Source organism: Loxodonta africana, chromosome 12 (genome assembly GCF_030014295.1).
Source record: "Loxodonta africana isolate mLoxAfr1 chromosome 12, mLoxAfr1.hap2, whole genome shotgun sequence".
Taxonomy (NCBI): domain Eukaryota; kingdom Metazoa; phylum Chordata; class Mammalia; order Proboscidea; family Elephantidae; genus Loxodonta; species Loxodonta africana.
In genome coordinates, this window is record NC_087353.1 from 48,988,971 (window position 1) to 49,229,504 (window position 240,534).

The 240,534-nt window shown below is 40.8% G+C and overlaps 3 protein-coding genes across 11 annotated transcripts; 2 read left to right on the forward strand and 1 right to left on the reverse strand.

The window, feature by feature from the left end:
* Positions 1–32,825: 32,825 nt before the first annotated feature.
* Positions 32,826–88,145, forward strand: SCG3 (secretogranin III). The gene is made up of 12 exons (XM_003420524.4): positions 32,826–33,093; positions 33,766–33,818; positions 34,317–34,356; positions 34,465–34,680; positions 48,001–48,143; positions 48,939–49,088; positions 51,539–51,716; positions 68,690–68,806; positions 69,502–69,585; positions 71,177–71,314; positions 81,437–81,517; positions 87,637–88,145. The coding sequence occupies exons 1-12, from the start codon at positions 33,003–33,005 to the stop codon at positions 87,753–87,755; spliced, it is 1,410 nt and encodes a 469-aa protein (XP_003420572.1). The 5' UTR covers positions 32,826–33,002; the 3' UTR covers positions 87,756–88,145.
* Positions 88,146–90,784: 2,639 nt separating this feature from the next.
* On the reverse strand, positions 90,785–130,146 carry LYSMD2 (LysM domain containing 2). Of its 4 annotated transcripts, none has more exons than XM_010600072.3 (4): positions 129,835–130,004; positions 109,470–109,518; positions 92,560–92,891; positions 90,785–91,329 (listed from the first exon to the last, which is right to left on the reverse strand). In XM_010600072.3, exons 1-4 carry the CDS (start codon positions 129,897–129,899, stop codon positions 91,287–91,289), a joined length of 489 nt encoding a protein of 162 aa, XP_010598374.1. In that variant the 5' UTR covers positions 129,900–130,004; the 3' UTR covers positions 90,785–91,286. The 4 variants fall into 4 exon arrangements, with proteins under 4 accessions (XP_010598374.1, XP_023395260.1, XP_003420583.1 ...); XM_023539492.2 differs by lacking the exon at positions 129,835–130,004 and adding an exon at positions 129,615–129,752; XM_003420535.4 differs by lacking the exon at positions 109,470–109,518 and having other exon boundaries at positions 129,835–130,146.
* A 23,090-nt stretch (positions 130,147–153,236) lies between these two features.
* TMOD2 (tropomodulin 2) lies at positions 153,237–238,227 on the forward strand. 6 transcript variants are annotated; one of them, XM_010600074.3, is made up of 11 exons: positions 153,242–153,345; positions 153,975–154,145; positions 187,803–188,000; positions 189,872–190,028; positions 208,261–208,383; positions 212,030–212,116; positions 214,329–214,459; positions 218,301–218,408; positions 229,087–229,230; positions 235,019–235,163; positions 237,331–238,227. In XM_010600074.3, the coding sequence occupies exons 3-11, from the start codon at positions 187,875–187,877 to the stop codon at positions 237,363–237,365; spliced, it is 1,056 nt and encodes a 351-aa protein (XP_010598376.2). In that variant the 5' UTR covers positions 153,242–153,345; positions 153,975–154,145; positions 187,803–187,874; the 3' UTR covers positions 237,366–238,227. The 6 variants fall into 6 exon arrangements, with proteins under 6 accessions (XP_010598375.2, XP_010598379.2, XP_003420573.2 ...); XM_064295223.1 differs by lacking the exon at positions 153,242–153,345 and adding an exon at positions 153,711–153,887; XM_010600073.3 differs by lacking the exon at positions 153,975–154,145 and having other exon boundaries at positions 153,237–153,345.
* The last annotated feature ends 2,307 nt before the right edge of the window (positions 238,228–240,534 follow it).

Below are 240,534 nucleotides of genomic sequence, written 5' to 3' on the forward strand. Positions count from 1 at the left end.
TGATCCTGCACCATTCTCACAATCATTGTTATGTTTGAGCCCATTGTTGCAGCCACTGTGTCAGTCCATCTCATTGAGGGTCTTCTTCTTTTTTATTGACCCTCTACTTTACCCTTTACTTTCTCCAGGGACTGGCCCTTCCTGATAACATGTCCAAAATACATGAGAAGAACTCTCGCCGTCCTTGCTTCTAAGGAGCATTCTGGCTGTACTTCTTCCAAGACAGATTTGTTCTTTCTTGTAGCAGTCCATTCAGTATTCTTCACCAACACTATAACTTAAATGCATCAGTTCTTCTTCGGTCTTCCTTATTCATAGTCCAGCTTTCACACATATATGAAGCAATTAAAAATATCATGGCTTAGGTCAGGCACACCTTGGCCCTTGAAGTGACATCTTTGCTTTTTAATATTTTGAAGAGGCCATTTGCAGTCGATTTGCCCAATGCAATGCATTGTTTGATTTCTTGACTGCTGTTTCCATGGACATTGATTGTGGATCCAAGCAAAATGAAATCCTTAACAACTTCAATATTTTCTCCATTTATCATGATGTTGCTTATTGCTACAGTTGTGAGGATTTTGTTTTCTTTATGTTGAAGTGTACTTCAGACTGAAGGCTGTAGTCTTCGATCTTCATCAGTAAGTGCTTCAAGTTCTCTTCACTTTGGGCAAGCAAGGTTGTGTCATCTGCGTATTGCAGGTTGTTAATGAGTCTTCTCCCAATGCTGATGCCGCTTTCTTCTTCATATAGTCCAGCTTCTCAGATTATTTGCTCAGCATACAGACTGAATAAGTACGGTGAAAGGATGCAACCATGACACACACCTTTCCTAACTTTAAACCACTCAGTTCTGTTTGTTCTGTTTGAATGACTGCTTCTTGGTCAATGTACAGGTCCTGCATGTAATCTGTTATTTGCCTAATAAACCCTATAATTGTGAGTATGGTCTGTGAGTTTTGTGTGGCCATTGCAGCGAATTATCAAACCCAACAGAATAGGGAGTACTGTAGGAGAGACAGTTGGTGTCAGGATTGGTAAGAAGTTCGGATAGTGGAGGTATATCTAACCTACTTCATGGAAATCAGCTTTGGGCTGATGCTGATCTTGATTCTCTCTCCTCCCCCTGAAGTCAGACACCATGCCATTTTTGTAATCAGGATGAGAAGGAACTAGCTATGTGAAGAAGCACTCCAGACAGAAGGAAGCACAATTGCAAAAGCCCTGAGTTGGGGGAAAGCTTGTCACGTTCCGGGAATTATACGAATGGCCTTGGGAGTAGAGCGGCATGAGAGAAAAGAAAGAGTGGATGTTTTCCATTTGTTCCCTCCCCCCAGGTCCCCACTCTACCCTGCCCTGTACCCTAGAGGGCAGATATCTAAGGACTGCATTAATGGCTCCCTCGCCCTCCGATTCCTGATTGAGTTCAGCTGACGGAGGGCCGTGGTAGGAGGTGAGAGGAAGGGAGGCCAGTGGAGTCAGGGGGTATCTCCCTGGCTCCCTTTCTGTTGGCTGTCTCCTGTTGGCTGCATCCTGTGCTGAAGGCCTCCACTCCTCTCAGCTGGCCCGCTTGTGTCTTCCTGCACAGATCTCACACCAGGCTTAGGTGTGGCTCTCAGCTGTGACTAGCCCCAGAGTACTGCATCTTGTTTTGTTGCTTTGCCTAAACTTCGTCCTTATCTTTGATGGGACTTACATTTTTAAAAGATCACTCTTGTTGCTTTAAAGTATAAACTGGAGGGATGGATGTATAGGGCAAGAAGAAGGGAAGCTGAGAGACATTGATGACAAGGTAGTTAAAATAAAGATGAACTTGGAAAACCTTGAATGTATGAATAATGTCTGAGAAGCACAGGACTCTAGCTTCATTCATTCATTCAGTTTTTTCAATATTTATTGATCATCTGCCATATGCCAGCACTATTATAGGCACTTGGGGTAGATAAATAAAGTAGGTAGTATGTTTGAAAGAGATAAGGGACATGGAATAATGAAAACATGGAGAAAGTTAATGGTGTTGGGAGTACAGGAATGAGAGAAATGGTGCAATTTTAAAGCAGCCATCACGGAGAAAGTGACATTTAAGTTAAGACTTGGAGGAGGTGAGGAAATGAGCCAGGTGGAAACTATTCCAGGTGGTCACTGTCAGTGCTCTCAAGGAGTGCATGACTGGCCTACTCAGCCTGTTAGACGAGCCACAGAGGCCTTGTGGCTGCAGCTCAGAGACTGTGTGTGTGTGTGTGTGTGTGCACATGTAGAAGGAAATGATGTCAGAGTGGCCACAGGAGCCACACAGCATGTGGTACCTTTCTTAGGGATTGGTGGGTGGGACACAGAAAAGAAAGCCTTGGGGAGAGGAAAGCACTCTCACACAGTCTCCTCCTATGTTTTGTTCCATGTCTGGTGAGAGGGGAAGACCAGGTAATTACTCTCATGTCTCCAAACAGGTTAGTCCTGACTAATAGATATCCCTACATCATGTCGGCAAGAAATGCTGGCCTAATTCTCCAATGTTTGAAAATGTTGGCAACCTAGGAGAAGAAAACTAGAATTGCACTACAAAGTCTGTAGGAGAGTTGGCAGGTAAGTCACTTTGGGTGTCTGTGGCAGAAGCATGCCCTTGGGATGGCTGGAAGATGGGCTTTGGATCACCACAGCAGAGCTATTGATTTCCTGTTCACTGAGGAAGATGTCTGATTGTATTTTCACCATACCTTTGGGAGAAAGAGGAGGAAAGAAAGTCTGTCTTGCTACTCTCTCCACCTGTGAGCAGTAAATTCAAAACTAACATTTTTTAAAAGGTTCTTTATTGTGAAAATTTTCAAACATATGCAAGATTAGAGAGCATAGTATCTTGAACCTATGTGTACTTTTCACCCAGATACAATAATTATCAACTAATGGCTAATCTTATTTTTTAGTTTTGTTTTTCTAGTTTTCTATCTAGTTAACTACATTTTTTTCTGGGTTATTTTAAAGCAAATTCCAACATGTTTATACTTGTTGAGCACTTACTTCATGTCAAACATTAGTCTAGATTCTGGAGTCCCTGGGTAACATAAAGAGCTAACGTACTCCCTGCTAACCAAAAGACTGGAGGTTCAAGTCTACTCAGGGACACCTCAGAAGAAAGGCTTGGTGACTTACTTCCAAAAAAAATCAGCCACTGAAAACCCCGTGGAGCACAGTTTCTACTCTGACACACATGGGGTCGCTAGGAGTTGGAATTGACTTGATGGCAACCAGTATGTAGTCTTTTAAATGCTGGGAACACAGCAGTGAAAAAAAGTATATAAACAAAAACCCTGTCCACATAAAGCCCACATTCTACCTGGGAGAGAGAGACAATAAGTTAAATAAATAAGCGAATTATGTAGTATGTTAGAAATATAGACATGTGAACAGATAGGGTTACAACTTTAAACAAGGGGGTCAGTGTACATGTGGAGGATGCACTGCTCAGATTCCCCTTCAGAACTAAAGGTCTTATTCCCCCAGCTGCTGGCAGTGCTGTGGGTTGACAGCCCTCAGCTGAGAAGAACCACCTCACCCAAGGTCATGACTTCTGAGGAAGGCCCCCATCCAATGATTGATCTGCACAAGAGTGTAAAAGCCTAGCCCTCTCTCCCCAACTCAGGACAGCTGTAAAGGGCCATCTCATGTTTAGAACTCCATAGGTTGGTTAAGGCTTCCACTGAAACTATTGCAATTCAACTTCTCCCCCTGCCAAATCCTGCTCCCTCACCATTCCTTCCTTCCATAGGTGTTGATTCAAGAGTACTCCCTAACCAATGGAACAGAATTGAGAACCCAGAGATAAATCCATCCACATAAAAAATGAGCAGCTAATATATGACAAAGGCCCAAAGTCAGTTAAATGGGGGAAAAGACAGTCTCTTTAACAAATGGTGCTGGCATAACTGGATATCCATCTTCAAAAAAATGAAACAAGACCCATACCTCACACCATGCACAAAAACTAACTCAAAATGGATCAAAGACCTAAATATAAAATCTAAAACAATAAAGATCGTGGAAGAAAAAATAGGGACAATGCTAGGAGCCCTAATATATGGCATAAACAGTATACAAAACATTATTAACAATGCACAAACACCAGAAGATAAACTGAATATTTGGCAGCTGCTAAAAATCAAACACCTATGTTCATCCAAAGACTTCACCAAAAGAGTAAAAAGATTACAGACTGGGAAGAAGTTTTTAGCTATGACATTTCTGATCAGCCTCTGATCTCTAAAATCTACATGATACTGCAAAAACTCAACAACAAAAAGACAAAAAACCCAGTTAAGAAATGGGTAAAGGAGCAAGTGATGACTGCCCTGACAGGAAACACAACAGAGAACCCCTGAGGGAGCAGAAGAGCAGTGGGATGCAGATCCCAAATTCTCCTAAAAAGATCAGACTTAATGGTCAGACTGGGACTAGAAGGACCTCAGAGGTCATGGTCCCCAGACCTTCTGTTGGCCCAAGACAAGAACCATTCCTGGGGCCAACTCTTCAGACAGGGACTGGACTGGAATATGGGATGGAAAGCGTTACTGGTGAACAACAGGCTGCTTGGGTCAAGTAGACACATGAGACTGTGTTGGTATCTCCTGTCTGGAGGGGCAATGACAGTGCAGAGGGAGCCAGAAGCTCCCCAAACGGACATGAAGAGAGAGAGTGGAGGGAGGGAGTATGATGTCTCATTAGGGGGATAGCAATTAGGAGTGTATAGCAAGGTGTGCATAAATTTTTGTATGGGAGACTGACTTGATTTATAAACTTTCACTTAAAGCACAATAAAAATTAATTTTAAAAAATGGGCAAAGGATATGAACAGGCACTTCACTAAAGAAGACATTCAGGTAACTAGCAGATATGTAAGGAAATGCTCACAATCGTTAGCAATTAGAGAAATGCAAATCAAAACTACAATGAGATTCCATCTCACTCCAACAAGGCTGGCATTAATCCAAAAAACACAAAATAGGGAGAGGTTGTATAGAGACTGGAACACTTATACACTGCTGGTTGGGGGGTAAAATGATACACACACACACAAAAAACCAAACCCGTTGCCATCGAGTCGATTCCAACTCATAGCGACTCTATAGGAGAGAGTAGAACTGCCCCACAGAGTTTCCAAGAAGCACCTGGCGGATTTCAACTGCCGACCCTTTGGTTAGCACTTAACCACTAGGCCACCAGGGTTTCCAAAATGGTACAACCACTTTGGAAATCAATTTGGTGCTTCCTTAAAAAGCTAGAACTCCCATACGATCCAGCAATTGCACTCCTTGGAATATATCCTAGAGAAATAAGAGCCTTTACACAGATACATGCACGTCCATGTTCATTGCAGCACTGTTTACAACAGCAAAAAGATGGAAGCAATCAAGGTGCCCATTAACAGATGAATGGATAAATTATGGTATATTCACACAATGGAATACTATGCATTGATAAAGAACAATGATGAATCTGTGAAACATTTTATAACTTGGAAGAATCTGGAAGGCATTATGCTAAGTGAAATTAGTCAGTTACAAAAGGACAAATATTGTATGAGACCACTATTATAAGAACTCAAGAAATAGTTCAAACAGAGAAGAAAATATTCTTTGACAGTTATGAGAGTGGGGAGGGAGGGAGGGAAGGAGGGATGTTCACTAATTAGGTAGCAGACAAGATTAATTTTAGGTGAAGGGAGAGACAGCACACAGTACAGGAGAGGTCATCATAACTGGACTAAACCAAAAGAAAAGAAGTTTCCTGAATAAACCGAATGCTTCAAAGGCCAGAGTAGCAGGGGCAGGGGTTTGCAACCATGGTTTCAGAGGACATCTAGGTCAATTGGCATAATAAAATCTATTAAGAAAACATCCTGTATCCCATTTTGCTGAGTGGTGTCTGGGATCTTAAATGCTAGCAAGCGGTCATCTAAGATGCATCAATTGGTCTCAACCCACCTGGAGCAAAGGACAATGAAGAACACCAAAGACATAAGGTAATTACGAGCCCAAGAGACAGAAAGGGCCACATAAATCAGAGACTACATCAGCCTGAGACCAGAAGAACTAGATGGTGCCTGACTACAACTGATGACTGCCCTGACAGGAAACACAACAGAGAATCCCTGATGGAGCAGGAGAGCAGTGGGATGTAGACCTCAAATTCTCATCAAAAGACCAGACTTAATGGTCTGACTGAGACTAGAAGGACTCCAGAGGTCATGGTACCCAGAACTTCTCTTAGCCCAAGACTGGAACCATTTCCAAAGCCAACTCTTCAGACAGGGATTAGACTGGACTATGGGATAGAAAATGATACTGGTGAGGAGTGAGCTTCTTGGCTCAAGTAGCCGCATGAGACTATGTGGGCAGCTCCTGTCTGGAGGGGAGATGAGAAGGCAGAGGAGGACAGAAGCTGGCTGAATGGACATGGGAATACAGGGTGGAGAGAAGGAGTGTGATGTCTCATTAGGGGGAGAGCAACTGGGAGTATATAGCAATGTATACACAAATTTTTGTCTGAGAGACTAACTTGATTTGCGAACTTTCACGTAAAACACAATAAAAATTAAAATAAATAAAATAAAAAGAGTACTCCCTAATAAATTACTTGCATGATAATCTCCATTTCAAAGTCTGCTTCCCAGGGACCCAACCCAAGACAATAGTTCTTCCTAAGAACATGACTTTTTGGCAAAGATATAACGTATGTAAGGATTGAGCTCTGGGGATATATGAAGCTCTTCTTCCTCCTTCTGGACCCCTTAACGTGTTGAGGTAGCAGATCTCTGCCTGGAAAGTGAGGAGATGGGCAGGGCCAAGGGGAAGGAATGGTATCTGGTACAGTTTGGCCACTTTAGGTGCATCTGTGGCTTGGAAAAATGTGCCAAGTCTCATATAAGACAACTGCTATAGGTACATTCATAAAATGATTAAATCCCATTAAACAAACACATATTGACCCCTTTACTATATGCTGGGCACCAATATAGAAAGATGAGCCCTGACCAGCCTTCCATCTCAAGCAGGTCACAATAAATAAGACACATTGGTATTGGCCTCAACCCACCTGGAGCAAAGGCAAAGGAAGAACACCAAGGTCACATGACTACTAAGAACCCAAGAGACAGAAAGGACCACATGAACCAGAGACCTACATTATCCTGAGACCAGAAGAACTAGTTGGTGCCCGGCCACAATCGATGTCTGCCCTGTCAGGGAGCACAACAGACAACTCCTGAGGGAGCAGGAGACCAATGGGATACAGAACCCAAATTCTCATAAAAAGACCATACTTAATGGGATGACTGCGACTAGAGGAATCCCGGAGGCAATGCTCCCCAGACCTTCTGATGGCACAGGACAGGAACCATCCCCGAAGACAACTCATCGGGAATGAAAAGGACTGGTCAGCGGGGGGGAGAGATGCTGATGAAGAGTGAGCCAATTAAATCAGGTGGACACTGGAGAGTGTGTTGGCAACTCTTGACTGGAGGGGGGATGGGAAGATAGAGAGAGAGGGAAGATGGCAAAATTGGCATGAAATGAGAGACTGAAAGGGCTGACTCAATGGGGGAGAGCAAGTGGGAGAAGGGAGTAAGATGTATGTAAACTTACATGTGACAGACTGATTGGAATGGTAAATGTTCACTTGAAGCTTAATAAAAATTAATAAAAAAAAAGACACATTGGAAGATAGTTTGGCTGTTTCTTACAAAGTTAAACAGAGACTTACCATATAATCCAGCAACCATGATCCAAATGAGTGGAAAACTTATGTCTACACAAAAAGCTGTATGTGAACGTTTGTAACAAGTTTATTCATAACTGCCAAAAGTTGGAAGTAACCAAAATGTCCTTCAGTAGGTGAGTGGATAAACAAGTTGTGATACACCCATACATTGGAATATTGTTGAGCAATAAAAAGATATGAGCTGGAAGGCGGGGCCAAGATGGCGGACTAGGCAGATGCTACCTCGGATCCCTCTTGCAACAAAGACATGGAAAAACAAGTGAATCGATCACATACATAACAATCTACAAACCCTGAACAACAAACACAGATTTAGAGATGGAGAACGAACTAATACGGGGAAGCAGCGATTGTTTTCAGAGCCTGGAGCCAGCCTACCAGTCAGGTACGGCACAAGCACAGAGAGCTGCTCCACTCCCCTGAACTAACACTGGGAGGGGGCCCAGTCGGTTCACGCAGGCAGCATGGCGATGCAGCCGGTGGGAGAAGTCCCCGGGGAGGCAGTGACTGGTCTTGGAGCGGGGAGAGCAGCATCCCAGCCGGGGAACCGTCCCACCGGGATTTGGACTGGACGCAGGTATGGCACAAACACAGAGAGCTGCTCCACCCCCCTGAACTAACCCCGGGAGGGGGCCCAGCCGGTTCCCTCGGGCGGCATGGGACGCAGCTGGTAGGAGAAGTCCCCGGGAGGCAGCGACTGGTATTGGAGTGGGAAGAGCAGCGTTCCAGCCGGGACACTTGGTCATAGCACAAGCACGGGGAGCTGCTCCACCCACCTGAACTAACCCCTGGAGGCCCAATCAGTTCGCGGGGGCGACACAGCGACGCGGCTGGCGGGACGAGAAGTCCCCGGGAGGCAGCAACTGATTTTGGACTCGAGAGTGCACCATCCCAGCAGGGGAGCCTTGACCCTGGGCGTGGGGCTGGAAGTGGAGGATCTGACCGTGACTCCAGCAGGCCAGACCCCCCGGGGGCAATCTCCACACAGCCAGCATACATAGGTGACGCGCCCCGTGGGAATCTCAGATATGATAGTCATTCCAAGCAAGACAAGCAACTCTGGCTATATTCTGAGGTGCTACTCTCCTATCTCTCTGTTCCCTCCCCCACCCTCCCCAGGCGGCTTCATTAACATCCGAATAGCCTAAGACAGAGGGAGAACTCTGATAGGGATCTGACTGCATTTTTTTTTAGTGGATTTTCTGGAAAAACTAGTTTCCCAGTGATGGCTCGGAGACAACAATCCATATCAAACCACCTAAAGAAGCAGACCATGACAGCTTCTCCAACCCCCCCCCCAAACAAAAGAATCAAAATCTTTCCCAAATGAAGATACAATCCTGGAATTATCAGATACAGAATATAAAAAACTAATTTACAGAATGCTTCAAGACATCACAAATGAAATAAGGCAAACTGCAGAAAAAGCCAAGGAACACACTGATAAAACTGTTGAAGAACTCAAAAAGATTATTCAAGAACATAGTGGAAAAATTAATAAGTTGCAAGAATCCATAGAGAGACAGCATGTAGAAATCCAAAAGATTAACAATAAAATTACAGAACTAGACAACGCAATACAAGGTCAGAGGAGCAGACTCGAGCAATTAGAATGCAGACTGGGACATCTGGAGGACCAGGGAATCAACACCAACATAGCTGAAAAAAAATCAGATAAAAGAATTTAAAAAAATGAAGAAACCCTAAGAATCATGTGGGACCCTATCAAGAAGGATAACCTGAGGGTGATTGGAGTCCCAGAACACGGAGGGGGGACAGAAAACAAAGACAAAATAGTTGAAGAACTCCTGACAGAAAACTTCCCTGACATCATGAAAGACGATAGGATATCTATCCAAGATGCTCATCAAACCCCATTTAAGATTGATACAAAAAGAAAAACACCAAGACATATTATCATCAAACTCACCAAAACCAAAGATAAACAGAAAATTTTAAAAGCAGCCAGGGAGAAAAGAAAGGTTTCCTTCAAGGGAGAATCAATAAGTTCAGACTACTCAGCAGAAACCATGTGGGCAAGAAGGGAATGGACGACATATACAGAACACTGAAGGAGAAAAACTGCCAGCCAAGGACCATATATCCAGCAAAACTCTCTCTGAAATATGAAGGTGAAATTAAGATATTTACAGATAAACACAAGTTTAGAAAATTTGCAAAAACGAAACCAAAGCTACAAGAAATACTAAAGGATATTGTTTGGTCAGAAAACCAATAATATCAGATATCAGCACAACACAAGGACACAAAACAGAACGTCCTGATATCAACTCAAATAGGGAAATCACAAAAACAAACAAATTAAGATTAATTAAAAAAAAAATACACATAACAGGGAATCATGGAAGTCAATAGGTAAAAGATCACAATAATCAAAAAGAGGGACTAAATACAGGAGGCATTGAACTGCCATATGGAGAGTGATACAAGGCGATATAGAACAATACAAGTTAGGTTTTTACTTAGAAAAATAGGGGTAAATAATAAGGTAACCACAAAAAGGTATAACAACTCTATAACTCGAGATAAAAGCCAAGAAAACCGTAACGACTCAACTAACATAAAGTCAAACACTATGAAAATGAGGATCTCACAATTTACTAAGAAAAAGTCTCAGCACAAAAAAGTATGTGGAAAAATGAAATTGTCAACAACACACATAAAAAGGCATCAAAATGACAGCACTAAAAACTTATTTATCTATAATTACGCTGAATGTAAACGGACTAAAAGCACCAATAAAGAGACAGAGAGTCACGGACTGGATAAAGAAACACGATCCATCTATATGCTGTCTACAAGAGACACACCTTAGACTTAGAGACACAAACAAACTAAAACTCAAAGGATGGAAAAAAATATATCAAGCAAACAATAAGCAAAAAAGAAGAGGAGTAGGAATATTAATTTCTGACAAAATAGACTTTAGACTTAAATCCACCACAAAGGATAAAGAAGGACACTATATAATGATAAAAGGGACAATTGATCAGGAAGACATAACCATATTAAATATTTATGCACCCAATGACAGGGCTGCAAGATACATAAATCAAATTTTAACAGAATTGAAAGTGAGATAGATACCTCCACAATTATAGTAGGAGACTTCAACACACCACTTTCGGAGAAGGACAGGACATCCAGTAAGAAGCTCAATACAGACACGGAAGATCTACTTACAACAATCAACCAACTTGACCTCATTGACTTATACAGAACTCTCCACCCAACTGCTACAAAGTATACTTTTTTTTCCAGCACACATGGAACATTCTCTAGAATAGACCACATGTTAGGTCATAAAACAAACCTTTGCAGAGTCCAAAACATTGAAATATTACAAAGCATCTTCTCAGACCACAAGGCAATAAAACTAGAGATCAATAACAGAAAAACTAGGGAAAAGAAATCAAATACTTGGAAAATGAACAATACCCTCCTGAAAAAAGACTGGGTTATAGAAGACATCAAGGAGGGAATAAGGAAATTCATAGAAAGCAACGAGAATGAAAATACTTCCTATCAAAACCTCTGGGACACAGCGAAAGCAGTGCTCAGAGGCCAATTTATATCAATAAATGCACACATACAAAAAGAAGAAAGAGCCAAAATCAGAGAACTGTCCCTACAACTTGAACAAATAGAAAGTGAGCAACAAAAGAATCCATCAGGCATCAGAGGAAAACAAATAATAAAAATTAGAGCTGAACTAAATGAATTAGAGAACAGAAAAACAATTGAAAAAATTAACAAAGCCAAAAGCTGGTTCTTTGAAAAAATTAACAAAATTGATAAACCATTGGCTAGACTGACTAAAGAAATACAGGAAAGGAAACAAATAACCCACATAAGAAATGAGATGGGCCACATCACAACAGAACCAAATGAAATTAAAAGAATCATTTCAGATTATTATGAAAAATTGTACTCTAACAAATTTGCAAACCTAGAAGAAATGGATGAATTCCTGGAAAAACACTACCTACCTAAACTAACACATTCAGAAGTAGAACAACTAAATAGACCCATAAAAAAAAAAGAGATTGAAACGGTAATCAAAAAACTCCTAACAAAAAAAAAGCCCTGGCCCGGACGGCTTCACTGCAGAGTTCTACCAAACTTTCAGAGAAGAGTTAACACCACTACTTGTGAAGGTATTCCAAAGCATAGAAAATGACGGAATACTACCCAACTCATTCTATGAAGCCACCATCTCCCTGATACCAAAACCAGGTAAAGACATTACAAAAAAAGAAAATTATAGACCTATATCCCTCATGAACATGCATGCAAAAATCCTCAACAAAAAATTCTAGCCGATAGAATCCAACAACATGTCAAAAAAATAATTCACCCTGATCAAGTGGGATTTATACCAGGTATGCAAGGCTGGTTTAATATCAGAAAAACCATTAATGTAATCCATCACATAAATAAAACAAAAGACAAAAACCACATGATCTTATCAATTGATGCAGAAAAGGCATTTGACAAAGTCCAACACCCATTTATGATAAAAACTCTTACCAAAATAGGAACTGAAGGAAAATTCCTCAACATAATAAAGGGCATCTATGCAAAAAAAAAAAAAAAAAAAAAAAAATTTTTTTTTTTTTTTTTTTTTTTTATGCAAAGCCAACAGCCAATATCACTCTAAATGGAGAGAACCTGAAAGCATTTCCCTTGAGAACGGGAACCAGACAAGGATGCCCTTTATCACCGCTCTTATTCAACATCGTGCTAGAGGTCCTAGCCAGGGCAATTAGGCTAGACAAAGAAATAAAAGGTATCCGGACTGGCAAGGAGGAAGTAAAGTTATCACTATTTGCAGATGACATGATTATATACACAGAAAACCCTAAGGAATCCTCCAGAAAACTACTGAAACTAATAGAAGAGTTTGGCAGAGTCTCAGATTATAAAATAAACATACAAAAATCACTTGGATTCCTCTACATCAACAAAAAGAACACCGAAGAGGAAATAACCAAATCAATACCATTCACAGTAGCCCCCAAGAAGATAAGATACTTAGGAATAAATCTTACCAAGGATGTAAGAGACCTATACAAAGAAAACTACAAAGCTCTACTACAAGAAATTCAAAAGGACATACTTAAGTGGAAAAACATACCTTGCTCATGGATAGGAAGACTTAACATAGTAAAAATGTCTATTCTACCAAAAGCCATCTATACATACAATGCACTTCCGATCCAAATTCCAATGTCATTTTTTAATGTGTTGGAGAAACAAATCACCAACTTCATATGGAAGGGAAAGAAGCCTCGGATAAGCAAAGCATTACTGAAAAAGAAGAAGAAAGTGGGAGGTCTCACTCTACCTGATTTCAGAAGCTATTATACAGCCACAGTAGTCAAAACAGCCTGCTACTGGTACAACAACAGACACATAGACCAATGGAACAGAATTGAGAACCCAGATATAGATCCATCCACGTATGAGCAGCTGATATTTGACAAAGGACCAGAGTCAGTTAATTGGGGAAAAGATAGTCTTTTTAACAAATGGTGCTGGCATAACTGGATATCCATTTGCAAAAAAATGAAACAGGGCCCATACCTTACACCATGCACAAAAACTAACTCCAAGTGAATCAAAGACCTAAACATAAAGACTAAAACGATGAAGATCATGGAAGAAAAAATAGGGACAACCCTAGGAACCCTAATACAAGGCATAAACAGAATACAAAACATTACCAAAAATGATGAAGAGAAACCCGATAACTGGGAGCTCCTAAAAATCAAACACCTATGCTCATCTAAAGACTTCCCCAAAAGAGTAAAAAGACCACCTACAGACTGGGAAAGAATTTTCAGCTATGACATCTCCGACCAGCACCTGATCTCTAAAATCTACATGATTCTGTCAAAACTCAACCACAAAAAGACAAACAACCCAATCAAGAAGTGGGCAAAGGATATGAACACACATTTCACTAAAGAAGATATTCAGGCAGCCAACAGATACATGAGAAAATGCTCTCGATCATTAGCCATTAGAGAAATGCAAATTAAAACTACCATGAGATTCCATCTCACTCCAAGAAGGCTGGCATTAATCTAAAAAACACAGAACAATAAATGTTGGAGAGGCTGTGGAGAGATTGGAACTCTTATACACTGCTGGTGGGAATGTAAAATGGTACAACCACTTTGGAAATCTATCTGGCATTGTCTTAAACAGTTAGAGATAGAACTACCATACAACCCAGAAATCCCACTCCTTGGAATATACCCTAGAGATACAAGAGCCTTCACACAAACAGATATATGCACACCCATGTTTATTGCAGCTCTGTTTACAATAGCAAAAAGTTGGAAGCAACCGAGGTGTCCATCAACGGATGAATGGGTGAATAAATTGTGGTATATTCACACAATGGAATACTACGCGTCGATAAAGAACAGTGACGAATCTGTGAAACATTTCATAACATGGAGGAACCTGGAAGGCATTATGCTGAGTGAAATTAGTCAGAGGCAAAAGAACAAATATTGTATAAGACCACTATTATAAGATCTTGAGAAATAGTTAACCTGAGAAGAACACATACTTTTGTGGTTACTAGGGGGGGAAGGGAGGGAGGGAGGGAGAGGGTTTTTTATTGAATAATCAGTAGATAAGAACTGCTTTAGGTGAAGGGAAAGACAACACTCAATACATGGAAGGTCAGCTCAATTGGACTGGACCAAAAGCAAAGAAGTTTCCGCGATAAAATGAATGCTGCAAAGGTCAGCGGAGCAGGGGCGGGGGTCTGGGCAACATGGTTTGCGGGGACTTCTAAGTCAATTGGCAAAATAATTCTATTATGAAATCATTCTGCATCCCACTTTGAAATGTGGCGTCTGGGGTCGTAAATGCTAACAAGCGGCCATCTAAGATGCAGCAATTGGTCTCAACCCACCTGGAGCAAAGGAAAATGAAGAACACCAAGGCTACACGACAACTAAGAGCCCAAGAGACAGAAAGGGCCGCATGAACCAGAGACCTTCATCACCCTGAGACCAGAAGAACTAGTTGGTGCCCGGCCACAATCGATGACTGCCCTGACAGGGAGCACAGCAGAGGACCCCTGAGGGAGCAGGAGATCAGTGGAATGCACACCCCAAATTCTCATAAAAAGACCAAACTTAATGGTCTGACTGAGACTAGAGGAATCCCGGCGGCCATGGTCCCCAGACCTTCAGTTGGCACAGGACAGGAACCATCCCCGAAGACAACTCATCAGACATGAAAGGGACTGGTCAGCGGGTGGGAGAGAGACGCTGATGAAGAGTGAGCTAATTATATCAGGTGGACACTTGAGCTTGTGTTGGCAACTCTTGTCTGGAGGGGGGATGGGAGGATAGAGAGAGAGAGAAGACGGCAAAATTCTCACGAAAGGAGAGACTGAAAGGGCTGACTCCAGAGGGGGAGAGCAAGTGGGAGTATGGAGTAAGATGTATGTAAACTTATATGTGACAGACTGATTGGATTTGTAAACGTTCACTTGAAGCTTAATAAAAGTAAAAAAAAAAAAGATATGAGCTACCAAGCTGCAAAAAGACATGGAGGAAGCGTAAATGCACATTGCTAAGTGAAAGAAACGAGTCTGAAAGGCTACATACTGTATGAGTCCAACTATATGATATTCTGGAAAAAGCAAAACTATAGAGAGAGCAGTATGAGGCATTGGTGGTTCAGTGGCAGAATTCTTGCTTTCCATGTGGGAGACTTGGGTTTGATTCTCAGCCAACGCATTTTGTGGGCACCCACCACTCAACTGAAAGGAAACACTTATGTGTTGCTATGATACCGAACCAGTTTCAACAGAGATTCCAAACTAAGACTTTAGTTCACCAATTGCAACAAATTTATCACAGTAATGCAAGTTAATAATAGGAAAAAGTATGTGGGGAGGATAAAGAGAGTATATAAGAACTCTCTGTACTCTGTGCAATTTTGGGGTAAACCTAAAAATGCTCTAAAATATAAAGTCTATTTTAAAAAATGGTATCTACATCATGATTTTTTTTATTTTCCAACTTTTTATTACAAACAGTTGTAAACATACAGAAGAATTGGAAGAATAATAGAGTTAATATCATTAACATTTTACCATATTTGTTTTATCTATTTTTTCTTTTTTTAATTTTTATTGTGCTTTAAGTGAAAATTTACAAATCAAGCCAGTCTCTCATACAAAAATTTATATACACCTTGCTGTATACTCCCCGTTGCTCTCCCCCTAATGAGACATCACACTCCTCCTCTCCACCCTGTATTCCCGTGTCCATTTAACCAGCTTCTGTCCTCCTCTGCCTTCTCATCTCCCCTCCAGACAGGAGCTGCCCACATAGTCTCATGTGGCTACTTGAATCAAGAGGCTCACTCCTCACCAGTATCATTTTCTATCCCATAGTCCAGTCTAATCCCTGTCTGAAGAGTTGGCTTTGGGAATGGTTCCTGTCTAGAGCTAACAGAAAGTCTGGGGACCATGACCACTGGGGCCCCTCTAGTCTCAGTCAGATCATTAAGTCCGGTCTTTTGACGAGAATTTGAGGTCTGTATCCTACTGCTCTCCTGCTCCACCAGGGGCTCTCTCTTGTGTTCCTTGTCACGGCAGTCATCAGTTGTAGTCAGGCACCATCTAGTTCTTCTGGTCTCAGGCTGACGTAGTCTGTGGTTTTACATCATGATGTTTTTAGGACAAATTCAAGACAGGAAAAAAGATATATAAGCAATAACAACAACTACAAAAACGAACACATTGCCATCGAGCCAATTCTGACTCATAGCAACCCCATAGGACAGAGTAGAACTGCCTCATAGGGTTTCCAACAAGCAGGTGGTGGATTCAAACTGCCAACCTGTTGGCCAGCAGCTATAGCTCTTAAGCACTATGCTACCAGGGCTCTAAGCAATGACAATACACTGTGAAAAAGTGCTTTAGCATGGCATTCAAGAATTGGCAGAGTCACAACATGGTGAATGTAATTAATGTCACTTAACTGTACACCAAAAAAAAGGTTAAAATAGCATATTTTTGTTACATATAATTTATAACAATAAAATTAAAAAGAAATAGCACAGTGTCAGAGAAAGACATCCCTTCCACTACATTTTAATTTTCCCTCCACTGACCTTATCACATTGTATTTTCACACTCTTATCTGAAGCATAATACAATATGAAACATTGAAGTACATAAAATCATTTATCTAAACTGTATTGCTTTAGTGATTTTTTATGATTATAAAACTAATAAATGCTTATGTTGAAAATTCAAGAAATTTAAAACTGCCTAATGAACAAAGAAAAAAATCTTAACGGGGAAACCACCATGAATGTTACAGGAAATAGACTTCCAGGTAACTCTCTATGCATGTACGTGCACATGCACACGCGTTTTATAACAGTAATCATCCTGCTGGCAGACAACTTAGTATTCTTCACCCAATAATGCCTAATCCATTTTAAATATTGTATCCCACAGTGTAGTGAACATCTGTTATTTTGGCTTGCTTGACACTCTCACCCTGATTCCTTCTGGGGAGCTACTCTACCTTTGTGGTTTTGAAGGGACCCTCAATCGTAGTATGCCACACTTTCCTCCCATGGACCCTGGGGTAGGCAAATGGCCCAATTTGGGTCACCCTGGTAAAGTAAGATAAGTGAACAACAAGAAAAGTTGGCTGTCCAGCTCCCTTCTCCTGCCACCACTCTCAGATTCAGTTCTGGCACTTTCTGCTCACTAGGTAGCCTATTACACCTTGTTGCTTTGGCCCTTTTTCTTTATTCATATGCCATTTTCTTCTCATTTTCAGGCCTCACTTTCTTTGATTTGGTCTTTTCATTTGTTCATTTCCATTGTTCTTGGTTATGGTGATTTTCCAAATTCCACATTTACTTATCCTTTGAGCTGTAGCTAGTGCTGGCATTCTCCGTCAGTCTCTTTTAAAGCAGCAGATCCATTCTTACAACTCTGTTGCTATGAGGGCCTTTTCCAGCTCTGGTTCTCTGTTTTTAGGCCTTTCATGAACATCTGTTCTGTAAGACTACTCTTTTGTAAATAAAATGCTGAGTGGAGAATGAGATTGACGGATGGATAACAGCTCTTTGAGGAACTGGCAGCTCCCGGCACTACGAGATGCTCATGATCCTCCGATGTGGCACAGCCATCATAGTCTTGACATTTGAAGACAAAAGGTAAACAGACAACCTTCCATCACTTAATTCATTTATTTAAGCAAATGTATTTCCAGATACTGTAAGACAGATTGGGAAATCAAAGATGAATAAGATCCTATCTAGTGGGGTCCAAAAAAAACCTAGTTGCCACAGAGTCGATTCCAACTCATAGAGACCCTATGCGTGTCAGAGTAGAACTGTGGTCTGTACAGCTTTCAACGCCTGACTTTTCAGAAGTAGATTGCTGGGCTTTTCTTCAGCGGTATCTCTCAGTAGACTGAACCACCAACCTTTTGGTTAGCAGCCAAGCTACTTAATCATTTGTACCACCTAGGAACTCCTCTAGTGGGGTAGACACCCAGATATATAAGCAGATAATTACTGTAGAGGTACCATTTTATAAATACACATATAAGATACTGTCTTAGAAAAAACATGTACCAAAAGGATATATGCCAAAAGTTAGCAGTGGTTATCACTATTAGATGATTTTTTTTCCTTTTTGCTTATTTGTATTTTAACAACTTTTCCTTCAGTGAATATTTTTTACACAAAGAGAAGAGAAGCATCTACAAGAATCAATTCAATGAGACACATACTGTATTGAAGGTGTGCACAGTATCCTGAGGAAGTAACTGGTTTACCCGGGGAAGTTAAAGAAAACCTTGCAACATCTGCCTTTCTAGTCTTACACTCACGCATGTCTCCCACATGCCAACAAAATGCCCAGCATGGGCTTTTTTGGATCCTGATTCAAGCAAATCAAAGTGTAAAAATATTTATAAGACAATTGGGGAAATCTGAACTCTGACTGAATATTGGATTATTATTAAGTATGATAAAGGTATTGCAGTTATGTTGGAAAAAAATAATCCTTATCTTTTAGATAAGCGTAGTGACATACCATGGATGAAACAATATTTTGTCTGAGATTGTTATGGGTAAATAACCTACTGGGGTGGAAAGTGGTTGGGAATACAAAATAAAAGGGTTGGTCATGAGCTAATGATGTTTGAAGTTGTGTGACAAGTTCATGGGAGTTCATCTCAATACTTTTCTCTACTTTTGTGTTCGACATTTTCTAAAATAAAATCTATGACATCATTCATATAATAAACTTTTTCTATAATAAATGAAAACACGTTTCACCTGTATCTATCTTCAAGCCTCAGATCAAAAGGCATCTCCCCCAACTGGGCATGAGCACACGACAATCAGTCCATTCATGTGTGTTGACACATACACAGGCAATATTGATCAACTCACTGTGCATTGCATGCTATTTCATGATCATCTGGTCTCTGTCAATGCCACTTGTCTTCTAATTTTAACATATTTTTTATATTATTCAATATTTATTGTGTGCTTAGACACGAAAATCAAATATTTTCATCATTTTATTATTTTTTTAAAGTCTCTTCTCCTTTTTGAAACCTTTCCTGACTGTCTTAGTTATCTAGTGCTGCTATAACAGAAATACCACAAGTGGATGATTTTAACAAACAGAAATTTATTCTCTCACAATTCAGCAGGCTAGAAGTCCAAATTCAGGGCACCAGCTCCAGGGGAAGGCTTTCTCTTTCTGTCGGCTTTGAGGGAAGGTCCTTGTCATCAATCTTCCCCTGGTTTTGGAGCTTTTCAGTGCAGGGACCCCAGGTCCAAAAGACACATTTTGCCCCTGGTTCTTCTTGCTTGGGGATAATAAGGTCTCTCTCCTCTCTGCTTGATTCTTTCTTTTGTATCTCAAAAGAGATTGACTCAATATACAACCTAACAGAATTAAAGCCATTCCCAAAGCCCAGTCTTCAGACAAAGATTAGGCAAGGTTATAAAACAAAACATAAGACACTTGAAGAGTGTGCTTCTTATTTCAATTAGATACATGAGACCAAGTGGGTGGCTCCTGCCTGAAGGCAGGATGAGAAGGCAGAAAGGGACAGGAAGTGGTTGAATGGACACAGGGAACCCAGGGTGGAAACAGGGAGTATGCTGTCACATTGTGGAGTTTGCAACTAATGACACAAAACAATGTGTGTATAAATTTTTGTACGAGAAATTAACTTGAGCTGTAAACTTTCACCTAAACCATAATAATAATAATAAAAAGATACTCCACTTCTCCCTCCCCATCTGGAGTAAGAGAGAATGAAGAAAACCAAAGACACAAGGAAAGAGTAGTCCAAAGAACTGGATCACAACTACCACAGCCTCCACCAGACTGAGTTCAGCACAACTAGAGGGTGCCCAGCTACCACCACTGACTGCTCTGACAGGGATCAAAATAGAGTGTCCTGGATGGAGCTGGAGAAAATGTACAACCAAATCCTAACTCATAAAAAAAGATCAGACTACTGGTCTGACAGAGATCAAAGAAACTCTGAGAGTATGGCTACTGGACACCCTTTAATTCAGTACTGAAGTCACTCCTGAGATTCACCCTTCAGCCAAAGATTAGACAGGCCTGTGAAACAAACAATAATACCTGTAGCTCAACCATGTATTCAAGACCAGCTCAGACCTCTCATAAGGAGGAGAAGGCAAGAGGGGACAGGAAAGCTGGATAAATAGAAATGGGGAACCCAAGGTTGAGAAGGGGAGAGTGTTGACACGTCGCGGGGTTGGCAACCAATGTCACAAAACAGTATGTGTATTATAATGAGAAACTAATTTGTTCTGTAAACCCTCATCTAATGCAGGATTAAAAAAAAAAAGATAACCTAATCCTATAGATTGTGTCTTGCCTCATTAACATAACTGCCTCTAATCCTGCCTCATTAACATCATAAAACCCATTGCCTTCAAGTTGATTCTGATTCATGGTGGCCCTATAGGACAGAGTAGAATTGCCCTATAGGGTTTCCAAGGAGCAACTGGTGGATTCAAACTGCTGACCTTTTGGTTAGCAGCCTAAGGAATGCTTAACCACTGTGCCAAAAGGGCTCGGCATTAACATCACAGAGGTTAGGATTTACAGCACACAGGATTTACATAGCACATATTATCACAAAATGGAGGACAGCCACATAGTACTGGGAATCATGGCCTAGCCAAGTTGATGTATATTTTTGGAGGGCACAATTCAATCCATAATACTGACCATTCATTCCATTGTTTGACCCCCCACTGAACTCTGCACATACAACAAGAGACACATCGAAACCTGTTAAACCCGTTGCTGTCAAGCTGATTCCGACTCATAGCGACCCTATAGGATAGAGTAGAACTGCCCCATCCTGTTTCCAAGTAGCACCTGGTGGATTTGAACTGCTGACCTTTTTGGTTAGCAGCTGTAGCTCTTAACCAGTATGCTACCAGGGTTTCCAAGAGACACATAGCACTTGCTTAGTCATTTACTTTTATTTAAATGAGTTTTTGAGCTAAAATACCTAGAACTATGTGTAGCATGTGAAACCTATTCACTAAATGGTTGTTGTTGTCACTATAGACACAGTCTTTTTTCTCGGTTAGGCTCTGAGACTAGTAGTGACCATGTCTTACTAGTCTTTGTATACCCAGCTATTATCCCAAGATCTGGCAAGTGCTCAAAAATATCTATTCAATGAATGAATGAATGAAATTTAAGGAGCAAGCCAGTTATAGACCTATATTAAATCCAGTGGAAAAATCCATAAAATTGAAGAATATAAGCTAATGTATACCTTACTCATTAGATCAGAAACATAACATGGGATTCATAGATTTACTAATAACATAGTCACTTTTAAATTCAATAGCAGAAAATGGCCAAAATTACTTTTTATTTTTGGCCAGCCATGCATGTACTCCATAGCTATCTCTTTCCTTTATTCCTTCTTGAGTCTCTCCCTAGTAAGAAATATTTACTGAGTGGAGGGGTGAGTCAGGAATGGGACAAAGGGTAAAGTGAGGCTGAGTGTTACGGATCGAATTGCGTTCCCCAAAAATATATGGCAACTTGGCTAGGCCATGATTCCCAGTATCGTGTGATTCTTCACCATTTTGACATCTGATATGATTTTCCTATGTATTGTAAATCATACCTCTATGATGTTAATGAGGTGGAATTAACGGCAGTTACGTCAATGAGGCAGGACTTAATCTATAAGATTAGGTTGTGTCTTAAATCAACCTCTTTTGAAATATAAAAGACAGGAGTGAGCAGAGAGACACTGGGACCTCATACCACCAAGAAAATAGCGCCAAGAACAGAGCTTGTCATTTTGGACCCGGGATCCCTGCACTGAGAAGATCCTCGACCAGGGGAAGACTGATGACAAGGACCTTCTCCCAGAGCCAACAGAGAAAGAAAGCTTGCCCCTGGAGCTGGCACCTGAATTTGGACTTTTAACCTCCTAGGCTGTGAGAGAATAAATTTCTCTTTGTTAAATTCATTCACTGGTGGTATTTCTGTTATAGGAGCACTAGATAACTAAGACACTGAGGGATTAGGAAAGTGACAAAGTGAATCTCTGGACCAGTGCATGGCTATTTCACACAATATTGGGTTATGTGTCCTAAAAGCTGAAAACATTTAATGACTTGTTTTTTAGGCTTTGTCAAAATATTAATGACATCAAAATGGCTTGATTAAAACACATACTCATTTAATCTCAACAATAACAGTGTCAAGTAAACAGAGCTTGTTATTTCTTTTTTAGGGTTGTATTCTTCCACCATACCTATTTAATCTGTATCTTTCACTTAGCTGGGATTTTTAAGTCTGAGTTAATTTTTTTTTAATTCAGTATACTGGGCTAATAATGCTATTTTATCACTGCTTAAAAAAAAAGTTTGTTTTTTTTTTTTTTTTTAAGAAACAGGAAGACAGCTTCCTAGCCAACTGACTGGAAGGGATCCATATTTATGCCTATTCCCAAGAAAGGTGATCCAACCAAATGTGGAAATTATAGAACAATATCATTAATATCACACGCAAGCAAAATTTTGCTGAAGATCATTCAAAAATGGCTGCAACAGTATATGGACAGGGAACTGCCAGAAATTCAAGCCGGTTTCAGAAGAGGATGTGGAACCAGGGATATTGCTGACATCAGATGGATCCTGGCTGAAAGCAGAGAATACCAGAAGGATGTGTTTTATTGACTATGCAAAGGCATTCAACTGTATGGATCATAACAAACTATGGATAACATTGTAAAGAATGGGAATTCCAGGACACTTCATTGTGTTCGTGAGGAACCTTTACACAGATCAAGAGGCAGTTGTTCAGACAGAAAAAGGGGATACCGATTGGTTTAAAGTCAGGAAAGGTGTGCATCAGGGTTGTATTCTTTCATCATACCTATTTAATCTGTATGCTGAACAAATAATCCGAAAAGCTGGACTATATGAAGAACAAGGCATCAGGATTGGAGGAAGACTCATTAACAACATGCATTATGCAGATGACACAACCTTGCTTGCTGAAAGTGAAGAGGACTTGAAGCACTTACTAATGAAGATCAAAGACCACAGCCTTCAGTATGGATTGTACCTCAACATAAAGAAAACAAAAATCCTCACAACTGGACCAATGAGCAACATCATGATAAATGGAGAAAAGATTGAAGTTGTCAAGGATTTCATTTTACTTGGATCCACAATCAACAGCTATGAAAGCAGCAGTCAAGAAATCAAAAGACGTGTTGCGCTGGGCAAAACTGCTGCAAAGGACCTCTTCAAACTGTTGAAGACCAAAGATGTCACCGTGAAGACTACGGTGCACCCGACCCAAGCCATGGTATTTTCAATTGCATCATATGCATGTGAAAGCTGGACAATGAATAAGGAAGCCCAAAGAAGAATTGATGCCTTTGAATTGTGGTGTTGGCAAAGAATATTGAGTATACCACGGACTGCCAAAAGAACAAACAAATCTGCCTTGAAAGAAGTGCAGCCAGAATGCTCCTTAGAGGCAAGGATGGCGAGGCTGCATCTTACATACTTTGGACATGTTGTCAGGAGGCATCAGTCCCCGGAGAAGGACATCAAGCTTGGCAGAGTACAGGGTCAGCAGAAAAGCGGAAGACCCTCAACCAGGTGGATTGGCACAGTGGCTGCAACAATGAGCTTAAGCATAACAACGATTGTAATGATGGCTCAGGACCGGGCAGTGTTTCGTTCTGTTGTGCATAGGGTCGCTATGAGTCGGAACTGACTGGACGGCACCTAACAACAACAAGAAACAGGTATTTGTTTTGAAGTTGCTGTTAGATTTAAAAGTACTCCTTAGGGGCAGAGCCAAGATTGCGGACTAGGCAGACGCTACCTCGGATCCCTCTTACAACAAAGACACGGAAAAACAAGTGAATCGATCACATACATAACAATCTACCAACCCTGAACAACAAACACAGATTTAGAGACGGAGAAAGAACTAATACGGGGAAGCAGCGATTGTTTCCAGAGCCTGGAGCCAGCGTACCAGTCAGGTACGGCACAAGCACAGAGAGCTGCTCCACCCCCCTGAACTAACCCTGGGAGGGGGACCAGCCGGTTCCACGGGCGGCGTGGGACGCAGCCGGTAGAAGTCCCGGGAGGCAGTGACTGGTCTTGGAGCAGAAAGAGCAGCGTCCGAGCTCGGGAACCGTCCCGCAGGGATTTGGACTGGACGGAGGTATGGCATAAACACGGGGAGTTGCTCCACCCCCCTGAACTAACCCCGGGAAGGGGACCAGCTGGGTCGCGTGGGCGGCGTGGGACGCAGCCGGTAGGAGAAGTCCCCAGGAGGCAGCGACTGGTATTGGAGCGGGGAGATCAGCGTCCCAGTCGGGACACTCGGTCACGGCACAAGCACAGGGAGCTGCTCCACCCATCTGAACTAACCCCGGGAGGAGGCCCAACTGGCTCTCGCGTGCGGCACGGCCACGCGGCTGGCGGGACGAGAAGTCCCCGGGAGGCAGCAACTGATTTCGGACTCGAGAGTGCACCGTCCCAGTAGGGGAGCCTTGACGCTCGGCGTGGGGCTGGAAGCGGAGGATCTGACCGTGACTCCAGCGGGCCAGACCCCCCGGGGGCAATCTCCACACAGCCAGCATACATAGGTGACGCGCCCGCGGGAATCTCAGATATAATAGTCATTCCAAGCAAGACAAGCAACTCTGGCTATATTCTGAGGTGCTACTCTCCTATCTCTCTGTTCCCTCCCCCACCCTCCCCAGGCGGCTTCATTAACATCTGAATAGCCTGAGCCAGAGGGAGAACTCTGATAGGGATCTGACTGCATTTTTTTTAGTGGATTTTCTGGAAAAACTAGTTTCCCAGTGATGGCGCGGAGACAACAATCCATATCAAACCACTTAAAGAAGCAGACCATGACAGCTTCTCCAACCCCCCAAACAAAAGAATCAAAATCTTTTCCAAATGAAGATACAATCTTGGAATTATCAGATACAGAATATAAAAAACTAATTTACAGAATGCTTAATGATATCACAAATGAAATTAGGATAACTGCAGAAAAAGCCAAGGAACACACTGATAAAACTGTTGAAGAACTCAAAAAGATTATTCAAGAACATAGTGGAAAAATTAATAAGTTGCAAGAATCCATAGAGAGACAACATGTAGAAATCCAAAAGATTAACAATAAAATAACAGAATTAGACAACGCACTAGGAAGTCAGAGGAGCAGACTCGAGCAATTAGAATGCAGACTGGGACATCTGGAGGACCAGGGAATCAACACCAACATAGCTGAAAAAAAATCAGATAAAAGAATTTAAAAAAATGAAGAAACCCTAAGAATTATGTGGGACTCTATCAAGAAGGATAACCTGCGGGTGATTGGAGTCCCAGAAAAGGGAGGGGGGACAGAAAACACAGAGAAAATAGTTGAAGAACTCCTGACGCAAAACTTCCCTGACATCATGAAAGACGAAAGGATATCTATCCAAGATGCTCATCGAACCCCATTTAAGATTGATACCAAAAGAAAAACACCAAGACATATTATCATCAAACTCACCAAAACCAAAGATAAACAGAAAAATTTAAAAGCAGCCAGGGAGAAAAGAAAGGTTTCCTTCAAGGGAGAATCAATAAGAATATGTTCTGACTACTCAGCAGAAACCATGCAGGCAAGAAGAGAATGGGACGACATATACAGAACACTGAAGGAGAAAAACTGCCAGCCAAGGATCATATATCCAGCAAAACTCTCTCTGAAATATGAAGGTGAAATTAAGATATTTACAGACAAACACAAGTTTAGAGAATTTGCAAAAACCAAACCAAAGCTACAAGAAATACTGAAGGATATTGTTTGGTCACAGAACCAATAATATCAGATATCAGCACAACACAAGGTCACAAAACAGAACGTCCTGATATCAACTCAAATAGGGAAATCACAAAAACAAACAAATTAAGATTAATTAAAAAAAAATACACATAACAGGGAATCATGGAAGTCAATAGGTAAAAGATCACAATAATCAAAAAGAGGGACTAAATACAAGAGGCATTGAACTGCCATACGGAGAGTGATACAAGGCGATATAGAACAATACAAGTTAGGTTTTTACTTAGAAAAATAGGGGTAAATAATAAGGTAACCACAAAAAGGTATAACAACTCTATAACTCAAGATAAAAACCAAGAAAAACGTAACGACTCAACTAACATAAAGTCAAGCACTATGAAAATGAGGATCTCACAATTTACTAAGAAAAACACCTCAGCACAAAAAAGTATGTGGAAAAATGAAATTGTCAACAACACACATAAAAAAGCATCAAAATGACAGCACTAAAAACTTATTTATCTATAATTACCCTGAACGTAAATGGACTAAATGCACCAATAAAGAGACAGAGAGTCACGGACTGGATAAAGAAACACGATCCATCTATATGCTGCCTACAAGAGACACACCTTAGACTTAGAGACACAAACAAACTAAAACTCAAAGGATGGAAAAAAGTATATCAAGCAAACAAAAAGCAAAAAAGAAGAGGAGTAGCAATATTAATTTCTGACAAAATAGACTTTAGACTTAAATCCACCACAAAGGATAAAGAAGGACACTACATAATGATAAAAGGGACAATTGATCAGGAAGACATAACCATATTAAATATTTATGCACCCAATGACAGGGCTGCAAGATACATAAATCAAATTTTAACAGAATTGAAAGTGAGATAGATACCTCCACAATTATAGTAGGAGACTTCAACACACCACTTTCGGAGAAGGACAGGACATCCAGTAAGAAGCTCAATACAGACACGGAAGATCTACTTACAACAATCAACCAACTTGACCTCATTGACTTATACAGAACTCTCCACCCAACTGCTGCAAAATATACTTTTTTTTCTAGCGCACATGGAACATTCTCTAGAATAGACCACATATTAGGTCATAAAACAAACCTTTGCAGAGTCCAAAACATCGAAATATTACAAAGCATCTTCTCAGACCACAAGGCAATAAAACTAGAGATCAATAACAGAAAAAGTAGGGAAAAGAAATCAAATACTTGGAAAACGAACAATACCCTCCTGAAAAAAGACTGGGTTATAGAAGACATCAAGGAGGGAATAAGGAAATTCATAGAAAGCAACGAGAATGAAAATACTTCCTATCAAAACCTCTGGGACACAGCGAAAGCAGTGCTCAGAGGCCAATTTATATCAATAAATGCACACATACAAAAAGAAGAAAGAGCCAAAATCAGAGAACTGTCCCTACAACTTGAACAAATAGAAAGTGAGCAACAAAAGAATCCATCAGGCACCAGAAGAAAACAAATAATAAAAATTAGAGCTGAACTAAATGAATTAGAGAACAGAAAAACAATTGAAAGAATTAACAAAGCCAAGAGCTGGTTCTTTGAAAAAATTAACAAAACTGATAAACCATTGGCTAGACTGACTAAAGAAATACAGGAGAGGAAACAAATAACCCGAATAAGAAATGAGAAGGACCACATCACAACAGAACCAAATGAAATTAAAAGAATCATTTCAGATTTTTATGAAAAATTGTACTCTAACAAATTTGAAAACCTAGAAGAAATGGATGAATTCCTGGAAAAAGACTACGTACCTAAACTAACACATTCAGAAGTAGAACAACTAAATAGACCCATAACAAAAAAAGAGATTGAAACGGTAATCAAAAAACTCCTAACAAAAAAAAGCCCTGGCCCGGACGGCTTCACTGCAGAGTTCTACCAAACTTTCAGAGAAGAGTTAACACCACTACTACTAAAGGTATTCCAAAGCATAGAAAATGACGGAATACTACCCAACTCATTCTATGAAGCCACCATCTCCCTGATACCAAAACCAGGTAAAGACATTACAAAAAAAGAAAATTATAGACCTATATCCCTCATGAACATTGATGCAAAAATCCTCAACAAAATTCTAGCCAATAGAATCCAACAACACATCAAAAAAATAATTCACCCTGATCAAGTGGGATTTATACCAGGTATGCAAGGCTGGTTTAATATCAGAAAAACCATTAATGTAATCCATCACATAAATAAAACAAAAGACAAAAACCACATGATCTTATCAATTGATGCAGAAAAGGCATTTGACAAAGTCCAACACCCATTTATGATAAAAACTCTTACCAAAATAGGAATTGAAGGAAAATTCCTCAACATAATAAAGGGCATCTATGCAAAGCCAACAGCCAATATCACTCTAAATGGAGAGAACCTGAAAGCATTTCCCTTGAGAACAGGAACCAGACAAGGATGCCCTTTATCACCGCTCTTATTCAACATTGTGTTGGAAGTCTTAGCCAGGGCAATTAGGCTAGACAAAGAAATAAAAGGTATCCGGATTGGAAAGGAAGAAGTAAAGTTATCACTATTTGCAGATGACATGATTATATACACAGAAAACCCTAAGGAATCCTCCAGAAAACTACTGAAACTAATAGAAGAGTTTGTCAGAGTCTCAGGTTATAAAATAAACATACAAAAATCACTTGGATTCCTCTACATCACCAAAAAGAACACCGAAGAGGAAATAACCAAATCAATACCATTCACAGTAGCCCCCAAGAAGATAAGATACTTAGGAATAAATCTTACCAAGGATGTAAGAGACCCATACAAAGAAAACTACAAAGCTCTACTACAAGAAATTCAAAAGGACATACTTAATTGGAAAACATACCTTGCTCATGGATAGGAAGACTTAACATAGTAAAAATGTCTATTCTACCAAAAGCCATCTATACATTCAACGCACTTCTGATCCAAATTCCAATGTCATATTTTAAGGGGATAGAGAAACAAATCACCGATTTCATATGGAAGGGAAAGAAGCCCCGGATAAGCAGAGCACTACTGAAAAAGAAGAAGAAAGTGGGAGGCCTCACCTTACCTGACTTCAGAACCTATTATACAGCCACAGTAGTCAAAACAGCCTGCTACTGGTACAACAACAGACACATAGACCAATGGAACAGAATTGAGAACCCAGATATAGATCCATCCACGTATGAGCAGCTGATATTTGACAAAGGACCAGAGTCAGTTAATTGGGGAAAAGATAGTCTTTTTAACAAATGGTGCTGGCATAACTGGATATCCATTTGCAAAAAAATCAAACAGGACCCATACCTCACACTATGCACAAAAACTAACTCCAAGTGGATCAAAGACCTAAACATAAAGACTAAAACGATGAAGATCGTGGAAGAAAAAATAGGGACAACCCTAGGAACCCTAATACAAGGCATAAACAGAATACAAAACATTACCAAAAATGATGAAGAGAAACCCGATAACTGGGAGCTCCTAAAAATCAAACACCTATGCTCATCTAAAGACTTCCCCAAAAGAGTAAAAAGACCACCTACAGACTGGGAAAGAATTTTCAGCTATGACATCTCCGACCAGCGCCTGATCTCTAAAATCTACATGATTCTGTCAAAACTCAACCACAAAAAGACAAACAACCCAATCAAGAAGTGGGCAAAGGATATGAACACACATTTCACTAAAGAAGATATTCAGGCAGCCAACAGATACATGAGAAAATGCTCTCGATCATTAGCCATTAGAGAAATGCAAATTAAAACTACGATGAGATTCCATCTCACACCAACAAGGCTGGCATTAATCCAAAAAACACAAAATAATAAATGTTGGAGAGGCTGCGGAGAGATTGGAACTCTCATACACTGCTGGTGGGAATGTAAAATGGTACAACCACTTTGGAAATCTATCTGGCGTTATCTTAAACAGTTAGAAATAGAACTACCATACAACCCAGAAATCCCACTCCTAGGAATATACCCTAGAGCTACAAGAGCCTTCATACAAACAGATATATGCACACCCATGTTTATTGCAGCTCTGTTTACAATAGCAAAAAGCTGGAAGCAACGAAGGTGTCCATCAACGGATGAATGGGTAAATAAATTGTGGTATATTCACACAATGGAATACTACGCATCGATAAAGAACAGTGACGAATCTGTGAAACATTTCATAACATGGAGGAACCTGGAAGACATTATGCTGAGCGAAATTAGTCAGAGGCAAAAGGACAAATATTGTATAAGACCACTATTATAAGATCTTGAGAAATAGTAAACCTGAGAAGAACACATACTTTTGTGGTTACGAGGGGGGGAAGGGAGGGAGGTGGGAGAGGGTTTTTCATTGATTAATCAGTAGATAAGAACTGCTTTAGGTGAAGGGAAAGACAACACTCAATACATAGAAGGTCAGCTCAATTGGACTGGACCAAAAGCAAAGAAGTTTCCGGGATAAAATGAATGCTTCAAAGGTCAGGGGAGGAAGTGCAGGGGTCTGGGGAACATGGTTTGCGGGGACTTCTAAGTCAATTGGCAAAATAATTCTATTATGAAATCATTCTGCATCCCACTTTGAAATGTGGCGTCTGGGGTCTTAAATGCTAACAAGCGGCCATCTAAGATGCAGCAATTGGTCTCAACCCACCTGGAGCAAAGGAAAATGAAGAACACCAAGGCCACACGACAACTAAGAGCCCAAGAGACAGAAAGGGCCACATGAACCAGAGACCTACATCATCCTGAGACCAGAAGAACTAGTTGGTGCCCGGCCACAATCGATGACTGCCCTGACGGGGAGCACAGCAGAGGACCCCTGAGGGAGCAGGAGATCAGTGGGATACAGACCCCAAATTCTCATAAAAAGACCAAACTTAATGGTCTGACTGAGACTGGAGGAATCCCGGCGGCCATGCTCCCCAGACCTTCAGTTGACACAGGACAGGAACCATCCCCGAAGACAACTCATCAGACATGAAAGGGACTGGTCAGCGGGTGGGAGAGAGACGCTGATGAAGAGTGAGCTAATTATATCAGGTGGACACTTGAGCTTGTGTTGGCAACTCTTGTCTGGAGGGGGGATGGGAGGATAGAGAGAGAGGGAAGCCGGCAAAATTGTCAAGAAAGGAGAGACTGAAAGGGCTGACTCCAGAGGGGGAGAGCAAGTGGGAGTAGGGAGTGAGTTGTATGTAATCTTATATGTGACAGACTGATTGGATTTGTAAACGTTCACTTGAAGCTTAATAAAAGTTATTAAAAAAAAAAAAAAAAGTACTCCTTAAATTCTGAAAGGCGCTATTGACTGACTTCCAAACTCAAAAACTCCAGAGCCAGGGAGGCGTGTTTGTTTGCTTATTGTTAAGTATTTGAATGACTAACTTGCTCCTTGAAAAGCAGAGGTGTGGAATCAAAGGCCCGATTGTGCTGACTCCTTCTCTTTGGTCATTATTCAGACTGGTTCCCAGCATGCCACAGTCCAAAGGAAAGGGTCCAAGCTTTGTTTAAAAATCAGGGATTAAAGAGTTTACTCAGCACACATTACAAGCTGACATTAGTGTTGTTTATACTCATGATTTAAAAATCTTTTGGCAGCGCCTTGTATAAAATAATCTTAGGCTTCCAGGAATATTCTCAGAATGTTCAAAGCACCTCCCTGACCTAGCTATAACAAAAATTCCTTTTCATTATTATCCCCTTTCTTGAAGGACCCTTGGAATAGGCAGGTCCTTAGGCATGACTGAATACTGGGTAAAAATTTTAAAGAAGTGCAGCCTTCCCTTTTTGGGGGGGAAGGGGTGAGAAAGAGGGGAAATTTTAGATTGAACCTGGCTCTTGTTGCTCACCTTCCCAGACAGATAATTACTCTTAGGGGAACACGCGATGATTTGTTGTCTGTTTCAGGGTCTGGAAGAATGAGAGTGTGTTGCAGCAATCTGATTATTTGAAAGAATGTTCCTTTAACTTCTGAATTAAAAAAAGACTCCATAGAGTGGAGATACAAATAAGAGAGCCAATGGACCCTTAGTATGTCAACCCAACTGACAAAAGACAGGATTTTTCTAAGGGTGTAAGAATTATATCTACCTTCTTTTTTTTTTTTTTTTTCTGGGTACAAGAGGTGGGATGGAAAGAAGGGATTCTGGAACAGACATCCCAGAAGAATGACCCTAAAACAAAACCCTTCGCACAAGGTCATCTAAGGATGTGCTCTTCCTGGCAGGTGCACGGCAGAAAAAGCATTCGGTCCTTCTCTGGTAAAGTAAGGTTTACTTGGAGGTTACGACAACGATGTCCTAGTTTACAGCAGTCCAGGTGACCCTGAGAGCAGGAACATCCCGAGGACTGCGACACAGCAAATTTCCCAGCCGGTCTCTCGCCCCGCCTCCTTTCCATTCCCGGGGGATTGGAGTAGCGTTGGAGTCGCTGACGCCATCCCTTCCTGCCCCTGACTTACAAGGAGCATGCGCTTCCTTCCTCGTAAGACTACGGCCCGGCGGACCAGCGATCGGCTTCGCGTCACTGGAACTTCAGCACCCAGAGGGCGGACAGCGCGCTCCTTCACCTCAAGACCCGGCTCCCCAGGGTCCCGTGCCTCTCTAATCCCATCTCTCCGCGACCGCGCGGAGCTCGGGGCCACTCTTCCAGCCCGCACCCGCCCACCTGGCTCTTCCGGTTTTCACTCCTCCTTTTCATTCATAATAAGAGCTACAGCTCGGGAACCCGACGCCAAGCGTAGAAGAATGGGGCTCCTTTGGACTGGCATCTGGATTGTGGGGTTGGTACTCTACAACAGTCCAGTTCAAGCTTTCCCCAAACCGGGAGGCAGCCAAGGTACGTGCGCAATTTTCTTCCCTCCTCATTTCTCCAAGAAAATGTAAGGTTTGACATAATTCGTGAGCTGTAAATCAACTTGTCTCATTTTCTGATGAAATCATATCCATGCTTATTGACAGAAATCTATTTGAATTTAGAGACCCAAGGTAGATTTTTTCCCCTCACTTTTTAAATGATACAGTAAAAACATGGGTTGCTTTGAAATATCTTATTTTGCAAAGGGGGGATGTGGCCTTTTCTGCCTAATGAAGCGGCATGCATTTTTCTTCTAGTTATTTTACAACCATTCTCAGATACTCTATTGATGTGCAGTGGATGTTTAAAGACCTGTTAATTTGCCAATGATACCAATTCAAATTATGTTCTGGCTACCTGAGAACGGCTAGTAAATCAAGTTTTAGAACTGTATGTTAGATTTTTGGTCAGAGCAAAAGTGTGATTCTATTAACTCAGGAAATACACTAGAATAATAGCAAAGCAACGTTGATAATCGCTGTTATTGTATAATCTTAATAATTTTTGTTAATTATTAAGATGACTAATTTTCATAGTCATTCAAAAATATTTCTCCTAATATTTTTTCTTTTTTTAAAAAAGGTTTTGTTAATTAAAGACATTGTGTCTTCCCAATGCACAATTAAATTTATATTTGTGTGTGTTTTACTCTAGACAAATCCATACATAATAGAGAATTAAGTGCAGAAAGACCTTTGAATGAACAGGTAGGTCAAAAGTGAAATTATATATCATTTTACTGTAGTTATTACTATTTGATGTAATTATGCTATGACATCTTAGTCATTTTAAAGCCACAAATATTTAGAGTTTAATAGTAAATTTACAAAAATTAGGATGATAGATATAATCTTGGTAATTTCTGTGCCCTGAGAGTTATATACATTGTTCTGTATAATACACAGAGCTGGCTCCACATTGACTATTAGCTCAACTTCACATCCACTCTATTGTAAGATGGTTTAATTTACCAGAGATTTAGCTTTTCCAATATTATAAGAAGAAGAGAATTAATATTTATAGAGCATCTGCTCTTTAATTTATCTCATTTACTCCTTACAACAATGCTTTGAGAAAGAAATTTCTATCTACATTTTATAAATGAGAAAACTAAGTCCCATGGAGATTAAATCATTTGACTGTGATGGCTGGTAAATGCTGGAGCAATGATTTAAAATCCAGTTTATTCCCTCTCTATTTCACAGATTGCTGAAGCAGAAAAGATTAAAAATGTATACCCTGCAGGTAAAAATTCTTTTAATTTAATTTTTATTTATATTTCTGTTAATTTAAATAACACAGACCTAGAGTATCAACTAAAATCACATGTTGGGTTTGGGGCTTTTTGTCCAGAAAACAACTCAGGCGAAAACAATTATTCTTTTGCTGATAATTTGAACCTGCTAAAAGCAATAACAGAAAAACACAAAATTGAGAAGGAAAAACAATCCATAAGAAGCTCCCCATATGATAATAAATTGAACGTGGAAGATGCTGATTCAACCAAGAATCAAAGACTAATTGATGATTATGATTCTACTAAAAGTGGACTGGATCATAAATTTCAAGGTAAATGAGGAAAAAAATAGCTTTCTGTTACCTATTTTCTCTAATTTGGGGTTGCCTGTTTTTGATTAAGAGAAAATCCTGTATTTTAAAAATACCTTTTCTATACTCATAATACTCATAATCCTGTATTAGTCAAGTACAAAATTGAGATAAAGCCCCAACTGACTGATACTGTACAAAGCAGAGCTTTGAACTAGCTCATTCTGGTTTGAACCCCTGCTGAGAATTTGCATTTCTACCCCGGAGATGCTGAATCTGAATCTACATTTTAACAAAATCCCCACGTGATTCTTATGTATAATAAATTTTAAAAAACACTGCTCTACATAGTGGTTCCCAGAATTGGTCCCTGTCTTAGTTATCTAGTGCTGCTATAACAGAAATACCACAAGTGGATGGCTTTAACAAACAAATTTATTCTCTCACAGTTTAAGAGGCTAGAAGTCCAAATTCAGAGTGCCAGCTCTAGGGAAATGCTTTCTCTTTCTGTCAATTCTGGGGAAAGGTCCTTGTAATCAATCTTTCCCTGATCTTGGAGCTTCTCAGAACAGGGATCCTGGGTCCAAAGGATGCTCTCTGCTCCCAGTGCTTCTTTCTTGGTGGCATGAGGTCCCTTGCCTCTCTGCTTGATTCTCTCTTTTATATCTCAAGAGAGATCGACTCAAGGTAAAACCTAATCCTATGGTTTATGCCCTGCCTCATTAGTATCATAGAGATTAAGATTAACAACACATAGGATAATCACATCAGATCACGAAATGGAGGACAACCAAACAATACTAGGGAATCATGCCCTATCCAAGTTGACACACATTTTTGGGGGACACAATTCAATCCATAACAGCCCCTAGCCAGCAGCATTACCATCACCTGGGAATTGTTAGAAATGCAAATTCTCAGCAGGGGTTCGAACCAGAAAAAACTGGTTTGAAGCCCCGGTACAAAGCCCCAGGTCCACAGAGGTCCAAATTTTATTTTTTTAACGATGCTTTGGAAACTGTAATAATCTACTCTCTATTTTTGTTACTGAATTTTTTTTAATAATTTTTATTGTGCTTTAAGTGGAAGTTTACAAATCAAGTCAGTCTCTCACACAAAAACCCGTATACAACTTGCTACATACTCCCAATTACTTCCCCCCGCCATGAGACAGCCCACTCCCTCCTTCCACTCTCTCTTTTCGTGACCATTTTGCCACCTTCTAAGCCCCTCTACCCTTGCATCTCCCTTCCAGGGAGGAGATGCCAACATTGTCTCAAGTGTCCACCCGAACCAAGTATCGCCTCACCATCATCCCCCTCCAACACATTGTCCAGTCCAATCCATGTCTGATGAGCTGGCTTTGGGGATGGTTCCTGCAGTGGGCCAACAGAAAGTCTGGGGGCCATGATCACCAGGGTCCTTTCAGTCTCAGTCAGACCATTAAGTCTGGTCTTTTTATGAGAATTTGGGGTCTACATCCCACTGTTCTCCTGCTCCCTCAGGGGTTTTCTGTTATATTCCCTGTCAGGGCAGTCCTCTGTTGTGGCCAGGCACCATCTAGTTCTTCTGGTCTCAGGATGATGTGGTCTCTGGTTCGTGTAGCCCTTTCTGTCTCTTGGGCTCGTTATTATCTTCTGTTCTTGTTGTTCTTTGATCCAGGTGGGTTGAGACTCATTGATGCATCTTAGATGGCTGCTTGTTAGCATTTAAGACCCCAGACGCCACTCCAAGGTGGGATGCAGAATGTTTTCTTAATAGATTTTATTATGCCAATTGACTTAGATGTCTCCTGAAACCATGGTCCCCAAACCCCTGCCCGTGCTTCCTTGACCTTTGAGGCATTCAGTTTATTCAGGAAACTGCTTTGGTTTAATCCAGTTGTGCTGACCTCCACTGTGTTGAGTGTTGTCCCTCCTTTCACCTAAAGTAGCTCTTGTCTACTATCTATTTAGTAAATACCCCTCTCCCACCCTCCCTACCTCCCCCCTCTCGTAACCACAAAAGAGTGTGTTCTCAGTTTAAACTATTTCTCAAGTTCTTAGAGTAGTGGTCTTATACAATATTTGTCCTTTTGCAACTGACTAATTTCACTCAGCATAATGCCTTCCAGGTTCCTCCATGTTATGAAATGTTTCACAGATTCATCACTATTCTTTATCCTTTGTGTGAATATACCATAATTTATTTATCCATTCATCCGTTGATGGGCACCTTGGTTGTTTCCATCTTTTTGCTAATGTAAACAGTGCTGCAATGAACATGGGTGTGCATATATCTGTTCTTGGAAAGGCTCTTATTTCTCTAGGATATATTCCAAGGAGCGGGATTGCTGGATCGTATGGTAGTTCTATTTCTAGCTTTTAAAGGAAGCACCAAATCGATTTCCAAAGTGGTTGTAACATTTTACATTCCCACCAGCAGTGTATAAGCGTTCCAATCTCTCCACAGCCTCTCCAACATTTATTATTTTGTGTTTTTTGGATTAGTGCCAGCCTTGTTGGAGTGAGATGGAATCTCATTGCAGTTTTGATTTGCATTTCTCTAATGGTTGATGATCGAGGGCATTTCCTCAAGTATCTGTTAGCCACCTGAATGTCTTCTTTAGTGAAGTGCCTGTTCATATCCTTTGCCCATTTTTTAATTGGGTTGTGTGTCTTTTCATGGTTGAGTTTTAGCAGAGTCATGTAGATTTTAGAGATCAGGCGCTGGTCGGAGATGTTGTAGCTGAACTTTTTTTTCCCTGTCTGTAGGTGGTCTTTTTACTCTTTTGGTGAAGTCTTTAGATGAGCATAGGTGTTTGATTTTTAGGCGCTCCCAGTTATCTGGTTTTTTAGAAATATTTTTTATTCTGTTTATGCCTTGTATTAGGGCTCCTAACATTGTCCCTATTTTTTCTTCCATTATCTTTATCGTTTTAGATTTTATGTTTAGGGTTGATCCATTTGGAGTTAGTTTTTGTGCATGGTGTGAGGTATGGGTCCTGTTTCATTTTTTGCGGGTGGATATCCAGTTATGCCAGCACTATTTGTTAAAAAGACTATCTTTTCCCCAATTAACTGACACTGGGCCTTTGTCAAATATCACCTGCTCATATGTGGATCAATTTATATCTGGATTCTCAATTCTGTTGCATTGGTCTATGTGTCTGCTGTTGTACCAGTACCACGCTGTTTTGACTACTGTGGCAGTATAATAGGTTCCAAAATCAGGTAGAGTGAGTCCTCCCACTTTGTTCTTCTTTTTTAGTAATGCTTTACTTATCTGGGGCTTCTTTCCCTTCCATATGAAGTCGGTGATTTGTTTCTCCATCTCATTAAAAAATGTCGTTTGAATTTGGATCAGAAGTGCATTGTATATATAGATGGCTTTTGGTCGAATAGACATTTTTACTATGTTAAGTCTTCCTATCCATGAGCAAGGTATGTTTTTCCACTTTTGTACGTCCCTTTTGGTTTCTTGCAGTAGTACCTTGTAGTTTTCTTTGTATAGGTCTTTTACATCTTTGGTAAGATTTATTCCTAAGTATTTTGTCTTCTTGGGGGCTATTGTGAATGGTATTGATTTGGTGATTTCCTCTTCGGTGTTCTTTTTGTTGATGTAGAGGAATCCAACTGATTTTTGTATGTTTATCTTGTAACCTGATACTCTGCTGAACTGTTCTATTAGTTTCAGTAGTTTTTTTGAGGATTCTTTAGGGTTTTCTGTGTATAAGATCGTGTTGTCTGCAAATAATTTTACTTCTTCCTTGCCAATCTGGATATGCTTTATTTCTTTGTCTAGCCTAATTGCTCTGGCTAGGACCTCCAGCACAATGTTGAATAAGAGCAGTGATAAATGGCATCCTTGTATGGTTCCTGTTCTCAAGGGAAATGATTTCAGGCTCTCTCCATTTAGGATGATGTTGGCTGTTGGCTGTTGGCTTTGTACAGGTGCCCTTTATTATGTTAAGGAATTTTCCTTCTATTCCTATTTTGCTGAGAGTTTTTATCATAAATGGGTGTTGGACTTTGTCAAATGCCTTTTCTGTGTCAATTGATAAAATCATGTGGTTCTTGTCTTTTGTTTTATTTATGTGGTGGATTACATTAGTTGTTTGTCTAATGTTGAACCATCCTTGCATAGCTGGTATAAATCCCACCTGGTCATGGTGGATTTTTTTTTTTTGATATGTTGTTGAATTCTATTGGCTAGAATTTTGTTGAGGATTTTTGCATCTATGTTCATGAGAGATATAGGTCTGTAATTTTCTTTTTTGGTGTTGTCTTTAGCTGGTTTTGGCATCCAGGTTATGCTGACTTCATAGAATGAGTTAGGTAGTATTCCGTGCTTTTCTGTGCTTTGAAATACCTTCAGTAGTAGTGGTGTTAACTCTTCTCTGAAAGTTTGGTAGAACTCTGCAGTGAAGCCGTCCAGGCCAGGGCTTTTTTTTTGTTGGGAGTTTTTTGATTACCTTTTCAATCTCTTCTTTTGTTATGGGTCTATTTAGTTGTTCTACTTCTGATTGTTAGTTTCGGTAGGTACTGTTTTTCTAGGAATTCATCCATTTTCTAGGTTTTCAAATTTGTTAGAGTACAATTTTTCATAGTGGTCCGATATGATTCTTTTAATTTCAGTTGAGACTGTTGTGATATGGCCCATCTCATTTCTTATTCAGGTTATTTGTTTCTTTTCCTGTATTTCTTTAGTTAATCTGACCAATGGTTTATCAATTTTGTTAATTTTTTCAAAGAACCAGCTTTTGGCCTTGTTAACTCTTTCAATTGTTTTTCTGTTCTCTAATTCATTTAATTCTGCTCTAATTCTTATTATTTGCTTTCTTCTGGTGCCTGACAGTTTCTTTTGCTGCTCTCTTTCTATTTGTTCAAGTTGTAGGGACAGTTCTTTGATTTTGGCTCTTTCTTCTTTATGTATGTGTGCATTTATTGATATAAATTGACCTCCGAGCACTGCTTTCACTGTGTCCCAAAGGTTTTGATAGGAAGTGTTTTCAGTCTTGCTGAATTCTATGAATTTCTTTATTCCCTCATTGATGTCTTCTATAACCCAGTCTTTTTTGAGCAGGGTATTTTTCAGTTTCTAAATATTTGTTTTTTTTCCCTGGTCTTTCTGTTGTCGATTTCTACTTTTATGGCCTTATAGTCTGAGAAGATGCTTTGTAATATTTCGATGTTTTGGATTCTGCAAAGGCTTGTTTTATGACATAATATGTGGTCTATTCTAGAGAATGTTCCATGTGCACTAGAAAAGAAAGTACATTTTGCAGCTGTTGGGTGGAGCGTTCTGTATAAGTCTATGAGGTCAAGTTGGTTGATTGTAGCGATTAGATCTTCCATGTTTCTATTGAGCTTCTTACTGCATGTCCTATCCTTCACCGAGAGAGGTGTGTTGAAATCTCCTACTGTAATTGTGGAGGTGTCTGTCTCACTTTTTGTTAAAGTTTGTTATATGAATCTTGCAGCCCTATCATTGGATGCATAAATATTTAATATGGTCATATCTTCCTGGTAAATTGTCCCTTTAATCATATGTAGTGCCCTTCTTTATCCTTTGTGGTGGATTTAACTTTAAAGTCTATTTTGTCAGAAATTAATATTGCCACCTCTGCTCTTTTTTGATTGTTTTTGCTTGATATATTTTTTCCATCCTTTGAGTTTTAGCTTATTTGTGTCTCGAAGTCTAAGATGTGTCTCTTGTAGGCAGCATAGAGACTGATCTTGTTTTTTTATCTAGTCTGCAACTGTCTGTCTCTTTATTGGTGCATTTAGTCCATTTACATTCAGTGTAATTTTAGATAAGTATTAGTTTCATGCTGTCATTTTGATGCCTTTTTTTGTTTGTTGTTGACAGTTTCATTTTTCCACTTTTTTGTGTTGAGAAGTTTTTCTTTGTAAATTGTGTGTTCCTCATTTTCATAGTAGTCTAATTTGTTTTTGCTGAGTCATTACGTTTATCTTGGTTTTTATTTTGAAGTATGGAATTGTTAGACCTTTTTGTGGTTACCTTAATATTTACCACTATTTGACTAAGTAAAAACCTAACTTGTATTGCCCTGTATCTCCTTGGTTTCCTCTCCATATGTAAGATCTATGCCTCTTTTATTTAGTCCCTCTTTTTTGACTATTGTAATCTTTTACATAATGACATCAATGATTCCTGTTTTCAGTAATTTTTTTTTTAATTAATCGTATTTTGTTTTTGTGATTTCCCTATCTGAGTTGATTTCAGGATGTTTTGTTCTGTGACCTTGTGTTGTGTTGGCATCTGATATTATTGATTTTCTGACCAAAGAATTTCCTTTAGTTATTCTTGCAGTTGTGGTTTGGTTTTTGCAAATTCTCTAAGCTTGTGTTTATCTGTAAATGTATTAATTTCACATTCGTATTTGAAAAAAAGAGTATATGATTCTCGGCTGACAGTTTTTCTCTTTCAGTGCTCTATATATGCTATCCTATTACCTTCTTGCCTGCATGGTTTCTGTCGAGTAGTCCGAACTTATTCTTATTGATTCTCCTTTGTAGGTGACTTTTCGTTTATCCTTGGCAGCTTTTAAAATTTTCTCTTTATCTTTGGTTTTGGCAAGTTTGATGATAATATGTCTTGGTGATTTTCTTTTGGGATCTATCTCGTATGGGCTTCAATGAGCATCTTGGATAGATATCTTTTCGTCTTTCACGATGTAAGGGAAGTTTTCTGCCAACAGATCTTCAACTATTCTCTCTGTATTTTCTGTTATCCCTCCCTGTTCTGGAACTCCAATCCCACGCAAGTTATTCTTCTTGATAGAGTCCCACATGATTCTTAGGGTTTCTTCATTGTTTTTAATTCTTTTATCTGATTTTTCTTCAACTATATTCGTGTCAATTGCCTTATCCTCCAGCTCCCCCACTCTGCATTCCAATTCCTCAATTCTGCTCCTCTGATTTCCTATTGAGTTGTCTAATTCCGTAATTTTATTGTTAATCTTTTGGATTTCTGAATGCTGTCTCTCTATGGATTCTTGCAGCTTATTAATTTTTTCACTATGTTCTTGAATAATCTTTTTGATTTCTTCCACTGCTTTATCAGTGTGTTCCTTGGCTTTTTCTGCAGATTGCCTTATTTCATTTCTGAGGTCATCCCTGATGTCTTGAAGCATTCTGTATATTAAGTTTATATTCTGCATCTGGCAATCCCAGGAATGTATCTACATCTGATTTTGGAATGATTTTGGTTCTTTGATTTGGGGGTTTGTAGAAGGAATCATGGCCTGCTTCTTTATGTGATTTGATATGGACTGCTGTCTCTGAGCCATCTGTAAGATATTATAATGTTTTCTTTTATATTTGCTCACTGAGTCTTGTCTTCTAGTTTTGTTTTGTTACAATGCACCCAGATGAGCTACTAGATTGTGCTGTCTTGATTGCTGTAGCTTTTGAATCACTTATGTGCTGTTACCAGCTGGTCTGAGCTGTTACCAAGTATACAAGCCTATGAGTCCATTCACTATTCTTGAATAGAATCAGCTTAGGTGTCCTAGTCCTCAGGGTCACCTAGTGTGTGGTATAGGCTCTCACCTATTAACTTAGAGAAGTAGTGGTGATGGTTGTATGCACCAGTTTCTAGTAGCAGCAGGGGTCACACTCCGAGGAGGGCAGGATGCTGACAGCCTTCCCCCAAGTGTCAGTGAGGTAGGAGCGGCTCTATTCTCTAGAGTGCTCTGCTGGGTGGACTCTGCAGCTGTACCTTAGGCACCCAATGCTTGTACCTCTGTAGTTCAGTAGGTGTCGCTATCCTCAGTCCCCTTTAGCAGGTGGCTAGGTGGTGTGGGTGGAGCCTTAGCCCTCAGTTTCCTGGAGTGGATCAGTGAGGGCTCTGTTTAATAGGTAGAGAGGTATCTGACCTCCAAAACTTGCCTTTCTGCTGCTTAGCTAAAACAATTACAGTCAGATCTCTATCAGAATTGCCTTTGCATTATAATAGCCACCTGGTTACCTGTAGGGATGAAAGCCAAACACTGTGGGCCTCTTATGCCAGGATGGAGCTGGTTCTGTATTATTATTCCAGTTTAGGGATGCCAGGGAAGGATTTTTCCTTTGATTGTTAAATGCTGCTTTTCTCAGGCCAGGAGAATGGGTTAGAAAAGAAAGAAGATAAAAACAAAAAAAAACAGCAGTGCACTTCACTCTCTGGCCCGGGGAATTCCAATGTTAATGAAGCCGGCTGGGGCAGGGAGGGGAGGGATCAGATAGTTAGTAGAGAGTAGCATGGCAAGATAGACAAAGTTACTTATCTTGTTTGGTAAGGACTGCTTTTTCTGAGATTCCAGAGGGGTGTGTAGCTTTTGTGCACTGGCTGGTCCCCCACTGAGACTGCCCCAGAGGTTTAGGGCTGCATCCTGTGCTCACACCATCTCAGGAAGCCGCAATCAGCTCTTCCATGCTTAGTCCAAAGCCCAGCGCTAAGGTTTCCTGTCTAGGACACTGTGCTCCAAGCTCCAAAACCAGTTGCTGCTTCCCTGTGGTTTTTCGTTTGCCTGTCAGCCGCATCAGTATGCAGCCTTCGTGTGTTGTCTGGGTCCCCTCTGAGGCTGGTCCCGAGGGCTAGGCCTGCATCCGTGCTTGCCCCGTCTTAGTAAGCCACAACCAGCCCCACCACTCTGGGACAGGGGACCACAAGAGCTCAAGGCTGTGGCATGGCTCACTGGTTCTGGAAGCGGTCGCTGCTTCAGCGTGTGGCTTTTCGCTCCCCTGTCACTCAGGCCAGCTTCTTAGTTCTGTATTTGATGGTCAAGGTTCATAGATGGTCCTGTATGTAATCGATTCACTTGTTTTTTCGAATCTTTGTTGCAAGAGGGATAAGCGGAAGCTTCTACCTAGTCAGTCATCTTGGTCTCGCCACCCTTTTGAATTCATTTTAAGATTTCAATTTATTTTAACCATAGGTGCAAACAAAATATAATTAGCAAATAACGAAATTAATAAAATGTCCCCCGAAGGTCAAAAATATCCATTATTTCCTTTTCCATGTTCTCCTATCTATATCCTTTCTCCCTTGTCCAAAACCTCAGTTACCATCCGATGTTCCATGTCATTAGCCCAGACTTCTCTGAGCTAAAGAACTCTATATCTGTCTACTTAATATTTTCCCTTGAATGTCTCAGAAGCACCTCAAATTTAACATATCCAAGATTAAACTCAGTATCTGTGTCCACCTCACAGCTAGTCCTCTTGCAGTGCTCTTTTCTGAGGAAGGGCACTACTCTCTATCCAGCCTTCAAGACAGATACCTAGAGTCAGACTAGCTCTTGTGTTCTCTTTCCCTCACCTATCAATCCAATCCACCAAATCTTATCCCTTTTAACTCTTCTATATCTCTCAAGTCTTCTCTCTATCCCAAATCACCACCATCCTAGTCCAAGTTACAATCCTGTCTCACTTGAACCACAGCAAAGTCTTCTAACAGACCTCCCGGCATCTACTCTGCCCCTCTCCAACTCATTCTTCATTTAGCAGCTGGATTGATCTTTTCCATACAAAAATATGAACTTGTCACTCTTGTGCGTAAAACCCTCGAGTATATTCATGTTTCTCTCAGGATGAACACCAAAATCCTTGACATGGCTTCCACCACTCTGCATGAATTGGCTCCTGTCTATATCTCTGGGTTTATCTGGCCCACATGATCTGATAGAAACCTTGTACCACTTTCTGGTGGTACTTATTGTGGTGTGCAATTTTACATTCTTGAGTGCATTTTTCTCCAAACTAAACTGAATGTCTTTCTCCAAAACTAAACTGAAAATTTTACAAGAACAGGGACATTGTAACCCCAGTATCTGGAAGCTCATGAATCCATCGAATGAATGAATGACAAATGAAAGAAAACATGAGGTAATAAATGAACTGCTGTAGCTAGGCATTGAAAAAGGGAGTATGTTTTCCATTTTGGGGACCAGTGCTTAGGTGTAACTCTGAGTTTTCTTATATGTCCTTATTTTGTTCCCGGGCCACAAGAGAATTATGCTGGTTATCTCTGCCAGAAAACAAGTGCTAATTAAATTAGACTTTCATAGGACGTCATAGCCTGAGGAAAGTTCAGAAGTGTGTTGTGCACGTATGAGATGAGGTGGGAGTAATGGCTTATGTTTTGACACATTTAATATTGTATGCTGCTCAGGGAAATTGTTTGTTTTTTTAATCTTGAATTCTATTTTTCAACCTAAATACTTGGACTAGAAATCAGAAGAGACTGGGCATATCTGCATACGAAAATAGATTCAACCACTTTGACTGAATTGAGCATTTGATTTAGTAAGAAAAAAAATTAGTCTAATGTTTGTTCGACTGAACTGATTGGTAAACTGGTTGTGTCCTCAGGCAGAAGCACAGATCTATTTGTGATTTGGCCACTAACTTAAGCGACTTATTTTTAATTTGTTCAACAAATTATCACCATCCCAAGTGGTTTCAGGACTATCAAGTAGTCCTGATAGATCTAGGTTTACTCTAGGAGGCATATAACTCTACCTGAGATCAGAGAAGCTGATCCAAGGTTCTTGGAGAAAGTGGTTTACGGGTGAGCTTCTGGTTTCCCCTCACATCTTAGAAGTCCTGGAATCAGAGAGATTGGAACTACCAAGGTGAATAGAATGCCAGAGGCACGTAGACTTGCATCCCAAAAGGGAGAGTGAGGGTGCTTTTCCAGACCTAATCACTCCTTTAGGAAAACTCCAATGGGCTTGGACTGTGGGACTCATGAAGTCTCCTTCCTTTTCAGCATTCACTATACCCAGTGCCGTCTGGTTTTTTCAGTATTCACTATAGTATGAGTGATTAAGGATTTTCCCAAGTTTCTTTTATGAAGTAGTGCTTTGGTGCTCCTGTGTGCATTTACCCAACAAATATTTATCGAGCAATTATTATGTACCAGACTATGAACTAAACAGTAAGCTCCATGAAGTCAGGGGCCATGCTGAACCTATTTGCCATTCTATTTCCAGTATCTGGTAAATATTAAGACTTCAATAAAATTTTATTGAACAAATCAGTGCCAAGTGCCATATTAGATGCTAGGGATTCAAAACATAACTGGGCAGATGATGATTTGAGACATGGCCCTTTGATATCCACTTAGAACATGGCGGGTACTCAGCAAAAGTTGCAGATGTTGAACCCTTGTTTGGCTACTCTCTGAGAAGGGTGAAATATTCCTTGACGAGTAGTAGGGAAGTCATTATGAGTAACTCTGTACCTTTTAGAAGAGTCAGGGGAAACCAGTGGAAGAAACACCCAGGTGCCCCACTATTAACCCATCTACCAAAGCTCTTTACCAAAGCTCGGCTTGGGGAGGTGCCTAAGATCCTGACATGAGAGAATACAGCAGTGAACAGAGGAAAGGCTATTTTTTGGTATGTTGCTAACATTCTCCCTGTTGTGAAGTAAATGAACTAAAAACGTCATTTCAGTTATTTTCAAGGTCCAGCAGGCAACCAATATTCTCCCTTTTTCAGATCCTGAGGGATTAGTGGGAAGGGAAATAAATTCTTCCACCTCTCATATACCCAGGCAGTTTCTGTTCCACATATTCCCGAGAGCCTGACTTCTAACCCACAAATGGAAAAATCATACCTAAATGATATTGGGAAACCCTGGTGGCGTAGTGGTTAAGTGCTATGGCTGTTAACCGAAAGGTTGGCAGTTCAAATCTGCCAGGCACTCCTTGGAAACTGTGCAGCAGTTCTACTCTGCCCTATAGAGTCGCTATGAGTCAGAAATCGACTTGACAGCAGAGGGGTTTTCTTTGTTTTTTTTTAAATGATATTGAGTCTGCTCCTGAAAAATAGGTGATGAACCCCATTCTCAGCCAGCCAGGAGGGGAACTGATGTTATGCTTTTTTCTTAGAGGCTTTTCTGTTCATTTGTCACTATGATACACAGGGCTCATAGGCTCACAGCTCATGGGTTGGCCGACAGCTTAGCCATTATAGAGAGTCTGAGAACTTCCAGTCCTCTGGGTATAATCACCGCTCTCATTTCTCCTAAGCTTCTTTCCAGAAAACCCAAGGATGATATTCTGCCTGAGGCTGCACACACCCCATCTTCACAGAGTCTGGAGATGCCAAGGGAGAACCTCTTTGTTCTGAATCCCCAAAAGCCACGAAGAACAGAATCTGAATAGGAATATCGGGGCAGGTTTTTTTTTTTTTTTTTTGAGTGAATGAGGATTAATTGGACAGAATCTGGCCAGGGATTCAATTTCCATTTTCTCTAGAAGATAATACATTAACATTTATATAGTGCTTTGCAATTTACAAGGTGCTTTTACATCTTATTTCATCTGATCTTCACAACAACCCCATGAAATAGATATTCTCATCATCCTCCTTACAGTGGGCCAAGGACATATAGGTAACAAGAGGCTTCCCTGAGGATAAAATTGATTTTTTCCCATCTGCCTAGAGGTGACAGAGAGTTAAGTGCCTTGTAAACTTGAGGTGCTCGATGTAGTATAGATTGGAAGAGACCAATTGATTCCTGGTAATTCTCCGTGGATATAGTGCAGTCCTTCATTGCCACTGACACTACTGTGTCTTCTTTCTGTCACAATCAGCCCTGGTTTTGGTCTGAATTAGTGCTGCCAAATGTATTCCCAAGGATACATATTTGCATGCTTCTCTGCAAAGATTTACATATTGCTTTGCACAAATCTGTTGCCTCATTTAAAAAGTCTGAATTCTAGGCATATAAAAAAAATAGTAAGTTCCCTATTCTCTGGAGAACAGGGCCTTGTCACATTAATCTGCCTTACATAAAGACACTCTGACACGTTTAATTAAAAGTAAATATTTATTCCAGGTAAGTCATGAAATCTTCAGTACATGCTCTCTAATTCTGGGTTTGAAGCACCTTCCCCTATTCCCAGCCTAGGAATTTACCTGCAAAGGGAGTACATGTAGGGAATATTACCAATCTACTCTCTGCACAGAAATGAAATATCAAATTATATAATGTATAGAAGGGTGCTTTGAACTGTATGGCATACTACATAAATACAGCGTACTATCAAAATAATATAAATAAATAATTTAAAAATTGTATTACTGATAATAAAAGGAGGGAGCTTTTGTGTTATTTTCAGCTCTTCCTCTTATTATTACATATTTTAAAATTTCCGTTATCATCCTAGTTTCTTAACGTGAAGTCTAATTTCATTTCAAAGCAAGAGTTTATGCAGACTAAAAACCACCATGCCTATAATCCAAAGATACGTACACAAATGAAGTATAAATTTTAAATAGAATATGATCCATGAAATAGGTCTATGATCACTATGAGGTGAAGTTGTGGTTGCTCTGTCTAGATGACCCAGATGGCCTTCATCAACTAGATGGAACTCCTCTAACTGCTGAAGACATTGTTCAGAAAATTGCTACCAGGATTTATGAGGAAAATGACAGAGGAGTGTTTGACAAGATTGTTTCTAAACTGCTGAATCTTGGCCTAGTAAGTCATAATATATGAGAGTAAATTAAATTCTTAGTACATTTTGGAGGATGCCAAGAAGCCAAGCCACTTGATTCAAATACCTAAATGTTTACAATGCATCTACTTTGTAGCAGGCTCAATAGGTTTCAAGGACAAGTAAAGTACTTTCCCTCTAGGAGTTTATAGTCTGTCAGAGGGACTAGACTAGCACACATACAACCACACACAAGAACTGTAGGAGGAGTTCGGCATGCAAAAGGTTAGGCTATATCCAGTTGGGCAGTAAAGAAATGCTTCAGAGGAGGAGGTACTTGAAATGTTAGGATTTTAACCAGTAGAAGTAAAAGACGTGTGTGTGGTGAGAAGGAAATAACATGAGCAAAGGCACGTAATGTGTGTTTGAGAAACTAAGCAATCCAATTTGATCCTGCGTTAGCTTGGCCCACCACCCTAACACAGCCCTGGCAGGCTTTAGGAGGCTGCTAACTGTGGGGTTTGAAAAGTTACCTATGACCTGCAGCTATGCAGGGAGCAACTCTTGAGCTCTTCCTCAAAGTAAATGTTCCAAGGGCTCCAATAGAAAGGACTGACCACCTGCATGGTGGGCCCAAAGACACTTCTGCCCAGGAGTGCTGAGTAGCCCCTGTAACAGCCAGCATGTTGTAGAAGCATAAATGAGAGCTGTTCAGAAAGAGGGTTCAGAAGATTCTCCCCTCTAAAAAGACGTGTTCAACTACAGAGTTCAGTCTAGATATTTTTCGAAACCACAAAAATGGGAATAGTAGTTATATATGTTTTGCCTCTTTATAACAGATCACAGAAAACCAGGCACACACACTGGAAGATGAAGTAGCAGAGGTTGTACAAAAATTAATCTCAAAGAAAGCCAACAATTATGAGGAGGAGCCCAGTAAACCCAAAAGCAGAACAGAGAGCAAGGCTGGGAAAATGTCAGAGAAAGCGGTATGTATATGTAAATGTATGTGTATGTGATGTATGTATGTTTATGTGTGCATGGGATGCTTGTGTCTATATATAATTAATACCTGGCTTAGTGCCAAAGAAGATCTGGGGTATGTGGCACTTTTACCCGACTTAAAATGTATATTCATGAAATGCCAATATGTTAATATATATATAAACCCTATCCCAAATACAGAAAGGAAAAAAAAAAAAAAGATTAATAGGTTTACGGTCCTGTTTTAGAGGAAGCGAGGAAAAAAGCAGAAATTGACTCTGAATTTTTTACTAGATGGCCTGAAAGCAGGGCTTTGAACTGGCTTGAACCCCTGCTGAGAATTTGTATTTCCGCCCTAGATATACTGGCTCAGAATCTACAGTTTAACAAGATCTGCAGGTGATTCTTATGTGTAATAAATTTTGAGAACCACTGCTCTACTAGTGGTTCTCAGAACTGGCCCCTAACCAGCAGCATGAGCATCACCTGGGAATTTGTTTGAAATGCAAATTCTCAGTAGAGTTTTGAATTGAAATGAACCTGTTCAAAGCCCTGCTTAAAACCTCTTCTTTGCTTACCCTACTTCCTATCTCCACTAGCTGCCACCTTTTAAACAGCTTTTGAAGATCTACCCACTTAAAGAAAGCTTTCTAGATTTATCAAAGAACTCATAACTTTCACTCAAGCTGAAACTGACATAGCTATTTTCATGATCCTTTGCTCCAACTGGAAACCTGGTGGTATAGTGGTTAAGTGCTACGGCTGATAACTAAAATGTCGGCAGTTCAAATCCACCAGGTGCTCCTTGGAAACTCTATGGGGCAGTTCTACTCTATCCTGTATAGGGTCACTATGAATCGAAATCAACTTGATGGCAACAGGTTTGGTTTTTAGGTTTTGCTCCTATTATGTCCTCCTTATTCACCCGTCTCTAAAATTGTGCGTATGCTCGACCTGTTCGCTCATGTTGCCTAAATCCATCAATTATCCTATTCATTCAACAAATATTTATTGAGTACTGTGTACCAAACTGATGTAAAAAAAAAAAAATTATGTTGAGTCGATTCCAACTCATAGCAACCATACAGGACACAGTAGAACTGCCCCATAGGATTTTCGAGGAGTAGCTGGTGAATTTAAACTGCCAACCTTTTGGTTAGCAGCCTTAGGTCTTAACCACTGCCTCACCAGGGCTCCCAAGCTGATGTAGTGCTCATTTAAAAAGACATAATCCCTGCTCTCATAAAGTTTACAGCCTAGTGGAAGAGGTAGATGGTCTTCAAATAGTCATATTATTTTAATTACAGCTGCATTAAGTTCTTTGAGGAAAGGAATGTGGTTCTACGAAGCCTCATAAAACAGCAACCTGTCCTTGACTTAGGCTTAGAGAGGTGACTTGAACTAAGAATTGAAGGCTGATCATGAATGAGAGGCAGCATGTAGAGAAGGATGTGTGGAGTACCCAAGCAACTGAAATAAGGACAGTGTGATGGCATGCAGAGAGTTATGAGAGATGAAGTGGGAAAGGTGGACCCAGGCCAGACCATGAGGGCCTTGTGAGACATTTATATGGGCTCTGACCTTTACTGGAAGTGATAGGAAAACACTGAAAGATTTTAAGCAAAGGATCTACATGATCATATTTTTAAAAGATAACTCTGACTACAGTGGGGAGAATGCAGTGTGGGGAACGGACTGAAGGTGGGTAGCATACCAGTTAGAAGGTGAGAGATGAAGGCAGCTTGGACTAGTGTGAAACAGAGGAGAAGGAGTGATGTGTACAAATTTGGAATGAATTTCGAAAGTATATGAACTGATCTACTCGTGGGTTGGATGGGGGAAGGAAGAAGAAGAGGCAAGAGAGGCTCTTAGATTTCTGTCTAGTTCATTGAGTTGAGAATGGGCCATTCGCTAAGACAGGGAGCATTAGACAAGGATCAAGTCTTGGAGAGTCTTGTACACCCATCCAGACAGACCTTAAAATGTCACCAAAAAATTCCCAAAGTATCATTGCTCTGCTAGTGTTAGACATTCTGGCAGGCTCTGCTGTACTGTGGCACTACCCCTTTTGGTAGAGTCTGTGAACTCAAAGCTCCCCTCCTTGGTGAAAGGCAATTTTATGAGGAGAGACTCATAAGAACTGAAGGAGGGTACTTGACTGGTACAGGAAACTAAAAATTCCCTATCTATTCTCACCCAAGAAGGAGCCAGGGTCTTTAGGGGGTTTTCCTGGAGGTAGACCCCTCTCCCTAGGTCCCTGTCTGCATACCTACCCATGTGGCTAGTTGCCCACACATCCAAATATAGAAAAGGGTTTGAACCTGCAGGAGCTTGCAAAGGAGGAGGCATTCTTGCACTTTACATTCAAGTGCACCACAGAAGAAAGAACTAAGCTGGAGTTTCATTAGTGCTAACAAAATCTTTATTTTTTATCAAAATTTTTCCCCCACTGGAGACTCCACTGGCAACAATGCAAGATGGTTTTACTAACGGAGAAAATGATGAAACAGTATCTAGCGCATTAACCTTGACGAATGTCTTGGAAAGGAGAACTAAAACCTACAGCGAAGATAACTTTGAGGAACTCCAATATTTCCCAAATTTCTATGCATTACTGAAAAGTATTGATTCAGGTAATCACTGTGTTTCTGACCATATGGAACATAAACAGCTATTCTGGGAAATGTGTGGGAGTGTGTGTGTTTTGTGTTTTCAGTTTCTAAATGCAGTCTTCAGTGACACACCACGGGCTCAGGAAAATAGTTCACATCAATTTTTTTTTTCTTTTTAAAGAAGTGTACTAGTCATGGAAATATTTAGGAAAGGTAATCAGGAAGGGTAGAGTTTCTGAATAATTTAATGCTTTTTTTAACAGAAGGTTCATTTATTTGTTCAACAAACAGTTATTGAACATGTGCTGTGGACAATGTACCAAAGTGAACCTTGTCCAGATATATGATTGACTCAGACAGTATCCTTCCCTTACCCAGTTCAACCCCAACTCTTATTGCAATTTTTGTGTTAAGAGTATTCATTCATTTTCCTCCCTTGGAGAATGATTATGTGGAACATAACATCCTTTTTTAGATGATTCAGTATGTTGCTTTGTAGACATTTTCAGCTTCAGCCTTCAAATGAGTTAAAGTGGAAGACATTGGTCTAAAGGAATTCAGGAGCCCAAAACATATTTGGGAAATTATTTGATTTTTTAAAATAAAATCTTTAATGTATCTTTCTCTTTTTTGTTATATGTGCACTAAGGATTTCACATCGTGTTTATTTTTGGCTAATCTGTGAGGAGGATCTTAATGGGCAGAGCTTCTGTTGTTGTTATTGACCTGACAGATCCCTTAATGGCTTTTCTTTTCCCTGTTCAAAGATTCAGCCACCAACTGAACATGTGCATGAGTGTTACTGTAATCATCAAGTATTTGTCCATAAAGTAACCTTAGTATGAGCTTTCATTTCTGGAGAGCACTCATTGTCCTTCAATTCCAGACATTAGCCAGATGGCACAAGCCCCTCTGCTGGTGTCTGCAGGGTTTGTACCTCTTAAGGCTTCATTCTAAGCTATCTTGCCCCATTGGTTGGCAGGTGCCCAGCTCAGAATCTCTGTCATCCTCGTGAGTTGCTTCTTGTCCATGAAGGGCATAAGCACAATATCAAGTACTGATATAGATGTGACCTTGGACAAATAATGTCATGGCTGAAGTTATCATTTGGTGCCCTTTTCCGACATCTGTTGTCCATCCTCTTCTCTTACCTTTCTTCCTTCCCAGCTGTGAGTTTTTTTTTTTTATTCTACTGTGCTTTATGTTATTTTATTTGTTTTTATCTTCTCATTACCTTCATGCCACTCCTTATTGCATTCATTTTTCTAGGATTTTAATTTAAATACTTATGCTGAGGTCTTTGATGATACTTATTCTTCTGAAAGATACTGAGCAAGATCTGAACCAACTGAGAAATAATAAACCAAGTAGAAACTCAAAATATCATCTCTATTATTGATAAAAGCTGTGTTGTAACTTAGTGTGAGAGCCAAAAATGTACTTGCTCGCTCCCTCCTCCTCAGTCCAGATGTTGCAACAGACAATCCCAGGGAAAGTTTGAGTCTGCAGATCCGGCACTTATCCCAGGTCCCTGCCTTCCACTGTTCCACGGGAGCAAAGAAACATTCCAAATCCTTTATCAGCTGAGAAATATAGACTAATGGCTATTGCCCACTAACCACATCTGTAGGGATGATGAAAAGTGGGGAGTATCCCTCTTCATGGGAACTATGCCAAATACGAAGGGTTTCCAAGAAACTGTTAATAGTGGTTACCTACAGGGAATAGAAAGGAACCCTGGTAGCACAGTGGTTAAGCGCTCAGCTGTTAACCAAAACCTTGACACTTCGAACTCATCAGCCACTCTGCAGGAGAAAGATGTGGCAGTCTGCTTCCGTAAAGATTTACAGCCTTAAGATGCATCAATTGGTCTCAACCCACCTGGAGCAAAGGAGAATGAAGAACATCAAAGACATAAGGTAATTATGGACCCAAGAGACAGAAAAAAAAGGGCCACATAAATCAGAGACTACATCAGCCTGAGACCAGAAGAACTAGATGGTACCTGGCTACAACCGATGACTGCCCTGAAAGGGAACACAACAGAGAATCCCTGATGGAGCAGGAGAGCAGTGGGATGCAGACCTCAAATTCTCGTCAAAAGACCAAACTTAATGGTCTGACTGAGACTAGAAGGACTCCGGAGGTCATGGTCCCAAGACCTTCTGTTAGCCCAAGATTGGAACCATTCCCAAAGCCATCTCTCCAGACAGTGATTGGACTGGACTATAAGAAAATGATACTGGTGAGGAGTGAGCATCTTGGCTCAAGTAGACACATGAGACTATGTGGGCAGCTCCCGTCTGTAGGGGAGATGAGAAGACAGAGGGGGACAAAAGCTGGCTGAATGGACACGGGGAATACAGGGTGGGGAGAAGGAGGGTGCTGTCTCATTAAGGGGAGAGGAACTAGGAGTACATAGCAAGGTGCATATAAAGTTTTGTATGAGAGACTGACTTGATTTGTAAACTTTTACTTAAAGCACAATAAAAATTAAAAAAAAAAAGAGAGATTTACAGCCTTGGAAACCCTATGGGGAAGTTCTACTCTGTCCTATAGGGTTGCTATGAGTCAGAATTTACTTGACAGCAGAGGGTTTTTGTTTGTTTGTTTTTTGTTTTATAGAGAGTAGGATTTAAAGGGAAGAGTAAGAAAGAGAATCTTACTTTTCACTTTTATTTACTTCTGCCCTGTAGGGTTGACTCAATGGCAGTGGGTTTGGTTGGTACTTTTAGAATATTTTTACTATATGCATATATTATTTTAAATAAAATAGAGCTTAAATAGCAATATATGCTACTGTTAAAAAACAACCTTCCATTTTAAAAATAAAAATACACATGTGTTCTTATTTTCAAATATTAAGCTTAGTTAATGAATACATCTCATGTAGCTGTTTACTTCTCTTACTCTACAGGTCTGTCCTGAACATATCATTGACTTCAAAACATACAATTGGACACTTTGTTCTTGCCCTCAAGGACTAAATGGCCCAAGAAGAGGAAAGTTGTTGGGCCACCAATCTTCTCTTTTGAGTTCATAGTCTGTTGAGTTGAAAAAGTGTCTCTGTATCACCTATTGATAAAATCTTTTAGATTAATTAAACCTCTGAAGAAGTTATAATTGTTCATTTCAGGGGAAAAGCTTAGTGTACCAAACACTGTTCTGCATTCTCCAATTAAGCCTAAGACTTTTTGTAAATTAAATATATAGGGTTTTAGCTATAAATGTAGTGAGAAATACTTCAATAAGATACTGTACTTCATAAGTTGACATTGAAAGATGAAGCTATATTCTGCTAGTTTTTTTTTTTTTTTTTTGTAACTTTTTATTGTGCTTTAACTGAAGGTTTACAAATCAAGTCAGGTTCTCATACAAAAATTTACATACACCTTGCTATATACTCCTAATTGCTCTCCCCCTAACAAGACAGCCCGCTCCTTCCTTCCGCTCTTTTTTATTGTGTCCATTCCGCCAGCTTCTAACCCCCTCTGTTCTCTCATCTCCCCTCCAGAGAGGAGATGCCAACATAGTCTCAAGTGTATACTTGATGCAAGAAGCTCATTCTTCACCAGCATCTTTTTCTATCCCATTGTCCAGTCCAATCCCTGTCTGAAGAGTTGGCTTTGGGAATGGTTCCTGTCTTGGGCTAACAGAAGGTATGGGGCCATGACTACTGGGTTCCTTCTAGTCTCAGTCAGACCATTAAATCTGGTCTTTTTACCAGAATTTGGAATCTACATTCCACTCTTCTCTTGATCCTCCAGGGGTTCTCTGTTCTGTTCCATGTCAGGATTGTCATCGGTTGTAGCTGGGCACCATCTAGTTCTTCTGGTCTCAGGCTGATGTAGTCTCCGGTTTATGTGACCCTTTTTGTCTCTTGGGTCCATAATTACCTTATGTCTTTGATGTTCTTCATTGTCCTTTGCTCCAGGTGGGTTGGGACCAATTGATGCATCTTAGATGGTCGCTTCCTAGCATTTAAGACCCCGGAAGATGCTCTCCAAATTGGGATGCAGAATGTTTTCTTAATAGGTTTTATTATGTCAATTGACTTAGATGTACCCTGAAACCATGGTCCACAAACCCCTGCCCCTGCTGCACTGGCCTTCGAAGCATTCAGTTTATTCAGGAAACTTCTTTGCTTTTGGTTTACTCCAGTCGTGCTAACCTTGCCTGTATTTCCCTTCACCTAAAGTAGTTCTTATCTACTATCTAATTAGTAACTACCCCTTTCCCTCCCTCCCTCCCCCCTCTCATAACCATCAAAGAATATTTTCTTCTCCGTTTAAACTATTTCTCAAGTTCTTATAATAGTGGTCTTATGCAATATCTGTCCTTTTGCAACTGACTGATTTCACTCAGCATAATGCCTTCTAGATTCATCCATGTTCTGAAACGTTTCACAGATTCATCACTGTTCTTTATCATTGCGTAGTATTCAGTTGTGTGAATATATCATAATTTATTTATCCATTCATCCATTTATGGGCACCTTGGTTGCTTCCGTCCTTTTGATATTGTAAACAGTGCTGCAATGAACATGGGTGTGCATATATCTATTCGTGTAAAGGCTCTTATTTCTCTAGGATATATTCCAAGGAGTGAGATTGCTGGATCGTATGGTAGTTCTATTTCTAGCTTTTTAAGGAAGTGCTAAATCGATTTCCAAAGTGGTTGTACCATTTTACATTCCCACCGGCAGTGTATAAGTGTTCCAATCTCTCCATGACCTCTCCAACATTTATTATTTTGTGTTTTTTGGATTAATGCCAACCTTGTTGGAGTGAGATGGGATCTCATTGTAGTTTTGATTTGCATTTCTCTAATGACTGGATGGCAGTGGCTTTTTTTTTTTTTCCTTAATGGCTAATGATCGTGAGCATTTCCTCATGTATCTGTTAGCTACCTGAATGTCTTCTTTAGTGAAGTGTCTGTTCATATCTTTTACTCATTTTTTAATTGGTTTGTGTTTTCGTAGTTGAGTTTTTGCAGTATCATGTAGATTTTAAGAGATCAGGTGCTGACTGGAAATGCTATAGCTAAAACCCTTTTCCCAGTCTGTAGGTAATCTTTTTACTCTTTTGGTGAAGTCTTCGGATGAGCATATGTGTTTCATTTTTAGGACCTCCCACTTATCTAGTTTTCCTTCTGCATTGTTAGTGATGTTTTGTATACTGTTTATGCTATGAATTACGGCTCCTAACGTTGTCCCTATTTTTTCTTCCGTGATCTTTATCATTTTAGATTTTATATTTAGGCCTTTGATCCATTTTTAGTTCGTTTTTGTGCATGGCGTGAGGTATGGGTCTTGTTTCATTTTTTTACAGATGGATATCCAGTTATGCCAGCACCATTTGTAAAAAGACTGTCTTCCCCATTTAACTGATTTGAGGCCTTTGTCAAATATCAACTGCTCATATGTGGATGGATTTATGTCTGGATTCTCAATTCTGTTCCAGTGGTCTATGTATCTGTTATTGTACCAGTACCAGGCTGTTTTGACTACTGTGGCAGTAAAATAGGTTCTAAAATCAGGTAGAGTGAGGCCTCCCACTTTGTTCTTCTTTTTCAGTAATACCTTACCTATCCAGGGCCTCTTTCCCTTCCATAGGAAGTTGATGAGTTGTGTCTCCATCTCATTAAAGGATGTCATTTGCATTTGGATCGGAATTGCATTAAATCTATAGATCTCTTTTGGTAGAACAAACATTTTTACAATACTAAGTCTTCCTATCCATGAGCAAGGTATGTTTTTCCACTTATATAGGTCTCTTTTGGTTTCTTGCAGAAGTGTACTGTAGTTTTCTTTGTACAAGTCTTTTACATCTCTGCTAAGATTTATTCCTAACTATTTTATCTTCTTGGGGGCTACTGTAAATGGTATTGATTTGGTGATTTCCTCTTCGATGTTCTTTTTATTGCTATAGAGGAATCCAACTGATTTTTGTATGTTTATCTTGTATCCCGATACTCTGCTGAACTCCTCTATTACTTTCAGTAGTTTTCTGGAGGATTCCTTAGGGTTTTCTGTGTATAAGATCATGTCATCTGCAAATAGAGATACTTTTACTTCTTCCTTGCCAATCTGGAGGCCCTTTATTTCCTTATCTAGCCTAATTGCTCTATCTAGTACCTCTAGCACAACGTTGAATAAGAGTGGTGACAAGGGGCGTCCTTGTCTGGTTCCTGATCTCAAGGGGAATGCATTCAGACTATCTCCATTTAGGATGATGTTGACTATTGGCTTTGTATAAATGCCCTTTATTATGCTGAGGAATTTTCCTTCTATTCCTATTTTACTGAGAGTTTTTATCAATTGGTAAAATTACATGATTCTTATCTTTTGTTTTATTTATATGATGGATTACATTAATTGTTTCTCTAATGTTGAACCATCCCTGCATACCTGGTGTGAATCCCACTTGGTCATGGTGAATTATTTTTTTGATACGTTGTTGAATTCTATTGGCTAGAATTTTGTTGAGGATTTCTGCATTTATGTTCATGAGGGATAAAGGACTGTAATTTTCTTTTTTTGTGGTGTCTTTACCTGGTTTTAGTGTCAGGGATATGCTGGCTTCATAGAATGAAGTTAGGAGTATTCCATCCTTTTCTATGCTCTGAAATACCTTTAGTAGTAATGGTGTTAACTCTTCTCTGAAAGTTTGGTAGAACTCTGCAGTGAAGCCATCCGGGCCACGGCTTTTTTTTTTTAGGAGTTTTTTGATTACCTTTTCAATCTCTTCTTTTGTTATGGGTCTGTTTAGTTGTTCTACCTCTGTTTGTGTTAGTTTAGGTAGGTAGTGTGTTTTAGGAATTCCTCCATTTCTTCTAGGGTTTCAAATTTCTTAGAGTACAGTTTTTCATAGTAATCTGATATGATTCCTTTAACTTCAGTTGTTGTTGTTGTTGCTAGGTGCTGTCGAGTCAGTTCCGACTCATAGTGACCCTATGCACTACAGATCGAAACACTGCCCGGTCCTGAGCCATCCTTAAAATCGTTGTTATGCTGGAGCTCATTGTTGCAGCCACTGTGTCAATCCACCTCGCTGAGGGTCTTCCTCTTTTCCGCTGACCCTGTACTTTGCCAAGCATGATGTCCTTCTCCAGGGACTGATCCCTCCTGACAACATCTCCAACGTATGTAAGATGCAGTCTCGCCATCCTTGCCTTAAGGAGCATTCTGGCTGCAGTTCTTCCAAAACAGATTTGTTTGTTCTTATGGCAGTATTCTTTGCCAACACCACAATTCAAAGTTGTCAGTTCTTCTTTTGTCTTCCTTATTCATTGTCCAGCTTTCACATGCATATGATGCAATTGAAAATACCATGGCCTGGGTCAGGCTCACCTTAGTCTTCAAGGTGACATCTTTGGTCTTCAACACTTTGAAGAGGTCCTTTGCAGCAGATTTACCCAATGCAATGCATCTTTTGATTTCTTGACTGCTCCTTCCATGGCTGTTGATTGTGGATTCAAGTAAAATGAAATCCTTGACAACTTCAGTCTTTTCTCCGTTTATCATGATGTTGCTCATTGGTCCAGTTGTGAGGATTTTTGGTTTCTTTATGTTGAGGTGCAATCCATACTGAAGGCTGTGGTGTTTGATCTTCATTAGTAAGTGCTTCAAGTCCTCTTCACTTTCAGCAAGCAAGGTTGCGTCATCTGCATAACACAGGTTGTTAATAAGTCTTCCTCCAATCCTGATGTCCCGTTCTTCTTCATATAGTCCAGCTTCTCGGATTATTTGTTCAGCATACAGATTAAATAATTATGGTGAAAGAATACAACCCTGATGCACACCTTTCCTGACTTTAAACCAATCGGTATCCCTTTGTTCTGCCCAAACAACTGCCTCTTGATCTGTGTAAAGGTTCCTCAAGAGCACAATGAAGTGTTCTGGAATTCCCATTCTTCGCAGTGTTATCCATAGTTTGTTATGATCCACACAGTCGAATGCCTTTGCATAATCAATAAAACACAGGTAAACATCCTTCTGGTATTCTCCTCTTTCAGCCAGAATCTATCTGACATCAGCAATGATATCCCTGGTTCCATGTTCTCTCCTGAAACCGGCCTGAATTTCTGGCAGTTCCCTTTCGATATACTGCTGCAGCCGTTTTTGAATGATCTTCAGCAAAATTTTCCTTGCGTGTGATATTAATGATATTGTTCTATAATTTCCACGTTCAGTTGGATCATCTTTCTTGGGAATAGGCATAAATATGGATCTCTTCCAGTCAGTTGGCCAGGAAGCTGTCTTCCATATTTCTTGGCATAGACGAGTGAGCACCTCCAGCGTTGCATCTGTTTGTTGAAACATCTCAATTGGTATTCCCTCAATTCCTGGAGCCTTGTTTTTCACCAATGCCTTCAGAGCAGCTTGGACTTCTTCCTTCAGTACCATCGGTTCCTGATCATATGCCACCTCTTGAAATGGTTGAATATCGACTAATGCTTTTTGGTGTAATGACTCTGTGTATTGCTTTCATCTTCTTTTGATGCTTCCTGCATTGTTTAATATTTTCCCCATAGAATCCTTCACTATTGCAACTCGAGGCTTGAATTTTTTCTTCAGTTCTTTCAGCTTGAGAAATGCTGAGCATGTTCTTCCCTTTTGATTTCCCATCTCCAGCTCTTTGCACATGTCATTATGATACTTTACTTTATCTTCTCAAGACTCCTTTTGAAACCTTCTGTTCAGTTCTTTTACTTCATCAATTCTTCCTTTTGCTTTAGCTGCCTGAAGCTCAAGAGCAAGTTTCAGAGGCTCCTCTGACATTCATCTTGGTCTTTTCTTTCTTTCCTGTCTTTTCAATGACCTCTTGCTTTCTTCGTGGTTGATGTCCTTGATGTGATTCCACAACTCGTCTGGTCTTCAGTCACTAGTGTTCAATGCATCAAATGTATTCTTCAGATGGTCTCTGAATTCAGATGGGATGTACTCAAGGTCATATTTTGGCTCTCGTGGACTCGCTCTGATTTTCTTCAGTTTCAGCTTGAATTTGCATATGAGCAGTTGATGGTCTGTTCCACAGTTGGACCCTGGCTTTGTTCTGACTGATGATATTGAGCTTTTCCATCATCTCTTTCCAAAGATGTAGTCAATCTGATTTCTGTGTTTTCTATCTGCCGAGGTCCATGTATATAGTTGCTGTTTATGTTGGTGAAAGAAGGTATTTGCAATGAAGAAGTCGTTGGTCTTGCAAAATTCTATCATTCGATCTCCGGCACTGTTTCTGTCACCAAGGCCATATTTTCCAACTACTGATCCTTCTTTGTTTCCAACTTTCCCATTACAATCGCCAGTAATTATCAATGCATCTTGGTTGCATGTTCGATCAATTTCAAACTGCAGCAGCTGATAAAAATAATCTATTTCTTCATCTTTGGCCCTAATGGTTGGTGTGTAAATTTGAATAATAGTCATATTAATGGTCTTCCTTGTAAGCATATGGATATTATCCCATCACTGACAGTGTTGTACTTCAGGATAGATCTTGAAACGTTCTTTTTGAAGATGAATGCAACACCATTCCTTTTGGAGTTGTCTTTCCCAGCATAGTAGACTACGTCAGTTTGTCGTACTGTGGGGGCTTGCGTGTTGCTGTGATGCTGGAAGCTATGCCACCAGTATTCAGATACCAGCAGGGTCACCCATGGAGGACAGGTTTCACCTGAGCTTCCAGACTAAGACAGACTAGGGAGAAGGACCCGGCAGTCTACTTCTGAAAAAGCATTAGCCAGTGAAAGCCTTATGAATAGCAGTGGAACATTGTCTGATATAGTACTGGAAGATGAGCACCCCAGGTTGGAAGGCACTCAAAAGATGACTGGGGAAGAGCTGCCTCCTCAAAGTAGAGTTGACCTTAATGACGTGGATGGAGTAAAGCTTTCGGTACCTTCATCTGCAGATATGGTACGACTCAAAATGAGGAGAAACAGCTGTAAACATCCATTAATAATCGGAACCTGGAATGTACGAAGTATGAATCTAGGAAAATGAGAAATCGTAAAAAATGAAATGGAATGCGTAAACATCGATATCCGAAGCATTAGTGAGCTGAAATGGACAATTTCAGTGGGTCTGTTGTAGTATCACCCATCTCATTTCTTATTTGGGTTATTTGCTTTCTCTCCTGTTTTTTTTTTTTGTCAGTTTGGCCAATGGTTTATCTATTTTGTTAACTGTTTCAAAGAACCAGCTTTTGGTCTTGTTAATTCTTTCAATTGTTTTTCTGTTTTCTATTTCATTGAGTTCAGCTCTAATTTTTATTATTTATTTTCTTCTGGTGCCTGAGGGTTTCTTTTGTTGCTCTCTTTCTATTTGTTCAAGTTGTAGGGATAATTCTTTGCTTTTGGTCCTTTCTTCTTTTTGGATGTGTGCATTTATTGATATAAATTGTCCTCTGAACACTGCTTTTGCTGTGTCCTAAAGGTTCTGATAGGAAGTGTTTTCATTCTCATTGGATTCTCTGAATTTCTTTTTTCCATCCCTTTTTTTTTATTTTTATAACCCAGTCTTTTTTGAGCAGGGTATTGGTCAGTTTCCAAGTGTTTGATTTCTTTTCCCTGCTTTTTCTGGTATTGATTTCCACTTTTATGGCCTTGTGGTCAGGAAAGATGCTTTGTAATATTTCAATGTTTTGGATTCTGCTAAGGCTTGCTTTATGACCTAATGTGTGGCCTATTCTAGAGAATATTCCATGTGCTCTAGAAAAGAAAGCATACTCGGCTGCTGTTGGATGGAGTGTTCTGTTTATGTCTATGAGGTCAAGTTGGTTGATTGTGGCATTTAGATTTTCTGTGTCTTTATTGAGCTTCTTTCTGGATGTCCTGTCTTTCACTGACAGTAATGTGTTAAAGTCTCCTATTCTTATTGTGGAGCTGTCTATCTCACTTTTCAATGCTGATAGAGTTTGTTTTATGAATCTTGCAGCCCTATCATTGGATGCATGAATATTTAATATGGTTATGTCCTCCTGATATACTGTCCCTTTAATCATTATATTGTGTCCTTCCTTATCCTTTAGGATGGATTTAACTTTAAAGTCTATTTTGTCAGAAATTAATATTGCTACTCCTGCTCTTTTTTGATTGTTGTTTGCTTGATGTATTTTTTTCCATCCTTTGAGTTTTACTTTGTTTGTGCCTCTAAGGTGTGTCTTTTGTAGGCAGTATATAGACGGATCATGTTTTTTAATCCATTCTGCCACTCTCTGTCTCTTTATTGGTACATTTAGTCCATTTACATGCATCTTAATTATGGATAGGTATGAATTTAGTGGTATCATTTTGCTGTCTTTTTCGTGTGTTGTTGACAGTTTCTTTTTCCTGCTTAATTTTTTGTGCTGAGTAGATTATCTATTGTCTTTACCTCATATTTGTTGTTGTTGATTTTGTTTTTGCTGAGTTTCTATTTTTTTCTCGTATTTTATTTTTATGTGTAGGATAGTTTGTCTCTTTGTGGTTACCATAATATTTACCCCTATTTTTCTAAATTTAAACCTAACTTTTATTTCTTTCTATTGCCTTGTCTTCCTCTCCTTATGAAAGATTTATGACTACATTTCTTAGTCCCTCTTTTTGTTTTAGTGTTGTCTTCTTTTACCTAATAACATCTCTGTTTCCCTGTTTTGTGCATTTTTTTTTATCCTGGTTTATTTTTGTGATTTCCCTGTCTGGGCTGACATCTGATCGCTCTGCCCAATGTTCTGATCTTGGGTTGGTACCTGATGTTATTGATTTTCTAACCAAAGAACTCCCTTTAGTATTTCTTGTAGTTTTGCTTTGGTTTTTATGAATTCCCTAAACTTCTGTTTATCTGGAAATGTCCTAATTTCAACTTCATATTTGAGAGACAGTTTTGCTGGATATATGATTCTTGGCTAGCAATTGTTTTTTTCTTCAATTTTTTATATAAGTCATCCCATTGCCTTCTTGCCTGCATGGTTTCTGCCGAGTAGTCGAAGCTTATTCTTTTTTGTTTTTTTAAATAATTTTTATTGTGCTTTAATTGAAAGTTTACAAGTCAAGTCACTCTGTCACATATAAGCTTATATACACCTTACTCCATACTCCCACTTACTCTCCCCGTAATGTGTCAGCCCGCTCCCTCCTTCCAGTCTCTCCTTTCGTGACGGTTTTGCCAGTTTCTAAGCCTCTCTACCCTCCCATCTTCCCTCCAGACAGGACACACCCACACAGTCTCAAGTGTCCGCCTGATACAAGTAGCTCACTCTTCTCAGCGTCTTTCTCCAACCCATTGTCCAGTCCCTTCCATGTCTGATGGGTTGTCTTTGGGAATGATTCCTGTACTGGACCAACAGAAGGTTTGGGGACCATGACCGCCGGGATTCTTCTAGTCTCAGTCAGACCATTAAGTATGGTCTTTTTGTGAGAATTTGGGGTCTGCATCCCACTGTTCTCCTGCTCCCTCAGGGGTTCTCTGTTGTGCTCCTTGTCAGGGCAGTCATCGGTTGTGGCCGGGCACCATCTAGTTCTTCTGGTCTCAGGATGATGTAAGTCTCTGGTTCATGTGGCCCTTTCTGTCTCTTGGGCTCATAGTTATTGTTTAACCTTGGTGTTCTTCATTCTCCTTTGATCCAGGTGGGTTGAGACCAATTGATGCATCTTAGATGGCCGCTTGTTAGCATTTACGACCCCAGACGCCACACTTCAAAGTGGGATGCAGAATGTTTTCCTAATAGAATTATTTTGCCAATTGACTTAGAAGTCCCGTTAAGCTATAGTCCCCAAACCCCCGCCCTTGCTCCGCTAACCTTCGAAGCATTCATTTTATCCCGGAAACTTCTTTGCTTTTGGTCCAGTCCAGTTGAGCTGACCTTCTGTGTATTGAGTATTGTCCTTCCCTTCACCTAAAGTAGTTCTTATCTACTAACTAATCAGTAAATAACCCTCTCCCACCCTCCCTCCATCCCCCCCTCATAACCACAAAAGTATGTGTTCTTCTCAGTTTATACTATTTCTCAAGATCTTATAATAGTGGTCTTATACAATATTTGTCCTTTTGCATCTGACTAATTTCACTCAGCATAATGCCTTCCAGGTTCCTCCATGTTATGAAATGTTTCACAGATTCGTCACTGTTCTTTATCGATGCATAGTATTCCATTGTGTGAATATACCATAATTTATTTAACCATTTATCTGTTGATGGACACCTTGGTTGCCTCCAGCTTTTTGCTATTGTAAACAGTGCTGCAATAAACATGGGTGTGTATATATCTGTTCGTGTAAAGGCTCTTATTTCTCTAGGGTATATTCAGGGGAGTGGGATTTCTGGGTTGTATGGTAGTTCTATTTCTAGCTTTCTAAGAAAACGCCAGATAGATTTCCAAAGTGGTTGTTCCATTTTACGTTCCCACCAGCAGTGTATAAGCGTTCCAATCTCTCCACAGCCTCTCCAACATTTATTGTTTTGTGTTATTTGGATTAATGCCATCCTTGTTGGATTGAGATGGAATCTCATCGTAGTTTTAATTTGCATTTCTCTAATGGCTAATGATCCAGAGCATTTTCTCATGTATCTGTTAGCTGCCTGAATATCTTCTCTAGTGAAGTGCGTGTTCATATCCTTTGCCCACTTTTTGATTGGGTTGTTTGTCTTTTTGTGCTTGAGTTTTAACAGAATCATATTGATTTTAGAAATCAGGGGCTGGTCGGAGATGTCATAGCTGAAAATTTTTTCCCAGTCTGTAGGTGGTCTTTTTACTCTTTTGGTGAAGTCTTTAGATGAGCATAGATTTTGATTTTTAGGAGTTCCCGGGTATCTGGTTTCTCTTTGTCACTTTTGGTAATGTTTTGTATTCTGTTTATGCCTTGTATTAGGGCTCCTAAAGTTGTCACTATTTTTTATTCACGATCTTTATCGTTTTAGTCTTTATGTTTAGGTCTTTGATCCACTTGGAGTAAGTTTTTGTGCATGGTGTGAGGTATGGGTCCTGTTTCATTTTTTTGCAAATGGTTATCCAGTTATGCCAGCACCATTTCTTAAAAAGACTATCTTTTCCCCAATTAACTGACACTGGGCCTTTGTCAAATATCAGCTGCTCATAGGTGGATGGATTTATATCTGGGTTCTCAATTCTGTTGCATTGGTCTATGTGCCTGTTGTACCAGTAGCAGGCTGTTTTGACTCCTGTGGCTGTATAATAGGTTCTGAAATCAGGTAGAGTGAGGCCTCCCACTTTCTTCTTCTTTTTCAGTAATGCTTTACTTATGCGAGGTTTCTTTCCCTTCCATATGAAGTTGGTGATTTGTTTCTCCAACACATTAAAAAATGACACTGGAATTTGGATCGGCAGTGCATTGTATGTATAGATGGCTTTTGGTAGAATAGACATTTTTACTATGTTAAGTCTTCCTATCCATGAGCAAGGTATGTTTTTCCACTCATGTAGGTCCTTTTTAGTTTCTTACACTAGTACTTTGTAGTTTTATTTGTATAGGTCTTTTACATCTTTGGTAAGATTTATTCCTAAGTATCTTATCTTCTTGGGGGCTACTGTGAATGGTATTGATTTGGTGATTTCCTCTTCGATGTTTTTTTTGTTGATGTAGAGGAATCCAAGTGATTTTTGTATGTTTATTTTATAACCTAAGACTCTGCCAAACTCTTCTATTAGTTTCAGTAGTTTTCTGGAGGATTCCTTAGGGTTTTCTGTGTATAAGATCATGTCATCTGCAAATAGAGATAATTTTACTTCTTCCTTGCCAATCCGGATGCCCTTTATTTCTTTGTCTAGCCTAATTGCTCTGGCTAGGACCTCTAGCACAATGTTGAATAAGAGCGGTAATAAAGGGCATCCTTGTCTGGTTCCCATTCTCAAGGGAAAGGCTTTCAGTCTCTCTCCATTTACAGTGATGTTGGCTGTTGGCCAAGCTTATTCTCATTGACTCTCATTTGTAGGTGACTTTTTGTTTATCCCTAGCTGCTCTTAAAATTCTCTCTTTGTGTTTGGTTTTGGCAAGTTTGATTATAATATGTCTTGGTGACTTTCTTTTAAAGTCTGCCTTATATGGAGTTCGATGAACATCTTCGATAGATATCTTCTCATCTTTCCTGATATCGGGGAAGTTTTCTGCCAACAAATCTTCAGCGATTCTCTCTGTATTTTCTGTTATCCCTCCCTTTTCTGGTACTCCAATCACTTGTAGGTTATTTTTCTGGATAGAGTCCCACATGATTCTTCAGTTTTCTTCATTTTTTAAAATTCTTTTATCTGATTTTTCTTGAAATATATTGGTGCCTTGTGCTTTATCTACATGTTCACAAACTACGCCTTCCACTTGCTCTATTCTGCTCCTCTGACTTTCTATTGAGTTTTCTAATTCTGTAATTTTATTGTTAATCTTCCCCATTTCTGATTGCTGTCTATGGATTTTTCCAGCTTATTAAATTTTTCATTATGTTTGTGAATAATCCTTGTAATTTCTTCAACTGCTTTATCTTTGTGTTCCTTGGCTTGTTCTGCGTATTGCCTAATTTCCTTCCTGGCATCTTCAAAAGTTCTGTATATTAATCTTTTGTATTCTGCCTCTGGTAATTCCAGGAAGGCACCTTCATCTAGGAGATCCGTGGATTCTTTGCTTTGAGAGCTTGTTGAGGTGATCATGGTCTGTTTCTTTATGTAACTTGATATTGACTGTTGTCTCTGAGCCATCTACAAGTTATTGTATTAGTTTATTTTATTTTTGCTCACTGTACCATGGCTTCTTGCTTTGTTTTGTTTTGATATGCCCAGATGGGTTGCTTGAGTGAGCTAGCTTGATTATTTTTGGCTTTGGAACTCTGATATCCTGTGCCCAGATGGCTAGAGCTGTTATCAGGCATATCAGTCTAGGAGTCCATTCACATTTCTTGTAGGAATTCAGCTCAGGAGTCCAGGTAGCTGATCATCAAGTGTGTGGTACAGGCTCTGTCCTACACTCAGAGTGGCAGGGGTGATTGCTATAGTTACCAGTATCTGGTTGCAATGGAGGCCACGCTCTGAACAAGGCAGGGGGCTAAGAATCATACCCCAAATGTCTCTGTGGAAAGCATGTCCCTGTTCCCTAGAGTGTTCAGGTGGGTGGATTCTGCAGGTGGACCATGGGCACCCAATGTTTTTGGTTGTAAGGGCTGGGAGTTAGTAGTTATCCTTGGACCCTCATTGTGGGTGGCTGGGTGACCTGAATGGAGCTACCAGTCCTTAGGCCCCTGATGTAGGTAGGTAAGGAACCTGTTTAATAGGCAAAGCGGTGTCAAACATCAAATACCCACCTCTGTACTGCACAGCTCAGACAGTTGTAGTGTGCCAACAAGGGCCTGTTCTCCTGAAATAGGCCTACACAGGTCCATGCAAAGGGGAGAGATACTCAAAGTCCACAGACTGATTATGCCTGGACAGGAACTGCTTCTGTCCTGAGCTCCCCCAGTTAGTGGAGCTGGCAAATTATCCTTTCCCCCATTTGCAAATTTATTCCTTCTCCAGGGCCTGGAGGATGGCTCTAGGTGCTCAACGGGGCCTATCCCAGGCCCTGGGAAATCAACAGCTGCTGAAGCCAGCTTGAGTGTGGAGGACGTGGTAAAACATATGGAAGTACTTAGCTTTTGCCGAAAGCGCAGTTCTTTTCTGGTTCTGGAGGTGTGAGTAGGCTGTGTGGCTGGCTGCTTCTCCCCGAGGAAACTGCGGCCGAACACTAGTACCAGCCCGCTGCAGCTGCTCCCAGGAATTGTGCCTGAGGGCTTCCAGCAATTCAGGTCCGGTAAATCCTCTTTCCTTCTGAACCATCTCTCCCTGCTCCTGCCCCTCAGCTCGTTTTCTAACTTTGCCTTTGATGTTCAGGACTCCTACCTTGTCATAAATATACTCATTTCACTTGTTTTTTTGGGCCTTTTTGTAAGAGGGATTGCCGGAAGTGTCTGTTCTGCTATCTTGGCCCCGCCTCTCCATTAGTTTTTATATAATTATTTTATCCTTTTTTTATAGAAAAAGAGGCAAAAGAGAAAGAAACACTGATTACTATTATGAAAACATTGATTGACTTTGTTAAGATGATGGTAAAATATGGCACAGTATCTCCAGAAGAAGGCGTTTCCTACCTTGGTGAGAGCTCTGTCTGTTTTGTTTTTACTGTAATTGTTTTCATTGTTCAAAGTGAATTAGAGATTTGGCAATAATTACCTATTTTGATAATTTATGCCAAAATAGCCTGAATTATGTGGGTAACCAGAATTGCCCACCTGGACAACCGCAATCCTACATCCTCAGAGCACAGCAGTCCCAGTGGAAAGAGAGCCTCTTTCTCCCAGTGGTCCTATCATTGAGTCTCATTGTCTGGCTTGAGTCATTTGCTTAGGCTTGAACAAATCACTATAGCCAGGGAGACAGAAGACCCTAGCTAGGCCCAGGTTATGTGGCCACCAATGAGGTCAAGTGTGTTGAGAGTTGGAGAGGGCTGGGTTATCCAAAGGAAAATCAAAGTGCAATTACCAACGGATGTTAAGTAAGTCAAAACTACAGGTGTGCACTACAGGTACCATCCCTGGGATTGTTCTAGCAGTGCCGAGGGACTTCCACAATGAACTGAAAGGAGGCTGAACTTGAGGATCTCAGACTATGTGACTTCCCAGAGTCAGCAATTCCTAAAAATAAGGTCAAGGTCCAGTCATCTGACTAGCATTGTAACTCTTATGGAATTGCTATTGTGGTATTTGTAGTGAGATTTACACGTTTTTAGTAAAAGTTTGATAATACCTTTCAAGAAAATAAAATTATACTTCTTTCCTTCCTCCCTCCAGAAAACGTGGATGAAATGATTGCTCTTCAGACCAGGAACAAGCTAGAAAAAAATGCTACTGACAATAAAAGCAAGCTTTTACCAGGTATGATTTATTTAACTTTTTCCCTAGCTTTCAGAACTCTTTTTGAGTGGTAAAAATGAACTTCAGTAAACACTGATGAAGAATTACAGATTTTAAAAAGTCTTAAAATCTGAAATCCAACCATAGGATTAAGCAGATGTAAATTAAATATACTTGGCTATTTTGTGGCCAGTCTGGGTACAGAAATCTGACCCCAAGAAGCATTGCAAAGTAATGTAGGGTTTTACTGAGGATTTCTTGAGGAGGCGGCTGGTGGGAATGGAAGGGACTACATCAGAAAACTGAGCAGTCCTTCCTAAAATTGTCATTTAGGTATCTCTCTCTCTTCTTGGATTACCACTTCTCCAAACTTCTTTCCCTGGTCATCTGTCTATCCTCACTCTCCCTTCCTGCTTTCCTACCCAAGGTCTTCTCTTCTCTCCTCTGGGGGGCGGGTTCTGTGCTCTTACGTAGTACAGGTTCTTCTGGTCTGCATCTCCATTCACCCCTCTGCTCAGCACAGCAAACACCACAGAGCTGAGCTGTGCAAAGGAGCTCTGTTTTAAAACGGGAGGGTGGAGCAAAAAAGAGGAAACATCGCAAATTCTAATACGTTAGTATTTTGCAGGGCTTCTGAACTGAATTTGTTCTGGTTCAAACCCCTGCTGAGAATTTGCATTTCTAACAAGTTCTGAAGAAGCTTTACATAAGAATCACCTGGGGATCTTGTTAAAATGTAGATTCTGATTCAGTACATCTGGGTGGAAATGCAAATTCTCAGCAGGGGTTTGAACCAGAATGAACAGGTTCAAAGGCCTGGTGATTTGTCCTTATCACAGAAATTATCTACATCCACTTGATAGCATAACCTGAAAAATGTTGATGTTAATGAACAAAAGTGAGAAACAAAATTGTACCACAGCTATAAAAATAAGTATACATGAAAAAAGGAAAAAAGAAATTTCATGCAGTACTAGTAGCGGATCTTTTGGCATAACGAGAAAATGACTGATTACTTTTTTTCTTCTTTACTGTATTTTCTATTTTTTATGTAGTAAAAACTCCTTTTACTGGGAAAGTTTATTGTTAGACTACTGGAGGTTCCTATTTCATTGACTGCAGGATGCATCACAATTGTCATCAACTGGTTACTTCCTTCAAGATTTATAATTTTTTAAATTCAGCATAGGATTTTCTAAAAGGAAATATAGTTATTTTCAAGTGAGAGGTGAGCAATATGGAATCAAGTACCTACAATTTACTTTAGGGCTTGGCATATCCAGCTTAATGGCCTAATTGATTAAAATAAGGAAAATAACCTAAGCTCTAAGACACAGTTGGCGAAATGGAAAGAACACTGAATCCAGAAAGCTGGCCATTTGTCTTGGCTCTTCTGCTAAGTGGGTGACCTTAAGCAAATCTTTTCCCCTCTCTGGGCCTCAATTTCCTCATCTGTGAAATGAGGGTGTTGGACTAGAGAATTGCTAAAATCCCTTTCAGCTCAGAAAATTACTGAACCTCAAACTGTGGCTTTTAAATAAAGCTTATTTCTACATTACGAATTAATTGATAAGAGATACACTTGTAACAGCAGTGCACAACCTGATTATAGCACCATCCGAGAAGAGTCATGAAGAGACAGACAGTACCAAGGAAGAAGCAGCTAAGATGAAAGAGGAATATGGAAACTTGAAGGATTCCACAAAGGATGATAACTCCAACCCAGGAGGAAAGATGAAAGAACCAAAAGGTATGAATTGCCAGCTTAAGTTTGGCAATGAAATTGAGGAAGCAAAAACTTTCACAATACCTGGAAGGGTAGTCAAAACGCCAGGCCCACCAAATCTGAGAAATTAGCATGATCTGTATGGAAAGATTCAGCATCTTTGCTGAATGGTACCTTTATTCGAAAAGCAATCTTTTTAAATGATCATGAGTCTCCAAGAATGGCAAATTGGTTTCATCTCCTGATGGTCTCTAGTGTCCAAGGGGCTTTTGCACTAAAGAGAGAATACTGACTGCTATTTGTGTATTGTTTAATGTCCAATTTATACTCTTATGACATTATTAAGCAATCATTTCTTTAAACTAATCAACAAGCTTCTAAATAGTCACATCCTGCTTATTCAACAGGGTCATCAAAATTTATAAATTTAACAAGACAGATTTTCTTAATCACTTAAGCACTGATCACACCACAACAAACACTTTTGAGAACTTGAATCAAAACCATAAATCCAATTATATCAAATTTTCTTAAATAATCCAAATGTCTTAAAAAGCAAAAACAAACAAATGAACACCTATTGCCATTGAGTCAATTCCAGTTAGCCCAATAATTATGAAACTGATTGGTACACTTTCATCAAAACCAGTCACAAAGATGTTGATACTATGGACTTTACTTTGTCACTTATTTTCTCCTTATTCCTATACCTTCTAGGGATCCAATTTTTGCTCTGCCAGAGTAAATCTATCAGAAACTAAGATTTTAGAAACTTTTGGAGACTTCCAAAGAGAAAGACCTGTGAGGTTGCAAGTTGTATGTTGGCAGCCTTTTGGTCTCAGGTCAGGACACGTGATTTAGTTGCAGAGTCTAATGGTTCAAGTCTCTTTTCTAACAAAGTGGTACATTGTGGAAAATTTACATCCCTATCTCTCAGGTAGATATTTTTCTCCTGAAACTTTTTTTTACCATAAGTTGTGAACAGATGGTTTGCATCTACCTTATTTTTTTTTTTGTCGTTATGATATATTGACCACTTTGGTATAATTGGAACCTTACTTGTGTCTTATCAATGTCTCAACATCAGTAGGATCACTCGAAGGTTTATTCTCTAGGAGCTAAGGAAGTGGGTCAGTGTATTTAGCTCTCTCTTTTGTAGGGAGAGCAGGAAGGAGTACGGGGAGGATTCAGCTAATTAGTCATCTGAAAACACACAGTTGGGCTCTCTTTTCGTTGGTTATTGTGCATAACCATCAGCAAGAGCGAACTGATGGACCTTGCTTTTTTTTGTTGTTTTGTTTCGCTGTGGTATTATATGAGACCACAAGGGCCAGTCAGGCCTTCCTGTCTCATGATATAGCTTTTAATTTTGTAGACACTATTTGGCCCACTGACAGGTTCCCCCACCCAATCTCTCTTGCTTTCACAGACAGGAAGTTCATACTTTATAATAGACCCATGCTTAACAATATTTGTGTATGAAGTAGAGAGGAAAAAAACTAGCTATGTATTTAATAACTCATAACTTATTAAAATTGATAAAAATTACAAACGATTTCCTTTTTATATTAATACTACCTTTTAAACGCTTCATATTAACTTTTCCATTGTGTAAGTTGTTCCAGTTGACTATTATTATTGTTGTTTTATGCTTAAATTGTCAACAGCTTGGGCAGTGGAAAAGTACTAAGCTCCCCTAAATTGCCCCTTTGTCCTTTTAGCACTTCACCTGATAGTTTTTTTTTTGTCTTTGGCAACAACACAATATTCTAGACCTACCCTGAATTTTCCTGTCCCAAGACTTGAAATTAATTCCCCTTCAAGGAGGTCTAATTCCTTGGAGTAAAGAAGAGCACTGGAGACCCGGGTTATGAGAGTGCGAATGAGTGGTGAAGTTGGAGTTGGACAAATATGCTGTTTCTATTTCAGCTATTGGGACTTTTATTTTCTTTTGAGACAGGCCTAAAAAGCATTTTTTTTTTTTTAAGATTAGAAGTTCATGTTGATTTTTTCCTATCTTGTAAAGTTTTATATTATTGTACCCTTCTTTTCTCTAACATAGATTTTATAGACCATCACAATTTTCTCTACATAAACATAGCTGACATACCAGCTAGGGTTGTTTGGTGGTGGCCTATTTTAAAAACGGTTATGAGGCTACACCTGGGCTGAGGAAGAAAAGAATGTTGGAGTGATTAATTAATGATGTTTGTCATGGTCAAGGGAAGGGGGACGTGGGGATACATGTGCCATGTTTGCTCACCCTGTAGGCAAGTCACACTGCCTTGATATTTCTGCTCAACCCTAGGTCCACTTTGGATGAGTGGTGAACTTCTGAAAGATAGCCAACTAGGGAAAGAGTGGTCCTGGGCCCTGAGACAGAGAGGCAGTGAGTGGCAGCACAGAGCACTGCAGGTCACCCTAACAAAAACCCAGCATGCCTAAATCACTCCCTCTGTGAGCAACCTGTGTGTCATCATTGTGGTTGCTTCAGATGCAATGCAACAGCAAGCCAGAGTCGAGGTCTTTTGATTTGCTGAGTCAGCACACTCAGCACTTAACACTTTATATCACCATGCAAATATCCCTAGGCATGGGTGCTAACAGGTCTCTTTGCTTTTTTAGGAAAACATTATATAAAAAAAAGAATATAACAGAGATGATTCGTGGTAATCCACTGTTACCTGTTTGGAATGTGAGAGTTTAGGGACTAATGATGTCGGATGGTAAATAGTTAAGGAGGACAGTGAAACTTCATTCATTTAGTGTTACTTTGTAAAGCCTTTTGTGAAACATTAGAAAGAGGGCAAGGACCTCTCCACTTTTTAGAGATTTAATTTATTCATACTATTCCTTACCCCTGTTACTCTGGGACAAGGGCAGTGGATTCTAATACAGTTCAGAAAGCAATCTGAATTCAAGTCAAGGAGCAACATTTCTTTAAGAAAAACGTAATTAATCTTCAAAGAGCATACTAAGACATATATGTGTGTTCACAGTTCCTTCATTTACACTCTTTTCAAAGGCCATTTTGCTTCCCTTTTACGAAGCCCAGTGATAAAACACCTATCATCTCCAGGCAGAAAAATGAAAGCACCTATATGGATGAAGGCAGGATTGACTGGGTTTCCTGAAACATTTATTCAGCAGTAAATAACCATTTATTCTGATAGCATGCCTGGCACTGTGCTCAGGAAGTAGAGATACAAAAGGAATATAAGAAGCAATACTTGCCTTGGAAGACTTAAACACACTTGAAATGACCTGAAAATAGTTCTTAACCCATAGGTAGACAAGTCCAGCCCAGGCCACATACATGTTTGCCAGCACAGCCTCCTTATTCATGAGCCAGGCTTGTGTAGAACAGGCTCCCTTTGGAAGAGAAGTTGGATGAGATTACAGAGTAGTCAGAGATGAGGTAATTGGTCAGCTAAAATCACCTAAGGAAATAATTATAAGCAGTATGCATCGGCAGGAATATCTGTAGGGAGTCTATTGTGGTCTTACAATGTGAGGGTGACGGCCCCATCCAACTACCAAAACCAAACCCAAACCCATTGCCGTCGAGTTGATTCCGACTCATAGCAACCCTATACTACTACAGCAAATATTTATTAACCATGCCAAGCACTATGCTGAGTCCTATAAATATGTAAAATATTTATTAAATGTAATAATATCCTCCATTTATATCACTCTTCAGTTTATTTACAAGGCAATTTTAAGTACATCTCATTTCAGGTTTAATGTAAAAAAAATCCAATTTAATTACCAATGATAAAAAAATGACATTTCAAATATAGTTTAGGTAACTAAATTCTTGCTTTCTGCAGGGACTCACATTAAGAATTATATCTTTAAATATTTATTTCTAAGTGGTACAGTTATTTAAATAATTCAATAATTATTTCTAAATTTAGGGCTGTGCCAATGAAATAGGAATTTCTACTTTCAACTATCTCTATAAAGTTGCTTAATTTTTCACGTTAATCACTCTCTGGAGACCAAAGAAGAATACTTTAAAATTATTCCATTATCTAAGTATGTCTCTTTTTGCCAGTTGGATGTTTACTCATTTATTTCTGACCTGTGAGTCACTGAAACTCTTTTTTAAAAATCATCCAAGGGATGATATAAGCATTATAACACCCATAAACTCGTTCCAGTGCAATCATTTTTCAAGATTATGACTAAGTAATGGAATCAATTTGAAAAATGTGATCTCTAAGATACTTTTCATCTAAATATCCTATAATCTCCATATCTTCTTTTTAGAAGCAGAAAGAAAAGTTAGCCAATTTAGTGAATAATTGTTAATAAATAGACTAACTCATTGTGGATGTTCTTATTTTGTAAATAACATGAATATAGAGGAGAAAATCCGTGCCTCCATTCAGATCCCAGGGTAGTTGACTAGAGATATCCTAAAACGTTGAGTCTAATCTCCTCCCCTGTGAGTCAATGAGTCGGTTAGGAGCTAAGCACGTCAGACAATGGAGACCTGCACACCAAGCCAGATTTTTTTCAAGGACAATGAGAGGTAATTCTTCCCACATGTAGAAACTATGAATCTCTTTCTTAGAAATCGACCCCTTAATTTACAAATGTAATTTACAAATTACAAGGTTCAGAAAATGCAGTGACTTGCCCAAGGTATCCTAGCCAAAGGGTGGCAGAACTGGACCTTGAACTTGTGTCCCCTGACTCCCAGTCCAGTGTTCTTCACAGTATTCAATACTGCATTTTACGAAGCATGTAAAATGTCGTCATTCCACAGAAATTCTCAATGAATTGAATGGCTCTGCAGCCCATGTAGGCACCCATGGTATCAATATCAGAACTATCATCATGTAATCTTTACATAATTTTAAGCACAATATCACACTTATTTTTTATAAAGACTTTTTAAGAGATCTAATATTTTTAGCATATCCAGTGTTCAGTAGGTTCACTCTCTTGATTTCTGCACTTTTTGGGGTCAGGACAGCATGCCAGAGTCAGGAAAAATTCATGTATAAAAGAGGCACTTCTTATGTAGTGCTGAAAACCAAAACAGCCAGTAAAGCAGGGCTGTGTCCTGACTCTGACCCTCTTCCCATCTGCTTCAGCAGATGTTTTAAGGCTTGTGCCATATTACCTCAGCCATGAGCTGCTTGTTTCCAAAGGAAGCTGAAACAGATTCGTGGAAAAAAAAAGTCCAGCTTTCCAAAGTGGACTCTCATGGGCTTTCAGTGCACACTGTGTAAATAAAAGCTGCTTTACAGCTCCTTCCCAGAAGAGAAAACGGAAACAGGAACCAGCTGCTTCTCTCAGAGAGCAGGGGAACGCCTGTTTTTATCCCTGATGTCACCAATGATTCAATAAACGTGTGGAGGCCCCAGTACTTGGGGCAGTGGTCCACAAGTTTTGCTGAACACTGGAGTCACCTCACGATTGTTAAAAATACTGATGGCATTCCTATCCACCAGATATTCTGATTTAACTGATATGGGGAGCAACCTGAACACTGGGATTTTTAAAAAGCTCGCCTAGGTGGTTTGAAAAGGCACCCTGGGTGATGAAAATGGTTAAGCACTGGACTACTAACCAAGAGGTTGGAAGTTCAAAGCCGCTCAGAGATGGCTCAGAAGAAAGCCCTTGTGATTTGCTTCCAACAGGTCACAGCCTTGAAAACCCTACCGAGCACAGTTCTACTTTGCAACACATGGAGTCACCATGAGTTGGAATCAGCTTGATGGCAGTTGGTTTAAGTGATTCTAATGTGCAGCAAAGTTTGAGAACCATGGTATTTTTGGCCAATTTGGCAATAAACAAAAGGCCCAAAGCGCCTTTACTCTAAAAGGTGAATTCACCCTGCTCCCCTCACTAGAGGTTTCAGACTCATTCTGGTTCAAGATCAGGCACTGACCCTTATCCACCCTTGAGGATGTCACTTAACCTTTCTGAGCCTTAGTTTCCTCATCAGTAAAATGGGAATAATAATACTTATTCATAGAGTTCTATAAAGATTAAATGACATATAGATATGGTATGCCTAGGATATTGATAGTTGTTTAAACTAGACTGTCATTAAAATTCAGAATCTATAAATTTCAAGTCTTCATTTATAATTTTTTAAATCACGTATCTTTGCCATTTACTCTTTGTTTTTAATTGTAGTTTTGATTCCGTGATCACCAAGCAATCTTCTGATTACTATCTGTCTTTGATATAGGAAGCCTTCATTCATTCACTCATTCAACAAATATTTATGTGCCTACTATGTGCCAGACCTTGTTCTAGGCACTGAGGTACATCAGCATACAAAAGACTTTTCTAAGGGAGAAAGACAAACAGTAGACTTAATAAATAAGCAAATTGTATGATATGGTAAACCCATTGCAGATACGGTAGAAGGGAATAAATGCTATGGATAAATATAATGCAGGAAAGGGGGGTAAGAGTGATGAGAGGGCATTCTATTTTAAAATCAAGGGAATGCCTTAATCATATATGTTAATATCCATAAGATAGTGGCTTCTTAATGGATTTCAGTCCATTTTTCTTTAAGCTATAGTAAACTCATTCTGTTTGTGGGTTGGTAATGTCAATATAGTGAATAAAATTACTGTTCATGTATTTCATACTTGATAAATTCAACACCATTTTTTATAGGTAATTGGTTCCTGAGCAAAAAGCAGCCTAACTAACTAGGTAATGCTGAGATTTCTACTTCAAATTGTCTTGGGTTGGGTTCCCCTGGAAGCAGACCCTGTGAAATGGATTTGAGGTCAATGAGTTTAATTTGGAGGTGATCCCAGGAAGCACGAGTGGGGGAACAGAGACATGAGATGGGGAAGAGAAAGAAACTGATGTTTCAGCTGCAGTCAACGGGGGCTCAATTCCACTGATAACCTCTCGGCTGTCACATCTGAGGAGCAAAGAAGCTGGAATGTTTATCTACCAGTTTCACCCATCAGTGATTGAGAGCTGCCCATTAGCATACCTAGGAAGGGGAGATGTGAGAGTGGAACATCAACAGTGTCTGCTACACTATGGTAAAAATGTCATAGTTTTGTTTTTTGTTTCTTTTAACTTGCCTAATTCAGAAAATTTGATACAATATTTGTCTCACTTATCTAGTGCTGCTACAACAGAAATACCACCAGTGGATGGCTTTAGCAAACACAAGTTTATCCTTTTACAGTTTAGGAAGCTACAAGTCTGAATTCAGGGCACCAGGTCCAGGGGAAGGCTTTCTCTCTCCAGTTGGCTCTGGGGAAGGTCCTTGTTATCAGTCTTCCACTGGTCTAGGAGCTTCTCTGTGCAGGGACCAAAGGATGCCCTTCCCTCCTGGTTCTTCATTCTTGGTGGCATGAGGTCCCTCTCCTCTCTGCTTGCTTCTTTCTTTTTTACCTCAAAAGAGATTGACTCAAAATACAGCCTAATCCTGTAGATTGTGTCCCGCCTCATTAACATAAGTGCCTCTAATCCTGCCTCATTAACATCATAGAGGTTAGCGTTTATAATACAGGATAATCACAGAGCCCTGGTGGTACACTGGGCTAAACAAAAGATCTGCAGTTCAAACCTACCAACTGCTCCTTGGAAACTCTATGGGGCATTTCTACTTTGTCCTCTAGGGTCACTGTAAATCAAAGTTGACTTGACAGCAATGGGTTTCTTAGGATAATCACATCAGATCAGAGAATGGTAGACAACCACACAATACTAGCAATTATAGCCTAGCCAAGTTAATATACATTTTTGGGGGACACAATTCAGTCCATACAGTATTTATTTTGGGATTAACTTGTGGTTCTCCTTTTCTCAAATACACTTTCTGTGTTGTGATGTACCATAGATAAGATTGTGGAAAGAATGCTTTAAATTATTTAGAAAATAAGACAATATTCAAACATTGTCAACAGTTTCAAAAACCCTAATTTCCTAATATGCAAACGATAAATCATTGTTACCTATTCATTATAGCAAGCCCCAGGAAGACCACTAATTTGATTTAATCTCTAAAAATCATGAAGTTGCATTCTTTAGAAATAGAAATATATTAAGATTTCTTTTCTTGTTCAAAATCCCTTTTCTAACTGTATTAGTTTGAAATACAGAACACTGTTTTTGTTACCAAATCCATTCGACCTTCTCAGCAATGAGCAACAATGAAAATCTCTGTATTGATTGCCTGTAATATCATAACATCAGCCAGAAGGACACTGGTCTCTCACATGCTCTGACATTCTTGCAAGCAAAGCACTGAAGTCAGGGCTGTTTTTACACAGACAATTGAAGTGAATTAAGGCTGAAAATTGTGGGTCTCTTCTCTTGTCTACTTATTCCTTTCTGCATGGGGCTTCTCTGTGCTTCTTTGGGGGCCAGATAATATAAAGCCCTGGTAGTGAGGTGGGAGTGGGTTTACAGGATCAGAAAGAAAGATGCTTAGGAAGTCGTTTAAGTAAAGACTGGCAGAAATTGGAACACTGGCAAATTTTAAGGTAGTAATATATTAAAAAAAAAAATTTTTTTTTTTTTTTTAATGTATTATACATGGACTGTAGTCTGATGTACCCAGGTTCAAGGCTGGCTCTACTACTTACTAGCCATGTAACCTTGGCCATATTACATTATTTCTCTGATACATTGTACATGGACTGTAGTCTGATGTACCCAGTTCAAGGCTGGCCATGTGACCTTAGCAATATTACTTTATTTCTCTATGCCTCAGTTTCTTCATCTGTAAAATAATAGGACTGCCTCCAAAGGAAGGAGCCCTGGTGGTGCAGTGGTTAAAGTGCTTAACTGCTGACTGAAAGGTCGATGGTTTGAACCCACCAGCCACTCTGTAGGAGTAAGATGTGACAGTCTGTTTCCATAAAGATTTATAGCTTTGGCAATCCTATGGGGAACTTCTACCGTGTCCTATCACTATGAGTCGGAATTGACTCAACGGCAGTGGGTTTTGGGTTTGGCCTTGAAAGGTTATTGTAAAGAGTAAATGAGATAATGCATTTTGGAGCACAAAGCATTGTGCCTGGCACATAATGAGCACACAGTATAGGTAGCTCAGTGAAGAGATCTACAGAGTAGACTAGAGGTAACAGGGCTTAAAGGGGGCTCAGAATGGGCTGGTCACCACAGTAAGCTTTGGAAGCTATAGCTTCTGCAGAGGTCCTGGACATCTAAGGCCTCTTGGGCCATACAGCACTCTCCAGGCCACCTGGTCTCTTGGTACAGACACTCTGAACATTACGGACTTTACCTGTCCCTGTCTTTGAGATAGAACAAGGCTACATCAGTGTTCATGTCTGAAGATGAGCTTATCTTTCAGGTAGTGCATGTAGCAGAAAATCGGCAGACCAGAGTTCAAATTCTAGCTCTGTTTATTTCCTGTGTCACCTTGGCCAAACCACTTACTCTCTCTGATCCTTAGTTTCCTCATATCTAAGTTGATGATGGTGCCCACCTAGCAGACAGCAATGCAGGTAAAGGGCATCACAGAGGAGAAGCTTCAGTGACACCTATTATTCTCTCACCACACTCGAGGCCCATCCAAGAATGTTTACATCCATGTTATTAGGACATGTTCTCAGGCTCACCACCCATCCCTTGAAATGAGCCCTGGTTGCCTCTCTTCATCTAAGTTTTTACACATCCACTCCCAGAACTAAGCAGGAGATTTGTGTGGTCACTTACACAGAGTCACAAATTTGGATTTTTAACTGGAGTGAGTCTTAAGTAGTATCTGCTGCTTTAATTCAGTCCTTGACCTGATAATGCTCCTCAGTTTGGAAGAACCATCCCTAACAAGAAATGGCTCGATCCAAGGGTTGTAGAGACCCACCTACCTACCCAGTAAACTAAATAAAACTCTTTGCCTAAACACTAAACTGTATTTATTTGTGTGGGGGAGATAACGGTTCCTTGACATTTACCTGCTTCGTTCTTTCTCCTGGAATCTCATTCCCACCTGATCTCCTTGACATCCACCACATGTGCATATAAAACATGCACGCTACCTGGCTTAGGGATCCCGCCTCTCAAGTGCTGGATAAGTTGTTTTTGTTTGTGGTTTTAAGTATAAGTGTACTCTTTAAAAGGAGATGCAGTGAGTATTTGATATAGGTTTGATGTGGGTTTTCTTGCCTTTTCCAGGGAAAACAGAAGCCTACTTGGAAGCCATCAGGAAAAATATTGAATGGTTGAAGAAACACGACAAAAAAGGAAGTGAAGAAGGTAGGGATTTAGTATGGTTGTACATTGCTAATGTCATCCATTTGTTAGGAGCTCTCGCAGTTAAATTGACTGGTCTAATGTCTCCCCTCAGGGTCCAGAATGACTGCAGTTGCCTCTCAGATGCAGAAGGGAACAGAACTTCAATCTCTCTTATTTTCAAAATCAATCTTTCAAGCAAAGGCATTTTCTTTTTTTTTTTTTTGTTTTTTTTACATTTTATTATGAAAAACGTAAAACAAAAGTAGAGAGAATACTATAATGAATTCCCGTGCATGCACCATCCATCTTCAATAATTACTAACGTTTTGCTACTTTCATTTGATATACCATGAGTCTACTTCAACTCATGGCAGCCCATGTGTATCAGAGTAGAACTGTGCTCAATAGGGTTCTCAATGGCTGCTTTTCAGAAGTAGACTGCCAGGCCTTTCTTCCAAAGTACCACTGGGTGGACTTGAACCTCCGACCTTTCAATTAGCAACCCAGCATGTTAACTATTTGCACCACCCAGGGACTCCTCGTTTTATCTACTGCCACCCTTATTTTTTCTTGGAGTATTTTTAAAAAAGGCATTTTCTGAATACTTTTTAGGTTTACCATACAGTCATGAAACCTGTCATTCATTTACTTAAAACACAGAACCAGACCCTGCCTTGAGTGCCAGAAATTCAAAGACTGGTAAAATACAGCCCCACTCTCCAAGAGCTCACAGTGTCAGTAACGTTACTTTTGAACCTGCTAAATGCTATTACCATGATCGGTGTGGTGGTGCAAAGGAGAAGAGAGCAAGGGTGCATTTTCTTACTAGGACAGAGACAGGTAGGAGAAAGGGCCTCAGGAAAGCCTTCGCTGGAACAGTGAATAGGAATTTCCTGAGTGAAGACAGATGGAGGAAGCAGAGGGAGCCCTGGGTGCCCAGACTTAAAAAGACAAAAGAAAGTAGTGCTTTCTGGGAACGGGAGCTGCTTCATTTCAGGGGAACACAGGGTGTCTGCAGGGAGGACTGACAGGCAGGACTGGAAATGTGGACAGTGCCCAGGCCAGGAAGAGGCTTGGGGAACCTGCAAAGGAGATTAGTTTTAGGTAGGAGATTCTAAATTAGGGCCTAATTAGGTTAAGAACTGAGAAATCCATCTGGCAGCAGTGTGATTCCAGATTGAAAAAAAGAGACCCTGGAAACTGAGGAAGAGATAAAGAGGCAAAGATTTGGAATGGAAATGATGGAGCCGAAACCAAGGCAGAGGCAGAGGAAATAAAGAATTGGTGGACACTCAAGACACATGGAGAGGGAGAATTGTAGTATGATTGCCAGGTGTCTGGCCAGAGCAGTGGCAAAATGATGCTTTAAAATGAGAGGAGCAGTGCTTCTCAAACTCCAAAGTGCAAAAGATCCCTGGGAACTTCTAAATATCCAGTGCCCAGGTGGCACCTCAGAACCACTAAATCAGAAACTACAGGGCAGGACCCAGGCATAAATATTTTAAAGCACCCCAGATGATCCCAATGTGCAGCCAAGCTTAAGAGCCACTGAGAGGGAGCACAGTGGCAGGAAGAGGTATCTTCAACACCCTTTTGGCCTGTGATCTTGTAAGTTGATGGAAACAATTTTTACGTCTTTACATACGTATTTGGTTCAAAATGATGTGAATTTTCAGGCTGTCAGTTACATTAAACGTCACATGACCTATATTTCATCAAATCTGTCATGAATTGAAAAATGCTTCATTGTTTTCAATGTATCACTAAGGAAGAAAAAATGTGGCAAATTAAATTGATATGTCATCAATGACTACAAAGACTTTGAAATTTTAAAAAAATGTGCAGCTTAGAATCAGGTAATATAGTATGTACCCAGATGTATCCCAAAACCAATGCAAATTGTATTGTCCACCGATCTGGATTATCATGTTATTGCTTTCATTGATTAACCTATGAATCTGATTCTTGGTTATAACCAGTGATGCCCCGGAATTTAATCTTCCGGTTTCAGAAACGATCAGCCTAGTGAAGCATGAGACCCCGATGCTCGCATGTTGAAAGATGTGTGAGCAAACTCCAGAATGACAGTGTTGGGTTCGATGCTCCCTTCTGCCTCCAGAAAGTGAGGGCAATATACAGGATACCCTCCTAAAGAAACAAGGATTTCTTTCTCCACTACCCTCGTCAGTGCTTTGGTTGACTTGAATCATCTCTCAAAGCCTGTGGGGATCTGGGTCTTAGGGCCACTCAGTGACTGCAGCCACATGGGCAGGAAGACTTCCTATTAGCTCTGGCTTTTCTTAACCTCTGCTGATGCCCTTTGGCAGAGGTCTAGGAGTCCTGAATCTCTTCCCCAAGCCCAGGCAAGTGAGGTCCATGTGATATAATATCAAGGGTGATAATAAAATCTTATGCATCCATAAACAAAAGTTTTTACTTTTTAAGAAGTGTATCACAGCCCTTATCTCTTTTGAGTCTCACAGCCTCAAAACCTTTTTGAAGTTAGGAAGGTAGTTAAGTGGCTTATGCAACTTCTAATACCCAGTTAGGGCAGGGCACGCGTTAGAATCCAAGTGCCTTTCCTCTGCACCTGGCTAATTTTCCCACTGAACACGGTAATAGCTTGGTCAGTTACATTGAACTGATGTAAGCTAGGATTTCCATTGCAAAAGAAAGCATAATGTTTTCCTGTTTGCCCATTCAGATCACCTGGACATCTCTACATCTGTCCTTGGGAGTCTGCTTTTTGTTCCATTAAAGGTGTTGACACTGTAACTGATTCTTAAGAGCTCATCCCCAGTGTCTCTCAGTGCCCTCTGAGTCAGTCAGGGATCACTTTGTGATGTGCGCTCAAAATGTACACTCACATAGATTCTCTATTTTGTGCCTGAGAGGAAGGGAATAGTCCAAAAGAAGCAAGCACTTGTTGAATGTTTGCTGTGTTAGATGATTTACACCCACTACTTCAAGGCAGTAGAGCGGTCAAAGAGACTACAGACAAACCTGGGTTCAAATCCCAACTCTACCACTTCCTGAGCGAGTTACTTATCCCCTTTGTTCCTGTTTCTTCATCTCTGAAATGGTGCTACTACATAGGGTTTGGGGAGGAGCAAATAAGATGATAGTTGCTAAGTGCGCAATGACTGGGGGCTATTCTGTCTTTTAATCTTCACGGCCATGCCCTGATGGGGAGCAGATGCCTTCTTTGATGAAGAGGAAACTAGCTCTCTGAGCCTCACCTCATCTTGGGATGATAAACAGTTAAGCAACTGTAGAGAGATCCTTCATGCTTAGTTTTCCCTTCAAGCAAGGGTTAAAAGAGGCCCAAGTGACCCACCCAAGTTCAGATTACATTCAAAGCAGCTAATTGTGGCCCTGGAGCACTTGACACTCCTGTGTCCCCAGTCTCTCCTTCCTCTCCCCTTTACAAACAGAAGGCAGGGCTTTGTCCCAGATGTCAAGGCTGCAAAGACAATGGCATTGTCCTCAAGGAACTCAGGTTCAGGCAATGCACAGTCTGGAGGGTCAATTCGCACCAAGTGCTTTACAGTGTGGAAGACTTGGATGTTCACCACAGGAGATTTGTATCATAAATTTTGATACCTCTATAGAATGTGTGGAAACCCTGGTGGCGTAGTGGTTAAGTGCTACAGCTGTTAACCAAAGGGTCGGCAGTTTGAATTCTCCAGGTGCTCTTTGGAAACTCTATGGGGCAGTTCTACTCTGTCCTATAGGGTCGCTATGAGTCGGAATGGACTCGACGCCACTGGGTTTGGTTTGGTTTATAGAATGTATATAGCCATTAAAAATGGTGTTTCTGAGGAATATTAATGCTCACTGTGTGAAGTTAAGCGAAAACAGCTACTACTAGGGTGTACGTACACTGTGATTTCAATTCTGGGTTGAGATAAATGTATTTAAAAAGCAGTAGAAGAAACATAACAAAATATCAACTGTAGTTATCTATGATTAATAGAATTCAGGTGATTTTTACTTTCATGTTTTTTATTTCCCGTTTTTTAAACAATAGGCACACAATAATTAAAGAATCAAGGGAAGATGTTTCTTTTTTAAGTCTTCAGAAAGATGCTGTAGGCAGCCTCCTTACTAGGATTTGTATGTAGCCATTAAAAATGGTGTTTCTGAGGAATACTAATGCTCACTGTGTGAAGTTAAGTGAAAACAGCTAGTACTAAGGGTGTAAGTACACTGTGATTTCAATTCTGGGTTGAGATAAATATATTTAAAAAGCAGTAGAAGAAACATAACAAAATATCAACTGTGGTTATCTATGATTAATAGAATTCAGGTGATTTTTACTTTCGTGTTTTTTATTTCCCAAAATAGGATCATTAAAGAATCAAGGGATGATGTTTCTTTTTTAAGTCTTCAGAAAGATACTGTAGGCAGCCTCCTTACCAGGATTTGTTTTTGGTGGGTGGTGTGATGGCTTTTGAATTAAAAAGTAGGTTATCACATCAACAGGGACTTGACAACTTGGTATAATGACAGGAAGTCAGACTACCTGGTTCTGACTGTAATGTTCACTGTGTGACCTTGGACAAGGCATTTTAACCTTTAGGATCTTGTTACCCCAAGTGTGGTTCCGGGACCAGGAGCAGCACCATCCTCTGAGAACTTATTAAAAATGCAGAATCTAGGCTCCACCCCAGGCCCAGTGAATATGCATCTGCAGCGTTCAAGAGCCCCAGCCTGTGAAGCCCTAATCTAGGCACTGCTTTCCTTCTTAGTCAAATGAGGACGTACTCCCACCTGAGTACTTCACAGGGTTCTGAGGAAGAGCACCTGAAATAACACAGTACACAGGGTAAACTGCAAAGCACTGCACCAATGCTGAGAATTCTAATGTCTCCTGTCTTAGTTATCTAGTGCTGCTATAACAGAAATACCACAAGTGGATGGCTTTAACAAAGAGAAATTTATTTTCTCACAGTCTAGTAGTTTACAAGTCCAGATTCAGGGCATCGGCTCCAGGGGAAGGCTTTCACTCTATGTTGGCTCTAGAGGAAAGTCCTTGTCCTCAATCTTCCCCTGGTCAAGGAGCTTCTCAGGGCAAGGACCCCATGTCTAAAGGGCACGCTCTATTTCTGGCACTGCTTTCTTGGTAGTATGAGGTCCCCCACTCCCTGCTTCCTTCCCTTTCATCTCTTGAGAGATAAAAGGTGGTGCAGGCCACACCCCAGGGAAACTCCCTTTACCTTGGATCATGGAGGTGACCTGAATAAGGGTGGTGTTATAATCCCACCCTAATCCTCTCAACATAAAATTACAATCACAAAATGAAGGACAACCACATAATACTAGAAACCATGGCCCAACCAAGTTGATTCACACATTTTTAGGGGGACATAATTTAATCCATGATATCTCCCAACATGCAAGACAGGGAAATAGTAATTGTGTTATGGTACAGAATGCTTCTCAGTTAATGGTGGTCACTCTAATGGGATTGGACTTGCCATGTTTGCTCATGATGCTTTTGCCAGAATTGAATAAGGTTCTTGCCTCTCACTGGTCAAGAATGAGCAGATAAGGCACAAACGAGCAAAGCTTTATTGAAGAGGCTTGCAAGCGGAGACAAGGAGGGCCTAAGCAATGCATACCCCACCCCCCCCAACAGAACAAAGGGCTTGCCTGAGTTTTTAAAAGTTCTTGGGTAGGAAAAGATTCATGTTTATTCATAGGCTTAGGCGGGAATGTGTTAACTACGGAGCATGCGCAGCAGCTTTCTAAGATGGCTCCTGTCCCAGAGGTCTCTGGGGATTCGTAGCAGGACTTATTATGGGGTGTCGCACCTGTGCAGTCTCTTGCTCCCCGAGTTCAATTCCCCAAGCTGCTGCTGCAGCCCCTCACTGCCCCTGGTGGAAGGTCACACAACAGTCACAGGTGGATGTTCTGCACATGTCCCTGGGGCTAGTTTTATTCAGCTGCTTCTGAAAGACAACTTCAAAGAAGTTTTCAGGCTATTTTCTGATACTCTGCCCCACTGTTCTGGGGAATGGCTTTGTTTCTGTGCCCTGGCCCATTTCCTGTTATTTGTTACTTTAATTTGTCTATGTGAATTGCAGATTTGGGGGCCCCTCTGTTCCCTATCTTAATGCTCCCATAATATTTTCCAGATTATGACCTTTCGAAGATGAGGGATTTCATCACCCAACAAACTGATGCTTATGTGGAGAAAGGCATCCTTGATAAAGAAGAAGCTGATGCCATCAAGCGCATTTACAGTAGCCTGTAAAAGTGGCAAAGGATCCAGGAGTCTTTTGACTGTTTCTGAAAACATAATATAGCTTTTAAAATACCTCTACTCTGTGATTAAAGTTATCTTAACCTAAGGATTATTGAAAAAAATCTTAACCTAAGGATTATTAGAAAGTGCTAAATTTATAATAACCTTTTAGAAGTGGTTGAAACCATAAACACTATCTGAAAAGTAAAGATGTATATAAGCTGAGATTTTGCATCTAGAATCATTTCCTCATAGACTTAAACTTTATAATCAGAGATGTGGCCTTTGGAAAAGCTTTTAATGATCTGAATGTAAAATGAAGCCCTCTGCCTTCTGTCTTACACATATAAGCACTCCCTGAAGAACTACGGGGGCTCTTGAGCAAGGAACCACAGCACCTCGAAGATTAGAGTGTGTTTGATACGAGATGTCTTTCCCACTCACAGTTCCGTTTTGGGAGTTGAAATGAATTCACATTTCCTCAAAGCCTCTATAGCTTGAAGGACGGTCATCTGCTTTTTCAGTTGCTCTTTTTAGCTGGCTCTTTATCAGGCCCAATGAAAAATAGACATAGGGTTCGCTGATGAATTAAGTTTCTCCCTACTCTTAACATTTCTTATTAGTGGGTTTTCAGATGTTTGAGTTTGCTCATAAAGAGGGATACTTATGTACTTTCCAAGAAGATAAATGAGGTCATAAATACTATATTAAACAAGGTAAAAATTTATGCCAAATCTACAGTTATTTAAACTGGATTTGATCCAAGACTAAAAAAATATTAACAGAGCAAGAGGGTCAGGCAGTCTGATAGAAATAGGATTAAAAATCACTCTGTTCCCTGTGAACCAAGGCTGGTAATGAGCTTTCCACTACCACAAACAGTCCTCTCCTGAAATATTCCCGGTCGGTGTTCCCAAACTAAAAAAATGCTTTGAAAATGTATTGTTCAATGTAAATTAACTACATAAATATTTTCCTATATCTTTCAGTTTAAATCATAAAAATAACAATGCTTTATTTATTAGCTGCCACTACCTCAAATGGCCTTCAAGTACCTACATTGCTGTCTTGAGTACTCCGATGCGGTATTTACCTTTTGGTGAGGACTGGGAACTCAGGTGAGCTGTGAGAGGCTGTTTCCAGGGGTCAGAGACCACCGCTGCTCTTCCCCATCTTCTCTTTAGAGTTGCAAAAACAAAAAACAAAACCTGACACACAAAAACTGAACTCTCTATGTTCTAGGGAACCAGTACCTATGGGTAAGTGATGAGAGGGCATTAAAAACACCTTTACCCAAACTACACTTGTCAAAGTACAGTAAGTACAAAGTACATAGACCATTTGGACGAGGTCTTCTTTGATAACATGACTATTTGCCCATGTCCTGTAGTCCCAACAGGCTGCTTCTGCATCAGAGAGAACTTGCTGTGACTGAACTGTTTTATCCGTTCACTTTCTATAATTTACCTAAATGTGTATGTAGCATTTAAAAAAATAAAATTATTTAGAAAGTTTATTGTCGTTTCCCAAGAACATTGACATTTATTTGCTCCTATCAATATCCGAGACAAAAGGAGATTATTAATCAAAAGGAGATTATTAAGTCCTGTTTTATAAGTGAGGAAACATTCACAAAAAGAACATCGAGCCCAGGATATGCTCAAAATCATGTGGCCATATATGATTTAGGCTGGGACTAGAAGCCAGGCTTCTTGTCAGTGTATTCCCCTACAGCAGGAACTAAAGTAGCCCTGTACTGTCTGACTGGGGTCACAAAGAATTCAGTTACTGATAATGTGGAGAGGAAAGAGGTTTTAAGTAGAAATTGCTAAGAGAGGCTGCCGTAGGCAAAAATAAAACAGGACTCAAAAATGTTTTTGAGATTATGGTCTTAATTTCAAAATTTGAGTTTATGTTACATCTTTTGAATAATGTCTTTGGATGAATGTCTTTTGGATTACTCTCAAATTTAAGATTATGTTAAACAGCATGATAATTCTGTATTTTAAAGTTCCTATGCCTCCACAAAGGCCTGGCCTTTTTTTTTTTTTTTACATAACTGTTTCCTTTCCTTTATTACTGCTTTTTTTAAGTGTTCTCTTCCAACTAATTCCCCACAGTTCAGATAGTAGTTAATGCAAGAAAACAGCAAAGCACAATCAAAGATGCCATGATAACATAAAAATTAAACAAAACACAAAGCATTGCCTATGTTATAAACAAACAAGAAATTTGGCAAGATAAACGCAGACAGTTAATGCTTCCCCTTAATGCACCGGTCAGCCTCAAGGGCTGAATATGGGTGAGTCTAGTCCTGCAAGCTTCACTGCATTAACACCTAAGGGCACTTGTTTCTGGCTTTAATTGAAGAACTGGAGGAGCAAGATGGGAGGAAGAAAATGACGAAAGAGAGAAAATAGGGACAGAAGAGAAAAAAGGGAGACTAAATGAGGGAAAAAGAAAGGTCCAAGCTAGTCCCCTTTATGCCTTGGAAAGCAAATTCCTTCTGCGATGATGGAGAATGGTAAATCCAGGGGAGTCTTTGTGGAAGTCTAAGAATTTATTGAATCTGGTAGTTGAACAGAAATTGAGGCCAAAAAATATTTAATTGTAAACGATATATTGCTTTGTTTACTGCAGTAACATATATATATATAATATAGATAAGAAAAAGGCAATAAAAATTTAATCCTCAATTCAAATAAGCACAGTAACTGCAAAACACTCTATAACGTGATCTGTCCATGAAATACAAACTTGAATTCACCAATGTACCAGATGATGGTATTGTTTATTTGTGCTTTTGACCGTATGCCATGTTCTCACTATATCTGAAACATATCAGGTCAAATATGAAGAGTCGAAAGTTACTAGTAACTGTAATAAATTTGCTTTTAAATTATTCAAACTTTTTTTCCCAAAATTGCATTTATAAGAATCATTAAAGTGCAGGAGAAGCTGTCACCACTGTAAAAATATAATTTAAAAATCAATTACATTTGTTTTAAAAACCTGAAGACCCAAATATGGAAACATGGTTTATTTTCTCATTCAGATTCTTGTAGTTTATTTTTACAAAATAACAAACAAAATTTGGTTCTATTACTACAGAAAATGTAATACATATTGAAATATATATATATAGCACTTAAGTTATAAACACAGCAAATTCAGCATCACATAAACAGCAACATATTTTTCACATAACTACAATTTCATGAGGAGATAAACTGTTTTCATCTTGAATATGTAAATAATCTTTGATGCTTTATGTCAAAAGCTTGTCTGAAAACTACCACCTCCTACAAAAGTGATAAGCTTTAGGATGCATCTTGCTCCCGTGCCATGATAAGACTTAAAATTACAGAAAGCTAGAGGGAACTGATCACTTCAGTGCAATTGCAGTAGGCAGAACTACTAAATTGTGATTTTAAGATGTATGCTTTGGAAATTTAAAAGACACGCTTTCGAATCTTCAGTTCTTGGTTTCCTTATGGTCCAACCATTTCTTACTCCAAGTTAGTTAGGCCGCCTAATCATCTAACTCTGATAGAGGGAGGTTGCATAGGGACTTTCTTCATCTCTGAAAAAAAGAAAGTGTATAAATGAATGTTTAAAAACTATATTCAGAAAACTAATATGTATACTTATACAACTTAATATCCAGTTGCTGGAGAAGGGCAGGAATATATCAACTTATAAATAGTGTGAATTCCTTGAAAGTTGTATGAAATGCAAATATTAAGGTAGACCTTATTATCTCCATTAGGTAGTACAGAATTTAGAAGAATTGGTGTGTCAGTTACTGGAATAAAAAATGATATTTCTATATTTAAATATGTTATATTAAATTATTTTGTTGCTGTTATTGTTAGTTGCCATTGAGTTGATCCCCACTCATGACAACCCCATGTGTGCTCCATAAGGTTTTTAACGCTGGGAGCTTTCCAAAGCAGATCACCAGGACTATCTTCCAAGGCAACTCTGGGTAGGTTCAAACTGCCACTCTTTTGTCTGGTAGTTGAGCACTTAACCATTTGTGCCACCCAGGGAGCCTACATTAAGTTACAAATTAATTATATTTATTTTTTTATATTCCACCTCTTTCCCAAAAGGATTTGAGGTGTCTACAATAAAGGCCATACATATAACAAAATGAATAAAATAGAAATTAAAAACTGGGACTAAAGAAAGGAAAAGGAAACAAATACATGAATCATAAGATATACTACAGTAGTTGATCCTGAGCATCAATTTTAGTTGCAAGCTTCTTGGTAGCCTGGGCAAAAACAAACACAGTAGGTTGTGCCATTCTTGAAATCATAAAGAAATAAGGAAACCGATACTGTAGAAGAAAGGCTTGTTTTAGTACCAAATTTTTTAAAAGACAAAAAAAAAAATAAGCTCACATGAGATCTTAGGTAGCAAACACCAGGTAACATAAATAATGGACAATAACTGACAAATTTTATAAGGATCTATATTTTACAAGCATTGTCTAGGGCACTGCTTCCCTTGAAGGTATCAACTACATGCCTCTACCTGGCTGCTACTCAGAAATGCTAGCTTGACAGTTATGCTATTAAAGCAAAGAAGCAAAGTTTTTATAATAAAGTGTTAAGACAGATAAAGTTTTATGCAGAATGCAGTACCTCTACCCAAAAACCACCTTTGTTTAGACTTAATATTAAAAATGCTTTCCTAGAATTAAAACACAATTTCTAAAGCAAAAAGAAGAAAGATTTGGCCAAGCAAGGGCATTTAAGAAAATAATTTATTCAGCCTCTGACATTTTTACCAGGGGCGTTTTTACCTGCTTTCTTCTTTTAGTTTCTTGGCTGCCTGTGTTGATAACTTAATCTGCAAGTCTAGTCTCTGCAGGAAATCTCTGGCTGACACTTCCTCCGACTGCACAGGCCGAATATCAGATTCATGAGGACTGGGAGGAGACAGGACTTCCCTAGCCACAAATGGCTCTTCTTCATGAGAAAGACTACTATCAAGAGTTTCATTTTCTGCAGAATCAATTGAGTTAATTCCATTAAACAACGAAGGCTTCTCTGATATAACTGGGATGTTCAAAGTTTTCTTCAGAAATATACAATCATTGGTAAACAGTTTATTTGCCCTTTTTATCTGCTCCATCTAAAATATAAAAAAAGGAAACATCAAGTTACAAAACTAAATTCAGGATTAGGGTTTGTTACACAACAAGAGCTAAAAATATTCATGAACAAAATGTGTTCAATGCCCTCTGTAAGATTCGAGATTCTTAATTCAGGTTTGGTCACCTCCCCAGGTGCCTCCAGTTATTTCAAAAAATGTTTGGAAATTCTGTTCCCAATTTAAAAAAAAGAAAATTAATTTTTTTCCCACTCTATTATTTTCCCTAAAAGGCAGCTTTTACCAATATGACCCACCACGACCATGGGCAGCCTTAAATCCCAAAAGTTAAAAAAATATAGGATTTTTAGCACTTATTTAACAAAATTCATTCTTTTTTTATTATTATTATTGTGTTTTTGGTTTTAGATGAAGGTTTACAGAGCAATTAGTTTCTCATTAAACAATACACACATTGTTTTGTGACACTGGTTGCCAACCCCACGACATGTCAACACTCTCCCCTTCTTGACCTTGGGTTCCCCTTACCAGCTTTCCTGTCCCCTCCTGCCTTCTCATTCTTGCCACTGGGATGGTGTGCCCAGTTAGTCTTGTTTTGTTTTATGGGCTTGTCTAAACTTTGGCTGAAGGATGAACCTCAGGAGTGACTTCAGTACTGAGTTAAAAGAGTGTCTTGGGGCCGTGCTCTCAGCGTTTCTCCAGTTTCTGTCAGACCAGTAAATATGGTCTTTTTTTGTACGTGTGAGTTAGAATTTTGTTCTTCATATTTCTCCAGCTCCATCTGGGACCCTCTATTGTGACCCCTGTCAGAGCTGTTGGTGGTGGTAGCTGGGCACCATCTAGTTATGCTGGACTCAGTCTGATGGAGGCTGTGGTACTTGTGGCCCATTAGTCCTTTGGACTAATCTTTTCCTTATGTCTTTAGTTTTCTTCATTCTCCCTTGCTCCAGACAGGGTAGGACCAGTGGAGTTTCTTAGGTGGCCACTCATAAGCTTTTAAGACCCCAGATGCTACTCACCAAAGTAGGATGTAGAACATTTTCTTTATAAACTACGCTATGCCAATTGAGCTAGATATTCCCTGAGTCCATGGTCCCCAGCCCTCAGTCCAGTAATTTGGTCCCTCAGAAAGTCTGGATGTGTCTTATGGAGCTTCCGTGACCTTGCCTTTGTCAAGTTGTGCTGACTTCCACCAAAAGTTACCACTTCACCAAAGTTACCAGTTTTCTATTGTCTAGTTAATGTTTTTCCCTCCCCATCCTTCCCTCCCTCAACCATCAAAGATTGTTCCTTTTTGTGTGTAAACCTTTTCATGAGTTTTTACAATAGCCGTCTCATAGAATATTTGTCCTTTTATGATTGACTTATTACACTCAGTATAATGCCCTCCAGATTCATCCACGTTGTGAGGTGTTTCACAGGTTCATCACTGTTCTTTATTGCTGTGTAGTATTCCATTATGTGCATGTACCATAGTTTGTTTATCCATTCATCTGTTGATGGGCACTTAGGTTGTTTCCATCTTTTTGCTATTGTGAATAATGCTGCAATGAATATGGGTGTGCATATGTCTATTCATGTAATGGCTCTTATTTCTCTAGGATATATTCCTAGGAGAGGGATTGCTGATCTGGATCATATGGTATTTCTATTTCTAGCTTTTTAGGGAAGTGCCATATTGTTTTCCAAAATGGTTGTACCATTTTGCATTACCACCAACAGTGCAGACTTTCCAACATTTGTTCTCTGTTTTTTTGATTAGTGCCAGTAATGTTGGGGTGAGATGGTATCTCATTGCAGTTTTTTTTTTTTTAATTGAGGATCCATTTATCTTTTGCACACATTACAGGCTATGAGTCATATTCCAGAGTCATCATGGGTCATTTTTACATTTGTACAGTTAGCCCACGTTTCACCAAGTTTTCCTCTCAGGGTCCTGGTGGTTTACTTATTTACAAAACACACCATCTTGTGCATTACACCCAGTGAGATCAGCCTCTTCAGAGAGTGTAATATCATTTATTTTGCTTTAATTGATTGCTGCTGTCTTCACTGTTTTGTTTGGGTTTTTTTGCTCTAAAAATTGAATTATTTAAAAATGTAGTTTCATATTTTTTATATAATTTTTATTGTGCTTTAAGTGAAAGTTTACAAATCAAGTCAGTCTCTCACACAAAAACCCATAGACACCTTGCTACACACTCCCAATTACTCTCCCCCTAAAGAGACCACCTGCTCTCTCCCTCTACACTCTCTTTTTGTGTCCATTTCACCAGCTTCTAACCCCCTCTGCCCTCTCATCTCCCCTCCAGGCAGGAGATGCCAACATAGTCTCAAGTGTCCACCAGATCCAAGAAGCTCACTCCTCACCAGCATCCCTCTCCAACCCATTATCCAGTCCAATCCATGTCTGAAGAGTTGGCTTTGGGAATGGTTTCTGTCCTGGGCCAACAGAAGGTCTGGGGGCCATGACCTCCAGGGTCCTTCCAGTCTCAGTCAGACCATTAAGTCTGGTCTTTTTATGAGAATTTGAAGTCTGCATCCCACTGTTCTCCTGCTCCCTCAGGGGTTCTCTGTTGTGTTCCCTGTCAGGGCAGTCATCGGGTGTAGCCGGGCACCATCTAGTTCTTCTGGTCTCAGGATGATGTAGTCTCCGGTTCATATGGCCCTTTCTGTCTCTTGGGCTCGTAATTACCTTGTGTCCTTGGTGTTCTTCAATCTCCTTTGATCCATGTGGGTTGCGACCAATTGATGCATCTTAGATGGCCACTTGCTAGCATTTAAGACCCCAGACGCCACTCTTCAAAGTGGGATGCAGAATGTTTTCTTAATAGTTTTTATTATGCCAATTGACTTAGATGTCCCCTGAAACCATGGTCCCCAGACCCCTGCCCCTGCTATGCTGGTCTTCGAAGCATTCAGTTTATTCAGGAAACTTCTTTGCTTTTGGTGTACTCCAGTTGTGCTGACCTCCCCTGTATTGTGTGTTGTCTTTCCCTTCACCTAAAGTAGTTCTCATCTACTATCTAATTAGTGAATACCCCTCTCCCACCCTCCCTCCCTCCCGCCTCTCATAACCACAAAAGAATGTTTTCTTCTCAGTTTAAACTATTTCTCAAGTTCTTAGAATAGTGGTCTTACACAATATTTGTCCTTTTGCAACTGACTAATTTCACTCAGCATAAAGCCTTCCAGGTTCCTCCATGTTATGAAATGTTTCACAGATTCCTCACTGTTCTTTATCGATGCGTAGTATTCCATTGTGTGAATATACCATACTTTACCCATTCATCCGTTGATGGGCACCTTGGTTACTTCAATCTTTTTGCTATTGTAAACAATGCTGCAATAAACATGGGTGTGCATATATCTGTTCGTGTAAAGGCTCTCATTTCTCTAGGATATATTCCAAGGAGTGGGATTCCTGGGTTGTATGGTAGTTATATTTCTAGCTTTTTAAACCCAAAAAACCCAGGGCCATTAAGGAAGTGCCAAATCGATTTCCAAAGTGGTTGTACCATTTGACATTCCCACCAGCAGTGTATAAGTGTTCCAGTCTCTCCACGGCCTCTCCAACATTTACTATTTTGTGTTTTGGGGATTAATGCCAACCTTGTTGGAGTGAGATGAAATCTCATTGCAGTTTTGATCTGCATTTCTCTAATGGCTAATGATCCTGAACATTTCCTCTGGTATCCCTTAGCTACCTGAATGTCTTCTTTAGTGAAGTGTCTATTCATATCTTTTGCCCATTTTTTAATTGGGTTATTTGTCTTTTTGTAGGTGAGTTTTTGCAGTATCATGTAGATTTTAGAGATCAGGCGCTGATCAGAAATCTCATAGCTAAAAACTTTTTCCCAGTGTGTAGGTAATCTTTTCACTCTTTTGGCGAAGTCTTTGGATGAGCATAGGTGTTTGATTTTTAGGAGCTCCCAGTTATCTAGTTTTTCTTCTGCATTCTTAATAATGTTTTGTATATTGTTTATGCCATATATTAGGGCTCCTAATGTTGTCCTTATTTCTTCTTCCATTATCTTTATCATTTTAGGTTTTATATTTAGGTCTTGGATCCATTTTGAGTTAGTTTCTCTGCATGGAGTGAGGTAGGGGTCTTGTTTCATTTTTTTGCAGGTGGATATCCAGTTATGCCAGCACCATTTGTTAAAAAGACTATCTTTTCCCCATTTAACTGTTTTGGGGCCTTTGTCAAATATCAGCTACTCATATGTGGATGGGTTTATGTCTGGATTCTCAATTCTGTTCCATTGGTCCAGGTATCTGTTGTTGTAACAGTACCAGGCTGTTTTGACTACTGTGGCGGTATAATAGGTTCTAAAGTCGGTTAAAGTAAAGCCTCCGACTTTGTTCTTCTTTTTCAGTAATGCCTTATTTATCCGGGGCCTCTTTCCCTTCCATATTAAGTTGGTGATTTGTTTCTCATTGCAGTTTTGATTTGCATTTCTCTAATGGCTAGTGATAGCAAGCATTTCCCCATGTGTCTGTTAGCCACCTGAATGTCTTTGGTGAAACATCTGTTCATGCCCTTTTCCCATTTTTAATTGGATTATTTGTCTTTTTGTTGTAGAAGTGTTGGATTTTCCTGTAGATTTTAGCGATTAAGACCTTTGTCGGATTTGTCATACCCCAAAATTTTTCCCCAGTCTGCAGGTTCTCTTTTAATTCTTTTGGTGAAGTCTTTCGATGAGCATGAATGTTTAATTTTTAGAAGATCCTGGTTATCTAGTTTATCTTTTGGTGTTTGTGTATTTTTAGTTATGATTTTTATCCTGTTTATATAGTGTATTAGGGCATCTAGTGTTGACTCTATTTTTTCTTCTACGATCTTCACAGTTTTTGGTTTAATATTTAGGTCTTTGATCCATTTTGAATTAGTTTTTGTGTATGGTGTAAGGTGTGAGTCCTGCTTCATTCTTTTTACAGATGGACATCGAGTTTTGCCAGCACCTTTGTTAAAAAGACTGTCTTTTCCCCGTTTGATGGACTTTGGGCCTTTGTCAAAGATCAGGTGACCGCATATGAATGGATTTACATCTGGGTTCCCAATTCTGTTCCATTGGTCAATGTTTCTATTGTTGTACCAGTCCCAGGCTGTTTTGACTATCGTAGCTGTATAGTAGGTTCTGAGGTCAGGTACTGCGTGTCCTCCTGCTGTATTCTTCTTCAATAGTGCTTTACTTATCCATGGCCTCTTCCCTTTCCATATAAAGTTAATAATTAGTTTTTCCATCTCTTTAATGAATGCTGTTGGTATTTGGATCAGGATTGTACTGTATTTGTAGGCTGCTTGGGTAGAACTTACATTTTCACAATGTTGAGTCCACCTATCAATGAGCATAGTATGTTTTTCCATTTATGTAGGTCTCATTTGATTTTTTGCAGTAGTGTTTTGTAGTTTTCTTTGTATAGGTCTCTTATGTCCCTGCTTAGATTTATTCTCAAGTATTTTACTTTTTTATGTGCTATTATAAATGATATTATTTTCCTGATTTCCTTTTTGCAGGTCTCTTTATTGGTGTATAGGAATCCAGCTGATTTTTGTATGTGTATCTTGTATCCTGCTAATCTATTGAATGTCTCCATTAGTTCCAGTAGTTTTCTCATGGAGTCTTTTGGGTTCTCTATATATAGTACCACATCATTTGTAAATAGGGGCAGTTTTACTTCTTCCTTACCAATTTGGATACCCTTTATTTCTTTTTCTTGCCTTATTGCTCTAGCTAGGACTTCCAGCACAATGTTAAATAGGAGTGCTGATAAAAGCCATCCTTGTCTTGTTCCTGTTCTCAAGGGGAATATTTTCAGTCTCTCTACAATGAGAATGATATGGCTGTTGGTTTTGTATGTTGTTGTTGTTGTTTTTAGGTGATGTCAAGTCAGTTCCGACTCATAGTGACCCTATGCACAGCAGAATGAAACACTGCCCGGTCTTGTGCCATCCTTACAATCGTTGTTATGCTTGAGCTCATTGTTGCAGCCACTGTGTCAATCCACCTCTTTGAGGGTCTTCCTCTTTTCCGCAGACCCTGTACTCTGCCAAGCGTGATGTCCTTCTCCAGGGACTGATCCCTCCTGACAACATGTCCAAAGTATGTAAGACGCAGTTTCGCCATCCTTGCCTCTAAGGAGCATTCTGGCTGCACTTCTTCCAAGACAGATTTGTTCGTTCTTTTGGCAGTCCACGGTATATTCAATATTTTTCGCCAACACCACAATTCAAAAGCATCAACTCTTCTTCAGTTTTCCTTATTCATTGTCCAGCTTTCACATGCATATGAGGTGATTGAAAATACCATGGCTTGGGTCAGTCGCACCTTAGTCTTCACGGTGACATCTTTGCTCTTCAATACTTTGAAGAGGTCCTTTGCAGCAGATTTGCCCAATGCAATGCATTTTTTGATTTCTTGACTGCCGCTTCCATGGCTGTTGATTGTGGATCCAAGTAAAATGAAATCCCTGACAACTTCAATCTTTTCTGGGTTTATCTTGATGTTGCTCATTGGTCCAGTTGTGAGGATTTTTGTTTTCTTTATGTATACCAAAAAACCAAACCCAGTGCCATTGAGTGGATTCCAACTCATAGCGACCCTATAGGACAGAGTAGAACTGCCCTGTAGAGTTTCCAAGGAGCACCTGGTGGATTCAAACTGCCGACCTTCTGGTTAGCAGCTGTAGCACTTAACCACTATGCCGCCAGGGTTTCCTTCTTTATGTATAGATGCCCTTTATTACGCTGAGGGATTTCCCTTCTATACATATTTTATTGAGAGTTTTTATCAGGAATGGGTGTTGGACTTTGTTGAATGCCTTTTCTGCATCGATTGAGATGATCATATGACTTTCTTTTATTTACATGGTGGATTACATTGATTGATTTTTAAATGTGAACCCTCCTTGCCTACTGGTACAAATTCCACCTGGTCGTGGTGTATTATTTTTTTAATATGATGCTGAATTCTATTGCCTTGAATTTTGTTGAAAAATTATTTTATCTAAATTCCTGAGAGATATTGATCTGTAATTTTCTTTTTTTTGTGGTGCCTTTGCCTGGTTTTGGTCTTAGGGTTATTATCCTGGCTTCGGAAGTTGAATTTGGCAGTATCCCTTCCTCTTCTATGTTCTGAAATAGTTTGAGTAGTACTGATGTGGACTCTTCTCTGAATGTTTGGTAGAATTTACCAGTGAAGTCATCTGGGCCAGGGCTTTTTGTTGTTGAGTTTTTTTTTTTCTATTACCTTTTCAGTCTCTTCTCTTGTTATGGGTCTGTTCAGATTTTCAACTTCAGTTTGTGTTAGTTTGGGTAGGTAGTGTGTTTCTAGAAATCTGATCATTTTCTCTAGGTTTTCTAATTTATTGGAGTATAGTTTTTCATAGCACTGTGTTAATGATCCTATTTATTTCAGTTGGGTCTGTTGTAATGCCCCCCGTTTTGTTTCTTATTAGAGTTATTTGTGTCCTCTTAACAAATTTCATGTTTATTTAAACATGTGTATTATCTGATTTTGAAAACTTACTCTTAAACTGCTGTTTCACTTGCAGAGTGCTTCCTATGTATCTAGAATTATGCTTGCTGAATATAATGGATATGGGAGGTAGCACAGAATTTGGAGAAATGGTGTGGGCTGGTGCTAAAGCCATTGAGAAAGGACTCAGAAAGAAGCGGGACTCTGATTTTGATTCTCTTGACTTCAGTTGGGCCTTGAAGAATGGGCAGGAGTGGGACAGTTAAGGAAAGCGGGTAAAGACAGGTCTTAGGCTGGGTTCTCTAGAGATGCATAACCAGAGAAGCATTGTAAGGTTGTGTGTCAACTTGGCTGGGCCATGATTCTCAGTGGTTTGGTGGTTATGACGTAGTTTAGCAGTCGTATAATGATGTGATCACCTCCACAATGAGATTTGACGTAATGTGATCACCTCCATGATGGGATCTGCTGTGAGTAGCCCATCAGTTGAAAGTGAGTTTCCTTGGGAATTCGGTCTGCATCTTGTATAGGTGGATTTTTTGGCAAGGCTTGAGAGCTTTTGCTCGTCCTGGATCCTGCAGCTGGCTCCTGTTCATCTGATCTCTGGTTCTTGAGACTTGAACTAGCAGCTTATGTGCCGTCTTGCCTGCCAGTCTTGGGATTTGTCGGTCTTTGCAGCCTGTGAGCAAGAGCCTTGCTGTCTGACCTGCCAATCTTGGGTTCACCAGCTCCTGTGGCTACACAAATCAGGAGAAGCCTCCAGCCTGACCCACGGTCATGGGATGTTCCAGTCTCTACAATTGTGTGAGCCATTTCGTTGATATAAATCTCTTTATATATATATGTCCACTCTACTGGTTTTGCTTCTGTAGAGAACCCACCCTAAGACATCTGGTGCCAGGAGTGGTTCTAGGGAAACAAAACAGTAAAGATGCGTTTTCTAAATCAATTTTCAAGTCTAGTTAGCCTTAAAGATGTTGATGACTCTGCTTCCAGTAGTAAAGAGGGCACTGTTAATCCATGGCATGAGGTGACAATAGAAATACATAAAATATCACCACCAATAGATCAGGTATTTGTGAAAGGCGAGGCTCTGGGTGACTGCATGTGTGCTACCTTTCTACAATTCTGTCATAATGAGAAGTATAAGGAAGCTGGTTGATTGGTCCAAGTTTCACTAGACAAAGTGGTGAAACAAATAGATGACCTCAGGGCTTTGGAGTCAAAACTCAAGTGCCACAAAAACGACCTCAAAATTTCCAGTTGTGCTCTGAAAGAAAGCTTTATTTCTTGTAGTAGCACAGCTGACATTGCTGAAAACTAAATCCAGTGTCTTATTGTAAGAGTGGCTGAATTACAACTCCAACTGAATTCCCAACCTTAAGTGGTGTCTGAAGTTAAAATGAGGGCACTGATTGGGAAGAAATGGGATTGACACTTGGGATGGGGACATATGGGCAGATAATCAGGAAGCTGGGGGCACTGAACCCCTGTATTCCATCAAATCACTCCTGCCAACAGAATCAGCCCTCTCTTCAGATTACTCCATCTTTGTTTGCTAAGCCATCCTCCCCAGCAAAACCATTAGCCCCTCCACCCCCATCTGATGAGATTAACACAGCTGTGTCTTAAGAGCCTTTGTCTGAGTCATTGCCTGGGGTATCACCTAAGGCAAACGCCTTACCAGACAATGCTGAATGTTCTCAAAACACATCCTCACCACCCATTTTGGCTTCTAGACCAATAACTAGATTTAAATGTCAATGAGCCCCAAAGGGTGAAGTACAAAGTGTGGCCCAGGAGGAGGTACACTACACTCCAAAAGAACTGCTTGAGTTTTCTAATATGTACAAACAGAAATGTGGGTAATATATGCGGGAATGGCTATTAAGGGTGTGGGATAATGGTGCAAAGGACAGAAAGTTGGATCAGTCTGAGTTTATTGATATGGCTCCACTAAGCACAGATCCCTCACTCAATGTTTTAGCTCAAGAGATTATGAAAGTATTAATAGTTTATTTGGTTGAGTTGCTGAAGCGTGGATTACTCAGTGGCCTACACTAAATCAAACTGAAATACCAGCCCTGCCTTTGTATACTGTAGAAGGTATCCAAAGGCTTAGAGAAATTGGCATGTTAGAGTGGGTTTATCAGGTTAGACCCACAGACCACACATGAAGTGCCCAGAGGACACATGTTTTACCACAATGATAAGGAACAAATTTGTGAAGGGACCCCCAGCATCCTTGAAGACTGCTGTGATTGCTATTTTATGTACATCAGACTTGACAGTGGGAACTGCCCTAACTTAATTAAGAAACCTAACTACAATGGGGTGATTGGACCCCATGGTGGAAGGGGCCAAGTGGTGGCACTTAATCAACAAAGACAAGGTGGGCAAGTCTGACTCGTACTGACTCATGGCGTTGGCTACTTAGTCATGGTGTCCCCAGGAATGAAACAGATAGGAAATCTACTAAATATTTACTTGATCCGTACAAGCAGAAGAATCCTAGGTCAAGTGAATGGCAGTCTAACTCAAATCTCCAGAATAGAGAGTCACAGCCCCTCAATCAATTCCTAGACTTAAGTGAGTTTAAAGACCCACAACCCCTTGAATGAAGGGGAGGCCAGGTCCCCTTGAGGAAGGACCTCACTACACATACCAAAAATTTATACTGTTTATCTTTCTCCCAGTGTTCCCCAAAGGGATATACGGCCTTTTACGAGAGTGACAGTTCACTGGGGAAAAGGAAATAATCAGAATTTTGGGGGATTACTGGACACTGGCTCTGAAGTAACACTAATTCCAGGAGGCCCAAAACATCACTGTGGCCCCCCAGAGTGGGGGCATATGGAGGTCAGGTAAATAGTGGAGTCTTAGCTCATGTCCATCTCACAGTAGGTCCAGTGCATCCCCAAACCCATCCTGTGGTGATTTTCCCAGTTCTAGAATACATAATTGGAATAGACATACTCAGCAACTGGTAGAACCCCCACAGTGGATCCCTGACAAATGGAGTAAGGACTATTACGGTAAGAAAAACCAAGGAGAAGCCATTAGAACTGCCCCTACCTAGGAAAATAGTAAACCAAAAGCAATACCGCATTCTTGGAGGGACTGCAGAGATTACTGCCACCATCAAGGACTTGAAGGATGCAGGAGTGGTGATTCCCACCACATTCCCCATTCAACTGACCTATCCTCCATCCTTCAGGGAGGTCCCAGAAAGGGACTGTTGTGCTGTTGCTGTCCACTTTTGAATGGTGCCTGCACAATGCACAAAACCATCTGTAAACTGACACAAGTTTTCTCTTCTTCAGTCAACTGATCATAAAGAACTCCTCATGAGGCCATGGGTGCAGACTGGGAGAGGGATGGTAATGCGACAGGAGTGGAGACCAGTGGCATCTGGGCCACTTCCTCATGCAACTTACTTCTGCCTTCGGGTCCTGCTCAAGCGTGATTTCTGTGTGCTTAGCTATTGCACCGAACCAAAATCAATGCCCATGGAAGTAGCAGTCAGGACATCAAACAACATATTGCATTGGGAAAATCTGCTACAAAAGACCTCTTTAAAGTGTTAAAAAGCAAAGATTTCACTTTGAGGACAATGGTGTATCTGACCCAAGCCATGGTATTTTCAATAGCCCCATATACATGAGAAAGCTGGACAAGAAATAAGGAAGACTGAAAAAGAACTGATGCATTTGAATTAGGGTGTTAGCAAAAAATATTGAATATACCAAGAACTGCCAGAAGAACGAACAGACAGAATGCTATTTAGAAGCAAGAACAGGGAGACTTTGTCTCATGTACTGTGGACATGTTATCAGGAGGGACCAGTCCCTGGAGAAGGACATCAAAAAAGAGGAAGATCTTCAACCAATGGATTGACACAGTGGCTACAACAATGGGCTCAAACATACCTACTATCGTGAGGATGGCACAGGACTGGGCAGTGTTTCATTCTGTTGTACATAGGGTCACTATGAGTCCAAGCTGACTCAATGGCACCTAACAACAACGTCCTAGTCACCTACCTCATACATACGTACATATGGTGTTTCATTCTTTCTACCTTGTGGAGTAAGTATGTGTACTTTCACTTTACAAATAAAAGAAACAAAGCTCATACATTATGTAACATGGAATCTTTATACAACTAGCAAATAAGGAAGCTAGGATTTAATACAGGTTTCTTTCCATAACCTCAAACTCTTCCATAGCCTGTGGATACTCACTGCAAATCACAGAAAACATGTGGAAAGTTAGGTGGGTTGAAAGCCAGAAAGGAATTTACATTATGTTATATCGTTTCAGTTTTATAAATGTTCTGCAATCTAAATATTATCAACTCCTTTTTAAAAGTGAGGAGACTTGAGAGTGAAGTGCATGGTGGTAAGCACAGCCAGGACTGCTGATTCTAAGCCTGTTGGAAAAATGTCTACTTCTGTGTTCATCACATTGTGTTCTAATATCTTCACCTACTAGCCTGGAACTTTTAAAAAATTATCACTGTATCACAGCCCTTAGAAAGATGTTAGGCAAATTAGCAATTGCTTCTAGAGTCAAACTCTATTGACATAAGTGGAAAAGACAAGGAGAGAAAAAGGAAAGAGACTAAGATATTATATACTAGTCACCAAGCTAGGCACTTGAGGTACAATAAATTACTTAATATAGCCCATCTAGCCATGGAAACTCTGGTGGTGTAGCAGTTAAGAGTTGGTCTAGCCATAGTCTTTGTGGCTCACACACAATGAGTGGGACTATGCAAATAAGGTGTATGGGTGTTGGCTTGGCTCGGTCATGATTCCTAGTATCGTGTGGCTGTCCTCCATTTTGAGATCTGATGTAATTAAACTAATTATCCTCCATTTTATGTGTTATAAATCCTGGCCTTTATGTGTTAATGAGGCAGGATTAATGTGGGGTATATCTTGGGTCACAGCCCAGCAGGAGGGCATGATTCAAGTTCCATCCTTACTCAAGTCACCCCCTTCCCTGATGTGTGGCCTGCATCCAATCTATATATGTGGGTGCTCTGGTGTGGCACTCTCTCTATATCTGCATCTGGATCCTGCATCCGGCTCGTCACTGTCTGACCTCCAGTTCTTGGGACTTGAGCCAGAGGCCTGCCGTCTGACCTGCCAATTTGGAATTTGCCAGTTTTTGTACCCCTGTGGGCCAGCAGCCTTGTGAGCCAGAAGCCTGTCATCTGGCCTGCTGATTTGGGACTTGCCAGCCTCCACAACCACATGAGCCATTTCCTTGATATGGTTCTTGAATTCTGTGAGACACTACAGTGAATTACTCAACCTAAACACAAGAGGGAGAGTGCTGAGGGGAGGAGGAGTAGTTGATGTTAGAGATGATGGAGTAGTAAAACAATTTGGAAAAGATGGACATTTGGGACATCTTTAACTTCCGCCTCATAGGAACCACCTTTCTACTGATTCTTATAAAAGAAATTATTCATTCAGCATTTTACATGCGCTGTAGCATCTAATATTCACAACCCTTTCTGCGGGAATGTAACCCAGATAGTTCGGTGCAAGAGCTAAGCACACAGGCCTGGTTCAAGTCCCAGCTCTACCAACACGAACTGTTTGAACTTGAGTATATTATTTAATCTCACTGAGCCTGTTTCTTCACAAGTAAAACACATTACTTACATTTCACAGGGTCATTGTAAGGATTAAATGAAAGTTTATACGCATTCTCACATAGAAGATGAATGTGTGCGTGTGTGCGTATGTGTGCATGTGTGTGTGTGAGTATGAAAGAAAGAGTGCTTCACAAAGTGCTTGGTAGTAGATGGTAGTTACTACTCTCCATTTTCCAATGAAAATATTAAGGGTTAATTAATTTGACCAAGATTATAAAGCTTCTTAAATGTTTAAATTGGGATTTCTGAGCTGATTTCTATCTGATTCTAAAGTCCATACAACATCGGGTTAAAGTGTGTGACTAGTGGGGCTGAATTATGGGGAGCCTTTAATGCCAAATTGATTGAGTAGAAAAATTAGATTTCTACTTCCAAGGGAACTCTTTCAGTTACAAGAGAAAGAAAACCCAATTCGAATTGGCCTAAGCACGAGTGTGTGCATGCACACCCACACCCACACACAAACGTGGATTTTATTGGCTCATGGAACTGAATGAACCAGGAGAATTCAAAGAGCCTGGAAAAACAACAGTCAATTAAATGGGTCCTGTTCCTCCTGCTTTCTTACTACAAGCTGAATCCATACAAATAGTATATTTAAAGCACTTTGTTTTTCCATTTTAAAAATACTACATTAAAGAAAAGAGATAGAAGGGGTGGTCTTTTGTGTTCTGGCTTCTATTAAAAGAGAGAAGAGAGAAAGAGAGGAAAAAAGAGAGAGAGAGAAACACAAACATGGGCCGGCAAATTTTAGAGAAAAAAATGAAACCTAAAAAGCCCAAGTACCTCTGGTACTAGTTTAGGCTTAGTTTTTTGAGAGTGAAATGACTTGAAGTAATCCATATTCTATTCTGCCTTTAGTACCCTTAGTTTTTGCTACCCACATCTGCTTCCTCACTCTCTCTCTGTGTGTGTATGAGCTTCCAGCAGCACTGAGTACCCCCTGGCTCCAGGGGTGAGTCTATGGCTCATTCCTGCCCTTTGGTGCACCACAGTGCCCTGGTTTTCTTGATAGATCATAGTACCATCTGTGAACCATTCGGAGATGCAAGGAGACCCTTGCTGGGTTTGTGAGAGGCATGGTCCTTTGGAAATGGGCCTGGAGTGCTGGCAGCCATCCTGCCACCTCAGGGAACCTGATAATGAAGCCACCTTGGAGGCAAGGATTTAGACATCTGGATCAAAGCCCGAAGCCCAATTCTCCCAGACTGTTCAGTTCCATAAGCCATGTGTGTTTGCTTGCTTAGGCCAATTTGAATTCAGTTTTCTTTCACTTGTAACTGAAAGAACCCTCCTTGATGAGGTGCCCTTTGAAATGCTTATTTTCATGGGCTTACACATGCTAATAGTCATTGTTCCCAGGGAATAATGAGGAGGTGATAGAGGATCTGAGTGGCTGAAGCGGGGCTGGGAGCAATAAGAGGAGTCTCTGAATTCCTTCAGGGTCCTCTCTGGGTCTACAAAGTTTTTATACATACTATGGTAAAACGGATCCTCTTATGTGGCCTTCTGCCTTGGTACTTTGGAAAAACACCTCGAGAGAGTTTCCCCCTAAGCCCTGAGGAGTTACCTTTGCCCTTGTTTTCTATCCCAGAGGGTTTGTTACTTTTGCCCAGGTTGACTGACACTTCCTAGGTAAGTTGTAAACAAGGATGGTTTGATATTTTCTGCCTGGCCCTGGGGTGCATCCTGCCCTGTGATTGGTATGCACCTTGCAGGAACTGGTCAATAGACTACACAAATGAGATGTGTTATAGCCTACTATGCAAATGAAGTATCTGTGGCCTACTGAGAGGGGATTGGTCAGTTCGTGGCCTTGGTAGGAGTGCCAAGCCTTGAAATTGACAAGGAGTTTGTGTATTTAAGAAGCCAGCCCACAGGGGTTTTTTCAGACAGAAAGAAGGAGGAAGAGAAGCAGAAGGAAGACAGAAGAAAAGCAGACAGAGAGAGAGGAGGCAAGGAACCTCCTGCAAGAATTAAAACTCGGTCAAGAGCTTTAACACTGAAGACAGTAAGAGGCCCAGAAGGGTCCCAGCTGCAGAGCCAGCAGAGATAGACAGCAGGGCCAGATTAATTACATGAATTCACGTAAAATGTTTAGAACAATGCTTGGCATACAGGAAGCACTCGAAAGCCTTAGCAAATATTAAATTTGGTTATAAGACAGAAAGCAATAGGTAAGGGCAGATTCTAACATGTATTCAATGAACAAAAAAGGAGGTAGAATCTTTTCTCCCGGTAAAAAACTTTCCTCCCACAAAGTAAAAATATATAAAGAAAATTTCAAATAAACAAGCCCAGGTGAATAACATATGCTGTCATTGTTCTAGGTGTGAGCTTAGGGTTCTTTCTGAAGATAATAAACATGGATGTAACTTGTTCTCCTTCACAAACAGTGGCCTGTACCGAATGCATAGGCTCCAAGTTCTGTTATCTGCAGTTAAGGAGGGAAACCAGTCACACGGAGAGCCAAAAAAAAGGATTCCAGCCAGAAATAGTGGCTGCAAATGCCCCAAAGCAGGAAAAAGCCATGTCACTGAAGTCTAAGGAGGGATGAACAAGCTCCAGACCAGGCAGGGCCTTGGATACCAAGGTAAGGTAAGGAATTTGGATTTTATTTTCAACATGATAAGAAACCACTGGAGGATTAAGGAAGGCAGTAACGCGATCTGGATACAGTTACAGATCCCTCTGGCAGCTGTGTGGAAAATGGACTGGCAGGAGAGAGGTGTTAGTAGAAATAGGAAGCCCAGTTATGGGGTAACTGCAGAGGCACAGGCCAGAGATGGTGGATAATCCAAAATGGTGAAATGATTTTTTATTTTGCTTCAGAAAGCTTTATTCTTCTATGTGAACATAAAACACTCTTATGTTCTAGGAATTTCACCTCACATAAAACTAAGAAAAGTCATGATCCAACCCAAGGAGGAACTGGGAAGCTCTATATCTTTCTTACCTGCTCTCTGTTTGATATTTCCTAATGCCTTTTTAATTAAGGCTAAGAATAGAAACTGTGGCCTTTTCAAAGTGACACAAAACTACCCTCTGTTTCTTGGTGTGGGTGGGTGAGGAAAGGTATAGCAAGCAAATGCTTTCATTTCAAGAGTCTCTCCTAATCAGGATTGAATAGTACGACTCTATGAAATATAAATTTATTGTCTGGTCACTAAGAAACAGATTACAGAATCAGTAAAGGAAAAGCTAAAAGGGTGGCTATAAGGTCCACCATTGTGAAATTAACTAGAACAAATACCATCCATAGCTTAAAAAGAACTTATGCTAAATGACCCCCCAAAAATAAGTTTTATCAGGGTAAATTCACTTCAGGGGGCATTCACAAAACTTTTTCTTTAATAAAAATTAAAAAAAGGAACCTCAACAGTAGCTACTTGGTATGACCAACCACTCTGTGAAAGACACTTGGGTCATCTTCATCAGTTTACCTACCTGACTGTAAATGTAAAATTCAAAACTTCTTTTCCTTCTTCTCCATTCCCTTAAAAAAAAAAAAAAAAACCACTGGGGGGTTGCACCAAGATGCACCATACCAACCCTCTAGACAGACGCACCATGCCAACCCTCTGCAACAAAGACCCAAAAGACCAAGATACAAACGTCAATCCTGTAACCCTAAGCATCAAATGAGGGGATAAAGAACTAGATCAAACTCCGAATGGAAGAAACTGATGTAAAACAGAGAAGGAGGAGAGATACGAAGTGGAGGTACCCTGCCAATTAACGTGGCACAGTGCCACCATCTTGGAACACAGTCAGCAAGGACCCTGGTATGGGAAGGCAAATTCATGGAGCTTGGAATAGAAGACAGAGCACCTGGTAAAAAACAGAAACACACTTTCCCACCCCTCACCCTTCTGTCCTGTACACCACCTCTACCCCTTTCCAATGGGCCATGCTGTGCTGCTCGGCTAACACCTCGGGTCCCCATGCCCCCACGAGCCAGCGCCCAAAGTGCCGTTTTTTTCCTCTTTTCTTCCATTTCCTTCTGCTCCCATCTAGCCCCATATACCACCTCTACCCCCCCTTCTTGACAGGCCATGCCGTGCTGCTGGGCTAGAACACCACTGCTCACCACCACCTTGGGTCTGCCCTGTCCCCACACACTGAATCCAACTGCACTGCCATTTTTTTCTTCTCGTTCTTTTCTTTCCCCTTCCAGTCTAGCCCAAAAAGCCACCTCCACTCCATTCCCACTAGTCCTCAGGTCCACCCACCCCTGCTCACCAACCCTCACTGTGCAGCCAGTTTTATTTATTTATTACTTTTATTTCACTGTTTTTTTCTCTCTCTCCCACCTAAACCTCTATGCCTCCTCTTGCCAGATACTACCACACTGCCACGGCTAGGCAGCCACTGGTGTACCAGCCTGCCACAGTATCAGTGCCACCAGGGTCCCAGGTCCACGTCAGTGGCCCCAACACACCATCAATTTTTTTTTTCTTTCTCCCTCCCAGTACATCACCTCCCTTCCCTTCCCGCCGCCCCCCCCCACCCCATCCATCCTACCCACAATGGCCAGATATTGCCATGCCATTTTTTCTTTCCAACATTTATTATTTTGTGTTTTTTGGATTAATGCCAGCCTTGTTGGAGTGAGATGGAATCTCATTGAAGTTTTTATTTGCATTTCTCTTTTTTTTTTTAACGGCTAATGATCTTAAACATTTCCTCATGTATCTGTTAGCTACCTGAATGTCCTCTTCAGTGAAGTGTCTCATATCTTTTTGCACATTTTTAATTGGGTTATTTGCCTTTTTGTAGTTGAATTTTTGCAGTATCATGCAGATTTTAGAGATCAGGTGCCGATCGGAAATCTCATAGCTAAAACCTTTTTCCTAGTCTGTAGGTAATCTTTTCACTCTTTCAGTAAAGTCTTTAGATGAGCATAGGTGTTTGATTTTCAGAAGCTCCCAGTTACCTAGTTTTTCTTCTGAATTGTTAGTAATGTTTTGTATACTATTTATGCCATGTACTAGGGCTCCTAATGTTGTCCCTACTTTTTCTTCCATGATCTTTATCATTTTAGATTTTCTATTTAGGTCTTTCATCCATTCTGAGTTTTTGTGCATGGTGTGAGGTATGGGTCTTGTTTCATTTTTTTCCAGATGGATATCCAGTTATGCCAGCACCATTTGTTAAAAAGACTGTCTTTTCCCCATTAAACTGATTTAGGGCCTCTATCGACGGCATTGGGTTTGGGTTTTATCAAATATCAACTGCTCATACACGGATGGATTTATATCTGGATTCAATTCTGTTCCCTTGGTCTATGTATCTGTTCTTGTACCAGAACCAGGCTGTTTTGATTACTGTGGCAGTATAATAGATTCTAAAATCAGGTAGAGTGAGGCCTCACACTCTGTACTTTTTCAGTAACGCTTTACTTACCCGGGTTCTCTACCCCTTCCATATGAAGTTGGTGATTTATTTCTCCATCTCATTAAAGAATGTCGTTGGAATTTGTACCGGAATTGCATTAAATCTATAGATCGCTTTTGGTAGAATAGATATTTTTACAATAATAAGTCTTCCTATCCATGGGCAAGGTATGTTTTCCACTTATGTAGCTGTCTTTTGGTTTCTTGCAGTAGTGTCTTGCAGTTTTCTTTGTATTAGGTCTTTTATGTCTCTGGTAAGACTTATTCCTAAGTATTTTATCTTCTTGGGGGCTACTGTAAGTGGTATTGATTTGGTGATTTCCTCTCTGATTTTCTTTTTCTTGGTGTAGAGGAATCCAACTAATTTTTGTATGTTTATCTTGTATCCCGATACTCTACTGAACTCTTCTATTACGTTCAGTAATTTTCTTGAGGGTTCCATAGGGTTTTCTGCAGAGAAGATCATTTCATCAGCAAATAGAGATACTTTTACTTCTTACTTGCCAATCTGGATGCCCTTTGTTTCCTTATCTAGCCTAATTGCTCTGTCTAGGACTTCCAGCACAATGTTGAATTAACAGTGGTGATAAAGGGCATCTTTGTCTGGTTCCTGATCTCAAGAGGAACGCTTTCAGGCTCTCTCCATTTAGGATGACCTTGGTATAAATGCCCTTTATTATGCTGAGAAATTTTCCTTCTATTCCTATGTTGCTGAGAGTTTTTATCATGAATGGGTGTTAAACTTTGTCAAATGCCTTTTCTGCATCAATTGATAAAATCATGTGATTCTTGTCTTTTGTTTTATTTATATGATGGGTTACATTAATTGTTTTTCTAATGTTGAACCATCCCTGCATACCTAGTATGAATCCCACTTGGTCATGGTGAATTATTTTTTTATATGTTGTTGAATTTTATTGGCCAGGATTTTGTTGAGGATTTCTGTACCTAAGTTCATGACAGATATAGGTTTGTAATTTTTTTGTGTGGGCTGTCTTCACCTGGTTTTGGTATCAGAGATATGCTGGCTTCAGACAATGAGTTTCGGAGTATTCCGTCCTTTTCTATGCTCTGAAATCCCTTTAGTTGTAGTGGTGTTAACTCTTCTCTGAAAGTTTGGTAGAACTCTGCAGTGAAGCCGTCCAGGCCAGGGCTTTTTTATGTTGGGAGTTTTTTGATTACCTTTTCAATCTCTTCTTTTGTTATGGGTCTATTTAGTAGTTCTACCTCTGCTTGTGTTTGTTTAGGTAGGTAGTGTGTATCTAGGAAATCATCCATTTCTTCTAGGTTCTCAAATTTGTTAGAGTACAATTTTTCACAGTAATCTGATAAGATTCTTTAAATTTCAGTTGGGTCTGTTGTAATATTGCCCATCTCATTTCTTCTTTGGGTTATTTGCTTCCTCTCGCATTTCTCTTTTGTCAGTTTGGCCAATGGTTTATCAATTTTGTTGATTTTTTTCAAAGAACCAGCTTTTGGTCTTGTTAATTCTTTCAATTGTTTTCTGTTTTGTATTTCATTTAGTTCTACTCTAATTTTTATTATTTGTTTTCTTCTGGTGCCTGTGGGTTTCTTTTGTTGCTCTCTTTCTATTTGTTCAAGTTGTAGGGATAATTCTTTGATTTGGGCCCTTTCTTCTTTTTGTATGTGTGCATTTATTCATACAAATTGACCTCTGAGCACTGCTTTTGATGTGTCCCAGAGGTTCTGATAGGAAATGTTTTCATTCTCATTGGATTCTATCAGTTTCTTTATTCCATCCTTAATGTCTTCTATAATGCAGTCATATTTAAGCAGGGTATTGTTCAGTTTCCAAGTGTTTGATTTCTTTTCCCTGCTGTTTGTTATTGATTTCTACTTTTATGGCCTTATGGTCAGGAAAGATGCTTTGTAATACTTCAATGTTTTGGATTCTGCTAAAGCTTGCTTTATGACCTAATACGTGCTCTATTCTACAGAATGTTCCACGTGCACTAGAAAAGAAAGTATACTTGGCTGCTGTTGGGTGCAGTGTTCTGTCTATGTGTATAAGGTCAAGTTGGTTGACTGTGGCATTTAGATCTTCCGTGTCTTTATTGAGCCTCCTTCTGGATGTCCTGTCCTTCACCGAAAGTGGTGTGTTGAAGTCTCCTACTGTTACTGTGGAGCTATCTATCTCACTTTTCAATGCTGATAGAGCTTGTTTAATGTATCTTGCAGCACTGTCATTGGGTGCACAAATATTTAATATGGTTATATCCCCCTGGTATATTATCCCTTTAATCATTATATAGTGTCCTTCCTTATCCTTTATGATGGCTTTAACTTTAAAGTCTATTTTGTCAGAAATTAATATTGCCCCTTCTGCTCTTTTTTGACTGTTGCTTGCTTCATATATATTTTTCCATCCTTTGAGTTTTAATTTGTTTGTGCCTCTAAGTCTAAGGTGTGTCTCTTGTAGGCAGCTTATTGACAGAACGTGTTTTTTAATCCATTCTGCCACTCTTTATTAGTGCATTTAGTCCATTTACATTCAGCTTAATTATGGATAGGTATGAATTTTTTTTTTTTATGAATTTAGTGGTATCATTTTGATTTCTTTTTGTGTGTGTTGTTGACAGTTTATTTTTCCCACTTAGTTTTTTGTGCTGAGTAGATTATCTTTACATATTGTCTTGTCCGCTTCTTCGCTGTTGTTATTTTGTTTCTGCTGAGTCTCTATTTTTTTCTCGTATTTTATTTTGATGTGTAGGATAGTTTGTCTCCTTTGTGGTTACCTTATTATTTACCCATATTTTTCTAAATTTAAACCTAACTTTTATTTCTTTGTATCGCCTTGTCTTCCTCTCCATATGAAAGGTCTATGGCTACATTTCTTAGTCACTCTTTTTGTTTTAATGTTGTGTTCTTTTACCTAACAACATCGCTGTTTCCCTGTTTTGACCATTTTTTTTTATCTTGATTTATTTCTGTGATTTCCCTGTCTGGGCTGACATCTGATTGCTCTGCCCAGTGTTCTAGTCTTGAGTTGATGCCTGATATTATTGATTTTCTAACCAAAGAACTCCCTTTAGTATTTCTTGTAGTTTTGGTTTGGTTTTTATGAATTCCCTAAACTTCTGTTTATCTGGAAATGTCCTAATTTCATCTTCATATTTAAGAGACAGTTTTGATGGATATATGATTCTTGGCAGGCAATTTTTTTCCTTCATTTTTTTAAATATGTCATCTCATTGCCTTCTTGCCTGCATGGTTTCTGTCGAGTAGTCCAAGCTCATTCTTATTCACTCTCCTTTGTAGGTGACTTTTCATTTATCCCTAGCTGCTCTTAAAATTCTCTCTTTGTCTTTGGTTTTGGCAAGTTTGATTATAATACATCTTTGTGACTTTCTTTTCAGATCTACCTTATGTGGAGTTCGATGGGCATTTTGGATAGATATCTTCTCATCTTTTACAAGATCAGGGAAGTTTTCTGCCAACAAATGTCCAACAATTCTCTCTGTATTTTCTGTTATCCCTCCCTGTTCTGGAACTCCAATCATGTGTAAGTTATTTCTCTTGATAGAGTCCCACATGATTCTTCAGGTTTCTTCTCTTTTTTTAGTTCTTTTATCTGATTTTTCTTCATATGTATTGGTGCCAAGTGCTTTATCTACAAGTTCACCAATTCTGCCTTCCACTTGCTCAATTCTGCTCCTCTGGCTTTCTATTGAGTTGTCTAATTCTGTAATTTTATTGTTAATCTTCCCCATTTCTGATTGCTGTCTGTCTATGGATTTTTCGAGCTTATACAACTTTTCATTATGTTCCTGAATAACCTTTTTTATTTCTTCAACTCCTTTATATGTGTGTTCCTTGGCTTGTTCTGCACATTGCCTGATTTTATTCCTGATGTCTTGAAGGGTTCCGTATATTGATCTTTTGTATTCTGCATCCATTAATTTCAGGAAGGCACTTTCATCTAGAAGATCCCTGGATTCTTTGTTTTGAGAGCTTGTTGAGGTGATCGTGGTCTGTTTCTTTGTGTGACTTGATATTGACTGTTGTCTCTGAGCCATGTATAAGTTATTGTATTAGTTTATTTTGTGTTTGCTTACTGTATCATAGCTTCTTGCTTTGTTTTGTTTTGATATGCCCAAATGGGTTGCTTGAGTGAGCTAGCTTGATTATTTTCACCTTTGGAGCTCTGATGTCCTCTCCCCAGATGGCTAGAGCTGTTATCAGGTATATCAGTCTGGGAGTCCATTCACTTTTCTTGTAGGAATTCAGCTCAGGTTTCCAGGTAGCTGATCATCAGGTGTGTGGTGCAGGCTCTGTCCTATACTCTTAGAGTGGCAGGGGTGATTGGTGTAGGTTCCAGTATCTGGTTGCAGCAGGGGGTCACACTCTGCACGAGGCAGGGGGCTGAGAATCATCCCCCAAGTGTCTCTGAGGAAAGCGTGTCCCTGTTCCCTACTGGTGGGTGGGTTCTGCAGACAGACCATGGGCACCCAATCTTTTTGGTTGTAAGGACTGGGAGGTACCAGTTATTCTTGGACCCGTGTTGCGGGTGGCTGGGTGACCTGAGTGGAGCCACCAGTCCTTAGTCCCCTTATGTGGGTAGGTGAGGACCCTGTTTAATAGGCAAAGCAGTGTCAAACTTCAAACACCCAGCTTTCCACTGCACAGCTGAAACAGCTGTAGTCTGCCAACAAGGGCCTATTCTCCTGAAACAGGGCCACACATATCCATGCAGTGGGGAAAGGTACTCAAAGTCCACAGACCGTTTATGCCTGGACAGGAGCTGCTTCTATCCTGAGCTCCCCAGGTTAGTGGAGCTGGCAAATTATCTTTTCCCCCAATTTCAAATTTATGCCTTCTTCAGGGCCTGGAGGATGGCTCTAAGCACTCAACAGGGCCTATCTCAGGCTCAGGGAAATCAACAGCCGCTGATGTCGGCTTGGGGGTGGGGGGTGCAGTAAAATATACGCAAGTACTTAGCTTTTGCCGAGAGCGCCATTCTTCTCTGGTTCCGGAGGCATGAGCAGGCTCTGTGGCTGGTTGCTTCTCCCCGAGGAAACTGCAGATGAACGCTAGTACCAGCCCACAGCAGCCACTCCCAGGAATGATACCTGAGGGCTTCCGCTGATTCAGGTCCAGTAACTCTTCTCCGCTTCTGAACCATGTCTTCCTCCCCCTGCCCCTAGTTCATCTTCTAACCTTCCCTTTGATGTTTAGGGCTCCTAGCTTGTCATAAATATACTCGTTTCACTGGTTTTATCGGGTCTTTGTTATAAGAGAGGTCGCTGGAATCGTTTGTCTATTCCGCCATCTTGGCCCCACCTCCAGAACAGATCTTGAAATGCTGTTTTTGATGATGAACGGAACACCACTCCTCTTCAAGTTGTCATTCCTGACATAGTAGACTATATGATTGTCTGATTCAAAATGGCCAGTACCAGTTCATTTCAGGTCACTAATGCCTAGGATACTGATGTTTATGTATTCAACTTCATTCTCGATGATTTCCAATTTTCCTAGATTCATAATTCGTACATTCCACATTCAAATATTAATGGATGTTTGCAGCTGTTTCTTTTCTTTTTGAATCAGGCCACATCAGTAAACGAAGGTTCCGAAAGCTTGACTTCATTCAAGTCATTAAAGTAGACTCTACTTGAGAAGGCAACTTTTTCCAGTCATCATTTGAGTGCCTTCCAACTTGAGGGGCTCAACTTCTAGCACTATATCAGTCAATGTTCCACTGTTCTTAAGGTTTTCACTGGCTAATTCTTTTCAGAAGTGGATCACCAAGTCCTTCTTCCTAGTCTTAGTATGGAAGCTCAGCTGAAACCCACCTGCCATGGGTGACCCTGCTTGTATTTGAATACCAGTGGCATAGCTTCCAGCATCACAGCAACATGCAAGCCCCCACAGTATGACAATCTGACTGTCACATTCCACATAAATAGAACAAAAGAAAAGAATCACATGATTATCTCAACATAGGCAACGCCTTTGATGAAGTCCAATGCCCATTCCTGGTAAAAACTCTCAATAAAACAGGAATAGAAGGGAAATTCCTCAGTATAATAAAGGGTATCTATATAAAACCAACAGCCAACATCATTCTCAATGGAGACTGAAAGCATTCCCCCTGAGAACAGGAACAAGACAAGGATGCCCTTTATCACCAGTCCTATTTAACACTGTACTGGAAATACTGGCTAGAGCAATAAGGAAGAAAAAGAAGTAAAGCACATCCAAATTAGAAAGGAAGAAGTAGAACTACCTCTGTTAACAGATGGTATGATCCTATACATTGAGAACCCTGAAGATTCCACAAGAAAACTACTGGAATTAATAGGAAGATTTTTGCAAACTAGCGGCATAAAAGGTCAACGTACAAAAATCAGTCCCCCACATGTCTGTCAGTTGGTTGTACTGTGGGGGCTTGCGTGTTGCTGTGATGCTGGAAGCCATACCACCGGTATTCAGATACCAGCAGGGTCACCCATGGAGGACAGGTTTCAGCTGAGCTTCCAGACTAAGAAAGACTAGGAAGAAGGACCCGGCAGTCTACTTCTGAAAAGCATTATCCAGTGAAAACCTTATGAATAGCAGCAGAATATTGTCTGATATAGTGCTGGAAGACGAGCCCCCCAGGTTGGAAGGCACTCAAAAGATGACTGGGGAAGGACTGCCTCCTCAAAGTGGAGTCGACTTTAATGAGGTGGGTGGAGTAAAGCTTTCAGGACCTTCATTTGTTGATGTGGCACGACTCAAAATGAGAAGAAACAGCTGCAAAAATCCATTAATAATCAAAAATGAAATGGAACACATAAACATCGATATCCTAGGCATTAGTGAGCTGAAATGGACTGGTATTGGCCATTTTGAATCGGACAATCATATAGCCTACTATGCTGGGAATGACAGCTCAAAGAGGAATGGCGTTGCATTCATCGTCAAAAAGAACGTTTCAAAATCTATCCTGAAGTACGACACTGTCGGTGATAGAATAATATCCACACGCCTACAAGGAAGACCAGTTAATACAACTATTATTCAAATTTATGCACCAACCACTAGGGCCAAAGATGAAGAAACAGAAGATTTTTATCAGCTACTGCAGCCTGAAATGGATTGAACATGCAATCAAGATGTATTGATAATTACTGGTGATTCAAATGCGAAAGTTGGAAACAAAGAAGAAGGATCAGTAGTTGGAAAACATGGTCTTGGTGATAGAAACAATGCCAGAGATCGAATGACAGAATTTTGCAAGACCAACAACTTCTTCATTGCAAATGCCTTCCTTCACCAACATAAATGGTGACTATACACATGGACCTCACCAGGTGGAACACATGGAAATCAAATTGACTATATCTGTGGAAGGAGATGATGGAAAAGCTCGATATCATCAGTCAGAACAAGGCCAGGGGCCTACTGTGGAACAGACCATCAACTGCTCATATGCAAGTTCAAGCTGAAACTGAAGAAAATCAGAGCAAGTCCGCGAGAGCCAAAATATGACCTTGAGTATATCACATCTGAATTTAGAGACCACCTCAAGAATAGATTTGATCCATTGAACACTAGTGACCAAAGACCAGACGAGTTGTGGAATGACATCAAGGACATCATCCATGAAGAAAGCAAGAGGTCACTAAAAAGACAGGAAAGAAAGAAGACCAAGATGGATGTCAGAGGAGACTCTGAAAATTGCTCTTGAGCATCAAGCAGTTAAAGCAAAAGGAAGAACTGATGAAGTAAAAGAACTGAACAGAAGATTTCAAAGGGCTTCTCGAGAAGACAGAGTATTTTAATGACATGTGCAAAGAGCTGGAGATGGAAAACCAGAAGGGAAGAACATGCTCGGCATTTCTCAAGCTGAAAGAACTGAAGAAAAAATTCAAGCCTCGAGTTGCAATACTGAAGGATTCTATGGGAAAAATATTAAATGATGCAGGAAGCATCAAAAGAAGATGGAAGGAATACACAGAGTCATTATACCAAAAAGAATTAGGCAATGTTCAACCATTTCAAGAGGTGGCATACGATCAGGAACCAATGGTACTGAAGGAAGAAGTCCAAGCTGCTCTGAAGGCACTGGCAAAAAACAAGCCTCCAGAAATTGATGGAATATCAATTGAGATGTTTCAACAAACAGATGCAGCGCTGGAGGTGCTCACTCGTCTATGCCAAGAAATATGGAAGACAGCTTCCTGGCCAACTGACTGGAAGAGATCCATATTTATGCCTGTTCCCAAGAAAGATGATCCAACTGAATGTGGAAATTATAGAACAATATCATTAATATCACATGCAAGCAAAATTTTGCTGAAGATCATTCAAAAACGGCTGCAGCAGTATATCGAAAGGGAACTGCCAGAAATTCAAGCCGGTTTCAGAAGAGGACATGGAACCAGGGATATCATTGCCGATGTCAGATAGATCCTGGCTGAAAGCAGAGAATACCAGAAGGATGTTTACCTGTGTTTTATTGATTATGCAAAGGCATTCGACTGTGTGGATCATAACAAACTATGGATAACACTGCAAAGAATGGGAATTCCAGAACACTTCATTGTGCTCTTGAGGAACCTTTACATAGATCAAGAGGCAGTTGTTCGGACAGAACAAGGGGATACCGACTGGTTTAAAGTCATGAAAGGTGTGCGTCAGGGTTGTATTCTTTCACCATAAGTATTTAATCTGTATGCTGAACAAATAACCTGAGAAGCTGGACTATATGAAGAAGAACAGGGCATCGGGATTGGAGGAAGACTCATTAACAAACTGCGTTATGCAGATGACACAACCTTGCTTGCTGAAAGTGAAGAGGACTTGAAGCACTTACTGATGAAGATCAAAGACCACAGCCTTCAGTATGGATTGCACCTCAACATAAAGAAAACAAAAATCGTCACAACTGGACCAATGAGCAACATCATGATAAATGGAAAAAAGATTGAAGTTGTCAAGGATTTCATTTTACTTGCATCCACAATCAACAGCCATGGAAGCAGCAGACAAGAAATCAAAAGATGCGTTGCATTGGGCAAATCTGCTGCAAAGGACCTATTCAAAGTGTTGAAGACCAAAGATGTCACCCTGAAGACTAAGGTGCGCCTGACCCAAGCCATGGTATTTTCAATCATATTACATGCATGTGAAAGCTGGACAATGAATAAAGAAGGCCAAAGAAGAGCTGATGCCTTTGAATTGTAGTGTTGGCGAAGAATATCGAATATACCATGGACTGCCAAAAGAATGAACAAATCTGTCTTGGAAGAAGTGTGGCCAGAATGCTCCTTAGAGGCAAGGATGGTGAGACTGTGTCTTACATACTTTTGACATGTTGTCAGGAGGGATCAGTCCCTGGAGAAGGACATCATGCTTGGCAGAGTACAGGGTCAGCGGAAAAGAGGAAGACCCTCAACAAGGTGGATTGACACAGTGGCTGCAACAATGAGCTCAAGCATAACAACGATTGTAAGGATAGCACAGGACCAGGCAGTGTTTCATTCTGTTGTGCATAGGGTCTCTATGAGTCAGAACCGACTCGACAGCACCTAACAACAACAACAAAAATCAGTTGGATTCCTATACACCAAGAAGAAAACTTCAAAAAGGAAATCAGGAAAACGATATCATTTTTAACAGCCCCTAAAAAGATAGAATACTTAGGAATAAATTTAACCAGGGACATGAAAGACCTATACAAAGAAAACTACAAAACACTATTGCAAGAAACCAATAGAGGCCTACGTAATGAAAAAACATACTATGCTCATGGACAGGAACAGTCAACATTGTGAAAATGTCAATTCTACCCAAAGCTATCTATACATATAATGCAATCCTAATCCAAATACCAACAGCATTCTTTAATGAGATGGAAGCACTAATCACCAACTTTATATGGAAAGGAAAGAGGCCCCAGATAAGCAAAACATCATTGAGGAAAAACAGCAAAGTAGGAGGCCTCTGATCTCAGAACCTACTATATGGCTATGGTAGTCAAAACAGCCAGACTAACCAATGGCATAGAATTGAGAACCCTGATGAAAATCCATCCACCTATGGTCAGCCGATCTTTGACAAAAGACCAAAGCCCAGTAAACGGGGAAAAGACGTTCTTTTTAACCAATCATGCTGGCAAAACTGGATGTCCATCTGTAGAACAATGGAACAGGACCCATACCTCACACCATACACAAAAACTAACTCAAAGTGGATCAAAGACCTAACTAAAAAACCTAAAATGACAAAGATCGTGGGAGAAAAAATAGAGACAACACTAGAAGCCCTAATACATGGCATAAATACAATACAAACCATAACTAACAATGCACAAATACCAGAAGATAAACTAGATAACTGGGATCTCCTAAAAATTAAACACTATATTCATCAAAAGACTTCACCAAAAGAGTACAAAGGGAACCCTACAGCTTGGGAAAAAAATGTTGGGTACGACATACCCAACAAAGGTCTAATTTCTAAAATCTATAGAATACTTCAACACCTCAATAACAAAAAGACAAATAATCCAATTTAAAAATGGGCAAAGGATATGAACAGACATTTCATCAAGGAAGACATTCATGCAGGTAACAGACACATGAGGAAATGCTCATGATCACTAGCCATTAGAGAAATGCAAATCAAAACTACAATGAAATACCATCTCACCCCAACATCACTGGCACGAATTAAAAAAAAAAAAAAACAGAAAATAACAAATGTTGGAGAGGTTGAGGGGAGGTTAGAACTCTTATGTACTGTTGGTGGGGATGTAAAATGGGACAACCACTATGGAAAATGATATGGAGCCTCCTTAAAAAGCTAGTATGGACCACAGACGCCCTTTTAACTCAGTACTAAAGTCACTCCTGAGGTTCACCCTTCATCCAAAGATTAGACAGGCCCATAAACCAAACAGTGATACATGTAGTTCAACCATGTATATGAGACTAAATGGACATGCCAGTCCAGGGGAATGGGTGAGAAGATAGGATGGGACAGGAAAGCTGGGCAAACGGAAATGGGGAGCCCAAAGTTGAGAAAGGGTGAGTGTTAAGACACCACAGGGTTGGCAACCAATGTCATGAAAACAGTATGCATATTAATTGTTTAATGAGAAACTAATTTGCTCCATAAACCTTCACCTAAAGCACAATAAAAAGTATATGTATACAACTAAAAAAAAAAAAAGAAAAGAAATACCATATGATCCAGCAATCCCACTCCTAGGAATAAATCCTAAAGAAATAACAGCTGTCACATGAATAAATATATGCACACCCATGTTCACTGCAGCACTGTTCACAATAGCAAAACGATGGAAACAACAAAAAAGACACCACCAGTTGCTCTCAAGTCAATTCTACCTCATGGTGATTTTCTGTGTGTCAAGTGAGAACTGAGATCTGCAGGGTTGTCAATGGCTTAATTTTTTTTTTTTTTGTACTTAAGATGAAGGTTTACAGAGCAAACTAGTTTCTCATCAAACAGTACACACATTGTTCTATGACACTGGTTAACAACCCCATGACAGGCCAACACTCTCCCTTCTCAACCCTGGGTTCCCTATTACCAGCTTTCCTATTCCCTCCTGCCTTCCAGCGCCAGCCCCAGGGCTGGTGCATGCCCCTTTATTCTTGTTTTGTTCCATGGGCCTGTTCAATCTTTGGCTGAAGGGTAAACCTCAGGAGTGATCTCATTACTGAGCTGAAAAGGTATCCAGGGGCCATACTCTCAGGGTTTCTCCAGTCTGTGTCAGGCCAGCAAGTCTGGTCTTTCTTTTTAGGGTAGACTTTTGTTCTACATTTTTCTCCAGCTCTGTCTGGGACCCTCTATTGTGATCCCTGTCAGAGCAGTCAGTGGTGGTAGCTGGGCACCATCTAGTTGTACTGGACTCAGTCTGGTGGAAGCCATGGTAGATGTGGCCCATTAGTCCATAATGGCTGATTTTTTTGGAAGTAGATCACTAGGCCTTTCTTCTGAGGCACCTCTGGGTAGATTTGAACCTTCAACATTTTGATTAGCAGGCAAGCAGATTAACTGTTTCCAACAGCCAGGGACACCCTGTTCCAAAAACAGCAGCAACCGGTGGTATAGTTCACAGAACGTTTTAATATACATATACAGTTATTGCCATTATTTTACAGAAAACAAAACTAAATATGAAGTGATTCTCTAAAAATTGTTTTCTGGTAAGTGCTGGATCAACCCACTGTTCTAGGTTTTGGTGGCAATCAAACCCTAATGTGCTAATAGGAAAAAGGATTTTTACCTTCTTTACACTTTGACTCAAAAGAATACATAAGATTCCATTAAAGCGAAATGCCCCAGAAAAGGCAAATCTATAGGTTAAAAAGTAGATTCGTGGTTGCCCAAGGCTGGAGAAGGAAGAAAGAAGTTAACTACAATTGGCATAAAGGGACTTTTTAGAGTGACGGAAATGTTCTAAAGTTAGATTCTGGTAATGTCTGCACAGCTCTGTAAATTTACCAAAGTCATTTACCAAAGGACTTGTTGTGGCATGTAAATTGTACCTCAATAAAACTGTTTTAAACAAAAGAATACTTGGAAATCTGTTAAAATTCCAAATTACTAAAGGTGACTTTAACTGCCCTCTCACAACAAGTGGCACTACTTAAGGTTCTCTTCCCTTTGACCAGCAAAGGTGAAAAATTTCCACCAGCAGCAGGAGATAAAGTTATAAACTTAACGATTTACATACACTTAGGTTTCTAACCCACAACTCTTGCTCCCTTAAATTACAATCATTTCTCCTTTTCTCGTAATGGTAACTCTTTTTTAGGGGAAATGTTATGAAAGGACTTGGCTTAGCAGCTAACTGGAGGAGGAAGAGAAGACCCTAGGAATAAAACCAGACAGGAACTCTGGACTAGGGAGAGGACAGGCAAGTTGCCAGGGGACAGCAAAGGGACTAAGAAAATTTTATGCAAATAAGAGGTCACCTTCACTATCTCTTTCCCACTTTGCTTCCATACTGTTCTCTGGACATTCTTCTAGGGTTTCCAAAATTCTCTCTCAGTGGCTGCCTGGAGCTGGTCAATTTCCTTCAGAGGCTTGAATCCAACTGGGAGGGGCCAGGATAAAAGCAAAAGCAATAGCTAAGTCTAGAATACAGGGTTAAGTAAAGAACCTTAAGGTCTCAGTGGAGATAAACTCAGCTGGGGAAATTCCAGCCCAGGCAAGTTTACATCTGAGATTTGAACTGTAGTTCAACTCAGCACAAATAGTTTCACTTTCCCAGACCCACTTCCTCAAGTCTTCTTACTCTGGTAGAGATGTCCAAACCTAAACGTAGATTTAATTCTACATAAAGACTCACTTTTGGTGGAAGGAGAGGAAACAAACATCATGCACCAAAAACAGCATCAGTCTTCCATAGGTTGAGAGCTTGCCTCAAACCAAATTTTTCAGTTCAACTCTTAAGCAGGATACGCTACTTCATTTAACTCCTATGTGTCCATATTTCAAGGCCTGCTGAAGTCCAGGGCCTAGTGATTTCAAACCAGCCAGGCTTTCCTGTGGATTAAGTCCACACATACGTGAAGACCCGTCATGGCTATGCACAGAAGATGCATAGATGAGATAGATAAGGTCCCTTGCTTCTCAAATAGCTTACAGTCTAGTGTAAATCAATAGCTGATGAACTCATCATGAATAAAACTACAACATGTATTATCTTGTAGCCCCAGCATCTACCACAGGCCCTTAAACAAACCACACTCAATATAAGTTTGCATAAATAAATAAATAAAATAATGAATGCCATTTATCAATGACTTAATATGTTATAACCAAAAAAAGGTGGTGGGAGGGGTCATAAAGATATTTTTTACTTCAGTGGAAGAACTTGGATTCGTTAGGAGTCAGAAATCTCCACGCTCCTCCTTCCTACAGAGGAGCCTCCTCGACCCCTGGGCCCATCCATCTCTAGGGCAGAAGTGCTCAAACTTAACACTGAATTATTACAGAAAATTTATAGAGTATCAGCAAATCATCCAGAATCTCACCTCTTCTCATTATCTTCTTCTCCACTGCTTTGGTCTAAGCTATAATCTTCTCTTACCCGCATTACTACAAAAGCTTCCGTCCTATCTGGTCTCCCTGCCTTGGCACTTGCCGCCCCCCCCCACCCCGCCGCCCCCCAACGATCTATTCTTAAAACAGGAACCAGAGTGATCCTTTTAATGTATAAGTCCGATCGTGTCATGCTTCTGTTCAAACCCCTCCAACACTTTCCAACTCACTCAGAAGAACCCAATGGCCTCACGGTGGCCTTTGAGGCCCTACATGATCAGACCAACTACATCCCTGCTCACTAAGCTCCAGCCATGCTGTTCCTGGAACATGTCACATGTGCTCCCACTTCAGGGCCTTTGCACCATCCACTGTTCCTTTTGCCTGGAATATTCTCCACCCAGATGTCTGCATGGCTCCCTCCTTCTCTTTCTCCTCAGTGAGGCTCTCTCTGGCCATACCATTTTAAATCACAGTGACCTCCACCAGCCCTAGCTCCTTTCCCTGCTTTATTTTCTTTATTTTGCTTATCAATATCTGAAATATAACATATTTTGTTTATTTACTTACTGTCTCCACTGACTAAAACATAAGCACCATGAGAGCAAGGATTTTTATTTACTCGCTAACTTATCACCAGAAAGGCAGGTGCTGGGAAAAAAAAAAAAAGAGGAAGAAGAAAATTGCATAAATTATAAATACTGTTAGGAAATAAGGCAGGGGAGGAGAGAGGTGTGCTGGGCTGGAGGAGGGTTGCAATTTCAAACAGAGTGGTCTGGAAACACCCCACGGAGGAGACATTTAAGCAAAGATGTAAATACAGTGAAAGAGCAGGTCTCACTACCGAGACCAGCTACATAATTTGAAGGGCCAAGTGAAAAATGAAAATGTGGGCCCTTGCTCACAAACTATTAAAAATTTGAAGATGGTGACAGCAGAGCATTAAATCAAGCATGGGGCCCTTCTGAGCACAGAGCTCAGTGCAGCTGTGGGGGTCACACACCTATGAAGCCAGCCCTGCATACAGCTATCAGGGAAAGTGTGTCCCAGACAGACAAAACAGCAAGGGCAAAGACCCAAAGGAGGGACAGTACTTTGGGAACAAACAAGGAGACCATGGCTTGTTAAAAATAGAGACTCCTGAGGTCCTTTCCTGGATATTCTGATCCAGTAGGTCCAAGGTCAGCCAGGATCCTTTAGTTTTAGTCTGCCCCAGGACATTCCTCTCCTGTCCAGACCAGTTTGAGGAACTCTGATCTATTCCAACATCCTGGGCTGCATCCTGCAGCCAGGCCTTGAGCACCACTCCGGATAACCAATTTCCAACTTGTACCCCTATAACCCAGGACTGACAACCAGGTCCCCATCCTCACCCCTGTCAAAGTCTCTATTCTGGAAACCTCCTTCTATCTAGAACACTACTTACTCACTTTTCCCAATCTCTGCCACAAAGGGGCTCAAGTCCTGCCTGGACTCCCAGCTGAGTGACTGGGGAGCTACCATCAGCAGACAGGCTTCCCTGAGAGTTCCTGCTCCTATAAGCAAAATTGCAGATCTGTACTCTATTCACGCAATAACTCATGGAATGTTAAAGTCAATTGTCCGCCTGGGCTGACTCTTAATTTCCAAGTGCACTGCCACAGGTCTCTAACCCGCAACATCTCACTACCTACTCCTTTAAACAAAACCTTAAATATGTTGTTGATAATTTTAGCAGTTCAGTATTAGAAACTCGACTCACCTAACTTCTTTGTGTTCATTCAGGGGGAAAAAAATTTTTTTCTGACTTTTTAGCTTCCAAGTAAAATCTCAATTTACAATAAATATACCCAATTAATATCTGCATATATTAAAGCAAGACTGTCTCTTCACTGCTATACAAAGAATTGCCGCTTTCACTGGTTCTATATAACCAGTAGAGGAGTCTCTAAAAATTTCATTAACTATAATTCAGGACCCAAAGTGCATGATATATATATATGTAATAAACCAGTTCTCAGCTGGGGATAATTTTGTCCTCTAGAGGACATTTGGCAATGTCTGGAAACATTCTGATTGTCACATCTTTAGGGTAGGGATGGGGGATGCTACTCGAATCTAGTGAGTAGAGACCAAAGATGATGCTAAACATCCTACAACGCACAGGATGGTCCCCACAACAAAGAATTATCAGATCCATGATGTCAATAGTGCTGAGGTTGAGAAACTGTAATTTACCGCTATAGATTATGGTTCTCAAAACATTATACCTGAGTTTAACATCTTAAAGTCAAAAGTCTTTATAAAAGTAATGAAAAAATCTAATTTACACCTCTACGGAAAAAAAAAAAAAGGCCATAAGAAACAGCATCTATAGTAAACAGGGATTAGAAAGCATTTGATCAAAGGTGGAAAACTTCAGTGAGCAGATATTTAAGAGCTACAGATAACTCTAGTGAGACCACAGAGGGCTGTAGGTGATGGAGAGATTGCTATGGGTGACAACCAAGGAAATAACCTTCCTCCAGATGTCATGGGTTGCTAGGTGTAGTCACTCTGACCTAGCAGGTAGGACTCATAGAAACCAGGTAGAAAAGGCCTTCCTTCTTCAGTAACCAGGATGCTGAGAGAGCTCTCGATAAGACTAGGATAAAAACAAGGGTGGAAATCAGAAGTAATATCTGAAGAAAAGCAAATGCTTTATCATTATGCTAATTCAAGCTAGTCCCAACGAATAATCGTGCTTGTAAAATATCCTTATCTCACATGCATCTTTTCACCTGTAAAAAGGAGATTAAGTACAAAAAAAAAATTTTTTTTTTTAATCTATTGGCTTATTGTGAAAATAAAATTAAATAAGATCAAAATAAACCCAAAAAACCAAACCCCTTGCCATGGAGTCGATTCCAACTCATAGCAACCCTATAGACAAGAATAGAACTGCCCCATAGGGTTTCCAAGGATCAGCTGGTAGATTCCAACTGAATTGCTGACCTTTTGGTTAGCAGTCAAACGCTTAACCACGGCACCACCAGGGCCCCCAAATCAAAATAGAACAGGACAAATGAAATGCCTGGCATGTGGCAGGCATTCAGCAGAAGGTGGCTACTGATGTTTCCCAGCTCTGCTTTCCTCTGGTTTGACCCAAACCAGGCCCCATTACTGCACATGGAGAATTGTGTGTCTATGTTCACATTTAGAAGTAGCCCTGGTGGTGCAGTGGTTAAGCACTCAGCTGCTAACCGAAAGGTCAGTGAAAGATGTGGTAGTCTGCTTCCATAAAGATTTATAGCCATGGAAGCCCTATGGGGCAGTTCTACTCTGTCCTGTAGGGTCACAATGAGTTGAAATTCACTCAACCACAATGGGTTTGGTTTGGTTTAGTTCACATGTAGAGAGCTGTGAGAGCGCTGCATGGGGCTACCCATAGCATGATAATGTCATTTTACGCCTGCACAAGATTCCTGCTCTCAAAAAGTTTAAATGATAGAAGAGCCTGATAGGTAAGCATATACCCACTCAAGTGGGAAAAACAGATTGCTCAGTCTCTGTCATTGGGTCTGAAGGGGTAGAAAGAGTTTCACTTTAAGAGAAAGATACAGATAAGATCACCTTTCTTCCCATTGCTATCCTTAAGATGCTTCAGGAAAGAACATTGAAAACTGATACAAAACTCAAATGTAAAAAGGCCATCACATAGCTGAGAGTATTATAAGTAATTTTAAGGATACAATTTGTTCCCTCAGGCTTCCATACCCTTCCCAGAGCTGTAATACAATATGCCGCAGACCCATAAGCTTATAAATTTATAATAAACACAGCCCCTCATCTCACCTAGACCATACTTGGCTGCAGCTTAGTCACAGGTGTCACATTCAGAGTCAGTGAGTCCAGGGGTATAATTTCACTTCTAAATAAAGAAGTGTAATCGCTAGAACCAGAATCATCCAGTAGGAACAAATGTACCATTCCTGACTCATTGCAGGACTTGTTCACACAGAGAACAAAATTCTCTGCCCAAGTCCACACCTCAGTTCAGCTTTGAGCAAATACACAGTAGTGTGATTGGACTGAAAATAAGGTAAATGTGGCTTCCGGGGATGCCAAAGCCCTGGTCCTCTTTGGCCTTCCTCATGTGACAGATCTGGCCTGAGTCTGGGCAGAACACTCAGGAACACGATTTACCTACCTGGGGAGGGAGCCTGGACCTTGGCGGCCCGCGCCTCTCTGGCTGCAGGACTTGCCCTAAAGACCATTGCTATTACCAGCAGCGAGCCGGGAGCAAGCGCCTGGGGCTGGCAGACCGATGGTGCCTCCGGGACCCCCCAGCACGCCTCCCGAGCTCACCCTCTGCTCCTCCAGAGCCGTCCCCGTCCCCGCCCCCGCCCCCGCGCGGCCGCCCTGCTTACAGTGACTCGGTACTTGAGCGCGATGCCCTGCAGCGTGTCGCCGGCGCAGACCCGGTGCTCCACATGGCGCTCTATGACGCTGGCGCCCAGCGGCGCCCGCACGCTGGCGGTGCTGCCATACGAGCGGGTCTTCGTACGGGCCAGGCTCAGCGACAGCTCGGCCTCCTCGGACTCGGAGCCGGAGAGTGAGGGCGGCGGCGGCGGCGACGACGACGGAGCCCGAGGTCGGGATGCGCGGGGGCCGACTTCCCGCAGGGATAGCGCGGGCGAGGAATCCGCCATGGGTCTTGCCGAGGCCGCCGGGTCGGGAAGCTAGCCAAGGAGGCGGCGCCTGCTCCGCCGCCTCCTCTTCCTCCTCACAGCGTCTGCGGACAGCGGCTCCGCAGGGGCGGCGGGCGGGAGACCGAGGCGGGAAACTGGTGCCCCGGCATGGCGGGAGTGTCCCGCCGCTGCACCGTACCTTCCCCGGGCGCCGGCAGCAGAAGCGCACTTGTACGGGAAAGAGCGAAAGGAGTTCCCGCAGCCTCCGGGCCGCTGCCGCCGCCACCAGGCCCTGCGGTGCGAAAAAGCGGGAGCTCTCTAAGGCCGGTGGCCGCTAAGAGTAACCCATCCTGGGGCCTCTTAGGCCCCCGACGGAACCCTGCGCCGTGCTGACCGGCGGGTTGGCCCACACAACCCCGGCCTGACCGCAGCTAAAAAAAACAGGGCTTTGCTCTGCCTCCTTTGTTGATTCCCCAGCAGGAGCCTAGTTGCTCAGACCTGCAGGCTCTCCCAATGCCAAGGGTACTTGCCTCCCCCAACCCATTTACTCTGATGACCTCAGAGTCCACGTCACAGAAACCATTATGATCATGAAACGCAAACAGCTTCTTCCAGCCCATCTCAACAGCCTGGGCCAAGTTCTTTCAGCATTACAGCAGGAACGATAGTGCTTCTAAGGCCTAATGGGTTTTTAACCTAACCATCCAGTTACTTTGGTTTTACTCTTCTTTAAGCACTAGTGCCAGTTTTAGTCCTGGGCTTCCTTGAAAGCCTATCAATCCACTCCCCCGGCTCACGACTTTCAATGTACTATCTGCACCCATCTTTTTTTTCTCATCAGTCTCGTCTTTGACAACCTGAAATAATAACTGTCCAAACTATTCCATTGAGTCTAACAATGGCATCTTATCTCTACTTTTCATTTGAGCACCCCTCCTCAGCACCCTGTCTTCCTGAGCGTCCTCTCCTCATCGATACCGTCTCCTCCATGACACCCTCTCCTCCATGACACCCACTCTTTCTGGACTCCCTCTCCTCCTGAACACCCTCTCCTCCTGGACACCCTCTCCTCCTGAGCTACCCTCCTCCTGGACACCCTCTCCTCCATGACACCCTCTCTCTCTGAACACCCTTTCCTCCTGGATGCCCACTCCTCCTAAACGCCCTCTACTCATGGACACCATCTTCTTCTGGATGCCCTCTCCTCCTGGACGCTATCTCCTCCTCAACACCATCTCCTCCATTACACCCTCTCCTCCTGGATGCTGTCTCTAACTCAACAACCTGTCCTGCATGACACCCTCTCCTCCTGGACACCTTGTCCTCCTGAACATCCTCTCCTCCTTGACACTCTCTCCTCCTCTGTACCCTCTCCTGCTGGACACCCTCTCCATGACACCTTCTCCTCCTGGATGCCCTCTCCTCCTGAAAGCTTTCTCCTCCTAGACGCCCTCTCCTCCTCGACACCCTCTCCTCTAGGTCATCCTCTCATCCTGGTTGCCCTCTAGCCCTAGTCGCTCTCTCCTCCTGGATGCCCTCTCCTCCATGACACACAGTCCTTCGTCACAACCTCTCTTCCTCGACATCCTCTCCTCCTTGACACCCTCTCCTCAAAACCCTGTGCTCCTCGACACCCTTGCCTACTCAATACCCTCTCTTCCTGGACTCTGTCTCCTCCATGACACCCTCTCCTCCTGAACACCCTCTGCAACTGAACACCTTCTCCTCCATGACACCCTCTTCTTCTGAACACCCACACCTCCTGGACATCCTCTCCTCCAGAACACCAACTCCTTCTTGACACCTTCTCCTCCTGGACACCCTCTCTTCCCAGAAATACTCTCCTCCAGGACACCCATCTTCCTGAACACCCTCTCCTCCTGCACAACCTCTTCTCCATGATACCCGCACCTCCTGGACACCCTCTCCTCCTGAACACCCTCTCTTCCTGGATACCCTCTCCTCCTGGACACCTTCTCCTGCTGGACACCCTCTCCTCCTGAATACTCTCTCCCCCTGGTCGACCTCTGTCCCTGGATGCCCTCTCCTCCTGGACTCCCACTCCTCCTGAAGCCCTCTCCTCCTGAAAGCCCTCTACTCCATGACACCCTTTCCTCCTGGACACCCTCTCCTCGTGGAGGCCCTCTCCTCCTGGATGCCCTCTCCTCCTGGACACTTTCTTCTCCTCGAAACCCTCTCCTTCTCGACATCCTCTCCTCCTGGGCGCCCTCTCCTCCTGAACACCCTCTCTTCCTGGATATCCTCTCCTCCTGGACACCATCTCCTCCTGGACGCCCTCTCCTCCTGGACATCCTCTCCTCCTGGACACTCTCTTCTCCTCGAAACCCTCTCCTCCTCGATATCCTCTCCTCCATGACACCCTCTCCTCCTGGGCACCCTCTCCTCCATGATACCCTCTAATCCTGGACAACACCTTCTCCTGGATACCGTCTCCTCCTGGACGCTCTTTCCTCCTAAACACCCCCTTCTCGTGAAAGCCCTATTCTACTGGACACTGTCTCACCCTTGACACCCTCTCCTCCATGACACCCTCTCCTCCTGGACTCCCTCTCCTCCTGGACAGCCTCTCCCTGAAACCCTCCTCCATGATATCCTCTCCTGCTGGATGCCCTCTCCTCCTGAACAAATTCTCCTGAAAACCCTGTCCTCCTGGACACCCTCTCCTCCTGGGCGTCCTTTCCTCTTTGACGCCCTCTCATCCATGGCACCCTCTCCTCCATGGCACCTTTTCTTCCTAGACATCCTCTCCTCCTGGATGCCCTCTCCTCTTGGACACAGTCTCCTCCTGGACACCCTCTCCCCTGAGCACCCTCTCGTCCTGGACAACCTCTCCTCCATGACACCCTCTCCTTCTCGACACCGTCTACTCCTTGACTCCCTCTCCTCCTCCACATCCTCTCCTCCTCGATACCCTCTCCTCCATGAAATCCTCTCCTCCTGGACACCCTCTCTTCCTGAACGCCCTCTCCTCCTGCACACCCTCTTCTCCATGACACCCACGCCTCCTGAATACCCTCTCATCCTGGACACCCTCTCCTCCTGAACACCCTCTCCTCCTCGACATACTCTCCTCCATGACACCCTCTCCTCCTGAACACCCACTACTCCTAGAGGCCCTCTCCTCCTGGACACACTCTTCTCCTTGAAACACTCTCTTCCATGACAACCTCTCCTCCTTGAAGCCCTATTCTCCATGACACCATCTCCTCCACGACACCCTCTCCTCCTCAGCATCCTGTCCTACTTGACACCCTCTAATCCTGGATAACTCCTCCTCCTGAACATCGTCTCCTCCGGGACTCTCTCTCCTCCTAAACACTGCCTCCTCGTGAAAGACCTATTCTACTGGACACCCTCTCCTCCTCGACACTGTCTCCTTTATGACATCCTTTTCTCCTGGATGCCCTCTCCTCTCTGACACCCTCTCCTCTCGGACACCCTCACCTCCTGAACACCTCTCTTCCTGGACACCCTGTCTTCCATGACACCATCTTTTCCTGAATATCCTCTCCTCCAGGACACCCTCTCCTCCTCGACACCGTCTCTTCCATGACACCCTTTCCCCCTGGACACTCTCTCCTCCTGAACACCCTGTCCTCCTGAACATCCTCTCCTCCTGGACACCCTCTCCTCCTGGACGCCCTCTCCTCCATGACACCCACACCTCCTGAATACCCTCTTCTCCATGAACCTTGTCCTCCTGAACAACATCTTCTCCATGATGGTCTCTCCTCGTGGCTGCCTCTCCTCCTCGACACGCTCTCCTCCTAGACACCCTCTCCTCCTCGATACCCTCTCCTGCTCAACACCTTCTCCTCCTGGACAACCACTCCTCCTGGATCCCCTCTCCTTAAGGATGCCCTCTCCTCCATGACACCCTCTCCTCCTCGACATCCAGTCCTCCTCGATACCCTCTCCTCCTGGATGTCCTCTCCTCCACGACATCCTCTCCTCCTGAACACCTTCTCCTCCTGAACTCCCTCTCCTCCGTGACACCCTCTAATCCTGGACACCCTCTCCTCCTGGACATGCCCTCCTCCAGAACACCCTCTCTTCCTGGACACCCTCTCCTTCTAGACGCCCTCTCCTACTGGACACCCTCTGCACTGGACTCCCTCTCCTCCTCAACACCCTCTCCTCCTCAATACCTTCTCCTTTTGGACACCCAGTCCTCCTGCAAGCCATCTTCTCCTGATCACCCTGTCCTCCTGGACACCCTCTCCTCCTGGATGCTCGCTCTTCCTCTACATCCTGTCCTCCGTGACACCTCTCCTCCTTGAAACCCTCTCCTCCATAACGCCGTCTCCTCCTGGACACCTTGTCCTCCTGGAAACCCTCTTCTCCTCAACACCATGTCCTCCTAAACACCTTCTCCTCCAGGACACCCTCTCCTCTTGAGCGCATTCTCTTCCTCCATTAACTCTCCTCCTTGACACTCTCTCCTCCTCAACATCCTCTCCTCTTCGACACCTTCTCCTCCTCCATGCCCTCTCCTCCTAGACACCCTCTCCTCCCAGTCTCCTTCTCCTCCTGGACGACCTCTCCTCCTGGAAGCCCTCTCCTCCTGAGGGCCCTCTCTACCTGGACCCCTTTCTTCTTGCACACCCTCTCCTCCTGGACGCCCCCTCTTCCATGACATCCTTTGCTCCATGACACCTTCTCCTGGTCCACACCCTCTCCTCCTCGACACCCTCTCCTCCTGGACGCCCTCTCCTCCTCAACACTCTCTCCTCCATGACACCCTCTCCTCCAGGACACACTCTCCTCTTGAGCGCCCTCTCTTTCTGCACTAACTCTCCTCCATTACACCCACTTCTCCTCAACACTCTTCCTCGACACCCTCTCCTCCTCAAAATCCTCTGTCTGTGACACCCTCTCCTCCTGAATACCCCGTGCTCCTGGACACCCTCTCCTTGACACCCTCTCCTCCTCTAAATACTCTCCTTCTCAATGCCCTCTCCTCCTGGACACCCTCTCCACCATGACACCCTCTCCTCCTGAACAACCTCTCCTCCTGGGCACCCTCTCCTCCTGGAAGCCCTCTCCTCCATGACACCCTCTGCTCCATGACACCCTCTCCTGCTCGACAACGTCTCCTCCTCAATACCCTCTCCTCCTCAACACTCTTTCCTGCTCAATACCCTCTCCTTCTAGATACCCTCTCTTTCTCGACACCATCTCCTCCTTGACGCCCTCTTCTCCTTGACACCGTGTCCTCCTGAACACCCTTCCCTTCTGGACACCCTCTCCTCCTGACGCCCTCTTCTCCTGAACATACTCTCCTCCTAAAGCCCTCTCTTCCTCGATGCCCTCTTCTCCTTGACATACTCTCCTTCTCGATACCCTCTCTTCCTGGATGCCCTATTCTCCATGCCACCTTCTCCTCCTGAACAACCTCTACTTCTGGACACCCTCTCCTCCTCCATGACACCCTCTTCTCCTGGATGCCCTCTTCTGCTGAATACCCTCTGCTCCATGACACCCTCTCCTCCTGAGCACCATCTCCTACCGAACCCCCTCTCCTCCTGAACATCCTCTCCTGCTGGACGCCCTCTCCTCATGGACGCCCTCTCCTCCTGAGCTCTTCTACTTCTGGATGCCTTCTTTCCTGGACACCCTCTCCTCCATGACGCCCTCTTCTCTATGACACCCTTTCTTTCTCAACATTCTCTCCTCCTCAACACACTCTCCTCCTCGCCTTCTCTCCTCCTCCAGTGCCTCTCTTCCTGGACTCCCTCTCCTCCGTGACACCCTCTCATCCACGACCCCATCCTCCTCGACATCCATCCTCCTCAACACTCTCTCCTCCTCAACACTCTCTCCTTCTCTTTACCTTCTCCTCCATGACACCATCTCCTACATGACCCTTTCTCTTCATGGACACACTCTTCTCCTGAACACTCCCTCCTCCTGGACACCCACTCCTCTTGGACACCTCTCCTCCTGTACGTCCTCTCCTCCTAGATGCCTACTCCTCCTGAACACCCTCTCCTCTTGAAAACCCACTCATTATGGAAGTCCTTTCCTCCTCAACTCCCTGTCCTCCATGACACCCTCTCCTTCTGGTTACCCTCCTTTCTTGGACACCCTCTAATCCTGGATACCCACTCCTCCTGAACACCCTCTCGTTCTGGACACCCTCTCTTCCTGGACACTGTCTCCTCCTGGACCCCTCTCTCCTCCTGGTCGCTCTCTCCTCCATGACACCCTCTCCTCCTTGATACCCTCTCCTGCTCAACATCCTCTCCTCCTGGAGGCCCACTCCTCCTGGACACCCTCTCCTCCAGGACAGCATCTCCTCCAGAACACCCCCTCCTCTGTACACCTTCTCCTCCTGGACAGCCTCTCTTCCTGGACCCCATCTCCTCCTGGACGCCCTCTCCAACTGGATGCCCTCTCCTCCTGGATGCCCTCTTCTACTCCACAACCTCTTCTTCTCGACACCCTCTCCTCCTGGAAGCCCTCTCTTCCATGACACCCTCTCCTCCTGAACACCCTCTCCTTCTGGACGCCCTGTCCAGCTGAACACCCTCTCCTCCTGGACACCTTCTCTTCCTGGACACCTTCTCCTCCTGTATACCCTTACCTCCTGAATGCCCTCTCCTGCTGGACATCCTCTCCTCCTGGACTTCCTCCCCTCCTGAGGTCCCTGTCCTCTTGGACGCCCTCTCCTCCATGACACCCTCACCTCCTGAATACCCTCTCCTCCTGAACACCCACTTCTCCTGAACACCCTCTCCTCCATGACGCCCTCTCCTCCTGGTCGCCCTCTCCTCCTCGATACCCTCTCCTCCATGACACACTCTCCTCCTGGACACCCTGTTCTCCTGAACACCCTCACCTCCTGGACACCCTTTCCTCCTGGACACCGTCTTCTCCTGTACACCATCTCCTCCTAGATGCCCTCTCCTCCCGGACGCCTTATCTTCCTCGATGCCCTCTACTCCTGGAAGCCCTCTCCTCCATAACACCCTCTCCTCCATGACACCCTCTCCTCCATGACACTCTTTCCTCCTCGACACACTCTCCTCCTCGACACCCTATCCTCTTCAAAACCCTCTGCTTCTTGATATCCTCTCCTCCTGGATATGCTCTCCTCCTGGACAACCTCTCCTCCTGGATGCCCTCTCCTCCTCGACACACTCTCCTCCATGACACCCTCTCCTTCTGGACACCCTTTCCTCCTGAACGCCCTCTCCTCCTGGACACCTTCTCCTCCCAGACACCCTCTCCTCCATGACACCCTCTTCTCCTGGACACCCTCTCCTCCTGAATGCCCTCTCCCCCTGGACACCCTCTCCTCCTGAGCGCTCTCTTCTCCTGGTCACCCTCTTCTCCATGACACCCTTCTCTTCTGAATAGCCTCTTAGCCTGGACACTCATTCCTCCATGACACCCTCTCCTACTTAACACCCTCTCTTCCTGGACATTCTCTCCTCCATGGCACCCTCTCCTCCTGGATGCCCTCTCCTCCTGGACGCCCTCTCTCCCACGACACTATCTCCTCCATGACACCTTCTCCTCCTGGACACCCTCTCTTCCTGAACACTCTGTCCTCCTGGATATCCTCTCTTCCTGAACACCCTCTCCTCCTGGAAGCCCTCTCCTCCTGGAAGCCCTCTCCTCCTGGAAGCCCTCTCCTCCTGGAAGCCCTCTCCTCCTGGACACCCTCTCCTGAATGACCCCCTCTCCCCCTGGACACCCTCAGTTCCTGAACACCGTCTCCTGCTGGACACCCTCTCGTCCTTAACACCCTCTTCTCCTGGACACCCTTCTCCTTCATGACTCCCACTCCCCCTGAACACCCTCTTCTCCTGGATGCCCACACCTCCTCAACGCCCTCTCCTCCTAGACACCCTGTCCTACATGACACTCTCTCTTCCTGGACACCCTTTTCCCCTCAACACCATCTCCTCCATGACACCCTCTCCTCCTGGACACCCTCTCCTCCTGGTCGCCCTCTTCTCCTGGACACCCTTTGCCCCCCAGGCGCCCTCTCCTCCTGGAAGCCCTCTCCTCCTCGATGCCCTCTCCTCCATGACACCCTCTCCCCCTGGATACCCTCTCCTCCTGGGCACCCTCTCCTCCTGAACACCCTCTTCTACTGGATACCCTCTCCTCCATGACTCCCTTTCCTTGTGGACTCAAGGTGACCCTATGTATGCAGAATAGAATTGCACTCCATAGAGTTTTTAAGACCGTCATCTTAGGCAAGCAGATTGGTAGACCTTTCTTGCAATGCACTTCTGGATGTGTTTAAACTTCCAACCTTTTGCTGGCTAGTAGTCAGTATTTAACTGATTGTGCCAGACAATAGGCAATACTAATGTGTTCGGTGGAATTGTAAACACTATTAAGAGTACATCAAAGTTAGTAGATACAAGATCAATATGCAAATATCAATTGCATCAATCAATCATAAAATACAATAGTTAAAAAAATGACATTCCAGGTACCAAGAAAAATACTGAGAAATGAATTTAATACAAGAGAAGCATTGTAAGAAAAATTATAAAACTTTACTGATGCACATAAAAGACTATATAAATAAAAGCAGAGATATACCACGTTTATGAGTGGGAAGATACAAAATTATGAAAATATCATTTCCTTCTCAAACTAATGTATAACTTCATTGAAATTCCAACCAAAAAGGGGTTCTTCAAAGTACATGACAGGCTTATCCTAAAATTCATATGGAACATAAAGGGCTAGCAAGGGGTAAGACAATCCAGAAGAAGGAGGAAAGGTTAATTTACCCTCGTAGCCATTAAGACTTACAACAAAGCTAGGAGAACTAAACCAGCGTGATACTGATGTGGGATAGACAAATACAACAAGAGAACAGCCATAAAATCTAGAAACAGATCCATACATATGGAAGAATTAATCTATGACAGAAGTAGAATTATGTATCCAATAGATGTTGCTGCCACATTTAGTTATCCATATGAAAAAAGATGACATTAGGTCCCTACTTTGTATCATACTCCAAAATCAATTACAGGTCCATTAAAGACAATTGTGAAACAGTAAACTTTATCACTTTTAGAACAATATCTTTATAACATTGGTATAGTAAAGGATTTCTTAAATAAGATGCCAAAAATATAAACCACAAAGGAAAAGAACTGATAAACAGATTAATGTCAACATTAAAAACTTCTGTACATCAAAAAACACCTTAAAACATTTCAATAGACAAGACATGAAAGGGGAGAAGGTATTTGCAATGCATATAACTGAAAAAATATTATTATTCACACCATATTAAAATGCCTACAAATTATTATGAGAGAAACAGCCACTAGAAAAATAGTCAAAAGATATGAACAGGAAATTTACAGAAGAGAAAATGCAAATGGTCAAAAAACCTAGGGAAAGATGCTCAGCTTTACAAGTAGCAAATAAATTCCATTTAAAACCACAATTTCACAGGCTTAAGATTAGCAAAAATTTCAGAATTGGACAATTCTAAGTAATGATGAGATCATCAAACAACAGGAACTGTCAAACACTGTTGGTGGTAGTGTAAACTGGTACAACCACTTTTGAAGCAGTATATGACAATATCCAGTAAAGTTGAAGAAGTACATATCCGGAGTTTTGATTTTTTTATTAGTCTAACTAACCAAAAAGTCCTCCTACTACAAATATCTACAATTTAAATAAATTTTGTTTTAAAAAATTAAATTAATAATTGAGTTGGAAATTTTAAAAAAGGACAGCCTATGCACCAAAAAAAAAGAAAGACTTGAGAGCTAAAGCCATGAGCAACTTGCCTAACATGAAGACATAGAAAGTTTGAATAGGTCTATAACCATTAAAGATATTGAATCAGTCCTAGGGTTAAGAATCTGGCTACCAAGAAAATATCAGGGCGAGAAAATTTTGTTGGAAGATTCTGTTGACCTTTTAAGGAACAGATCAATCCAATCTTACATAAACTGTTTCAGAGAAGAAGAGGGAACAATTTCCAACTCAGTCCATAGTATAACTATACACCAAACCCCATATATACTATGGTGTTATGGACTGAATTTTGTTCCCCAAACATATGTGTTGTAAATCCTAACCTCTATGCCTATAGCTATAATCCTATTTGAGAATGGGTTGTCTTTGTTATGTTAATGAGGCAGGGTGAGTGTACAGTGTATCTTGAGTCAATATCTCTTAAGATATAAAAGAGATTAAACAAGTAGGCAAAGGTAGAGATGGGATAAGAAAGATGTCAAGATACAAGAAGATTGCCCAGGAGCAGAGGCTTAAAAGAGTCTTCCTCCAGAGTCAACAGAGAGAGAAAGCCTTCCCCTAGAGCCAGCACTCTGAATTCAGACTTCCAGCCTTCTAAATTGTGAGAAAATAAATTTCTGTTCATTAAAGTCATCCACTTGTGGTATTATTTCTGTTTTAGCAACACCAGTTAACTAATGCAGAATTTGGTAGCAGGAGTGGCGTGCTGCTGTAATAGATACCTAAAATGTGGAAGCAGTTTTGGAATTGGATAATAGATAGAGGCTGGAAGAGTTTTAAGGTGCCTAATAGTAAAAGCCTAGATTGCCTTGAAGAGATTACTGGTAGGATGACGGAGGTTTAAGGTAATTCTGGTGAGGGCTCAGAAGGAAGTGAGGAGAGCTATAAAGGAAGTCTCTATTGTCTTAGAGAATAAATATGGCACCAGCAACAGAATGTTGCTAGAAATGTGGATCTTAAATGTGCTTCTGGTGAGGCTTTAAAACAAAATGATGAACATGTGATCAGACAGTGGAGGAAGAGTGATGCTTTTTACACAGCGACAAAGAACATGTCAGAATTATGTTCAAATGTTTGGTGGAAGGTAGAACTTACAAGTGATAAACTTGAATATCTGGCTGATGAGGTTTCTAAGAAAGATCTTAAAGGGACTATGTGATTTCTCCTTACTGCTTATAGTAAAATGTGAAAGGAAAGAAATGGACTTAAAAATGAACAGTGCAAAATAAAAACAGAACTTAACAATTTGGAAAACTCTGTTGTACAAACTAAAGACACATGTTCTAGAATGATCACCAAGAACCTGGCTATGCAATCTTTTGTTAAAGAGATTAAGCCTGTGACTGATGGATCTAAGCAACTACTGCAGCAGAAAACCCATCAGCTTAGACTGAAGGGGGCAGAGAAAGAATGAAAGAAAAGAACGCCGCCTGCTTCTTAGAATTCTACATGTAGGAAACAGGCCAATGGAGCTACATCTGTTGTCCTCCAAGAAAAGAAAAGGACAATCCCTGGAGCAGCTCAAAGATCAGCAGAATTGTTGGAGCGAGCATGGGAAGCAGGGCTTTCTGGGTGTCAGAATGTGGGGCAATGGACTCCTGAATTTCAAAGGTTGGGGCTACAGCCTCCTAGGTTTCAAAGTGTTGGATCTTCATCAACTCAGTTCCAGAGTGTAGGGCTGCCGTTAAGGTGTGCCAGGGGAATGGGGCCACTGCCCAAAGCTGTGGGGGTGGGGCTGCCATACTGAAGAGGTAGAAGAACCAGATGCTGCCAGGACCAAGGAAGTGGGGTCACCACTCAGATGAACTAGGAGAATGTGGCCACCCAAAGCTGAGGGAGCAGAGTTGCAGTCCCAGTAGGCCTAGAAGACAAAGCTAAAGCATGAGGCTGAGGGGCCTCCACCCAGAATCCAGAAGATGTGGCCAACATCCCGAGTCTGGAGGACAGGGCCATTGCCTAGGTGGTCTCAGAAAAGACAGGATTATTTTCAATCCTTGAGAGCTAATGTAATTTGTTCAGCTGGGTTTTAGACTTGCTTGGTGCCTGTTATCCCTTCTTTCCCTCCAATTTCTCCTGTTTGTAATGGAAATGCCTACCTTGTGTCTGTTCCACCATTGTACTTTCAAAACAGATAATTTGTAGTCTAAATTTCACAAGTTCACAGATGAAAAGGAATTTTGCCCCAGGATAGAATATGCCTAAAGTCTCACCCATATTTGATTTAGATGACTCAGAAGATGGGATTTTGCACTTGGAGTTGATTAAGACTTCTAGGGTGATTTTATGAGGTGAATGTGTTTTGCACGTATCAAGGACATGAATTTTGAGGGGCTAAAGGGTGCACTTTTTTTTTTTTTAAAGGGTGGAATGTCATGGACTGAATTATGTCCCCCCAAAACATCTGTAAATCCTAACCTCTATGCCTGTGGTTATAATCCCATTTGGGAATGGGTTGTCTTTGTTATGTTAATGGAGCAGGATTAGTACAGTGTTTATCTTGAGTCAGTCTCTCTTGAGATATAAAAGAGATTAAACACGCAAGCAGAAGCAGAGATTGGGAAAGACAGATGCCAATCCTCATGAAGATCACCCAGGAGCAGAAGCTCAAAAAAGACAAGGACATTTCTCCAGAGCTGACAGGGAGAAAGCCTTTCCCAGAACTGGCGCTATGAATTTGGACTTCTAGTCTCTTAAACTGTGAGAAAATAAATTTCTGTTTGTTAAAGCCATCCACTAGTGGTATTTTTGTTATAGCAGCACTAGATAACTAAGACACATGGTATAACCATGACACCAAAACCAGTTGAAGAAGGCACGAGAAAGGAAAATTATGGACTAACCTCACTCATAAACATAGATACAAGAATCTTAAAGTATTATTAACCCACATCCAGCAGTGCATACAAAAGATAATTCATCATGAGCAAGGTAGCTTTATCCCAGAAATTCAAGAGTGCTTTAATATTAGAACATTATAAATACTAGGAAAGTAGAAGACACTATGGAGGGGGGAAAGGTCAATTTGAAATAGAATCTAATAAGAAAAGCTGAGTTTGTTTTAACTAGAAGATTAGACACAGCTGAAAAAAAATAATGAATAAATTGGAATATAGATCTGGAAGAAATTGTCCCCAATATTGCAAAGAGAGATAACGAGAAGGAGCAGAGAGCATAGAATGCAAATGTTTGGACACACATCTAAAAGGAATTATAAAAGAAAACAGAGAACATGCAGATTCAAAGAGATAATGCCTAAGATTTTTCTAGTATTGATGAAAGACATGAATTCTCAGAATGAAGAAGCAAAATCAGTAAACTTAAATTGAAGAAATGAAACAAACATAACACCTGGATGAACTGTAGTAAAAGAAGGAACACCAAAAATAAGGAGAAAATCTCAAAAGCACCTAGAAAGAAATGATAGATTACCTGCAAAAGGACAATAATTACATTGACAGAAAACTTCCCAACAGCAAAATAAATAAGGTCAGAAGAGTGTACAATAATCTTTGAATTCCCAAAGGAAAATAACTGAAAATGCAGTATACGATAATAATTAAATTAATATCCAAGGGTGAGGGTAAAATACACATATTTTTAGATTAAAAGAGCATTTAGAACTAAAGAATCACTGAGAGAATTTACGAGAATACTTTAGGAAGAAGAATGCTGACCTCAGAATAATTGAGATGACATCAATCGTGAGCGAAGAAAATGGTAGATACATGAATAAACTTAAATAAGCATTGGCTGTTAACAACAACAACACAATAATCACTAATTGGAAAAAAGGTAGAAACAAGGTAAAACTATGCTACAAAAACAAGGAGGGTGGTGGGAAGAGTTATCAGCTTTAAAGTTCACCAAGTTTCTTGTACTGTTAGAGAGGAGAGTAGCTATATTAATTTTATTATTTAAGGTAAGTAAGCATGTAAGTATGTGAGCTTTATCAGGAAGAGAATAGAAAGAATATATATGACTTCCAAACAAGCAGAGAGAGAAGAGGGGAGTGTCAGGGGTAGATTAACCGTAAGCATGGTATGCATTAGTTTACAGTAAGCAGGGTACGCATAAGCTTAATTGTACTGCACGTAGGTTCACCAGGTGAAATTTTGCACTACAGCTTAGTAAGTGAACACAATTATGTCCGTGCGCACCTTGCTTATTGGATAATCCATCCCTAGCGGAGAATCTAAAGGAAACTCAGCCATTCCAACAAAAGGCAGAAAAAGAAAGAAAAAAAAAGACATGATGATTAGAAAGAAAAAATAAAATGGCACAGAGAAGTATAAATGAGTCAGTGATCATAATACATGCAAATGGAGTAAATTTGCAGATGAAAGACAGGTTCATATATGGGATTTAAAAAAAAAGTATTTTGTTTAAAAATTTTAAAGATATAAAAGTAGAGAAAATGAGGGATTGACTTCCAGAATGGCAGTGAGGACATTGGGGAACTCACGCTCTCTCTAAAACAATGAAATAAAGGAAAAATAAAACCAACCACTTCAGAACTCTGGTAATTAATCAAAGTCACAACATGAACTAAAATTACCTACCCAAGATAAAATCCTAAACCTTAGTAAGACACCAGGGTCTGTGAAGTTTTAACTTAGGGCTATTCCCATCCCCCCCTCCCTCACTAGCTCAGTAGTTTGGTAGCCTCAAAAGCCAGCAGTTCTGCAGTCAACAGAGAGAAGATTCTTCTAAAAAACATAATCATGATACCATCATATCCAAAAATAATTAAAAATAACACCTTAAAATAACCAAATATCCTCTGTTCAAATTTCTCCCGATTCACAACTTGAAGGAAGTAATCAATGTCACTGAGTCAATGTAATCAGTGTCACTGCAGAAATTGTTGTATTGGTCTATGTTCTGCTGTACATATTCTTAACAACAAAAAATAAAATAAATTACTTAAAAAATTCTCCCTTTGTCTCATAAATGTGATTCCTTTAATAGCTGCTTTTTCAAATCAAGAGCCACATATTGCATTTGGCTACTTGTCTCTTGTGTTTCTATTCAACTATAAGCGCCAGCTCCCTCTTTTATTTTTCTTACAATTTATTTATAGACAAAACTGGGTTGCTTGTCCTGTAGAACTTCCCACATTCTGGATTTTGCTGATTGTATCACTGCGGTGTCAGATAAGATGATCACTGTTATATTAGATGCTTGCTGCCAATTGCACTGTAAATATGAATTAGTCCATAGTTGATCAACACAGTTGCCACTCATTTAGTGCGTATTACCCACCATATCCTTTGTAGCATACTTGACACAAATTATCTCATTTAATCTGCACAACAGCCCCATGTGTAAATATTATTTTCCCCAGCCTAGAGACAAAGAAAATGAGGCTTAGAGAGGTTAAAGAAATTTGGCCACAGTCAATCAGCTAGTAAATATCCAAATTCAAACCCAGGTCTGTCTGATGTTAAAGCCCATGCTTTTATCCTTTGCATGAGAATATCCCCTCACATTTCCTTTGCCGGTGGTTTGTGGTGGTGATTTATTTTTTGTAAGTCCTAAAAAGTAGTCCTTCAGTCCATCGAAAAACCTTACTTTTACATTTCATGTGTAACACTTCGGATGCTTTCAGTTTCAAGTAACAGAAAACCCCATCTTAAGTAGACTTAGCAATAAGGATATTTATTATCTCACATAACAAGATCCAGGAGTAGGCAGCACCAGAGCTGACTGATTTCCTGACTCACCAACACCACCACATACCCAGCTTCATTCTCTCTCCTGGCTCGCCAACACCATCACAACCCAGCTTCATTCTCTCTCTTCACTCTGCTGTCAGTGTGTTGGCTTTGTCCTAAGGCTGGATCCCCTGGTGGTTTTAGGGGATGTTACTGAAACTGAAGATGGCTATTTCAGTTTCAGGTAATAAGACAGTTGCATCAACAACCACTGGGAGGCATGGGATGTCTCCCTGTGTGTCCTGTTTAAGGGTAAGAAAATCTTTCCCAAAAGCCTTCAGCAGATCTTGCCTCAGGCCTCACAGGCCAGAACTGGATCACATCCCCCTCCTAATCTATCACTGGCCAGCCAACAGAATCCTAGTCCCCTTGCTTTAGGAGTGGGCACCTGGGTGCTAATGGGACCACTTTCCCTGATGTGTGGACAGGCTCTACAAGAAGGAAGTGGTGGAATGGATGTTGCACAGGCAAATGCATTAGTGTCCTAGGGCTTCATAACAAAGTACCACAAACCAATGACTTAAAACAACAGAAATTCATTCTCTCACAGTTCTGGGGGCCAGAAGTCTGAAATTAAGGTGGTATCAGGCCTATACCCCCTTTAGCTCTAGGGAAGAATCTTTCCTCACCTCTTCCTAGCTTTCAGTGATTACCAGCAATCCTTGGCGTTCCTTGGCTTGTAGACATATCACTCCAATCTCTGCCTCCATATTCACATGCATTCAGCCTGTGTGTCTCTGTCTTCACATGGCCTTCTTATAAGGACACCAGTCACTGGATTTAGGGCTGCCATAATCCAATATGACTTCGTTATTAACTAATTATATCTGAAAAGACCCTATTTTCAAATCTAGGTCACATTCTGGGGTCCCAGGTAGACATGCATATTGGTAGGATACTATTCAACCTAGTACAGCAACCAGCAGTATCTACTACATGTTTCTAATGAAATATGATGCATATTTAAATGTAAGCAATTAAAATACTTCACTGTAAATGCCATGTAGAATTTTTTACTGCCAATTTATCAGTTTTCTCACTTGTATGAAGAAAAGCTACACAAAATGAACTATAATGTCCCTTCCAGCTCTAGAGGTTGTTTTAATTTTATATTTTCATTTTTCAAAAAGCAAGTTTAAAGTTTAAACCTATAAGGTATACTCCAAAAATGACAATGGGTTTCAACTGGCAAGATAAGTCATAGGCATGGCTCAAATCCTTCTCGCTCTTAAAAAAAAAAATTAAACATAGCTATTTAAAGAACTAAATAGACTAGAACTGATAATATCTTTGCATTACATTGTAACATTTAAGAAAAAAAAGGTTAAATGTTCTGCTTTTCTCATTCATCCATTGATACCTGCTATCTTCTAGCCCTCATGGTACAGACAGCTTGATTAGAAGTTGTTTTCCACACCTCACTGTCTGTAGTTTGGTGTCAACATCCACCTAGAGCTGATACACAGTATAGTTCTTGTATCTCTTCTTTGGCTCCTAACTATGACTTTAACTTAAGGAATCATCATTATGTCTGCTTCCTCTCACATCTTTCGAAGAAATTCATTCAGAATTCAGAATTCATTCCATTGCAGGTGTTCATCTTCCCTATGGGGAGCCGCAAGGAAGCCAAAGAGAAAGATAGTACACAATCAAGTATCTTTGCTGTATTGAACTTTTGCTACTCTTTCTTAAACCTGCATGAAATTGTTTTATTATTTTCATTTTATGCCTACCATCAGCTTTCTCTGGGAAAACTGCTGGCTTTATCTGTAAACGAACCCAAAACCAAACCAGTTGTCATCAAGTTAATTGCAACTCATGGTGACCCCAGGTGTCTCAAAGTAGACGTGCACTGCATAGTGTTTTTAATGGCTAATTTTTCAGACGTAGATCTCCAGGCCTTCTGTCACAGTCATCTAGTGCTGCTATAACAGTAATACCACAAGCGGATAGCTTCAACAAAGAGAAATTAATTTTCTCATAGTCTAGTAGGCTAGAAGTCCAAATCCAGGGCATCAGCTCCAGGGGAAGGCTTTCTCCGTCTGTCGGTATTCTCATTGATATTCCCTTGGACTAGGAGCTTCTCTGCACAGGGACCCCAGGTCCAAAGGACTCATTTTGCTGCAGGCACTGCTTTCTTGGTGGTATGAGGTCCCCCCTCTCTGCTTGATTCCCTTTCTGATTTATCTCTTGAGAAATAAAAGGTGATGCAGGCCACACCCCAGGGAAACTCCCTTTATTGGATCGGGGATGTGACCTTAGTTACGGTGTTACAATTCCACCCTAATCCTCTTTAACATAAAATACAAACACAAAATGGTGGACCACCACACAATACTGGGAATTATGGCCCAGCCAAATTGATACGCCCATTTTTGGGGGGTTTTAATTCAACTCATGACACTTTCCTTCTGAGACACCTCTGGGTGGAACAGCCAACCTTTCAGTTAGTAACCAAGTGCTTAACTGCTGGCACCATCCAGCAACTTCATCTGTAAACAGCCCATTCCTATTAAACAGAAGCCTATGACTTGTAACAAACATACAGTATAAATGAGTCAACCCCACGCACCTGTCAGTTTGTTGTACTGTGGTGGTTTGTGTGTTGCTGTGATGCTGGAAGCTATGCCACTGGTATTTCAAATAACAGCAAGGTCACTATGGTGGACAGGTTTCAGCTGAGCTTCCAGACTAAGACATACTAGGAAGAAGGACCTGGCTGCCTACATCTGAAAAAATTGGTCAGTGAAAACCTTACGAATAGCAGTGGAACATCGTTTTATATAGTTCCAGAAGATGAGCCCCCTCAGGTTGGAAGGCACTCAAAATACAAACTGGGAAATTGCTGCCTCCTCAAAGTAGAGTCAACCTTAATGACATGGATGGAGCAAAGCTTCATTTTCTGAGGGCATGACTCAAAATGAGAAGAAACACCTCTAAACACCAATTAATAATCAGAACAAGGAATGTATGAAGTATGAATCTAGGAAAGTTGGAAGTCATCAAAAATGAAATGGACTGCATAAAGATTTATATCCTAGGCATTAGTGAGCTGAAATGGACTGGTATTGGCCATTTTGAATTGGACAATCATACAGTAAAAAAAAAAAAAATTTTTTTTTTTTATAGTCTAGTATGCTAGGAATGACAAATTGAAGAGGAATAGTGTCACATTCATCATCAAGAACATTTCAAGATCTATCCTGAAGTACAATGCTGTCAATGATGGTATAACATCCATATGCCTACAAGGAAGACCAGTTAATATAACTATTATTCAAATTTACACACTAACCGCTAAGCCCAAAGATGAGGAAATTGAAGATTTTTACCAACTTCTGCTGCCTGAAATTGATCAAACATGCAGTTCAGATGCATTAATAATTATTGGTGACTGGAATGCAAAAGTAGGAAACATAGAAGGATCTGTAACTGGAAAATATGGCCTTGGTGATAGAAACTATGCCGGAGATCGCATGATAGAATTTTATAAGACCAACAACTTCTTCATTCCAAATACTTTTTTCAACAACATAAATGGCGACTATACACATGGACCTCACCAAATGGAATGCATAGGAATCAAATCAACTATGTCTGTGGAAAGAGATGATGGGGAAGTTCAATATCATCAGTCAGAACAAGGCCAGGGGCCAACTGCACAACAGATCATCAATTGCTCATATGCAAGTTCGAGTTGAAACTGAAGAAAATTAGAGCAAGTCCACAAGAGCCAAAATATGACCTTAATAGATTTGACACATTGAACACTAATGACCAAAGACCAGGTGAGCTATGGAATGACATTAAAGACAGCATACATGAAGAAAGCAAATGTTCTTTAAAAAGACAAGAAAGAAAGAAAAGACCAAAATGGATGTCAGAAGAGACTCTGAATCTTGTACTGAATGTACAGAGGCTAAAGCAAGTAGAAGAAATGATGAAGTAAAAGAGCTGAACAGAAGATTTCAAAGGGTAGCTCAGGAGACAAAGTGAAGTATTATAATGACATGTGCAAAAACCTCGAGTTACAAAACCAAAAAAGAAGAACATGCTTGGCACTTCTCAGGCTGAAAGAACTGAAGAAAAAATTCAAGCCTTGAATTGCAATACTGAAGGATTCTACGGGGAAAATACTGAACGAAACAGGAAGCATCAAAAGAAGATAGAGGGAATACTCAGAGTCACTGTATGAGAAAGAACTGGTCGAAGTTCAATCATTTCAGGAGGTAGCATATGATCAGGAACTGATGGTACTGAAGAAAGAGGTCCAAGCTGCATTAAAGGCACTGGAGAAAAACAAATCTCCAGGAATTGACAGAACACCAGTTAAGATGTTTCAGTGAACAGATGCGGCACTGGAAGTGCTCACTAATCTCTGTCAAGAATTTTGGAAGATAGCTTCCTGGTGAATCAACTAGAAGAGATTCATATTTGTGCCCATTCCAAAGAAAGCTGATCCAACAGAATGTAGAAATTATAGAACAATATCATTAATACCACACACAAGTAAAATTTTGCTGAAGATCATTTAAAAGCGGTTGTAGCAGTACATCCACAGGATTTCAAGCCATATTCAAAAGAGGGCGGGTGATGAGGGATATCATTGCTGATGTCCGATGGATCTTGGCTGAAAGCAGAGAATACCGGAAAGATGTTTACCTGTGTTTTATTGACTTCAAAAAGGCATTCGACTATGTGGATCATTAACAATTATGGATAACATTGCAAAAAATGGGAATTCCAGAACACCTAATTATGTTTATGCACAATCTGTACATAGACCAATAAGCAGTCGTTTGAACAGAACGAGGAGATACTGTGTGGTTTAAAGTTAGGAAAGGTGTTCATTAGGGTTGTATCGTTTCACCATATTTATTCAATCTGTATGCTGAACAAATAATCTGAGAAGCTGGAATATATGAAGAAGAATGTGGCATCAGGACTGGAGGAAGACTCATTAACAGCCTTCTATACGCAGATGACACAATCTTGCTCACTGAAAGTGGAAAGGACTTAAAGCACTTGTTGATGAAAATCAAAGACTATATAGCTTTCAATATGGATTGCACCTTAACACAAAGAAATCAGAAATCCTCACAACTGGACATCATGATAAACGGAGACAAGACTGAAGTTGTCAAGGATTTCATTTTACTTGAATCCACAATCAACACCCATGGAAGCAGCAGTCAAGAAATCAAATGACATATTGCATTGGGCAAATCTGCTGCAAAAGACCTCTTTAAAGTGTTGAAAAGCAAAGATGTTACTTTGAGGCCTGACCCAAGCCATGATGTTTTCAATCATCTCATATGCATGCAAAAGCCAGACAATGAATAGGGAAGGCCAAAGAAGAACTGGACACATTTGAATTATAGTGTTGGCAAAGAATATTAAATATACCATGACAGAATGATGAACAAACCCGCCTTGGAAGAAATACTGCCAGAATGCTCCTTAGAAGCAAGGATGGCTAAATTTCCTCTCACATACTTTGGACATGTTATCAGGAGGGACTAGTCCCTGGAGAAAGACATCATGCTTGATAAAATAGAAAGTCAGTGAAAAGGAAGAAGACTTCCGGTGAGATGGAATGACACAGTGGCTGCAACAATGGGCTCAAGCATAACAACAATTGTGAGGATAGCGCAGGACCGGCAGTGTTTCATTATGTTGTACATAGGGTTGCTGAGTCAGAACTGATGCCAAATAGCACCTACCAACAACAACAAATAAGCCAAAGAGATCCTGTCCGTTACATGGGACATTTGGAATAACAAATGTGCAGGAAATTTTTGGAACATGATTTAAAATGTTTTGGTCATACCTCTATTTCATTTAACTATTTTTAGCTCAGATTTGTCATATTGGTGAGAATTTCCATGGTACATTCCATTATCAGAGTTGGTAGTGGAAAGAACACTGGTCTGTCAATCCAGCAGCCACCATCTGCCATTGTTCATTATGCTAATTCCAAGAGCCTTAGAGGATTAACTTTATTTTCTGATTCAGCCCAATTGGTGGGGAAGGTACAGGCCTGTTTTTGAAACATACGAAGATAAGACAGAGCCAAATGTGCCTCTCTGGGGAAGGCTCCAGTGCCCAAAGTAAAAGGAGAGAAGATGAGCTTAATAACCGGCTGGGTGACCTTGAACAAGTCATATCACCTCTCTGTGCCTCCAGTAACTCTTATTGGGGACGGTCCCCTTCTGCCATCTCACAGAGTTGTTGCAAAAACCAAACGAGAAAATGAGTAGGAAAGTATTTTCACAAATGCAAACTGATGTTATTGTCTTCAAACAAGGAATTTTTTCTGCAGCACTTTTTTTTTTCTTTTTTGGGCACATGATTACTGCACATGCCATGCCAGATTACCATGCTGTTTCACCTTCATTCACCCTTATTTCAGACAGAGATGGCAACACTGCATCCATCCCTTCGGTTCATTTTCCTTCCACCGTATCTCTAAGATGCAAATCCCACCTGTATGTGAAATATGGCTAAGTAACAACTTACAAAACTCAACATATCTTAACCTGTCAAGACAAGGGCAATAAGCAAGGGTTACTCACAATATATGCCCAAGGGTTTAAAAAGGAGAGCACATCTAGTCAGAAAAGCATTCTGAAAGGTAACTCTATTTTGCCATGTATTTTAGTAATTTTGGTCTTTACCCTAAGCCATCCCACCCCACTTCCAAGCTTCAGAAGCAAAACAGTATTTCACTATCTTCGTAGCCCCAAGAACCCGGCAGAGAAGGCATCTCAGTACATATTCAGTGATGAAGTGAACCGGCTAAACGGCTGACTATAACACAGTGGATTTTAACATTTATTCACCCTAACCAGGCCCAGCTACCCTTAATTTAGCACTACAGAGCTTCTTAGGAGTGTGCCCATGAACTCCCTTGAAATTCCCAAAGAAGCAGCTAGCCTTGAATGAGTATCCACTAAGTGCCACAAAAACGGTGCCAGGTGCCTTCACATATGCCATGGGTCGTTTAATCCGCACAATATGTCTTCCAGCTTTAAGCCTATTTTACAGACGAGAAAGCTAAGGCTCGGAGAAGCTAAATTGTCCGATCTCACAGCTAGTGAAGCCTTCGCGTGTGCGTGGGTGCTCCAACCCCCTCACCCCCATCACTTTAGCTCTGTCTGGCTAAACCCAACCTGGCTTACCTGCTCCTCCTCCCGCCCCCAGGCATCTAACCAGGCACTCCTGTCCCACGCCCCAGCCCCAGGCCTACGTGAAGCCAGTAAAACTGCGGCAGGCCTGTCTGGACCTGAGCCTCGTCTTAACAAGGCTTCGATGTAAAGATGCTCATTCAACCAAAGGCTCCTCACAACCTTGACAAGCCTGTCCTATCCGCACCCTATCCGCAGCCCAGAGCTTCTCAGAAGAGCCTGCACAGCTTTTTCCAAAAGCTGAAGTTTTTCCTCCCCTGCAGAACGGTTATAGGGTCCCGACACTGATTCCACTAGAAAGCGCAGGGAAAGTGCGTGAGTGGGGAGCCGCAGCACAGCGCAGAGGGCAGACTCGGGTCCTGCCTCTGAGTTGCCGCTCCGCGCAGCCGGGAACTACGCTTCCCAGCCTGCTCCGCTGCGCCCGCGCGCGGGTACGCCGCGCTCTAGTCCCGAGCCGCCTGATGATCGCCGCGCTCACCCGGGCACGGCGACGCCCCTGCTTCTGCGGCCCCGCTACCTCGGGGCTGACGGACTGACGGCCCGCACCGCCGGCTCCGGGATGCGCGCACGGACGGGTGAGTGTGCCAGGGGTGGGTGGGGGGCTCCGCGAGCGAGGCGCTGTTTGCAGCCCACCGGCCCACAGTGCAGAGACTGCCGCGCCCTCCTGGCCATTGGAGGATGCTCGGCGGCGTCGGGCTCGGCCCGCGGGAGAGCGGAGCCCGGGCCGCCTCTTCGCCTCCCCAGCACGCGGGCTGCGAGGGACTGCTCAGCGCTGCGCCCCCGCGGCGGAGGGAAGAGTGCTGCCGGGTATGGGTCCCAAGCTGCGCACTGCGGCTCTGCAGCCTCTGCAGCCCGCCGGGCCGCTGCAGCGAGGGCGCGGTCTCCTGTCCTTCCCAAGCTTCGGGGCTGGGTTTTTCTACGCCAGGCTTTGTTCCCTACTTTCTCCTCTCCTGTGAACGTTTGTTAAGCTCCTGAGCCTTAACCATCTCACTGCCTCCGTAACGCAGACGGCGGGAAGAGTGGACTCCGGCCGGCGTCTTTTCCCAGGCTCCCTGGAGCTGTCACTCGCGGGCGTTGCAGCCTCTGAGAAGGCAGCGTTCAGATGGCAGCTGTGCAGGTCTTGAGACCCTTATTTTTTTCTGGTTAAAGGAATGGTAGTATGTGCTCCTTTGAGTCTTCCTAAAATTTCCCTCTTGCCTTACAGAAATGAAGATTGACTTTAAAAAATAATAACAATAAAAGACTCAGAGTGGGCATTTTTACTTAAACTTTTCAAAGGTAGGACGGTGATGTGATCAAAATGCAAATTAGCAGTGGAGAAGGCAGTGAGTGCCGTGGCTTCGTCTGTGCCCGTTTTTAACATCTGAATCACAAGGTACTTGGAAGGGGAAAGAAAAGAACATTGGAGGATGTTTTAAAACCTGGCTCCAGTCCTAGCTCTACGGTCAACGGTCAACGAGCCGAGGGACCCTGGGCAAGTCCCTTCATCTCTATGAGCCTCCTTCTCCGTATAAAATGGGGCTTTGTGCTAAATGATTTCTGAGCCTTTGTTCTTCCAGGATTCTCATACCAAGGAACTAACTAGACGAGGGTGCTTCTGTTTAATGACATGACAAAAAGCCTGATTGTGACAGGACAAGAGGCTTTGCCCTAGTGAAGAAGAAAGATTTTTCAGGGCTTAGGCAATCTGATATTTAAAAAAAAAAAAACAAAACTGATTTCCTCTGTTCCCTTCAGTCTGGTCCAATAAATATGCATTACAACTGCTTTAATTTTTGTAAATTACTCTGAATTGGTAGGCTACAGTAGGTTTTTCACTGCTGTTGTTTAATTTGCTGAGTGTGAAGTAATGGGGTCAGCAGGTAAAGGAAAGAGAAGGTGACTCCTTAGGGCTGGACCAGAGCAATCAGATGAAAGTCCACTAGAGGAGGGGAGGTAATGGGTTGGGAGCAGGAAGTAACCAGAAAGTGTATGGGAGGGGAAGAGAGAGAATGGGTACTGATGGGTCATTGCTGGAAAAATAAATACACAACATAAGGAATGAGAGAACCAGAAAATCAGTGCCATGCAAACTGTAACATAACAACCAATTCAGGCAAGGAGTCATGAGCTGATACAAAAATCTTTGATTGAAAATTTGTTGGGGAACAGTATTTTCACTGGAGAACAGCATCTCACTTCAGACTACTTTCTGAGATGTATCCTTATGGTGGAGATCAGGAGTCAGTGGAAAGTCTCCTGTTCTGATGCAGTTAGAAGGTCATAACTTCACTTACATACCATTACTGGGAAAAATGTTTAACCTGAATCTAATTAGGAAGAGACAACCTGACAAATTCAGAACGTGGGACATTCTGCAAGACAATTGGCCTGCACTCTTAAAAAATTTAATGTTATCAGAAAAAAAGAAAGATTTGTGCAAGTGGGAGATTATAGTAGATTAAAAAACTAAACTGATGTCACAACTAATTGGGACATGTGAAATTTGGATTCTAGATCAGGGAAAAAATAATTATAAAAGATAACTTGGAGACAATTGGGGACATTTGAATATGGACCGTATATTAGATGATATTATAGAATTGCTGTTAATTTCTTAGGTGTGATACTGTGATTATATAGGACACTGACTTTATTCTTTGGAGATGTGTGCCCAAGTATTAGCAGTAAAGTGTCCTGACATCTGCAACTTACTTTCAGCTGGTTCAGAAAAAACTGTATCCCAGGGAGGGGAGGGGGCTGTCAAGCTAAGAAATGTAACAAATGTAGCAAAATGGTGACAGTTGGTGAATCAAGGAGAATACTATGTTGTTGTTGTTGGGTGCCATCAAGTAGGCTTGTACTCTTAGCAACCTCATGTGGCAGAGTAGAACTGCACCCATAGGGTTTTCTAGGCTGTAATCTTTATGGGAGCAGATCTCCAGGTCTTCCTCCTGCAAAGCTGCCCAATATGTTCGAACTACCAACCTTCTGATTTGCAACTGAGTGCTTAACCATTGTGCCACCATGGCTCTTGGAGAGTAGTATGTAGGTGTTTTTTTGTACTATTCTTTTACCTTTTCTATAGACTTAAACTTTTTAAAATAGAAGGTTGGGGATTAAGTAAATAGAGTTTTGCAGGGGACTTTGTGGTTAGTGACAGCTGCAGCAAATCCATTGGAAACTTCTTGGATTCAAGTGCCCAAGGTTTAAGTCTTGTTTGAGTTATGAGTAGGGTTAGGGAAAGTTCCCTTTTTTGGTTTGCCCTAACTGCACTTCATGCTCAAGCTCCTACCTCAAAGGTTTAGTAATTCCCCAAACCTTGGAAACTCTAGCCCTACCCAAGAATCATACTAAAAGCACTGTCCCTTTTTCTCTGCATTCTGAGATCTGTGTAGGTGTGGAAGGAAATTTGGGAACTTAGGTGATAGTTTGGTTTATTTTGGCCTCGGGGAGGATGTTGGGGCGAGAACAGATCCTGTTTTGTGACAGAACAGAAGTGGTAGGTTTTTCTGTCATTCCCTTATGTGTAAATCACACACAATCAAATGTTTTCAGTATAGACTGTGACTGGTTCAAAGAGGTTCACAGAAGAAATATGCTGAAGGAACTTCCTATTATTAGTCCAAGAAGGTAGAACCAGCTCTTAAGAGACATTTAATCTCATATAAAGCATATTTTGTGGCAAGAATATTTTTGTTATTCTTGGATTTGATCTATATGTGTGTCTATTTATGTACATCCATGTGCTTACATGTATATCTAGGAAAATATTAATTTAAGGTGTATACAGTTGTCTGAACATCCAAAATACTATATGTGTAGATCTGTGAATCTCTCAAACAATATTCCCTAAAATATATATGATGTTAATTAGTGCTACAAGGAAAAAAAGTGTGTAGTCAAACAGATACGAGAATTACTAGATTAAACAAAGCTAAAAAGGTTTACTCAAGACTTTTCAGAGCCTTCCATGGGTTAGTGCTCATTGTGGTTGGGGGTGGAGATGGGGGTGTCTGTAAGATATGGTATGGAGTGTTTCCCAAACTTGTGTGTCCACAGGCTCTTCTGGACAAAGGATCTTGAAGGGCAAGTGTTAATGTGGAACCACCTTTGGGAAACACTGCCTTTAGGGCATTTGTGGGTGGAAGGTCAGGACATCTGAATAAATGTGTAGTTGGTAAGTATTTGTGTTTCCTACTACCTACAGATTAGATTCCAAGCTTTGGATTCTGGCTTTAATGGATCATAGCTGTTTCACCTCAATCTACTTTTCCAATTATCATTTCCTGGCAACCTGACATATTTCTTCCTATAAACTTTCCTGCTGAATATTTTGCTTATATATTTTGGAACAATTTTAAGTGTACCCAGAAGTCAATTATCCGTAAATTTTGAAGGCTTTGTTAGTTATGTAAACCAGTATACTACTGTTTTGCTATGGCTCTAATGGAGCTTGGGTAGCTGCTTTTCCTCCAAAAACCACTTTGAGTTCCTTGGTCCTGGACCTATATTTCAGAAACCCTGGTGGCATAGTGGTTAAGTGCTATGGTTGCTAACCAAAAGGTCAGCAGTTCAAATCCACCAGGTGCTCCTTGAAAACCTTGTGGGGAAGCTCTGCTCTGTCCTGTAGGGTTGCTGTGAGTCAGAATTGACTTGACAGCAATGGATGATGATGATGGACCTATATTTCACCTTGACTTTCCTCAAACGTGTGATTTATTTCTGGTTTTACGTTTTATGTTTTGATGGCTGCCCAATCAATTACCTCTTTCACATGTGTCACCAGTTTTTGTGGATTCCCCTAGTGACATCTGGGTGGGGTGGGAACAAGAAGGTTACTCTGGGGCTGTGGTGACACGAGCTCATGAATTTGCATGAGGCCATGGCAAGCCTGGACGTGAGGAGTAAGGAGCAAATCTAGAGGACTAGCCCCAAGAAAGAAGCAGGATACCCCTTATCAGAGTGATTGGAGGGATCTAGATTGGTGGTGCAGTGGTTAAATGCTCAGCTGCTAACTGAAAGTTTGGTGGTTCAAACCCACCAGCTGCTCTGCAGGAGAAAGATATGGCAGTCTGCTTCCATAAAGATTACAGCCTTGGAAACTCTGTGGGGCAGTCATATAGGGTTGTTGTGAGTTGGAATCAACTCAAGGGCAATGGGTTTTTAGTTTAGAGTCTAGTGAGCTGGGTTGCTCTTCAGCCAGTGTATGCAGGGATAGCATCCTCATCGTTTATAGCTGGTAGCTACCTTGGTTGGGCAGTGCTCATTCCATACCAGGTCCTAAATGTTTTGCATGTCATTCTGATAAGCAGCCATGAGTCAAGGTGTACAGAACACCCTTAAGTCATAGCAAAGCATAGATGAGAATCTAACTGGGGTACAGATGCCCAAGAAACAAGATAGGTGGGTCTAAGACCATACAAGCAGGCAGAAGCCAGGAGGGCACATGGATCAAAGGACAGAGAGCAGGGAACCCATGGTGTCAGTCAGAAAGTTAGAAAACCATAAGTACCTAAGGGCAGGATGAGGGGACTTGGCTAGAGCCAACAGGAATTAAAAACCAGGAAGACACAGACAGCTGAGTGTAAGGCAAGGAGGTAAACAGAGGCCAAGAAACAGGAACTCCTCAGAAAACATAGAGTCAGACAGAGGGGCAAGGGAGCATAGGGGGATAGAACCCACCAAGAGAGTTAGAAACCAGGTGGCAGTCTGGGAAGATAGTAAGTCTTCCATGCAAAAGAGCTTCTGCCTCAGTCAGGAAGCTTGTTTGCTACTTCTGCTGCGATGGTAACCCATCTCATAGCTTGGCTGGCCTATACCATGGAGACTTGCTGTGCATGGCAGACTCTGGCTCATGGCTCTTATAGTATGCTGCCTCTCTGTATTTGACAGATCCTTACAAGGAAATCAGAGGGAAAGAATACCCCGCAAAGAGATTATTCTTAGATGAAGAGAAAAAGAAAATATTTTTTATTGGGAGCTTACTATGGGCTAGACATTGTACCAAACCTAGTATGTACATTGTCTCACTGAGCATCACTTCAACCTTCGGAGACAAGTACTGTTCTTTGCCCATTTTACAGAACACGGGAATAAAGCTTGGAGAAATTGTCGCTCTCACACAGATCTGTCTACATCAGACCCAGGACTGGCCAACTCGAAGACTAACTCTTTTAGTCTTTTGTGCTCTTCTAAACCTGGGGGGAGGATCACCAATGGGCACACTGTTATAAAAGAGGAGGAGACTGTTTTTGAGCATGTTTTAAGCTTTGGCAACTCCTATAAGATTGGGAAATTAAGAACACATAGTCTTGGATACAAACTCTTTGTTCTGGTAAGATCTGTTCCTCATTTCCCTTTCAGCTTGCTCTTCCCATTGTCTTGCCGTATATTTTGCCTGAAATTCCTCCTTATTTGATAGCATTCTTAGTCCTTCATTTTCTGCAACTATTTTGCAGAATCTGGCATGATACATGTGGTTGCTTTAAAAAAAAAAAAAAAACAGATTTGATTGGACTGTCTTCAAAAGAGTAGGTTCCAAAAGACAGGCTATGTCTGTTACATATTTGTATTTTCCCTCCAGATAGAAAGAAATTAAATATAGGATCAATTCATGTTTTCTTGGAAGGTGTGCTGATATGCTGGTTTTGTTTTAATTTACTAATTTTAGAATATGTAGGTTTGGCTCTTGTGCAAATTGGTTCACTAATTGTCTAAAAACTTATGAAGTATTTAAGGTATATAAAAAGGAATAAAGAATAACAACCTTTCGTGTAGCCACCACCTCTCTGGGGAATAAATCGTCATCAGAATAGTTGAAGCCCAGTGTCCCCTCCTGATGTGGTATCCCCCCCACCAACAGCCCTTAGTGCCTTCCCTAGGTGTACACTCCTAGGGAATTAGAGTACAATTTTGCCCATTTTAAAACACTTTTCACTGTGTTTGTTCTTAAGAATTTTTTTCGATTTACTCTTTTATAAAAATCAATCTTTGATTTAGCTTGGGTTTAATGAATAGGGCTGCTGGCTTTGGTTTTGATTCTATCTTTGTGTGTAGGCAGGACCAAAGGCTAGGCACTTCACACTGTGTCTGATTTTTCTCTTTCCTATCACACTTATTCAAGTAAGGTGTGGAAAGAGGAGGAAAGAAAGCTACACTCCTTATTTTCCTTCCGCGGACTTGAGTCTTTGGGCGTTTGGAAGAGTTATTTGAGGGCCCACGTCACTGTTCCTTCCGCTCAAGGCCTCTCTCCCCTGGAGAGCATTTTCTTCACCTGCTGCATGTACCTGGGCTCCTGGAAGCCTCATTTGACACTTGCACCATTCCAGCATGTACGTTTGTAAGCTTGTTTTGTGCTGAGTGCTTGCCATGGGACAGATACTCTGCTAGAGGGTTTAACACTGCTTTGCAAATTTTCCGCTGCAGTATTGTTAACAGTTGTTCTTAGCTACCATTGAATCAGCCCCCAACTCATAGCAACCCCATGCACAACTGGATCAGACTGTTGTGACCCACAGAGTTTTCACTGGCTGATTTTTCACCAGTAGATCACCAGGCACTTCTTCCTAGTCTGTCTGAGTCTAGAAGCTCTGCTGAAACCTGTTCAGCATCACAGCAACACTGCAAGCCTCTACTGACAGGTAGTGGCCGCACTTGAGGTACATCGGCCAGAAGTCAAACCTGGGTCTCCCAGGTGGAAGATGGGAAATTCTACCACTGAACCACCACTCCCACTGCTAAAAGACGGGGAGAACAAATATGAACCCTTGTGAAGACCAGGTTGTGGCTAAAGCAGGGCAGGCATGAGCTGGAAAAATCTATGATTTTTAAAAAGCTATGAGAATTTAGCATTCTTCTCCACATTATATTTATATTTGTTTTTTAAAAATAATAACTAGGGGGCCAAGATGGTGGAGTAGTCAGACGCTTCCTGTGGTCCCTCTTACAGCAAAGACCCGAAAAAACAAGTGAATCAATTATATATGCCAATCTAGGAGCCCTGAACATCAAAGGCAAAATTGATGAATTGTACTGAGTAGCAGCGTGAGGGAGAGATTACTCAGAAGCAGTGAAGTGTTGCCAGACCTGACCTGGCAGGAACTGGCACCCTGCAGGCTGGATCAGCTGGCATTCGTAGTGAGGCAAACAATGGCACTTGGGATGTGTTTGCTACATCAGGAGAGACCAAGCCGTGGAGAGTTGGCTCAAACCTCCAGAACCAGTGAAAAATGGCACTCAATCAGTAAAAGATAAGTATATGCGTCTAACCTACCACACGGGTCAAAAAACACTCCCTTTGGAAAGAACCTCTCTCCGATTTACCTGTCTTATCCCCACTCTGCACCAGGTCTGGGCAGGCTTCAGCGATTGCCGCATCCCCTGGGCCAGAAGTAGGACCCATCGCATGCCATGGGCCATTCTCCTGGCTTTGGAAAGGTAACAAATTAACAAACAGAAAAAAATAATTTGCCAGCTCCCCTAAGCTGGGAACTCAGGGAAGGCACAGCACCTTTGCCTAGGCACAGGCATAAGGGGTCCATGGACTTTGAATGTAATTCAACCCTGCATAGACCTGTGTGGGCCTATTTCAACAGTATAGACCCTCATTAGCACAGTACAACAGGGTACATACCTGAAGCCTAATTTCAACTATATAAGCTATATGGTGGAATGGCATATTTGTGATGCTTGGTACTACTCCGCCCATTAAGCAGGGTCCTCACCTACCCACACCAGGGGCTTGAGAACTGGTGGCTCCACCCACGCCACCTAACCACCCATGACAGGGGCTCAAGAATAAGTGGTGCCTCCCAGTCCTTACAGTCAACAGCATTGGGTGCCCATAGTCCAGCTGCAAAACCCACCCATGTATGTGCTGTAGGAGACAGGGATATGCTTGCCTCTCAGATATTCAGGAGCAGCTGTCAGTCCCCAGACTTCCTCAGCACATGACCCCACACTGCAGCCAGATACCTGTGCCTACTCCAATCACCCTGCCCATCTAGGACTGTACATGAGAGGCTGCACCACCCACTTGGTGACCGACAACCTGGACACTTAAGCTGAATCCTATCAAAATAAGTAAATGGTCTCCTGGGCTCACATACCTAGTAACAGCTCTAACCATCTGGTGACAGGACGTGAGAGAGTGAAAGGCACCAATTATCAGACTAGTTCACCTGAGCAGTCTATTTGGGTATATCAAAACAAAACAAAACAAGAAGCTAGGACACAGTAAGCAAACATAAAATAAATATAACTTACTGATGGCTCGGAGAGAACAGTCAATATCAAATCACATAGAGACAGACCACAATGGCTTCAGCAAGCACCCCAAACAAAGAATCAAGAAATCTTCTGGAGGAAGAGAACGCCTTGGAATTACCAGAAGTAGAATTCAAAAGATTAATATGCAGAGCTCTTCAGGAAATCAGGAAGGAGATAGGCAAAACACAGAACAAGCCAAGGAACACACAGAAAAAGCAATAGAGAAACTCAAGAAGGTTTTGCAAGAGCATAATGACAAATTTAACAGGCTGCAAGAATCTATAGAGACAGCAAGCAGAAATCCAAAAGATTAACAATAAAATTCAGAATTAGACAACTCAATAGAAAGTAATAGGACCAGAATTGAGGCAATGGAATTCAGAATTAGTGAGATTGAAGATAAAGCACCAACTTATTTGAGGAAAAATCAGATAAAAGAATAAAAAAAAAAATGAAATCCTAAGAATTATGTGGGACTCTATCAAGAGGAACAACCTACGAGTGATTAGAGTACCAGAACAGCAGGGGGTGGGGGTGGGGGACAGAAAATACAAAGAGAATTGTTGAAGATTTGTTGGCAGAAAACTTTCCTGATACCATGAGAGATCAGAAGATATCTATCCAAAAAACTCATCAAACCCCACACAAGGTAGATTCCAAAAGAAAGTCACCAAAACATAATGAAACTTGCCAAAACCAAAGGTAGAGAATTTTAAGAGTGGCTAGGGACAAAGGAAAAGTCACCTGCAGGGGAGAATCAATAAGACTAAGCTCAGACCCTGGAAGCAAGAAGGCAATGGGATGACATATACAAAGCCTTAATGGAAAAAAATTGCCAACTAAGAATTATATATCCAGCAAAACTGTCTCTCAAATATGATGGCAAAATTAGGGCATTTCCAGATAAACGGAAGTCTAGGGAATTTGTAAAAACCAAACCAAAATTAGAAGAAATACTAAAGGGTGTCCTCCAGTTAGAAAATCAATAACATCAGATAACAACGTAAGACTAAACAACCAGGTATCAACCCAGATAGGGAAGTCACAAATAAATCAAAGCTAAAACACTGAAAATAGGGAAACACAGACATCAGTATGTATAAGATGGCATTAAAACAAAAAAGAGGGAATAAATAATGTAGTCCTAGATCTTTCATATGGAGAGGAAGTTAAGGCAATATCAAGAAATAAAAGATTGGTTTAAACTTAGAAAAATATAGGTAAATATTAAGGTAACCACAAAGAAAACTAGCAATCCTACACATAAAAATAAAAAACAAGAAAAACACGAAGTCTCAGCAAACACAAAATCAGCAACAATTAAAAGGACGAAAAGAAAATACATAAAGAATAAAGACTCAGCACAGAAAATTAAGTGGAACGAAGAAACTGTCAAGAACACACACAAAAAAAGACATCAAAATGACAGCATAATACCAACCAATAATTACGATGAATGTAAATGGACTAAATGCTCCAATAAAGTGACAGAGAGTGGCAGAATAGATTTAAAAAAGATGATGTCTGTATGCTGCTTACAAGAGACATACCTTAAAGATACAAACTAAAACTCAAAGGATGAAAAAATTTATATCAAGCAAACAACAATCAAAAAAGAGCAGGAATGGCAATATTAATCTCTGAAAAAATATATTTAAGTAAAATCTACCACAAAAGAAAAGCAAGGACACTGTATAATTAATGATGTGTCAATACACCAAGAAGACATAACCAAAATAAATATTTATGCGCCCAACAACAGGGCTCCTAAATACATGAGACAAGCTCTAACAGCATTGAAAAGAGAAATAGACAGCCACACAATAATATTTGGAGACTTCAACACACCACTTTTGGTGAAGGACAGGACATTCAGAAAGAAGCTCAATACAGACACAGAAGATCTAAATGGCACAGTCAACCAACTTGATCTCATAGACATATACAGAACACTCCACGCAACAGCAGACATGCATACTTTCTTTTCCAACCCACATGGAACATTCTCCAGAATAAACCATATATTAGGCCATAAAGCAAGCCTTAACAGATTCCAAATCATTGAAATATTACAAAGCATCTTTTCTGACCACAAAGCCATAAAAGTAGAGATCAGTAACAGAAAAAGCAAGAAAAAAAATCAAACACCTGGAAACTGAATAACACTTTGCTCAAAAACTACTGGGTTATAGAAGAAATTAAGGACGGAATAAAGAAATTCACAGAATCAAATGAGAATGAAAACATATGCTACCAGAACCTTTGGGACCCAGCAAAAGCAGTGCTCAGAGATCAGTTTATACCAATAAATGCACACATCCAAAAAGAAGAAAGGGCCAAAATCAATACATTAACCCTAAAACTTGAACAAGGAGAGAGCAGCTAACGATGCCCTCAGGCACCAGAAGCAAGCGAATAATAAAAACTAGAGCAGAATTAAATGAAATAGAGAATAGGAAAACAACTGAAAGACTCAACAAGACCAAAAGCTGGTTCTTTGCAAAGATCAACAAACGCGATAAACTATTGGCCAAAGTAACAAAAGAAAAACAGGAGAGGCAGCAAATAACCTGAATAAGAAATGAGATGGATAATATCGCAACAGACCCAGCTGAAATTTAAAAGAATCATAACAGAATACTATGAAAAACTGTACTCTAACAAATTTGAAATCCTAGAGAAAATGGGCAAATTTCTAGAAACACACTGCCTACCTAAATTAACATAAACACAGATAGAACAACTAATGAACCTATAACAAAAGAGGAGACTGAAAAGGTAACGAAAAACTCCCAACAGAAAAAAGCCCTGGTCCTGACAGTTTCACTGGTGAGCTCTACCAAATTTTCAGAGAAGAGTTAACACCAGTACAATTAAGGTATTTCAAAGCATAGAAAAGGATGGAATACTCCCAAACTCATTGTATGAAGCCAGCATATCCCTGATACCAAAACCAAGTAAAGACAACACAGAAAAAGAAAATTACAGAACAGTATCCCTCCTGAACATAGACGCAAAACTCCTCAACAAAATTCTAGCCAATAGAATTCAACAACATATCAATTAAAAAAAAACAAAACAAAACACCATGACCAGGTGAAATTCATACAAGATATGCAGGGATGGTTCGACATTAGAAAAACAATCCATGTAATCCATCACATAAATAAAACAAAAGACAAGAACCACATAATCTTATCAATTGACCAAGAAAAGGCATTTGACAAAGTCTAACACCCATTCATGATAAAAACTCAGCAAAATAGGAATAGAAGGGAAATTCTTCAACATAATGAAGGGCATTTATACACAGCTAACAGCCAACATATTCCTAAAATGGAGAGAGTCAGAAAGCATTCCCCTTGAGAACAGGAACCAGACAAGGTTGCCGTTTATCACCAGTCTTATCCAACATTCTGCTGGAGGTCCTAGCCAGAGCAATCAGGCTAGATAAAGAAATAACGGGGATCCAAACTGGTAAGGAAGAAGTAAAAATGTCTCTATCTGCAAATGACAGGATCTTGTACACAGAAAACCCTAAAGAATCCACAAGAAAATAACTGGAACTAATAGAAGATTTCAGCAAAGTATCAGGATACAAGATAAACATACAAAAATCAGTTGGATTCCTCTGCATCAACAAAAGGAACTTCAAAGAGGAAACTGCCAAATCAATACCATTTACAATAGCCCCCAAGAGGATAAAATACTTAGGAATAAATCTAACCAGGGACGTGAAAGACCTATACAAAGAAAACTATAAGACACTACTGCAAGAAACTGAAAGAGACTTACATAAGTGGAAAAACATACCTTGCTCATGGATAGGAAGACTCAACATTGTAAAAATGTCAATTCAACCCAGAGTGATCTACGGATACAGTGCAATCCCAATCCAAAATCCAATGACATTTTTTAATAAGAGAGAAATAAATCACCAACTTCATATGGAAAGGGAAAAGGCCTCAGATAAGTAAAGCATTACTGAAGAAGAAGAACAAAGTGGGAGGCCTCACAGTACCTGATTTTAGAACCTATTATACCGCATGGTACTCAAAACAGCCTAGTACTGGTACAACAACAGCTATATAGACCAATGGAACAGAATTGAGAATCCAGAGGTAAATTCCTCTACCTGTGAGCAGCTGATATTTGATAAAGGTCTGAAGTCTGTTAAATGGGGAAAAGACAGTCTCTTTAACAAATGGTGCTGGCATAACTGGATATCCATTTGCAAAAAAATGAAACAAGACCCATACCTCACACCATGCACAAAAACGAACTCAAAATGGATCAAAGACTTAAATATAAAACCTGAAACAATAAAAGATCATGGAAGAAAAAATGGAGACATCGCTAGGATCCCTAATACATGGCATAAACAGAATACAAACCATAACCAACAGTGCACAAACGCCAGAAGAGAAACTAGGTAACTGGGAGCTCCTAAAAGTCAAACACTTATGCTCATCAAAAGACTTCACCAAAAGAGTAAAAAGACAACTTACAGACTGGGAGAAAATTTTTGGCTGTTACAAATCCAATCAGCATATAATCTCTGAAATGTGGAAGATACTGCAAAACCTCAACAACAAAAAGGCAAATAACCCAATTAAAAAATTGGCAAAGGACATGAATGGCCAGTTCACCAAAGAAGACATTCAGGCAGCTGATACACGTGAGGAAATGCTCATGATCATCAGCCATTAGAGAAATGCAAATTAAAACTACAATGAGGTACCATCTTACACCAACAAGGCTAGCATTAGACCAAAAAACACAAAATAATAAATATTGTAGAGATTGTGGAGAGACTGGAACAATTATACACTGCTGGTGGGAATGTAAAATGGGACAACCACTTTGGAAACTGATTTGGCACATCCTTAAAAAGCTAGAAATAGAAGTACCGTAGGATCCAGAAATCCCACTCTTTGGAATATATTATAGAGAAATAAGCGCAGTCACACTAACAGATATATGCACACCCATGTTCATTGCAGCACTGTTTACAATAGCAAAAACATGGAAACAACCTAGATGCCCATCAATGGGGAAAATGGATAAACCAATTATGGTGTATTCACACAGTGGAATAGTACACGATGGTAACAAACAACAGTGTATCTGCAAAACACCTCATAACATGGATGGCTCTGGAAGGCATTATGCTGAGTGAAATTAGTTGCAAAAGGACAAATATTGCATGAGACTACTATTATAGGAACTTAAGAAAAGGTTTAAACACAGAAGAAAACATTCTTTGATAGTTATGAGGGCAGGGAGGGAGAACGGTATTTACTTCCTAGATGGTATTTTTTTTTTTTTTTTTAGACAAGAATTATTTTAGGAGAAGGGAAGGAGAACACACAATACAGGGGAGGTAAGCACAACAGGATTAAACCAAAAGCTAAAAAGCTTCCTGAATACAACCAAACACTTCGAGGTGCTGAGTAACTGGCGCAGAGGTCTGGGGGCCATGTTTTCAGGGGACATGTAGGTCAATTGGTATACAAAATTTATTAAGAAAATGTTCTGCATCCCACTTTCATGAGTGGCGGCTGGGATCTTAAAAGCTAGCAAGCGGCCATCTAAGATGCATCAATTGGTCCCAACCCACCTGGAGCAAAGGAGAATGAAGAACACCAAAGACAAAAGGAAAATATGAGCCCAAGCCACAGAAAGGGCCACATAAACCAGAGACTCCATCAGCCTGAGACCAGAAGAACAAACTGGTGCCTGGCTACCACCAGTGACTGCCCTGACAGGGAACACAAGAGAATCCCTGGCAGAGTAGGAGAAAAATGGGGTGCAGGACTCAAATTCTAGTAAAAAGACCAGACTTAACAGTCTGAGGCTAGAGGGACCCGGGAAGACAAGGCCCCCAGACTCTCTGTTAGCCCAAAACAAACCATTCCTAAAGCCAACTCTTCAAAGATTAGACTGGGCTATAAGACACAAAATGATATTGGTGAAGAGTATGCTTTTTAGCTTAGGTAGATACATGAGACTAAATGGGCAGCTCCTGTCCAGAGGCAAGATGAGAAGGCAGAAAGGGACAGGAGCTGGTTGAATGGACTTGGGAAATCCAGGGTGGAAAGGAGTGTGCTGTCACATTATAGGGAGAGCAACTAGGGGTGACACAGCAATGTGTGTATATATTTTTGCATGTGAAACTTTCACTTAAAGCACAGTAAAAATAATAATAATAACTAGATCTGCCCCAAATCTTCAAGTCAAAGTTGTGCTACAGGAAGATTCACCTTTTTTTTCTTTTCTTCTCCTCTGACTTTAAGACCCCTGGTGAATTGACACAACATATGCAATCTGCCCTAACAGGTGCTATTGCATAGTAGTATCATTTTATTGTAAATAATTAATGTCTGTCTTTCCCTACTAAACTGTAAGCTTAGTTGGGGCAGAGGATATTGTCTGTCTTATTCACTGTTATTCTCCCAGCACTGCAAGGGAAAATAGGCTTTCAAAAAATATTTGTTAAATGAATATACAAACCTTAGTTTGAGAAGCTCAGGAATACTAAAAATTACGGCATGTTCCCTGTCCTCTGGGAGTTTTGGTGTAGTTGGAGAGAAAACCATATATGTAACATACATGAAAAGATTACCAGAGAGAAAGAAATGAATACCAAATTTATGATATATAATTGTTGTTAGGTACAGCCACTTCGGTTCTGACTGGGAGCAACCCCATGTACAACAGAACGAAACCCTGCCTGGTCCTGCGCCATCCTCACAGTTTTTGCTGTTTTTGAGCCCACTGTTGCAGCCACTGTACCAATCCATCTTGATGAGCATCTTCCTCTTTTTCACTGACCTTCTACTTCACCAAGCATGATGTCCTTCTCCAGGGACTGGTCCCTCCTGATAACATATCCAAAGTACAAGAGATGAAGTCTTGCCATCCTTGCTTCTAAGGAGCATTCAGGCTGTACTTCTTCCAAGACAGATTTCATCATTCTTCTAGCAGTCCATGGTATACTCAGTATTCGTAGCTAACACCTTAGTTCAAATGCATAGGTTCTGTTTTGGTCTTCCTTATTCATTGTCTAGCTTTTGCATGCATATAAGGTGACTGACCCCCACGTCTTTCAGTTTGTCGTATATCATGGCTTGGGTCAGGCGCACCTTAGTCCTCAAGGTGACATCTTTGCTATTTTAACACTTTAAAGCGGTCTGCTGCAGCAGATTTGCACAGTGCAATACATCACTTGATTTCTTAATTTTTATTTTGCTTTAAGTGCAAGTTTACAAAACAAGTCAGTCTCTCATACAAAAATTTATGTACACCTTGCTATATACTCCTAGTTGCTGTCCCCCTACTGAGACACCACACTCCTTCTCCCCACCCTCTATTTCCATATCTCTTCAGCCAGCTTCTGTCCCCCTCTGCCTTCTCATCTCCCCTCCAGACAGGAGCTGCACACATGGTCTCATGTGTCTACTTGATCCAAGAAGCTCACTCCTCACCAGCATCATTTTCGATCTTATAGTCCATTCCAATCCCTGTCTGAGGAGTTGGCTTTGGAAATTGGTTCCTGTCTTTGGCTAACAGAAGGTCTGGGGACCATGACCTCCGGGGTCCTTCTAGCCTCAGTCAGATCATTAAGTCTAGTCTTTTTACAAGAATTTGAGGCCTGCATCCCACTGCTCTCCTGCTCCCTTAGGGGTTGTCTGTTGTGTTACTGTCAGGGGAGTCATCGATTGTAGCCAGATACTGTGTAGTTTTTCAGGCCTCATGCTGATGTGGTCTCTGGTTTATGTGGCCCTTTCTGTCTCTTGGGCTTGTAATTACCTTATGTCTTTGGTGTTATTCATTCTCCTTCGCTCCAGGTGGGTTGAGACCAATTGATGCGTCTTAGATGGCCACTTGCTAGCGTTTAAGACCCCAGACACCACTCTCCAAAGTAGGATGCAGAATGTTTTCTTAATAGATTTTATTATGCCAATTGTCCTAGATGTCCCCTGAAACCATGGTCCCCAAGCCCCATCCCTGCTACTCTGGCCTTCAGAGCATTCAGTTTATTCAGGAAACTTCTTAGCTTTTGGTTTAGTCGACTTGTGCTGACCTCTCCTGTGTTGTATTTTGTCTTTCCCTTCACCTAAAATAGTTCTTGTCTACTTAGTGAATACCCTTCTCCTTCCCTCCATCCCCACCCTTGTAACCATCAAAGAATATTTTCTTCTCAGTTTAAACTACTTCAGTTTTTTAAATAGTGGTCTCATAGAATATTTGCCCTTTTGCAACTGACTAATTTCACTGAACATAATGCCTTCCAGATTCCTCCATGTTACGAAATGTTTCACAGATTCATCATTGCTCTTTATCAATGCGTAGAGTTCACTCTGTAAATATAGGGGGTTTTTATTTATCCATTCATCTCTTGATGGGCACCTTGGTTGCTTCCATCTTTTTGTTATTGTAAACAGTGCTGCAGTAAACATGGGTGTGCATATATCTGTTAGTGTAAAGGCTCTTATTTCTCTAGGATATATTCCAAGGACTGGGATTGCAGGATCATATGGTAGTTCTATTTCTAGTTTTTTAAGGAAGCACCAAATCGATTTCCAAAGTAGTTGTGCTATTTTACATTCCCACCAGCTGTGCATAAGTGTTCTAGTCTCTCAACAGCCTCTCCAACATTTATTATTTTGTGTTTTTTGGATTAAAGCCAGCCTAGTTGGAGTGAAATGGAATCTCATTGTAGTTTTGATTTGCATTTCTCTAGTGGTTAAGTGCTACGGCTGTTAACCAAAGGGTTGGCAGTTCGAATCCACCAGGTGCTCCTTGGAAACTCTGTGGGGCAGTTCTGCTCTGTCCTGTAGGGTCGCTATGAGTTGGAATCGACTTGACAGCACTGGGTTTGGTTTTAAGGAAACCCTGGTGGCGTAGTGGTTAAGTGCTACGGCTGCTAACCAAAAGGTCGGCAGTTCGAATCCACCAGGCACTCCTTGGAAACTCTGTGGGGTGGTTCTTCTCTGTCCTATAGGGTTGCTATGAGTAGGAATCGACTCGATGGCACTGGGTTTTGGTTTTAATGGCTAATGATCATGAGCATTTCCTCATGTATCAGTTAGCTACCAGAAGGTCTTCCTTAGTGAAGTGCCTGTTCACACCCTTTGCCCATTTTTTAATTGGGTTGTTTGTCTTTTTGCTGTTAAGTTTTTGCGTCATATAGATTTTAGAGATCAGATGCTGATCAGAAGTGTCATAGCTAAAAAAAACTTTTCCCCGGTCTCTAGGTACTCTTTTTACTCTTTTGGTGAAGTCTTTGGATGAGCATAGGTGTTTGAGTAGCTCCCAGTTACCTAGTTTCTCTTCTGGTGTATGTGCATTGTTAGTAATGTTTTGTGTACTGTTTATGCCACATAGTAGGGCTCATAGCATTTTCCCTACTTTTTTCTTCCATGATCTTTATCATTTTAGATTTTATATTTAGATCTTTGATACATTTTGGTTATATCCTCCTGGTATATTGTTCCTTTAATCATTATATAGTGTCCTTCCTTATCCTTTGTCGTGGATTTAACTTTAAAGTTTATTTTGTTGGAAATTAATATTGCCACTTCTCTTTTTTGATTGTTGTTTGCTTGATGTATTTTTTTCCATCCTCTGAGTTTTAGTTTCTTTGTGTCTCTAAGCCTAAAGTGTATCTCTTGTAGGCAGTATATAGACGGATCATGGTTTCTTATCCTTTTTGCCACCCTCTGTCTCTTTTTTGGTCCATTTACTCCATTTACATTCAGCATAATTATGGATAGGTATGAATTCAGTGCTGTCATTTTGATGTCTTTTTTGTGTGTTGTCGACAGTTTCTTTTTTCCACTTAATTTTTTGTGCAGAGTAATTTATCTTTATATATTGGCTTTTCCTCTTATTCATTGTTGTTGATTTTGTTTCTGCTGAGTCTCTGTTTTTTTCTTGTATTTTATTTTGATGTGTAGGATAGTTTGTCTCCTTTGTGGTTACCTTAACATTTTTTTTTACCCCTATTTTTCTAAATTTAAACTTAATTTTTATTTCTTTATATCGCCTTGTCTTCCTCTCCATATGAAAGATCTATGACTACATTTCTTAAAAAAGTCCCTCTTTATTGTTTTAATGTTGTCTTCTTTTATATAAAAACATCACTGTTTCCCTGTTTTGAGCGTTTTTTTAACCTTGATTTGTTCTTCTGATTTCCCTGCCTGGGTTAACACCTGATTGCTCTGTCCAGTGTTCTGGTCTTGGGTTGATACCTGATATTATTGATTTTCTGACCAAAGAACTTTCTTTCATACTTCTTGTAGTTTTGGTTTGCTTTTACAAATTCCCTAAACTTCTGTTTATCTGGAAATGTCCTAATTTGACCTTCGTGTTTGAGAGACAGTTTTGCCGGATATATGATTCTTGGCTGGCAGTCTTTTCCTTCAATGCTTTATATAAGTCATCCCATTGCCTTCTTGCCTGCATGGTTTCTGTCGAGTAGTCTGAACTTATTCTTATTGACTCTCCTTTGTAAGTGACTTTTCATTGATCCCTAGCTGCTCTTAAAATTCTCTCTTTGTCTTTGTTTTGGCAAATTTGAGTATAATATGTCTTGGTGACTTTCTTTATAATCTACCTTATGTGGAGTTCGATGAGCATTTTGGATAGATATCTTCTCATCTTTTACGAGATCAGGGAAGTTTTTTGCCAACAATTCTCTCTGTATTTTCTGTTATCCTTCCCTGTTCTGGTACTCCAATCACTTGTCGGTTATTTCTTTAGATAGAGTCCCACATGATTCTTAAGGTTTCTTCATTATTTTAAATTCTTTTATCGGATTTTTCTTCAAATATGTTGGTGCCAAGTGCTTCATCTTCAAGTTCACCAATTCTGCCTTCCACTTGCTCAATTCTGCTCCTCTAACTTTCTATTTAGTTGTCTAATTCCGTAATTTTATTGTTAATCTTCTAAATTTCCGATTGCTGCCTGTGGATTCTTCCAGCTTATTACATTTTCCATTATGTTCCTGATTAATCTTTTTAAATTCTTCAACTGCTTTATCTGTGTGTTCCTTGGCTTGTTCTGCATATTGCTTGAATTCCTTCCTGATGTCTTGAAGGGTTCTGTATATTAATCTTTGGTATTCTGCATCCAGTAATTCCAGGAAGGCACTTTCATCTAGAAGATCCCTTGATTCTTTGTTCTGAGAGCTTGTTAAAGTGATCATGGTCTGTCTCTATGTGATTTGATATTGACTGTTGTCTCCGAGCCATCTATAAGTTACCGTATTCATTTATTTTATGTTTGTTTACTGTATCCTAGCTTCTTGCTTCATTTTGTTTTGATATGCCCAAATGGGCGCTGAGTGAGCTAGCTTGATTATTTTCACCTTTGAAGTGCTGAAGTCCTGTCATCAGATGGCTAGAGCTGTTATCAGGTATATCAGTCTAGGAGTCCATTTACTTTTCTTGTATGAATTCAGCTCATGTGTCCAGGTAGCTTGTCATCAAGTGTGTGGTACAGGCTCTGTCCTACAGTCTTAGAGGTGCAGGGGTGATTGGTGTAGGTTCCAGTATCTGGTTGCAGCAGGGGGTCACACTCTGAACAAAGCAGGGGGCTGAGAATTGTCCCCCAAGTGTCTCTGAGGAAAGCGCGTCCCTGTTCCCTAAGCATACAGGTGGCTGCGTTCTGCAGACAGACAATGGGCACCCAAAGTTTTGGGGTATAAGGACTGGGAGGTGCCAATTAATCTTGGACCCCTGTTGTGGGTGGCTGGGTGACCTGAGTGGAGCCACTAGTTCTTAGGCCCCTGATGTGGGTAAGTGATGACCCTGTTTAATAGGCAAAGCGGTGTCAAACATCAAACACCCACCTCTCCCCTGCACAGCTGTAACAGTTGTAGTCTGCCAACATGGGCCTATTCTCCTGAAATAGGCCCACGAAGGTCCACGCAGAGGGGAAAGGTACTCAAAGTCCATGGACCATTTATTCCTGGACAGGAGCCACTTCTGACCTGAGCTCCTCCAGTTAGTTGAGCTGGCAAGTTATCTTTTACCCCAATTGCGAATTTATTCCTTTTCCAAGGCCGGGAAGATAGCTCTAGGTGCTCAACAGGGCCTATCTCAGGCCCAGGGAAATCAACAGCCACTGAAGCCGGCTTGGGGGCGGGGGACACAATGAAGCATAATCAGGTACTTAGCTCTTGCCGAGAGCACTGTTCTTCTCTGGTTCCAGAGATGTTAGTAGGCTGTGTGACTGGCTGCTTCTCCCCAAGGAGACCGCAGCCAAACGCTACCACCAGCCCACCACACGCTCCTGGGAATGGTGCCTGAGGGATACTGGCAATTCAGGTCCAGTAACACCTCTCCGCTTCTGAACCTTCTCTTCCTCCCCCGCCCCTCAGTCCATTTTCTAACTTTGCCTTTGATGTTCAGGGCTCCTAGCTTGTCATAAATATAATCATTTTACTTATTTTTTCCGGTCTTTGTTCTAAGAGGGCTTTCCAGAAGCATCTGTCTATTCCACTATCTTGGCCCTTCCTGGATTTAACTTTAAAGTCTATTTTGTTGAAATTAATATTGCCACTCCTGCTCTGTTTTGATTGTTGTTTGCTCGATGTATTTTGTTTCTCTAAGTCTAAGGTGCGTCTCTGGTAGACAGCATATAGACAGATCATGTTTTTTATTCATTCTACCACTCTTTGTCTCTTTATTGGTGCATTTAGTCCATTTCAACTCATAAAAACTCAACAGCAGTCAATAGTGGGGTTGGGTTTTAGTCCATTTACATTCAGCGTAATTATGGGTAGTAGAAACCCTGGTGGCATAGTGGTTAACTGCTACGGCTGCTAACCAAGAGGTCGGCAGTTAGAATCCGCTGGGCGCTCCTTGGAAACTCTATTAGGCAGCTCTACTCTGTCCTGTAGGGTCACTATGGGTCAGAATCAACTCGATGGCAGTGGGTTTTAGTGGGTGTGAGTTTAGTTCTGTCATTTTGATGTCTTTTTTTTGTGTTGTTGACAGTTGCTTTTTCGCACGTAGTTTTTTGTGCTGAATAGTTTATTTTTGTATATTGCTTTTTCTTTTATTCATCGTTGTTGATTTCGTTTCTGCTGAGTCTGGTGTTTTTTTTTTTCTTGTATTTTATTTTGATAAGCATGATTGTTACTGTCCTTTGTGGTTACCTTTTGCCTGTATTTTTCTAAGTTTAAAACTAACTTTGATTTCTTTGTATTGCCTTGACTTCCTCTCCATATGAAAGATCTATGACTGCATTTCTTAGTCCCTCTTTATTGTTTTGATATTGTCTTCTTTTACATAATGACATCACTGTTTCCCTGTTTTGAGTGTTTTTTGTTTTTTAACCTTGATTTACTTTTGTGATTTCCCTATCTGGGTTGACATCTGGTTGCTGTGTCCTGTGTTCTAGTCTTGGGTTGATATCTGATATTGATTTTCTAACCAGAGAATTCCCTTTTGTATTTCTTGTAGTTTTTTTTTTTTTTTTCGTGTATTCCCTAAACTTCTTTTTATCTGGAAATGTCCTAATTTCGCCTTCATATTTGAGAGACAGTTTTGCTGGGTATATGGTTCTTGGCTGGCAATTTTTTTCCTTCAATGCTTTATATAAGTCATACCATTGCCTTTTTGCCTGCATGATTTCTCCAAGTAGTCCAAGCTTATTCTTATTGACTCTCTTTTGTTGGTGACTTTTCATTTATCCCTAGCCACTCTTAAAATTCTCTCTTCATCTTTGGTTTTGGCAAGTTTGACTATAGTATGTCTTGGTGACTTTCTTTTGGTTTCTACCTTATGTGAAGTTCAATGAGCATCTTGGATATGTATCTTCTCATCTTTCACGATATCAGGGAAATTTTCTGCCAACAAATCTTCAACAATTCTCCCTGTATTTTCTGTTATCCCTCCCTGTTCTGGTACTCCAGTCACTCGTAGATTATTTCTCTTGATAGAGTCCCACATGATTCTTAGGGTTTCTTCTTCTTCTTTTTAATTGTTTTATCTGATTTTTCTTCAAATATATTGGTGCCTAGTGTTTTATAGTCAGTCTCACTAATTCTCCCTTCTGCTTCCTCCATTCTGTTCCTCTGACTGTCTGTTGAGTTTTCTAATTCTGTAATTTTATTGTTAATCTTCTGAATTTCTGATTGCTGTCTCTCTATGAATTCCTGCAGCTTATTAAATTTTTCATTATGTTCTTGAATAACATTTTTAATTTCAACTGCTTTATCTGTGTGTTTCTTGGCTTGTTCTGCATTTTGCCTGATCTGCTTCCTGATTTCGTTCCTGATGTCTTGAACAGTTCTGTATGTTAACCTTTGTATTCTGCGTATGGTAATTCCAGGAAGACACCTTCATCTGGAAGATTCCTTGAATCTTTGTTTTGAGATCTTGTTAAAGTGATCATGGTCTGCTTCTTTATGTGATTTGATATTGACTCTTGTGTCTAAGCCATCTGTAAGTTATTGTATTAGTTTATTTTATGTTTGCTTACCATATCCTAGCTTCTTTGTTTTGTTTTGATATGCCCAAATAGGCTGCTTGAGTGTGCTAGCTTGATTATTTTCACCTTTGAAGCTCTAATGTCCTGTCACCAGATGGCTAGTGCTGTGACCAGGTATTTGAGCCTAGGAGTCCATTTACTTTTCTTGTATGGATTCCACTCAGGTGTCCAGGTAGTTGGTTATCAAGTGTGTGGTACAGGCTCTGTCCTACAGCCTTGGTCAGGGGCGATTGCTGTAGGTACAGGTATCTGGTTGCAGGCGGGGGTCATGCTCTGAACAAGGCAGCGGGCTGACAACCATCCCCTGAGTGTCTGTGAGGATAGTGCATCCCTTTTCCCTAGAGCACGTAGGTGGGTGGGTTCTCCAGCCAGACCATGGGCACCCAAAGCTTTTGCTTGTAAGGACTGGGAGGTACCACTTACTCTTGGACCACTTTCCTGGGTGGCTATGTGAAGAGGGTGGAGCCACCAGTCCTTAGGCCCCCGATGTGAGTAGGCGAAGACCCTTTTTAATAGGTAAAGCAGTGTCAAACATAAAACACCCACCTCTGCACTGCATAGCTGAACAGTTGCAGCCTGTCAATAAGGGCCTGTTCTCCTGAAACGAGTGCACACATGTCCATGCAGGGGTGAAAGGTATTCAAAGTCCATGTACCATTTGTGTCTGGACAGGAACCACTTCTGTCCTGAGCTTCCCAGCTTAATGGAGCTGGTAGATTAGCTTTTCCCCCAGTTGTGAATTTATTCCTTCTCCAAGGTCAGGAGAGTGGCTCCGAACATGCAGCAGGGCCTATCTCGGGCCCAGGGAAATTGACAGCCCCTCAACACAGCTTGGGGCCTGGGGGCACAGTAAAATCAATGCTATTACTTAGCTTTTGCCGAGTGCGCTGTTCTTCTCTGGTTCCAGAGCTGTAAATGGGCTGTGCGGCTCACTGTCTCTCCCTGAGGAAATCTCATCCCAGAACACTGCCACCAGCCATGCCACAGTTACTCCAGGGAACATTGCGTGAGGATTCCCAGCAATTCAGGTCCAGCAACTCCTCTCCGATTCTGAACTGTCTCTCCCTCCCTATGCTGCTCAGTCCGTTTTCTAACTTTGCCTTTGATGTTCAAGGCTCCTAGCTTGTCATAAATATAATCGTTTCACTTTTTTTTTTCAGGTCTTTGTTGTAAGAGGGATCACCAGAAGTGTCTGACTACTCCGCCGTCTTGGCCCTGCCTCTCTCATTTGATTTCTTGACTGCTGATTCCATGGGCACTGATTGTAGAGCCAAGTACAATGAAATTCTTGACAACTTCAGTCTTTTCTCCATTTATCATGATGTTGCTTATTGACCCATCTGTGAGAATTTTTGTTTTCTTTATGCTGAGGCGTAATCCATACTGAAGACTGTAGTCTTTGATGCTCATCAGTAAGTACTTCAAGTCCTTTTCACTTTCAGCAAGCAAGTTCATGTCATCCATTTATCACAGGTTGTTAATGAGTCTTTCTACAGTCCTGATGCCCTCTTCTTCTTAGAGTCCAGCTTCTCAGATTATTTGCTTAGTATACAGATTCAGTAAGTATGGTGAAAAGGTACAACCCTGACACATACCTTCCTGATTTTAAAGCACGTAATATACCTTGTTCTGTTTGAATGACTGCCTCTTGGTCTATGTACAGATTCTTCGTAACCACAATTAAGTGTTCTGGAATTCTCATTCTTCACAATGTTATCCATAATTTATTATGATCCACACAGTCAAATGCTTTTACAAAATCAGTGAAACACAGGTAAACATCTTTCAGGTAATCTCTGCTTTCAGCCATGATCCATCTGACATTAGCAATAATAGTCTTCATTCTACATCCTATTCTGAATCTGCCTTGAATTTCTGGAGATTTTCTGTTCATGTACTGCTCAACTGCTTTTGGATGATCTTTGGCAAAATTTTACTTGTGTGTGATGTTAATGATATTGTTCGATCATTTTCATATTCTGTTGGATCACCTTTCTTTGAAATGGGCACAAATATGGATCTCTTCCAGTCTCTTATCCAGGTCCTGTCTTCCATATTTCTTGGCATAGATGAGTGAGCACTTCCAGCCCTGCATCCATTTGTTGAAACACCTCACTTGGTATTCCGTCAACTCCTGGAGCCTTGTTTTTCATTAGTACCTTCAGTGTAGCTTGGACTTCCTCCTTCAGTACCATTGGTTTTTGAACATATACCACCTCTTGAAATGGTTGAATGTTGACCAATTCTTTTTGGTACAGTTACTCTGTGTATTCCTTCCATCTTCTTTTGATGGTTCCTGCATCATTCAATTATTTGCCTATAGAATCCTTCAGTATTGCAACTTGAGGCTTGAATTTTGTTTTCAGTTCTTTCAGCTTGGGAAATGCCAAGTATGTTCATCCCATTTGGTTTTCTAATTCCAGGTCTTTGCACATGTCATTATAATATCTTACTTTATCTTCTGGAGCTGCCCTTTGAAATCTTCTGTTCAGCTCTTTTACTTCATCATTTCTTCTGTTCAATTTAGCTCCTTGATGTTCAAGAACAAGTTTCAGAGTCTCTTCTGACATCTATTTTGGTCTTTTTTTTCCTTTCTTTTCTGACTTTTTAATGACCTTTTGCTTTCTTCATGTATGATGTCTTTGATGTCATTCCACAACTCGTCTGGTATTTGGTCATTAGTGTCTAGTGTGTCAAATCTGTTTTTGAAATGGTCTCTAAATTCCGATGGGATATGCTCAAGGTCATACTTTGGCTCTTGTGGGCTTTTTTTAAGTTTTCTTCAGCTTCAACTTGAACTTGCATATTAGCAATTGATGGTCTGTTCTGCAGTCAGCCCCCGGCCTTGTTCTGACTGATGATATTGAGCTTCTCCATTATCTCTTTCCACAGATGTAGACAATTTGATTCCTGTGTATTCTATTTGGCATGGTCCACATGTGTAGTCACCATTTATGTTGTTGGAAAAATGTATTTCCAATGAAGAAGTTGTTGGTCTTGCAAAATTCTATCCTGTGATCTCCCATGTTGTTTCTATCACTAAGACCATATTTTCCAACTCCCAATCCTTCTTACTGGTTTCCAACTTTTGTATTCCAATGCCTGGTAATTATCAATGATTCTATGTTTGATCAATTTCAGACTGTAGAAGTTGGTAAAAATCTTCAATTTCTTCATCTTTGGCATTAATGGTTTAGTGACATAGGCAGCACAAATTTAGGGAGAGGAGCAACTTCTGTGGGCATAGGTAGTCTCAGAAAGTTTTGTGGGAGGAGGACTAGACTGGAGTACTTTACCTCTCTGAGCTCATTTCCTTCAACATTTTTTACTCACATATTTATTGGATGCCTACTTTGGGTCAAGACCTGTGCTGTGAGTCGGGATTGTAACAGTGAATAATACTGACATTAGCAACCAAGACAGAAATAAACAAAAGTAGTTACAATAAAGTCAGGGAGAGCTGTGATCAAGAAGTGTGCTGTGGGAGTCTGAAATGGCCTCCATGAGGATATGAAGCTTACATTGAGACTGGAAGATGAGTAGTATAGCAGATAGCCAGATGAGGAGAGGATAAGAGTGCCCTGAGCAGAGGGAACAACCTAAGGCACGATCCAGGAGTTGGAAGTGGTCCAGGAGACAGGAGGAGAGGGGGAGTACAGTGCAGGATAAAGCTGTCAAGGAGGACAAAGACTAGACTGTGAATTTGAACTTTATCTTCAAGGCTATAGGAAACTAGTGGAGAATTTTGAGTAACTAGATCAGAGTTGCTTTTTTAAAAGATCACTTCGGCTGTTGTGTGGAGAATGGATTTGAAGGAGGCAAGAAAAGTGGGTGGATTCTTGACACACATATAGAAGACTGGAACTTGGTCATTGATGAATGAGGAAGAAACAAGGGAGAAAAGGTGTCAAGGATAGCTCCCTGGTTTCTTTGGCAACTTCCTGAATTTGAGACTTCTAGAAAAGGGACAGTTCAGAAGGAAAGATGATGAGAGCACTTTTGACGTATTTGAGGTATTTGAGGCAGCTAAGTTTAAGTAGAGATGTTAGTTAGGCAGATGGAAATATATGAGTCTAGCTCTTAGGAAGAGAGCAGTGGTGGTTCAATGGTAGAATTCTCACCTTCTATGCAGGAGACCTGGGTTTGATTCCAGGTCAGTGTACCTTATGCATAGCCACCACTCATCTGTCACTGGAGGCCTTGTATGCTGCTATGCCAAACAGGTTTCAGTAGAGCATCCAGAGTAAGAAAGACTGGGAAGAAAGGCCTGGAAATCTACTTCTGAAAATCAGCCAATGAAAACCCTGATCACTATGGTCTGTCCCCATTGTGCATGCGGTCACCATGAGTCAGGGGCCGACTTGATGGCAGCTAACAACAACAGCCCTCAGGAACAAAGTCTAGGCTAGACATATAGATTTTGGAGTCTTCAGGTTATGTATGATTTAATTGAAATTTTGGAGGCGGATGAGTTTACCCAGGCAGAGTTTGCCATATGAGAAAAGCAGTCCTCAGGACCTGAAGGAATGCCAGCATTTAAGGTAGAGGAAGAAGAATTGCCAAGAGACCAAGGAGTGGTCAGAGAAATAGGAGAAGAACTATGCTGCTGGACTGAATGATTTGTATAGTCTCACTCAGCTCTGACATTCTGTGGTCTGCACAGCTGGGACCCAAGTCAGACCTCGAAAGTGGAACACAGGAATACGCCATGAGAATAGAGAAGGGCATCCAATAATATCACTATATCTGTCAAGGTCCAAATGAGAAACACAGGATATACTCAAACTGAATACTGTGGGAAATTTTTAATAAAGGGGCTATTTACAAAGATGTGAGAAAGGTTTAAGGAATCCAACAATGCAGTAAGTATTCTGGTACTAGCCACAACAGGGACCCATCACTACCCAAGGTCCGAAGGGGGAAGGGGAAGGCAGCTATATAGACAAGGCTGCCTGATAGACATGGCCTACTAGATCTGACCTCCCTCTCCCATGCCTTCCAGTTGCCTGCCCAGACAGAAGCCAGAGAGCAAGGAATCCCATTGATGCGGTCTAACTAGATCATCCTCCAGAGAGCAAGGGACCTTATTGATGCAATCTAACTAGATCATCCTCCTGAGAGCAAAGGACCCCACTGATGCAGTCTAACTAAATCATCCTCTTGAGAGTAAGGGGCTCCATTGATGCAGTTTAATTAGATCATCCTTCTGGGGCACATAGCAAGTTGGAGAGTGGATTTGGAGGGGCAACCAAAGAGATCTAGAAGAGTTATCTTGGAAAATGGAAGTGTTTGGCTAAGATAGGGTATTAATTTCCTATTGTTGCTACAACAAATCAGCACAAACTTGGTGGCTTAAAACAACACGCTTTATTATCTTACAGTTCTGGAGGTTAGAAGTCTAAAATGGATCTCAGGGGGGCTAAAATCAAGGTGTTTGCAGAGCTGCGTTCCTTTTGGGGGCCCTAGGAAAAGATCCATTTCCTTCCCTGTCCTAGCTTTCAGAAGCCACCTGCCTTCCTTGGCTCTGGTCCCTTCTTCCATCTTCAGAGCCAGAAATCCTATCACTGTGACCTCTGCTGCTGTCATCACATCTTCTCTGACTCTTCTGTCCTCCTCTTCCATCTTTTCAGGACCCTTGTGATTATATTTGGCCCACCCAGATAACCCAGGATAATCTCCCCATCTCAAGATCCTTAATTTAATCATGCCTGTAAATTCCACTTTGTCGTGTAAAGTAACATATTCACAGGTTACAGAGATTAGGATGTGGACATCTTTAGGGAATCAGGGCTTTTATTCTGCCTACCCCAGAAAGTGAATAGACCATTTTGACTGGAGCAAAGGCTCCCTTGGAAACTCATGAGAGAAAAAACAGGAAGTGTAGATTAAATCAAAATTATGGGAGTTTTAGATGCTGAGTCTGAATTTCATTCTGTAGACAAGAGGGAGCCATCGTAAGTTCTTAACCAGGGAAGTGGCTCATTAGTAGTGTTAAGAAAGATGATCTGATTGCGGTGCTCTGGGTGGCTTAGAGTGAAGAACAGCTAGAAGAAGAGAAACCTTTAAATATGGAATTAGAGTAGTCCAGGCATAAAGGGGTGAGGTTTAAAACAAGAGTGAAAGGAAGAGATGCAGTGAATGTGCTATGCAAGAAGAAGAGGCAGGAGGTGCTGACCACCTGGATGTGGAATGAAGAGGAAGACTCTAATGTTGGTCTGAGTTTTGGAAGTAGATTAATGGTATGTGTGATCTGGAAGATCAAGAGGGGAAGTCTATTTCAAAGGAAGATGAGTTGGGAGTTAGTTATAGAAATAGAAGAACAGAATATTGTCAGCTCTGAGATGCCATCTATTGTAAAGCACACCAAAGGTTTATGTACAATTAAGAAAAAAAAGTCATCAATTAACTTATGACATAATGCTTTCTAAAAATGTGTTTATATATTTTTAAGAAATATATTTATTGAAAGAGCTATTTTAGACTTACGTATAGATTGTTTTGAAATCTTTTTAAATTGCACATATTTAAAGTGTATACTTTGTAAATTTTGACATATGCATATTCCTGTGAAACCCTCACCACAATCAAGGTAGTGCACGTATGTGTAACCCCCCAAAGTTTTCTCCTGCCCCTTTGTAATCCCCAATCTCCCCCTCCCCAAGAACCTATTGATTTGCTTTCTTTCATATAGATTACTTTACCTTGTCTAGAATTTTAGACAAGTGAAATCATACAATATACATTCTTTTTTCGTCTAACTTCATTCACACAGTATGATTATTTGAGGTTCATCCATGTTGTTCTGTATGTTATAGCGCATTCCTTTTCATTGCTGAGCAATAGTCTACTAAGGGCCAGTTCATGTTTTGGGGTATTACAAATAAAGCTGTTATGAATAGACATAAACTAAAAAACCAAACCCATTGCCACCGAGTTGTTTCCAACTCATAGCCACCCTATAGGACAGAGTAGAACTGCCCCACAGGATTTCCAAGGAGCAGCTGGTGGATCTGAACTGCTAACCTCTTGGTTATCAGCCTGGGCTCTTAACCACTGCACATAGATTTTTAAAATCATATATTACTCTTAGTGATAAATGGGATAAAAAGGGAAAATGTAGGTGAAATAAATTAGTTGATATTTCTAAAACTTCTTCAAGTTCAGAGTGTAACTGAAGTCACTTTTTGACTCAAATTTATCAATGTCTGTTTTTTTTTTCCCATGTAAGATCCCCTCTGTGCCATAGTGTTTTAAAAAAAACAAAAACAAAAAAACTGTAAAAACTAAAAGCCGTTGAGCTGAACATTTAAGCCAGCTCTGTAATTATGTAGAACTACCCTAATCTGGACTGCTAACTGAAAGGTTGGCAGTTTAAACCTACACAGCGGCTCCATGGGAGAGAGATCTGGCAATTTGGTCCCATAAAGATCACAACCTAGAAAACCCTATGGGGTAGTTCTACTCTGTCACATGGGGTTACTATGAGTTGAAAATCGACTCAATGGCACACAACAACAACAAACAACAGCTTATTCTGGACCTTCTTTTGGGAGTGTTGCTAAACACATCTGAGTCATCACCTCCTCCACTCCCTCACCATGATGTTTTGGCTCTTCGGTTCTAAAAGGTTCTACATTTGTACCCGGGATTTTCTTCCTAATCCCCAACACACAATCTGCTAGTTTTGAAGTTGGTGCTTTTGATGTTTTTGGATATGCAGGCAATGACAAGTGTATCTTGACTGCTTCTGGGCCAACAGTAATTGTAGGATGCCATAAATTGTAAAACACATCTCAATCCCAGAATGTTAAAATGTGGGAAATTATACATCATAAAAAATATATATATATATTTTTATCATAAAAAAAATATATATATATATATTTTATCATAAATATAGAACCCATTAAATAGGGTAGGTCAACCAATTCACTTTATGGATAAAGGCCTGATAGGTCAAGATGGTTGTTCAGTGTCACAAAATAAATTAGTGGAACCTGGGACCAGAACAAAGTGTCTATGATCCAGTTGGTTTCTCTAACTTTAGTGGGATGGGGCTTTGTTTGCTTTATTTTCTCTTATTGGAGTATACCAATTGATGCTTAAAAGCTGGAGGGCATGATACTGCAAAAACTCAACTACAAAAAGACAAATAACCCAATTAAAAAATGGGCAAAGGATATGAACAGGCACTTCACTAAAGAAGACATTCAGATAGCTAACAAATACATGAGGAAATGCTCACGATCATTAGCCACTAAAAAGAGAAATGCAAATCAAAAGTACAATGAGATTCCATCTCACTCCAAGAAGGCTGGCATTAATCCAAAAAACACAAAATAATAAATGTTGGAGAGGTTGTAAAGAGACTGGAACACTTATACACTGCTGGTGGGAATATAAAATGCTACAACCACTTTGGAAATTGATTTGGTGCTTCCTTAAAAAACTAGAAATAGAAATACCATACTATCCAGCAATCCCACTCCTTGGAATATATCCTAGAGAAATAAGAGCCTTTACACGAACAGATGTAGGCACACCCATGTTCATTGCAGCACTGTTTACAATAGCAAAAAGATGGAAGCAATCAAGGTGCCCATCAACGGATGAATAGATTAATAAATTATGGTATATTGAACAATGGAATACTATGCATCGATAAAGAACAATGATGAATCCATGAAATATTTCATAACATGGAGGAACCTGGAAGGCATTATGCTGAGTGAAATCAGTCAGTTGCAAAAGGACAAATGTTGTGTGAGACCACTATTATAAGAACTCGAGAAATATTTTAAACAGAGAAGAAAATATTCTTTGACTGTTATGAGAGTGGGGAGAGAGGGAGGGAGTGGGGTTTTCGCTAATTAGATAGTAGATAAGAACTATTTTAGATGAAGGGAAAGACAACATACAGTACAGGAGAGGTCAGCACAACAGGACTAAACCAAAAGCTAAGAAGTTTCCTGAATAAACTGAATGCTTCAAAGGCCAGCATAGCGGTTTGGGGACTATGGTTTCAGGGGACATCTAAGTCAATTGGCATAATAAAATCTATTAAGAAAACATTCTGCAACCTACTTTGGAGATTGGCGTCGGGGGTCTTAAACACTAGCAAGCGGCTATCTAAGATGCATCAATTGGTCTCAACCCACCTGAAGCAAAGGAGAATGAAGAACACCAAAGACACAAGGTAATTATGAGCCCGAGAGACAGAAAGGGCCACATAAACCAGAGACTACATCAGCCTGAGACCAGACGAACCAAATGGTGCCTGGCTACAACCAATGACTGCCCTGACAGTAACACAACAGAGAACCCCTAAGGGAGCAGGAGAGCAGTGGGATGCAGGCCTCAAATTCTTGTGAAAAGACCAGACTTAATGGTCTGACTGAGATTAGAAGGACTCCGGAGGTCATGGTCCCCAGACCTTCTGTTAGCCAAAGACAGGAACTATTCCCAAAGCCAACTCTTCAGACAGGGACTGGACTGGACTATGGGGTAGAAAATGATACTGGTGAAGAGTGAGCTTCTTGGATCAAGTAGACACATGAGACTATGTGGGAAGCTCCTGTCTCAAGGGGAGATGAGACAGCAGAGGGGGCCAGAAGCTGGCCGAATGGACAGGAAAATAGAGAGTGGAGAGGAGGAGTGTGCTGTCTCATTAGGGGGAGAGCAACTAGGAGAATATAGCAAGGTGTATATAAATTTTTATATGAGACTAACTTGATTTGTAAACTTTCACTTAAAGCACAATAAAAAAAATTTTTAAATAATTTTAAAAAGATGGAGGACTAATGGAAGGGAAAGAGTTACATTGTTTGTGTAAAGGATATGTAAATAGACAACCACAAATTTGAACACTGTGAGCAGTTGAATTAATAAGGGGAGAGGAACAGGATTCTCATAGCCCCTCAGTGGCCTCCTTGCTCCCAGTCTCTTTCCATGCCAATCTATTCTTCATCCCTACCGTTTCAATTGCCTTATAAAAAAAAACAGTTCTTCTCAGATTATTTGTGACTCCCCATTTCCAACAGAGTAAAGCCCAGGTTTCTTGGCAAAGTATATAAAGATGGCCCTTCACAGAAGTCACTTCTTGTCTTTAGTTCTTTCCTTTCTCCTCCCTCCATGAATCCTACCCTCTATGTCTGTCCTAATAAGCTATGATCTCCTTAGGGGAGAGGTTCATATCTTGTTCATCTTTGTATTCCCATTCTCTAGAATGATGTCTGAATTTTAATATCTCCTAATGAGAAACACTGAGCCGTGGTGGCACAATGGTTAAGAGCTCAGCTGCTAACCAAAACATCAGCAGTTCAAATCTACTAGTCTTTCCTTGGAAACCCTATGGGGCAGTTCTTCTCTGTCCTATAGGGTTGCTATCAGTTGGAATCGACTCAATGGCAATGGGTTTTTTGTTTTTTTTTGGTTCAATGAGAAACCCAATTAGGTACATTATTATTTCCCGAATGCAGTATTATGTTTCTAGGGAATATCTGTAACATTCTCTGCAAGGAGGAAGGGATTGAGGAAAAATTCACTTTGGGTGGAAATTTAGGAGTGATGTGGTATTAAAGAAGGGGTTGGAAGGAGCATGGACTATGGGAAGAAAGATTTAGGAAGTATGTTTAAAGAAACCAAAAGGAAACAGAAATAGAAAAAGAATGGGAGATGAGAAGAGAAAAGTGGAGGGAATGGTTATGTGGCCAAGATTTTAGAATCTTTCTTGGTTTAATTGCAGGACAGTTACTGGACAATGTGTTCTCACATGGACTTTCCAAGCTCTCTTTCCTGAATGAGTCCCATTTTGTATTCTTCACATCACTCCCTGCCTGAAAAGACAAGTGTGCTTCTTACGGCACCTTACAATTAGCACATTGTTCTTCTTTGTTTGTCTGTGGAAAGCCAGGGGAACCGAGTAGTATGGTAGAAAGGCAGTCTCTACACTGGGAATCAAGGCCTGGCACAGTCTCAGCTCTGCTGCTTTTGGCAAGGCACTTGGCCACCTTCACCTCAGAATCTTCATCTGTAAAATGGGAGTGATAATATCTGCCCAAGATTCCTGGAAGAATTGTTATGAAGATCAAAATAAGTAGAATAATATATAGAAAACACCTTGTAAGCTGTCAGGTTGCTATGCAAATGAAAGTAATATTACCTTTTAGTTGAACTATTTGGTCTAATAAAGGGACTGCACTGGCAGATAGCATAGCTTTGTGGCCTATTGATAGGTCCTGTTTACAGAAAAGAGATGACAGTGTTTCTTTCTTATTAGTAGTATTCTGAAGTCCCAAGAAACTGGCCCATTTAAATGTTCATGGCCTATGAGAAAGGCACCTAAGAAGCCATGGCACTCCCTTTTCAAAAAGAGCTGGAGAAATACAAGAACATTGATGAAGACGAAATTCTTGGCACACTCTCAGAAGAGGAACTGAAGCAGTTGGAAAATGTTCTTGATGACTTAGATCCTGAGGTTAGTGACATGGAATGGAAGCAGGGTGGTTCAGGATAGTGCGGGATGAACAGCAGGGCTTGGTCCTTAAGCAGTAATGTGGAATCCATGGCTCCAAAGGGAAATTCTGTGTCCTTCCCCTGACTGGTTCTGGGTCACTTACTCTTACATACTCATAGAGAACTTCAGTAGCCACATCTACAATGTGACATGGCAACTGCACCTCTCAAAACTGAATTTCATGTAAATGGAGAAAAATGTTTTCCATTAGTTGAAAGGGGGCTAGTCTAACAGGGAAAAAAAGGAAAGAGGGAAGGGAACAGATCTTACGAGCTTTCTTCTATGACTTGCACACCCTGCCCAGCACAGCAGCCCTTGAGGTAAATTGTATTATCCCCACTTCATAAATAAGGAGACAGGCTCAGAGAGGTAATTTACATAACATCCCATGCTAGTAAATGTCAGAGATGGTATTTAAACCAGGTCTTTAGCCCCAAAAGCAGACCTTTTTTACGTTTCATTTCTTCCAAATGCGTGTTGATTTTGTTGGCGGCCATCATGTTGGCCCCTGACTAATGGTGACCCCATGCACAATAGGATCAGACCATTGTCATCTACAGGGTTTTCACTGGCTGATTTTCAGAAGTAGATTGCCAGGTCTTTCCTCCTAGACTGTCTTAGTCCAGAAGCTCCTTTGAAACCTGCTTAGCAACGTGTAGGCCTTCACTGACAGACAAGTTGTGGCTACTCCTGAGTACATTGCCTGGGAGTCAAATCCAGGTCTCCCAGATGGAAGCCAAGAATTCTACCACTGAACCATCACTGCCTTCATTTTAAAACACCATAACTAACTTGAAATCTTTGGTAGTCTTACAACCGTGGATAGATTAGAATGACTGTAATAATACTAAGTAAATTAAACTGGGGCTTCTCATTTTTTTAATGGGTTCTTGAAAAGCTAAGTAACTTGTTATCTAGTTCATTTAGCAAGTACTTTCTTCAGCCTGATGATGTTGTCTTAAATTTGGAATCAGAAGCATTCAAAATAGTGATTTTACTATAAATTAAAATGTCACTAAAATAAAATTATTTGTATAATATTCTGATATGCCAGATACTTTGGATTTTATATTCAAATTTACTTTAAAAAATACAAAGCTTCTGTTTTTATTTTTCAAGTGTAGGGAAGGAATCTCAAAGCATAATCAAGCAGGTGTCCATATCTAACATAATATTCACTTACCTGCTTGGATGTCTCCCCAGGAGGAGGGTTAGAAATAAGAGACTGTGGCCATATTGGCAGAGTTCCTGGGTGGCACAAATGGTTAAGCACTCAGCTACTAACCAAAAGATTGGTGGTTCAAATCCACCCAGAGACTCCTTGGAAGAAAGGCCTGGCAGTCTATTTCCAAAAGATCACAGCCGTTGAAAACCAAATGGAGAACAGTTTTACTCTGCATCACATGGGGTTACCATGAGTCAAAATTGACTTGTCTGCAGCTGGTTACACCTACTGACTACTTATCAAAGTCTCTATATGCCTGCCTAGGAGCACTGTGGGTACTATGCTGGCCAAACCCGAGTATGACCTGCAAGGAAAGAGGCAATAAAGAGTGGCTGGCCTTTTGCCACCAAATTCAAGGAGGCAGCTGCCTAAGACTCAGGCTACACTAGCCGCCCATGTTCTGCCTGAGACCCTTGATAGCCCTCTTCTCAGCGTATTAGATCGGGTAGGGCCTGAGAGGTCTGCGAGAGACCCCATCCCTCAGCTCACCTCCTCAGTGACCCCAAGCAGGTATCTTTCTCCCTGCTTCACCAATATACAGAAAATGGGGTAAGGTATCGGTCAGACATACACCCTTCCTGTCCTGTCTACACCTCTGTCTTCTCAGAGTGCACTGCTGCCAGCTGGATTCCGGCAGAAAGACCAGACGCAGAAAGCAGCCACTGGCCCATTTGACCGGGAGCACCTTCTCATGTACCTGGAGAAGGAGGCTTTGGAACAGAAAGACAGGGAAGACTTTGTGCCCTTCACTGGGGAAAAGAAAGGTAAGAATCACAGGCCGCATGTCTTGGGAGAAAGGTACTCTTAAGTATTGTCACAGAGGGTCAAACAAGGCAACTGACCTGGAAATAGGAAATACTGGATTCAATATGAAAAAGAATCTTGGAAGAATACGTAGGCTTACTAAAGAATACTTAGGGTGTGATGATACTCAGATTGGTTCTGTGAAAACCTTGAAACCCAAGGAAGTGCTTTTGAAAGTGTAAAGTTGTGCCTTAAAGAGGGTTCTATAGGCACTGGCGTGTTTCCCTTAACTGTGATTTTCCAGCTGCACAAGTCCCCTCCAGGCCTCTCTGCTCCATGTTTAGGAAGGCCCTAGCACCAGATCCCTAACTTTAAATGCTGGGGTTAGAGACCAGAGCAGTTATTCACTCATTCATCCAGCACTTACAGAGCAGCTTTTCTGTGCAGAGCCATGTGCCAGCTGGAACTACAAGTGAACAAGACCTGCCTGCCCTCAAGGAATTTGGTCTAGTGAGAGAAACACTGTGGCAGAGCTAGGTGTAGCTCTGAGGAGCAAGAGGCTGTTTCTACATCCTAGGACCAAGCTCAGAACCCAGACAAGGGAAGAAGAATGGATAGCAATAGCCTGTGAAGGTTCCTCAGCTCCAGACAATGTCTTGAGGTAATAGATACTAATGAAATTGTTGATTAGCTCCTGGCAATGACAGTCTTTTTTTTTTTTAATTGACCTTTAGGTGAAGTTTTTTAGAACAAACTAGTTTCTCATCCAACAGTTAGTACACACATTGTTGTATGACATTGGTTAACAACCCCACAACATGTCAACACTCTCCCTTCTCAACCCAGGTTTCCCTATTACCAGCTTTCATGTTCCCTCCTACCTTCCAGTCTCTGCCCTAGGGCTAGTGTACCCCTTTAGTCTTGTTTTGTTCCACGGGCCTGTTCAGTCTTTGCCTGAAGGGTGAACCTTGGGAGTGGCCTCATTACTGAGCTGAAAGCATGCCCAGGGGCCATACTCTCAGGGTTTCTCCAGTCTGTGTCAGGCCAGCAAGTCTGATCTTTCTTTTTGAATTAGAATTAGAATTTTGCTCTACATTTTTCTCCAGCTCTGTCCAGGACCCTCTACTGTGATCCCTGTAAGAGCAGCCAGTAGTGGTAGCCAGGCACCCTCTAGTTTTACTGGACTCAGTCTGGTCGAGGCCATGGTAGATGTAGTCCATTAGTCCTTTGGACTAATCTTTCCCTCGTATCTTTAGTTTTCTTCATTCTTCCTTGCTCCTGAAGAGCTGAGACCAGTGGAGTATCCTAGATGGCCACTCACAGGCTTTTAAGACTCCAGACACTACTCACCAAACTAGAAGGTAGAACATTTTTGTTACAGACTATGTTATACCAATTGAGCTATATGTTCCCCGAGACCATGGTCCCCACAGCCCTCAGCGCAGCAATTCGGTCCCTCATGGAGTTTGGATGTGTCTATGGAGCTACGGCCTTGCCTTGTACAGGTTGTGCTTGCTTCCCCAGTATTGTGTACTGTCTTACCCTTCACCGAAGTTACCACTTATCTATTGTCTATTAAGTGTTTTTCCATCCCCACCCCTCCCCTCCATAACCATCAAATGTTGTTTCTTTTTGTATGTAAACCTTTTCATGAGTTTTTACAGTAGTGGTCTGATACAATATATGTCCTTTTGTGATTGACTTATTTCACTCAGCATAATACCTTCCAGATACGTCCGTGTTATGAGATGCTTCCCAGATTCATCGTTCTTTATCATTGCGTAATACTCCATTGTGTGTATGTACCACAGTTTGTTTATCCATTCATCTGTTGATGGGCATCCAGGTTGTTTCCATCTTTTTGCTATTGTGAAAAATGCTGCAGTGAACATGGGTGTACATATATCTATACGTGTGACAACTCTTATTTCTCTGGGATATATTCCTAGGAGTGGGACTGCTGGATCATATGGTATTTCTATTTCTAGCTTTCTAAGGAAGCACCATATTGTTTTCCAAAATAGTTGTATCACTTTGCATTCCCATCAGCAGTGCATAAGACTTTCAGCATCCTCGCAGCCTCTCCAATGCTTGTTATTTTCTGTTTTACTGTTTCATGCCAGTAATGCTAGGGTGAGATGGTATCTTATTCTGGTTTTGATTTGCATTCCTCTGATGGCGAGTGATCACAAGCATTTCCTCATGTGTCTGTTGGCCGCTCGAATGTTTTCTTTGGTGAAGTATCTGTTCATTTCCTTTGCCCATTTTTTTAGTGGATTATTTGTCTTTTTGTTGTACAGGTGTTGGATTTTCTTGTAGATTTTAGAGACTAGACCTTCATCTGATTTGTAGTAGCCAAAATTTTTTTTCCAGTCTGTAGGACTCTTTTGGTGAAGTCTTTTGATGAGCATAAGTGTTTAATTTTTAGAAGATCCCAGTTATCTAGCCTATCCTCTGGAGCTTGTGTGTTGTTGGTTGTGGTTTGTATCCTGTTAATACCATGTATTAGGGCCTCTAGCGTTGATCCCATTTTTTCTTCTATAAACTTCATAGTTTTTGGCTTTATATTTAGGTCTTTGATCCATTTTGAATAAGTTTTTGTATATGGTTTGAGGTATTGGTCCTGTTTCATTTTTGCCAGTTTTGCCAGCACCATTTGTTAAAAAGGCTGTCTTTTCCCCCACTTGATGGATTTTGGGCCCTTGTTGAAGATCAGGTGACCACAGGTGGATGGATTTACATCTGGGTTCTCAATTCTGTCCCATTGGTAAATGTATCTGCTGATGTACCAGTACCAAGCTGTTTTGACTACCATAGCTGTATAGTAGGTTCTGAGGTCAGGTACTGTGAGTCCTCCTACTTTATTCTTCTTCAATAGTGCTTTACTTATCTGGGGCCTCTTCTCTTTCCATATAAAGTTAATGGTAAGGTTTTCTATCTCTTTAAAGAATGTTGTTGATATTTGGATCAGCATTGCATGGTATTTGTAAACTGCTTTGGGTAGAATTGTCATTTTCAGAATGTTGAGTCTACCTATCCATGGGCAGGGTATGTTTTTCCATTTATGTGGATTTCTTTTGGTTTCTTGCAGTAGTGCTTTGTAGTTTCCTTTGTACAGGTCTTTTACATCCCTGGTTAGATTTATTCCCAAGTAGTTTATTTTTTTTAGGGGCTATTATAAATGGTATTGTTTTCCTGATTTCCTTTTCATCGTTCTCTTTATCAGTGTATAGGAATCCAACCGATTTTTGTATGTTTACCTTGTATCCTGCTACTTTGCTGAATCTTTCTATTAGTTCCAGTAGTTTTCTCATGGAATCTTTTGGATTTTCTTAGTATCATATCATCCACGAATACAGATGGTTTTACTTCTTCATTACCAATTTGGATGCCCTTTATTTCTGTTTCTTGCCTTATTGCTCTAGCTAGGACTTCCAACACAATGTTAAACTGAAGTGGTGATAAAGAGCATCCTTGTCTTGTTCCTGTTCTCAAGGGGAATGCTTTCAGCCTCTCTCCATTGAGAATGAAGTTGGCCATTGGTTTTGCATAGATGCCCTTTATCATGTTGAGAAATTTTCCTTCTTTACCTATTTTATTGAGAGTTTTTATCAGGAATGGGTGTTGGACTTTGTCGAATGCCTTTTCTGTGTCGATTGAAATGATCATGTGATTCTTTTCTTTCCTTTTATTTATGTGGTGGATTACGTTGATTGATTTTCTAATGTTGAACCATCCTAGCATACCTGGTATGAACCCTGCTTGGTCATGGTGTTTTATTTTTTTGATATGATACTGAATTCTATTGGCTAGAATTTTGTTGAGAATTTTTGCATCTATATTCATGAGAGATATTGGTGTGTAATTTTCTTTTTTGTGGTGTCTGGCTAGCTTCATAGAATGAATTCAGAAGTATCGCTTCCTTTTCTATGTTCTGAAATAGTTTGAGCAGTACTGATGTAAGCTCTTCTCAGAATGTTTGGTAGAATTCTTCAGTGAAGCCATCTGGGCCAGGGCTTTTTTTGGTTGGTAGTTTTTTTTATTACCTTTCAATCTCTTCTCTTGTTAAATGGGTCTGTTCAGATTTTCAACGTCATTTTGTGTTAGTTTGGGTAGGTGGTGTGCTCTGGACATTCGTTGATTTCCTCTAGGTTTTCCAATTTTTGGAGTATAGTTTTTTATAATACTATATTATGATCCTTTTTATTTCAGTTGAGTCTGTTGTAATGTCCCCCATTTCATTTCTTTTTTCAATTATTTGTGTTCTCTCCTGTTTTTCTTTCGTCAGTTTGGCCAGTGGTTTGTCGATTTTGTTGATCCTTTCAAAGAACGAATTTCTGGTTTTGTTGATTCTTTCTAATGTTTTTCTGCTCTCTATTTCATTTGTTTCAGCTCTGATTTTTATTATTTCCTTTCTTCTGGTGGCCATGGGCTTCTTTTGCAGTTCTCTATTTATTCAAGTCGTGTAAATAATGTTTTGATTTTGTCCCTTTCTTCTTTTTTGATGTGTGCATCTATTGCTATAAATGGACCTCTGAGGACTGCCTTTGCTGTGTCCCAAAGGTTTTGGTATGATGTGTTTTCGTTCTCATTTGATTCTAGGAATTTTTTTATACCATCTTTGATTTCTTCTATTACCCAGTGGTTTTTAAGCAGGGTGTTATTCAGTTTCCATGTAATCAATTTTTTTTCCTTACTCTTCCTCTTGTTAATTTCTACATTGATGGCATTGTGGTCAGAGATGATACTTTGTACTATCTCAGTGTTTTGGATTTTGTTGAGTGTCTGTCACCTAAGGTGTGGTCTATTCTGGAGAATGTTCCATGTGCACTGGAAAAGAATATGTACTTTGCAACTGTTGGGTGGAGTGCTCTATATAGGTCTATGAGGTCAGGTTGGCTGATTGTGCTCTTTAGGTCTTCTGTATCTTTGTTGAATTTCTTTCTAGGTGTTCTGTCCTTTACTGAGAGTTGTGTGTTGAAGTCTTCTACTATTATTGTGGAACTGTCAGCTTCTGTTTTCAGTGCCATTAGAGTTTGCTTTATGTATTTTGGAGCCCTGTCATTGGGTGCATAGATGTTTATAAGTCTTTGTGATGGATCGTCCCTTTAATCATTGTATAGTACCCTTCTTTGTCCTTTATGGTGGATTTTGCTTTAAATTATATTTTATCTAAGATTACTGTTGTCACTCCTGCTCTGTTTTGGTAGTTATTTGCTTGATATATTTTTTTCCATCCTTTGTTTTTAATAAATTTACATCTTTCTTTCTAAGATGTGTCTCTTATAGACAGCATATTGATGGATCCTGTTTTTTTATGCATTCTGTCACTCTGTGTCTCCTTATGGGTGTATTAAGGGCATTTGCATTCAGTGTAATTATTGATAGGTGTGAGTTTATTGCTGTCATTGTGTAGTGCTGTTTTTGTGGTGCTCACATTTTCTTTGTTCCTCTTACTCTTCTGTGCTGAATTCCTTTTGTTCGTGGATTTCTTTTGTTTTTGTAGATTTTGTTTTTATTGAGACTTTATGTTTTTCTTCTTTATTTTGATGAGTAGGTCTTTTTTGAAATTTACCCTTACCTTCCTAGGTTTGAACCAGTCTATTATTACTTGGTATCGCCTCGCCTTCCTCTCCATTAGAACATTCTATACCTATACCATTTATTCCCTCCTTTATTATTCTGACGTTCTTGTCATTTACAGATTAACATCTCTGGTTCCCTGTTGCAATTCTTTTCGTTTTAGATAGTCCTTGAGAGTTCATTTCCTAGGTTGGTTTCTGGCTTGAACAATCTTGCATCCTTGATTCAGGATGTGGTCTGATGTTGTTTGTTCTCAGACTGAAGGACTCCCTTTAATAATTCTTGTAAGTTTGGTTTGGCTTTTGCGTATTCCCTTAATTTCTGTTTATCTGGAAATGTCCTAATTTCACCATCACATTTGAACAAAAGTTTTGTGGGATATGTTATTCTTGGTTGGCAATTTTTTTCTTTCAAGGTTTTACATATGTCATTCCATTGCCTTCTTGCTTGCGTGGCTTCTCCCAAATAATCAGAGCTTAGTCTTATTGTTTCTGCTCTGTATATGACTTTTTGTTTTTCTCAAGCTGCTCTCAGGATTTTTTCTTTGTCTTTGATTTTAGCAAATATGATTATGATATGCCTTTGTATTTTTCTTTTCGGGTCTTTCCTATATGGGGTTCGTTGAGCTTCTTGGATGGTCAGCTTTTCATCATTCATGATATTAGGGAAGTTTTCTGTCAGCAGTTCTTCAATGATTCTCTCTGTGTTTTTCATTTTCTTTCCCTGTTCTGGAACTCTGATCACTCACAGATTTTTGGTTTTGATTGTATCCCAAATAATTCTCAGGGTTCTTCATTTTTCTTTGCTCTTATTTCTTGTTATTCCTCAAACAGAGTTGTATCCAAGTGTTTGTCTTCAATTTTGCTGATTCTGTCTTCCATCGTTTCAAACCTGCTCCTCAGCCCTTCTATAACACTGTCCATTTCCAAAATCTTGTTGTTTAACTTTTGGATTTCTAATTGTTGTTTTTGTATGATTTCTAGTTGTGAATTTATTTTGTCATTTTGTTCCTGTATTGCTTTCCTGAATTGTTCCATTTTTTTGGTCTGTATTTTCCATGAATTTGTCTGCCTTTTCCATAAGTTTGTCTATTTTTTCCTCATTTTCCTCATGCTTTTTGCTTCAACTCTTGGATTGTTCTGAATGTTAGAGATTTGAATTCCCTGTCAGGTAATTCTAGTGCCTTTTCTTCTACTGGAAAATCATTTGGTGTTTTATATTGGATGCCTACTGGAACTATCCTGTCCTATTTTTTCATGTGTTTTGATATTGTCTACTGTCTTCAGGACATTTAGCAGTTATTTTCTTTGTTTCTTGACTGTAGATTTGTTTGTTTCCCCATACTTTTTTGTTTTATTTGGTTATGTCTGAGCAGGTGGGCTGTACGTTCTGTGTTGTTTGCTCGTCTGTAGTCATGATACTTTTCACCTCTTTGTTCAATGGGTGGGATCAGTCATTCAGCTATGGTGCAGTAGGGCAGGTCCAGTTGAAGGGGAGGGGCTGGGATGGGTTGTTTATGCCATGTACCAGGGCCAACAGGGTGGGTCAGGAATCAGTGCTGGGCAGGTTCCAGTAGGCCATGCCTGTGCTGCTTGGAGGTATGATGTTCAGTGCACAGTGCGGGAGGCAGGAAAGAGGGGGAAGGTTGTGATGTGTGGAGCTAATAGGGGTATGAGAAAGAGGAGAGAGAGGAGAGAGAAACAGGAGCCAAAAATAAACAAGCAAACAAAAGGAAAAAGAAGAATGATAAGGAAGCTTTCTGTTGGACTGGAGAGATAAGAAACCAAGAAATGGAGAAAATCAAAAAGAAGGAAAAAAATAACTAGATAAAAATTTGGAAAAGAAAAGCCCCTATGAGTTTTGGATTCCCACTGGTGGGGCCTCTAAGACCAGGGAAGTGGCTCCCAGGCTGCACATTATAGCCTGAGTCGGGGGGTATAGATGTCACACAAAACCAGGTAATCAAGAGACAGGAAAAGAAGATAAGTGTAGAGAGACGAGAACTGAGAAATGAAGAAAGAAAGGGAAAAAGAGAAAAGAAGAAAAGAAATGCCCTCAGGGATCCCACCTATGCGGCTGCACAGATTAGGGGAATGGCTCCTAAGCCATGCAGTACAGCCTGGCTACAAGGGGATCCCAAGCTGCGAAAAGAAAAAGAAAACAAACAAAACAAAACAAGCAAAAAAAAAAAAAAAAAAGCCCCAGGGATCCCACCACTGTGATGTCATGGGCTGGGGGATCAGTTCCCCAGTTTAGCATGACTTCACAGCCTTTCAAGAAGAACCAAAGATGGCACACGGAGCCAGATGTCCAGAGAAAGGAAGGGGAGGTGGTGGGAGGTAAACAGAAGAAACCAAAAGAAACAGAACCAACAACAGCTCAGACCCAGCCAGTGTGGGCAGGGAGAATCCAAGCAGCCTGAAGTCATAGCAGTTGCCTCCCAGCCAGGGGACTGTGGCTGGCAGGAAGCAGAGGAGGCTGAAGTCAGGTGGGTGGGAAAGAAAGGGGGGTTAAGAAAGCATATATCACTTGTTACTGTGTGCTCTGTCTCCTGCTGGAAACTTCATGAATCTGCTTTCCCATATACCCTGTCTGTCGATCTCCAGTGTGGGTGGAGCAAATCAAAGTGGCATGGATGCTGTATTTCCCATCTGGCTGAGCCACCACAGCCAGCCAGGAAGCTCGAGGTAGAGCAGTGGGGAGAGGATGGGGGCTGGGAAAGTGTGTATCACTGGTTACCAGGTGCTCTGTCTCCTGCTGGAACTTCTGTGAAGCTGCTTCTTGTGCTCTCTGTCTGCCGATCCCTAATGGGAGTCCAAGGTGGCAGATCCATGCTGCATTAGCTGGTGGGGCCCTCTGGACATATCTGTCCTTGCTGTCTGTCCTCTGTCAGTTTCTTATTCCATTTGTTGCTTGGCTGAGTCCCTTGTCTCTTCATTTGACATTTTAGTTTCCAGGAATGATGTTTGTCTCTGTTTTACTTAGTTTTTCAGGACGGCATGGTGCTTCTGTCTATAGTGCCATGTTGGCTGGAAGTCCACAACAACAATCTTTTTAAAACACAGATCAGGGCATGTCACTGTCCTCCTTAAAATGCCAAATCCTGATGGTGGCTTCAAAGCCCCTGCCTACCTGTCTGAATTCATTGATCCCTCTTTCGATGCATCTCAGCCCCACTGTCTTCATTCAGTTCCCCAAACCTGCTGAGTTCTTAGGTGTCAGTTTAAATGTCAGGACCTCTGGCTTTGCCTGACCTATCCCTTCAGGAGGTGGGGCCAAGATGGCTGACTAGGTAGAAGCTACTGTGGATCCCTCTTGCAACAAAGACTCAGAAAAACAAGTGAATTGATCACATACATGACAATCTACAAACCCTGACCATCAAACAAAGAACTAAGGAGGTGATCTGAGTGACAGGGGAGCGAAAAGCTGTGCGGTGAAGCAGCGAATGCTTCTAGAACCGGCGTCCCCCGCCACAGCCTTGAGCCCTTGTGGTTCCCTCGTGCCAGAGTGGCTGGGCTGATCATAGCTTCCTGAGACAGCGTGAGCACGGGAAAAAGGCCTGACCCTCGGAGGCAGTCTCGACCCAGCCAGTGCACACAGGCTACATGCCCCTCTGGAATCTCAGATAAAACAGGCTTCACCAAAGAAGATAAGTAACTTTGTCTATGTTGCCCACTACTTTCTCCTATCTGTTGATCCTTCCCCTCCTTGCCCCAGGCGGCTTCATTAGCATTGGAATTCCTTGGGCCAGGGAGTGAAGTGCTCTGCAGGGTTTTTTTTTTTCCTAACTCATTCTCCTGTCCTAAGAAGAGTAGCAATTAACCATCCAGGAGACAAAAATCCTTCCCTGCCTTCCCTAAACTGGACTAATAATACACAACCAGCTCCGGCCAAGCAAAAGAGATCCACAGTCTGGCTTTCATCCCTACAGGGAACCAGGTGGCTCTTATAATGCAAAGGCAATTCTGATAGAGATCTGACTGTAATTGTTTTAGCGAAGCAGTGGAAAGACAAGTTTTGGAGGTCTGATACCTCTCTACCTATGAAACAGAGCCCTCACTGATCCACAACAGGGAACTGAGGGCTAAAACTCCACCTACATCACCTAGCCACCTGCAAAAGGGGTCTGAGGATACGGACGCCTACCAATCTTTAGAGGTACAAGCATTGGGTTCCTAAGGTACAGCAGCAGAGCCCACTGACCAAAGTGCTCTGGGAATAGAGACACTCCTACCACACTAACACTTGGGGGAAGGTTGTCAGCATCCTACCCTCCTCGGAGCATGGCCCTCTGCCACTACTAGAATCTGGTGCATACAGTCATCACCACTACTCCTCTAAGTTAATAGGTGACAGCCTACACCACACACTAGGTGACCCACAATGAGCACACCTAAGCTGATTCTATTCAACAATAGTGAATGGACTCATAAGCTCATATATCTGGTAACAGCTCAAACCAGCTGGTAATAGGACATAAGTGATTCAAAGGCTACAACAGTCAAGATAGTGCAATCTAGCAGCCCATCTGGGTATACTGAAACAAAACAAAACAAGAAGATAAGACTCAGTGAGCAAATATAGAATAAATAATTACAATATCTTATAGATGGCTCAGAGACAGCAGTCCATATCAAATCACATAAAGAAGCAGACCATGATTATTTCTACAAATCCCCAAATTAAAAAATCAAAATCTTTCCCAAATGAAGATATAATCCTGGAATTGCCAGATGTAGAATATAAAAAATTAATATACAGAATGCTTCAAGACATCAGGGATGACCTCAGAAATGAAATAAGGCAATCTACAGAAAAAGCCAAGGAACACACAGACAAAGCAGTTGAAGAAATCAAAAAGATTATTCAAGCACATAGTGAAAAAATTAATAAGCTGCAAGAATCCATAGAGAGACAGCATTCAGAAATCCAAAAGATTAACAATAAAATCACAGAATTAGACAACTCAATAGGAATTCAGAGGAGCAGAATTGAGGAATTGGAATGCAGAGCAGGAGTTAGAGGATAAGGCAATTGGCATCAACATAGTTGAAGAAAAATCAGATAAAAGAATTAAAAACAATGAAGAAACCCTAAGAATCATGTGGGACTCTATCAAGAAGAATAACTTGCGTGGGGTTGGAGTTCCAGAACAGGGAGGGATAACAGAAAATACAGAGAGAATAATTGAAGATCTGTTTGCAGAAAACTTCCCTTGCATCATGAAAGATGAAAGGATATCTATCCAAGATGCTCATCGAACATCATACAAGATAGATCTCAAAAGAAAATCACCAAGACGTATTATCATCAAACTTGCCAAAACCAAAGATAAAGAGAAAATTTTAAAAGCAGCCAGGGATGAACGAAAGTCACCTACAAAGGAGAATCAATAGGAATAAGTTCAGACTACTCGGCAGAAACAGTGCAGGCAAGAAGGCAATGAGATGACATATATAGAGCACTGAAGGAGAAAAACTGCCAGCCAAGAATCATATATCCAGCAAAACTCTCTCTCAAATACAAAGGTGAAATTAAGATGTTTACAGATAAACAGAAGCTTAGAGAATTTACAAAAACCAAACCAAAGCTACAAGAATTACTAAAGGACATTCTTTGGTCAGAAAATCAATAATATCAGATACCAACACAACACAAGGTCACAGAACAGAACATCCTGATATCAACTCAAATAGGTAAATTGCAAAAACAAAATAAGATTAATTTAAAAAAGAAAAAATGCTCAAAACAGAGAATCATTGAAGTCATTATGTAAAACATTACAATAAACAAAAAAGAGGAAATAAATACAGGAGGCTTAGATCTTCCATATGGAGAGGAAAACAAGGCGATATAGGACAATACAAGTTAGGTTATTACTTAGAAAAATAGGGGTAAATATTAAGGTAACCACAAAGAGGTCTAACAATTCCATAACTCAAAATAAAAACCAAGATAAACATAACAACTCAGCAAAAATAAATTTGACTACTATGAAAATGAAGAACACACAATTTACAAAGAAAAATGTCTCAGCACAAAAAAGTAAGTGGAAAAATGAAATTGTCAACAACACACAAAAAAAGGCATCAAAATGGCAGCACTAAACTCATAATACTTATCTATAATTATGCTGAATGTAAATGGACTAAATGCACCGATAGAGAGACAGAGAGTCTCAGACTGGTAGAAAAACATGATCCATCTCTATGCTGCCTACAACAGACACACCTTAGACTTAGAGACACAAATAAACTAAAACTCAAAGGATGAAAAAAAAATATATCAAGCAAACAACAATCAAAAAAGAGGAGGAGTGGCAATATTAATTTCTGACAAAATAGACTTTAAAGTTAAATCCACCACAAAGGATAAAGAAGGACTACATAATGATTAAAGGGACAATAGACCTGGAAGATATAACCGTATTAAATATTTATGCACCCAATGACAGGGCTGCAAGATACATAAAACAAACTCTATCAGCATTGAAAAGTGGGATAGACAGCTCCACAATAATAGTAGGAGACTTCAACACACCCCTTTTGGTGAAGGATAGGACTTCCAATAAGAAGGTCAATAGAGACAAGGAAGATCTAATTGCTATAATCAACCAACTTGAGCTCATAGACTAATATAAGAACACTCCACCCAACAACTGCAAAGTATACTTTCTTTTCTAGCGCACATGGAACATTCTCTAGACTAGATCACATTATTAGGTCATAAAACTAACCTTTGCAGAATCCAAAACATTGAAATATTACAAAGCATCTTCTCAGACCATGAGGCCATAAAAGTAGAAATCAATAACAGAAAAACCAGGGAAAAGAAATCAAATACTTAGAAACTGAACAATACCCTGCTCAAAAAAGACTGGGTTATAGAAGACATTAAGAAGGGAATAAAGAAATTCATAGAATTCAATGAGACTGAAAACACTTCCTATCAAAACCTCTGGGACACAGTGAAACCAATGCTCAGAGGTCAATTTATATCAATAAATGTACACATACATAAAGAAGAAAGAGCCAAAATCAGAGAACTGTCCCTACAACTTGAACAAATGGAAAGCAAGCAGCAAAAGAATCCTTCAGGCACCAGAAGAAAACAAATAATAAAAATTAGAGCAAAATTAAATGAATTAGAGAACAGAAAAACAATTGCAAGAATTAACAAAGCCAAAAGCTGGTTCTTTGAAAAAATTAACAGAATTGATAAACCATTGGCCAGACTGACTAAAGAAATACAGGAAAGGAAACAACCTGAATAAGAAATGAGATGGGCCACATGACAACAAACTCCACTGAAATTAAAAGAATCATATCAGATTACTATGAAAAATTGTACTCTAACAAATCTGAAAACCTAGAAGAAATGGATGAATTCCTAGAAACACACTACCTACCTAAACTAACACAATCAGAAGTAGAACAACTAAATAGACCCATAATTAAAAAAAAAAGACTAAAAAGGTAATCAAAAAAACCCCAACAAAAAAAAAGCCCTGGCCTGGATGGCTTCACTGCAGAGTTCTACTAAACTTTCAGAGAAGAGTTAACACCACTACTACTAAAGGTATTTCAAAGCATAGAAAAGGATGGAACACTACCTAACTCATTCTATAAAGCTCAATATCCCTGATACCAAACCCAGGTAAAAACACCAAAAAAAGAAAATTACAGACCCATATCCCTCATGAACATAGATGCAAAAATCCTCAACAAAATTCTAGACAATAGAATTCAACAACATATCAAAAAAATAATCCACCATGACCAAGTGGGATTTATACCAGGTATGCAAGGTTGGTTGAATATTAGAAAAACAATTAATGTAATCCACCATATAAATAAAACAAAAGACAAGAACCACATGATCTTATCAATTGATGCAGAAAAAGCATTTGACAAAGTCCAACACCCATTCATGATAAAAACTCTCAGCAAAATAGGAATAGAAGGAAAATTCCTCAACGTAATAAAGGGCACCTATACAAGCCAGAGAGCCAGCATCATCCTAAATGGAGAGAGCCGGAAAGCGTTTCCCTTGAGAAAGGGAACCAGACAAGCATGGCCTTTATCACTGCTCTTATTCAACATTGTGCTGGAGGTCCTAGCCAGAGCAATTAGGCTAGACAAAGAAATGAAGGGCATCCGGATCGGCAAGGAAGAAGTAAAATTCTCTCTATTTGCAGACAACATGGTCTTATACACAGAAAACCCTAAGGAACCCTCAAGAAAACTACTGAAACTAATAGAAGAGTTCAACAGAGTTTCAGATTACAAGATAAACATACAAAAATCAATTGGATTCCTCTACATCAACAAAAAAAAATTGAAGAGGAAATCACCAAATCAATATCGTTCACAGTAGCCCCCAAGAAGATAAAATACTTAGGAATAAATCTTACCAAAGATGTAAAAGCCCTATACAAAGAAAACTACAAGGTACTACTGCAAGAAACTAAAAGGAACCTACATAAGTGGAGAAACATACCTTGCTCATGGATAGGAAGACAACATTATAAAAATGTCAAGCCATCTATATATACAATGCACTTCCAATCCAAATTCCAACTACACTTTTTAAGGTGATGGAGAAACAAATCATCAACTTCATATGGAAGGGAAAGAAGCCCCGGATAAGTAAAGCATTACTGAAAAAAACAAAGTGGGAGGCCTCTCTCTACGTGATTTTAGAACATATCATACAGCCACAGCAGTCTAAACAGCCTGGTACTGGTACAACAAGAGGCACATAGACCACTGGAACAGAATTGAGAACTCAGATATAAATCCATCCACATATGAGCAGCTGATATTTGACAAAGGCCCAGTGTGAGTTATATGGGGAAAAGACAGTCTTTTTAACAAATGGTGCTGGCATAACTGGATATCCATCTGCGAAAAAAAAAGAAACAGGACCCATACTTCACACCATGCACAAAAACTAACTCCAAATGGATCAAAGATCTAAACACAAAGTCTAAAACAATAAAGACCATGGAAGAAAAAATAGGGATGTTAGGAGTGCTAATACAAGGCATAAACAGAATACAAAACATTATTAAAACTGACAAAGAGAAACCAGATACGTGGGAGCTCCTAAAAAGCAAACACCTATGCTCATCTAAAGACTTCACCAAAAGAGTAAAAAGACCACCTACAGACTGGGAAAAAATTTTCAGCTACACCATCTCCAACCAGCGCCTGATCTCTAAAATCTACATGATTCTGCTAAAACTCAACCACAAAAAGACAAACAACCCTATTAAAAACTGAGCAAAGGATATGAACAGGCACTTCACTAAAGAAGACATTGAGGCGGCTAACAGATACATGAGGAAATGCTCTCGATCATTAACCATTAGAGAAATGCAGATCAAAACTACAATGAGATTCCATCTCACTCCAACAAGGCTGGCATTAATCCAAAAAACACAAAATAATAAATGTTGGAGAGGTTGTGGACAGATTGGAACACTTATACACTGCTGGTGGGAATGTAAAATGGTACAACCACTTTGGAAATCGATTTGGCGTTCCCTTAAAAAGCTAGAAATAGAACTATCATATGACCCAGCAATCCCACTCCTCGGAATATATCCTAGAGAAATGAGAGCCTTTATACGAACAGATATATGCACACCCGTGTTTATTGCAGCACTGTTTACATTAGCAAAAAGCTGGAAGCAACCAAGGTGTCCGTCAACGGATGAATGGGTAAATAAATTATGGTATATCCACACAATGGAATACTACACATCGATAAAGAACAGTGAGGAATCTGTGAAACATTTCATAACATGGAGGAACCTGGAAGGCATTATGCTGAGTGAAATTAATCAGATGCAAAAGGACAAATATTGTATAAGACCAGTATTATAAGATCTTGAGAAATAGTTTAAACTGAGAAGAAAATATTCTTTTGTGGTTACGAGAGGGGGAGGGAGGGAGGGTGTGAGAGGGTTTTTTACTGATTAGATAGTAGATAAGACCTACTTTAGGTAAAGGGAAGGACAGCACTCAATACAGGGGATGTCAACACAACTGGACTAAACCAAAAGCAAAGAAGTTTCCTGAATAAACTGAATGCTTTGAAGGTCAGCAAAGCAGGGGCGGGGGTTTGGGGACTATGGCTTCAGGAGACATCTAAGTCAATTGGAATAATAAAATCTATTAAGAAAACATTCTGCATCCCACTTTGAAGTGTGGCATCTGGGGTCTTAAACGCTAGCAAACAGCGTTTCCTAGCAAATACTAAGTTGCATCAATGAGTCTCAACCCACCTGGATCAAAGGAGAATGAAGAACACCAAGCTCACAACGTAATTATGACCCCAAGAGACAGAAAGGGCTACATGAACTAGAGACTACAACACCCTGAGACCAGAAGAACTAGATGGTGCCTGGCCACAACCGATGACTGCCCTGACAGGGAACACAACAGAGAACTCCTGAGAGAGCAGGAGAGCAGTGGGAAGCAGACCCCAAAATCTCATAAAAAGACCAGGCTTCATGGTCTGACTGAGACTAGAAGAACCCCGGTGGTCAGGGCCCCCAATCCTTCCTTTGGCCCAGGACAGGAACCATTCCCGAAGGCAACTCATCAGACGTGGAATGGACTGGACAATGGGTTGGAGAGAGATGCTTATGAGGAGTGAGCTACTGGCACCATGTGGACACTTGAGACTATGTTTGCATCTCCTGTCTGGAGGGGAGATGGAGGGTACAGGGGGTTAGAAACTGACAAAATGGTCACGGAAGGAGAGACTGGAAGGAGGGAGCGGGCTGACTCATTGAGGGGAGAGTAAATGGGAGTATGTAGTAAGGTGTATATAAGCTTGTATGTGAGAGACTGACTTGATTTGTAAAGTTTCACTTAAAGCACAATAAAAATTATTAAAAAAAAAAAAAGACCCCTTCTTTCTATCATGACAACTATTTATTGCTTTCACAGCACTATCACAAGTGTTCATCATTTTGTTCATTTTCTTTGTTTTTTGTATGTTTTCCACATTAGACAGTGATCTCCACCCAGGTGAGACTGTGTGTGCTTTGTGTCCTGGCACAGAGAAGGCACTCAGTGTGCATGGGGTTGGGCAAATGCTGTCTCTGAACTTCTGTGCCATGGGTGAGGGGAGCAGGAGCATGGGCCTCTCAGCTGTCAGGATCAGAGTTTATGCCATCTCTTACTAACGTCCAGGTTCTCCTCTCAGTTGTCAGGAGTCACAGCACTGATGCCATCTCTTACTAAGGTCCAAGCTCTCCTCTCAGCTGTCAGGATCAGAGCACTGATGCCATCTCTTACTAACGTCCAGGCCCTCCTCTCAGCTGTCAGGAGTCACAGCACTGATGCTGTCCCTTATTAACATCCAGGCCCTCCTCTCAGTTGGTCAGGAGTCAGAGTGCTGATACCATCTCTTAGTAATGTCCAGGCTCTCCTGTCAGATGTCACATTCGATGGACCATGCACCATTAAGAATGTCATTTTATTTTAAAAGTTAAATGGTGATGAATTGGGCAAATAACCAAGGATTACCATGGAAATATGGAACTGTTTCTATGGCAGCATCATCGCTATTGGAATAATTTAATTGTAAAAGAAAGAAATTATAATGTCAATGCTGCCCTAAAACCTGGTTAACATCGAGAGTCAGGGTAATGACAGAACAGTAAGGGGGAAGCTGTTGTCTTTTGTGCTCAGAGTGGAGGTCTGAGAGGAGGATATGGTAAATCATTTCCCGATACAGATTCACCTACAGATGGTTCATGGGGGAATTAGGAATTCAGGAGCTGAGTAATCAGTGGGGGTCCATAGAGAGTACACAGTTACACATCGTAGCTTAGGAGAAGATTGAGAAGCAGCACATCTGAACACAATGAGCAGAGAGCAAGTTTTCCAAACAGCAGAGGGATCAGAGTGAGAAAGAGTCTGTGGTCCTTGGTGCCCCTGGAAGGACCAGAGAGAGAATCTAGCAGCCATGGGAGGTGATCGTGAGGTCTCAGGAGAAGAGACAACACAACCTGTCATCAGTGCTGTGTCATGGGACCAGGTTCCTGGGCTAGACTTAACTCTCCAGTGCAGCTTTATCCTCTTAGAGCTGTGGTTTAGTGGGACCCAGGAATGGATTGCCATCTGTCATTGCCCTACACACTGATAGCTGTTGGGCCACCTTGGTGCCTACTGTTCAGAGTAATCCTAAACCATACCAGGGAAGCCAGCCCAGGGCTGTTTGGGCAGGAATTCCAGGTCCAGATCCTCTAGAAGGAGGCCTGTATTCTACATAGGAATGTCTCTTTGGCCCCATGACTCCTCCCTCAGTGGACTGGAGTGGAACCCTCTAAAGTGCAGGGACCCCTCTTGCCCAGGTCAAAGGGCAGCACTGCCAATGGTAGGGAGATAGAAGCCACGTTTTTCCTCTCTGTTTTAGGACTGTAATCTCCTCAGATTGTTGGAGAGAATGCAGGCATCCTTCTCCAGATGTTCTAATAGTGGATTATTGGTATTAGCATCATCCCAGCAGTTAAGGGACCCCAGTTGGACATTCAGTGGCTTAATGATATGGCTCTTAATGGCCAGAGCTGCATTCTCTGGTTAGTCCACTTACCCTGGCAATAAGGCAGTAGCACACAACTGTTTTTGTTTTTCTTCTGACTTAAAGGGAGAGTCTTTATCCCCAAAGAAAAGCCTGTAGAAACTCAAAAAGAAGAAAACGTGACCCTCGACCCAGAACTGGAAGAAGCTTTGGCTAGTGCCTCCGACACTGAACTCTATGATCTTGCAGGTGAGTCCTCGGCTCTGGGAAACTTTCCTGCCTGGCTCTGTGACCTCCAGGCATGTGGTCGTACCCATGCCAGCAGCCGTTGGGCTTCTCTATAACTGTCGGTTCTTATTAAAATTCCGTGTTGGCTTTAGCCATTAAACCAGTTTCCATGGAGTCAGCTCTGACTCTTGGTAACCCCACTTGTGTCAGAGTAGAAATGTGCCCCATAAGGTTTTCCTGTAGCTGAATCTACTTTTTCGGAAGTAGATTGCCAAACCTTTCTCTCAAGGCACCTCTGTGAGGACTATGAGAATTGAAAGGGAAAAAACAATAGCCCTTATGCTTTATGAGGAGCTTTTACATTAGCATTTTATCATCACAAAATTTCCCTAAGGTGCTTGTTCTTCCCATCAGTTGTCACCCACTCAAGTCTGATTGATACTAAGAGGCCTGTCAGTGTAACCGTGAAACAAGGTAACTTACTGTCATAGTCAGCCCCTAAGGTAAATCCATATTCAGTGCAATCTGCTCATTTTTTTTTCTGGTTTTCTTAACAATAGCAACAAAATAGTAATAATAAGTTTATTTATAAATAAATTATTTATAATTAAAACAAAATAATAATGACATTTATTTATAAATGATTATTTGAATTGATTATACATGTAGATAGAAAAAAGTCAAACAGTGCAAAAGAATATATAATGAAAGGTAAGTTTTCTCACTTTGATTAACCTAGGCCTTCTCCCCTTTCCTGTAGCTCCTTTAAGAAAGATTCCATGCATGCACCAACATATTTGTGCACTCATATTTTCCTTCCAGTGGGATGTTTGCTTCCACCTGCCACAGGGATATTAGGTCACCACAAGGATAAAGGTGCTTTTGAAAACATCCCGCAGCTTTAGCAAGAATTCCTACCTTTGTATTGTATTTGAAGAAATACGTAATAATGATAAATCTCCTTCCTCCTAGGAGAACAAGCTACGCCTTACTCTAACAGCGTGCTACCATCTTTACCTGCATTTTCATTCCTTCTGTTCCATTGGGGGTTGATATCAAGTTCACATATTGGAGACATTCTCAGAGGTCACTGCAGGAGCTGAGGCACCTGGGTGTGGCAGTGAAGAAGATGCCTTATGGTGGCTGCTTTTCCAGGTTTTGTGGTTGCAGCACCACCACTGGTTACCAACAAATAGACTCTGACTCACAGTGACCCCATGTGTTTCCAGTAGGACTGTGCATATGATTTTCCATGGCTGTGACCTTTAGGAAGCAGATCATCAGGTCTTTCTTCCTAGGTGCCTCTGGGTGAATTTGAACTGCCACCCTTTCGGTTAATAACAAAGGCTTAACCATTTGCGCCACCCAGGGACTCTTAGTTACTGTGCGACGATCCTGTTACGGTTACTGCTCCTCCCAACGGTTGCCCGATGGCCTCTGCTGGAGGTCACTACAGGCAGAATGTAGCACTGGGCTTGAATTCCCAGAAAATTCCTGATAAAAAAGAAAGAGAGAGAATAGAGCTAATCATTTAGAAGACACTAAATCTAGACATTCATACAGTGAAACCAGGAGAATAATCCCAACAGACAAATGTTGGTTTCGTCCGTGCTCAGCCTCCCTCCGTCGTTGGGTGCTCCCTGGGAACCCAGCAGGAAGCCAGGCTGCAGTGGGCTGCAGCATCTTCTCAAGTGGATCTTTCAGAAGATTGTAGGCAGTCCCGTGAGTGGATGGATTTATAGCTGTTAAGGTTTAGATAAGAAAGAGTACCAATGCATTGCCCATGTTATTGTGGCAGAAAGAGAGACATTCATCAAGGGGGTGACAGCTGACCTCCAAAACAGAGCCTTCCAGACTGTGGGCATATCTTGATGTGACTACCACTACCCAGAGCCTAGTTCTCAGCTTTGCTGGTCTAGAGATTTGATCTTGTGAGTGCATATAGGAGCTATCAGATTAGGAGGATGGAGGAAGTGAGGTAATAGGGACTGACTCTACTAGCCAGATTTATAGGAAATAGATAATACAAAAAGTAAAACTTGGCAGTGGGAGCCAAATTATAATTAGGAGGCTGCTTGGTATGGATGGGGCCAGAGTAAGACAAGATGGCCTCAATGCCCTGTTTATCGAGTAGGGCACCCTCTCCCTAGACAATGCCAGAGACACACTGACAAATGCTGGTTTTGTTTACTTAACAAGAATTTGTAAAGCACTTAGTGCCTGGCACATAGGAATTCACTTAATTGTTTCAATAGGTAAAGTACAAATATTATCCCTGTTTTACAAGATGAGGAAGCTGCGGCTCAGAGGCGTTTGGTAACTTCCCCAGTCACACAGCTAATACATAACAGAGTCAGAATTCAAACTCAGGCCGAGTGCTCCGAGTCCCACTCTTCATCCCTACACTTGCTGGCTGTTTGTCCTTCCTAGTGCTGTGCTAGCTGCCTCCCTCCCTCCCTCCACAGAAGAGCTGATGATGCTCTCAGAGGCACTCCTCTGCCACTATTGACAGATTACTGTCTAGTCTGGGTCCTTCTCCAGATGGCCTGGCTCACCTATAATTTCATTAGCAGGGGGAAACCTGCGGGCACTTGCCAATTCAGCCTGCCCAGCATTTCTTCTCCCTGTGTTGCTTCCTGTACACTATGGTGCTTCCTGGTGCAACTGCCATGTAATACAAGAGACTGAAAATTTTGGTATGCTTATCTGACCTGAGGAGCCCTGGTGGTACAGTGGTTAAAAGCTGTGGCTGCTAACCAAAAGGTTAGCAGTTTGAATCCACCAGCTTCTGCTTAGGAACGGTATAGGGCAGTTCTACTCTGACCTATAGGGTCGCTATGAGTTGGAATTGACTCAATGGCAACGGGTTTGGTTTTAGTTTTTGAATCTGACCTTAAGGAGCCCTGGTAGTACAGCGGTTAAGCACTCAGCTACTAACCATAAGGTCAGTGGTTTGAACCCACCAGTCGCTCCAGGGGAGGAAGATGTGGCAGTCTGCTTCCATAAAGATTTATAGCCTTGGAAACCCTGTATGGCAGTTCTGTTCTGTTCTGTAGGATAGCTATGAGTCAAGACTGACTAGACAGCAATGTCTTTGGTTTGGGTTTTGATATCTGACCTTGCATTTCCCTGCAGTACTGTAGATGAAAAAAGGACAACTCCTTTTGGCATGGAGGATTGGGAGAGATGGGGAGCCTGACATTGAAAGAGGCTTATGATCTTTCTGCTATTTGCAAGATACAATAATATCTACAATGTTAGATATTAAATGTCCTTAGACTCAGTCTCACCCTCTCATTTTACAGATGAGAAAACTGAGGGGTTGAGTCTAGTTAACTGGGAGGTCTAAGTAGGTTTTTTGTAATTTTGGGACCATAATTAAATAGTCTTTGTTCCTCAGATCCTAAATGGTTTTACATGTATAGACATAGACACATGAAAGATTGCTGGTGGTCTTGGAAAGAAGTTTTCATTTTGTTTTGTTTTTATAAGGTTAGTCAGTGCTATGCATCTACGACACACTTTGCATCTGGAGACTTCATCTTTATGAAACAGGGTTTCATTTTTACAATCGGAAGTATTGTTCTTCAAGGGCAAATTAAGAGTGTGGAAATTCTAACATGCTTTCCTAATCTTAATGTTTGTTCACAATTACCTCTGTTTTTAGCTGTTCTTGGGGTGCACAATTTACTCAACAATCCAAAGTTCGATGAAGAAACGACCAGCACTAAAAGTGGTGAAGGGCCTCTAAGAAGTAAGTTGATGGGGAATGTATGGCTTTGTAAACTTCTGAGCCTTCAGATGTTCCAACAGAATTGCCTATTGGCAAGGCCTCCTGGTGTATCCGGCAGAATTTGAAGGTGGATTTTGTCCAGTTACCAGGGGTCACTAGGCTCCAGCAGCCAAACCAGAATAGAGTAGCTAATAATGGGAGCTCCTTCTGGCAGTGTAACAAGTCCCAATCATTTGTGTAGAACACGCTTTCTTAGTAGGCCTGTTTACCCAATAGATAAAATTGCTAACAAAAAGGCTTCAAAGTCTGCACAGAACGCAGATACCTACACGTTCCTGAGGATATTTTAATTAACTGTGGCAGCTTGAATAATTTCCCTCTCTATTCTAGTGTTGTGTTTGTTTGTTTGTTTCAGTAATGGATGCTCAACATTAGAATTTGAAAACCCACTTTCCCCAGAAAGCATGAAAGACACTTGCGTGGACTTGGTGGCACAGAAAGTTCCTGACCGCTGTCTTCTATGTCAGCATTCCTGGGGAAATGTACAGTTACTTAGATTTTCTCATTCAGTCATGCATCAGTTATCCGTTAAATACCTACTATGTGTCAGTAACATTCTAGGCTTAGGTACAAAGGTAGAAGATGGTCCCTGATGAAAGGAGGTTATCTATCGGTGGTAAGGACAGACCAGTGATCAGATAATTTCAGTGCAGTGTGATGCAGGCTATCTGAGGACACACAGAGAATCACAGCTTTTCTTAGGTTAATTATATTTTATTCTCTGTGATGGAGACTTGTTCCAGTAGCATATTTATGAACCATCATTTACAGTGGATAATTTACCTAGATAATGAGCAATATTCCTTTTATATTTTTCTTTCTAGTTTCATACATATTTATAGACTTATAGTAGTATATACTTGTGGTGGAAAGGACAAATAGTTCCTATTTCCTCCCAAACCTGGTTATTATCAATTTTGTGACCTTTTGCTTATTTAGCAGATAAAAATGTATATCCCTTTTAGCTTCATTATCAAAGAGTAATATTCAGACTGTTAATAAGTTTTCTATTAAAAATCTTATGCATAACCTTCTGGACTTTTATATGTACACATATGTGTACATATCTAACTTTTTTTCAAATTGTGGATCTCTTATCAGTACATGTAGGTTAACCTTATTCTTTTAATGAATACGTAGTGTTTTATTATGTAATTATGCTGTAATTTATTTAATCATTTTCATGTTGGTGGATGTTTTATTTTAAAAAATTAATTTAAAAAGCAAAAATATGTGTCAGTGAACATACCTTTATATATTCACGCTACTTTTCCTATAGGTTGGACTACTAGATACAAAATTTGAGTCATAGATTATGCATAATTTAAATTTTGGTATATAGTGACAAATTATTCTCCCCAAAAGTTTGCACTACTTTACATTCCCACTAACAATATATGAGGATGCTTTTTTCTCCACATCATTGCCAAATCTCAACATTATCTCTTTTTATACTTTTTGCTAATTGAATGGGGAGGGGTGGTATCTCATTGTTTTATCTCAGAGTTTACTCTTTATATTTACTGGTTAAAGGGACAGAGTTTCTTCTGATCATATCATTTATTCATTTTTAATTGGGTTGCCTCTTACTGATTTGTAGGGGCTCTGTGTATATTGGGACAGCAGCCCTTGTATATTATATATGTTGCAAATATTTTCTGTTAACTGCTTTTGAGAATTCTTCCATTCTTCTTTTTTATCTCTTTCTCTTACCTTCCTCAAAACTAAAGCTCTAAAATGGAAATCAGAGGAGGATGGGTATGATAAAGAGACCACAAGTTTGGGGAATGAAAAGACTTATGTGATTTCTTTTTTGGATATCAAGTCCTGTGCCTGTCTGATTATTATAATCAGAAGAGGCCCATATGGTGCAGCAGTAATTGCCCATAAATGTACTTGTTGAGATTGGGGTTTGATGTAGAGCATTTTTGGCTCCAGACACTGTCAGCCACTGACTCTTCTCGTGTGGATAAGAAACATCAGGCTTCTAAACCATAACTCAGAGCCATGCCACGCCTGTATTTGCTTGGCGGGGAGCTAAGCTTATAGTCATGGTATTAGAGTATTGTTGGGATCAAACATATAAAAGAAATGTCACTTTGGGGGGAGCCATCTTTGATTTTGATACAAGAGCCCTTACCTTTTCTTTTTAAAATTACAACTTGTGTTTTAGATGTGGTCAAAGGTGAAAAGGTCAAGCCAACATTTGAGGAACCACCCAATCCTACAAATGTAGAAGTAAGTCTACAGCAGATGAAAGCCAATGATCCTCGCCTGCAAGAAGTCAACCTTAACAATATTAAGGTATTTCATTATGCTTGTGATGGTTGCCAGTCACTTGATTTACCATGAGGTCAGAAGATTGCCTGTTATCTTTTAGATCCACCCTTGCTGGCAATCCTTTGTAGTTCATGGTTTTGAGGCACTTCTGTTCAAAAGAAGTGGGTTTAAAAAAGAGTGATTCCTAGAATTCTTTGAAAAGAATCACATCACTTGTGTAAAACAGTTTATTAGTAGTAGTCTTTTGCTGAGTAACAAATTGCTCCAACAGTTAAGAGGTTTAAAGCAGCAAACATTTATTATCTCACAGTTTTTAAGAGTCAGGAGTCTGGGAATGACTTAGCTGGGTAGTTGTGTTGACTTCTTCCTTGTCAGTAGCTCTAGGTTTTTTTTTGATTTTTGGCCTACCTTGGCTTGTACATGATTCTAGCATGAGGTCTGTCTTTCCCCTGGTCTATTCTGGTCTTTTTATAACTCAAATGATTAGGTTTGAGATCCACCCCACCCCCCACAGGTATGGCTTCATTAACATAACAAAAGAAAAACTCTGTTTCCAAACAAGGTCATATTTAGAGGGACAGCGTTAGAATTTCAACATATATCTTGGGGGGACACAATTCAGTTTATAACAGATGGCATCCTTTTCTCTGGTTCTTACTAGAGGTGTTCATTTTCTTTGCTTTATACTCATAAGTAGAAAGACTCTTAAATGCTGAAAAATGACACATTTTTATAGAAGCTTTTAGAAAAGGAGATCTAACACACATCAGTGATTGCAAAGGAATTGATTTTGATATAAGGGCTATCGTGGTTGACCATCAAAGTTGTTCTTGTTAAGTATAATATTCCTTGTATTTCTTAAATCCTCAACTCTTATTTTTCTTAGAGTTATTTGTATGTGTGATTATTTTTTTTAAAGAAAACTCTCTAGGGAGTTTTCCGTTTCACCATTTTAAATTTATTACAGTGTTTACTATCACTATATTTTTTTTACCTTGTTTTCTTTTTGCTGATTTCTGAAGACAACAGTCTTCAGTACCCGTAGCTCCTACATTTCTTATTTCTTTCTCTATTATGAAGATCTTCAGAACATAACTTCATAATGTTATTAAGAGGAGTTTAGACTATAGAATACGTATCCTATTATAAAATCATTTGGCTGTCTTACTGTTGTGCTAAATACTTCTTTCATAGGACTTGTCTTGTCAGTTCCTGTCTCTTTAGGACCTTACAGAATTTACACTGGTACATCTGCTCTGTTAGTTTCTTTTTATAAGAGTTTCTTTTCAAAAAGGAACTGGTTCATGATGCTTTAGTTCATCCATCTGCGAGTGCTTTCTTGCCGCTTCTCAGCACAGATTCCATTCTTCATATTCTGTCTCTAAAAAAGGCTTGCTTCAAAAATGTCTGCTGGGTAAAGAATGATGGTTATATTAACCCCCCAAACACTTGCCAGTACACATTTTTAAACTATTCAGAGTGGTATACCAGAAAAATGTATTATTATTTCAAGAATTAGGTGATTGCTTCTCAATTCTTGAATGCCATCTTGTTGATAAATAGTGGAAATTTTGTGGATTTGCACTGATGTTATTAAAATAAGTCACATTGCAGGAAACATTTTAGTTATCATAAGAAGAAAAAATGATGCCCACATTCCACATCTAAAAACTTACTCTCCCCGATTTTTCATAACAAAGTTAAGTGAGAATAAAAGAAAATAAAGCTTATGAAAACATAGGGTTATAATTTTTCTGGATTTTAAGTTTTAGTTTAAGGTCAATGCTGCTATCTGCTATGGAAATATTTTAGTATTTTAACAGCCAGTACATCTGTAGCAGTGTATAGTTGCTAAATACCAGTCTTGTTTATATTTATTTGGGTTTTATTCCTGGGGAAAAATGAATTTAATCAGAGGGGAATGAAGATAAAGAAATCGAGACCTAGATCAGTGCTGCTTCTCCTATAAAGTTTCCCATGATTTTCCCAACCATAATTAAATTTTCCCCTCCATTGTGCTTCAATTGCATTTTGTACCCCAGGTGACACAGACCGCTAGGAGTAGAGCCACTTACTTCTTTATTCCTCCCATACTGTAAAATCTTGGAGGCTAGAGACTATGTCTACCAAAGCACAGGGCCTTGCTCACGGTAGGTGTTTAATGTTGAATGACAGTGAATAATGAATGAGACTTGGGGACATTTGCAGACCTTCCAGTGCTCATGGCTGTTCTTCTTCATGTCGACTTTCAATTTAAAGGGACTGTTTTCCTTTTCCCTGTTAAAAGGGTGTGGCTAGCACTACTGTTAAGTTTATGAGAAACAATTAGAACACATTTTGGCTTGCATGTGGAAATATGAAGAAAGAAGGAGAAACAGCATAGAATGCAGGAAGAAAGGGAAGGAAAAAGATTCTCCATGGATTAATGCCCAAGAGAAGGAATATATATATATATATATATATATATATATATATATATGTAGAGGCAACATTGCCTCATGTCACTTAATATGTCACTTTGAGGACTAAGGTTTGCCTGACCATGGTATTTTCTGTTACTTCATATGCATGTAAAAGCTGGACAGTAAATAGGGAGGATCGAAGTAGAATTGATACATTTGAATTATGGTGCTGGTGAAGAATATTGAATATACCGTGGACTGCCAGAAGAACAAACAAATCTGTCTTGGAAGAAGTACAGCCAGAATGCCCCTTAGAAGCAAGGATAGTGAAACTTCATCTCACATACCTTGGACATGTTATCAGGAGGGACCAGTCCCTGGAGAAGAACATCATGCTTGGTAAAGTAGAGGATCAGAGTAAAAGAGGAAGACCCTCAACGAGATGGGTTGACACAGTGGCTGCAACAATGGGCTCAAACATAGCAATGATTGTGAGGATGGCACAGGACCAGGCAATGTTTTGTTTCTGTTGCGCATGGGATCGCTATGAGTTAGATTGACTCAATGGTGCTCAACGACAATATTAATAACAGCTAACTTTTGTTGAGTACTCACTATTTGTCATACCCTTTGCTAAATACTTGACATGAAGTATCACATTTAATCCTTAATGGGACTTAAAGAGGTTATATTACCCTAGGTCACAGAGCTAGCCCACAGTGTAGCCAGGACTCACGTCGAAGGCTAGCTGTGCCCCAGATTTGCTTCTCCTCCCAGTGGTTGGTACTGTGCTAAGTGGCATAGAAGAGGCAGTACAAAGATAAGTAAGATTCATTCAGAGTCTTTACTCTGAAAAACTTATTTTAGCTTATTAACTTATATTGCCACAACATGATGTGGTGAGCCCCCCAAATGTTATAGAATTGCGGGTAAGGAAACTTTTAATGCTGCCTAGGAGAGGCAGAGGAGGTGATATTTCAGATGGATCTTGAAAGATGAGTAGGAATTAATCAGAGTAAAGGGCAAAGGAAACCCAGGCAAAGAGAACACACATGTAAAGGTGTAAGGGTGGGAAAGATCATGGTATATTAAAGAACAACAAGTGGGTCAGTCTGGATTGGAAGACAGAGAATGAAAGAGAAAAGAGCGAAGCAGTGTCTCTGAATAATTTCTTGGGTCAGGAAACAAAGGCAATGCCAGAATATAACATTGTGCTAGATTCCCCTATTGGACACTCAGTGGTGCTGTTGACTCAGAATAGCTTGGTTGCTAGAGGCTTGGTGATGAACACCTTTTAGAGGAGGATATCATGCTACATTACCCACAGTGTACTGATTCGGAATCAAACACTTGGTTTGGATCATGCTATTACCATATAAGTTATTAAAGAGCCATGGGCCTTTAACTTGGGATTAAGAGAGCTGCAGGGTGGTCCCTCACTATCTGTGCCTTTTCCATCTTAGAACATTCCAATTCCAACTCTGAAGGAATTTGCAAAGGCTCTGGAGACCAACACTCACATAAAGAAGTTCAGCCTGGCTGCAACCCGCAGCAACGACCCTGTGGCAATTGTGAGTAAAATTCTTAGAAACACGTGAAAATATTTAATTCATTACAAACTATTTTTAATTTGTTTTATCAATTAGCAATCTTGGATCTGGTAAATTTGTTTTCTACACAGTTAATAAAATTAATTAGTTATAATGAGACGGTAAAACTTTAGAACCCAGCTGTCAGGCACTTCAGATTAATGAGAATTTTTTCAGCACTAGACTTTTAGGAGACAGAGTAGATTAGGCATTTAGTTAAATATTTAGGTTTTGTTCTGCACTTAGTAAAAATTTTCTGAAATTTTCATATCTACAATTTCATTCTGTTTCAGTCAGTGGACATTATGATGACCCTGACATTCATTCTACAGGAACTCGACACAGATAAGAAATGTTAAAAGTATATTTTATTTTCTCCATTGCGGACTATGTTTCAAAAATATTTTAAACAACTGAATTTTGAAACATTTTTCTTTTGACACATGTTAACCAGAATATGAAAAAATAATTAACCAAAAACGCTATTCCTTCTAGGCATTTTAGATAATTCAGCTAAATAAGGAAGACCCTTAACCCAAGCAAATGCTACTGTGTTCCCCATCACCATCATCACCATGCTATTCTTCCTGTGAATAACATTTATTGAGCAATTAGTAAGTGCCAGCACTGAATTCTGTGCTTTATCTACATCATCCCACCTGATCCTCACTAGTACTATGAGATAGATACTATGAGTACAAACTAGTGCTAATATAAGGAACCCTGGTGGCACAATGGTTAAGCACTTAGCTGCTAACTGAAAGGTTACCAGTTCAAACCCACCAGTGGCTCCAAGGGAGAAAAGACCTGACAACCTGCTCCCATAGAGATTACTGCCTAGGAAACCCTATTGGGCAGTTCTGCTCTTTCTTATAGGATTGCTATGAGTCAGAATTGACTTGACAGCACACAACAACAACAACAGTACTAATAAAAGGAGCCCTGGTGGCACAACAGTTAAGTGCTCTGCTGCTAACTACAAGGTTGGCAGTTCGAATCCACCCAGTGACTTTGTGGGAGAAAGACCTGGCAATGTTCATCCATAAAGATTACAGCCTAGAAAACCCTATGGGGCAGTTCTGCTCTGCTGCTGGGGTTATGGGTCAAAATTTACTCGACAGCACCCCACAACAGTACTAACAAATAGGCAAACTGAGGCTGAGAGAGGTTAAGTAACCTGCCTGAGATAACGTAGCCAGTAATTGGGAGAGCCATGATTCACACCCACGTCTTTATGGTACGTACCACAGCCAGGATGCTTAACCATCAGGCTATGCTGTACATACATACACTGCCTCATTGTCATACATTTGCTAAAATATGTCACTTACCAGAGCTTGGGTGTCATCCTGTGGTTCTACATCATCTAATGTTCAGCCTTGAATCAAACTGGCAAAACAAAAGTTGTCTTGATACACAGAAAAAAACAATATTTGATGGTTGCAAGGAAGGAGAGGGGAAATCGTTAACTAGGTAGTAGGAGAGTGTCAATTTTGGTGAAGGGAAAGACAGCACACATTATAGGAGGAGTCAGCACAATTAGACCAAGGAAAAGTCATAGAAGCTTCCTAGACACATCCAAACACCTTGAGGCACCAAGTTGCTGAGGCTGAGGGCTGAGGACCAGAGTCCCTGTCAGAGTGGTTGGTGGTGATAGCCAGGTACCATCTAGTTGTTCTGGGCTCAGGCTGGTAGAGGCTGTGGTAGTTGTAGTCCATTAGTCCTTTGGCTTAACACTTCCTTTGTGTCTTTGGTTTTCTTCATTCTACTTTGCTCTGGACAGGATAGGACCAACAGACGTATCTTAGATGGCTGCTCACAAGCTTTTAAGACCCCAGATGCTTCTCACCAAAGTAGGATGTAGAACATTTTCTTTAAGAACTGTTATGCCAGTTGAACTAGATGTCCCCGAGACTATGGTCCCCAGCCCTCAGCCCAGCAACTAGGTTCCTCAGGGTATTCGGATGTGTCTATGAGGCTTCTATGACTTTGCCTTGGTCCTGTTGTGTACACTTCTCTTATAACGTATGCTCTGCGTCCCCCAAAGTTACCATCTATCTACTATCTAGTTAGTGATTTCTCCACCGTGCCCTCCCCTCCCCTGTAACCATCAAAAATTTTTTATTTCTGTGCGTAAACCTTTTCTTGAGTTTTTATAATAGTGGCCCTCATACAGTATTTGTCCTTTTGTGATTGACTTATTTCACTCAGAATAATGCCCTCCGATTCATCCATATTGTTGTGTATAAATTTTTGAATGAGAAACTAACTTGCACTGTAAACCTTCACCTAAAGCACAATATTATTATTTAAAAAATAAATTAAAGCTATACAAAAAAAAAAGTTGACTCGGTGCTGTCTTTTGGAAGATCTAAAATAATATTGGAAACAGACAACATGAAAGTAATGACTACTTAGCATAGATGTTTGAAAAATACTCTTTAAATGAATGAATGAACATGCCCTCCATCCTCTGGGCAACCGAGAATATTTCCATGGTGACAATCAACCAAAGAAAACCCAAACCCACTGCTGTCAGGTTGATTCTGACTCATAGTGGTCCTATAGGACAGAGCAGAGCCACCCATAGGGTTTCTATGGAGTGGCTGGTGGATTCAAACTGCTAGCCTTTTGGTTAGCAGCTGAGCTCTTAACCACTCCACCATTAGGGCTCCATGCTGATAACAGCAAATTTGAAAGTAAGCACTCATATAAAAGAGGGACTAAGCTACAAAACTGATATTTTCTCCAGCAATTATGACATCATCTAAATTTGTGGGTTGAAAGCAGTTTTGAATGTCAGACCTATCTTTAAAATAGAAAAATAGCAGAACTAGATCATTTGTGAAATTAACAATTTAAAAATTCTTAATCTGTGTATGATTTTGTATTATCTCTGCCCTTTAGTAGGTTTATTTCCAATAAAGCAAAAATACTTACGAAACATTTTGTATATAAAGGAACAAAGGGATGAATAAAAATGACTTGTCTATTTAATATATTATTTAGAGTAAAATAGGAGAGGTGGGCATGGTTTATAGTCTACTGTTAACAATACTGGTAAATAATCTGACTCCTACTCTAGATCAAATAGATAACTTCCTAAGTGGACTAAACACATTCCAAATATAATAATCTCTTTGATAGTTTTTAATGTGACAATTATTTGCCAGGTGTCTACTGTGTGACAGGCACTGTGCTAGGAGCAGGGTTTCTTAGTAATATCTTTCAGGCAAATTTGACTCTTTTGCAATTTGCATTTTTAAATACTAATTTAGTTGGCATAGTCACAGAACTGTCTATGAAATAGAAGAACCACAAAAATATTTGTACTTTATATATACTTCATGTATATATAAGCATATATACATGAAGTATATATAAAGTACAAGTATTGAAATGTTATTCAGAGGGACCAGTCCTTGGAGAAGGATATCGTGCTCGGTAAAGTGGAGGGTCAGCGAAAAAGAGGAAGACCCTCAAGGAGATGGATTGACATGGTGGCTGCAACAATGGGCTCAAACATAGCAACGATCTGAGGATGGCGCAGAACCAGGCAGTGTTTTGTTCTGTTGTAGATGGGGTCGCAGTGAGTCAGAACTGACTTGACGGCACCTAACAACATATATACATGTGGATAGAGAGTTGTCAAGATAAAATTTTCCTACTGTTTGAAAATCGTCAGTGAAAGAGATTTTTCAGTTTTCCTTCATTCCAACTGTAATTATGTGGCACCATCCTCCTCCCCACTCACTCCCCTAGATTTCATTCCCAAGAGTTAACAGAGAAAGAGAAGCAGAACCAAGGGAGAGAAATGAGGGCTTCAGGGTGCATTTTCTTTATCACTGAGATGGATTGATTGACAGCTTTGTGCCTGGGTAGCTGTTTCATCAAGAGCCCTGTCAGAAAGTCTTCACTTTTAGTATCCAACATGAGAGAAAAGGTGTTTTTAGTGGATGCCATTTTCATACCTCAGTCCTTACTCTGCTCTTATTTTAAATTCTAATTCTGGTATATTGCTAGAATCAGTGAAGCTCTGTGGGATTGGGGTCCATGTAGACACATCTCCATTTAAGGCTGTATCACATTCAGTAAGAAAACATTTTATCTCAACAACAACAAAAATAAAGTAAATTTTAAAAAGAAAGGAAGTATTTTATTGTTAGGGTTGTGGTAACCACAATTAAATAAGCTCAATATTATTTTAAAATCACTTTTCAAAAATTTTGCATGTTTGAGACACTTCTTTAGGCTTATAAAAGCACAGAAGTTCCACCTGTGAGGCAGTGTGGTGTACCAGAAAGAGCTTTAGGCTTGACGTAGAAGACCCAGGTCTTTGTCCTATGACATCAGCAGCAATTTCTCTGAGCCTTAGTTTCCTCAGGGGTAGTTGTTATGAAGGCTGCTGGGAAAATGAGTTCACATTCATCTGGAAGCAGTTACCACACCATACAATTGCGAGGAAGAATTACAGTACTTAAGGCTGTGAAGGGCAGAGCCTCTTTGGGCTAGCCTAGATGTCTTCATGTGGTCCAGCCCAGTTGGAAAGACCCTTCTACACATTAGACATTGGTTGATTACCCTCTAGTTGATAAAGGTCTTTAAAATGTGAAAATGGCTGAACAGCTCACTGTTAGTGAGAATTAAAAATCAGTGTTAAGACAGAGAGCTTCAAGAAATTTTCTATTTCAGGTTCAAAAACAGATTCAACAAGGTACTTCCAGAATTATTGTGAATGTAGGCAAGCTATGTGTGTAAAAGATGGCTTTATCCCCATTTTACATAGGGGAAACTGGAGCTCCAAGAATTTGAGTAACTTTACTAAGATTACCCAGCACGTTGCAAAGTCAGAATTTGAACTTAAATCATCTGTAATCAAGTTCAGTTCACCACACCCCAACCGTGTCCGTACAACTACATCTGTGGCAATGAGTATTAATAGAACTCACAACCACAGAATGCCAATGAAGAGAAAATATCCAATTATGTAAAAAATACTGTTGTTGTTAACAACAATGCCAACCATAAAAATCAAGAGTTTGTGGCCCGCACCATCTAATAGAAATAAAATGTGAGCCACATGTGTAATTTTAAATTTTCTAGTAGCCACATTAAAAAAGTAAAAAAGACACAGGTAAAATAAACCTTAATATATTTTATTTAAGCCAGTATATCCAAAATATTATTGTTTCAGAATATAACCATTATAAAAAAATTATTGAGACATTTTAAATTCTTCTTTTCATACTAAGTCTTTGAAATCCAGTGTGTGTTTTACATTTACAGAACATCTCAGTTCAGACTAGCTACTTTTCAGGGGCTCCATAAAAACCTGCTGCCACCTGTGGCTAGTGGCTACCATGGAGACGCTAGGTTTAGGAGGTTACTGAGTATTTTCATGTAATTCTGTAAAGTGCGTAAAGCAAACCTTTTTAAAAATGTGTTTCTACTCTATTTATATAACATTTAAGAAATCTCATAATTGACTCAATGACAACTAACAGCAGGCCTTTGTTTAACTCACGTTAGTATCCCCAGCACATGGAATAGATGCTCAAATATTTGCTGAACTAAAGTAAACTTAGGTCTACAGCCCAGGGGCTGACATTTGGCTGGGTTTCCCCTCTTTTGTTCAGGATAAGAGATTTCCTCCAGTTTAAGAGAAATTGGGAGGATCCTGGCTACTTGCCAATAGGTCCTGCGATTTTTTTGTGAGGGCCTAACTGCTCTGACGGTGGTGTAGTGGTTAAGAGCAACAGCTGCTAACCAAAAGGTTGGCAGTTCGAATCCACCAGGGCCTCCTTAAAAACTCTATGGGGTAGTTCTACCCTGTCCTACAGTGCCACTATGAGTCAGAATCGACTTGACGGCAACAGGTTTGGTAATTGCTCTGACGTCTTATTCTAATAATGAAAGTAAGACCCAAAGGTTGGAGCGTCCATAAGGAAAGGCCTGATGCATTCCTCTCTGGTGTTGTAATTAAAATATGTACATTTTATTTTAATTAAAGACCCAGCACTGAATAAATACACTTTAATTTACTTGGCATACACTAATTTCAGTCCAAGTGCTGAGCTTGATTGGCAATTGCCTGACTAATACACAGGATTATTCTTCTATTCCAGTGATTCTCAACTGGTGGCAATTTTGCCGTCTCCTCCACGCTGGGGATGGTTGGCAATGTCTGGAGACATTTTTGGTTGTTGCTACCAGTGGGTAGAGGCCAAGAATGCTGCTGCTCCCACAACAAAGAGTTAGCTGGCCCAAAATGTCGACAGCGCTGAGTTGACAAACCCTGTTCTAGCCCCATGTTGAATTCCTTCTCCTCCCTCCTCCGTCATTTCCTCTATAACAACAACTAAAATAGTTTAGAAGTTCTTGGCTCTGCTTCCTGGAAGGGGTCACTGGGAGCAGTTTGTTTTTCATTTTTCTAATTGTTGTCTTTATGACTTTAATTAAATTGGCTGTTAGTCCTGACTGCACATAAGTCACCTGGAGACAGTTTAAAACTGCAGATGTCCAGGCCACAGCCTCAGAGAGTTTGATTTGTCTGGGGGGCGGGGAGCAGCATTGGTATATTTTTTAAACCTCCCCCCAGGTCATTCTAGTACAAAGCCAGGGTGGAAATTACTCTTATACATTTTTTTTTCCAATTTATCATCTTAGATCATTTTTGACTGCCCATTATAAAAGATAAAAAAACCCACAAACATGTTGCCGTCAAGTTGATTCCGACTCATAGCGACCCCACAGGACAGAATCAAACTGCCCCATAGGGTTTCCAAGGAGCAGCTGGTAGATTCAAACTGCTGAACTTTTGGTTACCAGCTGAGCTTTTACCCACTGTGCCACCAGGGGTGAGTATAAAACTGCCCTTGTCTTTTTTTTTAAATAAAAGATGAGGACAGTTTTGTACTCACTCTGCCTTCTATCCCTCCTTCCTATTCTACCTCCCAATTGTATTTATTCCGGTATTTTCACATTTGAGCTTTATATATTCATCTTGTATATAGGTTGATTCTAAATAATTAAAAACCTGTTGCCAGCATTTACAGTTACATGATTTTATAAATATATAAATCTCTGTTCTCATGGACCTCACAATCTAGTAACTAATGCCATCAGATTTTTGTTCTTTTGTAGGTACATTATTTTTCTTGCTAGAAATTTTTAGAACACTCTTTTCCCTTGAAGTTCTGAAATTTCATGTGTATGTATTTACTTATGAATCTTTTTTATTCATTCTGTTGAGCATTCAGTGGTTTCTTTCAGATAAAACTTGTAACTTTCTTCAGCTCCAGAAGAATTTCCGCTATTAATTATTTGATCATTTCTTCACTTTTGTTGTCTCCTCTCTCTTCTTTCTGGAATACCTATTAGATGAATGTTAAACCTGTGTATCTTTCCTCCATATCTCTAAGCATATCTTTCATACTTTCTATTTCTTTGTCTTTTTAGTCTACGTTCTTAGAAATACCCTCAACCTTGTCGTCTAGGTCACCAGCTTGTTCTTCAGCCATCTGGTTTTATAATTCCGTATGTCTATTACTTGTTGTGTGTGTGTTTTTAATTCAGTGTGGTGTTTTAATATTCAAGAGCTCTTTCTTATTATTATTCCTCTTTTTTTATGTAGCTATTATGCATACACAACAATAGATCCAAAAATATTTTATGGATATAAAAAGAAATGCCTTTTCTTTTTTTTGTTGGGAATAATAATTAGAATTTTTACACATATTTCTTTCCCCTGGACAGTCTCTGTTCCTTCTAGGGCAAGTTGTTCTGTATGCTCAGCTTGGCTAGTCTCGTTCATGATGTTGGTTTTCCTAATAAGCCTGGCAATTCTTGGTTGGCCATTTGTATTTGTGAATGGAGGCTTGTGACGTAGTGAATTTCTTAATATGACCCTTCTCACCGTAGTCTTTGTGACTCCCACACAATGATGGGGTGGGACTATGCAAATAAGGTGCTTGTGGCCCATCAAGGGGATTACACAACTTGTATGGTCACACCCCTCACCAGGGTTCCATGCATCTTATTTGCTGCTAATGTAAATAAGATGCATGGAACCTTGTGGGGGGGGGTGCAAATAAGGTGTATGGAACCCTAACAACAGGATTGGCTAGTTTGTCATTCCACTAGGCTTATAAGAGAGCCAATCCCAGAGCAGAGGGGGACCTCACTACCACCAAAAAAGAAGAACCGTGAGCGAAGCATGTCCTTTGGACCCAGGATCCCTGTGCTGAGAGCCTCCTAGACCCCAGAGACACACAGCTGTAACACCAGAGACAGTGAGAGACAGGGAGAAGCCACAGCAGAGAAATGGCTGCAGCAGAGGCAGCAGAACCAGGAGACCAGCAGGGTGGTGCAGTGGGCTTCCCAGCCAGCCCATGGAACAAGAGAGATGAGTGCCTTTGGGCAGAAGGTTTGCTGGTAGAGTGGGATGCCTCCAAGCACTTGGCGGAGCTAGGCTTGCCAACCCAGGGAGCAAGACTGCTGAGTGCCTTCAGGCTAAGGCTTCCTGGTAGAGTAGGATGACTCTGGACACTTACTGGCAAAGCTAAAGAGCTTTGTAACACTTGCTCGTGCAGGGCAGAGGCCGGGCTGAGAGACTGAGAGGCTGAGGGCCAGAGAGAGTCCTGCCTGCAGGCTCGGCTGTCCTGATGGAAGAACTGTATCCTGAATTCTTCCTGATCTGGAATTGTAACCTATTACTTCCCTAATAAACCCCATAACTGTGAGTATGGTCTGTGAGTTCTGTGTGGCCACTGCAGTAAATTTTCAAACTCAGCAGAGGAGTAGAGAGTGCTGTGGGAGGGATGGTTGGTGTCAGAATTGCTTAAAAGGTTGGGGGGAGGAGGCATGTCTGACCTCTACCTCAGAGGGATCAGCCCTGGGCTGCCGGTCTTGATCTTCCCCCGACCCTTGAGAAGTTAAAGGAGGCTAGATGTTGTCAAGGACAATGTTGGTTTGTGTAAACCACCATCATTTCCTTTGCAGTTGGGTAGGTCTATTTCACCAATAGACCCCTCCTTTAAAAGAGAACTCTTTTTGTTTTTCCCATTTGTCACCATCTGACAGGCTATGTTTTATTTATTATTAATGTGTTGACTCTGCTAGAATATATGCTCCCTGAGGATAAGGATTTTTGTTTCCTTCTTTACTGCTGGCATACAAGACAGGCTCAATAAGAATGTTTTTTAGAATGAATGAGTGAATGGGTAGATGAATGCTTTTGTTAGCAGACAGGTGAATTGACAGGCAGCTTTCTCTATAGCATGTGTATGAGGAGCTGGTAGGCAGCATGGGAGTCCCCCACAATAGGAGAGCTTCATTCTGGCGGTGGTACATTTCCATATATTTTATTCCTAGGCAAAGCTGCCTTTTGCCTTCTTTTCTCCCCCACTGTATCCAATGGTGATCTCTATGGAACACAGTTCTACTGTGACACACATGGGGTCTTCATGAATCAAAATCAACTTGATGGCAACGAACTTGGAGTCCCTGGTTGGTGCCACTGATTAACGCACTTGGCTGCTAACTGAAAGTTTGGAGGTTCCAGCCTACCCAGAGGCATCTCAGAAGAAAGGCCTGGCAGTCCACTTCTGAAAAGTCAACCATTGAGAACCCTATGGAGCACAGTTCTACTCTGACACACCTGGGGTCTCCATGTATAGGAGTCAACTCAGCAGCAACTGGTTTTGATGCATCTGGTGTGAAGGTCTGGAGATACTTCAGTTTCTGCATTGCTTCTCTCTCAGGTCCTAGCACCCACACTCGAGGCTCTTCCAGGGAGATTTTTCACCATAGTTCTGTCTACAGTTGCTCGTTTTAGGGGAAGCTACAGGGAGAAGTGCTGTGCTCTCCATCTGTGCAAGTTATTCCACCTGTTCCTAAGGCAGTGATTTAATGACATGCCCTAAACAGGACTTAGCACTGGCATCTCAGCAAGTGACTTTCTTTGTGTTAATTTCTCCACCAAAATCTTTCTGTTTTCTACTTTTCAGCAACTCCTCAAGATAATAGTCTTTTTTCTTGCACTGTTAGAGTTCTGTCTTTTAAAAATTATGTATTTTCTTCATTATAGTGGGAAACTGGGGGTGAGGGGAAGCAGGCAAGGCATGTGTGCAGTCTCCAGTCTTGAACTGGCCACCTCCAGGGGGTTTGCCACTCTGAGTTGTGGTTTTGTTCCAAAAGTTATCTTTGAGGAATTATGGTTTATAGAGGACCTGAAATGACATGACTAAACCTATAGTGCCCAAATGCTAATTGATGGTAAAGATTTTTATCCATTCACAGTAAAACAAAAAAAATGTTAATTTAAGTTTATGTATTTTCTACTTTTTCCTTAAATGCCTTTTCTTAAAAAAGGTAACAGGTGGTAATGGGTATTTTAAATGTCGTTATTTAACAAAATCAGAAGTTGGCTATTCTTCGTCAATATTTTCTTTTGCAGTTATGAGAAATTCGTAAGCCTGGGACTGCTAGACTATTTTTATTTCAGATTTAAATTATTCTCTTTATTACTTAGAAGTGAAAATATGATCTTCACTAAGGTTTTCTTTATTCAGAAACTACAAAAAATACCTGTACTTATTTTTGGGGCAGAGAATTTTGTAAAGAAATTTTCAGAAACTCTTATTTCTTTTTACATAATAAGGCTTTTGCAGATATGCTGAAAGTAAACAAGAGCTTGAAAAGTCTCAACATAGAATCTAATTTTATCACTGGCACTGGGATCCTGGCCCTAGTGGAGGCCCTGAGAGAAAATGACACCCTGACAGAGATCAAGATTGACAATCAGGTAAGGGAGGGTGGGCAAAGCCACCTCTCGGGGGTTGTGATGCCACGCATCTTGAGTTAGAAGACAAAGCTCTGTGACTCTATTGGATGTCTTGGCTTTTCTGTGAGTTATAACTTCTCAGGCCTGTAGGGGGTGTGTGGGAGAGCCTGCTAATAATTTAACATGGCGCAGTAGGGCAGCCTGAGGAATAAAGAGCCTGCCATGACCCCAGCCCCAGGCCAGACAGGCTGCAGGGAATGAAAGGTGGTGGTGGAGGTGCTGACACTGCTCTGTCCAGCCATCATCGTCCTTACTTCTTAGAGTAACCCTCAGCCCTGTCCCATCTCAGCTTTGTTCTTGCCTCTTGTTGGGACCATGGCCAGAAGGAAAAAGCAGGCGGCCTGACTAGAGACTCAGACTCCTTATCCCTGTTGGAGGCTGCGAAAGCCGGAAGCAAACCTGGGCTCCTGCAGTCTGGTGCTGCCAACAGGGAGTCTCTTTAAAGGAATCAGGGGTCTAGATGTCTGGCTTAGGGCAGCAGGCCTCTCCCATAGTATGGTCTGAATCTTGACTCTGTTCCAGCACTTCTCAGATTCCCAACCAACAGCCAAAGCAAGCTGCTTGTCCCTAGAGCCACCATTCCCTGGCACCAACCTGCAGTGCTCCACGGCTCAGCCAGCTCCTGCCCAAAGACAGCCACACTCTTATCAGCTGTGATGCTTGCCCCGCTCCTTTGGTTATGGGGAAGTATCTGTGGCTGGGTCTGAGGGGTGTAGACACTGTGAAGTGGGGAGAAAGGGCCCTGGATGGACTAGAAAGAAGAGAGAACAAGGAGGCTTGTACATCCCTGTGGGGTGGTGGAAGGAAGAGTGGGGGAATGACTGTTCAGAGTATCCATGTATGCCTGATCCAGACTCTCTAAGATCTGATAAAGCCCCAGGGCCCCACCCAGGACAGAGATCCCCAACAATTCCCATGGGTGGGCTGCTATCATCCTTGGGGACCAGGGCAAGGTGGGCAGTTTCAGTGTAGGCCCTCTAGAGCCCCTGGACTGCTTCTGGGGCTCATTCAGGGAAACCCCACAGGAGACAGGCCCTCCTTCCTTCTCACCCCTCCCCAGAAGGGATGTTTCACCAAAACAGTTTCCCACATGCAGAGGTGTGGAGGGCAGTGCTCCAGTGGCAGTATACGCTCAGGGGATGCCCAAGGCCATGCACCCTGGGATCCTGGCCCTGGTGGTGGCACTGAAAGAAACTAGTAAACTAAGAAAGAGACATCAGGGTGTGGGAGAACAGAACAACAAGCAGAGGGAAATGTGGAGTGAAAAGAAGCCGTAGCTCAGGGATCCTTACTGATAGATCAACAGGGAAGAAGTTAAGTCGACTCAGTAAATATTTGCAGAGGGGTCACAGATGGAAATGAATACCTGGTACAAAGTATATTTACCTTTTTGCATTGGTTTAGGCCAGTTTGAAACCCCATATCTGAAAAATGTCCATGATACTCTGTTCCTAATTTCCTATAAGTTGCCATATAATTAGGGTTGCCAGATAAAAGACAGTTACAATTGAATTTTACATAAACAATGAATTTTTTTAATATAAGTATGCCCCATGCAATATTTGGGATATACTTATACTAAAAATTATTTATGTATCTAAAATTCAAACTTAACTGGGTTACTTTCATAGTATTTTTATTTGCTATATCTGTTAACCAACCCTACACCTACTGAATGAGCTGGAGTCCTAAAAATTTAGAAGAGACCAGTTCTTTTAATGCATAGGAAGACCCTGAAATATGAAGTCTGAACTTGTCTCTTAAATCTCCTCTGAGTCATCTACCCAACATGCCTCCTCAGTGTCTAGGAATGTATTTGTGTCATTTTTCAGCTTTTGTCCCCCAGTGAGTCTCTGAAATGACTTTACTTATGACAAGGAGGATTAAGACTTTCTAGAGCAACTGGAAAAAATCTTTGCTTTACTCCAAAAATGAGGAAATTGATCAAAAACTTGTCCTCCACCCAGATTTTGTCCATTGACTCATAGACTGTTAGAAGTAGCCCTCAGTTTCCTCATTTGTATTATAAAGGGTTTGAAGTAACCTAGTCAGTGCCTCTGGCAGGGCCTGTAGCCGAGACCAATTTAGCATCACGGCAGTGGGCAGCTGCACCAAAGTGAAGACCTGGCGAGAGCCCAGTGCTGGGGCTGGCTGCTGCACCAGGCTCCAGGTCAGTGTGTGATAACTGAGTTAGGCGTCTCTGTGAGAAGAGTCTGTGTGAAGCATAATAAAACGATGGGTAACCGCTGAGTAAATTGGAATAGGGAAAAGTGATCACTTAAAAAAAAAAAAAAAGGAAGACCATTTTAAGAAATGTATGCTTTAAACATTTGTTTCTGAGTTTATTTAATTTTTGTATTTAGTGACTGAAAATAAAAAAAGGTATATCCCAATCATAAGAAATTGTGGTGCCCATTTGTTGTGCTGGGTTTATGCAACACAAAAGGCTTCAAATCAAAAAAAGTCAGCAAAAGAGACATGTCCTATGTTATATTACTTTATCAGCTTCTATAAGCCTCCCACCCAATGTGATTTGCTTAAGCTCCTAGGTTCATTATATCTCCATTAGTATGCCATCCTCCCCCAAAGAAAACAAAAATAAAAACTATCATTCTAGTATTATGTATCTTATTTTTCTATACTAGATTATATGAATGGTTTATGGAGTTACCATTATAAAGGAGAGGTTTTGTTTTTATTTTACTGCGTTGCCAAAATGTTATCAAAGATTCATTACAAAAGCAGTGAAAGCTCCTTAAAATATTACAGTTGATGTCTATATAAATAGCATATTCAAATCAAAGAGAAGTGTGAATGTGAATTTGCCTTTAATCGCAAAACAAAGCAAATGTAATAATGCTGACCAAAATTTCAACTACGGAGAAAACAGCCAGCTGCTTAGAGAGATGGGACTCAGAAATTTGGGAATATAGATGTTGGAGTAACTTTCGATCATTTCATTAACGCTCGAAAATGTAACATTAACCAGCAAATCACCCAAGTCCAGGATTCCAAACACTTGAGATTTGTGAGGAGAAGTAAAGGGGTTTTTATGTTGTCCCTTATAACCTCCATGAGCCCCTTCTTTTCTTGGATGGCACCACCTTGGCCCACCCCAGGGGCACAAGATGTAATAGCTCAGCTGCCCCCAGTCTTAGCTCAGGTTCTGTCCGGAAGCGTCCCACAGTTCTGAAGTGTGTCCTGTGCTAAAGCTGCCCGTGAAACTCTGAGGTCAGTATCTCTTCCTTGTTTTGCTGTCTCACCCTCCCATATGCCCACATTGCTTAGAACACTAATCTTCACACGGTGGATACCCAAAATTGGTATTGTCTGATTGGAACTATCACATTTTGTTAATCCCTTGGGGAGAGACTTGTTTGACAGGTTGCTGGGTTAAAAGAAAGAGGAGCAAAGAGTTAACCCTTAGAATTTGTACCTGGGACAGAAGTTCCTTTTCTCCTTCATCTACTCATTACTAAAATTTTCCAAATTTAAAAGATATGTTTTTTTTTTTTTTAACATGAAGTAGTAAAAATTGCATAGTGCTGGCACAAAAATAGACTGAAAGAGCAATAGAGTGTAGTCTAGAAACAAACCCGCATGTACTTGACGGTTTTGCACTGAGGTGGTATTTCAAATCAGTGAGGGAAGAACTTACTAAGCATTTCTGAACAAAATAAAGTCGAGTATCTTCTTATACGAAAGCTCATTCCAGATGAAATGAAGATTTAAATGTTAATATATGTAAAATCATAAAACAAATAGAAGAGAGCAGGAGGAGCAGAGAGGCTCCTATATTAGACAAAGTCTAGGAGATGATGCATTTGACCATATAAAAATGAAAAAAAAAAGTCTATGGTAGTCAAAAAGCAAACTTAAGAAAAATATTTTCAGCATATTTGACAAAGGGCTAATTTCCTTATATGTAAGAAATTACAAATTAATAATAATAAATTAAAACATAGGAATCATAAGCTGGTAGAAAAATGGACAGATGATGTTGACCAATTATTTCCAAAAAAAAGATGGCCTTAAGCAGAAGAAAATTAATTGTTCTTATTCATAATTTGAGAAATACAAATTAAAGCAATTAAATACAAGTGAATACATTTTTCACCTTTTAGGTTGACAGAGATTAATAAGATTATTAATGGCCCATGTCGTCTAGCGCAGGGAAAACTGTAACTGTCATACACTGTTGGGAGGAGGACAAAGTGTCACAATCTCTGAGGGGAATTCAGTAATGTATCCAAATTTGAAATATGCTTGTCCTTGGACTGGCTATAATTTGCCCTGTAGGCACACTTGCAGAAATGCCCAAGGATATACTGTGTGTGCAAGGGAAGTTCACTGCAGCATTGTTTGAAGTAATGGAAAATGGAAAGCAATGTAACACAAATCAGTAGGGGCCAGCTAAATAAATTATGATACAGCACTACAATAGAATGATGTGCAGCTGTTTGGAAGGATGAGGAAAAGATGTATTTACCAACATGAAAAGATACCCTTAATATAACATTAAGTGAAAAATAAAAAAAATGTTTCAGAACATTCTAGTATAATCTACTTATGTGAAAAAAGCATAGATGTACATGTGATTGTACAGATATATGAGTGCATACAAAACGTTTAGAAGACTAAATGCTACATGCCAAACTGGCTTTCTCTATGGAGAGTGGGAGTGTTCGTGAATGGCAAAGGGGGTCTTTTATGTTTTACATACTTTTTTTGTTTGCTTTTTCTAAACAAGCCTGTACTTTTAATTAAAAAAAAAAATGAATACATTGTGAAAAATATACCACGTCCCTTTAATTTTAAATTTCTATATTTACATCTCCCCATTAAAAAAAAAATTCCACTCTTTGTTTTTGTTATTCTGTCTCAACTTAAAAAAACAAAAAAAACCTCCTCCTACCAAATTTTAAAACTTAAGAGATTTTTCTGTTGCCTAATAGCCCCCTTTATTTTTTTATTGTACTTTAGATAAAGTTTTACAGAGCAAACATATTGTTTTGTGACATTGGTTGCCAACCCTGTGACATGTCAATACTCCCCTTCTTGACCTTGGGTTCCTTATTACCAGCTTTCCTGTCACTTCCTGCCTTCTCATCCTTTTCCCTGGGCTGGTGTGCCCATTTAGGCTCATTTTGCTTTATGGGCCTGTCTAATCTTTGGCTGAAGGGTGAATCTCAGTAGTGACTTAATCACTGAGCTATAGGGTTTCCAGGGACCATACTCTGGGGGCTTCTCCAGTCTCTGCCAGACCATTAAGTCTAGTCATTTTTGTGTGTGTGTGTGTGTGAGTTAGAATTTGGCACCCTCTATTGTGATCCCTGTCAGAGCAAGTCAGTGGTGGTAGCGGGGCACCGTCTAGTTGTGCTGGACTCAGTCTGGTGGAGGCTGTGGTATTTATGGTCCATTAGTCATTTGGATTAATCTTTCCCTTGTGTCTTTGGTTTTCTTCATTCTCCCTTGCTCTATACGGGTGAGACCATCTTAGATGACCACTTACAAGCTTTTAAGACCCCAGAGGCTACTCACCGAAGCAGAATGTAAAACATTTAATTTGTATGTTGTGCCAATTGAGCTAGATGTTCCCTGAGACCATGGTCCCCACAGCCCTCAGCCCAGTAATTTGGTCCCTGAGGGAGTTGGGATATATCTATGGAGCATGTATCTTTCCCATGCAAGTAACTCTTTCCTCTTCCTTCTTGGTTATCCCGTGTATGTGTCTGTGTCCACAAACCAGAGACAGCAGTTGGGAACGGCTGTAGAAATGGAAATTGCCCAGATGCTCGAGGAGAATTCAAGGATCCTCAAGTTTGGATACCAGTTTACCAAGCAAGGGCCACGAACAAGGGTGGCAGCTGCCATCACAAAGAATAATGACCTGGGTAATATAGCCATAATTGTGTGCTGTTAGCAGTTAGAAGAATGTGATAACCATTTCACACAAAATGTTTAACATACCATCGCACTGACCTTTGGTCTCACTTGGCCCTTCATCAAAGGTGCATTATTACATGGTCATGGGCACCCTCATGGTACTCATGGTGTGAAGTTGCATCCTGCATCCTCTCAAAAAAGAACCGTTTGTTCTTTTTTCCTGACAGCCTTTGATTTTGCTTGATTTCCTTTGTGTATTTCCTTCTCCTTTACTTACTTCTTGTATATAATCACTCTCTGCACCAGAAGATAGAAGTAGAGATATGGAGCCCAGTTCACTTATGTTTGACTTCTGAGTGTGTTTTTGTACTTATGATTAAGTATGGGCATGCCATCTGATATTTTGGTAACTTACGTATGAGATAAATGAAGCTACCTTATGAAGGTTAAACTTAGGAGTAGCTGCAAAGCTTCTTTAGTTATCCCCACTTTAATTTTTCCTGCTGCCCACTTCTTGCTGTGGATCTGTGGTGTTTCATCTGTTTGATTGAGGTGGAGCATGTACTGGTCAACCACAGCACAGCAGAATGAGGCAGATTGGAAAGGCTTGGTCTGGGAACATCCCAGCCCCCTAGAGCAGCATGGCAAAAGGAAATCCAGGAGCAGACAGCCTGCTTGGCAAGCAGTCAGCCAACAGCAGGCCTCAGTCCTCAGTTTGAGGTTCAGGGACAATGCCAGACCTTGGACAGAGGAACTGGCAAGAGCAGGCCAAGGCATTCCACCAAGTATAGTGTCAGCCATGAGAAGGATTCAAATAAGGGACAAGATAGAAGCTGGGGGTAGAACCAGAGAGGGTGGACAAAGGCAAAGGCTTGTGTCCAGTCCCCTGCCCAGACACACTAAGCCAAGGTGTGCTGTGCGGCAGCACAGGGACTGGCAGTGCTGACCTGCGAGGAACAGAGGGTGAAACCAGAAGGATCCCAGCAAATAGGGCTTTGGGCAAGGGTGGAGACAGGAGTCAGAAGGTGCCTAGGAAAGGCACAATGGATCCACACTTGAGCATATGAAGACCTAAGGAAACTGCCAAAACAAGAGCCCAAGATGGGCAGCTGCAGGCCACAGCTTTTGTCTAATTTCCTGCAGCTCAGGCAGGAGCAGGCTAGACAATTAAAAGCAGAGAGTTAGGGCAGGACCACAGAACCAAGGCACCTTTTTGCCAGATCCAGGAAGGTTAGTGTAGCCTTCTTCCTAGAGACCTGAAGGAGCTTAAAGGGGGAAGAAGAGGGCTGCAGAAACTGGGAAACTCAAAAGGTTCTGTTTGGACAATTTCTTTGATACCCAAACCCACTGCCGTCGAGTCGATTCCGACTCATAGCAACCCTATAGGACAGAGTAGAACTGCCCCATACAGTTTCCAAGGAGTGCCTGGTAGATTCAAACTGCCAACCTTTTGGTTAGCAGCCGTAGCACTTAACCACTATGGCACCAGGGTTTCCAAGGGAACCTTAATCTCTAAGTTTGGAGCCCTGGTGGCACAGTGGTTAAGAGCTACCAAAAGGTCAGGAGTTCAAATCCACCAACTGCTCATTGAAACCCTATGAAGCAGTTTTAGTCTGCCCTGTAGGGTAATCTCTGAGTTTGCTAGTTATCTGAGCTTTGACTTCCTTGGAGATTGACACTAAGAAGGTTTTATTTAAAATATGTTTAGAAACTTTGAACTTTTTTTGCAACTCTTCCTTATTTTCAAACTGTAATCTGAATTAACTAAATTGTGATTGTATCAACCAAGGGAGTTAAAGCCAGTTGGTGACTGAGTTGCAAAGAAGCTGAGAGGAAGACCTGCTGTAGATAAATCACCAGGAAAATAACTGAAATTTCAGTTACTGTTTAATGGTTTTATTCCGGACCTTCGACTCCAGGAAAATTGGAAAGTTCTAATGCAAGTTCCCAACTATCAGACATATCTTCATTGAAATGTATTCCAAAAAATGTAAATTACACCAGACACTAGTTTACAGTATTTTATCATTTCCATTTATTGCCATGGGTAGTTGAGTACTGAAATTTAAGATCACTGTATCCTCAAGTAGGTGGGATTGCCATTTTGTGTGATTAATTAAAGGAATATCCCTTTACGTTTTTTTTTTAAACAACCTTTATTTCTTTCTTATCTAGTTCGTAAGAAGCGAGTTGAAGGAGACCAGAGGTAAACTTCCACAAGAAGAGGCAAAGTGTCACCACGGCAGCTGTTGCATGGCCATTTAGAGACAAACACTCTTCTCCTTGCCCTTAGGGACCATTTCATTAAAGGTTGTTCATTTCCGTTAACCACACAGCTAATAATTTAATTGTTTTTCTTTTTTAGCACTACTTATTTATCTTGGATTTTTAATATACACCATTGTTTAATCTGATTGTGGGCACCTCTGGCAGCTTGCACAAGTAGGCTCATACAGAGCTTAGTGAGCAACAACAATTGGAAATGATTTTAGCCACTTTCTTATCAGGTTGTCTTGCTTTATTACATGAGCTCTTTTTTAATCACTGAAAACTTAGTATATGAAATGTGTTTTTAACTGTGATTACAAAAGCAGCCTATCTCTGTTTACATGCTAGCTTTGAGTTAGGCTAGGTGCGTCAGAAGTACAATGTGAGAAGTTAGCATTGCCAGTCTTTTCACTGAGTGAGAAAATGTAACCAACTTCCACAAATTCTCCCTTAGTTCCAGAAAGATTGCTAAATGCACATGCCCCACTAATTGAAGATCAGTAGTGTCATCTTCATAAACACAAAACAGCATTAGGACACTTTAACACAGCATTAGCAAATAAATATAGAATATGTGTTAACCCACCGATATTGCTTCAAGCCAGAGTCACAGGTAGCAGAATGAATTACCAGATATACCTTTACTGACTATTCAATATAAATTAGATCTTTAATATGACTCTAGTGGGTAACTATTTACAATGCTGTTTTAAAGTTTTCTAGACATGATAGAAAAATGTTTAAAGTTAAACAAGAAGGAGGCTTTAGAAACAGGACATTCTTAAATAAATAATTATAATTGCACCTTCATCTGACACTCATGATTGCATTACTTTGGAAGATTTTATAAGCAATTGTTGCTTTATCTACAGCATAACAAGATCACAGGATGAAATGTGAACATCCAGGGTAATTATACAGGTGTTTTGTCCTTATAGCATGATCCAGCCAGACATTAGCAAGTCACTTATTCAGAAGTTTGTCATCTTGAGGACAAGGCCTGGGAAAGTCCAACTGAGGAGATTGCAATTTAGTGTCCATTCATCTTTTAATCTAGCGGTGCAACACCACGTGATAGGAATACGTGGACTGTAGCCTTTGGCCCTCGAGCTCACTTGCCTGGTAACTGTCAGTGCCTAAGGCTGTAATTGGTGGGATTCAGACAGTCTTGGGCATCTCCCCCTCCCTTCTTCCCTTCTTTCCTTCCTACCCATTCTCTTTTTTCTTCTTTTCTCTGTAATTATGAGTCTTGTAAAGATGACATGGGGCCCTGGTCACACAGTGGTTAACTAAAATGTCAGCAGTTCGAATCCACTAACTCCTTAGAAACCCTATGGGGCACTTCTACTCTGTCCTATAGGGTTGCTATGAGTTGGAATCAACTCAATGGCTACAGGTTTGGTTTGGTTTGGTAAAGATGACATCCTTCATGCTGGTGAACCCTTGAGCTAAAGAAATCGCTGACCCGCAGAAGGTGGGCCCAATCCAGAATATGCTTAGTAACTGAGTGTTCCTGAGTTGGCCGTAAAACAAGTTAATGGGAAAAATAATTTTGCTTATAAAGCACATGGATTCTGTTTGGGATAATAACCTAAACACCAAACCCTTTGCCATTGAGTCGATTCCAACTCATAGTGACTTTATTGGACAGAATAGAACTACCCCATAGGGTTTCCAAGGCTATAATCTGTAGGGAAGCAGACTGCCACATCTTTCCCCTGTGGAACTGCTGGTGGTTTCAAACCGCTGACCTTTCAGTTAGCAGCTGAGCACTTAACCACTGTGCTATCAGGGCTCCTTCTGTTTGGGATAAAAAAAAACCAAACCAATTGCCATGGAGTTGATTCTAACTCAGGATGCTGTCGTTGTTGTTGTTGTTGTTAGGTGCCATCAAGTTGGTTCCGACTCATAGCGACCCTATGCACAACAGAACGAAACACTGCCCGGTCCTGAGCCATCATTACAATCGTTGTCATGCTTGAGCTCATTGTTGCAGCCACTGTGTCAATCCACCTCGTTGAGGGTCTTTCTCTTTTCCGCTGACCTTGTACTCTGCCAAGCATGATGTCCTTCTCCAGGGACTGATCCCTCCTGACAACATGTCCAAAGTATGTAAGATGCAGTCTCGCCATCCTTGCTTCTAAGGAGCATTCTGGTTGTACATCTTCTAAGACAGGTTTGTTCATTCTTTTGGCAGTCCATGGTATATTCAATATTCAATATTCTTTGCCAACACCACAATTCAAAGGCATCAATTCTTCTTCGGTCTTCCTTGTTCATTGTCCAGCTTTCACATGCATATGATGCAATTGAAAATACCATGGCTTGGGTCAGGTGCACCCTAGTCTTCAAGGTGACATCTTTGCTTTTCAAAACTTTAAAGAGGTCGTTTGCAGCAGATTTACCCAATGCAATGCATCTTTTGATTTCTTGACTCCTGCTTCCATGGCTGTTGATTGTGCATCCAAGTAAAATGAAATCCTTGACAACTTCAGTCTTTTCTCCATTTATCATGATGTTGTTCATTGGTCCAGTTGTGAGGATTTTTGTTTTCCTCATGCTGAGGCTATCCTAACTCAGGATAACCTTTGTAAAATTAGATATTTACCTCTATTGTAAGTACCCACATCTGTGTCTCTCAAATCTCTTGAAACATCTCCTTTTAAGTTTTTTTGAGGGAACGATGAGCAGAACATGCTGACATTTTAGGAAGCCTACAATTCTTGAATTAGTTCACTGGTATATCTCCCTCTCTACCTAATGATCATAGTAAGTGCTGTTGAGTGGTCTTCAGCCTGATTTTCCCTTCTTTTTTTTTTCTTACCCATTTGGGTGTGTTGTATTGGAGCAAACTGATATAGGCTTGCCAAGTGTTAAATTTTCAAGAATCTTGCAAGCTAGCTGTTAACACCAAAAAACAAAAAAACCCTGTTGCCATAAGTTGATTCCACTCATAGTGACCCTATAGGACAAGGTAGAACTATCCCACAGGGTTTCCAAGAAGTGGCTGGTGGATTCGAACTGCCGACCTTTTGGTTAGCAGCCAATCCACCAGGGCTCCACACAGCCGTTATTAAAAATTAAATTATGTAAATTTACAATTAAATAAAT

Coding starts and splice junctions, on each gene's coding strand:
- SCG3 (XM_003420524.4), top strand. CDS start 33,003: ATGGGGCTCCTTTGGACTGGCATCTGGATTGTGGGGTTGGTACTCTAC. Junction 33,819..34,316: donor AAAGACCTTTGAATGAACAG/GTAGGTCAAAAG, acceptor TCTATTTCACAG/ATTGCTGAAGCAGAAAAGAT. Junction 49,089..51,538: donor GGAAAATGTCAGAGAAAGCG/GTATGTATATGT, acceptor CCCCCACTGGAG/ACTCCACTGGCAACAATGCA.
- TMOD2 (XM_010600073.3), top strand. CDS start 187,875: ATGGCACTCCCTTTTCAAAAAGAGCTGGAGAAATACAAGAACATTGAT. Junction 188,001..189,871: donor TTGATGACTTAGATCCTGAG/GTTAGTGACATG, acceptor CTGTCTTCTCAG/AGTGCACTGCTGCCAGCTGG. Junction 190,029..208,260: donor CTTCACTGGGGAAAAGAAAG/GTAAGAATCACA, acceptor TCTGACTTAAAG/GGAGAGTCTTTATCCCCAAA.
- LYSMD2 (XM_003420535.4), bottom strand. CDS start 130,116: ATGGCGGATTCCTCGCCCGCGCTATCCCTGCGGGAAGTCGGCCCCCGC. Junction 92,892..129,834: donor CGCTCAAGTACCGAGTCACT/GTAAGCAGGGCG, acceptor TTTATATTTTAG/ATGGAGCAGATAAAAAGGGC. Junction 91,330..92,559: donor AAACTAAAAGAAGAAAGCAG/GTAAAAACGCCC, acceptor TCTTTTTTTCAG/AGATGAAGAAAGTCCCTATG.